Raw genomic sequence first — 236,502 nt, forward strand, 5'->3', positions numbered from 1 at the left:
TTTCCTTTTTAATTATATTTGAGTACCTCTATGAATATACTCCCAAAAGTCTCCTTCAGTTTCTTTTGTGGCAGTTGATCAGTCATGTTCTTTCCTCAGGGAAATAAAAACTTGACAGTTAAATGTGAAGTGAGAACTTTATCATGGGATTCTTTTATAATTAGTAGCAGTTAAGAAACTAGATATCTGTCTGATATAAATTTGGAGGTGGGAGACGTTGTGAAAGCAAACTGGCTCACTAAATAACAAGTAGATGGGAGCAAGTAACTTTTAAGTCGTAATATCAAAATATCTTGGAGCAATAACTAGATCAAAATATTATGCTCTCTTTATATTTAAAATTAGAATAAGGCTGCAAATTAACCAGCTCACTTATTTTCTCCCCTTACCTCACTTCTACCCAACAAAATCCCTCTTTGCTTTTTTTACTTGATCTCGCTATGTGGCATGTGGGATCTTAGTTCCCCAATTGGGAGCAGAGGTGGAGTATTAACCAGTGGACCACCAGGGAGTGGTGGTTTTTGCTCTTAACCCTTGCATTTTCTCTTTGTTGGAGATGATGCATAGATGCTTAGTAATAACTCCTCACTTTTGCAGTATCTTCAAGGAATGTGATTTCTCGTTCAAGAAAGTTTTCCACTGGATTTAAGCAAGCAAACAAATGAATAAAACCTTCATAGATGACAAGATGTACTTACTGCATAAAGTAAAACTATATCCTGTTTAAAATCATAAATTTAATTTCTGTTCCTTTTATTTACCGAAAGGTTTTGATTCTTTTTCTTCCCCCTATCCTATAACATGCTTTCCCAGTGGGGGGGAATATGGGCACAAATTGGTTTATGGCATAGGGAGGGGGGGCCAAAAAAGTCTGAGATAATGGTTTGTGGCCCTCCAGAGCTCACTCAACTATACCTGACAAAAATCTTATTCCTTAGTATTGAGTTACTTTCGTTGACTTTTCTTGAATATCACAAGAGCAGCACTGACATTGAGTTAAAGGAACATACACAAAATAATTTTAAGATCAGTGCTGTGAAACCGTGGCAAATGTATAGCTATGTTCTGGAGGACTTTGATTGTTCAGTCTTGAACTCACATTGTCAGAGGTGGGTCTGCACATGTGTATTGGCTTCTACTAACTCCCTTGTGATGTCATTTATGTTTGATCCTAAGTGCTTTTGTGTGTGACCTGAGCTTGGAGAATTAAATAAAGCTAGTTTATATTTTGTTATTTAGTTTTCAAGGTTATTTAACCCATCACTAACTGTGTTAGGTACTGAAAAGAAAAAAATGTTGACAATATCTGAATGAATATCTAGCAGCTAGTTAAAAGTAATTTTTTTCTATTAAGCAGAGGTTCAAAGTTAGCTCACCAAAAAAATTGTTTTAAGAAATTAAGTTTTTCAAATGTTTTACTTTTGTTGGAGAAATACCACGTTTGAATTTTTAAATATTTACATGCTGTTATGTGTTTATAAAAATTGCACATATAATTTTAGAATCAATTTATATAAGTAAATAAATTACATTGAAAGTTACTCAAAATGAAGTTATAATAGCAGCATCCAGTATTAATAATATTGTACATACTTAGTGAAGGATTAGAATTTCCTATACAGAATTAGTGGAATGTAAGGAAATTTTTCCTGTACAGAATTTGAGACAAAAACAAGATTTTGTGAGAATTTGGGTCCCCTTTGAAAATATGTAAAACTTGCTTAGATATCCCTGAAGTTAAACTTCCTTGAGTAGACATGGAAGTTTAAGGAAATGAAGCTTTTTGGAGAGACTTTTGGGAGGGAAAGCCTATTGGTTCATTTAAGATGGAGGCACAGTTTTGGTTCCTGTTATTCCTATATTGCCAAATCTCTTCTAGAACCCAAGAGCATATCTGTAACGGTTCCATTGCTTTTTTTTCCCTTTGGTGTTACAATTTTGCATAACCATGTATCTTAGACTTTCTATGCTTTTCTTACCTCTGGGTATAAATTTTCCAATGAAGAATTATGCCATTAGAAACCCATTCTTTTTTTTTTTTAACATCTTTATTGGAGTATAATTGCTTTACAATGGTGTTTTAGTTTGTGCTTTATAACAGAGTGAATCAGCTGTATGTATACATATATCCCCATATCTCCTCTCTCTTGCATCTCCCTTCCACCCTCCCTATCCCACCCTTCTAGGTGGACACAAAGCACCAAGCTGATCTCCCTGTGCTATGCAGCTGCTTCGCACTAGCTATCTGTTTTACATGTGGTAGTGTATATATGTCCCTGCCACTCTCTCACTTCATCCCAGCTTCCCCTTCCCCCTCCCCGTGTCCTCAAGTCCATTCTCTACGTCTGTGTCTTTATTCATGTCCTGCCCCTAGGTTCTTCAGAACCATTTTTTTTTTTTTTTAGATTCCATATACATATGTTAGCATACAGTATTCGTTTTTCTCTTTCTGACTTACTTCACTCTGTATGACAGTCTCTAGGTCCATCCACCTCACTACAAATAACTCAGTTTCATTTCTTTTTATGGCTGAGTAATATTCCATTGTATATATGTGCCACATCTTCTTTATCCATTCATCTGTCGATGGACACTTAGGTTGCTTCCATGTCCTGGCTATTGTAAATAGAGCTGCAATGAACATTGTGGTACATGACTCTTTTTGAATTCTGGTTTTCTCAGGGTATATGCCCAGTAGTGGGATTTCTGGGTTGTATGGTGGTTCTATTGTTAGTTAGAAACCCATTCTTGATACCTCTTTATAAACCACTTTTAAACCTTTTTAAACCTCTTTATAAGCAACTTTTAAACCATTAAAGACCAGAAACATTTAAAATGCAACTTTATTGAAGATTTTTCTAGTTATGAAGTACTTCACGTTTTTAAAAACACTATTCTTAGCATGCTAACCTTTTCCTAATTACTGAGAGATTGTGAACGTTCATTTATTGTATGTTGCTGTAATATGGTGCTATTCTCAGGGATCCAGATGTGGTTAAGGGAATCTAGTCCTTACTCTTTTTTTTCTTTTAAAATTTATTTATTTATTTATTTATTTATTTATGGCTGTGTTTGGGTCTTTGTTGCTGCGTGCGGGCTTTCTCTAGTTGAGGCGAGCAGGGGCTACTCTTCGTTGCGGTGCGCGGGCTTCTCATTGCGGTGGCTTCTCTTGTTGCGGATCATAGGCTCTAGGTGCGCAGGCTTCAGTAGTTGTAGCACATGGGCTCAGTAGTTGTGGCTCGTGGGCTCTAGAGCTCGGGCTCAGTAGTTGTAGTGCACGGGCTTACTTGCTCTGCGGCATGTGAGATCTTCCCGGACCAGGGCTCAAACCTGTGTCCCCTACATTGGCAGGCGGATTCTTTACGACTGTGCCACCAGGAAAGCCCTAGCCCTTACTCTTAATGACGTAGCCTAGGTGGTGCTTTTATATTTGTCTACTTTTCACATATCTTTTGTGTCAGTCCCCATGTTAATAATCCATGTGTATTCACAGTGTGTTGAGCAGCTTTCTCCCTTTCCGTTCTCTCCCATCTAGCTTCTAAACGTTTTTAATTTACAGTAGACTGGGAAGAATTTAAGCGAAGTTTTCTGGAACAAATAGATAACCACTTAAGTAAAAATTTAAACCTTTTCTTACCCACAGTTCTGATCTTCAGATTCTTGAGTAATGGCTCAAGAGTGATTTTCTAATGAGAATCTGCTGTATAGCACAGGGAGCTCTATTTCACTTCACTGTACAGTAGAAACTAACACAACATTGTAAAACAACTATACCCCAATAAAAAAAATAATTAATTAAAAAAGTGATTTCCTTTGAGAAAAAGTAAATGTCTTTCTTATATTTGTTCATTACTCAAAACGAGGTTTTTTTTGTTTTTTACTATTTAACATTTTATTGATTGAAACGTTTATGATCATAAGTTGCATCAGGTTTTCTATTATCAAACACAATGAAGATAGTTTTTCAACTGTCATTGAATAATTGAACATAGAAAATAAAAATCTTTCATTTGCAGATACTTAGAGTTGGAAAAATTCTTCATTCTGTATTCCATCTTGTGTGACATACAAGGCTTTGTCTGTTCATCTAGGAATTTAAAGGCCTAATTGAGAAGACTCTACTTGGTTGTAGAATCCATGGCAAAATAGGGTTGCAATAGAAGCCATATATTCCTATGTAGCTGAGGCAGAGCCAGCAACCACTATAATGATGAAATTTCAAATTTTCCACTATTTTCTAGCTTTTCATTGTGGAAAATGCATTTATTGGAGTAAGTTTGGCCATTGGTTGTAAGATTGGATCCATTTCTCTGGTGCAAAAATGTAATTTATCTGTATACATTACAGTATGGCATTTTGCACATGTCTTCTGAAGATGCAAAAGCAGTTTCAGAATGAGGAAATGCCAAGGCAATGATGAAAATAACTTTGATCTATGATGAGAAGAGAGACATTTTATCACGTCTTTTTAAGACTAAGGAAGTGTCATTGTTCTTGAGATGAAGGCTTCACCTGGCACCTTAGTCCTATTCCATATCCTTGTTTTGGTCATCTGACTCTTCACAATAGTTCCTTGGAGATAGCTGAGAGGCTGTATCCTGGACTTCAGTCCTCAGTAGGTCCACCGAATAAAAGATAATTCTCAACTTTTAGGTTGTGCACTTTTTTTTTCAATCAACATCCTTGTTTTGAGTAATGAACAAGTTTTTGTTTTTCATGCTTCCTATTTTAGGAGATTGTTTGAAATCTCGACTCCTGGATAAGTGAGGTAAGACTGTAATATAGGCTAGAGTAGGTTGATTATTTTGTGGCTCTCTGATTGATCTCAGTTTGTCTTAAGATTGATCTCAGTTTGTCTTAAGATAGTAAAAACTGCATACACCCCTCCCCCCCCAAAAAAAAATCAGTGAACTTGTTATAGATATGCTCTTGGGTTCTGGAGGAGATTTGGTGATAAAGGGCTGCAGGAATCCAAACTGTTCCTCCATAAAATTAGATGAGCCAATAGGCTTTTCCTTTCCAACAAGGTGTTAAGAGTTGGCTCATGCCATCTGTGCACTATGGGAAAGAGAAAATACGTTTTTTGTCTAGTTTGGACTTGTCATATAAGAACAGTATTATTTTAGAGAATAGCAAATTGACGGTGGTGTTATTACATGAACATATTTAATAGTCACAAAAGTAGTCTAAAGGAATAGAGAGGAGATAGTATTTCAGTCAGAGCAATAATTCCATACTAATCCTCATGACTTTATAGGTTAAATGAATACAAGAATTGAATAGTAGTAATTTAACTTTTTACTACTTTAAAGGCTGAAATTGTGTGATCGCAATTAAACTTTAAAATGTCAAGCTTCAGAGGATCACAATTTCTAAGAAAATAGTTGTTTTACTAAATTTATGTAATTGTATGTCAGCTAAATTTAGTTTGTTTTATTTTCTTGGTTAAATAAGTCAGGAAAATGTGTAAAATTAAGTTACCTATGCTGTTTATTGCCTTTATGTGGAAGGTATAATTTAAAATGTCTCAGTAGGGTCAAACTCTTGATTTTTTTGAAATAATTTTTAAAAATTTGAAAATATTAAAAAAAAAGTTTGTACTTAAAAAGTAGTACTTAATGTAAGACTCAGTGTTTTAAAATATAATTTACGTTTATTTGGGGGCCCTTTCTAGAAAAACTGTGTGTGTTGTTAGCCTTGTTATAATAAAATTTTATCTGCTAATTGAAAATGCCAGTGTCATAGATAAGCAGATTAACAAAGTATGCAATTACTTATATTTTGAATTTGATGGCTTTGTTATTGTTTTAGGATTATTGAAATCAGTTTTGTGTTACTTAAGCACACTCTGACTTAGAAAAGCAAAAGTTAGATAACTTAGAAACATGATATAAGTGTTAAAATATTGACCCATACCTAATTTTGTTACATTGAAATTTTGAACCTTCACCATTAAGAACATTAAGATTTATATTGTAATGAAAATAACCTCATAAAACTTCATCTATTCATCATGATTATTATATTGAGAATTGGGATGAATTTTTTAAATTATAGTATACGTAGGTATAACTTTGGTTTTACATCTTTTAAAATTGTGTACTTTTAACATAAGACATTTCATATTGAGAGGTTGCCCTAAACTCAGTTTAAGGTAAGCCACTGCTTATCAACCATGTCATAAGTTTAGGTAAAATACAGTTTTAGTTAAATAAAATTCAAAACCTGTTTATTTCTTAAGAACTTCATTATTGCGCTTATTTTTGAAGATAAAAAATTTATTTTTCTGGATGTTTAAAAAACTATATATATTGGTTTCCTAGAGCTGCCATAAAAAATTACCACAAACTTGGGCTTCCCTGGTGGCGCAGTGGTTGGGAGTCCGCCTGCCGGTACAGGGGACGCGGGTTCGTGCCCCGGTCCGGGAAGATCCCACATGCCGCGGAGCGGCTGGGCCCGTGAGCCATGGCCGCTGAGCCTGTGCGTCCGGAACCTGTGCTCCACAACGGGAGAGGCCACAACGGGGAGAGGCCCGCGTAACGCCAAAAAAAAAAAAAAAAATTACCACAAACTTGGCATAAAACAAAAGCCATTTATCTCTCATGGTTCTAGAGGTTAGAAGTCTGAACTCAAGGTGGTGACAAGGTTGGTTCTTTCTGGAACCTCTGATGGAGAATCTATTCTATGCCTCTCTCTTAGCTTCTGGTAGGCAGCAGTCCTTGACATTCCTTGGCTGTACACATAGCATTCCAGTTAATGCCTTCAATTTATACAACCTTAGTCTGTATCAAATCTTCCTGTCCTTTCTCTTATAAAGACACCAGTAATTGGATTAAGGCCCCACACCAAATCCAAGATGATCTTATCTCAAGATCCTTAACTTAAATACACCTACAAAGCCCTGTTTCCAAATAAGTTCACATTCATAAGTACTTGAAGTTCAGACTTCTATCTTCTGGGGGACTCAATTCAACCTACTTCAGTATTATTGCAGGATATTTTTGTATGCCTCAGTTCCTGAAAATGGTTTTTCAAACCATTTTGCATTATTGTTTATTTAAATGCAGCAATTATATTTTGAATACCTGTGAGTTGCTTGTAAGAGAAAAATGAAATATTAGGAGTCCTGCTCTGAATTCTTAAATTATGGAGGATGCAAACATAAATAGAACTAAATTTGAGTTGAAATAGATTAGGTACTATGGAATATTGGTACAGAGTTCCATAGGAAGAGTAAATCTAAGAGAGGCATTAGGGAAGGACTTACTGAAGGGAATCTCATTTGAACTTGGCTCTGAAGGATGATGGGATTTTTTAAAAATTTATTTTGTTCAAGTATAGTTGGTTTACAACGTTGTGTTAATTTCTGCTGTAAAGTGATTCAGTTATACATATATATTCTTTTTCATATTCTTTTCCATTAGGGTTTATTACAGGATACTGAATATAGTTCCCTGTGCTGTGCAGTAGGACCTTGTTGTTTATCCATTCTATCTATATATAGTAGCTTGCATCTCCTAATCCCAGACTCCCAATCCATCCCTCCTCCAAGGATGATAGGATTTTGATGGGCGGAAAATAGGGTAGGATAAGAAACAGCATAAATAAATTCAAGGAGATGGAATTTTGGTGGTGGTGGGGTGGGAGTTCAATGAGCGTACTTTAGAGAATGGTACAGTCTTCGGAAGTTTAGGATATAAACATGAGAATTAAGCAACATTTGGAAACAGCATATGACTGTTTGTAGACTGTATCTACAAATATGTGCTATATTGCTGGAGAAATGAGATTAATTTGGTATAATATTTCTTAGGTTGTACCTTGAAGGATGGGTTAAATAGAGGCTAAGGGAAAGAAAAGCTAAGTTCAAAATGAGGGAACAGGGTAAGAACAGGCCTGGAGTTGAGAATGAACATTTCACTCAATATTTGAGGGCCTACTGTTTTCTAAGACACTACCAGGAGGAAAATGTGAAGTAGATATAATTATCTCTTTCTCTTTGCTGGGAAGCTTAGAATGTATATGTTTACCTATTTAAAGTGGCAAGAGTGGCAAGAGCATTTAAGGGAAGGGAGAGAGTACTTTTGCCTGGGGCCTGGCTGTGGAGGACTTTTGGGGAAAGGAATTATTAGGTAAGACTTCATAAAGGAGTTTAAACTGGACCATGAATGATCAGGATTTATAGAGAAGGGAACACACTAGGGCATTCCACAGTACAGGAACGGTAAGCAAAGGCATTAAGACCACACACAGAAAAGGACAGTAGAATTTGGGTAGTGTGTGACATAGTTGAGGCTGGAAATGACCTGGATTCTGATGGGACCTCTATGCTAAGTTGTGTTTTACAATTAATTTGGCACTGGGATGTAGGATGAATTAGAGGGAAATATGAGGTACAAAGCCAGCTAGGGCTAATCTAAATATAGGTAAATCTTTTTTTTTGTTGTTTTTTTAACTGTGTCTTAAAAAAAAAAAAAAAACATTGTATTTATTTGGTTGCGCCGGGTCTTAGTTGCGGCAGGCGGGCTCCTTAGTTGTGGCTTGCGTGTTCCTTAGTTGGGGCAGGCTGACTTCTTAGTTGTGGCATGCAAACTCTTAGCTGCAGCATGCATGTGGGGTCTAGTTCCCTGACCAGGGGTCAACCTGGGCCCCCTACATTGGGAGCACAGACAGTGCCACCAAGGAAGTCCCTAAATCTACTTAAATCTGAGGTAGTAGAAGCAGTGGGGATGTTGGGAATACTTAAGAGAGAGGTTAGAGAGATTAGTTGACAGTACTTGACTGAGCAGGTCATGGGTCTTTAAGTTTTGAGGACCTGGGAGGCTAGTTATGTCATTAAATAGAGCAGCCCTGTTCAGAGAGCAGTAAGGAAGATAGGCTTGATTGGGAGAAAAGGTTGATGCTTGGAAGTAGTGGAATAAGTAAAGAAGTGGAGTAGGATGGGATTATGGAACAAGACTATTTTTTAACAGTTGTTGCTTCTGCCAGGCATTTCCCAGAAGCTTCTGCTCTTTATTATTAAACATTTGCTCATCACCATTCTTCAAGCAAAGACCTAGAACATTCATATTTCTTCATGATGGTACTGTGGCAGGTATGCTGAAAATTTTCAATAAAAATGTGTCTTACCTGCTATCATAGAATAAAAATAATAATTAGAGCAGATTTAAGGTATTAGTTGAACAAAGGAAGTATTTGGTATTTTGAAACAATACCTACATAGTGGGAAACCATTGTGTTGTTTTATTTAAAAGCTTATTCTGAAGCAAAAGCACTTGGAAATGTTTTCAAGAGAATGCTTTCTGGGGCTTTCCAGATGGATATTCTATACTGGGGATTCAAAAGTCCATACTTCTGAATGGTGTTGAACAAAAAACAGGTTGTAATAAAAATCAAAGAAATACTGAAAAAAAACTAATGTGAATGTAGTTTGAGTTTTAAAAAGAATGAGGTAAAGTCTCTGTTCTGGCAAGAAAACAGAGTCAGTAATATTGATACTTAAAATATTTATAAGGTATTCAGAGTAGTGAGTAAAAATGTCAGATGGTTTTCTTGGCTAACTCTGCAAAGCAGCCTTAAAATATTTGAGGTAGTTACTGAAAGTGACCTCTTTAAGAAATTATACTTGTGTTTTGGTATTGAGAAATATAAATTTAGGTGTAGAAAATGACAAGCATTTGCTATAGTCTAGTAGTAGTAATAATTGAAAACTAGTTAAATATAACAATCAACAGGCAGTTCATTCCCTTCATAAGGAAGCTGCAGTATTCTCCAATTATGGATTTTCTTGTAATAGAAATTACATCTGGTGTTTAAAGTACTCCTTTTCTCCATCTAAATCTGACTTGGAGGAAATAGTGCTAATTTGTTTATCATGTATTGCTTTTCTGCTTACTTTCACGTTGTGTATTAGCTGGCAACAAAAAGTGAAGTGGTTCTAAGAAAATGAAGATGTGGTTTAGAAGAAAGGGGCAATGATTGGGAGGCATGGAGGTAGTAGATGAGAAAAACAGAGGAGGAAGTCTTTATCAACTCTGTTATTTTTTTCCCCAAGTGAAAAAGGTTTACTGTTTTCAACTATGATACAAAAATATTTCAGTGAAAATTCAGATAACACAAAACGTACAGTTCTGAAACTCCTCCAAATTCTACAATCCAGAGATAATGGTATATAAGCCTTAGCCTTCAAGACATTTTATCTTTTTCTGTTTTTACTTAACAAGGATTGTTCATGTTGTTTTGAAACTTCACTTTTTACTTAATAAACAGTGTGCCTCATCTTTGCATCAGCAATTACTGTGTTCTAGGCATTGTGCTGGGTGCAGTGGATAGAATAGACATGTTCTCTGCCTTTAGAGATTAGAGTCTTGTATAGGGTTTTTATACGTTAATTCTGATATGGTGTGAAGAGTGATTTGAAAGGGAAGTGTAGAGGGTGCACATAAGAGGGATGCAACATAAATTTGAGGAATCTGGCAAAACTTGAAGCAATGAATGACAGCTGACTTGGAAAAATGAGTAGCTGATAATTCCTGAATACTAACTAGTCTTCCTCCCCAGGTAAACCATCAACTCTTTAAAGGCATATTCTTTGCTTTTCTATTCTCCAAAGTACTGGATATAGTAATGCTCAAATTTTTCATATTCTAAAGTATTAAACCTTGCCTTGGGTCTATTGTGATGAATGTAACTTGTATTAGAGGCTATGGGGATATAAAAGTATTGCATCCTGATCTTCCCTTGGGTGCCAGAAAGGAAATATATTATCAAAGGAGAGAATGAGCCAAATGCATAATGTTTTCTAGTGTTTCCCTCTTCCTCATTCTAAATAAAATGACCTTTTTCATTCTTTATTCCTTTGCTATTGGTCCAAGGGATAGTGAAGTAGTAATTGCTAGCACATTTGTTTTTAAATTTATGTCCCCTTGGCATTTAAGAGTTTACAGTGGCTTATATTATACTGAATAAGTTGCTTCTCAGCTGCATGTCCTATATATGCCTTAATTCTAAGATCCTTTACAGCAAAAAGACGTTATTACCTTTATAGGTGAAGGAATCAATCATCCACTGTTTAAGATTTTCCTTATACCTACATGTCATGATTGTCCAGTGAAAAGTTAGCATTTGAAAAAGTCAAGGATAGCTTCTCTGTTGAGATTCATATGATGATTTTGCACTAGTTGAGAAGTAGGTGTAGTCTTCACATGGCAGTATTCTAATAACCACTTCATTGTAGTATAACCTCTGGATATTTTGGAAAATGGAATCGCTCTAAAAAGGAAAAAGGTTGACTTCTGACTCCTCTTTCGTATTTCATGTCAAAACGATCAGGCTCAATTCGTTAAGAGCCTTGAAGAATACAGTGTTTCACATTTCTACTGATAATTAAATTCTTAAGAATTGAACCAATACCTAAAATGACAGTTCTTTTTTCAATGAGAATATTTTGTTTTTATTTAACATGAAGTTAAATTATTTTACTTATTCCTGGGCTCATTTAGAAATATGTATTTTACAACACAGTAATGTCTGTTCCAGGTATAAAATTCACCTGCCCCGTTTTTGTTTTAACTTTTTATTTTGAAATAATTATAGATTCACAAGAAATTGCAAAAAAAAAATGTTTAGGAAGTTCCTGTGTACTCTTCAGTTTCCCCCAGTGGCGACATCTTGCGTATAGTACAATATTAAATCCAGAAAATTGATGTCAGTACAAACCACAGAGTTTTTTCAGATTTCACCAATTTTACAAACACTCATTTGTATGTGTATGTAGTTCTGTGAATTTTGTAACACATAGGTTTGTGTAACCATCATGAGAGTGAATTGTTCCATCCCGAGGCTGCCTTTTTTAGCCACATTCCCTTTCTTTCCTCCATTCCTAACACCTGGCAACCACTAATCCATTTTCCATCTCTATAATTTTGTTATTTCAAGAATATTACATAAAAGAAATGGTATAGTGTGTGACCTTTTACGATTTTTTTCCCCCCACTAACCATAATTCCTTTGAGGTCTATCCAAATTGTTGCATGTATCAATTGTTTATTCTTTTTATTGCTGCTCAGTATTCCATAGTATGGATGTACCAAGTTTAACCATTCACTCTTTAAAGCACATTTGGGTTATTTCCAGGTTTGGGCTATTGCAAATGAAGCTGCTTTGTATAATAATGTGTACAGGTTTTTATTTGAGCATGTTTTTATTTCTCAGGGATGTGTCCAAGAATATAAATGCTGGGTTGCATGGTAAGTGCATGTGTAGTTTTATAAGAAACTGCCAAAATATTTTCCAGAGTGACTCTACCATTTTATATCCCACTAGCAATGTAAGAGTGTGATCCAAGTTCTCTTGTATCCTTGCCAGCATTTGGTGTTGTAACTACTTTTTCTTATTTTAGCCTTTCTGGTAGGTGTGTACTGATATCTTATGGTTTTAACTTGAATTATCCTAATGGCTAATGATGTTAAACTTATTTTCATGTGCTTATTTGCCATCCACAAATTTTCTTCAATGAAATGTCTGTTCATGTCATTTTCTAATTGAATTTTTTTTTTTTTTAACTGTTGGGCTTTGAGAATTCTTTAGATATTCTAGTCCTTTTTTGGATATGTGATTTGCATCTGTTTTCTCCCCATCAGTAGTTTAATTTTTCATCACTTAATAGGGTTTTTCATGGAGCAAAGATTTTACTTTTGAGGAGGTCCAATTTATCAGTTTTTCCTTTTATGGGTCATGTATTTGGTGTCAAGTGTGGAACTTCTTTGTCTAGCCCTAAGTGCTGAAGATTTTCTCATATTTTTTTCAAAAAGCTTTATCATTTTAACATTTAAGTTCATGTTTTTTTTTTTTTAACATCTTTATTGGGTTTTTTTTTTTTTAACATCTTTATTGGGTAAGTTCATGTTTTTACCTGTGTTTGTCTCAGTTGCTCCAGCACCATTTGTTTAAAAGGCTGTCTTTTCCCTATTGAATTGCTTTTGCACCATTGTGAAAAATCAGTTGGACTTGGTGTATTCTAGAATGTCTGTTCTGTTGATCTATGTGTCTGTCCCTCCACCAGTACCACACCATGTTGATTACTATAGCTATAAGGTAAGCCTTAATATAGGTAGACTTTATTCTTTTTCAAAATTACCTTATTCTTTTGCCTTTCCATTCCATATAAATTTTAGAATAAGCTTGTCCTTGTCTACAAAAAAACCTTGCTGGATTTTGATAAGAATTAATGTTAAATTTATAGAACAATTTAGGAAAGAATTGATCTTTTTACTATGTTGAGCCTTCCAACCTTTGAACATGGTATGTTTCTCCGTTTATTTAGGTCTTTCTTCTACCAGCCATTTGATAATTTTTATCATACTGATCCTGTACATGTTCTGTTAGATTTATACCTAAGTATGTCATTTTCTTTGGAGTAATTATAAACGGTATTGTGTTTTAAATTTTGTTTGCAATTTGTTTTTTAACACCAAGCAAGAATCCAGCAAAATAGAACTCTACAATGTGTCTTTTGAAACCCTGGCCTTTTCTTTCAGCTTTCTCCTAATCCTTTAAGGATTAGACAGTATTACTTACTGCTTTTAAAATTGAAATAGGAGTATAAAGTGTAGTTTTGTTAGTCCATCCTTCCATTTTACACCAGATGTAGAAGTAATCCCTTTTATGTCTGATCATTATTGCCACTTGAAAACTTCCAAGACTGGGGAGTAGTTGCTTTCTTTATATATAAGGGAGTTCACTTCACTGTTGGATAACTGATTCTCATTGTTCATTTTGCTGTTGACTCATGGTCATTGAAGACCTCTGATTTTTTTCCCTGCCCTGCATTTCCTCACCTTTTCTTCTAGATGCAGGGATCTGGCATCCATGATATGCTCGTTCTCAGATGATGTCATCTTAGGTGTGGATTCTTTATTGTATCATTCTCCTAGATACACATTAACTGTATATCCATTGTCTAATGACACAAGCCTTCCAGAAGCCCAGACACCTGAAAGTGATGGGCGTGCAGAACCAGAAAGGTGCCTAAGGAATTCTACCAGCTTGTGGGGGAAGAGTGGCTTGTCTAAACAGTATGAAGGAAATCACCAATAATATACCAACTTCACCAAGCACTAGACTCTCTTAATGCTCTTTTAACTGAGTTTTAAGATGTTACTTAAAATACCTATACAAATGACGAAATAGGTTCAAAGGAGTTTTGATTTCCCAAGTTCACCCAGTTAGCATATGGTCCAACGATAATGTGGACACCAGAATCCCAAATTGCGTGGGTGAAAAATTAAGATTCTGGAGCCAAATTCCAGTCCTAAACAATCAATTTCTTCAGTGGGGTAGAAGACTGGAACAAGCTTATTTAGCTTATTTAGCATCCCAGACTTTCAGAACTGATGATCTTTGCCCCTGTATTTTGAGCACCTTTTAGTTACAATGCATGTTTGGGCAACAGAAGAATAAGTACATATATAAACAGAAGTCTAATGCAGGGTAGAGTGATATACAATAAAAAGTGCAGAGACGTATGGGTTTTCAAATGGAAGGGAGAGCACACTTGGTTAAGATGAAATCAATGAAGGCTTTAAGGATTAGACAGCATTTACAATGACTGGTAGATAAATAAGACATTCTTTGATTGTAATTTTTATTATATATACTCAGCACAGTATTCAATGCTTATTTAATACGGCTGTGTCTGTTCATAATTATAAAGCAATTTGAGCAACACTGATTGTGCATTATTACACTTCAATTGAAAAACCATTACATGCTGAACCAATATCTTTGAAATTTTCAGATAAAGAATTTTCTTTGGGAAGGCACAGAATTATAGGTACTCAATTATTGTCAATTTTAGGACATAATAATGCTTAAGAAGGATAAACATACATAGCATAAAATTACATTTCAGTTTATCATTTCAGTGCTATTTCAACCACTTATCCTCTATATCTTGACAGTCACATGAAAGAATAGCAATCATTAATAATCCAAATACAAATCATAGTGAAACTCTAGGCCTCAGTTAAATATTGTAGTATTTTAAAAGTTTATATGATTAAAAACTGAAGACAAAATAAGCTGTTAAGTGATAAATAGCTTACTCAGTTTCAGCATAATTTTAATGTCAAAACAATACTGACATTAAAAAAACCGTATGAGGCAGATAAACAATATTCCTTTAGAAATATTAAAGAATTTAGTACAAATGTGCTTACAGATTTTACTTTTTGGTTAATACAGGTAACATGCTTCTTAAATAATCTCTTCTTTTCACTTTGTCTATAAAAATAAAATTGTCCTCAATATTCTTAAATTCTTTGTTTTCTAAATAAGGCCATTATTATACAGTAAGTTACTGAATCAATGGTTTAAAATCAGTGACACAAATCATATGTAGAAGGTGATGTAACAAATTTATTGTTAGGTAAAGAATCAGTACAGTACAGTAACCAGCTATACGTAAGAGGTAGAATTCTTAATCACAGTTTTATAGAAAAGATGCAGTAGTTTATATCTGTACTGTTTTATTAGCTATAGTACTTTAAGTTTGCTTCTTATTATGAGTGTATCAGAAGGGGAAAAAGGAGGGCTCTTCATAGGCAAAAATCTTATTGGCCCTTGTTTTGCATGTGTTATAGGGGCTACTCCTGGACACTTAGGAGCATTTTCTTGACCAATTAAGGTAATAATACCTTATCTCATTTTTAAAAAGCTTCAGAGTTGGGAAATCTAAACTTCTTTTCTGAAGAAGAATAGAGGGAAATATATAAGAAGGAGGGAAATATCTCTTTTTGTACCACTCTTGAGTGTAAATTATAGATGAAAGCATTCTCTCTGGATATCATTATTGCTTATTAAGAATTCCAGCAGTACTAACCCACAGAGGTTGTTCTACACTCAAGTTTATAAGTTGATTGTTTCTAACTTGTATATGTCATAAACAATATTACAAACGGGTATAACCTAAAAATTCTATTTAATTCATTAAATTATTAGTACTTGAGTAAGACAGGATGGCAGAGACTATAGGGTTATTCACATATTGAGTTTTTAAACTTCTGTGGGTTTCTAATCCTTATCTGAATGTCAAATAAAGTGATCAGAAAGGTCACTTTATGAAAGTTGTAGTAAAGTTGTAATAAAAATAAAATTTATACCCAGTAGGGCTTATGTGTTGTAAAATGTACCTGAATACTTATAAATGATAATTCAAAACAGAATAAAACAATTGTAAAAAAATAAAACCCAGTTTCTTCCAGTTAACTGGAAATTAATCTCATAATTTATACTAGGATTGAGTCATTATGAGCCAATCAGATTCCAAATACTTTATTTATTGTTTAAGTGAACTTTATTTTGAAAGGATATTCTCTAAATTCTTTTATATTGAGTTTATTCTTTTCTTACTGATTTTGAGAACACAAAAGTGATATTTACTTACATTAGGTCCAGATCCTTTTAGCAATATTTCCTTCACAACTGCTGGTATTAATGTATTATCCAAGTCAGTAAACACGTTAAAACTAACATAACACTGTTGATAATATAAAAATAAAATGATTTTCCCTCACATTTAATTTTAAAATCTATATTTTGGTTAAGGATTAGACAGAATGTATTCCTATAGAGACTGGGAGCAATCTTTATTCTTCAAAGAGAAAATCTGTCCTAATTTTAATAAGTATGACTTAGCATTTTTAAGAATTATTCAAAATGTCAGCTTTTGGGAATGTAAGCTAGGTATATAAAACTATTTGCTATTAAAATGAAATATATTTGGTTATAAAAATCCCACATATCTGTTTTTCACAGCTATGTTTCTATTTACATTTAGGAGATACATATGTAAAAAGAGAAAAGTTGAGTCTTTGTCTTCTAAAGATATCCATGATTAGGTAATTCTCAGATGATTTATAACTTAATATATTGAAAAACTTCTACAGTTAATTTGTAATTGCCACATTTACAAAGAAACTTCTGGGTAACAATCTTTTAAAAACATAGTTCAGTGTTACATTTAGGCCCAAAGTTCATTTATTTAAATCACCTATGACATTTGCAAAATTTTTTCAAATGTAGGAAACTGCCGTTATTAATATGGCTTCATTCATTTATACCTGCAAAATACTTGTTATACACTTAAGTACAACTGGAACAATAAGATTACTTGCACAGATGAAAGTGAAGCCTTTCCTTTCACGTTAAAATTAATATTTATTTCACACTTATGGTAATGCCTGAAAACGTTTTGCAAGCAACTATTAATGGTCTTGACTGTAACAGTTTATTGCATTTTTCTGCCCCTTTTTTTGAATGTTAAGTACTCTACTTTGGAGTTTTAAGTTCTACTTTTCCTCTTATCTTCAAATAGACTCTTAAGCATATATACTTGAATGGCTGACACTACCACCATTACCACTAAATTAACCATAGACCAGAAATTTACTCTATCAAAGTTGCTTTCTTGTATGTTTCGATCACGAGCTTCAAATGCTCTAAGCAGAGTTTGGATATGACCACTTTTGCTTAGTCTGGACTTGATACTGTTGATGGACTCCTGGAGATAAAAAAAAAAAATTTATTGTGAAAGAATGCTCAGTAATTTTAAGTTAATTTAAAAATGTGCTTCACAGTACTCTTACTAGTTTAATATCCAAACACAATTTTAATTAAGGGGTGGGTACTACTTAGATTACCTAAAGATCTTCATTATATAAAGTTTATGTAATAGTTCTCATGATGTATTTAAATTATTGTTTATAATTAGTTATTTTAAAAATGAACAAAGCTACTGTGAATTGAAAATAATGTGAAAATACATTTGAGTGCTATAGTGCCAGTAATTTTATATACATTATCTTCTTAGCCCTAACAACCATAAAAAATATAATCTGTTTTTAATACAAAAATGTTTCAAGATCTCATTTATAAAACAAGCTTATCAAGATGCATTCTAAGTTGCACATCTTCTGAAAAAACTTTTTATAGTAGGGTCCTGGTGAGAAGTGATTTAAAAACTATAAAAGGTTTACATGAATATAAAGTAAAGTTGAGATTCGAAATTCAAAAAGTATTGATGGCAAAAATAAGAAAATACTAGGAACAGATTTTCCTGGATAGTCACCTTGCTTAAAATCCTCATTTAAATGCAAAAAAAATACTCAAAATTGCAGACTGCTCTGCTAAACCTACAAAACTACAAAATATAATAGTTATCATATGGGCACATTTGTAAAGCAATGGTATATTTTCCAGAAGAATATGGGATTCAGATCCCCAAATAAAAAGACCATCCATAGTTCTTTTCAATATCATGATGATGATAGTCAAGTATAAAATTATTTATTCAAGTTTGCTGTTGTGATACAAATTTTGGGGTGGGGGGAGTAAACGAAAAATCTCCTGAAAGACATTTTATTTTTTTTCAAAAAAGACCAAGTATTTTAAGCCATATTTAAATCTGAACTTTCTGGTCATTTTGTTTAATTGTGAATGAAGTCAATCTCTTGAGAATGCAGTGAAGTACTAACAAAATTTACAACTACTTCTAGTTTGCTCTTGTTGGCAATATAAATTTAAAATGGGAGAATATATTAATATGATTGAGATTTAAAAAATGAGTGGGAAGAAGACTGGACTAGTTGTGAAACTATGGATACATCATTTCCATTTTAAGCCAGTTCCTTACTTATAAAATGGAATGAAAGGGGAAAGGGAGTTTGAAGCTGGACTAATGATAACTAAGTCGTCTTCTAGTTCTAAAATTCAACTAAGTTTAGTATACATATGAAATGATGAGATCAAAATTTTCATGGTAAAAATTCATGCCAATTAAGCTTAATCCTTTGTTTGTATTCACAGTGACACCAATGGAGAAGGTAAGAAAACTAGTAATTATTGTGTGCCAGACTCTGTTTAAACCATTTATATACATGCCATATCACATTTTATCCTCACAACAACTCGAGGTATTATCCCCGAGGATAATAGGAAACCAAGGCTCGGAGAGCTCAGTCACTAAGGAATTACACATATGATATGATCATTTAATTTTCTGACTTCTTAAGCTAACTGATCTACAGTATGTCTCATAATTTGATAGTTGCTTTCCTAAGAAATCTCAAAGTGATCAAAATATATTATAAAAAAAAAGTTCAGGTTATAAGAGTATTAGAGGTTATATAGTTTCAAACATGGAATAATCACATTATTTCTCCTGTAGAAAGTTCTATAACACAGGTATATACACTATTTATAAATATCACTGAGAATTCTATCATTTTATTACATCTAGCTGTGGCCGAAGGGTAATGATCTTTCTCCCCATCACTGGCAGTACTATTATTAGCAAGTAGGTTCTTATACATGCACGTTTCATTATGCATGTTTATGATAGATAGCGCATAAAGCAATTCAAGCCAAGAAGCCATAATCTAAAAGCTTTTACTCCTAAGTGTAGTGCTAGTTTCTGCTAAGTAATGCTAACAGTGTTCCCCAAATTAAGTAATATCAAATTTCATATTATAAAAACTATGGTGTGGGAAAAAATGCCTGTACATCTTAAGTGTTTACAAATTACTCAGTTTTATTATATGTGCAAGTGTTCTGCAGATCATTATTACAGTCTTCTGTTTGTGAACATTCTAAGAGAGTTCTGCAGTTAAGAGTCTGTGTCCAAATTCTAGTTCTCTCTCTCTCTGGTTCTGTGACAGAGACGTTACAAAATATCCCTAATCCATAATTTTCCTCATTGGAAAGATGGAGATAATAATCCTCATAGAATTAAGCAAGCATTAGGTGAGATAATGCAAATAAAATGCCTAGCTCAGTGCCTATCCATACTAAGGTCTCTAGATGTTAGTAATTTTTATTATTTTATTAAACCATACTGACCAGAATGTCTTCCAATTTCATATCCAACATATCTGTGCCAGTAATGTATTTCTTCCAGTCCTCTTGTTCTTGCTCCTGTTCTCCCATATTATCCAGGATTAATTCAAAGAAAATCACCTTCTCAGAAATGGTGCTGAATGTATTATCAAAGCAGAACATGTAGTCACCACCTTCAGTCTCTATCCTGTATGAAAAAGAGGACATGTCTTCAGTTATCTGTACTTCCATCTGGGATCAAAAGAAAAGACTACTGTAAAAGAGAAGGAATAACATGGTTTATAATAATTGGACAGGTTACTGATGGAAAGACTTCCTTAGTATTGAAAGACAATTTAAAATTTCTTGGGAAACCAGCAATCTGGAAATATATATTCAAGTACTTGCAACTTAGATGTGCTTGGCATTTACTCAGTAAATTGGGCAAATGAGCTTGACCTAACTTTCGGAAGAAAACAGGATTAAAAACCTAGATACATGATACCTCACAATGACCCTTAATATTTATACATTATTAAAAGTAATCTATAATGAGTTCAATTCATATGGAACTATCACTACAAACCTCCCCTTTGAGATTAATCTGTAAAGTGAGTTTTGCTTTGTTTTCAAAAGCAGTGATGGACTGTCCTAAATGCTTTCTTCTAGGCCCCTTTGGATTAAGTACATCTTTGTAATAGTTTACAAAAATTAGGGATGAGTTCAGTGTCCAAGAACCAGAGTTTTACTCGCAGTGGCACTACCTTTACTGAATAAGTGCCACTCATAGCAACTTATGATCTTGTCTTTACATTCAAGATAATTGACCTGGGCCGAGTTAATTTAGCAAAATAGCTTTCTAATATTTTTGTGGAGAGAAACTTTAACAAACAAAATATTGCACAGGCTAATGACATTTACTACTGCTGGCCACAAAAAACAAAGTTCAACCTGTGTTTTAGTTTTCGTTGTAACTATTCACGAAGGTTGGTCTAAATGATTTTGAACTTTGCTTATCCCCAATATGCTAGATCGCTTAAATTTGGAGGCAGCTTATATTATTTCCTACAACCTTCTGAACAACATGTGAGTCTCATCTTTTAAGCCAATCTCCATCCTTTTCTTCCCCTTATTTCTGACTTAACTGTTGTGTTTAAGCATAAGAGATAACTACTCAGCAATGTGATTTGATTTTAGCATATATACGATAAATAAAAATAGCCAATACTTGTATACCTCTTCATAATTTACATAATGCTTTGACACATTTTATTTCTTTTAATCCTTATCATCATATTTGAAAGTAGGCATAATCGACCTTTTCAAGGTGAGTAAAAGGTTCACATAGATTAAGATACTTGCCCATGATCACACAGCCTGTTATAGGCATACATGAAGCTTGGATATCTGACTCTCAAGTTAATTGATCTTTCTACAGTACTGCTCAGAGCCTGTCTGTATTCTTTGCAGTCTCCTCAATCATGACAAACCTTTGTCTTTTGAGGATTCATTTAACTTTTGAAAGGAGCCTGAAGCAAACACTGGTATGGATACAGGGGGAACAATATTAAAAGCAACAAAACAAAATAAAATGTTGTGACCATTATGTAATATGACCTAGATGTGGGGCACCTGAGGAAAACTTTCCAATGTATTCTGATGAATGGCATCAGTGATACAGTAAGCGTATAACCACCAAATGTGACTATTCACTTAGACTATGCATTCTCGATGAGGGGATACTGCCCCCTAGGGGTGAAAACTGGTTCAAGATGGGCAAAAAAAAAAAAAAGCTATAATAGTATCGTGGCCCTCCAAAGCTAAATCCTATGACAACATCGTATTCCTTAGTATTTAATTTTCTCTCATGGGGTTGTTTTGGGCATATCACAAGCAGCATGAGCTCATGGAAGACACACACAATGTGTCCAGGAACACTGCTACAAAATGCTAGCAAATAGCTGTGATTGGAGGACGTTTGATTGGTTGATTGCTTGATCTAGAAGTCACAGGGCAAGAGGTGGCCTACACATGCTTAATGATACCGGTGGCTCCCTTGTGGATGTGTATGTTTGATCTTCAATTTTTGAGGTGCCTTGCATTATTTTCTATAGCCTTGTGTGATCTTCATCTTCAAAGCCAATCTTGTTTTTCTTCCCCCTATTTGTGACTTACTGTTTTTGTTTAAGCATAAGAGATAACTACTCAGCGATGTGATTGGCTTTTAGCATATATACTATAAATAAAAATAGTCAACACTTGTATATTCCTTCATAATTTACACAATGCTTTCATACATTTTATCTCTTAATCTTTGCATTTTTGGGGGAAGATTTGAATAAAGCTAGTTTATATTTTATTATTTAATTTTACAAAGGTTATTCAACCCATCACCAATTATGCCAAACACTGGGGAAAAAAGTCAATAATATCTCAATGACCACTGAGTAGCTAAAGTTATTTTCCCACATCAAGCAAAAGTTAAAAGTTAAGGTAACTAAAAGTACTTTTTAAGAAGTTAATGTAATTTTTTTAATCATTCTACTTTTCTTGAAAAATATTTGGAATGATTTAAAAAATTTCAATTACATTGCTATTATGTGTATAAATTGCTAATTTGCATGTGTAGTGGACACAATGTATGATAAATTATATTAAAAGTTATTCAGAAAATATAAAGTTAAATTTAATGTTGATAACTTTTTAATCTAACTTTTAATTTTGTTTAGTCTTAATTTTATTTAACCCAACTTTATTTAGTCATTCTTAACCCTGAATTGGATAAAAAGGGTAAGCTTTGTACCTATTCTTTTTATATATAAAGCACAGATATACATAGAGTTAAAAAAAAAGGGGGGCATGTAGTATATCTTCGGTATTAAAATTTCATGGCGGATGATGAGGAAAAAAATGCCTAAAAAAGGTTGTATGGGGACAGGAGTAAAAATGAAAAAAAATTGAGAAGCACTGACTCAGATGTATGAGCTTCAACATGTGTATACAAAAAAAAGATGTTTATTACTTTGTAGTCATTCCTATATTAATTTCTAAATTTGTGTTGACTACCTTTAGTAGAAAGGAATATTATTACTACAAATGATATAAAATATTATCCAAATAAAAGCATATAGAGTAAATTTTCCTTTCAAGTAGAAAAAGAATTAGCATAAGTAGTCCAAAATTAATGTTATGGTGTGAGTTAAGGTAATATTAATTCAGTGGTCTAGAAAAATGCTTTTATATATGACAGTACTGGACAAATAGGTATTGAGCAGTTTAAGGCGCTGTCTGGAGACATTTTTACTAACCCTGACTTCTGGAAGGATAGCATTTGTTTTAAAGATTTAATTTAAGAAAAAAACTGTTTTGGTGGTATAACTGAGATTTTAGTTGCCTTTAAAAAGTTAATATAGCTAAAGATAAATTTTTGTTTAAATCTAATTTTTAGAAAGTAGATTTGTAAATCTGGTGTAGTGATTAGGAGTGAATTGGACTGACTGGTCTTAAATCCTGGCTTTGCTGTTCATTAGCTGTGTAACCTTCAGCAACGTACTTAACTGCTCTATGCCTCAATTTCTTCATTGGTAAGATGATAATAATATCATGTACCTCATAGGACTGTGGGGAAGGAAGAATTAAAAAAAAATTAATACATGTAAAGTGCATATTAGAACTGTGACCTGGCACATCAAAAGAACTCAATAAATGTGAACTCTTATAAACTCTTTCTTTTCTCCCAATGGTTTAATGAGAGGTAATTCTATGCAAGAAAGCAATAAGATATCTTTTTTCCCCTAACAGTTAATTTTAATTTATCTCTAAATGAAAGCAGAAAATTGGAGAGAAATTAAAATTGACAGAAATTCTATACATTTTCTATATTCTGAAATTTAAAGGTGAACTACATTTTTAGTTCTTGTTCATACACCTATCAAAGAGAAAGCATAGTTAATTCTGGTATATCAATCTTAACTGACTTTTTAAATTACCACTTCTGATTTTATTTATCAATAGTTTATGCAAATTATTTTTAGAGCTCTGTATAGGTAAGACCATTTTCAAAAGCACTTAAAAAATTATGGTTGAAACATTTTCCCCACCTTGTTCACTCATACATGTATTCAGTATTTACTGAGTATCAATTACATGGCAGGTACTTTGGTTAACAAAGGCCAATGATTATAAATAGCTAGTACTTACATAGTGCTATGTGCCAGAGATGTTCTAAGCATTGTATGGTAGAAAGCAAGAATTTGGGTTCATCCTGCCTCCTCCTCTTAATAAATGTGTATCCCTGCAGACTTACTTAATTTCCCTGAGCCTCCTTGTCTGTAAAATGGGAATTGGGAAATCAAAGAATCTATCTCTCACAGTGGGTTGGAATGATTAATTTAGAAGCATATAAAATGCAAAGTCTAGTTTATGGCAAATATTAAACATTCTATATTTGATCTTGTTCCTATATACTCACAGTTTAAACACGATAACAATACTGAGTAAACAAAGTGCTGCAGTAAAATAATAGAATGAAATAAGGAAATACCAGTGAGATATGAAAAAAGAGAAATGAGATATAAGAGATACAATATATGGGCTTTTATCAAACTCTAAACTCAGAGTTATAAAAAGTATTTTATTTCTATATGGTTTCCTATGGTCAGATCTTTTACTTTCAGATCTTCTAATTATCTAAAAAGAATGAGGTTCGAGTAAAATAAAAATTTACACAAACACAAAGATGTATTACTGTACTGTTGTTTTAAGAAAACAATGGGCAAAAATGATATAGCCAGTAGTTCAAGAAACTTTAAGATATATACCTGGAACAGTAACTTATAGTTAAAATAGAAAAAGCCTGTGCTAGCCAGAAGGGCAGGTTTAAAATGCCACAATAGATTGAATGCAGTACCTATGGTATACTCATTAACCAAAGCAAAAAACAAAAAAAACCAAAAACTTAGTCAAGATCAAAAGAAAATGCCTAAACAAAAAGATAAGATTAATGAACGACATTTTAGTTTAAGATAGATCACTAACAAGGACTGTTTAAAATGTTCATATGGAATCATTTAATGCTGACATTTAGTATCAAATGTGCTAATTTTCCTGTGCCCACTGGTATTCAGATCAAGGAACCCAACTAAGAGATTACTTACGTGTGAACTCCATCTGATTTTCTTTGTTCAAAAACTAAGGTTCTTCCTTTTGGAGAGGCAAGATGGAAATCAATATCTAATCCTGCTCCATCTAAAACCTGTAGGAAGGCATAGAAGAGAAGAGCACATTTTACAAATTCTAAAAATAAAAAGCTATATTAAGTAGATCATATGAGGAAAAGATTTCATTTCTAAACCTAGAGGGGTAAGAAAGTGAAAAGACTCATGTTAGGGCTAAAAAGGAGCAGAAAGACCATTTGGTTCAATTCCATTCATTTTTGGAACTTGTCCCTTTCTTGCTAATTCCTGTTGCCATCACTTAAATTTAGGTCTTACGGGTATTACTGAAATAATCTTCTTAAAACAGAGGCCCTGTAGAGTAGAAACACAGAAGGTAGTTCAGTTGGTATACCCTTTTCCTTGGGCAATTTAGGGCTTGCTATGTAACTTTTCTGAGTTTGTTTCCTCCTCAATAAAATAATAACTAGCTACTTCTTAGCCTGGAACTCAAGGCCTCTATGATCTGATTCCAACTGACTTTTTCAAGCAATACCTATTATTTCCCAATATGAACTATATATTCCAAGCAGGCCATTTACTTATTGGCCAAAGAATAAGTACAGGAAACAGGAAAGTACCTGTTCCTTTACAATCTCAAAATGTCCCAATGATGATGATGATAATGATGATAATGATGATGGCAGCTAACAATTACATTTTATGCCACACATTGTTTTAAGTGCTTTATGTGGATTTATTCCTCACAACAACTCTAAAAGGAAGGTTCTATTATTTTCATTTTAGCCTAAAAAAACAAAACCCACAGAAAACAGGCACAGAGAAGGTTGCCTAAGGTGATATGGTAAATAACTGGCATGGTCAAAATTTGAACTCAGCAATCTGCCTTCAGAGGCTACTCTTTTTCTTGTATAACTCCATTTTATTTTTCTTGGTGGCTTTAATGGAATTGATAGATTACCTATTCTTGTGCTGTACTTACTGATCAACAGAACTGGTTTCAAATGGCTAGCTAAATATACATAGTTTTTTTCTTCTTTAAATCCCAATGAAATGAAGAAAACATAACGATATAAATAATCTATTTATATAGATTGGAAATCTAGGAAAGCTGTTAAAGGATTTGAAGAGTAAGGAATTTCTGGAAGATATTCCACTGAGCAAAGAATACAGCTAGCTACCAATATCTATCAATCTCAGAATTCTCAAAACAGACTAGAGAGACACCAAATATTTGTTGAAACTGATGCCCTCTCTTTCATGTTATTGGTTTTTCTCATAGGATCAAATTCTGAAAAAATAATGTAAACAGACTTAAAAATATGTTTTCTCAGATAAATGTAATATACATCCTCAGAGAAATTCAAGAATGTAAAAATCTACAGAAAATGAAGATGCTGATATGAAAAAGTTCTTAGAAAAACCAAAAATGTGATTGCCCAAATAAAGCTTTAGCAAATGTAATGACAGCAGAATGGGCATGGATGGAGACTAAAAATCAGAGAACTAAAAGGAGCCAAGGAATTCTCACAACAAGGTGAAAAAGTATAGATGAAAAGTATAGGGAAATAGTAAGAACTTTATGAAGGACAGAGCTAAAGATTTCAAATACCCACCTAATAAAGCATTTCAAAAAGAGAGAACCAAGAGAAATGGAGAGGATGTTATCAAATAAGAGAATAAAAAGTTCTGCTCCAAAAGATAAAAATCTTTAGACTGCAAGAGTCTAATAGATGTGAAGCAGGATAAATGAAAAAAGATCCAAAAATCCTAGTGACTTTTCCAAAGGATTTAAAAAGAACCTAGAAACTTCCAAAGAGTAGTAGTAGAGAACTACAAAATAACAAGAACTGGGATGGCATCAGCATTCTTGCATATATACACAAGGGAGCCACGTCTTCAATTTTTCCAAGTAAAAAATTATATTTACTGAAGAGAAAGCAAAAGGTAAAGCCATTTTCAGATATCCAAGGACTCAAAGCGTTCTGAAAGAATTACTCAAGGTTCTCCTCCAAAAACCAAAAACCATATCATTAAATCAAAAAGTAAGTAATGTGACAAAACTAAGCAAAGACTTCAGTAAAACAAAAGATATTATTGGTAGTGACTGTCAGGCTTAATGAAATCATTAAAAATGGTATTTAAAAATACAGAAGCTGGGCTTCCCTGGTGGCGCAGTGGTTAGGAGTCCGCCTGCCGTTGCAGGGGACGCGGGTTCGTGCCCCGGTCCGGGAGGATCCCACGTGCCGCGGAGCGGCTGGGCCCGTGAGCCATGGCCACTGAGCCTGGGTGTCCGGAGCCTGTGCTCCGCAATGGAAGAGGCCACAACACTGAGAGGCCCACGCACCGCAAAAATAAATAAATAAATAAATAAAAATACAGAATCTAATTTTAAAATATACAAAATATCTATCTAAAATATAAAATAAAACAATACCATAAATCTAAAACTAAACTTCCCAGTGACTTCAATGGATCATGATGGACGAGTCCCACTTTCACCTTTCTGTCATAGTCTTCCAGTCCCTCAAAGGTGTTCTTCAGTCTTCTTCCTCAAAGCCTTGGATTGCCACATGCTGTTCTTTTTATCCATCACCTTGCTCCACCCCCTTATCCCTAGTAAGCCTGATTCTTCTACAGATCTGAACTCCACTTCTTCTGGGATGTCTTCTCTCAATTCCCACTGTGAAATCAAGTCCTTCTATTAAACACTCTCATAGCTTATGCACTTCACTTCATAGCACTTATTAGAGTTCTAATATCACACTTATTTGTGTAATAATTTGATTAATGTCTATCCTCTTAACTAGACTGCATGAGTGCACGGACTATATTTTTACTCACCATTGTATCTGTAGTATCTAGCATAAAGCTTACACAAATTAAGCACTCAACGATTTAAAAATTTAAATGAATGATCTATTCATAAGATATATATATTGACACTTCAAAATTTCAAGAACTTAATATATTGTGGGGCTGGCCAATTATCCTAAAAGTGTCCTCTTAAACCCAAAATGTGTGAAACGGTTAAAATTTTTCGATACGTCACAGTAAGCCAAGGGCAATGTCTAGAAAGTCTGTTCCCTGACATTTTAAAAACTAAGACAAAACCCAGTAGCTTGTAGTTATTGGAAAATTAATCACAGAGCTGGAAAATGCAGACAAAGGGTTGAAGATGATTTCTACCCTTTAAACCCTTCTAACATTGTCTAGGACTACAGACATTTAATGATTTTACTTCTTTCCTCAATCAAAACAAATTGTTTAGGCAGAATGCTTTAGGGGAATAGTCCCTTTGAGTGATTAAAGATGCAAAGTATAAAGCTAAGCCATACCACCTATATAAATCTAGAAGTGTAAACGTAAAAAAACTAACATATATTGAACATTTACTATGTGTCAGGGATGGTATATGAACACTTATTAACTGTTTCAAATCAACTCTTACTATTATTTTCTCTATTTTAAAAGTAAGGGGTTAAGTAACTTGCTCAAGATCACACAGGTAGTAAGTGCCAGAGTCAGGATTTCAGCCCAGGCATTTTTTTCCTACAGCTGGAGCTCTCAATCATAAGAGGTCAGTAGTTTAAAATAGATTTCTCTCCTAATACCTCAGTAAATACTGATGAATTTTGAACAATAAAAATTGTTTTCTTACCTAGACTATTTCTCTAACCCCATTTGGTTTCCTTACCTCTAATTTTGCCCTCTTTAAATCCATCTTCCACACTGTAAAACATTTTTGACAGTTACCACACTACTTAATCTTCAATGGCCCTTATACAGACAAAGGTCAGAGCTACTCAGCATGGCACACAAGCTAAGATTCATGATCCACGATCCAGCCTCCTGACCTCTCCAACCTCTTTCTTCTACTCCCACCCTAGACTTTATAGTCTTAAAGGTCCATCGAAAACTCAGCACTTCTAGCGTCCACTACATATTGCCCACTGCTAGAACACTAACACTATGCATTTTCAGAACTGTCTATTCATTCTGATCCTTTTCCTGAAATGCCCCTTCTTCCTGGCATTCCTGTTTCACCTAAGCATCTTTCTAGATTCCAATTTATTTTCTCCAGGAATTCTTTTCTGATACCCCAGAGAAGAAGCCCTCCTCCAACAGCATCTAACCATACTTCATTGAAATTAGTTGTTTATGAGCCAGTAACCTTTAACTATTAAGATCCTTGAAAAGGGTTCTTTCTGTTGTTTGTCCCTTCCCCCGTGTCCTTGTCTCTACTTCTCCATTACTGGCACATGGTAACTTCAGTAAATGAACTTTTGAACTGGACTGGAAATCAAGAAATGCTGAGCTCCTGCCTCAGTGTTGCTCATTAACTGTGTGACTTTAGATACTTTACTCTTTATGCTTATCCTATGCATCTATAAATAATCTAATTCTAAAGTTCCTTCAGAGGAAAATTCTAAATAACTTTATTTTGCTCTATATGTGACAGTACCTGTTATTGAAAAAGATTCTCTACATCAACTATAAAAAATTAACATCTGATTAAAAATTAGGTAACTTGTAAAAAAATTGAGAGATGAACCACACCAAGGCATCTTTTTTTTTTTTTTTCCCCCAGTGCTACTTAGAAACATCGAAATTTGCTGTATTGGAGCTTACAAGACTTCTTCTAAGAAATTACCCTCTACCAGAATGACCACATAAATTAAGGCAATTCCCTATAATATTACGCAGGTACTAAAAAGAAAACAATGATATGGGAGAAATGCTTAGAATGCTGAAAGAAAGATGACAAAGTTTTAATATACAGTTAGATCTTATTTGGTTTTTAAATAAGGGGTATATAACTGAGAAGGAAATGTACCATTAAACACATCAATAGCCCCTTTCAAAATATTCCGAAATAGGATTTAGTGATAATCACATGGTCACAGTTCAAAAATCCTTAACTGAAGCAATGACAGGATAGATTTACAATACCGGAATTGAGTGAGGGTGGTGGGGGTGATTAACGCCAAGTGTCATCATCTCGTCCAATGATTAAGGAGAACGTGTATTAGGCCTGTATTGTGAAATTCCCAGTATTGAAGCGTGTACTGGCTAGAAAAGACACAGGTGAATTATGAAACAAAGAGAAAAACCACCGACATCACCAGAGCTGGCCTCTTTCCGACCGGAGGAAAGGGGAGGGGTGGGGGTAGTCAATTCCAGGTCCCGCCTAACTTCTCGGTCCCCAACCCCGGGGAGAGCCTCGCCTCGCGTGCTGGCGCGGAGCTGGCCTCTTCCGGGCAGCCCTCGCCTCTTCAGCACCCCGGTCGTCCACAAGAAGTTTCTAAGCCGGTGAGAGGCGACGACGTGCAGCTAGGCTAAAGGAAGGAGGCTGGCTCAACCTCTGCACTTACTTGGTACTCGATCTCCAGCGAGGCCTTCAGGGGCATGGGCTGGTAGAAACACTCCTTCTGGCCGGCCGGAAGAGTGAAAGTGAAGTCGCTGTCTAAGGAGGGCGTGAAGCCGGCCGCCCCAGGCAGCAGCTGAGAGGCCAAGAGGACCACCGGGAAGGGCAGCCAGATCTTGTCGCCCATCCCTGCCTGGGCGATCTCGGGCTGGAAAAGGCGTGGGAGGCGTGGGTTATAGGCGCCTATGCTCCGCTTTTCCTCCCTGGACTCCTCGTGGTTGGCAGGGAAACCTGGAACCTGAAGAAACTCCAGGTGAAGGCCGGGGCGGAGGGGCGTTTCTCAGAAGGGAAAACGCCGGCCTACAAAGGGTAGGGACTGAGGGCGGAGCCAGCAGTCCTTTTCCACACCCTCCCGGGTCTTGGCTCCCTCAGGCCCCGCGTGAGCGCGCCCGCTCGATACCCAGACGGCCGCAGCTTCTCATGGCGTCCCTCACACCAATGGGCGTCTTGGCGGTAATTGTGGGAAATGTAGTTCCGGGTGGGCAGGCTCGGACGCGCTCGCAGACCACAATCCCCAACAGGCCCCGCGCGTCCGGCGTCGCTTCACGCAGAGTCTTCGCGGGGGGCGGGGCTGCGGCGGGGCGGGGCGTCCCCAACGGCTCCCGCGGCGGTTTGACCTCGGGCCATCTGGGGTTCGCTAGTTTCCTGCGTGGTGTGTCTGGGGTTCCACGCTTGGGGTCCGGCAGAGGGGCCGAAGTTTCCGAACGCAGCGGAGAGCGCGGCGTGCGCCGTCGTCGGTGGGTCTCTCTCACAACTATGACTTGGGTGGTGAGCGACTGCCCCTGGAGGGTGGAAACCCGCCTACCTGAAGGAGTTTTGTTTCTTTCCCTGTCGGTACGCTTGGATGCGTTTCGTCTGGTCCTCGCCCTCGCTGCGCACGCTGCTCTGCAGGGTTGTATTTTAGTTGACGAAAAACCGGAAAGGAAGCTGTCATGTTTTCCTCCACTTCTTCCAGATGAACGAAGGGCCAATTCTGTCAAATTGAGCGTTCTTGGTACAAGACAGTACTATATAAAGCCATGACCTCCTTCCAAAATGAGGAATACTTTTCGACTACAGCCCATCTTTTTACATACAGGGAGTATAATGAACACTTGTTTTTCGGTGTGATGGGTGTGCGTGTGTATACCTACAAAAGCATTGTTACTAGGGCCAAAAGAAGGCAGGACCTGTCTGTAGCCGGATGTGCTTTTCCACGTATGTACAGGCAATGAAGCTAGACTTCATAACTAGTGTCAGTTGAAGGGAGGAGGAATCTTTATTTAATTAATTAATTTATTTATTTAAAATAAATGGCCGCACCTCATGGCAGGCGGGTATCGCTGGCAGGTATCCATCCTGCGCCCCCTGCAGTAGAAGCGCAGAGTCTTAATCACTGGACTGCCGGGGAAGTCCCAGGAATCTTTTTTTAAAGATAATAAATGGCCTACTAGGAAAATGAAAATATGTTTGCATAGCAAACGTTTTCATTGATACTTCAGAAGGTTAGAGAATTCTTACATGAAAATATACAGAAGATGTTGGACATAAACCTGATTTAGTCGAAACAATGTCGAATGGCATTTTAGAATTTGCCTGAATGTTCGTAACCCTTTTTTCTTTCACCATCCTGTAGGGAACTAGAGATGTTGCAAAGAAAGCAGAATGGGGACCTTAACCATTGACTTGTGTTTGGGAGAGTCTTCTTATTTAAGCAGAAGCAAATTTGTGGAAACAAAAGAGGAAAGAGGATAGAAACATTTTCTCTACTAAGATTCCATAGCGTCTCATTTAATTTCCTGCCAGTTTCTTCCAATAAGGTGAGAGTTTTCTTTTTAATCTTCCTCCCTACATCTGAGAAATTTTGAGTGTGGAATGAATTTGTCATATTATTTTAGCTAGGTGAGGGGAAGGAAGGGCAGTTTAGTATTCATTTATTCATTGAAAATGTTGAGTTTCACTAAGTGCCTTATAGTCCTGAATATAATACACAGGACTCCTAACCTTTTGGAGCTTGAGATGTGGTCAGAATTCTAGAAGGGTGATGAAAGAGATGCTACAATGACAAAGGTAAATAGTATCTGAAAGAGGAATAATTTTAAGATTATGCAAGAAGATGTATAGGAGTAGTAGAGATTATAAAGCCTTCATCTTAATTGTATTATTAATTCATGATAATTATGTATATTAATTAACAGTAAAAGGCGGTACTTTATCATGATTTTTTATGTGCAAAGCTACTTAGTAGAGAATTTCACAACCCTTGAGATACCGATCAGTTGAAGAAACAAAAGCTTTTCTTCATATATTTCTGTGAGTTAACCTGCTAAATGTCATTTTGATCTCTGTGGTTGTGATGTGAATGTGAGTGTGTGGTTTTAAATTTTCTAACCATGGCGAATGGGAGATGGGGATAAGCTTTCTGTGATAATAAATTACCTTTAAGAAAATATGAGGCCTTCCCTGGTGGCGCAGTGGTTAACAATCCGCCTGCCAATGCAGGGGACACGGGTTCAAGCCCTGGTCCGGGAAGATCCCACATGCCACGGAGCAGCTAAGCCTGTGTGCCACAGCTACTGAGCCTGTGTGCCACAACTACTGAGCCCGTGAGCCACAACTACTGAGCCCATGTGCCACAACTACTAAAGCCCGTGCGCCTAGAGCCCATGCTCTGCAACAAGAGAAGCCACTGCAATGAGAAGCCTGTGCACCGCAATGAAGGGTAGCCCCCGCTTGCAACTAGAGAAAGCCCATGCAGCAACAAAGACCCAACGCAGCCAAAAAAAAAAAAATAGAAAAAAAAAGAAAATATGAATGACTGTAATGATACCAGTTTTGTCAGATGTTCACAGCTGTAACATGATTATGTAAGTTTGAACACTTCATATTGAAAATCTATAATAAATAAGAAAACTACAGTGAGACATAATTGAAAGATCTTTGGATCCTGATGACCTAGGTTCAAATATTGGTTCCACCATTTACAGTTTGTGTGACCTTGAGCAAGTTATTTGTCTCATTCTTAGTTTCTTCATCTTTAACATGGAATAAAAACACTTAGTCTACACAATTGTTAGAAGATTAAAGATGCTTAGAAAAGGGGAACTTTAATAACTAGTCCCTGGCTATAATGAAAAATTGATTCACTGAAATTCTGTTGAACTTTCCATTATAGCTTAACACGCTGAGAAATTCATTGTTGCTGGGTGTTTTGTTTCATTTTGCTTTGTTTTAAATTAACCATGAAAGATTTCACAACATTTGAAATAGAAAAATAATGAGTTAAAATTTACTTAGTGTGAGAGTATTTTGACTGACACCACAGATTCTTTCAGGCAAGGTATAAGAAATTCATTTCTTTTTTTAGGAAATGGAGTCTAGTTCCTCAGACTACTATAATAAAGACAATGAAGAAGAAAGTTTGCTGGCAAATGTTGCTTCCTTAAGACGTGAACTGAAGATAACAGAATGGAGTTTGCGGAGTTTAGGGGAAGAGTTATCTAGGTGAGTGAGTAAAATTACATGTACAATTCTGAGTAGGACTTTAATTTATGAATGTAAAATGTGTGAATATCATTATTATATGATGTGTTTCTGATGTGTCCAGAGTAGAGAATAATGTTCTATAATTAAAAAAAAATAATTTGAGTATAACTTTCAGTTTAGGAAAAAGAACTATTAGAGAAGCACTTACATATTAAGACCTTTAATATATTAGGACTCAGTCCCTGGTGGCACAGTGGTTAAGACTTCGCCTGCCAATGCAGGAGACACGGGTTCAGGCCCTGGTCCGGGAAGATCCCACATGCCGTGGAGTAACTAAGCCCATGCACCACAAATTTTGAGCCTGTGCTCTAGAGCCAACGAGCCACAACTACTGAGCCTGCGTGCCACAACTACTGAAGCCTGCACGCCTAGAGCCTGTGCTCCGCAACAAGAGAAGCCACCACAATGAGAAGCCCGTGCACCGCAATGAAGAGTAGCCCCCGCTCACCACAACTAGAGAAAGCCCGTGCGCAGCAACGAAGACCCAGCGCAGCCAAAAATAAAAATAAATAAATAAAATTTAAAGAATATATTAGGACTCAGAGTATAAAATATATGTGTAGGCTTAATTAATCTTTTATTATTATGGCTGTTTTTTGAATCTTAAGTAATCCTAGCATAGAGGCTCCAGAAACATAGATTGCTAGTTTAAAACTAATTATGGTTTATTTAAAAATTTAGTTGAAATGCCTTAAGTTCATTTCTGGAATCTGATTTTCAGCAACATTTCAGGTGCTTTTCTTTCTGTTTTCTTATTTAATGTATAGAAATTTAGAGTGAATACTTAAAGTACCTAAGAACTAAAATGTATTTTTTCTTTTTTTTCTAGTGTTAGCCCACGTGAAAATTCTGGTTATGCCTCTAATCTCTCAAGGTCTGAAAGGCTCGTTCTGGAAGATCTTTCTCAGCCTAGCCAGCTTGGACTTTTGAATTACTCACCTTATAAAAAAGTTTGTAAAATGCCCAATAGTGGTACTGATTTTCAAAAAAAGCCAAGAGATAAGGTTATTATTTTTAGACCTGCCTACTTAAAAGTAGTTTTAGTTTTAGACCTGTCTACTTAAAATGCTTTTTCTTTGAATTCTTTCTTCAAATACCTTATTCATGTTTTCCATAGTTTTTAGTACTCCAGACTCTTTGAATTTAAATATAATGGTTCTTGTTCTGTCCTAACAAGAGAGCAGTTATTTTGGTGTATTACTCTATTTTAAAACTTCTATATTTATTACCTTTTTGCAGTTAATCTTGTTTTCTCAAGTAAATTGTAACCCCCTTGATTTTAGTACTGTACCATGTACGTAATAGGTAATCATGGCTTATTAAGTGGTTAAAGTGTACTTACTGTTTAGCCTGGATCAGGTGCTCCATTCATTATCTCTAAATTTTGTGGATGATTTTAGACATCTTTCCTGGTCTTGAACTCACTCTCCCTCTTTTTTATTTGGCCGTATTATCTATCTCCCTATGTATACTCCTCTTCCTTACTCAACCCTTTTATCTCTTTTTCCACTCTCTTCCTCCTAGTTTTTATTACCCCATTGACAGCATGCATATATACATATGGTTGCATATGTACATCGTACTCTTTCTTGATAAAAATTTCCTCTTCCCACCTCAGAAAGCCAGCAGTTGAGAGATTTTCTTTTTGTAAGGAAGCTGCTTGATGAAGCTATCTGAGCCTACATTTTAGAAAATGAATTCAAATTCCATGTCTACAAAGATTATGTAATTTTGGGAAATTTGATCTCTACCCTAATTCAAATTGCTGATTGTTTTTATTATATATAAAAACATTGAAATCATTGTGTTTTACCCTAAGCAGAATCACAGGTTACATGACAAATCAGAGGGGGAAAAATATTGGTAATGCTTATTAAAGATAAAGGGCTAATCTCTTTGATATGTAAAAAGCTCCTAGAAATAAGGAAAAATCATCAACCCAATGGAAATATGGGCAAAAGACATGAATGGAAAAGGAAATTAAAACAAATAAAAAGATGTTCAATCTCAGTCACAATAAGAGAAATTCACTACCAGAATATTAAACATCCAGATATTTGACACTATTTTGTTGGTGATATTAGGGGGAAATAGGCATTCTCATACATTGCTGGTAGAAATGCAAAGTGATACAACCTCAGTGGAGAGGCATTTGGTAATATTTACCAAAACCACAAATGCGTTTACCCTTAACTTGGAAATCCCATTTCTGGAAAAGTACCTGTATAAGTACAAAACAAGGCATTGTTTGTCATAACAGAAGACTAGAAGTATCTCATTTGTCTAGTTGGTTGAATAAGCATGCAATAGAAACTGCAGCTAAGGGGGTTAAAAAAAAAAAAAAGAATAGGAGTTTCTCAGTGAATTGATTGTGGAGGGATTGCCAGGATATGTTGTTCAAGTGAAAAATGCAAGGTGCAGAACAACATACATACTCTTCTGGTTTTGTATTAGGAGCTATTGGGGGCGGGGTGGGTAATTTGTATTGCTTGTATATGCGTATGGAAACACTAGAAGACTAGGTTTAAGATCCTAACTTAATTAATGACTCTCCTATATAAGGAGTTTCCTATTTTTTGCTGATTGATGTTATATAAAAATTTATAAACAAGAAACTTGTAAAAATGGTTACCTATCTACTAAAGATGGGAATGATACTTCTGTATGTACTTTTTAAAAATATATAATTCTGACTCTGAATTGCATAAATATATTATTCAAAAAAATAAAATTAAATGTTTTGAAAACCTCAACTCCCATGAAAATTAAAATAATTTATTGTAAAATATATATTCAAAAGAGTATAATAGAAATATACAAACGGTTAAATAATAATTTATCCATTTTGTTGTTTGTGGGCATTTCATTTCTTATCATTTTTATGTCTTTAATCTTCAGGTGCAAAAGTGTAAAAGTTTCTATCAGATTTATACCCAGGAGTAGTATTGTTGAGTCTTAGCATGTTCAGCTTTACTGGATAATACCAAGAACTTTTCCAAAGTATACCACTGTTTTCCAGGCTGAACTTATTTATGTACATGTTCACCAGCAGTGGAGGAGAGAGTGCTGATTGTCTCATATCCTCACCAACACTGACTGAATATCTTAACCCATTTTTCTGAGCTACTTAGTCATTTTATTGATAATTGTTCATTATTTCCATTAATTACATGTAATGCTTAATGAAATAATTCAAAATAAATTGTTCTTTTTCATTTTTCAGATGTCTTTTTCATCTTCTACCCCTGTGGATCAGGAAATCAAAAGTCTTCGAGAGAAACTTAATAATCTTAGGCAACAGAATGCTTGTTTGGTCTCACAGAACCATTCTTTAATGACTAAAATAGAGTCTGTCCACTTTGAATTGACACAGTCAAGAGCAAAAGTATGTTTCTTGAAGTGGTGACTATGCCAACAGAAAATAATTGTAATCATCTTAAGATTTATAATTGGAAAATATTCCTTGTATTGCCTTAATGTGTTATGTATAATAATTTTTATTATGATATAGTATCAACATGTTATAGAATCAATTTTATGTGAATTTAATATCTGAAAATTATTTAGGGGAACTTGTATAGCCTATGCATTTAGATAATTCAGAACTTCTTAAAATCTTAAGATTATCAATTTGTGTGGTTTTACTTTGTGTACAAAGGAAATATATAGCTTACTTATCTTTCTTCTTAAAATAATACATTCTCATTGCTGAAAACTTCAAAAATAGAGAAAAGAAAAGGGAGAAAGATAACCCAGTTTCCACCATCTAGAAACTGCTTTTATTGGTTTATTACATAGTTAAATATTACATGTTTGAATAGTTTTTTTTTCCTGGAATTGTATTATACTTCTTACATAGTCTAAGCAGTTTTGGATGCATTTACGTAGCTTTTCCAACAATCATTTTTAATATGACTTCTTTTTTTTAATATTTATTTTATTTATTTATTTTCCTTATTTTTTTTGGCTGCATCAGGTCTTTGTGGCACACGGGATCTTTGTTGAGGCATGCGGGATCTTTTTGTTACGGTACATGGTCTGCTTGGGTTTCTGTCTAGTTGTGGTGCTTGGGCTTCTCTCTGGTTATAGCACGTGGGGCTCCAGGGTGCATGGGCTCTGTAGTTTGTGGCATACGGGCTCTCTTGTTGAGGCGCACAAGCTCAATAGTTGTGGTGCACGGGCTTAGTTGCCCTGCGGCATGTGGGATCTTAGTTCCCCAACCAGGGATCGAACCTGTGTCCCCTGTGTTGGAAGGCGGATTCTTTACCACTAGACCACCAAGGAAGTCCCCAACAATCATTTTTTATGGTAGTATTATGTTTCCTTATGTGAGTATACCATAATTTAATTAATAGCTCCCCTGTTTATGTGGTTTCCTATATTTTTCTATATGATTGGTATACAAAAAATTAGAAGAAACCAAAATGTCCAATAACAGAGACATGGTAAAGTAAATTATGATATATCCATATAATGGATTGCTACTAAGCTTTTTTTTTTAAGGTAAATGCAAAGTTGTTTGACTTTTATAGAAGTTTGTAAGGTTTAAATGATGTATGTAGAGGCACTTAGAATGGTGTCTGCACAGCCAACACTCAAAAACTTACCTAAAATATTTAGTGGTAGAAAAACATTACAGAGCAAAACACATACACATACATGCACACACACAATAATCTGTTTTGTTTTTTATAAAATGAGCACGTGTCTATGTGTGTGTATGTATATAGATATGCATATGACATATATCAATATAAGGACAGAAGGACTGCTCCACAATATTGTTGATAACTTTGGAAACGGTTGGAGGGTCATAGTGAAACTTTCACTATTTACTTTTTCAATGTATTGTTTTAAGTAGTAGAGTTATGGGAGGTCTTTATTTTGTACTTTTCAAACAAAACAAAGTACTATTGAGCCTAAGGAGAAAAAATGCTTCAGTGAACATAAAACTTTTTTGTTGTTTGGGATTATTTCTAGGTTAGATTTCCAGAATGGTCAAATCACAGGGAAATATTTTTTTCAGGCATTTATTGCACTCTGTCTACATTCCGTATTATTATTTTTTTAAACATATCTATATTTTTAAATATCTTTGAGGGAAAATTATTTTGTTTTTCTTGATTTCTTGTGAAGTTTACCTTTTCAGTGTGTCATTTAGATTTCTTTTGTTGTGTCTGTTTACCTTTTCTGTTTATTAATTGTATTTTAATTTTTCAATCAACTGTAGATTCTTTTTAAAGTCATAGAGGCTTAATTATTTAAAGTCTAAGAGATATTAAAAGAGTTTTGCTAATAATTACTGAACTATTAGCATTTTGTTCCTTTCTTTGAGCATGTAAATACACCAGTGTTTATTCTAGGCAGTAAGAGATATTTGTGTTTTACTTCCCATCTCAGCTTTTTCTAAATTGCCTGATGAAATATTTTTTAGGGAGGCTGCCTTTTCCAGGGCAGATCTTAGCTTTGATTTTGCATATGTGCTACTGTTGGAAACCTTTTGCTGAAATTCCCCATTGTACCGATCAACATATTCATAATTTACCTTTTAGCAGTGTCTGTACAGTAGTTACACTTCTGGAGACTGTCATCTTGTTCTCTCTGAGCTTATTGCCCTTCAGACCTGCTGCCCAGCTGCTCTCCTGGGACTTCTCTTTGATGTTTTTCTAGGTTGGGTCTATTGTTTCCTTGATCCCATGTCATTTTTCTTGGTTTGCTCTTTCTTTAGTTGGAGCATGTTTCTGGTAGCTTCCTTGTCTGTCTGAAATTTCTTAACATCTCCCCCACACTTGATTGAATTCTAGGTTGAAAATTATTTTACCTCAGAATGTTTAGGACATTGCTTTCTTGTCTTCTATCCTCCAGTTTGTCTCTAAAGCATCTGATACCATTGTGAATTACTTTTCCTAGTGGGTAATATATTTTTTCATTTGTTTTTCCACTTATGTTTTTAGGAATAGACCTTTGTTATTTATTGTGCTGGGTACATGAAGACCCTTTTAGGCTGAAATCTTGTGTCCTTTGGTCCCTGAATTTTTTCTTATGTAATCTTTGATAATTTTCTTCACTCTGTTTTCTTTCTTCTATCTTTCCTAACCTGGATTGGTACTCTAAATCTTTCAAGTTTTTTCCTGGTATTTTCCATCTCTTTGTCTTCCTGTGATACTTTTTCTGTGATTTCCTCAACATTGTCATCCTATTGAATCTTTTATTTTTGGCTTTCATAATTTTTCATTTTCTGGAGCTTTTTCATTTTCTCTGATTGTTTTGTGTTTAATAACATCCTGATGCAGTATCTTCTCATAGCTCTCTGAAGATTTAATGATTCTGTGTGTTTGTGTGTGTGTATATGTTTGCCTGGCTGCTGCCAGTTGCTTTTTTCTTTTGTTTTGACCTCTGACTTTTGTGATAGAAGCTTTCAGATATTGGTGTTTTGGCTATTTGTATTTAAGAGAAGGCACTTAAATGCTCTTTGGAAGCTCTCTGTGCAAAGGTGAAGTTTGTTGTCCATTGGGCTTCATTTGTTGGTGATGGTTGAGAAGATGGCTCTTTTGTAGAGAGATATCTCCCTTCCCCCATCCAACATCCATATGTGAGGTCTTTTTCTTTGGAGCTCTTGAGTTTCTCCAGCAAAGAATCCTTTGATTTCTTACCTGTGGGGTAGTCCCAAATGAGGTGGGGTAGGAAGCTAGAAGCTGACTGTTCCTTATTAATCTCTTTGTTTTTAACTCTTCCTCATCCCTGCTCATCATTCCATGTAATGTCTCAAGAGTCTCAAACCTTTCCTGTTCAATTCTCCAGATAATAATAATAACTTTCTATCTCTTCTTGGTAGGCCATCATGTGACTCTTGGTGTTCTGAGAGTAGGAAAAGGAGGGACTCATCAACAGAGTTAGAACTATATCCCAAGTTTTCTATCCTGGACCTCATCCCTGCCCTGTACTATTATCTCATGCTTCCTTTTCGGGGGGATAATTAGTTCTCTTACTGGTATTCTTTTCCAGATACCATTTAGGTTGTGGATTTCTACCATCCTACACTCTTCATATTCCAAGTTGTAGGATTACTATGCTTTTCTGTATTTTCTAGGTTTTCTCTAGTAAGCATGTATTCTAAAATTAGGTTTTAAATAACAACAAGGTTCAGTAAGTATTTTTATGTGATTTTGAAATTTAATTTTCTAATGTATGTGAAATTTATCTTTTTAGATAAATTTATCTTTAAATTAGTCTGTAGAGGTTCTCTTTTTTTCGCCAAATAACTAACCAGTTATCTTGGGATGTTAAGTTGAGGGTAATGGCAGGAGCTTACATGCTGAGACTGGCTTGTGATGATGACATGCCCATATAAATTGATAGATAAGATGAGCTTCACAAACAATGAACAATGACTGGGGAGTTCTACTGAACCCCTGTCAGATGGTAAAAGAAACTAAGGACAAAGTCGATTAATTTATTTTGTGAAGAAAGTGCTCTAAAAGTTATTTGTTTTAGGTTTCTATGCTTGAATCTGCTCAACAACAGGCAGCCATTGTACCAATCTTAGAAGAACAGATTATAAATTTGGAAGCAGAAGTTTCAGCCCAAGATAAAGTTTTGAGGTAAAACTTACAGCTTTAAAATATTTATTTTCTACTTTTACTTTTTGACGTATCTTGTTAAAATTTGTCCCCCACCCCAATAAATCCATATTGGTGTATAGACTGTCTTAGTTAGAACTTGTTGATTCTGTTTTCAGTCCATCATAACTCCTCTTGGCTGCAGGATACATGCAGTATATAGGGGCTAAAAAAGACTAAATCTAAGCTGAGATGCTTATTTATGTGTTTTCATTAATATGAATTAGTTTGCTTGTTGCCCTACATAGTAATATGTACTCAGTACTTCGATGGGAGTTCAAGAAATAAAATACAAGGAATCAGGCACTTTATAATTTATCTTCCTCTTCTGCTATGAATAAAATGAGAAATATGTGCATACTAAATAGCATATTGCTCCATTTTAGTGATTCTCAAAAGAGTAGTTCTGGGACCAGCAGTATGAGCATCATCTGGGAACTTGTAAGAAATGCAGATCTCAGTTCCTGTCTCAGACTTATGGAGTCACAAACTCTGGGAGGTGGGACCCAGCAATCTGTGTTTTAACGAGTCCTGCAGATGATTCTGATGCACACTAAAGTCATCTCTCATGATCATCAGAATTTCATAATTTTCTTTGTAATACATGTTAAGTTTATTCCTAGGTATTTTATATTTTTGGTTGTTGTGAATTTGTTCTTGTTCTGTTCATTGATAGTATATAGGAAGGCTACTGCTTTTTGTATAATACTATAATTATTTTGTAATTGGACTATTTGTCATACCTTTAATTAATTCTAATTTTTGTTTTGATTCTCCTGGGGTTTTCCAGGTAGCTAATGATATTATCAGCAAAAAAAAAGAATTTTGTCTTTCTTTTCCAAAATTTATACTTACTACATTTTCATTTTAGCTTTTTGCAACTGTCAGAAAAATCACTGGATATAGTGGTGATAACAGTCATACTTATCTAGTTTCTGAAATATATCTAATACTTCTAGTGTCTGATCATTAAATAGGATATAATCTTTTATTTCAGATATATTTATCATCTGATAGAAGTATCCTTTTATTCCTTATGAAAACTAATAGTTCACAAGTGATGAATATGCCTTTTGTCTTTCTCTTGTTAAATATTTGTTTCTCTTAACTCAGTGATTTAAACTAATAGAATTCCTGATGTTGAACTATTTCTTGCTTACCTGAAACAATCTCTTCAACAGCCTTTAAAAGTATCTTTATTTTATAGAGAGGCAGAAGATAAATTACAGCAGAGTCAGAAAATGGTGACTGAAAAGGAACAGAGTTTGCAGAAGTCCCAAGAGGAATGTATAAAGCTGAAGGTAGACTTATTTGAACAAAGTAAACAAGGAAAGAGGTATGTGTTTTTAAAGCAAATAATTGTTTTTGTAGGGGAGAAACAAAGAATATAGTACCTGTTTAAAATTCTACTTAGTTTTTGAAGTGAAAAAATTTCAGAAATTTGGCAGTAGAAAATTTAATGTTCTTTTTTGTCCGTTAACTTTTTAAAATTTTTGATTAAAAATTTCACATGTGGACTTTATGGTATTGGCATTTTGAATTGGGATTAATTCCTTAAAGCCCGATAATGATTATCAATGAAATGATACTTACTTATTTCTGAAATTAAATTCATGAGAAAGTGTGGTTATTCTTCCTTTAGGAATACATAAGTAATGCAAAAATATCTATTTTGTATAAACCATATCTTAAGATAAAGTTTTCTAGTTAGCTTTGACCATATCACCATTAACTTTGAATGTTAACTTTTAAACTAATAAAGATGAAAAATTTTTTAGTTTAAGGAGATTTTACAGTATAATAATGTAATTATAGCAGCTTTTACACAGGGTAAAATCATAATTTGCATTTTTATCTTCTCTGGCAACAAAAATATGTTTTAAAAATTTCTTCTATTATATAAATGTTATGAAGAAAGTGTTTTTTGAAAAGTTGTCATACATAGATGAATATTTGTGTGTGCATTTAAACTTCTAAAAACTGCTCAAAACCCATGTATGTCATTTTTTCATTAAAATGAGTTTGGAAGAACATTTTCTCAGCAGTATTTGGTTAGTATAGTTCAGCTTACAATATATATTTGGTAGGCAATATTACTTAGTGGAAATGTTTAGGTTTTGGAGTCAAACAGCCAGTTTTTACCTCTAAGTGACTTCGTTACCTTGGGAAAACTATTTAACCTTCTTGAACCTCAGTTTGTTCATCTATTAAGTCAAGATGATATTGTCTTGATGTGAGGAATAAATGAAAAAAGAAATGTAAGGTGCTTTGTAAATAATAAACACTAACAAATGTAGCTATTGTAAATGTAAACTGTGTGATTAAATATTCTGAAATTCAGGCTTTACTTACTCAGGTGAGCTTTTTATACATGATAATTTAAAATAATAAGATAATAATACATGAAGACAAGCCTTACAATGTAGCTAAAAAAACATACAGAGAAAGAGTGACTAGTTCTCTCTGTAGAACTTATACAAGAGATGATTTTTAGGGTAGGGTATTGACTACGCTGTCATAAGGTGAATAAGTAGGGATGGACACGTTCTGGACAGCGTGTGCAAAGTCATAGAAGTATAAAAGAACATCATTTCTGGGCTTCCCTGGTGGCACAGTGGTTGGGAGTCCGCCTGCCGCTGCAGGGGACACGCGTTCGTGCCCTGGACCGGAAAGATCCCACATGCCGCGGAGTGGATGGGCCCGTGAGCCATGGCCGCTGAGCCTGTGCGTCTGGAGCCTGTGCTCCGCAACGGGAGAGGCCACAACAGTGAGAGGCCCGCGTACCGCAAAACAAAAAAAAAACAAAACAACAAAAAAAAAAGAACATCATTTCTGAAGAACACTAGGAGTTTTGTGTACTTATAAATGGACAGGTGTAGTAGGATTTGAGGAAAAAGACAGGCTTGGTCCAGACTAAATGGCTTTGTGTTTTATGCCAAAAGATTTGTGTTTTAACCTGGAGAGGATAAATAGGCAATTGAGATTTTTAGGTAAAGATGTGACATGAAGACTCTTGGAGCTTTTTGAGGAACTAGAATGAAGATAGGCATTCTGAAAATGAAAGATCAAAACCTTTGCAAAGACTTTTCTTTGGGTGATGATTAATCATAATGGATTAAAAAGCCAGTATAAAGGCGGAGGTTGTTGAGCTTTATGCTGTTTATAAGAGACATACTTAAAACATAAGGACACAGGATAAACAACACAGTCCCACCTATAGGACAGGGAACTATATTCAATATTCTGTAATAAACCATAATGATAAAGAATATGAAAAATATATATGAATAACTGAGTCACTTTGCTGTACAGCAGAAATTAAACACAATGTTGTAAAAAAAAAAAAAAAGAAAAAAAGAACCACATAAGGATACAGGAAAGATGAACTCAAAGGGATGAAAAGAAATGTTTCAGGCAAATAGTCACCAAAACAAAGTAGGTATAGCTATATTAATATCACACAGAATAGTTCTAAGTGCAACAAGCATTACTAGAGTTAAAAAGAACTCATGTATATAATGTTTAGGTAACACTTAAGCAGGAAGCTATAAAGATTCTAAACTTCTATTTAATAATTTAGTCCCAAAATACTTAAAACAAAATTTCAATGAACAAATCTGTAACCATACAGGGAACACTTTTACACATTTACTAGAATTGTGAGATTAAGCAACAAAAAAGTAAGAAGCTGAAGAGTTGAGTGATTAATAATCTTGATCTAATGGATGTATGTATGGAAGCCTGTAGCCAACAATTTGAGAATTCACATTCTTTCAGGCACTCGTAGAACATTTATAATTTGTTACCTCACTCTGCCAGAAAGCATGAATTTTAACAAAGATAAAAATATTTGTGTCATACATATCACCTTCTCAGACCACAGTATAATTAAGTTATATGTAACAACCCCGCCCCCCCACCCCCAAATCATGTATGTTTGAAAATTTAAAATCAACCTTCTTGCTATTCATGGACCGTTGAAGAAATTATGAAAATTAGAAGACTTAGAACTGAGTGATATAAAAAATATTGCAGCTTGTGTGCTGCAGCCAAAGATATTCTCAGAAGAAAATTTTTAGTCTCCTGTGCGTGTATTAAAATTAGTATGTGAGGGACTTCCCTGGTGACACAGTGGTTAAGAATCCGCCTGCCAATGCAGGGGACCTGGGTTCAAGCCCTGGTCCGGGAAGATCCCACATACCACAGAGCAGCTAAGCCTGTGTGCCACAACTACTGAGCCTGCACTCTAGAGCCCGCAAGCCACAACTACCGAGCCCACGTGCCACAACTACTGAAGCTCGCACACCTAGAGCCTGTGCTCTGCAGCAAGAGAAGCCACCACAATGAGAAGCCCACTCGCCGCAACTAGAGAAAACCTGCACACAGCGACAGAGACCCAACACAGCCAAAGATAAATAAATAAAAATAAATAAATTTATTTTAAAAAATAATAAAATTAGTATGTGAATGAGCTAAAACATTCAATTTATGTAGTCAGGAAAAGGACATAAAGAGCTTGATCAAAAGAAAAATAGGGGCTTCCCTGGTGGCGCAGTGGTTGAGAGTCCGCCTGCCAATGCAGGGGATGCGGGTTTGTGCCCCAGTCTGGGAAGATCCCCCATGCCACAGTGCGGCTAGGCCCGTGATCCATGGCCTCTGAGCCTGCGCGTCTGGAGCCTGTGCTCCGCAACGGGAGAGGCCACAACAGTGAGAGGGCCAAAAGAAATATAGAAGTGATTAAATAATAAAGATAAGGGTGAAATAGAAAACAAAGAAGCAATAGAGAATCCCCCAAACCTAAATCTGGTTCTTTTCACAGTGACCAAGGTAATGGGCATCAGACAAGATTAATCTAAGAGAAAAGGCATAAAAACCAATATTGGAATTGAAAACGAACTCCTAAGTTACAGATTTAGCTATGATTTAAGAAATAAGACTAAGTACTATGAACCGTTTTAAGATAATACATTTGAAAACTTAGACTAAATAAATGATTTCCCAACAAAGTTAAGTTTAACAAAACTAACTTAAGCATAAATTGAAAATCTTGGGGATTTCCCTGGTGGTCCAGTGGCTAAGACTCTGCGCTCCCAATGCAGGGGATCCGGTTTGATCCCTGGTCAGGGAACTAGATACCACATGCCGCAACTAAGAGTTTGCATGCCCCAACTAAAGATCCCACATGACACAACTAAAGACCCCCACATGCTGCAAGTAAAGATTCCACATGTGACAACAAAGATCCCGCGTGCCACAACTAAGACCCGGTGCAGCCAAATAAATAAGTAAATAAATGAATGTTTTAAATAAATTGAAAACCTTAATAGTTGTTTAGCCATTAAAGGTATTGAATCAATCATTAGAAATTTCCCCACAAAAAAATAAAATAATCAAAATGATGATGACGAAAGGAACAGTCCCACTATGGCACATGGTGGCTAAAATGAAAAAGACTCACAATATCAAGTTTTGAATTTGTAGAGCAACTGGAATTCAAATATATTTATAGTAGGAGTATAAATTGGTAGAACCACTTTGGAAAACTATTTGTCAGTATCTACTAAACCTAAATGTAAGTCACCCTATGATCCAGCATCTACTCCAACAGAAATGAAGACCTGTATCTATCAAAAGACATGTACAAGGATGCTCAAAGTAGCTTTATTAATAATTGCTAAGTGTTCATCAGCAACAGAATTAATAAATATATTCATTCATATTCTGAAATGTATGCATCAGTGAAAAAGCAACTATAGTTCTTTAACAACAGGGACAGATACTACAGATGTTAAGCAAAGGAAGCCAGATGCAAAAGAATACTGTGTATTTCCTTAAGAAATCAAGAATAAGCAAAATTAATATATGGTGTTAAAAGTCCAAATAGTGTTTACCTTTTTAGGTGAAGAGTATTGACTGGGAGGGTGCACAAGGGAGCCTTTTGAGTGCTGGAAATGTTCTATATTTGATCTGGATAGTAGTTATGTGGGTACATACATATGTACAAATTCATTCACTTAAGATGTGAGCACTTCACTCAATAAAAAATTAAAATAAAATAACTATAAGTTAAATCTGAAAAAATCTACAGAAGATAGGTACAATCTTAATGGAGGTTTAAAAATGTACTCAGGATTTGTTTTAATCAGGTATGGCAAGATAGGCATGGAAATGGATGTCATAAATGAAGAAGTTTTTATAATCACAGATTACTAGAAATAGGAGACATGACATGTCATGTAGAGGGACCACACAGGGAAGTATCAGGGTTGTTCAGAAGGCAGAGGGAGTTGGGAAGAAAATATGAACAGGAAGTTTTACTGTGGTTTCTGTGGGAAGAAATGGTTGAGGTAGGGTGTTCAGCCTTCGGATTGGCTAGTATGAATAATCTCAATGGGCAGAAGTGTAAGACTGTCCTGAGTGGTCTAGTACCTGGTCCTGGGGTGATTAGGACAGGAGAATATTAGCCCAGTGTGTAAGAGCCAGATAGAGGAATGGGGAGTGGGCTCTGGATTGCTTAGTTTGTGTATGAAAGGTACACTCCCATGTGCAAAGTTTATTAATCTCTGAGAATTGGCTAGCCCTGGAAGGGCCAGTCTTCCTAGGGTCAGTAATGCCCCAGATGTCAAAATATCAGACTAAAAAGACATACTTAATACAATGGAGAAAATAATAAAGCTTCTTTGAAAGCCTTAAGAGAAGATGTAACTAATGAGATGTATACCATTTTTCTGGAAGGGAACCTAACGTAAAGGTGTCAGTTTTTCCCAAAATAGTTTGTGCATTCAGTACAATTCCAATCGATATCCCAACAAAATTTTTGGTAGAACTTAATGAACTGACCCTAAAAATCATGTGGAAGAACCAATGTCCAAGAACAAACAAGGCACTTTTGAAGCTGTAGACCAAGGTAGAGAACATGTCTATAGATAACAAGACTTCTAAAGTTATACTAATTAAGTCAATGTGATATTGGTATAGGAATAAACAAAAAAATCAGTGGTACAGAACAGAGACTCTTAAGCAAACATGCATACAGTGGAATCTTCATAATGTAACAGGTGGCATTACAAATCAGGGCAAAGGATGGAAGAATCAATAATTAAGGTGCTGGACAAACTGACATCATGTGTTTCATATGTGATATAGTGAGAAGGGTACAACACCATTTATGTGGTATGCCTCTTGAGAATGAATAGCCTGAAACTAATCATGAGGAAACATCAGACAAGCTCAGGTTGGTCTTCTGTAAAACAACTGTTTATTCTTCAAAAATGTCACTGTCATGAAAGACTGAGAAAAGCTGAGAAGATGTTCCAGATTAAGGAGACTAAGAGACATGATAACTAAAAGCAGTAAGTGACCCTGGATCAGAAGAAGGAAAATTCCATAAAGAAATTATTGGAATAATTAATAAAATTTATATATGAATTGTATATTAGTAATATTGTATCAATTTTAGATTTCTTAAATTTGATAGTTACTTGTGGTTATATTACTAACTTGTGGTTATATTACTAGTTACTCTAGGATATATAGTTCAGTGCAAAAAAAATCTCTCAAGTGAGAGACATAAAGCAATGGTGGCAAAATATCAAAAAGTGGTGAATCCACATTAAGGGTGTACTGACTTAATTTTAAAAACAAATACTTCAGGAGGACTTCCCTGGGGTTCCAGTGGGTAAGACTCTGCTCTCCCAATGCAGGGGGCCCAGGTTCGATCCCTGGTCGGGGAACTAGATCCTGCATGCATGCTACAACTAAGGAGTTTCCATGCCACAACTAAGAGTGCATGCTGCAACTAAGAAGTCTACATGCTGCAACTGAAAGATCCCACATGCAGCTACGAAGATCCCACATGCTGCAACTAAGACCCGGTGCAGCCTAAATAAATAAATAAATATTTAAAAAAAAACTTCAAAAAATAATTCTGGGAGAATTAATTATTGATTAAAAAATTAAATTAGATTCCTGCCTCATACTATACCTGCATTAAAAAAAAAATTCTAGATGGATTAAAGGCCCAATTGTGAAAAGTAAAACTTTTAGAGAAAATACATGAGAATAGTTTCTGTGTTGTCTCATGGTAGGGAAGAATGTTTTTTGTTTTTTGTTTTTTGTTTTTTGTGGTATGCGGGCCTCTCACTGTTGTGGTCTCTCCCGTTGCGGAGCACAGGCTCCGGCTGCGGAGGCTCAGCGGCCATGGCTCACGGGCCCAGCCGCTCCGCGGCATGTGGGATCCTCCCGGACAGGGGCACGAACCCGCGTCCCCTGCATCGGCAGGCGGACTCTCAACCACTGCGCCACCAGGGAAGCCCCGGGAAGAATGTTTTATATGAGAATAGTTTATGTGTTGTCTCATGGTAGGGAAGAATGTTTTAAAATGAGAGCAAAAAAGCATGAATATTACAGGAAAAGATTGCTAAATTTTAAGTCCATTAAAATAAAAACCCTTTTGTTTATAAAACTCATCAAATAAAAAGTGAAAAAGACAAGACTAATGTTGGGGAAATATTTGCAAGTAATATAATTCACAAAGATTAATATCCGGAATTTGTAAAGAACTCTCACAAATCAATAAGAAAAGGCAGGGTTGGGGGGAGATATCCAATAGACAAAGAATCTGTAGAGGTAAAGGACAGGAAACTCAAATATCCAATGAAACATGAAAGTTGCTTAACCTCACTGTCATCAAAAATGTAAATTAAAACTACAGTGAGGTTGTAAAGCTACAAACATGTCATACTATTAGATTGGCAAAAGTTTTAAATTTGATGGTATCGTAGTAACTCACTGAGCATTTATTATGTGTAAACACTTTTCTAAGTGCTTTAGGTATATAACTTATTTATTCCTCACACAATCATAAGAGTTTGATAATATCCTCATTTTATAGATGAAGAAACTGAATTAGAGAGAAGTTAAGGTCACCCATTTAGAAAGTGGTAGAGATAGAATTTGAACCCAAACACTGTGGCTCTAGGGCCCAATGAATTGAATACCGTGACAGAAGATTACGATATTTCATTGAATGTAAGATTCCACAGATTTTAAGGTGTACCATTATTTTAGTAATCACTAAGAAAAAATATCATGAAACTATGGTATACCATCAATCGTAAAATACATGATAATTTTAGAGATGTTAAAAATGTGAAAACAATGTGCCTCTTACAGTGGATGAACTATGATGTATTGTTTGTGGATATTTTGGTCAACATGTGAATGTACAAAATGTATGATGATAATAAAACAAAGTCACACTAGGGTTACCTCTGTGGAAGAAGTCAGGGGAATAGGATTTGGAGATGAACAGGGACCTCAACTCTGTAATGTCTATAATGTTTTGTTTGCTTAAAATAAAAAGGCTACATGAAACAAAAATAGCAAAGAGTTAAGATTCACAAAAGTTGGGTTGGGAGTACATGTATATATTTATCCATTCTTTTCTGTGTGGCTGAAAATATTATGACCTTTTTATAAATATTGGTGGTAGGACTTCCCTGGTGGCACAGTGGTTAAGGATCCGCCTGCCAATGCAGGGGACACGGGTTTGAGCCCTGGTCTGGGAAGATCCCACATGCTGTGGAGCAACTAAGCCCATGAGCCACAACTACTGAGCCTGCACTCTAGAGCCTGCAAGCCACAACTACTGAGCCCACGTGCCACAACTACTGTGCGCCTAGAGCCCATGCTCCGCAACAAGAGAAGCCACCGCAATGAGAAGCCCGCGCACTGCAACGAGGAATAACCCCCGCTCGCTGCATCTAGAGAAAGCCTGCACACAGCAACAAAGACCCAACACAGCCAAAAAATAAAAATAAATAAATAAAGCTATTAAATCTGGTCAAAAGTATGGACCATTTAAAAAATAAAAAGTGAAAAGAACAGGTATCCTTTGCTCTCTGAATTCCAGCTATGCCAACTAAGGAATGGAATATATTCTCGTAGATTTTCAAATAAATCCCTTATTGTTTAAACTCTTTTTTATTTGAAACTTGGAACCAGACAAACATCTCTGATATCCACAGTTGCTGTCCAAATTTAAGAACCCCATATATTCAGGAAATAAGAGATACTTTCACTTGAATTTGTAAGCCAATAGAGAAGAGACTGAAAATACAGAAGAGTCCTGAAAGGGAAGAACTAAGATCCAGAGTATAGATAAAGGAATTCACCTTGGATAAGAGAAGAGTCACTAACTTCAAAATAATGTGATGAAAATAAGTTTAAATATAGAAAAATTTTTAGATGTGGATATGAAATTGACCAAGTTCCAGCCTAGTAGTCTCAATTCACTGTGAGAGGTATGAAGAAAGGTCAGGATGAACTAAGAGGTGAGACAGAATGGTTGGGCTTGCTTGGTAGTGGTTGGATTTTGTTGTTCAGATTTTATATCTTTTTTGAAAATTTACTTGGCCTTTTCAAAGATCACAGGATCTACTGAGTACTTTTTTTTTTTTTTTTTTAATTTGCAGTATGTGGGCCTCTCAATGTTGTGGCCTCTCCCATTGCGGAGCAGGCTCCAGACGCACAGGCTCAGCGGCCATGGCTCACGGGCCCAGCCACTCCGCGGCATGTGGGATCTTTCCGGACCGGGGCACGAACCCGTGTCCCCTGCATCGGCAGGCAGACTCTCAACCACTGCGCCACCAGGGAAGCCCTACTGAGTATTTTTAGTATACTAGACAGTGGATTGATTCTGTAATACCTGATCTTTGAAAATTTATCATATAGCCTCAGGCAACTTCCCTAATCTGTCTTTTCCAGACAGAGAAAAAATTGCCAACACATAAGAATGTCTGTATGTTTCAAAGTTTATAAGTATTTTATGTTCTATATTATTTTTCATATAGATATCATAGGAAATTATTGTAGTCTAGTCTTCATTTTTCATTTTGCCATTTTAAGGCTTATACTCTTTTTTAACACCGAAAAATCTGCTTCTCTCTAGTTATTCCTTATAATTAAATATAGGTTATTTTGGAACTTACATACACAAGTACAGAGCATTCTTTTATTAATTATCTCGTTAAATTCTAGAGCTGAACAACAAAGGAATGAAGCACTATATAATGCTGAAGAGCTAAGTAAAGCTTTCCAACATTATGAAGAAAAGATGGCTGAAAAACTGGAAAAGGTAAGAGGCAGTTTTGCAAATTCAGTGTTTTGTATTACCATCCACATTCTGAAAATATAGACATAAATAGAATATCTTTATATATGGTTAAAGTGGGGAGTAATTTTTATGATCTCATTCATAATAAAATCATTGAAATAAAGAATTTATAATTATTAGTTAAGTATAATATTTACCATCTTCTTATAATGAGCAGAAACTTTCTTATCCAGAGAAGGAAAAGAGTGGAGACAAGGGACAAAATGTAGAGAAAGATGGGGTGAGTGAGCAGTTTAGAGCTATAGAAGTAAAAGCAGGAAATTTGTTCCTATCACCTCAGTGAAAATGAAGGCAGAGTAGATTATGTAGCCTTTAATTGGTCTCCTTAGACATAACACCCTGAGAGAGACTCACTTCTGCCTTTCAGAGGGAAGGTTCCTTGAATAGGTTCTACATAGTAATATAGTGGCTTAATTACATTCATTGAATATCTTCAAGTAATACCACATGATAATAAACCTGTTTGGAGGGAGGCCACATGTTGGACCTTAAGATAAATTCTTTATATCCTTAATTAATATAAATTCTTTATATCCTTAATATTTACAAATTCTGTTCGAAGAAAGGTAGAAGGATAGAAGAAATATTAAAAATAAGAAAAATTTAAGATCCCATTAGATACTGACGTCTTAAGTGTGAATTAATAAGATCACTGTTTTGAAAGCCTTGGTAAAGGTCCCCGTGAGAAAGAAATATTGTAGAAGGGATTTTTAATAAGGTAATCTGGACTGGGAGGTAGAATACTTAGTAGGGAGAATATCCTCCTAGAGAGGGAGGACTTTATAGAGGAAAGAGAGGAAAATGTAAGAGATGATTTTTTTCATACTCCTAACTTAGGATTATAAATTTCAAACTGCTCAGCAGAGCCCTATAGTTAGATAGATATAACAAAGGAAGTGGGGCAGATCTGTCCAGTCCTCCATTTCCACTGCTTAAACCTGGATGCTTGACTTTTATCTGTTTTAAATTTGGGGCTGTGATTTCCTTGGGAGTATTCTGTGGCTAAAATTTCAAAAATTACTTCTCTGGAACATTTACACTAAAGTTAGCCTTTAGTAACTTGATGCAGCATCTCTACATGAGTTGCTTGCCTTGTCTACATAGAGCAGAACAATTCTGCTTTCAGGTAATCATGCTGTTGTTCCTTTCTTGTAGGCTCTTAACCATTTCTGGACAGGTGGTAGCATTCCCCCCTCCCTGTTCTTTGTTGCTGGAAGTTCATTTTGCTCCTTTCACTACAAGGCTGGGGACTTAAACTTGTGGAGTACTTACTCCACTCTCCTGCTTATTTCCGAAATCACTACATTTTAATTTGAAATACCTAAAACTTATGACCACATTAGTGCATCCACTGAAAACAAATTATTGTTTTAGGTTCAAGCTGAAGAAGCAATATTAGAGAAAAATCTGATTAACTGCGAAAAAGAAAATAAAAGGCTACAGGAAGAGTGTGGTCTATATAAAAGTGAACTTGAAATTCTGAAGGAGAAATTAAGGTACAGTATCCTATTGTAAAAAAAGGATTTTTGTGTGGAAATAGAGAAAAAACTGAAACATTTAAAAATAGAATATTTTGAATTCTGTAATTATGGGCTTAAATAATGTAGAAAGATAGGCGTCCATGACTGAAATTGTTTTCTACTTGTAAATTTAGGATTTTAAATGAATAAAACATGTGTTGATGTTAGTATACTTGTAAATATAGAGTAATGTGATCAACATATTTGCTTTGAATATATTTAGAAAAAATTAACACAGATGTAGTGTCCTTGTAGTGTGACCACATTAGCTAGTAAAATATGTATTCTTCAAATCATGAAGCATCACCTAGTGTAACCTCATTTCAGAGATGTTAAAAATGTGATAAAGGGAACTGATGAAATACAATAACAGTTCTAAACAGTAGATTGTTCTAATGTTTGACATGTTTTTATAGGTATACACATATAGGTTTAAAAATGCTGCATAGTAATCTGTTAATGGTTAATTAGATTTTATCTTTTAGAGTTGTGGCTAATAAATAGTTTGTGATTTTTTTCCTTATACTGTCTAAAACTTTCTTGATGCTGCAAAACATTGTGTCAGGATTTTGGAGCTAACTCTCCTGTCATACACTTTTTAAAAGGGAGCAGAAATACCTCCAAGGTAATGGGATTATTCTGCTCAACTACTTACTGTGAGACACTGGGCAAGTTTCATAACCTTTCGTTGCCTTGTTTTCCTCCATCCGTAAGCAGGGAGTAACAATAGTGCTAGCCACTTAAAGTTGTGAGTGCCTAGCATGCAGAAGGTAGGCACTCAGTAAATGTGAGCAAGTATTATTATTTCAGAATTAAGCTTTAAAATATTTAAAAAGCGAGATTAACTAAATATGATTATTGAAAGTAAATGTATGTTTTATTTTCATTTTTATGCTTTTTTCTTCATAGGCCGTTAAAAGAAGAAAATAATAATGGAAAAGAAAAATTAAGGATCATGGCAGTGAAAAATTCAGAAGTCATGGCACAACTAACTGAATCTAGACAAAGTATTCTTAAGCTAGAGAGTGAGTTAGAGGATAAAGACGAAATACTTAGAGAAAAATTTTCTCTGATGAATGAAAACCGAGAATTAAAAGTTCGTATTGCAACACAGAATGAGAGACTGGATTTGTGTCAGCAAGAAATAGAAAGTTCAAGGGTGGAACTGAGAAGTTTGGAAAAAATTATGTCCCAGTTGCCAGTAAGTATGTGTGACAAGGAAAATTTTACCCAAGTACTTTATAAGAGATCATAATTTCGTAGTTGCTTTATTACCTTCTATTTTTTTTCCTCACGTCTGCTTTCAGTCATCAGTTCTTTTCTATCTAATCCTTTTTTCTGAACTTACCTTTCTACTATTCCATCCTTTCTCAATCTCTCAGATGCCATGTATAAGAATGCCACAGAATTTTTTAAAACAACAGTTTTAAAGGAACATTTATATACCACAGCGTTCACCCATTTTAAGTGTACTGTTCAATGATTTTTAGTAAATTTACAGATTCTGGAACAATCACCACAATCCAGTTTTCAAACACTTCTATCCCCCAAAGGTCCCTTGTGCCCATTTATAATCAGTCCCTGTACCCATCCCCACTCCTAGGGAATCACTAATCTACTTTCTGCCTATGGAGATTTGTCTTTTCTGGACATTTCATATAAATGAATTGTACAATATGTGGTCTTACGTTTTCTTAATGTTTTTGAGGATCTTTCATTGTGATATATATCAGTATTTCATTTCTTTCTATTGTTTAATATTATTCCTTTGTATGGATATGCCACATTTTATTTATTCATTCACCAGTAGATGTATATTTCGGTTGTTTCCACTTTTGAACTATTATGAATGATGCTGTTATGAATATTTGCTTACAAGTCTCTGTCCACACATTTCTCTTGAGTAGATACCTAGAAGTAGAATTGCTGAGTCATGTGGTAAATTTATGCCAAACTTTTGCAAAGTGGCTGTACCATTTTACATTCTCACCAGCAAAATGTGAGGATTTCTGTTTCTCTACATCTTAGCCAACAATTGTTATTGTCTGTCTTTTTGATTGTAGCCATCTTAATGAGTATTACCTGGTATCACATTGTGGTTTTAATTTCCATTTCCCTGTTGACCATGTTGAGCAATTTTTCATATACTCTTAGAATGGTACAGAATATTAAATTGTTTTTATGGTAGCATCTGGCCACCTTTTCTCTATGAGTTATATATATGACCATATTTATAAGTGAGATTAGGAAGAAAGTAAGTATACTTGTGTCAGAAATTTGTTATTCATAGGGGCAAAGTAAAGGTGAAATCAGGAGATAAGATAAAGATAAGATAAATGTGTCATGATTGGTTTCACATATGGATGGCTGGTAGACTTTTACCAATTTTAAACTGTCATGGAATTATGAAGCTGAAAGGGACCTTAGTAATCATCTAATTCAGTATTATCATTTTATTGAATTGGTGAAGAAGTGTACCCAAGGAAGTAAATAATTTGTCCAGCTAGCTAGTGGCAGAGTTAAAAGCAGGACATACCATTCTTGGTTCCCATCCCCCTGCAATATCTACTTTCCTGGGATGCTGATTATTTGCTTAGATTGTTTTTTTTAATTTTTTTTTTTTTTTTTTTTGGCCACATGGCACGTGGGATCTTTGTTCCCAGGCCAGGGATCAAACCCGTGCCCGCTACAGTGGAAATGTGGAGTCTTAACCACTGGACCACCAGGGAAGTCCCTGTTTGCTTAGATTTCTAATGTACTGTTTGCTTTTGAAATTTGATAGTAATCAAATGCAGGTAGCATTCATTTTAAATTGATACTTCCTTTGACTCAGTATCAAGAATTACTTGATATGTGATTCTGAAAGTGGTGTGATAATATATGCTTGATCCCATATAACATGGTTTAGAAATGTGAATTTGTCTATTTCTAAAAAGTGTGATTTTGTTATAGTTTGAAGGTAGTAGTCATTAAGTGCTTACCTTGCCCCTTTTCACAACTAATTTTTAAAATTATTATTCAGAACATACAGAATACATAAAGAGACCAATATAGCACATTTGCTAAATCTGGGAAACATATTGTGATATCTACTTCAGACATTTTTAGAATAAAAATTTATAGGGAAATAAAGCCTCAGTATGTACTTCATTAGATCCCCATTCTCTCCCTCTCTCCTCAGAGGTAGCCACTATTTTGAAATTCATATGTATCCTTCTTGCCCATATTTTAAATATTGCCACATACAGATGTATCCGGAAAAAAATATATATATAGTTCAGTGCATTTTTGAAAGTACAATATGTGCCTCTGTTGTTTTTCACTCAGTGTCATGTGATGTCTCCATAATGATTTATATAATGCAGATTTATTTTAACTATTGTAGTTTTCCCATTATGTTAATATTTCATAATGAATTTATACATTCTGTTGATGGCTGTTAGATTGTTTCTATTAAATTCACACAATTTTTCAAACTTACATAAAAAATAATTGTATCGGACTTCCCTGGTGGCACAGAGGTTAAGAATCTGCCTGCCAGTGCAGGGGACACAGGTTTGATCCCTGGCCCGGGAAGATCCCACATGCCGTGGAGCAACTAAGCCTGTGCGCCACAACTACTGAGCCTGGGCTCTAGAGCCTGCGAGCCACAACTGCTGAGCCCGCACACCACAACTACTGAAGCCCATATGCCTAGAGCCCATGCTCCGCAACAAGGGAAGCCACCACAAATGAGAAGCCCCCTCACCTCAACAAAGAGTAGCCCCTGCTCAATACAACTAGAGAAAGCCCGCGTGCAGCAATGAAGACCCAACGCAGCCATAAATAAATTGTATCATAGATATTGTAAGTTTATATATGTTTGTTTTTAAACTTGCAGTTAAAAAGAGAAATGTTTGGTTTTAAATCATCTCTGTCTAAGCACCAGATGAGTATTTTGTCAAACAAGGAAGACAGTTACATTGGCTGCTGTGAGACAAATAAAATGGTGATTTCGGAATTGAGGTACGGTTTTCAGATGCTGAAGTTTTAGCACATACAATGTGTTTTGAAAATTGGTAATTAAGATCTTTAGTTGAGAAGTTGAGAAATATACAGAAAAGTCTAGAGAGTATTATAACAAATATCCATATTTCCACAACTAAGAGCTGATTCTTAACATTTTTTGATATTTTTTTAAATCTGTTTCTTTAAATAAAAAATAAAACATTACAGGATAGATAATGCCCTTTGATCCTTAACACTAGTCCCATTCTCCTCCTAAGTATCTACCATCATGAGATGGATATCTATCCTTCAATTCATTTGTGTTTGTTTATACTCACACATATAAATATACTGTTTTTATATGTTTTGTAATTTTGCTTTTTCACTCAGCATCATTTTTAAAATTCATCGTGTCGAGATAGGTAGGTAGAATGGTTGATCAATGGATGGACTAGTGTGGTTAGTTTAGTTTTAATAGCTGTATAAGAGTCTCTCCTACAACTACATCACAATTTATCTGTTCCTTTATCAATAGTTGCCTTATTTCTAGTTTTCCGCTATTACAAATAATGCTGCAAAGTCCATACTTACACATGTTTCCTGTACAATATGCGAGAATTTCTCTAGCAGATATTTCTAGAAGTAAAATTGCTGGGTCATAGGTTGTATACTATCAAGTTTCTAAAGTAGCTGAACCAGTTTACAGTGTAATCAGTTGTATATAAGACTTTCTGTATCTTGGCCAATAGTTGACTAATATCAGAGTTTAAAATTTTTTTTAATTAAAATTATTTTAATTTGAAAGGGGAAAATGGTTTGTGGTATTTTTATAGAATCTTTCTAATAATTTTTGGTTTATTTTCTTTTGTGCCAGGATTAAGCTTGCAATGAAAGAGGCAGAAATTCAAAAGCTTCAGGCAAAACTGACTGCTAATCAATTATCTCACAATCTTATTGCTTCTAATGACAACCAAGAAAGTGGCAAATTAAATAGTTTAGAAACAGAACCTGTAAAACTAGGAGGTAATCAAGTAGGTAAGTATATTATATTCAATTCTTATTATAAATTGTAATCAGAGTTCTTTATGATAGTTTTTTAAAGAAACAGATTATCAACTGGTTACTATTATCAAACATACTTGATAATCTGTTATTACTACTTATGTGTTAAGACAGTAAAAATTATTTCAAAATTCTTGAACTTTGCATCATTCTTTAAAAATATATTTTTGAAGTAAAATTTACTTACAGTAGGATGCATCCATTTAAAATAAAAGTTCAATGCTTTTTGTCAGATTTTTTTTTTAAATAAATTTATTTATTTATTTTTGGCTGCCTTGGGTCTTTGTTACTGCACACGGGCTTTCTGTAGCTGCGGTGAGTGGGGACTACTCTTCGTTGTGGTGCATGGTCTTCTCATTGTGGTGGCTTATCTTGTTGCAGAGCATGGGCTCTAGGCTCATGGGCTTCAGTAGTTGTGGCATGCAGGCTCAGTAGTTGTGGCTCGCGGGCTCTAGAGTGCAGGCTCAGTAGTTGTGGCGCACGGGCTTAGTTGCTCCATGGCATGTGGGATCTTCCCGGACCAGGGTTCGAACCCGTGTCCCCTGCATTGCCAGGCGGATTCTTAACCACTGCACCACCAGGGAAGTCCAGATGTTTGTTTTTTTCATATGGTTATACCCTTGTTACCATCACCACAATCAAGACATACAGTAGTCCCTGCCTATCCTCCCAGGATACATTCCAGGACCCCCGGTGGATGCCTGAAGCTGCAGATAGTATGAAACCCTATGTACTACTATGTTTTTTCCTATACATACATGCCTGTGATGAAGTTTAATTTGTAACTTAGGCACAGTAAGAGATTAACAACAATAATAATAAAATAGAACAATTATAACAGTATACTATAATAAAAGTTATGTGAATGTGGCCTCTCTCTCCCTCAAAATATCTTATTGTACAAATTTAATACCTTTTCTATCTTCACACATTGTGGCTATAACTTCTGCAGTTTGACGTGTGATAACAAAACTAGCACAAATTTCTTTTTTCTTTACAATTTCCTGGATTGAAGAGTCTTACTGTAGATCTTAGCAACCTCAGCATACAACTTTTTTTCTTATTAAGTTTAGTACTTTCACCTTTTCGCTTAAAGGGAGCATGTTACGGCTTCTTTTATATTTGAATTGCTAGCATCACTACTCTTGCACTTTGGGACCATTATTAAGTAAAATAAGGATTACTTGAACACATGCACTGCGGTACTGCAACAGTTGATTTGATAACCTAGTTGGCCACTAAGTGACTAACGGGTGGGATACATGGACAAAGGGATTATTATTCACATCCTAGGCAGGGCGGAGCTGGACGGCAAGGGACAGTGTGAGACTTCATCACACTACTCAGAACGGCACACAGTTTATAACTTATGAATTGTTTATTTCTGGAATTTTCCATTTATTATTTTCGAGCCTCAGTTGACAGCAGGTAACTGAAACCATGGAATGCAAAAACTAGGATAAGGGAGGACTACTGTATAACATTTCCCTCAGGATCCATATACTCCTTCCCAGTTACTTTGGGTTTAATTTTCTCTTCTTTTTAAATTTTTCTTAAAGTGAAAGCTTAGATTATTGACTTTAAATCTTTCTTCTTTTCAAATGTAAGTATTTAAAGGTACAAACTTCCCTTTAGTCAATGCTTTAGCTGAATCCCATTAATTTTATATGTTATGCTTTTATTTTATTCAGTTCAAAATATAATATCTCTTGTGTGTGTTTATTTCCAAATATTTAGTCATTTTCCAGATACCTCTGTGTTATTAGTGGTGGACATTAGGTTGGTTTCATTAAACAAATGAATTCATGAATGTACCCGATTTCAATTTTTTAAATATTTTGAGACTCAGTTTATTGGCCAGCATATGGTCTATTTTGGTGAATATTCCAGATTCACTTGAAAAAATTCTGTATTCTGTAATTATTGGGTGAAATTTTTTTTTGCACTTCTTTTGAGATATAGTTGACATGCAGCATTATGTAAGTTTGTGTATAGTGTAATGAGTTGACTTACATATGTTATGATTTCCACAGTAAATTTGGTAACATTGTCATCTCATTTACATACCAAAAAAAAAGGAAAAAAGTTTTAAGATCTACTCTCTTAAATTTCAAATATACTATACAACAGTGTAACTTATTATCATCATGTTGTACATTATGGATCCACTTTTACTTTTAATATACTTAGTTCTTAGCCAATAATTAACATGAAGAAACCACCGTGTAGAAGAAAACTTGCAGTATTTGTACTAATAGCAAATCACTTGAATACCTTATATATGATTATCTAGGTTATTAGGTAGTCTTTTTAAGACTCTTTAGGTTTTGTTTATTTGTTGCTTTTAAAAATTTGAATATTTCCCTTTCTTCCTTTCTTTTTCTTTCTTTCTTTATCATTAAAGTATAATTGACCTACAACACTGTTAGTTCCAGGTGCACAACATAAAGATTCGACATTACAAAATCACCACAATAAGTCTAGTTACCATCTGTCACCATACAATGTTATTACAATATTATTGACTGTATTCCCCATACTGTACCTTTCATCCCCATGACTCATTTATTTTGTAACTGAAAGTTTGTGCCTCTTAATGTCTCTCACCTATTTTATTTATCTCCTCCTCCTTCCCCTTCCCCAACTGCAACCACCAGTTTGTTCTCTGTATCTATGTCTGTTTCTGTTTTGTTACGTTTCTTCATTTGTTCTGTTTTTTAGATTCCATATATAAATGAAATCATACAGTATTTGTCTTTGTCTAGCTTATTTCACTTAGCATAATACCATCTAGATCAATCAATGTTGTTTCAAATGGCAGGATTTCATTCTGTTTCATGGCTGACTAATATTCTATTGTATAAATACAGTTTACATATTCATCTTCTTTACCCATTTATCAATTGATGGGCACTTAGGTTGCTACCATATTTTGGCTATTGTAAATAATGCTGCAATGAACATGGGAGTGCAGATATCTTTTCTAATTAATATTTTGTTTTCTTCAGAAAAATACCCAGAAGTGGAATTGCTGGGTCATATGGTAGTTCTGTTTTTAATTTTTGAGAAACCCCCATACTGTTTTCCACAGTAGCTGTACCAGTTTACATTCCTGCTAGCAGGGCACCAGGGTTCCGTTTTTTCCACATTCTTGTCAACCCTTGTTATTTCTTGTCTTTTTGATAATAGCATTTCTAACATGTGTGAGGTGATATCTCATTGTGGTTTTGATTAGATTTCCATGATTCGTGTTGTTAAGCACCTTTTCATGTACCTTGTTGGCCATTGGTGTCTTGTCTGGAAACATGTCTATTCAGATCCTTTTCCCTTTTTTTTTTTTTTTTTTGCTGTTGAGTTATATGAATTTTTAAATATATTTTGAATATTAACCTCTTATCAGATACATGATTTAGAAATATTTTTTCCCATTCCATAGGTTGACTTCTCATTTTATTGATGGTTTCTTTTGCTATACAGGAGATTTTTAGTTTGATGTAGTCCCACACATTTGTTTTTGCTTTTGGTGTAAAATCCAAAAAAAAAAAAAAATCATTGCTGAGACTGATGTCTAATAGCTTACAGTCTGTTTTTTTTTTTTTTCCCTAGTAGTTTTATGGCTTTAGGTGTTATGTTCATGTCTTTAATCCATTTTAAGTTAATTTTTGTGTATGGTGTAAGATAATGGTCCAGTTTCATTTTTTTTGTATTTTGCTGTCCAGTTTTCCCGACACCATTTATTGAAGGGACTATCCTTTCCCCATGGAATACTCTTCACTCCTTTGTTGTAAATTAATTGACCATATATACATATATTTATTTATAGTCTTTCTGTTTTGTTCCATTGATCTATGTGTCTGTTTTTATGCCAGTACCATACTTTTTCTGATTACTATAACTTTGTAATATAGTTTGAAACCAGGAAGTGTAATGCCTCCAGTTTTGTTCTTCTTTCTCGTTTGTGGTTCCATATAAATATTTAGGATTGTTTGTTAATTTCTGTGAAAAATGCCATTGGAATTTTGATAGGGGTTGAATTGAATCAGTAGGTCACTTTGGGTTAGTATGGACAGTTTTACAATGTTAATTCTTCTAATCCAGGAGGATGAGATGTCTTTCCATTTATTTGTGTCTTCAGTTTCTTTCATCAACATCTTGTAGTTTTCAGTATACAGATCTTTTACCTACTTGGTTATATTTATTCCTAAGTATTTTATTCTTTTTGACTCAATTGTAAATGGGGTTGTTCTCTAAATTTCTCTTTTTTTTTAATTGGTTAATTGTTTATTTATCAAGAGAAAGTATTCCTTAGCCCAGATATTCATAGTTCATAGTTTCATAGTTCAGGAACACAGGTAAGTGACAAACTTCCATGGAACTCAACCCAAAGAAATTCTTTATATCCCCAAATCACTTTGCACTCTGAAAGATACCAACGTTCCTCACATCTCTTCAAAATATTTTATGGAATCATAATTTCTATAGAAATCTGCATATGCCTTCTTTCTTGGTTCAGCCACAGCAAACTTACAGAAAGTTGCAACTCCTAGGGAGACAGTGAGTGCTCCAACAATATGAAATCGCAGGCGCTTGGCCAGAAGGCCACACATCTGAGGTTTTGTCAAAGAACTGGAAGGCAGGGTAGTTTTTCTTGATAGCTCAACAACAACGTCCTTCCAGACTGATGGAGTAAATTTCTTTCTGATAGTTTATAGTTTACTCAGAATTAAGATTTTTTCCACTTGAAGTGAAATGTAGAAACTTTACAAGGTTATAGGTCTCTTTACCATCCATATTTTATATTGTAATTGTCCAGTGTATTATACCAGCATAACACTGAAAACCTCACTAGACAATGCTATTTTTTCCTTTCAACTGTCATAATCTGATAGTTAATCACTGCAGCTTTTTGTTGATTAGTGTTTGCCTGGTAAAACTTTTTCCATCCTTTTAAACCTGTATCTTTATATATAAGTGAATTTCTAATAGAAAGCATATAATTGGTTCTTGCTTTAATAACCAGTGATTTTTACTCTTTTACTGGAATGTTTAGGTTACTTACATTTAATGTAATTATCGATCTTTTGGGGTTTAAATCTACCATCTTGGTATTTGTTTGCTTTCTATTCTATTGCCCTTTGTTCATCTTTCTTGCCTTCTTTTGAATGAATTATAGTATTCCATTTTTTTAATGTCCTCAGTTGAGTAATTAATTATATCTCTTTTTTTTTAGTGGTTGCCCTAGTGGTTAACATATGCATCTTTAACTTATCATGCTCTATCTTCAAGTACAATGGGCTGCCAGTAGCAGAAATGACAGCAGAGAAAATTAGATATCTAAGTAATTAGAGGGAATACAGAAGAGAATGATGGGATCAGCAGAGAGAATTCTAGTTATTAGAGGTGGTGATAGTATATATCATATATTCTCTAACGTCACAGAAAAACAGAGACAATGATAGATTACTTAGAAATTGAATTATTAGGGATATGGAGAATTGATGGGAAATGGCTACTTATTCAGTCCTTGAAGGCATAGTACATCTGTACTTGTTTCCACATCTGTGTATTCTCAGGCAGTCATCTACATTATGCATCTACTTTATTTATTTTTTTAAATTAATTTATTTATGACTGTTGGATCTTCGTTGCTGTGCGCGAGCTTTCTCTAGTTGTGTTGAGCAGGGTCTAGTCTTCGTTGCGGTGCGTGGGCTTCTCATTGCAGTGGCTTCTCTTGTTGCAGAGCATGGGCTTCAGTAGTTGCAGCATGTGGGCTCAGTAGTTGTGGCTCATGGGCTCTAGAGCACAGGCTCAGTAGTTGTGGCGCATGGGCTTAGTTGCTCCACGGCATATGGGATCTTCCTGGACCAAGGATTGAACCTCTGTTCCCTGCATTAGCAGTTGGATTCTTATCCACTGCACCACCAGGGAAGTCCCTATGCATCTACTTTAAAGCACTCCTGAAAGCTTGTTTACCTTTGAGTGGGCATAGGTGTGTACATTTATAATGGAGAAAAGGTATATTCAAACAACTACCTCTGATAACCTTCAGTGTTTTTAAAAAGCATTACTGAGTTCTCATCAGCTCGTTTGGAATAAGAAGGATTCTCTGTTTTTGGCTTTTGAACCTACATCTATATACAGTAGCAAATATTATTAATGATCTCAAGTTATCCAAATAAATTTATGATAAACTTTGGTTTAAGGAGACAGGACAATGTTTGTGTGTTTTGGGTTTTCTTTTTCAAACAATTATTTATATCCAAACAATGGGATTTTTAAAGATGGAGATGGGCTCTTTGTGGAAAAAAAGAAAAGTGAGTGAGTTAGAAGACCTTATTCCTACTTTGTTATGTATTTAATAATAGGAAGTACCTTGCTTACCATGTTCCTTCATTATATTTTCCTTAATGTATGTTTTATTCTCCATCCGCTTTAGTATTCTTTAGATCAGAAACTAAACTTATGATTAAATCTTTCAACATTGAAATGGGTTTTTATTCTTTAAGTTTTATACAGAACAATTTTCCTTTTATGTTTATTAACAGAAAGTATAAAAGATCAAAATCAACATACTGTGAACAAGCAATATGAAAGAGAAAGGCAAAGACTTGCTTCTGGAATAGAAGAATTACGTGATAAGTTGATGCAGATAGAAGCTGAGAATTCTGATTTGAAGGTTAACATGGCCCACAGAACTAGTCAGTTTCAGCTGATTCAAGAGGAGCTGCTAGAGAAAGCTTCAAACTCTAGCAAACTTGAAAGTGAAGTAAGCTTGAATTAGCTATTTATATGTACTGGATTTTGAGAGAAGAAAAAAGTGTTGTAGGGTTTTTGTAAAACTTGTATGTTAAAGTCCAGATTTATACACTAAAAAAAAATTAATGGTACCTCATGAGTTATAACTTCTTTTAAAATTATATTTGGAAACTTCTGGGTTTTAATATATGTTAAAAGTAGGAAAATACTGTAGTGGCTAAATTTGGTGAAACAAACTGTAATGTATTCTATTATTTCTTCCAAGTATAAGTTAATATGGCAAATACATATTTACAAGTAAAAAATTTGGATTATGTAATTGGAAAAAAGGGGTAGTAGTAGAGGATTTCAAACTTTAGCAAACAGTAGAACCACCTGGAAAGCCTGTTAAACATGCACGTTTTGGGTCCTATTCCAGTGATTCTGATTTAGTACATATGGAGTAATGCAAAGGAATCTGCATTTTTAAACAATTGCATGTGAATCTGATGCAGATATCTTATGGACTACATTCTGAAAAGGGGATAAAGTATGTTTTATGAATATCTGATCGTCACTTCCACTGAGGACAGAACAGAATTAGGTAATTGTGGACCACGTCCACGTGTGTATATGCTCTACTCACCCTTCAAACCAGAGGCTGCAGCTATCTGAGGGTACTTTTTAAATGTCTGATTTTTCATCTTAAAGTCTGTAGCCAAGACTAGGGAAAAGACCTGTGGGATAGGAACTTAAATAAGTAATGGAAAGGAGATTTAGTCAGTCTATAACTATAGCCATCAGCTTACTTAGAAAATTGCCAAGTACTGAGATGAACAACTTTTTTAAAATTAAAATATTAGCACAGTCTCGTTGAAAATACAAAAAGGGACAAAGAAGAAAATAAAACATTGATAGTTCTACCACAAGAAATTACTACTGTTAACATTTTATTGTACTAATTTCAGTCTTTAATAGCTACTTTTATGAAATGGGTTCGGGGGCAATCCTATTTGAACATAGGGATCTGAAATAAATACTTACGTATTACACAGATGGAATAAGCTATGTCATATTTCTGGTCTTCCCTTCACTGTTTTTCTTCTGAATTGTCACTTATTTTTAAAAAATAATTTTTTATTTATTTCAATGTGTTTTCAGATGACAAAGAAATGTTCTCAACTTTTAACTCTAGAGAAACAGCTAGAAGAAAAAATTGTTGCTTATTCCTCTATTGCTGCAAAAAATGCGGAACTAGAACAGGAACTTATGGTAAAAATTACCTTTTTTTTGATGCAGATTTACTGTGGCTTTAAGGAACTTAATTTGTAACAGCATGTTTGTTTTAGTATCATTATTCTAAAATGTACCATATAGGAAAATATAAATTCTACCAAACTTCAGATTATTCAATTTTTATTTCTATATTTTTAAGTTATATATTTTTAAGTTAATATGGCAAGTTGTTATCTAAAGTTCCTCATTTTTATTTTAGTAGAATTGAAGGAAATGGTAGTAGTTCTTTGATATGCTTTGTAGCATTTTTAAACAATCTTATCATTTTGATACAATTTTTTAAAAAACACTTTCTCTTTTTTATAAATATTTAAATATTTTTGAAGTTGACATATTAACTACTATGATTCTTTGAAGCCTAGAATATGATAAATTTTATGCTTTACTAATGTACTTTTATGTAAAACTCTTTCTTAATTATGTTCTTTTAAAGTGTTTTTGTATTTCTAGGAAAAGAATGAAAAGGTTAGAAGTCTAGAAACCAATATCAATACAGAGCATGAGAAAATTTGTTTAGCTTTTGAAAAGGCAAAGAAAATTCATCTTGACCAGCATAAAGAAATGGAAAAGCAGATTGAAAGAGTAAGATATTAATTATGTTTTTATAAGTAAATGTAATATATATTTAGAATATGAATGCTGAAAAGAACCTTAAACATTACTAGCTCAGCTTTCTTTATTTTAATAGATGAGGAAACAAAGACATAGAAAAGTTAGTGGCAAATACTATAATTAGAATCACATTACTTCTGGATCATTTTACAATGCTCTCTCCTTTAGTACTCTTGCCATTTCAGTTTTGATCATTACTTTTTGACATTATCAAGCTAAGAGTGATTCTGTAGACTCTTTTCCACTAGAGATATTATTTGCTTGAAGATTGGTTAAGAGGAGATGCTCTCTTGATCTTGAGTTAAAAGTGAAGAGTAAAAAAAAACAAAAAACAAAAGTGAAGGAGAAACTGTGAGACCAGAAGCACAAGACCAAATAAAAAATAGATAGTTTGGATGGGTTAATAGCAGAATGTAGCTAACACACAAATATAAACTTCAAATGTAGAGCAATAGAAATTATTCAGTCTGAGTAATAGAGAGAAAAAAGATTCGGAAAAAAGTGAACAGAGCCTCAGAGAACTGTTGAACAATATCAGAAGGTCTAGCATTTATGTCATCAGAGTACCAGAGAAGAGGAGAATGAGACTGGTACAAAAAATATTTGAAGGAATTATGACTGATAACTTTGCAGATTTGTGAAGGAAATAAATTTACAAATTCAACAAGCTTAAAGAGGATAAAATCTTGAAAGCAGCCAGAGATAAATAACACATTGTATATAGAGGAACAAAGATTAAAATTTACTGCAGATTTCTCATCAGAAAATCAAAAACTGTGAAGGTTAGAAGACCGAAGAACTGTTTTTTTTTTTTAAGTGCTGAAAGAGAAAAATTGTCAACATAGAATTTTATGTCCAGCAATAATATTCTTTAGGATATATAAAGACATTCTTAGATTAAGGGCAATTTAGAGAACTTGTCATGAGCAGACTTGTTCTAAAATAAATGATAAAGTTCTTCAAGCAAAAGAGAAATAAGAGGGAAAATTTAAGCCTCAGGGATGAAGAGCAACAAAAACAGTAAATATTTGGTTACATACCATGGACTATATTTATTCTTTTAAGATTTTTGTAATATTTATGACCGTTGAAAGAAAGAATAGAATTGTCTAGTGAGGTTTTCATTGTATGTTGATGTAATACCTTGGATGATTACAATATAAAATAAGAATGGTATAATCTTGTAAAGTTTGTACATTTCACTTCAGGTGGAAAAATCTAATTCTGAGTAAACTATGAAAATTTAAAAACAGTTGGTCCCCTTTATCCACAGATTATATGTTCTAAGATCCCAACTGGATTCCTGAAACTGTGGATAGTACCAAACCCAATAAATACTATGTTTTTTTCTATACATACATACATACCTATGATGAAGTTTAATTTATAAGTTAGGCACAGTAAGAGAATATCCAAATGGCCAGCCTCACTACTCTTGTACTCTGGGGCCATTATTTAGTAAATTAAGAGTTACTTGTACACAAGCACTGCTGTACCATGACAGTCAATCTGATAACTGAGATGGCTGCTAAGTGACTAATGGCAGGTAGCATATACAGTGTGGATATGCTGGGCAAAGGGATGATTCACATCCTGGGCAGGAAAGAGTTTTCCTCAGGGTTTAATCATGCTACTCAGAATGGCATGATATTTAAAACTTATGAATTGTTTATTTGTGGAATTTAATATTTTCATATTACAGTTGAGTGTGGGTAACTGAAACTGTGGAAAGCGAAACTACAGATAAGGGGGGACTACTGTATGTATATTATAATCCCTAGAACAACCACTAAAAAAACTATACAGATACAGTAATATGCTAACAAATAAAATATTATAGAATTCTGAAAATATTCATATAGTTAAAAGAAGGCTGGAAAGGGGAAACAAATGAAAAATAGAGGAGACAAAGAGAAAACTAATAAAGGGGTATGTGCTTAAATTCAGGCATCTCAGATATTAATTTAGGTGTAACTGTTCTAAACACACCAAATAAAAATTGAAATTGTGAGATTGAATTTAAAAAAACAAGATGCAGATATACTGTCTTTAAGAAGTCCATGTTAAATATAAAGATGTAGATAGGTCAAGTATAAAAGCATGGAAAAAGATGTACCAGGCAAACAATAATCAAAAGAAAGCTGGAGTGGCAATATAAGTATCAAAGTAGACTTTAGAACAAAGAAAATTACCAGGGATAAAATAGAAAATTGTGTAGTGATAAAAGGCTCAATTCACCAAGAAAACATAACAGTCCTAAATGTGATATGTACCTAACAAACTAATTTCAAAATACGTGAAGCAAAAGTGAAGAGGTCTGAAAGGAGAAAGAAATTAATACAAAATTATAGTTGGAGATGTCAACACTGCTCTTTTCTGTAATTGATAGAATAAGTAGATTAAAAATTCAGCAAGCATATAGAACTCACCTGAACAGCACTGTCAACGAACTTTTTTTTTTCTCTTTTTTAAAAAATTTTGGCCGTGCTACTTGGCATGTAGGATCTTAGTTCCCCAACCAGGGATGGAACCTCTGCCCACTGCAGTGGAATTGCAGAGTCTTAACCACTGGACCAACAACAGAATATACATTCTTCTTCAGTACACCTGAAATATTCACCAAGATATACCATACCCTAGGTCATAAAATCAGCCTTATCAAATTTCAAAGAATTAAAACTATGTATACAGTTGTCCCTTGGTATCCATGGATGATTGGTTCCAGGACCCACTGTAGAAGATCTGCAGATGCTCAAGTCCCATAGTGGGCCCTCTATATCTGCAGTTCCACATCAGTGGATTTAACCAACCACATATTGTTTAGTACTGTATGTATTTATTGAAAAAAATCTGCCTATAAATGCACCTGCACTGTTCAAACCCATGTTGTTCAAGGGTCAACTGTAGTATGTTTTCTGACCATAATGGAATTAAACTAGAAACCATTAATGGAAAGATATCTGGAAATTCCCCAAATATTTGGAAGTTAAACAACACACTTTTTAAAAAAATATCTTTATTGGAGTATAATTGCTTTACAATGTTGTGTAAACAACACACTTTTAAATAATCCATGGATCAATGAGTAAGTCTCAAGGGAAATTTAAAATATTTTAAACAATGAAAATGAAAACAATATATCTGAATTTGTGGAATGCAGCTAGAGCAGTTCATAGAGCTTTATAGCATTAAATGCATACATTAGAAGAAAACTTAAAAAAATCAGTAATCTAAACTTCCACCTTAAGAAACTAGGAAAAGAAGACCAAAATTAACCCATAAGAAACAGAAAGATGGAGATAATAAAAAGCATAATTGAAAGAAATTGGAATTTGAAAAGAGAATATTAGTAGAGAAAATCAGTGAAATCTAAATCTGGTTCTTTGAAAAGATCAGTAAAATTTATAAACCTCTAGCCAGTCTGATGAAGTAAAAAAAAAAAAGAGAGAAAACACAGATAACCTGTATCAAGAGTGAGTAAGGGTGTATCACTAGACACCTCACAGATATTAAAGGTTAATAAAGGAAAGGAGAGGTTTATCCTGAGAATGGGAGGCTGGTTCAACATTCAGAAAAAAAAAATCATTGTAATCTACCATATTAGCATACCAAAAACCAGAAAAACCTACATGATCATATCAATAGATGCAGAAAAAGCTTTTGATAAAATTCAACATTTTCTCATGATGAAAACTCTTAGCCAACTAGAAATAGAAGGGAACTTCATGAACCTGATGAAGGGCATCTTCCCAAAAAATCCTATGGATAATATATCTTAATGGTGAAACACTTAATTCTCTCCTGTAAGATTGGGAACAGAGCAAGAATATCTGCTGTCATCACTCCTATTTAACATCATACTAAAAAGCCCATTTCAATCAGGAGGAAACAAAGCTATCCCTGTTTCCTGTCTATGTAGGAAATCCCAAAGAATCTACAAAAATATCTTAAAATTAATGAGCGAGCAAGGTCACAGGATGCAAGGTTAACATCCACATCAGTTGTATTTCTATATATAGTTGACTCTTGAACAACACTGGTTTGAACTGTGTGGGTCCATTTATCCTCGCATTTTTTTTAGTTTGTGTAATACTACACAGTCTGCGGTTGGTTGAATTTGTGGATACAGAACTGCAGATATGAAGGGCAGACTGCAAAGTTATTCACAGATTTTTGACTTCAAGGAGGGGTTGTTGCCACTAATCCTCACGTTGTTCAAGGGTCAACTGTACTAGCAATGAACAATTAGAAGCTAAAATTTTAAAAATACTGCTATTTACAAAGCTCCAAAGAGATAAGACATAGATGTAAATAAAACAAAATATGTGGAATATTTGTATGCTGAAAACTACAAAATGTTAAAGAAAGACCTAAATAAATGGAAAGAAATACCATTTCTGTGGATTGTAAGTCTCAATATATTTAGGATGTCAGTTCACCTTAAACAGATCTCTCGATTTAATACATTTCCAATCAAAATCCCAGTAAAAATTTTTTTGTGCGCATAGATAGCTGATTTTGAATTTTGTAATAGAAAGGCAAAGAAACTAGAATAGGCAAAACAAGTTTGAAAGAGAACAAAGTTAGTGAATTTATGCTACCGTATCTTAAGACTTACTATAAACCTATAGTAATCAAGACAGTGAGGTATTAACAAAATAATAGACACATAGATGAAAGGAACAAAATATAGGGTCTAGAAATAGACCTGGCAAATATGGTCAACTGATTTTTAACAAAGGTACAAAACCAATTCAGAATGGAGAAAGAATAGTTTTTGAATGAGTAATGCTGGAACAATTGGACATCCATATGCAAAAAGATGGAGCTGCAGTATATACCTATATAAAAATTAATTCAAAGTGAATCATATATTTAAATATAAAATAAAAAGATATAAAAACTCAGAAGAAAACATGGGAGAAAATCTTCATGACCTTAGGTTAGGCAAGAGTTCTTAGATATAAAACCAAAACAATATAAGGGAAAAATTGATAAATTGGAATTCATCAAAATTAAAAATGTATGCTCTATGAAAGACATTATTAAGAGAATGAAAAGACAAGCTATAAACTGGGAGAAAATATTGTAAATCACATATCCAGCAAAGAACTTTTACCCAGCATATATAAAGAATTCTCAAAATTCATCAATAAGAAAGTAATCCCATTTTTTTAATGGACAAAGACTTGAATAGATACTTCATCAGAAAAGATATACAAATGGCAAATAAGCATATGAAAATATGTTGAACTTGATTCATCATTAGGAAAATGCAAATTAAATGCACAGTGAAATACTACTGCATTCTTGTTAGAATACTGAGAGAGAGAGGTAGAAAGGAAGGGAGGAAGGAAGATCTGACAATAGCAAATGCTACCCAGGATGTGAAACAACTGGTTTTCTCATATATTGCTGGGGATAATGCAAAGTAGTAAAACTACTGAAACAACTTAACATCTTCTTATACACTTAACATATGACCCAGCAGTCTTAGATATTTGTTCTAGACAAATGAAAACTTATCTTTACACTAAAACCTACTACAAATGTTTATAGTAGGTTTATTCATAATTGCCAAAAACTGGAAACTACCCAGTGTCTTTCAATGAGTAAATGGGTAAACTATGGTACCTCAATACAATGGAATACTACTCAGTAATAACAAGGAATAATCTATTGATTCAGGAGAAAACATGGGTGAATCTACAAGGCTTTATGCTAATGGAAAGAAGCCAATTGCAAAATGTTGTATACAATTCTATTTCTTTGACATTCTCAATAAAGTCAAAAGCTATAGGATGAAGATCATTTTATTGATTGCCAGGTGTTGGGAAGGGTGGAGAGTTGACTATAAAGCAAGTGTCCCCAACCCCCGGGCCATGGAACAGTACCTGTTAGGAACCAGGCTGCACAGCAGGAGGTGGGCGGCAGGTGAGCGAGCAAAGCTTCATCTGTATTTACAGCCACTCCCCATTGCTTGCATTACCACCTGAGCTGCACCTCCTGTCAGCATTATGGTGAGTTGCATAATTATTGCATTATATATTACAATGTAATAATAATAGAAATAAAGTGCACAATAAATGTAATGCGCTTGAATCATCCCGAAACCATCCTCCCCACCCCCATCCGTGGAAAAAGTGTCTTCCACGAAACCAGTCCCTGGTGCCAAAAAGGTTGGGGACCGCTGCTGTAAAGGATTAACATGAGGGGTCTTGAGAGTGAAGGAATCATTCTGTATCCTTATTGTGATGGGAGTTTTATGAATCTATGCATGTATTAAAAAACCTCAGAATCATACACCCAAAAAATGAATGTAAATGAAGTTTTAAAAAGTATCCCACCCTAGAATCATTGTTACAATATTAGTTTATGTCTTTTAGACCAGTTTCTCTGCATCTTTGCATACTTACATGTTTATAGTACACATATACACAAACACACGTAAACAATTTTTAATAGCTTCGTTTTACAGAATTATTGCTATTTGACTTTTCTGTTTTTTAGGACTATAATTAATTTTCAGTAAACTTTATTGTAAGCTATTTTTTTCTTATTTTAGAATATTATTTTATAATAGAGTCTCAAAAATGGAACTACTGACTCAGGAGATAAAAAATATTTTTCAAATGAGTTTATCCCTGATAAATCCTTCAAAGTTTAATTTGAAAATGGCAGAAATTCTAGGAAGATATTATATTTGATATCTCAAATACTGAATTGCTGCAGAGAATTGGCATGATACGTCTGTCCAAGGGCCTACTTGATAATTGATGGGTCAGCTTCTATGAAAATCTATGGTTATAACATCATTTAGTCTTGTTTATTCATAAAATTAATTTTAATATATTCATGTTTTAAGAAAAAATTCTAAAGTTATTTAATATTTTTCAAACTTTTTATTGTGGTTAGTATTATCAGTATTAGTGTTATTGGTGTTATAATTTATGTTATCTTAACTATTTTTAAGTGTACAGTGGTATTAAATACATTAACATTGTTGTGCAACCATCACCACCATTTATCCTCATAATTCTTCTCATCTTGTAGAACTGAATCTCTGTACTCATTAGAGTACACAATAACTCCCTATTCTCCTCTCCCCCCAACTCTTGGCAATCACTATTCTACTTTCTGTGTCTGTGATTTGCCTTCTCTAAGTACCTCATGTAAGTGAAATCATATAGTATTTGTCTTTTTATGACTGGTTTGTTTCACTTAGCATAATGTCCTCAAGGTTCATCCATGTTGCAGCATACTGCAGAATTTCCTTCCTTTGTAAGGCTGAATAATATTCCATTGTATGTACATAGCACATTTTGCTTATCCATTCATCTGTTGATGGCCACTTGGTTTGTTTCCACATTTTAGCTGTTGTGAATGATGCTGCTATGATCATGCGGGTGTACAAATATCTCTTTGAGACCCTGCTTTAAGTTATTTTGAGTATACATGCACAAGTGGAATTGCTGATAATATGGTAATTCTGTTTTTAATTTTTTGAGGACCAACCATACTGATTTCTACAGCAGCTATACCGTATTACATTCCCACCAACAGTGCTCAAGTGTTCCAATTTCTCCACATCCTTGTAAACACTTGTTTTCTGGTTTTTAACAGTAGCCATCCTAATGAGTGTGAGGTGGTATCTCATTGTAGTTTTGATTTGCATTTCCCTAATGATCAGTGATGCTGATAATCTTTTCATGTGCTTGTTGTCTAGTCATATAGCTTCTTTGGAGAAATGTCTAGTTATTTCCTTTACCCATTTTTTAATAGGGTTGTTTTTACGTAGTTGTTGAGTTTTAGGACTTTTCCATATATTCTGGATATTGATCCCTTATCAAGGTATGTGATTTGCAAATATTCTCTCCCATTCTGTGGGTTTCCTTTTTACTCTGTTGAGAGTGTCTTTGGATGCACAGACTATTAGAATTTTCATGAAGTCCAGTTTGTCTATTTTTTCTTTTGTTGCCTATACCTTTAGTGTCATATTTAAGAAATTATTTGGTGTCATATTTAAGAAATTATTACCAAATCCAATGTTGTGAAGCTTTGGTTCTATGTTGTGAAGCTTTTGTTCTATGTTTCCTTCTAAGAGTTTTATTTTTTTAGGTCTTAATTTAGGTCTTTGGTCCATTTTGAGTTAATTTTTATATATGGTGCTAGCTGTGGGTCCAACTTCATTCTTTTGCATGTGGATATCCAGTTTTCTCAGCACCATTTGTTAAAAGGACTGTCCTTTCCCCCCACTTAATGATCTTGGCACCCTTGTCAAAATCATTTGACCATATATGTGAGGATTTATTTCTGGGCTTTTGATTCTATTCCATTGGTCTATATGTCATATGCGAAATCACAGTTTTTATTACTGTAGCTTTGTAATAGATTTGAAATCAGGAAATGAGGGTCCTCCAGCTTTGTTCATTTTCAAGATTGTTTTGGCTGTTCAGGGTCCTTTGAGATTTCATATGAATTTTAGGATGGGTTTTTCTGTTTCAGCAAAAAATGTCATTGCGATTTTGCTAGGGATTGTATTGCATTGGGTAATATTGACACTTTAACAATATTAAGTCTTCTAATCCATGAACGTGTAATATGTTTTTATTTATTTACATTTTCTTCAATTCTTTTCATCAGTGTTTTGTAATTTTAATTGTACAAGTCTTTCACCTCCTTGGTTAATTCCTAAGTATTTTATTCTTTTTGATACTATTGTAAATGAAATTGTTTTTGTAATTTTCTTTTCAGATTGTTCATTGTTCACATATAGGAATGCAACTGACTTTTGTGTGTTGAATTTCATCCTCTACTTTTCTGATTTCATTTATCAGTTCTAATAGTTTTATTGTGTGAAATCTTTAGGGTGTTCTATGTATAAGATCGTATCATCTACCAATAGATAATTTTACTTCTTCCTTTCCAACTTGGATGTCTTTTATTTCTTTTTCTTGCCTAATTGCTCTGGCTTGAACTTCCAGTATTATGTTGAATAGAAGTGGTGAGAGGGGCATCCTTTTCTTGTTCTGAGCATAGAGGAAAAGCTTTCAATCTTTCACCATTGAGTATGTTAGCTGTAGGTTTTTCATATAAGGCTTTTATTATGTGAAGGTAGTTTCCTTCTGTTCCTAATTTGTTGAGAGGGTAGTTTCCTTCTGTTCCTAATTTGTTGAGAGGGTATCATGATAGGGTGTTGAATTATGTCAAATGTTTTTTCTGCATCAACTGAGATGCTCATGTGTTATTTTTTTCTATTGAGATGCTCATGTGTTATTTTTTTCTTTCATTCTGTTGATATTGCACGTAACATTGATCAATTTTCATTGCATTCCAGGAATAAATTCCCCTTGGTCACTGTGTTTAATCCTTTTACTATGCTGCTGAATTTGGATTGTTAGTATTGTGTTGAGGATTTTTGCATCAGTGCTCATAACAGATATTTGTCTGTAGTTTTCTTTTCTTGTAATGTCTGGGTTTCGTATCAGGTTAATGCAGGTCTTACAGTATTAGGCAGTATTCTCTCCTTAATTTTTTGGAAACATTTGAGGAGGATTGGTATTAGTTCTTTTTTATGTGTTTGGTAGAATTCATCAATAAAGCAAGCAGGTTCAAGGCTTTTCTTAGTTGGGAGATTTTTGATTTCCCATTCAATCTCCTTACTATTTATAGGTCTGTTTAGATTATCTATTTCTTCATGATAGAGTCTTTGTAGGTGTTCCTAGGAATTTGTCCATTTCATCTAGATTATCCAACTTGTTGGTATATAATTATTCATTGTACTTTCTTATGATCTTTTTTTATTTCTGTAGAATTGATAGTAATAGTCCCACTTATATTTCTGATTTTGGTAATACTGAGTCCTCTTTTTTTGACCACCTAGCTAAAGATTTGTCAATTTTGTTTATGTTTTTGAAGAACCAATTTTTCATTTCATTGATATTCTTCATTGTTTTTCTGTTCTCTATTTTGTTGATCTTTACTGTAATCTTTATTATTCCTTCTGCTAGCTTTGGGTTTATTCTGTTCTTCTTTTTCTTGTTTCTTATGTTTTAAAGTTAGGTTATTGACTTGAGATCTTCCTTGTTTTTTAATGTAAGCATTTATAGCTATAAATTACCCCCTAAATATTGTTTTTGCTGAGTCATGTAAGTTTTCGTAAGTTGTGTTTTTGTTTTCATTCATTTCTAAGTAGTTTCTAATTTCCCTTGTGAATTCTTCTTTGATTCATTGGTTATTTTTAAATGTATTGTTTAATAAATATCACAATTTTGTGAATTTTCCAGTTTTCCTTTTGTTGTTGATTTCTAACTTCATCTCATTGTGGTTGGAGAATGTACTTTATATGATATCTGTCTTGTAAAATTTATTGAGACTTAAATTTGTAGCCTAACATATTGTCTATCCTGGAAAATATCCAATGTGCACTTGAGAAGAATGTATATTCTATTGTTTTGGGGTTGAGTGAGCTGTGTATGTCTATTAAATATGATTTGTTTATTGTGTTGAGTCCTCTCCTTACTTATATTCTCTCTGGTTGTTCTACATATTATTGATAATAGGCTATTGAAGTCTTCAAGTACTGTTGTAGAACTGTCTATTTTTCACTTCAACGCTGTCTGTTTTTGCTTCATATATTTTGAAAGTCTGTCTTTGGTGTATAAGTGTTTGTAATTGTTGTATCTTATTGCTATATTGTAATAACCTTATATTAATATATATTATCTGTCTTTGTCTCATAATCTTTTTAAATTTAAAGTACGATTTGCCTGATATTACTATAGCTATCCCTGCTCCCTTTTAGTTACCATTTGCATGGACTATCTTTTCCCATCTTTTCATTTTTTATCTATTAGTATGTTTGGATCTAAAATGAGTCTCTTATCATAAATGGGTGTTGAATTTTGTCAAAAGCTTTTTCTGCATCTATTGAGATGATCATATGGTTTTTATTCTTCAATTTGTTAATATAGTGTATCACATTGATTGATTTGTGTATATTGAAGAATTTTTGCATCCCTGGGATAAATCCCACTTGATCATAGTATACGATCCTTTTAATGTGTTGTTGGATTCTGTTTGCTGGTATTTTGTTGAGGATTTTTGTATCTAAATTGCAGAGTGTTCCTTCCTCTGCAATTTTTAGACTTCAGACTATACTACAAAGCTACAGTAATCAAGACAATATGGTATTGGCACAAAAACAGAAACATAGATCAGTGGAACAAGATAGAAATCCCAGAGGTAAACCCATGCACCTGTGGTGGGTGTCTGTAATTTTCTTTTTTTGTAGTATCTTTGTCTCTGGTTTTGGTATCAGGGTGATGGTGACCTCATAGAATGAGTTTGGGAGTGTTCCTTCCTCTGCAATTTTTTGGAAGAGTTTGAGAAGGATGGGTGTTAGCTGTTCTCTAAATGTTTGATAGAATTCACCTTTGAAGCCATCTGGTCCTGGACTTTTATTTGTTGGAAGATTTTTAATCACAGTTTCAATTTCATTACTTGTGATTGGTCTGTTCATATTTTCTATTTCTTCCTGGTTCAGTCTTGGAAGGTTATACCTTTCTAAGAATTTGTCCGTTTCTTCCAGGTTATCCATTTTATTGGCATACAGTTGCTGGTAGTAGTCTCTTAGGATGCTTTGTATTTCTCTGCTGTCTGTTGTAACTTCTCGTTTTTCATTTCTGATTTTCTCGATTTGAGTCCTCTCCCTCTTTTTCTTGATGAGTCTGGCTAATGGTTTATCAATTTTGTTTATCTTCTCAAAGAACCAGCTTTTAGTTTTATTGACCTTTGCTATTGTATTCTTTGTTTCTATTCCATTTATTTCTCCTCTGATCTTTATGAGTTCTTTCCTTCTGCTAACTTTGGGTTTTGTTTGTTCTTCTTCCTCTAGTTCCTTTAGGTGTAAGGTTAGATTGTTTATTTGAGATTTTTCTTGTTTCTTGAGGTAGGCTTGTATAGCTATAAACTTCCCTCTTAGAACTGCTTTTGATGCATCCCGTAGGTTTTGGATCGTCGTGTTTGTTTGTTTGTTTGTTTTAGTTTTGGCTGCATTGGGTGTTCGTTACTGTGTGTGGGCTTTCTCTAGTTGTGGCGAGCGGGGGCTACTCTTTGTTTTGGTGCATGGGCTTCTCAATGTGGGGGCTTCTCTTGTTGCGGAGCACAAGCTCTAGGCACACAGACTTCAGTAGTTGTGGCACACGGGCTTAGTTGCTCTGCAGCATGTGGGATCTTCCCGGACCAGGGCTCGAACCCGTGTGCCCTGCATTGGCAGGCGGATTCTTAACCACTGTGCCACCAGGGAAGTCCTGGATCGTCGTGTTTTCATTGTCATTTGTCTCTACGTATTTTTTTATTTCTTCAGTGATCTCTTGGTTATTTAGTAACGTATTGTTTAGCCTCCATGTATTTGTATTTTTTACATTTTCTTTCCCTGTAGTTCATTTCTAATCTCATAGCGTTGTGGTCAGATGCTTGATATGATTTCAGTTTTCTTAAATTTACTGAGGCTTGATTTGTGACCCAGGATGTGATCTATCCTGGAGAACGTTCATGTGCACTTGAGAAGAAAGTGTAATCTGCTGTTTTTGGATGGAATGTCCTATAATATCAATTAAATCTATCTGGTCTATTGTGTCATTTAAAGCTTCTGTTTCCTTATTTTCATTTTGGATGATCTGTCCATTGGTGTAAGTGAGGTGTTAAAGTCCCCCACTATTATTGTGTTACTGTCAATTTCGTCTTTTATAGTTGTTAGCAGTTGCCTTATGTACTGAGGTGCTCATATGTTGGGTGCATATATATTTATAATTGCTATATCTTCTTCTTGGATTGATCCCTTGATCATTATGTAGTGTCCTTCCTTTCTCTTGTAACATTCTTTAAAGTCTATTTTATCTCCAGAAAGTGGACATAGAGGGAACCTACCTCAACATAATAAAGACCATATATGACAAACTCACAGCAAACATCATTCTCAATGGTGAAAAACTGAAAGCATTTCCTCTAAGATCAGGAACAGGACAAGGATGTCCACTTTCACCACTCTTATTCAACATAGTTTTGGAAGTCCTAGCCACGGCAATCGGAGAAGAAAAAGAAATAAAAGGGATACAAGTTGGAAAAGAAGTAAAACTGTCACTGTTTGCAGATGACATGATACTATACATAGAGAATCCTAAAGATGCCACCAGAAAACTACTAGAGCTAATCAATGAATCTGGTATAGTTGCAGGATGCAAAATTAATGCACAGAAATCTCTTGCATTCCTATACACTAATGATGAAAAATCTGAAAGAGAAATTAAGGAAACACTCCCATTTACCACTGCAACAAAAAGAATAAAATACCTAGGAATAAACCTACCTAGGGAGACAAAAGACCTGTATGCAGAAAACTATAAGACACTGATGAAAAAAAGATGATACCAACAGATGGAGAGATATACCATTTTCTTGGATTGGAAGAATCAATATTGTGAAAATGACTATACTATCCAAAGCAATCTACAGGTTCAATGCAATCCCTATCAAATTACCAATGGCATTTTTTACAGAACTAGAACAAAAAATCTTAAAATTTATATGGAGACACAAAAGACCCCGAATAGCCAAAGCAGTCTTGAGGGAAAAGAACGGAGCTGGAGGAATCAGACTCCCTGACTTCAGACTATACTACAAAGCTACAGTAATCAAGACAATATGGTATTGGCACAAAAACAGAAACATAGATCAGTGGAACAAGATAGAAATCCCAGAGGTAAACCTGCGCACCTGTGGTCAACTAATCTATGACAAAGGAGGCAAGGATACACAATGGAGAAAAGACAGTCTCTTCTATAAGTGGTGCTGGGAAAACTGGACAGCTACATGTAAAAGAATGAAATTAGAACACTCCCTAACACCATACACAAAAATAAACTCAAAATGGATTCGAGACCTAAATGTAAGACTGGACACTATGAAACTCTTAGAGGAAAACATAGGAAGAACACTCTTTGACATAAATCACAGCAAGATCCTTTTTGATCCACCTCCTAGAGTAATGGAAATAAAAACAAAAATAAACAAATGGGACCTAATGAAACTTAAAAGCTTTTTCACACCAAAGGAAACCATAAACAAGACGAAAAGACAACCCTCAGAATGGGAGAAAATATTTGCAAACGAATCAACGGACAAAGGATTAATCTCCAGGGCTTCCCTGGTGGCGCAGTGGTTGAGAGTCTGCCTGCCGATGCAGGGGACACGGGTTCGTGCCCCGGCCCGGGAAGATCCCACATGCCGCGGAGCGGCTAGGCCCATGAGCCATGGCTGCTGAGCCTGCACGTCCAGAGCCTGTGCTCCACAACGGGAGAGGCCACAACAGTGAGAGGCCCACATACCGCAAAAAAAAAAAAAAAGATGAATCTCCAAAATATATAAACAGCTCATGCAGCTCAACATTAAAGAAAGCAACAACCCAATCCAAAAATGCACAGAAGACCTAAATAGACATTTCTCCAAAAAAGACATACAGATGGCCAAGAAGCACATGAAAAGCTACTCAACATCACTAATTATTAGAGAAATGTAAATCAAAACTACAATGAGGTATCACCTCACACCATTTAGAATGGGCATCATCAGAAAATCTACAAACAACAAATGCTGGAGAGGGTGTGGAGAAAAGGGAACCCTCTTGCACTGTTGGTGGGAATGTAAATTGATACAGCCACTATGGAGAACAGTATGGAGGTTCCTTAAAAAACTAAAAATAGAATTACCATATGACCCAGCAATCCCACTACTGCGCATATACCCAGAGAAAACCATAATTCAAAAAGACACATGCACCCCAATGTTCATTGCAGCACTATTTACAATAGCCAGGTCACAGAAGCAACCTAAATGCCCATCCACACACGAATGGATAAAGAAGATGTGGTACATGTATACAATGGAATATTACTCAGCCATAAAAAGGAATGAAATTGGGTCATTTGTTGAGACGTGGATGGATCTAGAGACTGTCATACACAGTGAAGTCAGAAAGAGAAAAGCAAATATCGTATATTAACGCATGTATGTGGAACCTAGAAAAATGGTACAGATGAACCGGTTTCCAGGACAGAAGGTGAGACACAAATGTAGAGAACAAACGTATGGACATCAAGGGGGGAAAGCCGCAGGGGGATGGGGACGGTGGTTTGATGAATTGGGCTATTGGGATTGACATGTATACACTGATGTGTATAAAATTAATGACTAATAAGAACCTGCTGTATAAAAAAATAAATAAAATTCAAAAAAAATAAAATAAAATGAGTCTCTTGTAGACAACATATAGGTGGATGTGTGCTTTTCTCCATTCTACCAATCTGTGTCTCTTGGAGAGTTTAATCCATTTACATTTAAAGTAATTACTGATAACGAGGGACTTCTGTCATCTTGCTTTTCTTTTTCTATATGCCTTCTAGCTTTTTTATCCCTCTTTTCCTACATTACTGTCTTCTTTTGAATTTAGATGATTTTTTGTACTGAAATTTTAAAATTCATTTCCATTTGTCTATATTTTATGGCTATTTTCTTTGTGGTTACCATGGGGATTACATTTAACATCCTAAAGTTATAACACTCTAATTTGAATTTATGCCACTCTAATTTCAATAACATACAAAAACTCTATTCCTTTATAGCTTTATCTCCACACCTTTTGTCACAAACTTACGTCTTTGTACATTGTGTGCCCCAAAACAAACTGGTAATTCCTTCAAAAGGATTAGTCTCTTTTGTAGAAAACAAGATTTGGAGTCACAAACTAAAGTTACAATAATACTAACTTTTGACTAATAACTTTTTTTTCCTTTATTTGTATTAGTCTCTTAAATCATTTAGAAAACAAAAAGTGGAAGTTACAATCCATTGTTACGATAATATTAGGTTTTACAATTGCCCATGTATTTATTTTTATGAAGATTTTTATTTCTCCGTATGACTTCAGGTTACTATCTAGTGTTCTTTCATTTCACCTTACAGAATTCCCTTGAGTATTTCTAGCGGGACATGTCTAATGGTCACAGCCTCCCTCAACTTTTACCTGAGAATGTCTTAATTCCTCCCTCACTTTTGCAGAACAGTTTTGCCAGATAGAGGATTCTTCATGGACAGTTATTTTTTTTCTTTTGACTATCAGCCTACTGTCTCCTGACCCTCAAAGTTTCTGATGAGAAATCTGCATGTAATCTTATTGAGGATCCCTTATATGTGATGATTTGCTTATCTCTTGCTGCTTCAAGATTCTCTCTTTGTCATTCTTTTTCTTATTCCTTTTTTTTTTGTCTTTGCCACGTGGCATGTGGGATCTTAGTTCCCCGACCAGGGGGCCAGGGATCAAACCCGTGCCCCCTGTGTTGGGAGCTTGGAGTCTTAATCACTAGACCACCAGGGAAGTTCTTGTCATTGTCTTTTGAAAGTTTGATTATAATGTGTCTCATTGTGGGTCTTTTTGAGTTCAACTTACTTGGATTTTGTTGAGATTCTTGGATGTTTATATCATTATTTCATCGAATTTGGGACATTTTCAGTCATTATTTCTTCAAATATTGTCTCTCTCTTTCTCCCTTCCTTCTGGGACTTCCATGATGTGCATACTGGTGTGCTTGATGGTGTCCAACAGGTCCCTTATGTTCTGTTCACTTTCTTCAATCTTTTTTCTTTCTGTTCCTTTAATTTCTGCTGTGTAATTTATTTTCATTTGAGTGTTTTCATTTCACAGTTCTTTGGTTTTAGTATTTTCTAGTTAACCTGTTGCTGCTATTATCACATATGTATAATTTTTATATACTTGTGTATATAATATGCACAAATATACATATAAACATATCAGTTTACTCATGTTTTGTCTTCACAAAAGTTTTTTGGTCATTTGATAACACCAGTCAATTAGTGGTGAAGTTGTAAGGAGTGAGACTTACACATTTCTAGTGAAAGTATAAATTTTGATGCACTTTGAAGAGAAATACCTAATGAAGTTAGAAATGTGCATATCCTACAACCAGGAAGTCCACTTCTAGGTGGTATGTTCTAAAGAAACCCCTATACATGTGTATAAAGAGACATGTACAAAGGATGTTATTGTAACATCATAATAGTGAAAAAGCAATATCTAACTGTTTCTGAGTAGAAGAGTGAACAAACTAGTTTGTTGTTACAATGGAATACTGTATTATCATAAAAATATGAATCCACATATGGATACATGGATAAATATTTAAAACAATATTAAGTGAAAAAAATAAGTTGCTGAAACTTGCAAAAGTGTTGATATTGTCTGTGTGAATTTTCAAAACAAAATTATGTTACATATTGTTCATGGGTCTACATATATAGTTAAAAGCACAAAAAACATGTATGAGAATGAAACACACCAGAGAATGATATAGAACAATTTCAACATAGTATTGGTGAGGGAGGGAACATAGTATTGGCGAGGGAGGGAAGGGATAAGATATGGACTTGTGATTTCATTTCTTCTCTAAAAGGAGAGAAACTGAAGGAAATTTGGCAAAATGCAATAAGCTATGTAATTTCAGTAGTAATTTAAATTGTGAGTGTTATGTTTTTTCTGTGTACAGTTGACCCTTGAACAATTTGGGAGTTAGGGGTGCCAACCCTGGGCAGTTGAAAATCCACATATAACTTTACAGTCAACCCTTCCTTTCCATAGTTCCCATCTGTGGATTCAGCCAACCGCTGATGGTGTAGTGCTTTAGTACATATTTATTGAAAAGAACCCATGTATAAGTGGACTCAGTTTAAAACTGTCTTGTTCAAGGGTCGACTGTATTTAAAATGTTTCAAATTTTAAAAAATTAATATGAAAATTAATAAATCCTGTTTCTGTGTTTAGCTTGAATCTCAACTAGAGAAAAAAGAACAACAATTTAAAGAACAAGAAAAGACAATATCCATGTTGCAGCAAGATATAATATGTAAACAACATCACCTTGAATCACTAGACAGACTCTTGACGGAAAGCAAAGGGGTAAAATCATCTTTATAAAAGTGCTGTTTAAAGGCTGACCAATATTTTAAGTTTATGTTTCTTTAACATACCTTTAATTCTAGTCAAATCAATTGTTTAACAACCTGTTACTAATGCTAAAATATTTATACACGTACGTATATTTTTGCTACCAATCTGTATGTTTTCAGGAAATGGAAAAGGAAAATATGAAGAAAGATGAAGCTTTGAAAACATTACAGAACCAGGTATCTGAAGAAACAATCAAGGCTAGTATGCTAATACTTTATAATTTTTTTTTCTTTTTATTTATTTTTTTTCTTAATGGAGACATTCCTGTGGCTTTTTAGTTTTCTCTATAAATTGTAAAAAAAAGTTTACATAAAAATAAAGTGGTAAAAATTTTACCTAAGTCAATGAACTTAGTTTCTTTAAGTAGTATATTTTTCATTGTGAATTATGATCTTAATTATTTGATAGTTGATAATCTAGTCTATAGATTATCTAACTTCTTTTCTTTTTATAATACCTTAAGAAAGATTTTTTTAACAAAAAATGTGTTTTTTAAACTGTAGCTACTTACTAACATTACCAGTAAAAAAATTAACAAAGGAAGTGAAGAGAGATGAAACTACAAACAATAGTTTTGCTTCTTTTTACTAGTTCTGCTATATGATTAAATAGGGAATAAATCCAGAATTTTTGGGTAAAATACAGTTTTGTGGCCAGGATAACCTTATGGTTAAAAGTATGGGCTTTGAAGCTAAACTGACTTAGGTTTTAGTTCTGGCTTCAGTGTACTTATTAACTGTAACCTTGGCTAGGTTATTTAAACTCTGAACGTTAATTTCTTCATCAGTAAAATAGGGATCACAATGCCCTAGAAGAGGTTGGGTTTGAGGATTAAATGAAATGAGGTACATAAAATACTTAACACATACTAAGTTACTCAGAGTTTGCTAAGTAATTACCATATATTCAGTGTATTCTTCTTTGCATTTTTAGTGCTAAAAATAGCTTCAAATATGCTGTGACCTTCATTCTGTTATATATGGATTAAATTAAAGGATATTTAAAAAATCCAATGTTATTTACTTTTTGCCTAGTACTCTGTTTTTCATCCATTTCGTGACCATGTATACCCTCGTAAACCCAATTATATGTTTATCCATAACTTTCCTACAGTATTCTCCAGAACTTTTAACATTTAATGCCATGTCAGTTCATTTCCTCATGTAAAAATAACCTCTAAGATCATTAATATTTAAAAAATCATTATTGTACAAAGGTTGTAGGCATGATATAATTTCATTAAAAAAAATCCATCTTGCCACTTAACTCCTGTTTTTCATTAAATTACCTAACACATCTAGCCAGTCATCTGGTAAGTTATTTTCATTTGTTAATAATCAGATATGAGACAGGAAGGAAATCAGCTAAAGAATGAATTATGATGTTAGGTTTTATTCCTTTGGTACCTTTAGTAGATTTGCTTTCATTGAAGCTATACTAAATGATTCTTTTCTTTCTTTCTTTTTCTTTTTTTTTTTTTTCTTTGAGATGCACTGTGCGGTCTGTGGGATCTTAGTTCCCTGCCAGGGGTGGAACCTGGGCCCTCAGCAGTGAAAGCACCAAGTCCTAACCAGTTGACTGCCAGGGAATTCCCTAAATGATTCTAACATATCAAATAGAAGTTTGAAGTATATTTCTCTTTTCTTGATTATGTCATTACCACCTTCTTTCTTGACTTTTGGCCATGTCCTTTTGCATGCCTCAATTTGTTCTTTGCATAAAAATTTTGAAATTTTCTATCTGCAGGAGAGTTATAAGGATCTATAAGTTTAAACTTATATCGCTTATAGAAGTATGATAATGATAGCTGGAAGACTGATGGGAAGTTTATGAACTGGTAACAAAAAACCCAATAAATTAAAGCAATTATGTTAGCTGCTATTAAATAGAAAATTGAGAATGTACTTATTAGTGATTTCATTTGTTTATTTTATTTGTTTTGCTTTGGTTTTATTTTCCACTCTAGATTTTTGTGTGTGTTTTATTTCCCCAAAGAAAGTTAAAGTTATAAGTAGAAAAAAAAATAAAAAAGACTAGCTTAGGTGCTTCTGTTGAAAGTAGGTAGCGTAGAGCCCCTATGTGGTTGCTTCCAGAATATGCCCCCGAGGAGGTTCTTTGGTTTAGCAGAGCAGTGTCTTTGTTTTGATTCTATTCATTCATGTACATATATATACATGTATATTTATGAGTGGTTTGTACACAGTGAATGATGTTTATTTGTATGAGATTTAGAGTCTCAAGCTCTTTGTTCAAATGAGAAATCCAACAGAGTAGTAGATGTTTTGGTTTTTATTATTTATTAGTTTTAATTAATTTATTTTTAATTAAGTTTTATTATGAAAACTTTCAAACCTACAAAATGAAAGACTAGTACAGAGAACAGCTGTGTCCTTTCATTTAGATTTACTGTCTTTTAAACTCTAACCATACTCACTTCATCTCTCTGCACACACAGGCACATGCCTTCTTGCACATGCACCCACCCAGTCCCACCGCCACTCACACATTTCCTTTTTGCTAGTCCACCTGTGAGAAGGTTGCAGATGTCATGATACTTTACACCCTTAATACTTAAACTTGGGTCTCATGTGTATAGAAACTTTCTCCTACCTGATTACACCATCTCTATACACCACAGAAAGTCAACATTAATTCAGTAACACTATTCAACATACTGTCCATACTGAAAATTTCCCAATTATTTAAAAATGTTCTTAATAATCTTGCTACTCAAAGCATGGTCTAGCAGCATCACTATCACCCGGGAACTTGTTTGACTTGCAGAATATCTGACCTACTGAACAGAGCTGGGACTAAAGTGAAGCAAGGGAGTGCCTCTGGCATACAATTTAAGGAGACATTTATTCTCCGGGTTGTACAAGTGAAGGGTAGGCATTTGCATGATCCTGAGAGTGAGTACCTCCTTAAACTTTGAGCCCTAAAACCTCCTTTGTCTCACCCTAGACCTGGCTCTGGTTCTGAATTAAGGTGTCCAGGTGATCTGTGTGAACATTAAATTGTGAGAAACACTACTTTAGCTTGTTCCTTTTCTTTCCCCAATTTAGAATGCAGTCATAATTCATGTTTTGCTTTTGGCTTTTTAGATTCCCCTAAACTCACTGTCTCCTATTGTTCACAACACTGAATCTTTGGAAAAGTCTAGGTCAACCATAATAGCACACACACCACAACTGTGGATTATACTGTGGGTTATACAGTGTCCTTCCCACTGCTTCACATCAGGAGGCACATAATTTCACATCACCCCATTATTGGCTTTGCCTATCTTGACACCTATTATTTAAGGTGGTTACTGCCAGATCTCCCTATTTTAAGGGCATAATTTTTCCTTTATAATTAATAAGCAATACATAGGGTGATTCTTTGAGGCCATGTTCAAAGACCTGTCCCTCAACAAACTAATGACCAATGGTTTTAACATCTAGTGATGAATCTTGCCTGATTGAGTTTTTACGTTGTTAATTTTTATCACATGTGATGTTCTGACGGTCATAGATTTTTTTTTTTCTGTGTGTGGAAGATGATACAAGTACCAATGCTTATTCTCATGCTTAATAAAGAAAACCTGTAAATATTTATACCTCTCATAAAAGACTTTAAAAATTATTATTAGGGTAACAGTTTATTAACAAAGATAATTAATCAAAATTATAAGCTTTTTAACTGTTAATGGTTATATTCACAGGCTATAGGGACGGGCTTTGAAAACTGTGTCTTTCAGTTGTGTCTCTTTTTAGAAATAAGAGTTGCAAAGATAATTTCATGATGTAGAATAGTATCTGGAAGAGGGAACATTTTTCTTTTTCTCCTTATCTTGTTGAAATTTCTTTCACACTTTCATGACTACTTACTAGAATGCTATTAGCGTTGAGGAAAGAAAAAAAATACTCCCGAGAAGCTCAGAAATACAATAAGGAAAAGAAAGGAACAAGACAAGAATGAATCTTATTAACAGATGGGATGTGGAGCATGTGTGCAAATTCTGAAAAATTTTACTGAATTTGAGTTGCTCTTTGCTCATTCGCTCTTTAATGTTGAGGTAGCGTGAAGCATTTGCAGCTTTATGAACACTTGAACCAAGTTACATTGCTGCCTTTCTGGAAATGTTTTCACTGATTCAGAGCAAAAGCAGCCTTCTCCGTCTTACCTAAGTTTGTTTTTCATTAGCCGACAAAAACATTTCATTTTCTTAGTGACTTCAGCGTATTCAGAATATTCGCACTATAGCATTTTTAACACAATACTCCAGTTTGTACTCACTTTATTATTTTTCTTGATCAAGGGAACTTAAGGAATAGGTTTAAATACTGCTTACCTTTTTAGGTAAATGTTTCAGGGTGTCTGGCCTGCAGGTCCTTGACAATTGGCCCCAGTCTATCTTGCTAATCCCACCCTTCCAGTACCCATCTCTTACAAATTCATGGTTTTGGTACCCTAAGCTCCTGCCAACTTCTTACCATTCCTTTTCACAGTGCCTTGTCTCTGAATGTACTCCCCTCTTCCTAGAATGCCCTTCTTCACTTGTTCATGTCCATTTATTCTTCAGGACTCCAGGCACTGGTTTCCTCTTTGGTTTCCTAGTTTGCAGTAATAATTAGTTTTCTAAATAAATCTCTTCTTTAATAGCATTTTATATCCTAAGTTGGACTGTATATTCACTGGTTGAAGCAGTGAGGTAACATTAGGAGATAACGCTGTAAAATATTGAGCATATAATAAGCACTCATTAGTACTGGTTGATTTTCCTTTTTTGCTTTTTTTCTGCTTAGGTCAGACAACTAGATTCAGCATTGGAAATTTGTAAGGAAGAACTTGCTTTGCATTTGAACCAATTGGAAGGAAATAAAGAAAAGTTTGAAAAACAGCTAAAGAAGAAATCTGAAGAAGTAAATTAACATTTCCTTTAAATATAGCATATTTTTCAAGTGATTTCTTTTTGAGATATTGTTTATTTTCAAGATACTTTAAAAGTACATTTTTATATAGCTGATATAAAAAAAATTTTCCAGTAAAACGTAAACTCCAATTTTATATTCTTTTTTAAAAAAATAAATTTATTTATTTATTTATGGCTGTGTTGGGTCTTCGTTGCTGCTTATGGACTTTCTCTAGTTGAGGAGAGTGGGGGCTACTCTTCATTGCAGTGCGCGGGCTTCTCATTGCAGTGGCTTCTCTTGTTGCAGAGCATGGGCTCTAGGTGTGCAGGCTTCAGCAGTTGTGGCATGCGGCCTCAGTAGATGTGGTGCACGGGCTCCAGAGTGCAGGCTCAGTAGTTGTGGTGCACGGGCTTAGCTGCTCTGCGGCATGTGGGATCTTCCCAGACCAGGGATCGAACCCATGTCCCCTGAATTCACAGGCGGATTCCCAACCACTGTGCCACCAGGAAAGTCCCCAATTTTATATACTTTAAGAAACAAACATCATATGACATATAAAACACAAAATATGACACCTTAAAATTCTAATTCTATTACCTATTTTTAGGGAATCAGGAGATTATTGTTGATCACAGAGTAATTCTAATATAAAATGATTAACACTTGGAATATTGTTTTAGATTTAGAGGTATAAAATTCTTCAAAATTTTTCCATTTTGTTTTTTCTTCCTGTATTTGAAGGATTGAGAATTAGGTTTATAAATTCAACTTTCTTTATTGAGAAGAGTTTCTCAGATACTAGATAGAAGACTTTTCTTGAATTATCTTATTCATCTCTGTATGCTCATTGTCAACCACTTTGCTTTCAACATAATAGGTAGTCACTAAATATTTGCTGAAAGGAATAATCTTAATGAAGAATTCCTTTATTTCTTTGTTAGAATTTATAATATATATATTTAAACCTTCACTTCATGTTTAGAAATAATCAACAAATCGGACTTCCCTGGTGGCACAGTGGTTAAGAATCTGCCTGCGCATGCAGGGGACACGGGTTCGAGCCCTAGTCCAGGAAGATCCCACATGCCACAGAGCAGCTAAGCCCATGCGCCACAACTACTGAGCCTGCGCTCTAGAGCCTGCGAATCACAACTACTGAGCCTGTGTTCGACAACTACTGAAGCCCACACACTTAGAGCCTGTGCTCCGCAACAGGAGAAGCCACCGCGATGAGAAGCTTGTGCACCGCAACGAAGAGTAGCCCTCGCTCGCTGGAACTAGAGAAAGCCTGGGCACAGCAACAAAGACCCAACACAACCAAAGATAAAAAATAAATAAAATTAAAAAAAAAAAACCAAAAACGTTTCTTTAAAAAAAAAAAAAATAGTGAACAAATCTTCATCAAAGATGCATCACAGGGCTTCCCTGGTGGCGCAGTGGTTGAGAGTCCCCCTGCCGATGCAAGGGACATGGGTTCATGCCCTGGTCTGGGACGATCCCACATGCCGCGGAGCGGCCAGGCCCGTGAACCATGGCCGCTGAGCCTGCGCGTCCGGAGCCTGTGCTCCGCAACGGGAGAGGCCACAACGGTGAGAGGCCCGCGTACCGCAAAAAAAAAAAAAAAAAAAAAAAGCATCACATAATTATATAACTTCAGAGGTTAAAACAAAAACTTTGTATTTTATATGGACCTGTCTTCTTCCTTCTACTTCCCCTCATGAAGGTTTTTATAGCATCTTTCACAGGTGGGCATATATTTCTGTATTCCAATATATGGAAATTAAACCACCTAAACTATAGATACTTATACTTTTTAGAATAGGAGTGTGATTTTTTTTTCCAGCGGGATCTTCTTTAAACCATTATTTAGGCATTTTTATTTACTTATTTTTTGGCCGCACCCTGCAGCATGCGGGATCTTAATTCCCTGACCAGGGATCAAACCGATGCCGCCTGCAGTGGGAGCTCAGAGTCTTAACCACTGGACTGCCAGGAAAGTCCCTATTTAGGCATTTAAAATCTATAGCCCTCACTGCACTCCAGCATAAATGGACTTGGCAGAGATGGAATCTGGAGACAGGCAGTGTTTGTAATCAGAGAGTTTGTTGAGTTTTAGAATTTGTATTCTTAGAAATAGCATCAGAGACTTGGGTGAATAAGAGGCATTTACCCAAAATGAACTTAGAACTTTTTTCAGAATAGCAGGAAGTATAAACCTAGGCTGGAACTGAATTAGAAATCAGAAATGGTAGTCATGTTTGTACAACAATACTAGAGAAAAAGTAAGTAAGTAAATTAGAAAGATTTGCAGCCCTTTTATTGCTGATGAATTATTAGCTCAACTGCATGTGCATTGGCTTACTTACTTAAAAGATCATCTTTCACTTCTTCTTGTGTGTTGATAAGAAACATGGAGAAAAATCCAATTACTCTTTACCTTTTTTTTTTTTAGGTACCAATCCATACACTTATTTAGTTTTGGCTTATTTGTCTTTAGAGCAAATTATAATATCTTACAGAGAAAACTCTTTCTAACACTGGTTAATAGAATTAATATCTTATAACAGCAGAGTTATGAGATTTTCATCATATGTAGCTAGGTTTTAGAAAATATGATTTAATTCATAGTGCATCCATTCTGTTAGTAATACGTGATGTTATAAAGATATTTTACCAAATCAGTAGGCAGTCCCGAATCACATACTAGCTGAATAATTAAATGGCCCCAGAGCATATAGATAGAAAGCCAGCTGAAAGAACTACATGTTGATAATCCACCACACAAAGCTAATAAATATGCCCCTGAGTTTTTGCCTCAGGCAAATATTCTTTTCCATATGTTGAAATAAATAAATTTATGATGAAAATAATAGTGACTTGGGGGTCCTGAATTATTTTGAAAATATTTTAATTTGTATTAAAATGCTTTAAAAAGTGATAATGTATGTGTTCATGCAGAATTACATTGTCAACATGATAGAAGAAAATAAACACAAAATAGATGTGAATAAGCCAAAACATTTTCTGCGTAAAGCATTTATTCAGCACGATCAGTCATTTTATTGATAAATGCCTTTATTCAAATTGATGGACTTAAATTTTGCAAAGTTGGCATTGTGTCAGTAACTTTTCTGGGTTATATTTTATTTTTTAGTAATAATCATGAGAGCGTTTTTGGATATACATTAATATTAGATAAAGCTAATTGTAAAGTAGATATTATAATGTAAATTCTACTTTCTTCTTGACTTTAATTATAAAATAATGAATTCTTTAGGAAAAGTTTATTCTCTGAATATGATAATAACTTAGTAGAGAATATAATGTCAAAACTATTTGTCTTATATTTACTTTTAAAGTCAAGTGGAAGTTAAAGGGTAGTAGAGTGAAATGCCAGTATAAATTAGATAGATGTAGGTTAATTTTTGTGAATTAATATTTGTGATACAACTAATATGTTAGATACTTGAGTATTTTTAATGGAAATTATTTTGCTAGTGACTAGATTACTAAAATAAATTTTTTAATTGTTCTTATGTGGTATGACTTTCTTAGTGTTTTGGTTAGGCTTTATCTTTTTTCTAATAGTTTGTCTTATTTTAATACTTTGTCCATTTTTTTTTTTGATTAGGAAAGTAAGTATAAGACAGCATGTTCCAGTAAACAAAGAATAGTATATAAACTTATAGGCAAGTCCGTTCTATATAAAGTAAACTACAGCAGAGCTGTGATCTGTAGTTTTCTCAGGAGCTAGCAGGAAAAACAAAACAGGTGTCACTGATACCTATTTACACTAAATAAATTATTTTCATACAGACAACATTAAGTAAAATAGATTAGCATTAAAAAGAATTATAATAATATTAGAAATTGGATAGTTGCCTCTTATATGTAAGGTTCTCTAAGTTTACAGTGTCATCATATAATGAAGAAGTTTGAAATTTAAGAGCTTCTTATCATAAGCAAAGGCTATTTGGCCCCTAAGCCTTTCATGATGCTGCTGAATATTCCACTGCTGTATAATTAGAAAAAACCAAGTCAGGATTCTTCTTCACTGTTTCTTAGGAGTTTAAAAATACTTTCTTCTGGGTTGATATTTATTAGAAAGATTGTTTGCTTTAAAGGGATGGGTTTATTTTCCTTCATTTTAAAAAGTTATTACATAAGCAACAATAAGAAATCTTTTGAAGAAGATTTACTTACAATTCACTCTAATACTAATACTCTCTAATACTTTTCACTTTTCTATTTGCCTGAGTGTTTTTCATATTAATGAAATGTGGGATTTTTTTTTCACTTTATTTTGTAAAATTTATTTGTCACTGTCCTTTAAATTATGATTTTTTTTTTTTTTTTTGGCCATGCCATGTGGCTTGCAGGATCTCAGTTCCCCAGCCAGGGATTGAACCTGGGCCACTAGGCCACCACTGAACTCCCTAAACTGTGATTTTAAATGGTTGCATCTTTTTTTTTTTTTTTTTGCGGTACGCGGGCCTCTGACTGTTGTGGCCTCTCCCATTGCGGAGCACAGGCTCCGGACGTGCAGGCTTAGCGGCCATGGCTCATGGGCCAAGCTGCTCCACGGCATGTGGGATCCTCCTGGACCGGGGCACGAACCCGCGTCCCTGACATTGGCAGGCAGACCCTCAATCACTGTGCACCAGGGAAGCCCTAAATGGTTGCATCTTTTAAAATCAGATTTATATATCATCATTTAGTAAACCTTCCCCTTACTTTAGGAACAGGTAACAAATATTATGAAATATATATGAAATTATGCTGTATTATTTATAGAATTTTAAAATGATTTGGCACTTTTTAGTATTTGGATTTCTTGGACAAAGGGCATTTTTTTTCCTTCTTAATAGGTTCTCCCAGATAACTCCAAAGGTTTCATTTAAAGCAATTTGGGGGATCAGCATATTCAAGTCCTAAATATTTGGAGTGAATAAGTGCAATTTCTTAGTTGGTATTGTTTTCCTGTATGTTTTTTGGAGCGTGAATATTCAAGAGTGCTTGCTGGGATATTATTTTACAAACAATGGCAATAATAGCAACAATAATGTACTAAATAGCACCTAACATTTATACAGTGTTTTCATGGTTATGGTTTATTATCAATAAGAGAAAAAGATATATCAAATGGAGTGTGAAGAAATCCATGGCTTCCTATATTTTCTCCCTTGTTCTGGGAGAAGTCACGCAGAATAAGCTCCTTTTTGTAGCAGTGAAATGTGGCAACATTTATGCAGTACTTCTGCCCAGGGAAGCCTGCTTATGACTCAAAGTTCAAGGTTTTTTATTGGGGGCTGGTCACATAAGAACAGCCATAAGTATCAGAATTCCAAACTCCTAGAAGGAAAGCATGATTTGGTGCCCTAGCCATGGAAAAGTCTCATCACTTAAGGAATATTTCAAAAGCCACATTCCCAGACATCATCCAAGAACCAACCCTATTAACAGGCCCTTCTAACATACCTCCCCATCAGAAAAATGAGCCCTGCCCTTCCACATAATAAATTATAGCTGTGAATACAATTGTCCCATATGACAAGTGAGGGTAATTATCTAATAAGGTAGACAACATTGACATTTTATTGCTTTTTATTTGAAATATGTCATTATAATGAGAAATGTGTATATTTGTTAGGTATATTGTTTACAGAAAGAGCTGAAGATTAAAAATCACAGTCTTCAAGAGACTACTGAGCAAAATGTTATTCTGCAGCATACTCTTCAACAACAGCAGCAAATGTTACAACAAGAGACATTTAGAAATGGAGAGCTAGAAGACATTCAAACTAAACTTGAAAAACAGGTATATATTATTGGGCAAAATGGTTTTATGAAATAGAAATTTTTTTAAATTGATAATAGATTTTTTTGCTAGTTATGTAAATTGCTGTTTAACCTCAAAGATACCATATTATAAGAAATATTCTAAATTAACATTGTAAAATGTATAAAGTTTTATTCCAATGTAATGTGATCTGTAATACCGTGGGCACATTTTTGTCACTCTATCCAACTTAGTTATAATTTAGTCTTCTTTATTCAGTTTTTCCTTTTTGGACCTGAATATAATACCTATCTGAATCATTATAGCTTTCAATTTCTTCATTTTGGATCAGGAGATGTGTGATAATCCCTAAAGAAATGCCAAGCAATGCACTAAAAGAAAAATCCCAAAGGAAACTACTCATTTTAAAAAATAAGTTATTACTCCAAAGAAAGAATCCTAGGAAATTTTATTCTAGAATCGAATCTTTTCTCTTTCATTCATTACCAAATTCATCTGAATTATTCTGACAGATATTTCACATTTTTTGTTTTGTTTTCCTCTCATCACACTTTACAGAAAAGTATAAATTAGAAAATGATAGTTCCCAGTAACCTCACTACACCTCACTTTTTGTCATTTGTATGACTTTTTAATCTATGTATTCTAACTTCATCCTCAGCCTCTCCAGTGGAACTAAAGAATCTCTTCTCTGCACATTCAAATATATCAGGCAGGTATTCTGTATTTTCTTTTTTAGAGACATCTGTCCTGTGGCTCTCCATCCCTTTTGTTTAAGTCTAGACCTACTGTTTGCTATGCCTGTTGTACAGCTTCATCCTGAGGCATTTCTTCATCTCATCTGTTATTTGATTCCCACTTTCTAAATCCCTTGTCAGTGACTCCAGTTTTTGTAAGATTGATTATAATTCTTGTTCTTTCTGAAATTGTTTTCATTTCTATAAGGGTCTTACGGTTTTCTTCTGAGTTTTTTTTTCCTTAAGTCTATCAATTCCTTTGTATTTTTCATTTGGTTATTTTATTTCTTCATGATCTTTGTTTTAAGAGATTTTTATGTCTTGTTTAATTTATTTGAGGGTCTAAAAAGTTTATATCTAAAAATTCCTTCAGTATTTGGAATAAATTTTCCAGCATATATTTTTTCTACTTTTTATTCATGTTCGTGTTGGATTTATTCAGATTGTTATCTTTAGATTCTTTCTGCTTATGAGTGTGCCATTTAATCAAACACAGAATGGGTAGATTTTCCATAGTTCCCTTTCCTTTTTACCTGGGTACTATTTTAATTTTATATTTGGAACTTAAGTTGGGGGTGTGGATATTAATGACTTATAATCTGTACTTAGTTCTTCAATGAGAGGTTTTAGAAGAGCAGGGAGGATATCAAAGTCATTAGCCAGATATTAACTTTGAGATCACAGTCATGTAAATGTTCATTGAAAATATGAAGTGGGACTTCCCTGGTGGCACAGTGGTTAAGAATCCACCTGCCAATGCAGGGGACATGGCTTCGATCCCTGGTATGGGAAGATCCCACATTCCACAGAGCAACTAAGTCCGTGCGCCACAACTACCAATCCTGTGCTCTAGAGCCCACAAGCCACAACTGCTGATGCCTATGTGCCCTAGAGTCTGCGCGCCGCAACAAGGAGCCCACGTGCCGCAACTACTGAAGCTTGTGTGCTCTAGGGCCCACTGCTGCAACTACTGAGCCCACATGCTGCAACTACTGAAGGCTGCACGCCTAGAGCCCGTGCTCCGCAACAAGAGAAGCCACTTCAATGAGAAGCCCGTGCACCGCAACGAAGAGTAGCCCCCGCTCGCTGCCATTAGAGAAAGCCTGCGTGCAGCAACGAAGACCCAATGCAGCCAAAAAAAAAAATTGAAAAAAAAAAAATGAAGTGGCTGAGGTTAACTAGGGAGAGAACATAGAGTGAGGGGTGAGATGCCTGACTTTGACAGAGCTCTGAAGGATACAGTACCTGGAAGCCAAAGTAAGTATTTCATGACTTAAAGGATGATAATTGGTGTCATGGGCTGCTGCAATCAGTGTCAAGTAAATTGAAAGTTGAAAAATGTCCATTGGAATTAGCTGCATGGAAGCCATTGGTGACACAGTGTAGTTTCTGTACAGTGTCTAGATTGCTATGGGTTGAGGAATGAATGAGAAAGTGAGAAAAATGATACAACAAGCATAGAAAAAATCTGAGAAGTTGGGCTATAAAGAGGAGGAAAGAAATGGTGGTAGTCGGAAGGAGGTAGAGGTGTGGAGGAAAGTTTTTTATGATAGGAAGGTCTTGAACATGTTTAAATGCTAATATAAAGAAACCAGAAGAGGGCTTCCCTGGTGGCGCAGTTGTTGAGAGTCCGCCTGCCGATGCAGGGGACACGGGTTCGTGCCCCGGTCCGGGAAGATCCCACATGCCGCGGAGCGACTGGGCCCGGGAGCCATAGCCGCTGAGCCTGCGCATCCGGAGCCTGTGCTCCGCAACGGGAGAAGCCACAACAGTGGGAAGCCCGCATACCGCAAAAAAAAAAAAAAAAAGAAACCAGAAGAAAGAGAGATTGAAGATATAGCAGAGAGTAGAGGTAGTAGTATGAGGTTCCTTAAAAAGTGGATTGGAGTTGAATCCAGAACGCCTATGAAGCAGTTTGACTTACATAGGAGGAAGAATACCTCCTGCAATGTAGTAAAACAGGAGGAATGAATAGGAGCAAATGCAAGTTGTAACGTTTGAGGGCAGATGGGAATTCTAGGAATTGGTATGAGCCAATTTGTGAAGAAGGAGAGAAACATAGTTTGACAAGAGCAGAAAGAGCATTTCAGATGAGGATGATGAAAAGAGGAACATTTACCATTATTCTGTACAATTCTTTTAAGTCCTATTTTAGTGTTATGATGTGGTCACTTCTATAAGTATGTGTGTGAATGAAATATCTTTCTTATTAAAAATTGTTTTGCTTTCATATTTTCAAAACGTTGTTTCTCGGTCTATACTTTGATTTTTGTAATAACATCTTGAAACTGATAGGCTAGGCTACAAATTTATATAAATATTTTTCTTCTGAAAAATGTTGAACTGTGTTTGAATTTAAAATACTTAACTGAAAATTGCTTTACAAGGTATCAAAACTTGAACAAGAGCTTCAGAAACAAAGGGAAAGTTCAGCTGAAAAGTTGAGAAAAATGGAGGAAAAATGTGAAGCAGCCACATATGAAGCAGATTTAAAAAGGCAAAAAGTTATTGAACTTACTGGTACTGCCAGGTAAAATGAATATGTTAGTTTATATTTGTCTTCCTGCTTTAACATCAGTCACATTTGAGTTTCACTATCAGATAATGTTCAGTGAAGTGTTTGCTTGAGGAATTAATTTCTCTACGGTGTGTGTTCCTATAGCATTGTTTGCACCTCCCTCATATCCCTCATGCCTTTTAGTATTATAAGTTAATATCCTTTTCTCTCCTACTATATTGTAGTTCCTTAAGGCCAAGATAATATATGGTTTAATTTAAGGGTCCTCCCACAACAATCAGCATAGTTCCTTGTACCTCATAGGCACTCAGCAACTGTTTTATTAACTTGAATTGTGAAAGTGTCAGGCAAAGATGTACTCATATAGAGGAATTTTTCATGGATTCTAATTGTTTATGGGAGGGAGTAAATTAATAGAAGAAAACAGTGGTCTCAACATTGACTGAACATTAAAATCACCCAAGGAGCTTTAAAAAGTACTGATGTCTAGGTCCTACCTCTAAAGATCCTGATTTAATGTGGCTGGGCTGTGCTAAGAAATCAATAGTTATTTGGTCAAGAAAGGGAATTATGAGCTGAAAGTTATACCTAGCTTCCCCAGACCTCTTATACTTTGTCGACAAGAGTTGACATAATTAATAATAAACTCTTAATTAGCCCACCATTCTACCAACAGGAATAAGAGTTAACTTATGCATTTGAACTTAAACCACAACATCCTCAGACTCCCTCCCCCGCTCTGACAGGAATAAAGGTAGGGCCTTTGTGCTTTGAGTAGCAACTTGCTTACCCAGATATCCTCAACTCTGTCAGTGGGGTCAAGAAGATATCCTATGTTTAAGACTAAGACCACAGTTCTTCAGACCTTCTTTCTGCCATTGATATTTGTCTATCCACTAACACAGCCTCACCACCAGTGTGTACCTTAATTCCACAAAAACTAATCAACATTGTAACTTTATCTTTGCTTGTGCCAGATTCCCCAGAAGCATCAGATTTCCAGGCGTTAGATTTACCCTCATCTCTCTTACTAAGTCCCAAAAACCTCCTCATGTATTTTCTTTCCTTTTCCCACCGCATCTGAACTTGTGAAAGATTTCCACTTTATCCTCTGGAATTTACAGTCCATCCTGAAAGACATTCCCTATATTCTCTATCTCTTCTTTTCTCTTGCTGTAACAGAAATGTGACTGTCCCCTGAGGACATTGCTTCTTCCCCTGCAGCTCTCTAAAGTAAAAACTTTTCCCCATAGTTCTTGTACCACAGGATTGAGATGGGAAATAGTATGACATACACCATGAACCTCATGTCATCAGATCATATCATCCCTCGTTGTTGCTGACACCTACAGGCCACCTGACTTACATAGCTCTTTCCAACACTACTCCTGTCTTTATTCTTGGGGATTTCAATATACATCTATCTAGCTGATCCTCAGCCACTCACTCACATTATTTATCCTAGATCTTATCGTTTCTAATATCTCCATTATTTCAACATAATCTGAATACTATGCATCTACCTCTATATTATTACCTCATTCCCTTTAATATCCCCAATTCAACAATTCTTTGATGTAACTAGGACCTCTGATCTATCAGTTCTACCACTGTCTCATTCCCTAATGCCCTTTCTCCTCTCTTTACCTAGCTTAAATTCTAATTAATCATTAAAATCACTGATTTACATAAACCCACAACTCCTTTACCTCTCTCTTACTTTGTGTACACAGAACTAAAAATCCAACTCAGACTAATTCATGCTTGCATCTTTACAGAGGCTGGAGAAAAATATAACGACACTGACCAGTCTTACTTTATACCCATAACTTCAAAACCTTAGGCATTTTCTTAATGCTGTCTGTCTGACAATCATAATGTTACTTACTCTTGTAGAGGACTCTTTTACACCTTTGCCTTTTCTTTCAAAACTCTAACAACCCCTCCCCAATCCTTGCTCTCACTGATGATCTTGCTTTTGTTTCACTAAGAAAATTGAAATAACTGCTTCTTTCTTTTCTTACTCCCACCCTTTGACTTCTAGACAAAAACTCTTCTTAATTATAGCTAATAGGCACATTCAGTGGGTAAAATAAGTTCTAATTACTAGTAGGAAGCTTATGAACTAGATGAATAAACTTCATAAGAAAGATATATCTAGTTCCAAGATCTTCTCTTCATGAAGCAGGGTTTTTCTCTGTTCCAACTATTGCTTCTTTCACTTCTGAAACTATAATTTATAAAACTGTTTTTCTCTCCCAAAAGGGTTTAGAGTTAAAATATATCTGTTATATATCTCTGTGGATCTGTTTTAAAATTAAAATATCTCAGGGATTTTCCTGGTGGTCCAGTGGTTAAGACCTCGCCTTCCAGTGCAGGGAGTGCGGGTTCATCCCTTGTCACGGAGCTAAGATCCCACATGCCTCGCGGCCAAAAAGCCAAAACATAAAACAGAAGCAATATTGTAACAAATTCAATAAAGACTTTAAAAATGGTCCACATCAAAAACAACAATCTTAAAAAAAAAATTAAAATATCTCCAAATAGAAAGAAAACAAATACATTGAGCACCTTTTGTGTGCCAGGTAGTGTACTAGGTAAATACATCATATAGTTGTGTTTAGTGGCATGTAATTGGTACAGAATTACAATCTATTAGTTGGAGCATTTTTAACAATATAATAGGTGATTTAAGATTCTGACTAGACATTTTTTTTATACAGCAGGTTTTTAATTAGTTATCCATTTTATACATATTAGTATATATATGTCATATATGGTATATATATGTCAGTCCCAATCCCAATCTCCCAATTCATCCCACGATGACTAGACATTTTGCTGATATTTGTCTTTATATAACTTGCAGACTTTGTTCAGTCAGAGATAAGTTAGTTGATTTTTAAGTTTCCAAATTATTATTTATTTTATTTTTTGTTTTTAATTAGGCAAGTAAAACTTGAGATGGATCACTACAAAGAAGAACTGTATAAAATGGAAAAAGAAATAAAGCACCTAAAACGAGATGGAGAAAATAAAGCAATGCATCTCTCTCAGTTAGACATGATATTAGAACAGACAAAGACAGAACTAGATAAGAAAACAAACGCTGGTAAGCAACAGGTTAGCTCAGCTTAGCTGCCTGCATTTGTATATTTAAAGAAATGGAATAAAGTGAGAATTTGAGATGACGGGGAAGGGACAATCAGTGGTATTTTGCCTCTTATAGATGAATAAAATTGGATATTCTTAATTATAATTGCTTACAAATTTCTGAATAACAAGTAGTTTATATATATAATTCTAAAATTATTCTCTGCTTTTAACAGTGAAGGAGTTAGAAAAGTTACAGCACCACACTGAAACTGAACTAACAGAAGCCTTGCAGAAACGGGAAGTACTAGAGACTGAACTACAAAATGCTCATGGAGAATTAAAGAGTACTTTAAGACAACTCCAGGAATTGAGAGATGTTCTACAGAAGGCTCAGTTATCATTAGAGGAAAAATACACTGCTATAACGGATCTCACAGCTGAACTTAGGTGAGTTAAATACTAAAAAATGATATCACAGTTACAGGTACTTCACTTTATTACCCTTAGTCCTTGGGTCATACTATAGAGTTTGTTGTTGAATTCTAGATGTCCAAACTTCTCAACTGCCTTTAGCTCACTGTGTCTCATCCTAGGCAGTTCATCCTATGCTCCATCTCACTAATATAGCTGTTGCTGTTGGCTAATACTTCCATCCTTGTTCTTTGGACCATTTTACATTGGCCCTCTCCTGTATCCCACAGTGATAAAAAATGGTTGGACCAGCATACAGCACTGATTAATAGAAAAATAATATTAACAATAACAATGTTGTTCTTTGTGTTAAGCCCTAATTTTGTGCCAGGACTATGGCAGGGACTTCATATATGATCTCAATCATTTCTTTACAACAAACCTATGAGTTGCTTATTATCACCTTTTTATGCTTGAGAAAACTGAGGCTTGAGAAAATTAAGTAAAATGCCCAAAGTCAGATAGTAGGGTCCAGAGAGGGGAGTGAAACACAGTCTGTCCAACTCTAAAGTCTGGTTTCTTAGATTAGCAGCAATAGCATAAAATGCTGTTCCAGTACACATCTGTGGTGAGTAGGGGTGGAGAGCCAGACTGGAGCCAAAGTGTAGGAAATGGATTCTGAAAAGGAAAACAGACCAGGATGTGAAATGTGTAATGAAAGAACAGGATAGAGAGAAGCAAGGTGACCCAGAATCTTAGATATTGTAACCTTTGGTTCAGAGCAGGACCCCTTCTCTTTTCTACCCACAAATTCATTCTTGGTAAATTTCACATAGCTTTAAATACTATGTGTCAGAGACTTCCAAACCCATATCTCTAGAAAGACCTCTTCTCCAAACTCCAGACTCATATCTAATGACCTACTTGTTATCTCCACTGACGTATTTTAAAGAGGCATCTTAAACGTGGCTAAAACAATTCATTTTTTTTACTCATAACCCTGCCCTTCCTCCATCTCATTATTATGGAGTTGCTTAAACCAGAAATCTATAAGATTATTTTTATCTCTTTCCCTCCCTTTTTTCATCCAGTCTATTAGCAAGTCATGTCAACTTTATTTCTAAAACATATTCTGAAGTCTATTGATTTCTTATTTTTTCTACTACCACCTTAGCACAAGCCATCATCATCTCTCACCTGGTCTGTTGCTCTGGCTTCCCACCTGGTCTACCAGCTTAAATTCTTGACCTTCCCCACAATTCATTCTCCACAGAATTGATTTAAGTTTATGATTCAAAACATAAATCAGATCATATTGCTTCCCTACTTAATCTTCTAATGGCTTCCCAAAAGATTCAGAATAATAACCAAGCTCCTTGGGAAATGTAAATCAAAACCACAATGAGATACCACTTCAATCCGACTAAGATGGCCATAATAAAAACAAACAAAAAAAATCCAAGCAGAAGGGCTTCCCTGGTGGCGCAGTGGTTGAGAGTCCGCCTGTCCGTGCCCTGGTCCGGGAAGATCCCACATGCCACGGAGCGGCTGGGCCCATGAGCCATGGCCGCTAAGCCTGCGCGTCCAGGGCCTGTGCTCCGCAACGGTAGAGGCCACAACAGTGAGAGGCCCGTATACCCCCCACACACACAAAAATCCAAGCAGAAAATAACAAATGGTAAACTAAAAAGGTTACAGCCTCTGTGGAAAACAGTGTGGCAGTTCCTCAATAATTTAAACATACATTAACCATATAACTCAGTAATTCCACTCCTAGGTAAGTACCCAAAAGAATTGAAAACAGGTGTTCAAACAAAACTTTTGCACAAATGTTCATAGTACAGCTATTCCCAATAACCAGTAAGTGGAAACGACCCAGCTGTACACTGATAGTTGTAAATGGATAAACACAGTATGGTGTATCCATACAAGGAATATTAATCAGCCGTGAAAAGGAATAGAGTACTGAAACATGCTACAACATGGATGAACCTTGAAAATATTATGCTAAATGAAAGAAACCACATATATGTTGCATAATTCCATTTATATGAAATATCCAGAATTAGCAAATCCATAGAGATAGAAAGCAGATTAATTGTTGCCAGGGACTGGGGGAAGGGAGAATGGAAAAAACTGCTAATGGATATGGGGTTTCCATTCAGAATGATGAAAAAGTACTGGAAATAGTGGTAATGGTTACACAACATTGTGAATGTACTTAGTGTAACTGCATTGTACACTTTAAAGTGGTTAAAATGGTAGATCTTATGTTATATGTATTTTACCACAATCGAAAAAAAAAAAATACAAGCTCCTTTTCCTGTAATACAAAGCCCAAGGTTCCTGCCTACTTCTCTGGCCTCATTTCATATTGTTCTGCTTGCTCCTGGCTTTTTTATTGTACTTAAAGTTTACCAAGTTTTTTCCCACCTTAGAACTTCTGTCATAGCTGTTTCTTTGGCCTGAAATAATGGTTGTGTGGCCAGCTTCTTCATACCCTTCACATTACCTCAAAGCGCCCTTCCCTGACCACCTATTCTAATATAGCCTCCCAGTCACGATCTCATCACTATATTTGATGTTCTAACATAGCACTTTATATTATATTTTTCATGTTGAGTTGTTTATTATTTATAGTCCATCTCTTGACCTAGTAGAATGTAAGCTCTATGTAATGAACAACATCTATCCTGTTGCCTATTAATTCCACTGTACATAGAACCTTGACATATAAGAAACATCCAATAAATATTTGCTAAATGATTAAGGGAATGAATGGATAAAAGAAGTAAAACAAAACTTAAAATTCTAGCTAGTAGCTGAATTTTGGAAGCGCAGCTATTCATATAGACAGCAATTAGAGCTATCTTTAGAATTCATTTCATATTACTTTTAGAACATAAGTTTAGCCTTGTATGAACTCTTCAGGCTTTTAGGAGAACAGTAAACATCTCATTAAAGAAGTTCAGAATCTGCTTTTTAAAGCAGCACCTTTATTATATTGTTTCATATTTAAGATTGGAAAATCATATGAAGATTCAAGATCAACAACATTTTCATCCTTTGTGATATCAGAACTTAGAGTTTGAAATTAAAATTCTCTGATCAGAGGCTTCAGAGTGATATAAATATTAAAATTGTATCATTTTAAGCATTTTTATATATAAAATTATTCATAAGTTAGTGTTTTAAGAGGGCTAGAATTTATAAAAATACATTAAAAAATACATTTAAAATATTTCTATATTAGACTTCAATACTTCACTAAATGTAAGGTGTCATTTTGAGTAAAATTTGCATAAGAAATACAGTGGTCGTTTACTGAGCTTTGGATATCAGGGACATCAATCATGAGATAAATGCCTCGTTCAACTATAGTGAACTCACAGCTATTATATATAAAAGACTTGCAGGGGCTTCCCTGCTGGTGCAGTGGTTGGGAGTCCGCCTGCCAATGCAGGGAACGTGGGTTCGTGCCCCGGTCCGGGAGGATCCCACATGTGGAGCGGCTGGGCTGCTGGGCCTGCGCGTCCGGAGCCTGTGCTCCGCGATTGGAGAGGCCACAACTGTGAGAGGCCCGCATAACGCAAAAAAAAAAAAAAAACAAAAAAAAAGACTTGCAAACACTCCTTTGATCTATAGATGAAAAAGTATAGATATATTTTAAAAATTCTTATACTGATTCAATCTTATTCCCTGGTAATGCTTTTAACATTTAGCTTAAATTGTCTCCAATAGTAGAATCTGAGAAAGCCAGAGATAAACCCATGCATATATGTCACCTTATCTTTGATAAAGGAGGCAAGAATATACAGTGGAGAAAAGACAGCCTCTTCAATAACTGGTGCTGGGAAAACTGGACAGGTACATGTAAAAGTATGAAATTAGAACACTCTCTAACACCATACACAAAAATAAACTCAAAATGGATTAAAGACCTAAATGGTAAGGCCAGACACTATCAAACTCTTAGAGGAAAACATAGGCAGAACACTCTATGACATAAATCACAGCAAGATCCTTTTTGACCCACCTCCTAGAGAAATGGAAATAAAAACAAAAATAGATAGGACCTAATGAAACTTAAAAGCTTTTGCACAGCAAAGGAAACCATAAACAAGACAAAAAGACAACGTTCAGAATGGGAGAAAATACTTGCAAATGAAGCAACTGACAAAGGATTAATCTCCAAAATTTACAAGCAGCTCATGCAGCTCAATATCAAAAAAACAACCCAATCCAAAAATGGGCAGAAGACCTAAATAGACATTTCTCCAAAGAAGATATACAGATTGCCAGCAAACACATGAAAGAATGCTCAACATCATTAATCATTAGAGAAATGCAAATCAAAATTACAATGAAATATCATCTCACATGGGTTCAGAATGGCCATCATCAAAAAATCTGTAAACAATAAATGCTGGAGAGGGGGTGGAAAAAAGGGAACCCTCTTGCACTGTTGGTGGGAATGTAAATTGATACAGCCACTATGGAGAAGAGTATGGAGGTTCCTTAAAAAACTGCAAATAGAACTACCATATGACCCAGCAATCCCACTACTGGGCATATACCCTGAGAAAACCATCATTCAAAAAGAGTCATGTACCAAAATGTTCATTGCAGCTCTATTTACAATAGCCAGGACATGGAAGCAACCTAAGTGTCCATCAACACATGAATGGATAAAGAAGATGTGGCACATATATACAATGGAATATTACTCAGCCATAAAAAGAAACAAAATTGAGTTATTTGTAGTGAGGTGAAGGGACCTGGAGTCTGTCATGCAGAGTGAAGTAAGTCAGAAAGAGAAAAACAAATACCGTATGCTAACACATATATATAGAATCTAAGGGGGAAAAAAAGGTCATGAAGAACCTAGGGGCAAGACGGGAATAAAGACAGACCTACTACAGAATGGACTTGAGGATATGGGGAGGGGGAAGGGTAAGCTGTGACAAAGTGAGAGAGTGGCATGGACATATATACACTACCAAATGTAAAATAGATAGCTAGTGGGAAGTAGCCGCATAGCACAGGGATATCAGCTCTGTGGTTTGTGACCACCTAGATGGGTGGGATAGGGAGGGTGGGAGGGAGGGAGACGCAAGAGGGAAGAGATATGGGAACATATGTATATGTATAACTGAGTCACTTTGTTATAAAGCAGAAGCTAACACACCATTGTAAAGCAATTATACTCCAATAAAGATGTTTTTAAAAAATTCCCATAAGAAATACAGTGGTCCTTTACTGAGCTTTGGATATCAGGGACATCAATCATGAGATAAATGCCTCGTTCAGTTATAGTGAACTCACAGCTATTATATATAAGACTTTCAAACACTCCTTTGATCTATAGATGAAAAAATATAGATATATTTTTAAAATTCTTATACTGATTCAATCTTATTCCCTGGTAGTGCTTTTAACATTTAGCTTAAATTGTCTCCAATAGTAGAATCTGAGTTAACTTTTGCCTTTTTAGAACACTCTGTTAAAGTAGTTGAATTGATATCAGTCATTTTCTTTATACATTATTCCTTTAATGTGAGCTCTCAATCTGAAATAGTTGAATATATCCTGTCACTTTTAACTTACAGGAAAGGTAACCCACTTGATTTAATTTTTTTGAAACTATAATATTCCTATTTATTTGCTTAGATCTTTTTCACTTTGTTAAATTTCAGGGAATGCAAGATGGAGATTGAAGACAAAAAGCAAGAACTCCTTGAAATGGATCAGGCACTTAAGGAGAGAAATTGGGAGCTAAAGCAAAGAGCAGCTCAAGTTGGTTTTCTTAACTATATATATATATATATATTTTTAACTATATTTTAATGAAATTTTCTGTTAAAATACAATCGCACAAGGTTTCAGAGGTCCCCTCTTTTTGGCAAAATAGACATTTTTATAGCTTTTTTAAAAAAATTCATTTATTTTGGTGTGTTAGGTCTTTGTTGCTATGACCGGGCTTTCTCTACTCTTCATTGCTGTGTGTGCGCTTCTCATTGAGGTGGCTTCTCGTTGCAGAGCACGGGCTCTAGGCATGTGGGCTTCAGTTGTGGTGCATGGGCTCAGTAGTTGTGGCTCGCGGGCTCTAGAGCGCAGGCTCAGTAGTTGTGGCTCGTGGGCTTAGTTGCTGCGCAGCATGTGGAATCTTCCTGGACCAGGGCTCGAACCCGTGTCCCCTGCATTGGCAGGCAGATTCTTAACCACTGTGCCACCAGGGAAGTCCCTTTATAGGTATTTCTTTTTTATGTGCATATAAATATTTTTAAAATTAGAAATATGTCATCTCTCTTTATCTTGCTATTTTTATAGCAGGTGGATTTTCGGGGATGAAGTTTAGCTTAGTATCTGAACCTTTTGATCTCTTTTAATACTGTATATCAGAAGAAAATGGGATTAAAGGAGTTACTTGCTCAGCTAGTATTTATTAGAGGAACAAAAATATTCAGAAGGCATTATTTAGCAACATCTTTTTTAAAAGACTTTATTTTTTAGAGCAGTTTTAGGTTCACAGCAAAATTGAGCAGCAGGTAGAGAGATTTCCTGTAAACGCCCCACCCCCACAGATGCGCAGCCTTCCCCATTATCAACATTCCCTGCCAGAATGGTACATTTGTTAAAGCTGATGAACCTATTGATACATTGACACTTCATAATCACCCAAAGTCCATAGTTTACATTACAGTTTACTTTTGTGTTATACATTCTAGGAGTTTGGACAGCTATCCATCATTATGGTATCATTCAGAATATTTTCACTGCCCTAAAAATCCTCTGTGCCCCACCTATTCATCCCTCTCCCTCTTATCCCAGCCCTGGCAACCACTGATTTTTTGCTGTCTTTGTAGTTTTGCCTTTTCCAGAATGTCATACAGTTGGAATCATATTGTATTGTAGCCTTTTCAGATTGGCTTCTTTCACTTAGTAATATGCATTTAAGTTTCCTCCGTGTCTTTTCAAAGCTTATTTCTTTTTAACATGGAATAGTATTCCATTGCCTGGATATATTATGGTTTATTTATCCATTCACCTGTTGAAGGATATCTTGTATTGCCTTTGCTCCTTTGTCAAAGATCAGTCGACTATATCTACATGGGTTTGTTTCTGGTCTCTTCTGTTCCATTGATTTATTCACCTATTCTTTCATCAGTACCACACTGTCTTGATTACTGTACCTTTTTAGTAAGTCTTGAAGTTGAGTAATGTCAGTTTTCCAACTTTGTTCTCTTTCAAAATTGTGTTGGCTCTTCTGGGTTTTTTGCCTCTCCCTATAAACTTTAGAAGCAGTTTGTTGATATCCACAAAATAACTTGCTGGGATTTTGATTGGCATTGCCTTGAATCTATACATCAAGTTGGGAAGAACTGACATCTTGACAATATTAAGTCTTCCTATCCATGAACGTGAACTCTCTCTGCATTTATATAATTCTTTGATTTCTTTCATTGGAGTTTTATAGTTTTCCATATATAGATCTTGAATATGTTTAGATTTATAACTATTTCATTTTGGAGAATGCTAGTATAAATGATAATTTTGTTTTTAACTTCAAATTTCTCTTGTTCATTGCTGGTACATGGGAAAGCAATTGATTTTTGTGTATTAACCTTGTATCCTGCAACCTGCTATAATCACTTATTAGTTCCAGGAATTTTTTTGTCAAATCCTTTGGATTTTCTACCTAAATCATCATGTCATCTGCAAACAAAGACAGTTTTATGTCTTCGTTCCCAACCTGTATACCTTTTATTTCCTTTTCTTGTCTTACTGCATTAGCTAGGATATCCTGTACAATGTTGAAAAGAAGTGGTACGATGGAATATCTTTGCCTTGTATCTGATCTTAATGGGAAAACTTTGAGTTTCTCACTGTTAAGTGTGATGTTAGCTGTTAGTTTTTTTTAGATATTCTTTATCAAGTTGAGGTAGTTACTCTCTATTCCTAGTTTACCAAGAGTTTTTATCATGAATAGATGTTGGATTTTGTCAAATGTTTTTTTCTGCATCTATTAATATGATCATGTGATTTTCTTCTTTAGCCTATTGATGTGATCAGTTACATTAATTAATTTTCAAATGTTGAAAAAGCCTTTCATACCTAGAAAAAATCCCGCTTGTTGTGGTGTATAGTTCTTTTTATACATCGTTGGGTATGATTCAATAATATTTTATTGAGAATTTTTATATCTATGTCCATGAAAGATACTGGTCTGTAATTTTCTTTCTTTATAATGTCTCTGTCTGCTTTTGGTATCAGGGTAATGCTGGCCTCAGAGAATGAGTTAGTATTTCCTCTGCTTCTATCTACTAAGTGAGAGTGTAGAGAATTAGTATAATTTCTTCCTTAAATGTCTGGTAGAATTCAGCAATGAATCCATCTGAGTCTGGTGCTTTCTGTTTTGGAAAGTTATTAATCATTGATTGAATTTCTTTAATAGATATAGGCTTATTCAGATTGTCTCTTCTTGTGTGAGTTTTGGCAGATTGTGCCTTTCGAGTAACTCGTCTATTTCATCTAGTTTTATTAAATTCATGGGCAGAGAGTTGTTTTTAATATTTCTCTATTATCCTTTTAATGTCCTTGAGATTTGTAGTAATATCTCCTCTTTCATTTCTCATATTAGCAATTTATATCCTCTCTTTTTTTTTTTAAGTTAGTCTGGCTGGAGACTTATTTATATTATTGATCTTTTCAAAGAACCAGCTTTTTGCTTTGTTGATTTTCTCTATTGATTTCCCAATTTTAATTTCATTGAGTTCTGCTCTAATTTTTATTATTTTTTTCTTCTGCTTAGTTTGGATTTAATTTGCTCTTCTTTTTCTAGTTACCCAAGGTGGAAGCTTAGATGACTGATTTTAGGCCTTCTTTTTTTTTTTTTTCTTTTGCGGTATGCGGGCCTCTCACTGTTGTGGCCTCTCCCGTTGAGGAGCACAGGCTCCAGACGCGCAGGCTCAGCAGCCATGGCTCACAGGCCCAGCCGCTCTGTGGCATGTGGGATCTTCCCGGACCTGTGTCCCCTGCATCGGCAGGCGGACTCTCAACCACTGCACCACCAGGGAAGCCCCTTTCTTCTTTTCTAATATATGCATTCAATGCTTTAGATGTTCCTCCAAGCAGTGCTTTTGCTGCATCCCACAATTTTCATGTTGCATTGTTATTTAGCAGCTTTTTTTTTCTTAAATTTTATTGATTTTGGGGGGCTGCATTTGGTCTTTATTGCTGTGCGTGGGCTCCCTCTAGTTGCGGTGAGCGGGAGCTACTCTTGGTTGCAGTGTGCGGGCTTCTTATTGCGGTTGCTTCTCTTTGTTGTGGAGCACGGGCTCTAGGTGCGCGGGCTTCAGTAGTTGCAGCATGTGGATTCAGTAGTTTTGGCACACGGGCTCTAGAGTGCAGGCTCAGTAGTTGTGGTGGACAGGCTTAGTTGCTCTGCGGCATGTGGGATCTTCCTGGACCAGGGATAGAACCCATGTCGCCTGTATTGGCAGGCGGATTCTTAACCACTGCACCACCAGGGAAGCCCTAGCAGCTTTTATCAAGCATAAAATGAAGTTTGAATCATTTTATTTGTCACTTATGTGAACATAATCATATATCAGGCTCAAGATCCAGTATTACTAAGCAATGATTATTTGTCTCATTCTTTTTTTTTTTTTTTTTTTTTTTTGCGGTACGCGGGCCTCTCACTGTCGTGCCTTCTCTCGTTGCGGAGCACAGGCTCTGGACGTGCAGGCTCAGCAGCCATGGCCCATGGGCCCAGCCGCTCCGCGGCATGTGGGATCCTCCCAGACCGGGACACAAACCCATGTCCCCTGCATTGGCAGGCGGACTGTCAACCACTGCACCATCAGGGAAGCCCCTATCTCATTCTTTTTAATAATTTATTGGAGATGCATTTATTCTTTAGTTATACCCACTATAAACAATTCTAAATCACATTGCAAGCACACAGTTTTCCATGTTAGAATAAAATTGAGTGACAGCTTAATGTTGCTTTTGTACTTAGGTTACACATTTGGATATGACTATTCGTGAGTACAGGGGAGAAATGGAACAGAAAATAATTAAATTAGAGGGTACTCTGGAGAAATCAGAATTGGAACTTAAAGAAAGCAACAAACAGGTAAATTATTAAAAATTACGTCTTAAATTGTTTAAAACAAATAACTCCTTAACTGTAAGCATCTGTTATTCACATAATACAGCTTTTTAATAGAATACAAACAATAAAAATACTGCATTATTTTACTTTATTATTTATTTATTAATTTATTGTTTTTTCACTGTGCTGTGTAGCTTGTGGGATCTTAGTTCCCCAACCAGGGATTGAACCTGGACCCTTGGCAGTGACAGCATGGAGTCCTAACCACAGGACTGCCAGGGAATTCCCAATACTGCATAATTTTAATTATCTTGTACATCCTATGTTATATTCATTTTCTTCTCAATTTTTTCCCCAGCTTTATTGAGGTATAATTGACAAAAAATGGCATATATTTAAGATGTACAACATGATGTTTTAATATACACATACATTATGACATAATTACAGTAATCAAACTAATTAACATATCTACAACCTCATATAGTTACTTTTTTTTTATGAGAACACTTATCAAGTATACAACATAGTATTACTAATTACAGTCATTCACTGTGCCATACATTGTATCTCCAGAATTTATTCATCCTGCCTAACTGAAACTTTGTACCCTTCCACCACATTTTTCCTTTTCTCTGACTCCCCGGCTTCTGGTGCTTACCCTTTTAATGTTATTTTAAATGTATTTTTTTTGTATGTCAACGTGTTCACATATTTATTATAATGTGTGCATATCTGAATATGTATAAAATATCTCTGGAAGGATTTGCAAGTAATTCTATTAACTGTGGTTGCCTCTAAGGAAGGAACATAGTAAAGAAGGGGAGTTTGTTTTCACTAATTGTATTTTTTACCTCATGCAGATAATTACCTGTAAAATTATTTTTAAGGCCACGTAATGTGTGTTGTTTTAACATACCTTTATTTTCCTTTCTTATACAAATGTGGTTGAGACTGTCATCTCTTTTAGTATATTTTAGGTATACATATAAGCATTTTATTAGGCACAAGAATTCTGATACTTATGTCAAAGTTATGGTTGTTTTAAGAAAAACATATTTTTGAATCTTTGTTCTAATAAACTCACTCTCTTCTAAAAGAAAAAAGAAAAAGAAAAACATTTTTAAATTTTTGCTATTTTAGATATACATGTTTAAAACCTGACTTACTTGGATTGCATTTCTGACTGAAGAATTATTTTTCTTTAGTTACATTAACATTGCTCTGTTTAAAATTCAGATAGAAGGTTTGAATGAAAAATTGCAAAATGCCAAAGAACAACTTCGAGAAAAAGCGTTTATAACACTACAAAATGAACAGGAGATAAGTCAACTGAAAAAAGAAATTGAACGGACACAAGAAAAGATGAAAGAAATGGAAATTGTAAGCAAATTATTTTCCTCCTAAGGAACAAGATTGATATAAATCGTTATGTTTTGTTTTTGTTTTTTTAGTGTTAAATATGCTTTATATTTATCTTTTATAAATTTATTTATTTATTTTTTGGCTGTGTTGGGTCTTCGTTGTGGTGCGCGGGCTTCTCATTGCGGTGGCTTCTCTTTGTTGCAGAGCACAGGCTCTAGGCACACGGGCTGCAGTAGTTGTGACAAGCGGGCTCAGTAGTCGTGGCTCATGGGCTCTAGAGTGCAGGCTCAGTAGTTGTGGTTTGCAGGCTCTAGAGCACAGGCTCAGTAGTTGTGGTGCATAGGCTTAGTTGCTCCATGGCATGTGGGATCTTCCCGGACCAGGGATCGAACCTGTGTCCCCTGCATTAGCAGGCGGATTCTTAACCACTGCGTCACTAGGGAAGTCCTTATGCTTCTTTTTTTTTTTTCTGCCTCTTTATTAGAGTATAATTGCTTTACAATGGTGTGTTAGTTTCTGCTTTATAACAAAGTGAATCAGTTATACATATACATATGCTCCCATATCTCTTCCCTCTTGCATCTCCCTCCCTATCCCACCCCTCCAGGCGGTCACAAAGCACCGAGCTGATCTCCCTGTGCTATGCGGATGCTTCCCACTCGCTATCTACCTTACGTTTGGTAGTGTATATATGTCCATGCCTCTCTCTCGCTTTGTCACAGCTTACCCTTCCCCCTCCCCATATCCTCAAGTCCATTCTCTAGTAGGTCTGTGTCTTTATTCCTGTCTTACCCCTAGGTTCTTCATGACATTTTTTCCCTTAAATTCCATATATATATGTTAGCAAAATTTGTCTTTCTCTTTATAACTTACTTCACTCTGTATGACAGACTCTAGGTCTATCCATCTCATTACAAATAGCTCCATTTCATTTCTTTTTATGGGTAATATTCCATTGTATATATGTGCCACATCTTCTTTATCCATTCATCTGATGATGGACACTTAGATTGTTTCCATCTCCTGGCTATTGTAAATAGAGCTGCAATGAACATTTTGGTACATGACTCTTTTTGAATGATGGTTTTCTCAGGGTATATGCCCAGTAGTGGGATTGCTGGGTCATATAGTAGTTCTATTTGCAGTTTTTTAAGGAACCTCCATACTGTTCTCCATAGTGGCTGTACCAATTCACATTCCCACCAGCAGTGCAAGAGTGTTCCCTTTTCTCCACACCCTTTCCATCATTTATTGTTTCTAGATTTTTTGATGATGGCCATTCTGACTGGTGTGAGATGATATCTCATTGTAGTTTTGATTTGCATTTCTCTAATGATTAATGATGTTGAGCATTCTTTCATGTGTTTGTTGGCAGTCTGTATATCTTCTTTGGAGAAATGTCTATTTAGGTCTTCTGCCCATTTTTGGATTGGGTTGTTTGTTTTTTTGTTATTGAGCTGCTTATAAATTTTGGAGATTAATCCTTTGTCAGTTGCTTCATTTGCAAATATTTTCTCCATTCTGAGCGTTGTCTTTTTGTCTTGTTTATGGTTTCCTTTGCTGTGCAAAAGCTTTGAAGTTTCATTGGTCCCATTTGTTCATTTTTGTTTTTATTTCCATTTCTCTAGGAGGTGGGTCAAAAAGGATCTTGCTGTGATTTATGTCATAGAGTGTTCTGCCTATGTTTTCCTCTAAGAGTTTGATAGTTTCTGGCCTTACATTTAGGTCTTTAATCCATTTTGAGCTTATTTTTGTGTATGGTGCTAGGGAGTGATCTAATCTCATACTTTTACATGTACCTGTCCAGTTTTCCCAGCACCACTTATTGAAGAGGCTGTCCTTTCTCCACTGTACATTCTTGCCTCCTTTATCAAAGATAAGGTGACCATATGTGCATGGGTTTATCTCTGGGCTTTCTGTCCTGTTCCATTGATCTATCTTTCTGTTTTTCTGCCAGTACCATACTGTCTTCATTACTGTAGCTTTGTAGTATAGTCTGAAGTCAGGGAGCCTAATTCTTGCAGCTCCGTTTTTTGTTCTCAAGATTGCTTTGGCTATTCAGGGTCTTTTGTGTTTCCATACAGATTGTGAAATTTTTTGTTCTAGTTCTGTGAAAAATGCCAGTGGTAGTTTGATAGGGATTGCATTGAATCTGTAGATTGCTTTGGGTAGTAGAGTCATTTTCACAACGTTGATTCTTCCAATCCAAGAACATGGTATATCTCTTCATCTATTTGTATCATCTTTAATTTCTTTCATCAGCATCTTATAATTCTCTGAATACAGGTCTTTTGTCTCCTTAGGTAGGTTTATTCCTAGATATTTTATTCTTTTTGTTGCAGTGGTAAATGGGAGTGTTTTCTTGATTTCACTTTCATATTTTTCATCATTAGTGTATAGAAATGCCAGAGATTTCTGTGCATTTTGTATCCTGCTACTTTACCAAATTCATTGATTAGCTCTAGTAGTTTTCTGGTAGCATCTTTAGGATTCTCTTTATATAGTATCATGTCATCTGCAAACAGTGACAGCTTTACCTCTTCTTTTCCGATTTGGATTCCTTTTATTTTCTTTTCTTCTCTGATTGCTGTGGCTAAAACTTCCAAAACTATGTTGAATAAGAGTGGTGAGAGTGGGCAACCTTGTCTTGTTCCTGATCTTAGTGGAAATGCTTTCAGTTTTTCACCATTGAGGACAATGTTGGCTGTGGGTTTGTCATATATGGCCTTTATTATGTTGAGGAAAGTTCCCTCTGTGCCTACTTTCTGCAGGGTTTTTATCATAAATGGGTGTTGAATTTTGTCGAAAGCTTCCTCTGCATCTATTGAGATGATCATATGGTTTTTCTCGTTCACTTTGTTAATATGGTGTATCACATTGATTGATTTGCATATATTGAAGAATCCTTGCATTCCTGGAATAAACCCACTCGATCATGGTGTATGATCCTTTTAATGTGCTATTGGATTCTGTTTGCTAGTATTTTGTTGAGGATTTTTGATCTATGTTCATCAGTGATATTGGCTTGTAGTTTTCTTTCTTTGTGACATCCTTGTCTGGTTTTGGTATCAAGGTGATGGTGGCCTCATAGAATGAGTTTGGGAGTGTTCCTCCCTCTGCTATATTTTGGAAGAGTTTGAAAAGGATAGGTGTTAGCTCTTCTCTAAATGTTTGATAGAATTTGCCTGTGAAGCCATCTGGTCCTGGGCTTTTGTTTGTTGGAAGATTTTTAATCACATTTTCAATTTCAGTGCTTGTGATTGGTCTGCTCATATTTTCTATTTCTTCCTGATTCAGTCTTGGCAGGTTGTGCCTTTCTAAGAATTTGTCTATTTCTTCCAGGTTGTCTCTTTTATTGGCATAGAGTTGCTTGTAGTAATCTCTCATGATCTTTTGTATTTCTGCAGTGTCAGTTGTTACTTCTCCTTTTTCATTTCTAATTCTATTGATTTGAGTCTTCTCCCTTTTTTTCTTGATGAGTCTGGCTAATGGTTTATCAATTTTGTTTATCTTCTCAAAGAACCAGCTTTTAGTTTTATTGATCTTTGCTATCGTTTCCTTCATTTCTTTTTCATTTATTTCTGATCTCATTTTTATGATTTCTTTCCTTCTGCTAACTTCAGGGTTTTTTTGTTCTTCTTTCTCTAATTGCTTTAGGTGCAAGGTTAGGTTGTTTATTTGAGATGTTTCCTGTTTCTTAAGGTAGGATTGTATTGCTATAAACTTCCCTCTTAGAACTGCTTTTGCTGCATCCCATAGGTTCTGGGTCGTCGTGTTTCCATTGTCATTGGTTTCTAGGTATTTTTTTATTTCCTCTTTGATTTCTTCACTGATCACTTCGTTATTAAGTAGTGTATTGTTTAGCCTCCATCTGTTTGTATTTTTTACAGATCTTTTCCTGTAATTGATATCTAGTCTCATAGCCTTGTGGTCGGAAAAGATACTTGATACAATTTCAAATTTATTAACTTTACCAAGGCTCGATTTGTGACCCAAGATATGATCTATCCTGGAGAATGTTCCATGAGCACCTCAGAAAAATGTGTATTCTGTTGTTTTTGGATGGAATGTCCTATAAATATCAATTAAGTCCATCTTGTTTAATGTATCATTTAAAGCTTGTGTTTCCTTATTTATTTTCATTTTGGATGATCTGTCCATTGGTGAAAGTGGGGTATTAAAGTCCCTTACTATGAATGTGTTACGTCGATTTCCCCTTTTATGGCTGTTAGTATTTGCCTTATGTATTGAGGTGCTCCTATGTTGCGTGCATAAATATTTACAATTGTTATATCTTCTTCTTGGATTGATCCCTTGATCATTATGTGGTGTCCTTCTTTGTCTCTTCTAATAGTCTTTATTTTAAAGTCTATTTTGTCTGATATGAGAATTGCTACTCCAGGTTTCTTTTGGTTTCCATTTGCATGGAATATCTTTTTCCATCACCTTACTTTGAGTCTGTATGTGTCTCTAGGTCTGAAGTGGGTCTCTTGTAGACAGCATGTATATGGGTCTTGTTTTTGTATCCATTCAGCCAATCTGTGTCTTTTGGTGGGAGTATTTAGTCCATTTACATTTAAGGTAATTATCGATATGTATGTTCCTATTCCCATTTTCTCAATTGTTTTGGGTTCGTTATTGTAGGTCTTTTCCTTCTCTTGTGTTTCTTGCCTAGAGAAGTTCCTTTAGCATTTGTTGTAAAGCTGGTTTGGTGGTGCTGAACTCTCTCAGCTTTTGCTTGTCTGTAAAGGTTTTAATTTTTCCATCAAATCTGAATGAGATCCTTGCTGGGTAGAGTAATCTTGGTTGCAGATTTTTCTCCTTCATCACTTTAAATGTGTCCTGCCAGTCCCTTCTGGCTTGCAGCGTTTCTGCTGAAAGATCAGCTGTTAACCTTATGGGGATTCCTTTATGTGTTATTTGTTGTTTTTCCCTTGTTGCTTTTAATATGTTTTCTTTGTATTTAATTTTTGACAGTTTGATTAATATGTGTCTTGGCATATTTCTCCTTGGATTTATCCTGTATGGGACTCTCTGTGCTTCCTGGACTTGATTAACTATTTCCTTTCCCATATTAGGGAACTTTTCATCTATAATATCTTCAAATATTTTGTCAGTCCCTTTCTTTTTCTCTTCTTCTTCTGGGACCCCTATAATTCGAATGTTGGTGTGTTTAATGTTGTCCCAGAGGTCTCTGAGACTGTCCTCAGTTCTTTTCATTCTTTTTTCTTTATTCTGCTCTGCAGTAGTTATTTCCACTATTTGATCTTCCAGGTCACTTATCTGTTCTTCTGCCTCAGTTATTCTGCTATTGATCCCATCTAGAGTATTTTTCATTTCATTTATTGTGTTGTTCATCGTTGCTTGTTTCCTCTTTAGTTCTTCTAGGTCCTTGTTAAATGTTTCTTGCATTTTGTCTATTCTATTTCCAAGATTTTGGATCATCTTTACTATCATTATTCTGAATTCTTTTTCAGGTAGACTGCCTATTTCCTCTTCATTTGTTAGGTCTGGTGGGTTTTTATCTTGCTCCTTCATCTGCTGTGTGTTTTTCTGTCTTCTCATTTTGCTTATCTTACTGAGTTTGGAGTCTCCTTTTTGCAGGCTGCTGGTTCGTAGTTCCCTTTGTTTTTGGTGTCTGTCCCCAATGGCTAAGGTTGGTTCAATGGGTTGTGTAGGCTTCCTGGTGGAGGGGACTAGTGCCTGTGTTCTGGTGGATGAGGCTGGATCTTGTCTTTCTGGTGGGCAGGTCCACGTCTGGTGGGGTGTTTTGGGGTGTCTGTAGACTTATGATTTTAGGCAGCCTCTCTGCTAATGGGTGGAGTTGTGTTCTTGTCTTGCTAGTTGTTTGGTATAGGGTGTCCAGCACTGTAACTTGCTGGTTGTTGAGTGAAGCTGGGTGCTGGTGTTGAGATGGAGATCATTGGGAGATTTTCGCCATTTGATATTATGTGGAGCTGGGAGGTCTCTTGTGGACCAGTGTCCTAAAGTTGGCTCTCCCACCTCAGAGGCACAGCACTGACTCCTGGCTGCAGCACCAAGAGCCTTTCATCCACACGGCTCAGAATAAAAGGGAGAAAAAGTAGAAAGAAAGAATTAGTAGAAGTAGAAAGAAAGAAGGAAAGAAAGAAAGAAAGGAGGGAGGGAGGAAGGAAGGAAGGAGGGAAGGAAGAAGAAAAAGAAAAGATAAAGTAAAATAAAATAAGATAAAATATAATAAAGTTATTAAAATAAAAAATAATTATTAAAAAAAAAAAACGGATGGATAGAACCCTAGGACAAATGGTGGAAGCAAAGCTCTACAGACAGAATCTCACACAGAAGTATACACATACACACTCACAAAAAGAGGAAAAGGGGAAAAAATCATAAATCTTGCTCTCAAAGTCCATCTCCTCAATTTGGGATGATTCATTGTCTAAAGGAGGGAGGGAAGGAAAGAAAGAAAGAAGATAACATAAAATTAAATACAGTTATTAAAATAAAAAATAATTATTAAGAAAAAAAATTAAAAAGAAAAAAACAGACGGATAGAACCCTAGGACAAATGGTGGAAGCAAAGCTATACAGACAAAATGTCACACAGAAGCATACACATACACATTCACAAAAAGAGGAAAGGGGGAAAAATCATAAATCTTGCTCTCAAAGTCCACCTCCTCAAAATGGGATGATTTGTTTTCTATTCATGTATTCACAGATGCAGGGTACATCAAGTTGATTGTGGAGCTTTAATCCGCTGCTTCTGAGGCTGCTGGGAGAGATTTCCCTTTCTCTTCTTTGTTCTCACAGCTCCCAGGGGCTCAGTTTTGGATTTGCCCCCCCCGCATGTAGGTCACAAGAGTGCATCTGTTCTTCGCTCAGACAGGACAGGGTTAAAGGAGCCGCTGAGTCGGGGGCTGTGGCTCACTCAGGCCAGAGGGAGGAAGGGGCACGGAGTGTGGGGCGGGCCTGCGGTGGCAGAGGCCGGCGTGGTGTTGCACCAGCCTGAGGCGTGCCGTGCGTTCTCCCGGGGAAGTTGTTTCTGGATCCCGGGACCCTGGCAGTGGCAGGCTGCACAGGCTCTTCAGAAGGGGGGTGTGGATAGTGACCTGCGCTCGCAGACAGCCTTCTTGGTGGCGGCAGCAGCAGCCTTAGCGTCTCATGCAGGTCTCTGGGGTCCGCGCTTTTAGCTGTGGCTCGAGCCCGTCTCTGGAGCTCCTTTTAGCAGCGCTCTTAATCCCCTCTCATCGCACACCGGGAAACAAAGACGGAAGAAAAAGTCTCTTGCCTCTTCGGTAGGTCCAGACTTTTCCCCGGACTCCCTCCCGGCTAGCCGTGGTGCACTAACCCCTTCAGGCTATGTTCAAGCCGCCAACCCCAGTCCTCTGGTGGGTGAGCAGACAAGCCTCTCGGGCTGGTGAGTGCCGATCGGCACCGATCCTCTGTGCGGGAATCTCGCCGCTTTGCCCTCCGCACCCCTGTTGCTGCGCTCTCCTTCGCGGCTCCGAAGCTTTCCCCCTCCGCCACCGGCAGTCTCCACCTGCGTAGGGGCTTCCTAGTGTGTGGAAACCTTTCCTCCTTCACAGCTCCCTCCCCCTGGTGCAGGTCCCGTCCCTATTCTTTTGTCTCTGTTTTTTCTTTTGCCCTACCCAGGTACGTGGGGAGTTTCTTGCCTTTTGGGAGGGCCGAGGTCTTCTGCCAGCGTTCAGTAGGTGTTCTGTAGGAGTTGTTCCACGTGTAGATGTATTTCTGGTGTATCTGTGGGGAGGAAGGTGATCTCCGCGTCTTACTCTTCCGCCATCTTCCCCTCGTCTAAAATCTTTATATTTTAAACTGATTGGTTTTAGTATGTGATTGGTATTTAGTATGCACAGAAACTGTGCCATAAGTATTTTTAGGCTAATTATTTGTGCCAGATACCTACTATTTTCCTTATCTTATTAATTACTTTATTCTGATGTTCTGATTATAGGTGAGGTTATCATCTTATTTGTCTTTATATTCCTTATAGGCATTTGCATATCTCTCACATAGTAAATCCATGATATATGCTCACTTGATCAATAAATATATGTATGTTTTAATTGAGAACCTACTATGTGATAGAACTGAAGATCAGATATTAATAGGATGCACTCCTTTGTCCTTGAGGGACTCTATCCAGAGAATGAATTAACAGATAGTTGTATTTTATTGAGGCCAAGTACATTGAGTTGCCAGATAAAGTTTGATGACTTCATATCATCAGTTTGCATGTGTGTTGACTACTGAACTCATTCCACCCACTTGCCTTCTTTTAAAAGTGAATTTGTTTCTAAGAGCTCTCATGGATGTAACTTTTTTTTGTTTTTAAATACTATACTCAACTTTAAAACTTAATATCAATATATAGCTCTTTATTGTGTTTGATTAATTGATTATCTGTCTCTTCCAGTTGAATATAAACTCCACAAGGGTAGCCACTTTGTCTCCTCTGTTCACTCCTTTATCCTCAACACCTAGAATAGTACATATCACATAATAAGCATGAATAAATATTTGTTGGATTATATATCAATACATAAATTAAGCAGGGTCTCTGAGACCAAGTTTGGGCCCCAGTGAGAAAAAAGAAAGGTTACTGGCTCAATCATTTCATGTTCCTTAACAAGGGCTGGCTAAAAATATTTACATGAGATTTATACTGATATACAACACTGTTGGACCTTAGGCCCCCATTCTAGACATTAGGGTCCTAGTGATTTGTACTGGTTTCTTTCCTTCTTATCAGCCCTAAAGTCAAGCGTCATTATCTACCATCTAATCTACCTCACTGAGCCAATTTAGAACTAATTTACTTTTTACTGATTTCTTTTTCTCTAAGAAATAATACTTTACTAGGGATTTAACTGAGGAATGTAAAAGGTTTTCAGAAGGAGTAGTAGTCCCAATAACAAATTTCCCTTTTGCAGTGAATAAGATCACCCTTAACCAAGCTGTGTGGGTTAGTGGTAGGTTTTGATTATTCACGCCAGTATATTCTCCATCTTTGACATGGATAATGAAATATTAACGTCTTTCTTCTCTTTATATTATTATATATTCTGTGATGTTGCATCATAATGTTAAAGGATTATGCAGCTTGCATATTAAAGTCATGTAAAATATACCAGTGAGTCCCAGATTTATTACAGTACTTTTGTCATTTTTTTATCATTAAAAAAGAAAACATTTTCGAATGTTAGTTTCACAGTGGATGATATTCATTATATGTTAAATTATATAGAGGTTTAGTTGGGAGGGGTTAAGTCATTTATTAAAAGAGAAATCAGAGTAAGAATAGGTTATCTGTATCATTTTATTTTGAAACCTACAAATATCTTGTGCATTTCAGGTTATGAAAGAGCAGGAACAGTACATTGCAACTCAGTACAAGGAGGCCATAGATTTGGAGCAAGAATTGAGGCTATCTCGGGAGCATTTGCAGAACTCTCATACAGAATTGGTGGAGGCTCATCGTCAACAAGTGCAAGCACAGAGAGAAGTAGAAAGGCTGTCAAGTGAACTGGAGGAAATAAAGCAACTCTCTAAAGAGAAAGTAATCCCTATTCTAATTTTACCTTACTGAAAATACTAAAATTTTTAACCTTTACTTTTTCGACTATAGAATATAGTTCTTACAAAAGTTAATTGTGTTCCACAACAATGTGAATGTATTTAATACCACCAAATTTTACACTTAAAAATGATTAAGGTGGTAAATTTTATGTTATGTGTATTTTACCCAAATTTTTTAAAAAACTGTTATATTTAGCACAGCATTGTAGTGTAACTTGGAAGTCTCTCAGAACTGAGTATTAGTCAAACTAATTAGTTTTCAATAAAATGAGTTATAAAGCACTTTCAGACTTTCAAGTGAATTTGAGCTATCACTCAAACAAAAAAAATAAATCTAATAAATCTTTTTTAAAAGATTTATTCATTATTTATTTATTTAATATAATTTATTTTTGGCTGCATTGTGTCTTAGTTGCAGCACACGGGATCTTCATTGAGGCATGTGGGATCTTTCATTGCAGCACACAGGCTCTTCGTTGCGGCACGTGGGCTTCTCTCTAGTTGTGGCATGCAGGCTCCAGGGTGCGTGGGCTCGGTAGTTGTGGCGCTTGGGCTCCAGGGCGCATGGGTTCTGTAGCTTGCGGCACGCGGGCTCTAGTTGAGGCACGCGAGCTCAGTAATTGTGGCACACTGGCTTAGTTGCCCCGCAGCATGTGTGCTCTTAGTTCCCTGACCAGGAATCGAACCCGCGTCCCCTGCATTGTAAGGCGGATTCTTTACCACTGGACCACCAGGGAAGTCTCTAATAAACCTTTTTTAGTAAAAACTTTTTACATTTGTAGCCATTCATATATGAAAACTGACTATCTAAATTTATAACTGTTAGAAACCTGCAGTCCAGAACCCTTGGGGAGGAAAAGAGCTTTTAAATAGCAAGAGCACTAATATAGATTGTATTTCCCTAGTATTAGATAGAAAGTTAACAACTTGGCTTAAAAATATTTAGATTGATATATGTGAGTTAATTACTTAGACTTCGAAAAAAATGTGTTTATTGGTATTCTAGAAAAGTTCTTGTGATTTTTCTGCTTTCTATTATGGTTACTAATTCAGTATGGGAATTGACTGAAAATGTTTTTACATTTAGCCTTGGTTAACCTAATGACATTTTTATTCACATTTCTGGGTGGTTAGACTAATAATAAATATACAGGGAATTTTTACTAGAATGTCAGGCACATGGGAGTCTACTAGGAAAAGGGAGGCTATCTTTTATCTCATTTCTGTCCTTATCAATAGTATCTAAATGTAGTATAATTGATTTTATCTGATAAACTAAGCTCAGTTAATCAAATAAGTAAGTGAAAGTGGGGAATTATTAAAAATGACATTTTAGGCCTTCCCTGGTGGCGCAGTGGTTAAGAATCTGCCTGCTGATGCAGGTGACATGGGTTCGAGTCCTGGTCCTGGAAGATCCCACATGCTGCAGAGCAACTAAACGCGTGCATCACAACTACTGAGCCTGCTCTCTAGAGCCTACAAGCCACAACTACTGAAGCCCACGCACCTAGAGCCAGTGCTCCACAAGAAAAGCCACCACAATGAGAAACACTTGCACCGCAACCAAGAGTTGCCCATGCTTGACGCAGCTAAAGACAGCCCGCACGCAAAAACGAAGACCCAGGGCTTCCCTGGTGGCACAGTGGTTGAGAGTCCGCCTGCCGATGCAGGGGACACGGGTTTGTGCCCCAGTCCGGGAAGATCCCACATGCTGCAGAGCGGCTGGGCCCGTGAGCCATGGCCGCTGAGCCTGTGCATCTGGAGCCTGTGCTCCGCAACGGGAGAGGCCACAACAGTGAGAGGCCCGCGTACCGCATAAAAAAAAAAAGAAAAAATGAAGACCCAATGCAGCCCCAACGCAGCAAAAGATAAATAAATAAATAAACATTAAAAAAAAAAATGACACTTTAGGGCTTCCCTGGTGGCACAGTGGTTAAGAATCCACCTGCCAACGCAGGAGACACAGGTTCAAGCCCTGGTCCAGGAATATCCCACGTGCTGCAGAGCAACTAGGCCCGTGCGCCACAACTCCTGAGCCCCCGTGCCTCAACTAGAAGCACGGGCGTGACTAGAGCCCGTGCTTCGCAACAAGAGAAGCCACCACAGTGAGAAGCCCGCTCACCACAACGAAGAGTAGCCCCCGCTCGCCGCAACTAGAGAAAGCCCGCGCAGCAACGAAGACCCAATGCAGCCAAAAATAATAAATAAACAAAATAAATACATTTATTTTTAAAAAATGACACTTTAAGTATTATATTTTAACCCAAAAATCTAAGTTTACATTCATGCGTTAATCTTTTAATGTGGGACCAAATCTTGGTTTTTGGTGTATGGTAGGGTCACTTGATTAAAATTCCACCTAGTCTTTCTTGCATAAACCATACTCATATTCCATCATCTATAGTTTCCAATTTTAGTTTCTTAAAATGGAAAAAGAATTGAAAGACATTTGTGAATCAGAGGATAGCATCTCGTATTTTTTATGGGATTTCACACAATATTTTACAACTATCCTGACTGGTTCTAATTGGGTAGCAAATGTTTGTGACTCACTCATTGAATTGTCTCAAAGCATATAACTTAGTTTTCATATAAAAACATTCATTTTACATGCATATTTCATCAATGTTCATAATGTATAATAAAACTACATAATTGTAGTCACAAACACAACTAGCATAAATAGGTCTGGATAAATACACAACTGACTGTAGATAAGCAAACAGCACATCTGGTGAGCAAAAATGCATACCCATACCTAAGAGCAGACTATTATCTGCCAAAGTTCAGTGTTCTGTGGTTATTAGTTTATTTTACAAAATGCATTGGTTAGTGAACTTCTATTATATTATGATAACAAACAATATACTGATACTTTCCCATTAGTACTCTCTTAAAGATCTAGATTAAAATCTAGATTAATACATTTTTTAAAGTGTACATTTAATATGGTAACTGTGTATGAGTACATAGTATTATAAAAGATTAAGATACTTCTATAAATGTGGTGAGTTGTTTAGCTATAATAGCCAAATAAACAAGTAATGTAACCTTTACTTAATATGTCATTTTAAGGAAGCTCATGGAAAACATTTAGCTGAAGAGTTGGGGGCTTCTCAAGTACGTGAAGCTCAGTTAGAAGTAAGAATGCAAGCAGAAATCAAGAAATTGTCAGCAGAAGTAGAATCTGTCAAAGAAGCTTATCATCTAGAGGTAAATAAAAATTTAATTTGTTCTATTACCCCCTGCTAAAGTGTGTTGATCTATCTGAACAAAGTATAAGTCTAGCTCTTAAATGTTCATTATAGAGTAATACATGTGGTCTTCCATTTCTGGTATCCTAAACGTATAACTTTTGCTTCATATCCAGTGAACTAATATTCTGTGGGGTTAAGAGGTTGAATTCTTTAGCCAGGCATCCTGGTTCTAAATCACAGCTCATTACTTGACACTTATGTAACCTTGGGCAACTAACTTAACATCTTTAACTAAAATGGATATAATAATGCTATCTATTTCATAAAACTGTGCTGAGGATTAAATGAATTAGTGTAGTTAAAGTTCTTACACCAGAGCCTGGCACATCATTATCATTGTATCATTGGTTATAAAATAGCGCTTGCCAAAACTAACTGGAGGTATTTAATAACCAATATAAGCTGTTTCATGTGATGTAGATCTATTAATGTGTTGTAATTTTCAACATTTGCTCTGATAGTAAGTTAGAGAGGCAGTACAATACTTTTTATCTATCCATGTGTCCTGAGCCTTTATAGAAATGGGCAGTGTCACCCATTAGAATAGCATTTCTTGTCTTTTTAAAAACTATATTTGAAGATATCCAGAATTTATGTTTAAGATCTGAATAAATTACTTATGAAGTTCTAATAAAGCATTTTTCCGTATGGCAATGGTTGCAAATATATTTATATTAAACTCATTTCTAGGGAGTTTGGTAACATCTTTGTGAGGGATAAGTTGGGTTTGTGGTCACCATGTCTTGTTTAAATGCATTTAGAGTCAAATCTCTTTGAAAACATTGTCTGCCAAACAAAACACATTTGCAAGCTGAATCCAGTCCTCAGGCCAAGAGATTACAACCTTTGGTCTTTAGAGACAAATGTGAATGCTGATGAGTTCAGCATAATTATTTGATATTAGCTGGTCATCTTAGTGACCATCAGTAATAATTGGTCCATCTCAAGTATTTGCCAGGAACTACTCAGTATGCTTTTATTACATGGTCTGAATTTCTACTTTTATTTTAATCATCCAATTTTTTACTTTTAGTTTTATAAGCATCCTGAAATTATTTATAAGCAATAGTACATAAAATGAATTGTAAAAATTGGTTCTAGTATTGCTGTTTAATATCTGGTATTAATATTTTATATGCATCATATAAAAACACCTAATATGGATACTCGCACAGGGGCTGCAGCTGGTGTCTTGGAGGCCTGTCGGGGATGAAGGCACCCAGCACAATGCTTTTCCAGTCAGGCCCCAGACATGCTGGTCCTTTTAAGCCTCGTGGTGAAACAGCTGTTTAACCCATTCAGACAGAAAAATGAAAGCTCTACATAGGAACACGATGTGAATGGAAGAGACCTTTCATTATGCAAACAGTATGGAACTCTAAACAGACACTAAAAACAGCTCTCATCTTAAGAACCCAGCACTTGTGTCACAGTAAAAGTTAGGTGCTGGTGGAACAGCTTTTGATAAATGAAGACTTCCAGCCAGAGGGTGATACCTTTGGACCCATCTTGCATTCGTGATCAGATTGGATACCTCCCATCCTGAGGCTCCCCAAGACTTTTGAAAAGTTTTTCAGTGATCCTTACAGAAAGACACCCTCTCCAGAGAAATGCAGTATTTATATACAGTGCATTGGATCTCTAGGAAACACCAGAGTTATCAGTCAAGAATATATTAAATGACTCAAGGGCTACTGTGAAGCATTTTTCTGTGGCTTGACAGTAAAGCTCCTAGAACCAGTTCCTGTCTCTGCAAGGTGTTCTTTTAGAGTCAGTGATAACATCCAAAACCTACAAATTCATGCAGGGCATACCCTGAAGTTCTAAAAAATTAGAAGCCTAAAGATGCCTTCTGTGTTGTGGGAATAACACTGAGCATTACCCAAGAGATTCCCTGGAATTTTGCCTTTGGACAGGCCTCTTTAACAGATGGTATGGGGATATTCAGCCTTGTCAGGTATGGCGTTTTTTTAATAGTTTATCTTATGAAGGCAAGGTAAAGAAGCTGCAGAGAACACCTTCAAACGACTATTCAATTTTTGATAACTATTACATTCCTGAAATGACTAGTGTTTTGCCACTTTGATCCTATAAGACTTTAACCCATGAGGTTGGACACAGATTTGGACTTTAACACTGCCAGTGGCTTGAACATCTAATGCAAGGTTCCAAAGATTTGGGAAAAGCTGACCAGTGCCCCCTAAACTTTTACCCTATCTGTTTACACAAGTTACAGCATGCTATTGGTTGTAGCACTGTGGAAGGGTACAAAGCGCTGGTGAGGTGGATTGAAGATGAATCTGCTGACACACCTCCCTCCAAAACATAGTCATGAGGATAATGTGAATTTGCCAAAACCTGTAGAAGCCTTTAAGGAATGGAAAGAGTGGATAATAAAATGCCTTGCTATTTTCCAAAAATAAGGACCTTCAAATAGGAGTAATTAAAATAAATACTTACAGGTTAAAAAATATATATATAGGTTTTTTTGTTGTTGTTCTTAACAAAGATTTTTTTAAAGTGTGTATGTTGGTTGAATATAAAAATGAGAGGATATGTCATTAAAGTAATAGGAAAGGAGATCAATAATTTTTAACTAATTTTTAAAATACAGGTTTCAGAGTTGTCAGAAAAGTTATTTAATTGCAAAACTCCTGATTTTTTTTCAATGAAAATGAGATTTTTTTAAACTTTATTATGGAAAATTTTAAACATATTCAAAAGCAGAATAGTATAACTCTTCCTATATATTGTTCAACTTCAGTAATTATCAACTCACGGCCAATTTGATTTGATCTATAAGTATGTCGACCATCTCTTTTATCTAAAAGGAAATACTTTTGAGAATGAAAAAGGGTGCTATTAGTAACTACACCAGGATACCAGGCATAAAACCTAGACAGCTGTAGGCAAACTGGGAAGTATGGTCACCATATCTTTAACCTCACTCACTTCCCTTTCTTCCCTTCCCCACATTCCCCCACATATCACATATTGTTTTGAAGCAAATCCCAAACATGATTGTTTCATCAGTAAACATTTCTAAAAGATACGGACTATTTTAATAAATTTATTTATTTATTTTTATTTTTGGCTGCGTTGGGTCTTCATTGCGGTGTGCAGGCTTCTCATTGCGGTGGCTTCTCTTGTTGCAGAGCACAGGCTCTAGGCACGCGGGCTTCAGTAGTTGTGGCTCGCAGGCTCTAGAGTGCAGGTTCAGTAGTTGTGGTGCACGGGCTTAGTTGCTCTGAGACATGTGGGATCTTCCCGGACCAGGGTTCGAACCCGTGTCCCTGCATTGGCAGGTGGATTGTTAACCACTGCGCCATCAGGGAAGTCGGATGAGGGCTATTTTAAAAAAACATAACCACAATGCTATTATTACACCTAAAAATTGACTTTAATTCCTTAATATCATCATACATCCAATCATTGTTCAGATTTCCTCAGTTATCACAAAAATGTCTTTATAGCTGATTTGTTCAAATCAGGATCCAAAAGCAGTCCATGGTATTTCGTTAACTGTTCTTAAGTAAATTTAAAACTATGGGTTCCTTCTCCCCTTTTTCCCTCTAGTATGTTATTTGTTGAGAAATCATGTTTGTAACTACAAACAGAATTTACTTTCATTTAAGTGGAAATGGAAAGTATTAGAATGTTGTTGAAACCAACTTCACCCTGTTTTCTTTCTTCCTTTCCTTTTCAATTTTGGGGCTATGTAGATGATTTCACATCAGGAGAAGCATGCAAAGTGGAAGATTACTGCTGATTCTCAAAAGACTTCTGTTCAGCAACTAAATGAACAGTTAGAGAAAACAAAACTAGAATTAAAAGAAGCTCAGGACACTATAAGCAATTTGCATCAGCAAGTCCAAGACAGGAATAAAGTAATTGAAGCTATAAACGAAGCATTACTTATTAAAGTAAGTAAACATATAAAAGTACATAAAGCAGAACTATAATGAAGTAAATTTATGACTTATTTTCCCATCCTTGTAGTTTGTAGAGGACTAAATAACCAAAAATTGACCTATTTGAATAAAATGCACTTTATTTAGAAGACACTGAATTTGGACATTATTAATTTGATATGTATCATATTACCACAGGAGAAATAATTTACGTTCAACCATGAACTTAAAAAAAATTTTGTGTGTGTGTGTGAGAACATTCAAGTTCTAATCTTTCAGCAAATTTCAATTATACAACTAGTGTTACCAACTGTAGTCATCATGTTATATATTAGATCCCTCAGACTTTAGTCATCTTATACCTGAAAGGTTGTACCCTGTTAGCAACCTCTCCTATTTCCCCCACCACCCAGCCTCTGGCAACCACTTTCCTGCTCACTGTTTCTATGAGTTTGACTTTTTTTTTTTTTAAGATTCCACATATAAGTGATATCATGCAGTATTTGTCTTTCTCTGTTTTATTTCACTTAGCATAATGCCCTCAAGGTCCATTCATGTTGTTCCAAAGGGCATATTGTATATTCCATTGTATGTATATTTACCACATCTTTTTTTTTTTTAACATCTTTGTTAGAGTATAACTGCTTTACAATGGTGTGTTAGTTTCTGCTTTTTAACGAAGTGAATCAGTTATAAATATACATATGTCCCCATATCTCTTTCCTCTTGTGTCTCCCTCCCTCCCACCCTCCCTATCCCACCTCTCTAGGTGGTCACAAAACACCGAGCTGATCTCCCTGTGCTATGTGGCTGCTTCCCACTAGCTATCTATTTTACGTTTGGTAGTACCACATCTTCTTTATCCATTCATCCGTTGATGGGCACTTAGGTTTTTTCCTTATCTGAGCTATTGTGAATAATGCTGCAATGAACATAGGAGTACAGATATCTCTGATAACCTGTTTTCATTCCCTTTGAATATATACCCAGAAGTGGTATTGCTGGATCGAATGATAGTTCTATCTTTAATTTTGGGGGGAAGCTTCATGCTGTTTTCCTTAATGGCTGTACCAGTTTACATGCCCACCAACAGTGCACAGGGGCTCCCTTTTTTCCACACCCTTGCCAACACTCATCTCTTTTTGATGTCTTTTTGATGATAGCCATTCTAACAGTATAAGGTGATATCTCATTTGATTTTGATATGCATTTCCCAGATGGTTAGTGATATTGAGTACCTTTTCATGTACCTATTGGCTCTTTGTATATCTTCTTTGAAAAAAATGTATATTCATTTCCTCTGCCCATTTTTTAATTAGATTGTTTCTTTGCTTTTGAGTTGTATGAGTTCTTTAGGTATTTTGGATATTAACTCCTTATCAGTAAATGATTTGCAAATATTTTTTCCCATTCTGTAGGTTGCCTTTTCATTTTATTGGTTTCCATTGCTGTGCAGAAGCTTTTTAGTTTATAGAGTCCCTCTTTTTTATTTTTGCTTTTGTTGCCTTTGCTTTTAGTGTCAAATCCAAAAAATCATCACCACGCCTGATATCAAGGTGCTTACCCCGTGTTTTTTCTTATAAGAGTTTTATGGTTTCAGGTCATAAATTTAAGTTTTGAATACAGTTTGAGTTGATTTTTGTGTATAGTGTAGGATCGGGGTCCAGTTTCATTTTTTTACATCTGGCTCTCCAATTTTGCCAGCACCATTCATTGAAGATACTGTTCTTTCCATTGTATTGTATATTCTTAGCTCCTTTGTCATGAATTAATTGGCTATACATGCATGGGTTTATTTCTGGGCCATCTATTCTGTTCCATTGATCTATGTGTCCATTTCTATGCTAATATGTACTATACTATAGCTTTGTAACATGGTTTGCAATCAGGAAGTGTGATGCTTCCAGCTTTGTTCTTCTTCAAGATTGCTTTGGCTATTTGGGGTCTTTTGTGGTTGCATACAAATTTTAGGATACCTTGTTCTATTTCTGTGAAAAATGCCATTGGAATTTTGATGGGGGTTGAATTGAATCTGTAGATCACTTAGGATAGTAAGGACATTTTCACAATATTAATTATTCCAGTTCATGAGCAAAGAATATCTTTCCATTTATTTGTATCTTCTTCAGTTTCTTTCATCAGTGTCTTACAGTTTTCAGTGTACAGGTTTTTCATCTCCTTGGATAAATGTATTTCTAGGCGTTTTATTCTTTTTGATGAAATTATAAATGGGATTATTTTACTAATTTCTCTTTCTGATAATTCATTATTAATATATAGATGTACAACAGATTTTTATATACTGATTTTGTATCCTGCTGTTTACTGAATTCATTTACTAGTTCTAACAGTTTTTTGATGGCATCTTTAGGGTTTTCTATATATAATATCTTGTCATTTACAAACAGTTACAGTTTTACTTCTTCCTTTCCAATTTGGATTCCTTCTATTCCTTTTTTTTCCCCCTAATTTCTCTGGCTAGGACTCCCAATTCTGTATTGAATAGAAGTGGTGAGAGTTGGCATCCTTGTCTTGTTCCTGATTTTAAAGGAAATGCTTTCAGTTTTTCACAGTTGTGTAATATGTTAACTGTAGGTTTGTCATATATGACCTTTATTATGTTGGAGTACATTCCCCCTATAACCACGTGTTGTGCATTTTCATCATGAATGGATATTGAACTTTGTCAGGTGCTTTTTCTGCATCTTTTGAGATGATCATATGACTTTTATCCTTCATTTTGTTAATGTGGTATCTCATTGATTTGCAGATGTTGAACCATCCTTATGTCCCTGGACCTAATCCCACTTGATCATGGTATATGATTCTTTTAATGCATTGTTGAATTCAGTTTGCTAATATTTTTTAAAAATATTTATTTCTTTTAAAATACTTTTTTTTATTAAGTGATATTGGAGTATAGTTGCTTCACAATGTTGTGTTAGTTTCTGCTGTACAGCAAAGTGAATCAGTTATACATATACATACATCCACTCTTTTTTAGATTCCCTTCCCATCTAGGTCACCACAGAGCCCTGAGTAGAGCTCCCTGTGCTAGACAGTAGGTTCTCATTTGTCATCTATTTTATTTATAGTAGTGTATATATGTCAATCCCCATCTTCCAGTTCATCCCATCTGCCTACCTTCCCCCCTTGGTAACCATAAGTTTTTTTCTATATCTGTGATTCTGTTTCTGCTTTGCAAATAAGTTCATCTGTACCATTTTTCTAGATTCCACATGTAAGTGATATTATATGATATTTGTCTTTCTCCTTCTGACTTACTTCACTCTGTATGACAGTCTCTAGGTCCATCCATGTCACTGCAGATGGCATTATTTCGTTCCTTTTTGTGGCTGAGTAATAGTCCATTGTATATATGTACCACATCTTCTTTATGCATTCCTCTGTTGATGGACATTTAGGTTGCTTCCATGTCTTGGCTGATGTAAATAGTGCTGCAATGAACATCAGGGTGGATGCATCCTTTCAAATTATGGTTTCCTCCAGATATATGCTCAGGAGTGGGATTGCTGAATTGTATGGTAGCTCTATTTTTAGTTTTTTAAGGAACCTCCATCGTGGCTGTACCAATTTATATTCCCACCAACAGTGTAGGAGGGTTCCCTTTTCTCCACACCATCTCCAGCATTTATTGTTTGTAGATTTTTTTGATGCTGGCCATTCAGTTTGCTAATATTTTTTGAAGATTTTCATGTCTATGTTCATCAGTGATGTTGGCCTGTAATTTTCTTTTCTTGTGGCATCCTTGTCTGGTTTTGGTATCAGGGGAATGCTGGCCTGGTAAAATGAGTTTGGAAATGTTCCCATCTCTTTTCTTTAGACTAGTTTGAGGAGGATTGGTATTAATTCTTAAATGTTTGTTAGAATTCACCAATAAAGCCATTTGGTTCTGGACTTTTGTTGTTGGGAGATTTTTTTTTTATTATTATTATTACTGATTCAATCTCCTTACTAGTAATTGGTCTATTGAGATCTCATTTTATATTTTCTTCATGATTCAGTCTTGAGTTGTATGTTTCTAGGATTTTACCTATTTTTTTCTTTGCTGACCAATTTGTTAGTGTATAATTGTTCATAGTAGTCCCTTTTGATCCTTAGTATTTTTTTGGTGTCAAGTTGTAACATTTCCTCTTTCATTTCTGATTTTATTTATTTAAGTTCTCTCTCTTTTTTTCTTGTTAAGCCTTGCTAAAGGTTTGTCTATTGTGTTTATCTTTTTAAAAACTCAGCTCTTAGTTTCATTGATATTTTCTATGTCTTTTTAGTCACTGTTTAATTTATTTCCACTCTGATATTCATTTCCTTCCTTCTACTAACTTTGGGCTTAGTTTGTTCTTCCTTTTTTATTTCCTAAGGTAGAAATTTAGGTTGTTTTATTTGGTATCTTTCTTGTTTCTTAATGTAGGCGTTTATCGCTATAAACTTCCCTCTTATGTCTGCTTTTGCTGCATCCCATAAGCTTTGTTGTATTATATTTCCATTTTAATTTGTCTTAAGATAATTTTAATTTCTCTGTTGATTTATTCTTTGACACATTGGTTGTTATGTAGCATGTTGTTTAATCTCCAAGTAATGGTGAATTTTCCAGTTTTCTTCTTATAATTGATTTCTACTTTTATACCACTGTAGTTGGAAGATGCTTGATATGATTTTAATCTTCTTAAATTTATTAAGACTTGTTTTGTGACCTAACATATGATCTGTCCTGGAGAATGTTCCATATGCACTTGAGAAGAATATGTACACTCCTGTCATGTGTTGGATGGAATGTTCTGTAAATGTTAAGTCCATTTGGTCTAACTTGTAGTTCAGGTCCAATGTTTTCGTATTGATTTTCTGTCTGGATGATCTATCCATTGATGAAACTGGGATATTAAAGCCCCCTACATTAATATGTTGCTGTCTGTTAATGCTTGCTTTATATATTTAGGTGCTCCTGTGTTTTTTAGGTGCAAAATGTTTACAAATGTTATATTCTTTTGTTGGATTGACCCCTTTATCATTATATAATGACCCTCTTTGTCTCTTGTTACACTTTTGGCCTAAAGTCTGTTTTTTTTTTTAAATAAGTGTAGTTATCTCAGCTTTCTTTTGGTTTCCATTTACATGGAATATATTTTTACATCCCTTCACTTTCAGTCTATGTGTGTCCTTAAAACTGAAGTGAGTCTTTCTAGGCAGTATACAGTTAGGTCTTATTTTTTTATTAAACCACTCTGTCATTTGATTAGAGAATTTAGTCCATCTATATTTAATTATTGATAGGTATGGACCTACTATTGCCATTTTGTTCATTGTTCTCTGGCTGTTTTTAATTCCTTCATTCCTTTCTTCTTCTGTTGCTCTCTGCCTTTATAATTTGATGATTTTCTATAGTGGAATGTTTAGTTTCCCTTATCTTTGTGTATCTATGATAAGTTTTGCTTTGTAGTTTTCTTGAGGCTTACATAAAACATCTTACATGTATAACAGTCTATTTTAAGTTGATAAGAACTTAACTTTGAATGTATACTAAAGCTTTACATTTTTACTCTGTCCCCCCTTTATTTTGTTTTTGATGTCAAAATTTACTTCTTTTTATCAGTGTACCCATTAACAAATCATTGTAGTTTTAGTTTTAATACTTTTGTCTTTGAACTTTCATACTATAGTTATAAGTAATTTACTTACCACCATTACAACATTAGAGTATTATGAATTTAACTATATATTTACCTTTATCAATGAGATTTAAATTTTCCTGTTTTCCTGTTAATAATTAGTATCCTTTTATTTCAGCTTGAAGAAGTCCCTGTAACATTTCTTGTAAGGTTAGTCTAGTGGAGATGAGCTCTTTCAGCTTTTGCTTCTCTGGAAAATGCTTTATCTCTCTTTCAAATCTGAAGGACAACTGCCAGGAAGAGTATTCTTTTTTTTTTAACTCAAAGAGTATTTATTTAATTAATTAATTTATTTATTTATTTTGGCTGCGTTGGGCCTTTGTTGCTGCACGTGGGCTTTCTCTATCTGCAGCGAGCAGGGGCTTCTCATTGTGGTGGCTTCTCTTGTTGCGGATGGGCTCTAGGTGCGCGGACTTCAGTAGTTGCAGCGCACAGGCTCAGTAGTTGTGGCACGTAGGCCCTAGAGCACTGGTTCAGTGGTTGTGGTGCACAGGCTTAGTTGCTCCATGGCATGTGGGATCTTCCCGGACCAGGGATCAAACCTGTGTCCCCTGCATTGGCAGGGCGGATTCTTAACCACTGCACCACCAGGGAAGTCCCAGGAAGAATGTTCTTGGTTGGCAGTTCTTTTCTTTCAGCACTTTGAATATATCATGCCACTACCTTCTGGCCTGCAATTTCTGCTGATAGTCTTACAGGGTTCCCTTGTACTGCTCCTTCTGTACTGAGTTCTAAGGGGATAGCCATAGTACATCCTTGGAAGCCTGTTAAGAACTGCTTCTTTGTCTGCTGTAATCTTGTGTGTCAGGCTCAAGCCCTGTTGGCTTTCACAGCTAAGTGTTTTGAGGGCCCATCACTCAGGTGGAAGTCTTAAAAGTTGGAGCACTAGATGTGGGATCCAAGCCATTTGCTTCTAAGGAAGAAACTGGAAGTCAGGTGTTCCCTCCCATTGTATGGCCCTGTGCTTGACGTGGGGTTTATGGCAAAAGTGAGTCTCAGCTTTCCTACTAGTTTTGGTGTGGGCATTTTCTTATCCACCCAATGTGTAGATGTTTTTTTCTCAGCTTGTTTCTTTTGAAGGGAATTGTTCCTTATGTAGCTGTAGATTTGGTGTTTTGTGTGTGGGAGGAGATATGAGAGGAGCCTATATCGCCATCTTGGCCTGGAACTTGTGCAAATACCAACTTAATCATAATGTTTACTTCAGAGGGTTTTATACTTGAAGTACTTTAAAAGGAGAAGCAGGGCTTCCCTGATGGCACAGTGGTTGAGAGTCCGCCTGCCGATGCAGGGGACATGGGTTCGTGCCCCGGTCCGGGAAGATCCCACATGTCGCGGAGCGGCTGGGCCTGTGAGCCATGGCCGCTGAGCCTGCGCATCCAGAGCCTGTGCTCCGCAACGGGAGAGGCCACAACAGTGAGAGGCCTGCGTACCGCAGAAAAAAAAAAAAATAATAATAATAAAAAAATAAAAGGAGGAGCATTAGTGGGAAGCTGCCGCATAGCACAGGGAGATCAGCTCGATGCTTTGTGACGACCTAGAGTGGTGGGATAGGGAGGGTGGGAGGAAGGTTCAAGAAGGAGGGGATATGTGTATGCATATAGCTGATTCACTTTGTTGTACAGCAGAAACTAACAGAACATTGTAAAGCAATTATACTCCAATAAAGATATATATAAAAAAGAAAAAATAGGAGTATTTTTCGAAATCAGGCAAGTTCCTCTAAAAATCATAAAGTAGAAAGTGCAAGATTCTGTTAAAAATTTTTTTTACTGGTTTTTGAGTACATATGTCATTTTTCAAATAACCTCTTGCTACTTATTCACCCCTATTGATCATGACAGTTTACTCTGGAATTTGAATTAATCTCAGTATTGATGCATAGAGATAAAAAATTTAATATTAGTTCAAACTGCCAATAAGTATGATTAACACTGTCAGCTAAGACCTTAAAAAAAGACCAACCTCACTGATAGTTTTGAAGCAATAAATGATTTTATAGCAAAATGGAAGTTATTGAAAACCAAAAGAACTCAGTCAATTAATACCTTAGAAATATTTGTAATTATTAACCTGAGCACTTAAATTCCTCTTATAAAATACTTTATATTCACAGTACTAGAGGAAAGATGAATAGACAGAATCTAAAATTAAGTTTCAGTTGAACACTCTATGAAATAGTAATATAGTTAGTGTTCTGGGGATTTACAACATTTACACAAAATAATAAAACTTCATTGCAAAAAATTGACTAAAAATTTTAAAGATTCTGCATTGTATATCCCTTGTCACAGTAATAATGTCTGCTCACTTGTTAGATATTACCAATGAGATAAATAAAATTGTATTGCACTTATCAATTATTCAGAAGTTTTTAAGTTCAAATACTTAGGAAGTTGTGAAAATATTGTCAAAATAGCAGCAATTCTTAAATGAACCATACATACAGAGATCTTAGAACATGTACTATGATTAGCCAGTATACCAGACAGAGGTAGAATTTCTTTGTTTTCTGACAGTAGAAAGTAAGGCAACCACAGCTGGCTCCAGAGTCTAGATTGGAGAGAAGTTAAGGAGGATAAGAGAGAAAGAAAGAAGAAAAGCTAATAGAAGAGCAGAAGCTGGCATAAATGTAACAATTAGAAGTAACTATAAATAATGGAAAGCAATTCATTGACAGCAGCAGTAAATGACAGAGAACAGAAACAAAAGTGAGGGAGAAGAGAAGAACACTGTTTGAGGCACTGTTTCCAGTTCACCTCTTTTGGTACCCTAACAAGTACCCTCATATTTGAGGAAGTAAGAGCAATGCTAAGTCCATTTTCTGAAAGCCCTGAAGACATCACTGTATTATTGCACACTACAATAATGATCACAGAAGTGAACTTCTCTGAGTCTTAAGAAAAAGTTGAATTATGTTTAATATATTCAATATACTACATTTCTTTGTAAAAGTTAGGTGTTGAACTGTAAGTTAAATGGAATCCTGCTTATCTGAGATACCACATTTCTCAGTTTGGCTAGATAACACACAGAAGTTTAAAAAAAAACTTAAACTGCACACGACCTTATATGTGTCAACTTTATAATTACTTCATTAATTATGATTATAAAAATGTGAATACAAGACTTACTAAAAAAAATTCGCACTTCTGCCACTTATAAATCAAGTTTATCTAGATAAAGTACTGTAAAGACATCAAAAGACTGAAATATGCATGTTAAACTTTCATTTTGCAATGTACACTGTGGTTATGACAGTTTTAGTTTTAAGTACAGTATTTTTAGAAAGAATAGAAACTATCAGTTTAAAAGTGACTGGTTTAGAAATATGCATCTTATGGATACTTGTAAGAAAAGGAGAATGTATTTGAACAGGAAACTACTACGTATGTTTAACTTTCAAAATTAAAATGTCTTCCCTTTTTTTTTTTTTGGCTTTATCGCTTTTCAGTGTATGCAATCTTATTCTTAGGATCCCAAAGTTGGGTCAGAGGACCCAAATGAAGGACACGGAAAAACAGAAATGAAAAGTTTATTTAATAAGGATTAATTTATTAAATATTATTAATCATTTAAAGGCTTTTCTTTGAAAATTTTCTAGTAAAGATTTCTTGTGATGATGACATATAAAGCAGAGTAGCTAATAGACATTTATTTCCTATTAGAAAACTCTGCAGGGCATTGTTTTTTGTATGTATGTATGTTAGATTAACAAATGACTGTATACCTTTTTATACTTTTGCAGAAAATTTTTTAGATGTAACATTTCAGTCTTGAATAGAAATTTATATTGTCATCAATGCTAAGAAAGAAAAAGTTCTATAAGGAAAATGTAATTTTCAGTGGAATTCTTTAGTATAGTTTAAACATATTTCTAGTGAATATAGATAATTTTCCCACAATGAAGGGTTTTAACAGAGCTTGGAAAACTCAAGAGTTGTTATAAAAAGAATTTCTGTACTAGGATGAAGTTTAACTTAGATGACTTCTAAGAGTCTGATTTTCTAAGTGATTCATTCATTTAAGAAATATGTAATCAGCACCTACTATGTACCAATTTTCTACAGGAATCAGAATTAACCAGATTGCAAGCCAAAATTTCTGGACATGAAAGGGCAGAAGACATCAAGTTTCTACCAGCCCCATTTACATCTCCAGTAGAAATTGAGCCTGATATTCAAGATTCAAAATTTGCTAAGCATTCTCACACAGCTTTCTTCAAGTGTAGAAAACTACGTCGCTCTATTAGTGCCAGTGACCTTAGTTTCAGAACTCGTAGTGATGAAGATCTTTCTGAAGAATTACTGCAGGACTTAAAAAAAATGCAATTGAAACAACCTTCAACATTAGAAGAAAGCCAGAAGGATCTGACTTATACCCAGTCAGACTCATTTAAACCTCTCCCATATGACCTAGAAGATGATAGTTCTGAGAATAATGACTTCAGTACACTTAGTGGAATGCTAGAATATATAAACAAAGAAGTGAGACTATTAAAAAAGTCTTCTATGCAAACAGGTGCTGGTTCAACTCAGGTATGTATTTCATACATTAGAAGTTTTAATAATTTGTCTCCAATTAGTATCATTTTATTTTCTGTAAGAAAGAAACCCATACGTTTAAATGAAGCACTCATGCCATTAGGTGATGTACACAAATATTGAAAGTATGAAAAACTTCATTGTGAGTTTAGAATGCTTTTACCCTAGATAAGTAGAGTTGAAAATTAAGCTTTGAAAATTACCTTTTGTTAAAGTAGCCTATATATTTGATTAAATATAATCCCTATATTTGACTGAAGACTAATTCTACCTCATACTGGGAAAGTATTTTGAACTCCAGAGTATTAGAGAATGTTTTTTGGAGTTCCAAAATTAGTTGTGTTCCTAGACTTCCTGGAAACCATTCTAGTAAAGATTATTAAGGTAGTCTTTGTTTTGGTCATAGAATTTCCATAGTGGCTCAGAATGTCTCATTCACATGATTTTTCTGCTCCCATTATTCCTGAGCATATCATACTGAAGAGGCAACTTTGTCCCTGCTACACACACCTTACAGACACTCGACATTGTTTATAAGCAGTTAATCTATAGTTTGCACAGAGAAATAAAGAATCTCTTCCAGGTAATTTCAGCTTTTTTCAAATGCCCATTTGCCTCGTTTCAAACATATCAAAATAGGTTTGGTGGCCTAAAAAGTTTAAAAAGTGTTTTTAGAATGGATCCAAGACAAAGACTGTTGGAGCTTCTATTCATTTCTCCATGTCCTTCCTTACATTAAAAAGAGCTTAATCTGGGGAGTTCCCTGATAGCCTAGTGGTTAGGATTGCGGACTTTCACTGCCCTGGCTCAGGTTCAGTCCCTGGTGGGGAACTGAGATTCTGCAAGTCACATGGCACAGCCAAAAAAAAGAAAAAGCTTAATTTATTATTTATAAGCAGAAGACTAGAAATAATAATGGTATTGGTAAAAACAAAATTTACACATTATGAAATTTCAAGTGTATAGCAAACAAGATGATAAAATAAACAAGGCAAACTTCTATAAAGCCTGATAAAATTAATTTTCATCTAGCCTTTAAAACTACAGTTGTGTTTATTGTATATCATTTATTTAGCCATTTAATTCATTTAGGATTTATTGAGCATCTACTATGTACCAGGCACTGGGATTATAGAAATAAACAAAACAAAAATGATTAAGACCCTGTCCAAACAGAGCTTACATTTTAGTGGGGAGATCATCAATAAACAAGTAAATAAACATATGCTCTAATGCCAGGTGGAAATAAGTGTCATGAAGAAAAGCTGGTAAGAGGATATGATGTGACTCAGGTATACTGTTTTAGATCTGGTGATCAGGGAAGGTCTCATGAGAAGATAACGTTTGATCAGAGTCCTATAGGAAGTAAGGAATTAAACTACTTCAGTATCTGAAGGAAGAGCATTGGAGGAATGGAAACAAGTGTTATCGTCCTGAGGTGGTAGCATGCCTGGTATGTTCAAAAAACTGCTAGGAGGTGTATGGATGATTTGGTGTAAATAAGAGGGAGGAGATGTGATAAGAGATAATGCCAAGGGTGGGGTAGTGGAGGTGGGGGTGCCATAGTGATCTTGTAGCTCCTTTTGAAGTGTGATGGGAAGACATCAGAGGGTTATGCTTAAGAAAGTGACATGATCTGATTTATGTTTTTAAAGGATCACTCTGATTGCTTTATGAAGAATGGATGATAAAGGGACAAGAACAGAGAACATATAGGAGGCTACTTGTAAAAATCCAGGCAGGATATGATTTTGGATAGGCAGGAGGATAGATGTGAAGGTGTTGAGAATGGTTCAATTTCTGGATATATTTTGCAGGTAGAGCAAACAGTGTTTGATGTAGGTTTTGAGTGACATAGAAGTCATGAAAGACTCCAAAGAGTTTAGCCAGAGTAACTGAGCATTTACTGAGATGAGGAATACTAGGAGATGAGCAGATTTGGAGGCATGGAGAGAATCAAGGGTTTGATTTTAGATATAATAAATTTGAGAGTTCTATTAGATGTCCAGATGAAGATGATAAATTGTTGCATTTATGAGACAAATTATAAATTTAGATATCATCAGCATATAGATGGTAGTTATAGCCATAATGATGGATTAAATCAAGGAAATTAATGGAGGTTAAAAAAAGAAAAAAGTCCAAAAACTAAGCCTAATTTAGGAAGGCTAAATTACTTTTAGCATGTGAGTATTGATAATTTAAATTAAAGCTAACTGAGAAGTAAACAGTGAGATAGGAGAAAAATAGGAGAGTATAATAATATTCCATAAGCCAAGTAAAAATGTGCTTCAAGAAGGAGGGTGAGATCAACTGTGTCAAATGTTGCTAAATAAAGTGAGGATTGATAATTGATATCATATTTGGTAATGTGGAAGCTGTTAATGACATTTTTAAGAATGGCTTCAGAGTAATAGTGAGGATAAAAGCCTGATTAGAGTGGAATCAGCAAAGAATGGGAGGAGAAGAAATGCAAACACCAAGAATAAACAACTCTTGATATACAGTAGAGCAGAGAAATGAGGGGAATGTGATGTCAAGGGAGAGTTTTTTATTTTGTTTTTTAGGATAAGAGATAAAACAGCATTTTGTATGTTGGTAGGAATGATCCAGTAGATGAGGAAACTGATAATGCAAGACGGAGTGGAAGGAGTAAAATCCTTAAGGTAGGCTGAAGGGGACAGGATCCAGAAGAGAAGTAGAATTGGCCTTGAATAAAAGAAGGGGCAGTTTATCCACTGTACTGGGAAGGAAGGCAGAATATAAGGGTACAGAAATACATGGAGTGGAAGAAACACATGGTGGGAGGGGAGGAATTCCATTATTAATTGCCTTTGTTTTCTTAGTGAAATAAGAAACAGGGTTATCAGCTAAGGCAGGGTAGGGTATTAGAGGTTTAAGAAGAGGGGAGGTATATGAAACAGTTATCTTGTAGAGTGGGAAAATATAAATGGACTAGGGAAGTCTAGTAGGATTGCCAAGGAGATAGTTTTGTTGTGTAGAACTGCCATGCAAACCATAAGACATCTGGTGTCTTTTGTCCCTGTCTATTCTGTGCCAGCAACAGGATGTCCCTTTTTCCCCATCATAGTGACAACCAACAAGTACTCTTACAGATTTCCAGAATGTTCCCTAGGGGAGAGTACTGCTCCCTTTAAGAACCTCTGCTATATTCCAATGGCCCTTACAGTCATGGATATACAAGAGTCTTATTTTTGGTAAAATAGAATTTATACAGGATAAGTTTGTGATAGATTTACTATTCTAAATGCTTTACATAGATTAACTCATTTAATCTTTACTAACAACCTTGTGATAGGTACTATTATTATCCTAATAATACCAAATCTTCTATTTTAGTGGCTATTATTATTATTCTCACTATATAGATGAGGAAGCTGAGTCTCTGTTCTTAACCACTATTGATAATACTATTTACATAATTGTACTTATCTTTTCTTCAGTACTGTCTAATTATATAGTTTGGTCTTGCAACTACTTAGTCAATTAGAGATTAAGGTTGTGGGACTTAAAATTACTACACAGCTGATAGAATATTTCTCACTCTAAAGCTCATTGGGAAAGATGGATGGATTTGAATATTTCAAATCAATTTACCTATTCTATTATCATGGAAACTCAGTGCAAAATACTTTAGTCAGTTCTTAAGAAAATCTAGCCAAAGTTAAATTCTGTACACATATAGTTTTATTTATTGCTAGTGTTAAAAAAACAAAAAGGTGGAGCACAAAGTGGAGTCACTTGCCCCTAGGACAGCAAACCAAGACCTAATTGCAGCCTCTCCTAGGAGTGGAATTTTAAGTCAATCATTGGAATTTTCTGATCAGCATTAGCGGGGTAATCTGCCTGATAAGACCCCTGCCACCCTTCCCCCAAAGAAAGGTGACCTTGACTGAAACAATCCTTTCTTTTCTTTTGCTAATAACTGTCTTATCCTGCCCAGATTCTGCCTATTAAAGCCTTCCATATTGTACAGCTCCTTTTGTTGCAGGAAGGGGGACCCCTTCCAGGGCCTGAGAGTGGACTCTTCTCTAACACTCAGAAATGAATTGTCCGAGGAGACACATGTGCTGACAAAGCAAGAGACTATTGGGAAGGGGCACCTGGGTGGAGAGCAGGAGGGTAAGGGAACCCAGGAGGACTGCTCTGCCACTGGCTTTCAGTCTCGGGTTTGACGGTGATGGGATTAGTTTCCAGGTTGTCTCTGGCCAATCATTTTGACTCAGGGTCCTTCCTGGTGGCGCACACATCACTCAGCCAAGATGGATTCCAGCGAGAATTCTGGGAGGGTGCTAGGACATATGGACTGGTGTCTCCTCTCTCCTTTTGACCTTCCCTGAATTACTCCGGTTGGTGGTAGCTTGTTAATTCTGCATTCCTTCCCAGGACCTCCTGTTTAAGGTAATTCATGCAAGTGGTTACTATGGTGCCTGGCTAGGGCATCGGTTTCAGTCAGTGTTTCCCCTAACACTCTGAGCACCTCTCCTGTTTGCTAGATGAAATGCTATCTGATTCATGCATTATTCGTAAAGCCAATTAGATCTTCAAATATACTTGGTTGTATTTTGTTTTTTAACACTAGTGATACTCTGCTGAGTTTTAAATGCATTAACCACTGTTAATGCCAAAAACTTGGCCTCTGTGCACTGGTGCCGAACTGAATTTCAGAGACAGAGTTTTGGGTGAAGTAGAAAAGGAGAGCTTTATTGCTTTGCCAGGCAAAGGGGGATACAGCAGGCTCGTAGCCTCAAAACCCAGGGAGTTTGGTGAGGAATTTTATAGCAATGGTTCAAGGGCAGGGTTGCTGATAAGGATCAGGGTATGTGCAGGGCCTGTATTCCTTTAATCTGTCCTCAGGTGGTTTCCTGATGAGCTTCTGTGGTTCTTGAGGTTATCAAACTGTGACTTTCTCTCTGGAATGAAGAATGCTTCAAGTAGTTAACATCTTCCATTTGTTGGGAGTTTTAGTTCTGCAGAAGAGCTCAAAGATATTGTTATGTGTATCCCTTGAGGCAGAACCAGGACCTTGCCCCAAGGCTGCGCTATTGTTTTTGGACTGTTCCTCCTTTGTCTGTCTCTGTGTCCCCTCCCTTCCCTGATTAGCAACGGTTTGAACCTGCCCTTTGGAATTCAGGGAAGGTCATGGAGGCTGAAGCCTATTTTCTACAAACAATAAACGGGGAACACAGAAAGGCTTCTGTGCCCAGGAGCCACACAGGGTCCTGCTCGGTTTCACTGTCAATACTCATCATGACTTGAGGCTCACTTGGGACTTTTATAACTCATGAGCCTCTGTGTTGGCTTAATTTTGTCTTGGGCAGAAAGGACTGGCTCTTTTGGTTGCTGAGAACTATATTCGGTGTCCTTTGGAACCTGTGCTAGGACTGATGCTTGATAAATGCTCATCTGTGGGTTTTTTTTCAATTCTCTAATGGTCATTACTTACTGATTATACCTAATGTTGAGGAAAAGGTGGCTGAAGATGTCTTCTCAATGCTTTTTTCTGTAGGACCTCCATTTTTTTCTTTTCTAATTTCACTGTTTTTTTCTAATGGAAAGTAAGAAAATTCAGAGCTAGGACAGCTACTATTGAAAGAAACTTTGACTTGCTATGGTTTTACTCTTTAACTACCTTCATGGTCATTTACATGTGCATTGCATTAATAACTGTGTACCACTTTGTAAAATTTGACATGAAGTATTTTAAATTGGGGTGTAGAACCTTGATGTACAGGCTAGTTCTGGTCCTCAGCTTGTTTCACCCATCACTAAAGTAGACATTGGATTGGTCTCCGATTTAAAAGCAGACTTTTTAAGCTCTTTTAAAATGCCAAGGAGTGTTGTTTAAATGAAATGTTATAAAGAAACACAAATATGTCAATCAGATACAAAGATAGTTTATCTGATTGAGGGTGAATTGTTTCTGAGCTTTACCCAATTACTTGCTCACCTCTTTCATGGCTGCTCATGCAAAAACTACAGAGCAGCCTTGGATTAACTTTTAAGGAAAATAAGTACAAGCTTAGGGCACCAAGGGAAGGGGAGCACCACAGAGTTTTTTGCCCCAGCTATCATGCCCTTAACCCTTTCACTGCCACACTTGACTATAGTAGACTTTTTTGTTATTGTCTTTATCCGCCATATTCCAATTTAATCTACACTGTTAAAAAAATCTTTCTTTGGTATGGTGAATGACTAAAGTTTTAAAGTTTGGTTTGAAGGTGTTGTCAGATATTTACATTTGTTTCTAATTCATGGTGTGAGTTTCACTTCTGTAGAGAGTAAAAACCAGCAGGCTAAGTCCTGATAGCATTTAACTCATCAGTTAATATGTGTAAAGGTGTAAAATAAAGCTCTTTATTTTAAGCAATGGAAGGGCTGGGGGCATCACTATTGGACTGTGCTTAGGATGTACATTAGCCCTGCTCCAAAGAGTGCAATCTTAAAGTCCACTGGTGCAGCAGAAAGAACATAGAAATTGGTATGTGAGAAATGTTAAATAAGTGTTAGCTTCCTTTCTTGGAACAAGAAGATCAGCCCCAATACTGATTTTCTTAATGGTTAACTATGTTGGCAATTCCATTCACAGTAAAGCCTCTACCACAGTAGTATTTTGCTTTCAGACTCTGACAAAAGCTTCAAAACTCACAAAAAGTTACACATGCACACAATTTTGAACACAATTTCAAAGAGTTCACAGACTTCAAGTTAAGAACTCCTGTTTTAGATTAGAGCAGTAGAAGTGTTGTGAATTAATTAGCTAATTCACAGTTTATTAGGAAGTTGAAAGGAGTATTATTTATCCCTCTTACTTTCAAAAAGAAAAGTAGTTTACAAAATATGGTCCTGTATACTGTGCAATAAGATGAAAAATGAGAATTGATAAAATCAGTGATTGGGTAACAATTAAAAGTGGAAAAAAAAACCAAGATGAAGTAGGAGTACAGGTAAGTACCTAGAGACATGATAATATTTTCAAATTCCTGGCCCAAGCAAAGACCAAAATACGACAAGAATATTTGACCTATAGTATTAGAATCTCCTGAGACTTTTCCCTCTATTTTTCTACTTTTGTATGTTGTGCTACTTCTTTGTGCAACATTTCTCTCTTGTCTTTTTCCTTTCCTGCTCTGTTTTTTTCTCTCTTCTCTCTTTTTCATTGACTTTTTTCATGTAGCCCTTCATCTATCTTACTGTGCCTTCAGTTGAACCATAAAGTGACACCAATGTCTAAATATCTTATTTTTATTGTCACCTGTTTTTGCTTTTAAAATCAATTTAATTTAATTTTGCACTCCCTCCTAATCCCCCAACCAGATTTATTTGCTTTTTCTATCGATGTGGTCCATTACTGACATTCTGATTCATGTTTTTCAACTGACTAAATATTTTCCACTCTTGCTTTAAATTATGCCCCTCATTATTATAGTGGACTTTTAATGCTAAATCAGTATTTCAAATAATAATCTATTAATTTGCATTATTCCAGGGAGAAAATTTATAATTAAAAGAAGACATTGATGTGATGAAAAATGGAATTTTGGGTACTGTGCTGTGTTTACTTATTATATACAGTTCATACTTCATAGAAACTGTTATTTTATTGCTTTTGAATAAATTTTAAGGTTTTTAAAGAAAGTTCTTTCTTCTAAAGCTTACTTATACTTTTTGTGAAAATTAATTCACTTTATTTATTGTTTTGGTTTAAACTTGCTACATTCCTTTTCTTTATTTTTTATGTAGAAATCATTGTTAAAATGCATAATAAGTACATTCAGACTACCATATTATTTGCTTATTTTTCTAGTGATACTTTATTTTTAAAACAAGTAATATGAATTTAGAGCTCATTCTGCCACTGGTTCATAATTGTACTAATAATGGCTAGCTTTTGTTGAATGTTTACCATTTATCAAGCACTATTTTAGGCATTTTATATTTGATAACTCATTTAATCCACATGACAGTCTTGTACATGCCTTAATTTTAAAATGCTTTATTGCTAGTGCAGTTCCAGACCACTGCAATAAAGCAAATACACAGTAAACAAATCAAGCATAATCAAAGTTATGTTTATATAACTATGTATGTTAGTCTGTGTAGCATTATGTCTAAAAAAAATCAATGTACATGCCTTAATTTTAAAATGCTTTATTGCTAACAAATACTAAGCATTATCTGAGCCTTCAGCATTCATATTCTTTTTTCTGGTGGAGGATCTTTCCTCTGTCTTGGTGGTGGCTGAGGCTGGGGTGTCTGTGGCAATTTATTAACATAAGACAACAATGAAGATTGCCGCACAGATGGACCCTTCCTTTAACAAACAATTCCCTGTAGCATGCAGTGCTGTTTGACAGCATTTTACCCACAGTAGGACTTCTTTCAGAATTGGAGTCAATCCTCTCAAATCCTGCTTTATCACCTAAGTTGATATAATATTCTAAATCTTTTGTTGTCACTTCAACAGTCTTTACAGCATCTTCACGAGGAGTAGATTCCATCCCAAGGAACCACTCTCTTTGCTCATTCATAAGAAGTAACCCCTCATTCATTCAAGTTTTATCATGAGAATGTGACAATTCAGTCAAAACTTCAGGCTCCACTTCTGATTCTAGTTCTCTTGCTGCTTCCTCCACTAAAGTCTTAAACCCCTCCAAGTCATCCAGGAGGTTTGGGATTAACTTCTTCCAAATTCCTATGAGTGTTAATAGTTTGACTTCCCATGAATCACAGATGTTCTTAATGGTATTTAGCATGGTGAATCCTTTCCAGCAGGTTTTCAGTTTACTTTGCACAGATCAATCAGAGGAATCACTCACTATTGCAGCTATAGCCTTACAATTTATTTCTCAAATAATAACACTTGAAAGTGGAAATTGCTCCTTGGTCCATGGGCTGCAGAAGGGATGTTGTGTTAAGCAGGCATGAGGACAACATTAATCTCATTGTACATCTCCATCCAAGCTCTTGGTGACCAGGTGTGTTGTAAATGAGCAGTAATATTTTGAAAGGAATCTTTTCTTCTGAGCAGTAGGTCTCAACAGTGGGATTCAAATATTCAGTAAACCATGTTGTAGACAGATTTACTGTCATCCAGGATTTATTGTTGCATTTACAGAGTGCAGGCAGAGTAGATTTAGCATAATTCTTAAGTGCCATAGGATTTTCAGAATGGTAAATGAGCATTGGCTTCAACTTCAAGTCACCAGCTATGTTAGCCCCTGACAAGAAAGTCAGCCTGTCTTTGAAGCTTTGAAACCAAGTATTGACTTCTCCTCTCTAGCTATGAAAGTCCTGATGGCATCTTCTTCCAATAGAAGGCTGTTTAGTCTACGCTGAAAGTCTATTGTTTAGTGTAGCCACCTTCATTAATTATCTTAGCTAGATCTTCTGGATAACTTGCAGCTTCTGCATCAGCTCTTGCTGCTTCACCTTGTACTTTGATGTTGGGAGATGGTGTCTTTCCTTAAACCTCATGAACCAGCCTCTGCTAGCTTCATACTTTTCTTCTGCAGCTTCCTCACCTCTCAGCCTCCACCAAATTGAAGAGAATTAGGGCCTTGATTATGCTTTGGCTTAAGGGACTGTTGTGACTGTTTTTATCTTCTATTCAAATCACTAAAACCTTTTTCATATCAACAATAAGCAACATAAAGTACCTAGGAAAAAATTTAATGTAAGACATGAAGACCTGTATATTAAAAAGTTCAAAACACTGCCAAGACAAAGATTTAAAGAGATAGAGAGGGCTTCCCTGGTGGCACAGTGGTTGGGAGTCTGCCTGCTGATGCGGGTTCGTGCCCTGGTCCGGGTGGATCCCACGTGCCACGGGGCAGCTGGGCCCGTGAGCCATGGCCGCTGGGCCTGCGCATCTGGAGCCTGTGCTCCACAGTGGGAGAGGCCACAGCAGTGAGAGGCCCGCGTACCGCAAAAAAAAAATAAAATAAAAAAATAAAGAGATAGAGAATATATAACACATTCATGATGTTCAATATTGCTAAGATGTCAGTTCTGTCTCAAATTGATGTATAGATTCAATGCAGACCCAAACAAAATTCCAATAGATTTTTTTAAAGACTTCAACAAGCTGATTCTAACAGTTAAGTGGAAATGTCAAGGACCTAGAGTAGACAGACAATCTTGAAAAAGAACAAAGTTCGAGGACTTACACTATACTACCTGATTTTAAGAATTATTATAAAGTTAAAATTCAATAGAACTAAAAAGAGTTCATAAATATATCAGTGGAACATAGCGAATTATGTATTTATATATTTATATGATTTAATATATATTTATATATATATATAATATGTAAAGGTATATATTTAACTGATTTTCAGCAAGGCACCAAAGTAATTCAATGTTGAAAGGAAAGCCCTCAACAAATAATGATGGAACTGTTGGAGAAACTTAAGGGGGAAAAAAATAGTCTAATTTCTACCTCATATTATATTTTAAAATTAAGTCAGGGGGATTATAAACCTAAATGTAAAAGCTAAAACTTTAAAGATTCTGGAAGAAACATAGGAGAATAACTTCATGACTTTGGAGTATGTAGAGATTTCTTAGGACCCAAAAAGCACTAGTTATAAAAGTAAATAAGTGACTTGATCAAAATGAAAAGCTTCTCTTAAATCTCTCAGCATTAAGAAAATGAAAATGCATGCTACAGAGAGAGAGCTATAAATATATGAGACAGAAAACCTGCATTCAAAATTTGTAAAACAACTCACTATAAATTAAAAAAAATTTGTAATCCCAATTTAAAAGTTGGTAAGGGGACTTCCCTGGCTGTCCAGTGGTTAAGACTCCATGCTCCCAATGAAGGGGGCCTGGGTTCAATCCCTGGTTGGGGAACTAAGATCCTGCATGCTGCACAGCATGGCCAAAAAACAAAAAAAAAGGTAAAAGACTTAAACAGATACTTCACAGAATAATATATGTGAGTGGTCATGTGCACATTTAAAAGTGTTCAACATCTTTAGTCATTAAGAAAATAAAAATAAAACCACAATAGGCTACCCGTGAGAATAGCTAATATTAACAAATAAACAAAAAAAAAAGAATAGCTAATATTAAAATAACTGGTAACACCAAATGATGTGGAACATCTAGAATCACTTTGGAAAATTCTTTGGCAGTTCCTTTTAATTTCTACATACAGCTATTATATGATCCAGCAATACCACTCCTAGGTATTTAGCCAAAAGAAATGAAAATATACATCCACCAAAAAACTTGTACATTAATGTTCATAGTACCATATCTCATTTATAGCCAAAAACTAGAAAAACTCAAATGTCCATGAGTATAAGAATGAATAGGCAACTTGATACATTCATACAGTTAAGTACTATAAAAAAGAATAAACTGTTATACAGAATAAGTGGATACATATCAAAAATATGCTGAATGAAAAATGCTATACATAAAAATACTATATGACTCCATTTATATGAATTTTAAGAACAAACAAAACTGATATATAATAGAAATCAAAACAGTGCTTGTCTCTCAAGGGTGGGGAATTGAATAGAAAAGGGACAGGAGGGACTTCCCTGGTGGCACAGTGGTTAAGAATCTGCCTGCCAATGTAGGGGACCCTGGTTCCATCCCTGGTCTGGGAAGATCCCACATGCCGCGGAGCAGCTAAGCCCATGTGCCACAACCACTGAGCTTGCACTCTAGAGCCTGCGAGCCACAACTACTGAGCCTGCATGCCACAACTACTGAAGCCCGCACTCCTAGAGCCTGTGCTCCACAATAAGAGAAGCCGCTGCAATGAGAAGCCCACGCATCACAACAAAGAGTAGCCCCCATTCGCCACAACTAGAGAAAGCCCGCATGCAGCAACGAAGACCCAATGCAGACAAAAATAAATAAATAAATTTATTTTAAAAAAAGAAGAGGAAGAGATACCAGGAGTACACACAAACAGAAAAAAGGCCATCTGAGGATACTGCACAAAGACAGCCATCTGGACTTCCAGCCTCCAGAATTAAATAAATTCTGTTCTCCAGAATAGAAATAAATTTCTATTGTTTAAGCCACCAAGTCTGTGGTATTTTTTTTTGGCAGCCTTAATTAATATGACAGCTGAATAATACAGATGGAAATGGGAGTGACTACTATTAGATACAGGGTTTCTTTTTGGAGTAATGAAATGTTCTAAAAGCGATTGTGGTGATCGTATAATTCTGTGGATGCTATAAACCATTTAATTATATACTTTAAATGGGTGAATTTTATGGGCTATGAATTATGTCTCAATAAAGTGTTTTTTAAAAAGCAGTCAGAGAAATTCATCATATTAACAAAGTAAAAATTTTGAAAACATCATCAATAGATGCTGAAAAAGCTTTTGACAAAATCCAACATCCATTCTTTTTTTTGTTGTTTTTGGGCTGCATTGGGTCTTTGTTGCTGTGCGCGGACTTTCTGTAGTTGCGGAGAGTGGGGGCTACTTTTTGTTGTGGTGGGGGGGCTTCTCATTGCGGTGGCTTCTCATTGTGGAGCACGGGCTCTAGGCACGCAGGCTTCAGTAGTTGTGGCTTGTGGGCTCTAGAGCGCAGGCTCAGTAGTTGTGGTGCACGGGCTTCGCTTCTCCGTAGCATGTGGGATCTTCCCGGACCAGGGCTCGAGCCCATGTCGCCTGCATTGGCAGGCAGATTCTTAACCACTGTGCCACCAGGGAAGTCCCCAACATCCATTCTTGATTAGAAAAAAACTCTAGGAGAAAATATTTTCAAATCATATATTTGACAAGAGATTAATATCCAGAATATAGAAAGAACTCTTAAAACTCAACAACAGGGCTTCCCTGGTGGCTCAGTGGTTGAGAGTCCGCCTGCCGATGCAGGGGACACGGGTTCGTGCCCGTTCCGGGAAGATCCCATATGCCGTGGAGCGTCTGGGCCCGTGAGCCATGGCCGCTGAGCCTGCGCATCTGTAGCCTGTGCTCCGTAACGGGAGAGGCCACAACAGTGAGAGGCCCGCGTACCACAAAAAAAAAAAAAAAACAACTCAACAACAGCAACAACAGTAGTAACAACACAATTTAAAAATGGGCAAAGGACTTGAATAGCTATTTCTCCAAAGAAGATATACAGATGGCCAATAAGCAGATGAAAAGATGCTAACTAATCATTAGAGAAATGCAAATCAAAGCCACAATGAGATACCAATTCACATCCATTAGGATAGTTATTACTTAAAACAAACAACAGAAAATAAGTTTTAGTGAGGATGTGAAGAATTTAGAACCCTTGTGCATTACTGAAGAGAATGTAAAAGATTTAGCCATTATGGAAAACAGTATGGCAGTTCCTCGAAAAATTAAAACTAGAATTATTATATTACCCAGCAATTCCACTTGTGAGTATATATTGAAAAGAACTGAAAGCAGGGATTTGAACAGATATTTGTACACCAATGTTCCTAGCAGCATTATTCACAATAGCAAAAAAGATGGGAGCAACCCATGTGTCCACTGATGGATGAATGGATAAACAAAATGTGGTATATGCATACAATAATGGAATATTATTCAGCCTTAATAAAGAAGGAAATTCTGATTTGTGCTACAACTTGGATGAACCTAGAAATCTTTATGCTAAGTGAAATAAGCCAGATATGAAAGGACAAATATTGTATGATTTCACTTATATGAGTTACTTAGAATAGGCAAATTCATAGAAATGATGGTTACCATGAGCTGGAAGAAGGGAATGGAGATTTATTGTTTAATAGCTACAGAGTTTTATTTTGGGATGATGAAAAATTCTGGAGATGGATAGTGGCTATGGCTGCACAACAATGTGAATGTACCTAATGCTACTGAGCTGTACACTTCAAAATGGCTAAAATGGGAAAAATGTTTTGTTATATATATCTTACCACAATAAAAAACAAACTCCCAGCAATTTAGGAATAGAAGATTAACTTCCTTAATCTGATAAAGGACATCTATGAAAAACCTATAACTGATACCATACTTGATGATGAAAGACTGAATGATATCCTCCTAAGATTAGAAACAAGGTAAGGATATCCACTCTCACCATTTCTTTCCAACTTTTAATGGAAGTTTCAGCCAGTGTAATATGGGGGAAAAATAAAATAAGAGCTTCCAGATTAGAAGGGATGACAATCCCAATCAAAATCACAGCAGGATTTTTTCTTTTGGTAGAAATTCACAAACTTTATGTTCAAAACAAGGAAAGCTAAACAATATGTTGTTTAGGTAAACATAGGCAATAACTATAAAGAAAAACAAGAGAATGCTTAACACAAAAATCAGGATAGTTGTTATCTCTGGAAGTAGTGAGGGAATTCAACTAAGGAGGAGCATACAGAGAACTTCTGGGATGTAGAATGACCTGGATGGTGGGTAGACAAATTATTCACTTTATTATCCCTTAAACTGCACATGAAAGTTTCCATATAATTTTGCATTACACTATGTATCCCAGCCTACTAAAAAAAAAAAGTTATGTTTCTCAAAAGTCTTCAAATTAAAGGAATATAAGGCATGTAAACAGAATTTAAGGAGGCTTAAGATAGGGACACATTAACATGATACAACTAGGTAATTCAGAGAAGAAAGAGAGATCAAGGATTTCTTGGAGGAAATAGCATTACAAATTGAAATGAGAAATTCCAAAACCAAATCCTCTGTCCAAATAATATAGCATCCTATTTGAAAAGACAATGAAAGGAACTGCGTGAATTGAAGCAATGCTCGGGTTTGCACCAGACTTGTAGATTTAAATTCTAGATTCTTTCCCCAAAGAGAATTGTTTGACTATAAGGGGCACCATTGTGAATCTGATTATATGTAGGACCCAATTTTAAGATCCTACCTAGTAAAAAATTTTTACATAGCAAAAAATTTCATGTTTATTTGATTTTTGCATTACTTTTCTATTGCCACAAACTATCACAAATTTAGAGGTTTAAAACCATACCCATTTATTATCTCACATTTCTACACGTCAGAAGTCTGACAAGCAGTGGTAAGGTTCTCTGCTTAGGATCTTATGAGGCCAAAATCCTGTGTTGGTAGGGCTATGATCCTTTCTGGAGGCTTTGGGGAAGAATTTACTTCCCAGGCTTCTTCAGTTGTCAGAATTTAGTTCCTTGTGGGTCTAGGACTGAATCTCTGTTTTCTTGACCTGTGTCTCCCTCCATCTTCAGGTCAGCAACTGGGAGTCAAATCCTGGTGGTGCTTCAAAGTGACTTCCTCTTTTGCCTACCTTTTTTTCTGCAGCATCTGGAGAATATTCTCTGCCTTTAAGGGTTTGTATGATTAGGTTAGATCCACTTAGGTAATTGCCCTTTCATAAGGTCAACTAATAACCTTAATTGCATCTGCAAAGTCCCATTTCTGCAGTACTTAGAGTATTGTTTGACTGAATAACCAAGGGGCAGGAATCTTATGGAAGGGGGTATCTTTAGAATCCTGCCTATCACAGTTGTCATCCATGTCAAGAAATATTTCAATAATTGAGCATTGTATTCTCATGGCACTGTGCTGGGACCTGAAGATTTTAAATGTACAGTCAACCAGCTTCAAGGAATATATAATCTAGTTGTGTGCTATTAATATAAAGTGTTTGTATAGAATGAGGTTTTGTGTAGAATTTGTCTTAAAATACTGTTTCAATTGTATCATCTGAGTTTAGCCAACTCTTCAAAATTATTCTGTTCAATTTCATTTTTTAAAATAAACTCAGCACATTGACTGGGTTTATTCACTTGTCAGTAATGACAGTTAAGTCATAGCTGAACAGTTAAAAAAACCTCTTTTCAGTGAGTAAAATAATTCTTCTGTCTTAAGGCGTCAGTAAATTTGGGAGGAAGGCGATGAAAACCTACAAAACAAAACTTACCTGAGATCTAAAACCTGAGCCAAATCTCTAGATACCAACAGTATTATTGCAGTGGAAGCATTTTAGGAGCTTCCTGTATAACATGCTAATTCTCTGTTCTTTAAATGGACTAGATAGAAGTGGTACAACAGCAGAATCATTCTAGCCTAATAACCAAATTAGGGAAATGTTTAGTGCTTTAAATGCATTTCTCAATAATAATTTTGTAGTCTGGGCATACTTCCATTTACCTCATTAAATTTGGATATCTTCATATATTGTGATTCATTTGAGAAGTTAATAGCCTCAGCGTTTTACAACAGACACTGTCTAAAGTAGTTAGGAAGACAGAAAGCTTTTAGTTCAACTCATTTCCCCTTGAATAGAGAGCTCAATAAGCCATTTCCTCATGTTGAAATAAAAGCTGTTTACTGAGAATACAGATCAAATTTTGTTACTAGAAAAGTGTGTGTGTGTGTGTGTGTGTGTGTGTGTGTGTGTGTGTGTGTGTATAATGAGCCCATGCAAACAGTATTTGATATATCTAAATTCTAGTACAGTGGAAAAATTTGACACACTTTTAGGTTTCATTTTAACTATAATTTTATTACCCTGATCAATATTGTTTGCCTGTTTTTGAATGGTACCTGTTTTAACCTTTGAATCCATTGCACAATGGCTGGGTTTTTTAATCACCAAAAGATCACTTTTAATATGTTGTTTTTTATCCTTCTAATCTTTTTTGAGCATAGAGATTTTTAAAAGTTACTGAAATATAGTTGATGTACAATATTATGTTAGTTTCAGGTATACTACATAGTGATTTGACACTTGCATACATATGGAATGATCACCACAATAAATCTAGTAACCATCTGTCACCAAAGTTATTGCAATGTTATTGACCATATTCCTTATGCTGTATATTACATTCCTGTGGCTTATTTATTTTATAACTGGAGGTTTGTAATTCACCAGTTTTCCCCCACCTGCCCACCCCTGGCCTACCACCCATTATTCTCTGTATCTATAAGTCTGTTTTCACTTTGTTTTGTTTGTTTGTCTGCTTTGTTTTTTAGATTCTCACATATATATGTGAGGACATAGGGTATTTGTCTTCCTCTGCCTTATTTTATTTAGCATAGTACCCTCTATATCCATCCCTGTTATCGAAAATGGCAAAATTTCATTCTTTTTTTGGTTTGGCTGAGTTATATTTCATTGTATACAGGAGATATATGTATATAATATTATATATACCACATATTCTTTATGCATTCATCTATCAGTGGACACGTAGGTTGTTTTCATATTTTGGCTATTGTAAAAAGTGCTGCAGTGAATATTGGGGTGCATATGTTTTTCTAATAAGTGTTTTTGTTTGGGTAAAAATCCAGAAGTGAAATTCCTGGGTCATACAGCAATTCTATTTTTTACTTTTTGAGAAACCTCCATACGGTTTTCCATATTGATTGCACTAATTTACAATCCCACTAACAGTACCCAGGGTTCCCTTTTCCCACATCATAGCTAACACTTGTTATTTATTGTCTTTTTGATGATAGCCATTCTGACAGGTGTGAGGTGATATCTCACTGTGTTTTTTTTTTTTTATATATAAATTTATTTAATATTTGTCTGTGTTGTGTCTTCGTTGCTGTGCGCAGGCTTTCTCTAGTTGCTGCAGGCGGGGGCTGCCCTTCGTTGCGGTGCGCGGGCTTCTCATTGCGGTGGCTTCTCTTGCTGCGGAGCACGGGCTCTAGGCTCGCGGGCTTAGATGCTCTGCGGTATGTGGGATCTTCCCGGACCAGGGCTTGAACCCGTGTTCCCTGCATTAGCAGGCGGATTCTTAACCACTGCGCCACCAGGGAAGCCCTCTCACTGTGTTTTGATTTGCATTTCTCTGACGATTAGTGATGTTGGCATCTTTTTATGTGTCTATTGGCCACCTTCTTTGGAAAAATGTCTATTCAGGTCCTCTGCCTACTTTTAAATCAGGTTGTTTGTTTTTTTGATGTTGAGTTGTATGAGTTCTTTGTATGTTTTCAATATATATTTTTTCAATATATATTTTCAATAGTCCCTTATCAGATACATCATTTGCAAATATCTTTTTGCTTTGTTGATAGTTTCCTTTTCTGTGCAAAAGATTTTTAGTTTTGTTTAGTTCCATTTGTTTGTTTTTGCTCTTGTTTCCCTCGCCCGGTTTTCAAAGCCAAGCATTCTGAGGGCTCATCTTCCTAGTACTTGACCCCCATGTTGGGGAGCCTGAAGTGGGGTTGGGACTTCTCGCTCCTTGGGGAGAACCTCTATGATTGTGAAATTCCTCCAGTTTGTGAATTACTGACCTGGGAGTGTGGGTCCTGACTATACTATGTCTGTGCCCCTCTTACCCATCTTGTTGTTCCTTATTAATATCTTTAGTTGTGTTAATCTCTTCTGGTAGTCTTCATGTCGTTCTCATAGATAGTTACTCTGTAAGTAGTTGTAATGTTGGTGTGCCCATGGGAGAAGGTGAGTTCAGGGTCATCCTACTGTGACATTTCAGCCACACCCCCCATATTGGCTGGTTTTTAATCAGAGTCTGCTTTACTTTTCTCCCCCATTTGACACTGTCCACTACCATGGCTTGATGGTCTCTCCTCTCTGATCTTTTCAAATACCTGTGTCTAAGGTCCTCCTATTTCTTTGATAATTCTTATCTTGGGCTCCCTGACAGGTTTAGATGTTGTTGACTTCCTTGAACCTTTTCTTTTCTTTCTGATATGCTTATCTGAATGCCTCATCCATTCTCTTGGCTTCATTTATAGATGTGTAGAAACCTTCCCTGGAAAGGTCTAATTGCTATTGTTTTGTTCACGGGCATTTCATTTTGTCAAAGACTTAGCTTATTTTCAATAATTTATTTCTTTATTTTGTATTAATTTTTATTGGAGTATAGTTGCTTTACAACATTGTAAAGCAACAGTTTCTGCTGTACAGCAAAGTGAATCAGTTATATGTATACATATATCCCCTCTTTTTGATTTCCTTCCCATTTCGGTCACCAGAGATTATTTTCAATAATTTAATTGTTTTACAGACAAATATTGTATCTTCCCCAATTTTAGCTTTGTTGACAGAACACCCTGAAAAACTTCTATGTCAGGACATTGAAACGGGGTGTTTTTGTTTTTTCCTAAAATGTTTAGTTATTTTTTTCCTAAAAGGTCTTTTCCTCAAAAGTGCATTTTAGGACCCGCATGCAGTGAATTAAGAAGCCACTAGAGGGCGCCAGCCACTTACACAATGACTGAGTAACGGGTCCCCTCCTTCCCTGTTCTGAACTGTTTCTAAATCAGAAAAGTCAAGTCTTCTTGGTAAAAGCCTCAGTTAGTATGTTTATATTCTCTGTCGTTTGTGATTTGTACTGCTATACAAGCATGAAGGCAGAGATAGTTATGGCCACACATACTTCTCCCCAGCATAAAAATTGCTTCTATGCCCTTCACTACAGGGCAGAATGACCAGTTCAGAGTTAGATTTCTTTCTCAGCTTTTCTTTGCATGCCCCTCTGCCATGTTTTTCCCCCTCAGCTGTGAAGTTTATCATATTCTTGTATTGCTCAACTGAATGGCTGTAATTATGTTAATTGACTTTAAAGTGGTCAAATTTCTTTTTCCACCTTTCTCTGTTTCTGTTTTTCTATCTTCCCTCTCCTTCCATCATATATTCCCAAGTATATTTTCCTGATTATTTTTTAATTTTTCAAATATTTTACTCCTGAAAGCAATGTTACAAGAAATGGGAAGGTCATGGTATACAAAACTCTAGGAGTAAGAACAGCCTTAACGTAGGAATGAGGTGGAACCAGAATCTGCCTGCTTGGTATAAACCTCCTTTGGGGCTGGTCTTCCATAGCAGGCGAGGGTGAATGTGGTACCTCATCATCCAGACAGAAAAGATATCTCTCCAAGTCTTTATAGAGGAGAAGAGTAAGCAAGATGGGTGGCTCTGAAGCATCTGGGAATATGGTTCACAATAACGCACAGAGTTAGCTAAATAAGAAAATCCATGACCATTATGGAGGAAAGATCAAAGAGTCTGTAAACTCAAGCAAATATAAGAGCTGCCACATTGGTGAGACCCAAAATCCATTTAGATCAGTTTTCATGCTTGAAATAATGTCACAAAGAAAGTTTTGTGGGAAGGTAGAAAAGTTTCATATTGTGACTCCCTCAAAATGTCCCTAAAGCATGTTTGTCTTTATAATCCACTACAATTGTTCATCCCTGAAGTATTTAAATTCTTTTGGCTAGTCTTCCATTTCAGTTTATAAATCCTCTTGGGATTAGAAGCTCCTTATGTTACTAGTCATTTATTTATTTTAAAAAAGCATTACTGTGCACTTACTTCATGGCAGGCACTGTTTTATATATGTCTTGAGAATACAAAGATGACAAGACAGAATCCCCTCATGCTTGAAAAGATTAGCATAGTGAGAAAGATACCCTAATAAATAAAGTGTAAAGTAGTAATCTTGTCCTAAATCACCTTTTGCAAGGATGCTTTCTTCCTCTAATATTCTAGAATTTATAGAATAAATCCAAGCAGACTCTTTGTCAACAAAAGTACACTACAAATACATCACTTATTTTTGAGATGTAAGTTTTTAATGCATGTAAGAGTTCTTCCTTTCTTTTCTGATTCTAAACTTCAGTCATTTTTCAATATGCCTACAATGTACCAGGCACTGTGCTAGGATACAAATATGAATATGACATTGCCTCTGACTCTTCAAGTTGTTTATTTTACATCTCCTCTCTCCTTAAACCTCCAGCACTTCATCTTCCCTCACTTTCAACTGGTGATCTCACTTTACACTTCATTGAAGGAACAGAGCCATCAGGCAATAATTACTACATCTTCCCACCACCAAATACTTGTACTCCCTCCTTTCACGATGAAGAAGCATACCCTGTCCTCTCTAGGGCACTGGATTGCATGCCTGCCTAGTTGAAGATTCACTCCTGCCATTATCTGACCTCTGTTCTGCGTCATGCCTAAACTCTCCCTAGAGTCCACATTCTTGCCAACTTATGCCCTTCCTTTCACAGTGAACCTTATCAACAATTGCTTATATTGTACTTGCTCTCTCCACTTCCTCAATTCTCTTTCTCTGTTCAACCCACTCCAATTATATTTTCATTGCATTTGTGGAAATGACTGTTGTCAAATCTGTCACCAGTGACTTCGCCTTACCAAATTCAGTATTAGTTCTCAATCCTCTCTAATTTGACCTCTCTGTGGGATTTGGCAGAGATGACCATTTCCTCCTATTTGAAACACATTCTACCGTTAGCTTCAACCACATGCTCTCAGTTTTCCTCCTATATCACTGGAGTTGCTTCTGGGTCACTTCTTCCTTTATTCCATCTCTAAATATTAAAGTGCCCTGGGTCTCAATTCTAGAGCCTCTTTTCTTCTGCATTTAAACTCACTCCATAAGTCATTATATCTAGTCTCGTTGCTTTAAACACAATTTATATGCTGATGAATTACAGAATTATGTGTCTAACTCTGTTCTCTCCCTAGATCTCCACTCCTGAATATCCAGCTGCCTTCTTACATCTCCATTTATGTCTCTTAGTGTATCTGAACTAGAACAAGACCAAAACAGAATTATTGGTCTCCCTTCAGAGTTTTTTCCTATCAGTCTTTTCCATCTTGGATGAAGCATCCTCACTCACCCAGTGCTTCTTCTCACCACCCCATGTCCAATCCATCAGCAAGTCTTACTAGCCTTGGAAGTTCCTCTCCAAGGCCTCTGAGACCTGCAGAGCTTTCTGGACTCATCCGTTACACTCCTACCTTGTTCACTGCATTCTGACCACATGGGCTTGCTTTATAGTCCTCATTAATGCCAAATGCATTTCTGTCTCAAGCTTTAGCTCTTATTGTTCCCTATGCCTAGAACACTCTTCCCACAGAGCTCTTCCCGTGGCTGACTCCTCACCATTCACTTCCCAGAGTTATCCATGCAAATGTTGTCTCCTCTCTACTCTATCCAAAGTACTCTGCCCACCCACTGCCTACCCCCAAAATTATTGTATACCCCATCACCCTGTGTTATTTTTTCATAAGACTTACCATTACCTGAAAGTATTTATTTGTCCACATTTTTGGTTTCTCTTCTCACCAGAATGTAAGGCAAAAGGAATGGCTCTCATGTGTTTTACTCACCCCTGCATCCCCAGTGTCTGGCATATAGAGATGCTTAATAAACAATTATTAAGTGAACGAAAAATTGAATTAATGAATGGGAAGACAGGAAAGCCAGCATATAACAACCTTCAGTGATATGAACTGTGACAGAGATGACCAACCAAGGAAATGATCCATGAAGATAAGTAGCTATCTAATTGCTAGATAGTTTTTATATACCTTGAAAATGTAAGCTTGTATTTTTATTATTCAGATCTTTTTTAAAACTCTTTTTCTATTGAATGAAAGATTCAAGTTCTATAGTACTTCACAATTTTCAAAAGTTTCACACATGATTTTATATAATCCCATAATAACCCATTTTTTGAGTCCCCTACCCCTTTATTGCCCCTCCCCCCTTCCCTCTCCCCACTGGTAAACGTCTAATTTGTTCTCTATATCTGTGAGTCTGCTTCTTTTTTGTTTTATTCATTAGTTTGTCATATTTTTTAGATTCAACATATAAGTGATATATAGTATTTGTCTTTCTCTGTCTGACTTATTTCACTTAGTATAATGCCCTCCAAGTCCATCCATGTTGCTGCAAATGGCAAAATTTCATTCTTCTTTATGGCTGAGTAGTATTCCATTGTGTGTGTGTGTGTGTGTGTGTGTGTGTGTGTGTGTGTGTGTATCTCACATCTTCTTTATCCATTCACCTGTTGATGTACACTTAGGTTGCATCCATACCTTGGCAATTGTAAATAACACCGCTATGAACCTTGGGGTGCATGTATCTTTTCAAATTAGTATTTCTGGGTTTTTTTCAGATATATACCCAGGAGTGGAATTGCTGGGTCATATGTTAGTTCTATTTTTAGTTTTTTGGGACGTCTCCATACTGTTTTCTACAGTGGCTGCCCCAGATTTACATTCCCACCAACAGTGTTCCCTTTCCTCCACATTCTCACCAACATTTGTTATTTGTGTTCTTTTTGATGATAGCCATTCTGACAGGTGTGAGGTGATATTTCATTGTGGTTTTAATTTTCATTTCCCTGATGATTAGTGATGCTGAGCATATTTTCATGTGCCTGTTGGCCATCTGTGTTTCCTCTTTGGAAATATGTCTATTCAATCCTTCTGCCCATTTTTAAATACGGTTGTTTGGTTTTTTTGATGTTGAGTTGTATGAACTGTTTATATATGTTGGATATTAACCCCCTATCAGTCATATCATTTGCAAATATCTTCCCCCATTCAGTAGGTTGCCTTTTTGTTTTATTGATGGTTTCCTTTGCTGTGCAAAAGCTTTTAAGTTTAATTAGGTCCCATTTTTATTTTTGCTTTTGTTTCCTTTGCTTTAGGAGATGGATCAAAAAAAAAAAATTGCTACGATTATATTGAAAAGTGTTCCACCTATGTTTTCCTCTAGGAGTTTTATAGTATCTGGTCTTACATTTAGGTCTTTAATTCACTTTGAGTTTATTTTTGTATATGGTGTTAGAGAATGTTCTAATTTTACTTTTGTACAAGTAGCTGTCCAGTTTTCCCAGCACCATTTATTGAAGAGACTGTCTTTTCTTCATTGTATATTCAGATCTTGAATATTTAAAGATAGCTAAACTAACACTTTTCATACAGGAAAGCACCCCTTTCCACTTTTCAGCTCCATTTGATTCTTCCAAATTTAGGCTCATATCTCATTTCTCACCCCCTTTTCAGGCTTATACAACATATTCTTCACAAAAACAATAGCAAATGAATAGTTAGGATTATTTGTATCTTTGATATGCTATAGTTAAATGATGTTTTGGACTTTAATTGCAGGACAGTTGCTTTCAAGATTTCTGTGAAATACTCTGATAGTCACCTCAAAATTATTAAATGTATTTTAAGTAAATTATCAAAGAGTGTCATATATTATGATCTTTAGGTCTTCCTTTATTTTTCAGTCAGGTTTACTGAGGAATAATTTATATATAGTAAATTCAGTTCTATGAATTTTGACAATGATATACAGTCATGTAACCACCTCCACAATCAAGATATAGAACACTTCCATCATCTCAAACTTTCCTCATGCGTCTTTGTAATCAATTACCTTCCCCCATCCCTTGTCTACCACTGATTTGTTTTCTGTTCCTATAGTTTTGTCTTTTCCAAAATGGAATAATATAGTATATATCCCTTTGAGTTTTTGATAATGCATCAGTAGTTTGTTCTTTTTTATTGCTGAGTAGTATTTCACTATATGACTGCACTATATTTATTCATTTATATCTTTCTGTGCTAACTACATTTTGAGGTATTAAAGCCTGAAATATGATTTTCTGGAAGACATCTTGGGTTTACGAAATAAATGTTTATTGAGCCTCTCCTATGTGCCTGTGGATTCTAAGGTGAATAAGATGCAGTTCTCTTTTGAAGGAGAAATAACAGAGCAGGTAAAAGAACAGGATGTGAGCTTCTTGTTGTTTTTAGAAAGGATCTAATAGAGGGCAAGTTTTGTTAGACTGAAAACTCTTTGAAACATAATCACATATAGTATTTAACTATGGAATGATTTCACAAATCTATTTTTTAGTTCTCTTTACACACTTTATTGTGTGTTCAATGTCCCAATTAAAATCTTAAGATAGGATAATACAGTAATTGAGGACACAAACTTTAGACCCAGAGGAACATGGATTCATTTATTGTGTTCACTGCTTCTTAGGTGCTGTGGACATTTGTTGTTGTTTTTTTCCATAACAGCAACCCCTATTGTTGTGGGAAGTGCTCCCTCAAACTGTGATTCTCATGGAAGCTGCCAAACATTAGGCACTGACTCCATGTGTCCTGGACCCTCTTGATTTCCTAGCTCAGCTCTCCCTTCTCTTCCCACCACATTTGTACGTGGTTACCAGACCCTTCAGTGTCTGTTTTTTGACTGATTCAGAAACAACAGAACATAATAATACTATGGGCCAGAAACTTTGCTAAACCTTTTAATACATTATCTTATTTAATTGTGACAGCCACAGCGTAGTCATAATGCAGTGACTGTTATTATCCACATTTTTCACACAAGGAAAAGAGTGAAAAGAGTGTAGAGATGTTTATGAAAGTCACATGGCTGGTATGTGGTAGGGCCAGCTCCCTTCAAAGCCTTTGCTCATAACCATAGGATTGTGGCTCAGAAGCCAAAACCCCACTCCTAATCAGGACATGTCCAGCAGGGTCTCAGGTCTCCTGCTCCATGGGTGGGGTGGTGGTGTCAGTGGTGGTATTCAATATCCTGTTTTATCTCCACTATGTTTTCGCTTTACTGGCATCATGGATTCTGTAAGTCTTGTTAAATACTGGGTAGTTTTCACTATTATTTTTAGCTCATTCAGCATTTACCAGAGTGCCACAGCCTTGTGATCATAGCGTTTGAGAGCTTCAATATGACATTTACCTCTTTCAAACTAGACATGATCCATCTACTCTATCTGTGGTTTGGGGGTGTCTTAATTTCCCCTGTTGTAGATATTTCCTCCAGGCTTTTATTGCTTTGTTACTTCTCTTTGGAGTTGCAAAATTTTTTCAATGACGTTGGGTTAATTTCTTTCATTTTGCTTAATCTTCTGGATGCTTCTCTTTTTGTAGCTTAAATTTTGGGGGGACAGATCTGCTGAACTAGTATCCTGCCTATTACACTACAATAGACTGAATGTTTATTTCCTCCTCCCAATTCATATGTTGAAATCCTAATCCCTAAGGTGATGGTATTAGGAGATGGGGTCTTTGGGAGGTCATGAGGGCAGAGCACTCATGAATGGGGTTAGTGCTCTTATAAGAACGACCCCTTTACCCTTCTGCCATGTATGGGTACAGTGAAAAGAGGACTGTCTATAGAAGGTGGCCCCCTCACCAGACACTGAATCTGCCAGTGCCTTGATCTTGGACTTCCCAGCCACCAAAACTGTGAGAAACAAATTTTTATTGTTTATAAGCCACCCAGTGTATGCTATTTTGTTACAGCAGCCCAAAAAGACTAAGACATATACTTAGAGCAGTGTTATTCAAACTCAAGGACACGACTCATTAGTGAGTTGTGAAATCAATTTGGTATGTTGTGACCAGCATTCTAAAAACACAAAAAAGAATTGAAAATATCAGGATGTATCATATATATTAAGGATTAATATAGTTTTGTGAAACTTTTGTTTCAATTGTATCTGTTGCAATGTAAAATATATTTCTTACTGTAAGTAATGGTCGAAAAAGTTTGAAATGACCATCCTAATGGATCCTCCTCTTCGGAATGTCTCAAATTTTATCCCAAAGAAAGATTATTTTTTCGTTCTTCCTTCTGTGGCTCAAGTAAACCGCAAATAATTGCATTTACTATATTTCACAGTTGAGCTAATTATCTGAAGAATTGAAGAATAGCCTATAAGTATCCTAAATCTATGTCACTTTATGATATAAAAAAAGCATTTCATCTCAGATGGAAAATTATTGATAGCTTCCATAAAGTGCTTAGAACATTTCTTATCAATAGAGTCACAGATGTAGAAAAACAAACTTATAGTTACCAGGGGGGAAAGAGGGGGAGGGACAAATTGAAAGATTGGGATTGACATATATACACTACTATATATAAAATAGGTAACTAATAAGGACCTACTGTATAGCACAGGGAACTCTACTTAATACTCTGTAATGACCTATATGGGAAAAGAATCTAAAGAGTGGATATATGTATATGTATAACTTATTCACTTTGCTGTACGGCAGAAACTAACACAACATTGTAAATCTACTATACTCCAGTAAAAAAAAAAATTGCTTATCCCCAAAGACAATGCACTCAATTTGTGCCCTGTCCTCAGAGATTTCCCCGCCACCAATTCCATATTCCAGGGAGAGGGAATCTGATGGGCCCGGCTTAGGGCCGGTGTTAACCCGGGTGCAATTAATAATGGCAGAGGTGAAGTGAGAGTTAAGGGGTGGTGCAATCTAGTGCCTGTAAGCAGGAGCTATGGACAGAGTGGCCATTTAAAACTATGCCTCCTATGAGGATATGGAGAGAAGGGAACACTTGTACACTGCTGGTGGGAATGTAAGTTGGTGCAGCCACTGTGGAAAACAGTATGGAGATTTCTCAAAAAACCAAAAATAGAACTAACATATGACCTGGCAATTATGCTCCTGGGTGTATATTTTAAAAAAACCCAAAATACTAATTCAAAAAGATACATACACCCCAATGTTCATAGCAACATTATTTACAATTGCCAAGACATGGAAGTAACCTAAGTGTCCATCAACAGATGAATGGATGAAGAAGATGTGGTATATACATAAAATGGAATACTACTTGACTATAAAAAGGAATGAAATTTTGCCATTTCCAGGAACATGGATGAACTTGGAGGGTATTATGCTTAGTGAAATAAGTCAGACAGAGAAAGACAAATACTGTATGTTATCACTTATATATGGAATATAAAAAATATAACAAACTAGTGAATGTAACAAAAAAAACCTAGTGGTTACCAGTGGGCAGAAGGAAGGGAGGAGGGGCAAAATAAGGGTAGGGGATTAAGAGTTAAAAACTGTTATGTAAAAAAAAAAAAAAAAAGCCTGTTATGTATAAAATAAGCTACAACGATATGTTGTACAATGTGGGGAATATAGCCAATATTTTATAACTATAAATAGAGTATAACCTTTAAAAATTGTGAATCACTAAATTGTATACCTATAACTTATATAATACTACACATTGACTATACTTCAATTTTTTAAAACTGGAAAAAAACTCCAAAACTATGCCTCCTAAATATGGCATCTGAGTAACTTTTTTCTCAGTGTTTGTTGAGGATACCTTGATGATGTGTCAAAATTTGGTCATCAGTCCAGTTATTAGGATCATTCCAATACAGAAACTTCTGAGGCTAAAAGGGATCATCCTATACTTGAGTTAACCTTCAATTAAGAGCATGAGTGATTGGGGCTTATACAAACTGGTCCCACTTAGTTCCACAGGGCAGGTCTGAGTGCCTCTAAATAAAAGGACTAGAGTCTGAGCAGCAACGCCCATTGGGAGCTAACTCTGGAGCTCTGAGGCCCAAATGCAGACCTAACCTGGGCTCTAACTTCTGCCCATAAATTTAACAAACCAAGGCCCATCCCAACTTTCCATTGATTAGGTCTTAAATCCTTCTGAAAAGATGGCTCAGGGCTTCCCTGGTGGTGCAGTGGTTAAGAATCTGCCTGCCAATGCAGGGGACACAGGTTCTAGCCCTGGTCTGGGAAGATCCCACATGCCGTGGGGCAGCTAAGCCTGTGTGCCACAACTACTGAGCCAGTGCACTAGAGCCCGCAAGCCACAACTACTGAGCCCACATGCCACAGCTACTGAAGCCCACACACCTAGAGCCCGTGCTCCACAACAAGAGAAGCCACCACAACGAGGAGTAGCCCCTGCTCGCTGCAACTAGAGAAAGCCCATGCGCAGCAACGAAGACCCAAGACAGCCAGAAATATAAATAAATAAATAAATAAGGTGGATTCATAGTTGTTTTTTTTTTTTGCTGCTCCACGCAACTTGTAGGATCTGTTTCCCAACCAGGGATTGAACCTGGGCCATGGCAGTGAAAGTGCTGAGTCCTAACCACTGGACCGCCAGGGAACTTCCGATTCATGTTTTTCTGTAATCAAACCATTCAAAATAATATATTTTTGAACACCTCTTAAATATATGCCAGGCATTATGCTAGGCACTGAGCACACAGCATTAAACAGACAATTGAAAACAGTTGTCTGTATTCACCATATCTAATTCTTCTCCTCGTTTTCTCTTTTAAACCTACTGTCATAAAGCTTTTCTCTACACTATCCCTCTGACTCTGGTTTTGTCCTGGTCACCAATAACTGATGTCTCCGTTGTCGAATCCAGTGGTCAATCCTCAGTCCTCCTTTACTTGACCTACCAGCAGCATTTCACATTGTTGCCTACTCCCTGCTCCTTGAAATGTTTTCTTCACTTGGCTTCAGAGACACTACACCCTCTTGGTCTTCTTTTCTAGATGAGAGAGGGGTGGCATCCCTCTGTCCCCTCCATTTCCTTAAGGAAACTATGCCAGATCAAAAGGTACGTGCAAACCACAGATTGAAGTGTTGGACAACTTTAAAAGGGAGTTATGGAATCCTTCCTTTTATGCTTTCAGTACTTTATTAAGGTATAATTTGTAAACAGGAAGATGCACAAACCTGACTTTTAACAGGCATATATACCAGTGTAACTAACACTCAGATCAAGATATATCACCTCAGAAAGTTCCTTTGTGCCCCTTTCCAATCACCTCAACCCAAAGGCAACCATTTTTCTACTTTCTATCATCAAAGATGAGTTTTGCCTATTCTTGAATTTCATATAAAGGGAGTAATGCAGTGTATACTATTTTTGTCATGTGTTTCTTTCACCCACATGGTTTTTAGATCCGTCCATGTTGTTGCACGTACCAGTAGTGTGTTCTTTTTTATTGCCGAGTGGTATTCCACTGTATGAACATACTGCAGTTGTTTCCTCACTCTGTTGATGGACAAGTAGGTTGCTTCCTGATTTGGGCTACTATAAATAAAGCTACTGTTAACATTTGCCTTTTTGCTGACATATGCTTTTCTTTTGGGTGTCTGGAAGTGGAATTGCTGGGTCATAAGGTAGGTGTATGTTTAACTTTATAAAAAACTGCCAAACAGTTTTCCAAAGCAGTTGAGCCACTTTACACTCCCACCAGCATCGTGCAGGAGTTCCAGCCGTTCCACATTCTGGCCACAGCATATTAATGGAGAGGGCCAGGCCTTCCTCTGCTCCACCAGCTTGTCCCCTCAGTCTCCCTGTGAACTACTGCACTGAAGGACTGGACAACTTTCAAAGGGAGTTATGGAGCCAGTCATTCACATATTAGTCATTCTGGTGGGTGTATAGTGGTGTCTCATTGTGGTTTTAATTTGAATTTTTCTGGTGACAGGTGATGTTGAGCAAGACCATTCGAATATCTTCTTTATGAAATAATGGTTTAAATTTTTTGCCTATATTTTATAATTCTGTTAAACTTATTGTTGAGTTGTAGGACTCTGAATATGACTCCTTTGTAAGATATATGTACTATGAATATTTTCTCCTGGTTTATGGCTTTCTTTTTTACTTTCTTAATGACATATTTTAATGAGCTAAAATCTTAAATTTTGAAAAAGTAAAGCTTATCAGATTTTTCATTTATGGACAATTCCTTACGTGTCCTGTCTAAGAAAGCTTTGTCTGTGCCAAGGCACTGTCGTTTTTCCCCTGTTTTCTCTTAGGACATTGGTTTTCATATTTAGCTTTACAATGCTGATTCAAAAGACCATCATCAGTCCCTTGGATTACTGCAGCTGCCGCTTAACTTGTCTCCTTGCTTCCATCCTTGTTCTCCCTATGGTCCCTTCTCAAGCCGGCAGCCACAGTGACCCTTTAAAAACAGAATTCAGCTCAGTCATTCCTCTGTTTGAAAACGCTGGCAACTCCCCATTTCATTCACAGTGAAAGCCAAATTCTTCACAGTGGCCCACCAGGTCCTATGTGATCTGGCCCCTTTGGGACTTTTCTGATTATCTTCACTGCTCCCCTGCTGGTTCACCCTGCTTCAGTCTCACTGGCCTCCTTGCTGTTCATAGAACGTGAACACCTCAGATGCACTGGCACTTGCTTCCTCAGCCTCAAATGCTCTTTTCTGTTATACATATGAAAAATTCCCTCACATCCTTTAAGTCTTTCTTCATTTGTCTCCTTCTCCATGATGCTGACCTTGGCCACCATGTTTAAAATTGTACTTGCTCTCCATCCCTTTTTTTTTTTTTTTTTTTGGTACGCGGGCCTCTCACTGTTGTGGCCTCTCCCGTTGCGGAGCACAGGCTCCGGACTCGCAGGCTCAGTGGCCATGGCTCACGGGCCCAGCCACTCCGTGGCACGCGGTATCCTCCCGGACCGGGGCACGAACCCGCGTCCCCTGCATCGGCAGGCGGACTCCCAACCACTGTGCCACCAGGGAAGCCCTGCTCCCCATTTTTGCACTCCCCATCTTCCTAATCCTGTTCCAGTTTTCCATGGTACTTTGCTCCTCTTATTTATTTTCTTTATTATTTATTGTCTGTCTCCCTCTGCTATAGTGTAAGCTCCTTGAGGACAGTGATTTTGGTCTATTCTGTTTGCTGATGTTCACAAGCCCATAAGACAGAACCTAGAATATAGAAGACAATTCATACATTTGAGGTTTATTTGTTTGTTTACTTTTTATTAGTATCTCAAGCATTAAAAAACAGAAAAGACAGTATTATAAACCAACAATTATCAGTCTTTTGGATTTAACCATTATTAGTATTTTTCCATATTTGTTTGTTCTACATTTTTTTCCTAAGCACTTCAAGTAGATTATAGATATCATGAGGGCAAATCCTTAATACTTCAGTATACATCTATAAAAAAAATGACAGCTTTCTGCCTAATTCCACTGCCATTCTATACTTAATAAGATTGATGATAATCCTCTCTCTTACTTTCCACATCTAATTAGAAGCCAAATCTGTCTCCAATTTTTTTTAGGCATCTTATTCACATCTGTATTATTCCTATTTCTATTATCACTTAGACTATTGCAATAATAATAACTATTATTTTGATTTATTATATTAATAGTAATATAATAATCATTATTAACTCATTTAATTCTAACTGGTCTTGGCTGCTGGGAAACTCAGGGCCCAATTTGTAGTTCACCTATGAAAAGTGAACATGCCTTGTGGTATGCATGTTATATCCTAACCTTACACATTCCTGCTCCCAACATCCCCAGCTTTATCTTATTTTTTCTTCCCTTATTTTCCCTATTAATCTGTTGCATTATGGCCCCTACTGAATGGCATCTTTCAGTGTTCACACACCTGTATAGTTCCTGTCCCTTAAATCTGGACTAAGCCTGTGACTTGCTTCAACTGATAGTATGTAGCAAAAGTGACACCATGCCAGTTCCAGGCCTCAGCTTTAAAGAGGCCTAGGAGCTTCCATTTTGTGTTATTGGGAGTCTTGAATCACCTTGTTAAGAAGTCTGGCTACTCTGCTGCAGAGACCACATGGAAAGAAGCCATATAAAGAGGCCATGTAGATATATTTAAAATAGATAACCAACAAGGACCTACTGTATAGCACAGGCAACTCAGCTCAATATTCTGTAATAACCTAAATGGGAAAAGAATTTGAAAGAGAATGGATACTTGTATGGGTATAGCTAAATCACTTTGCTGTACACCTGAAACTAATACAATGTAATCAACTATACTCCAATATAAAATAAAAGTCAAAAATAAATAAATTAATTAATTAAAAGGCCATGTAGAGAGGATGAGGCCCTGAAACTACATGGAGAGAGAGAGAAACCCCACTCAGGGGTCCCTGTGTCCCAGCTGAACCAAGCATTGATTACACAATCATGAGAAATTAATGAATTAACTATGTAAAAAGAAATAACCAAATGGCCTCATCCTGGAACACCCTAGCCAAGACCTTCCTCTTGCTTTAGTAGTATTTCTCAAAGTCTGGCCTGAAGACCACCTGTATCAGAATGACCTGGGGTGTTTATTCTAAGGGGGAAATTTTGATCCAAACCCAGAACCTCTTGGGCAAGGGAGGGGAACCTGCATCTTAAATGAGACTTCCCCAATTGAATGATAAGCGCTTTAAAGTTTAAGAATCTGCTTAAGGGCTTTCTCTTGCTTATTCTCCACACTCTTATAAGCCTACCCTGCTTTCTAAAAATCTACTGCTCTACTCTCAGGAGTTTGACACTGCTCATTGGCCAAATGCTGAACCAAAATTCTAGATGGAATAATTTCTCATTGTTGGTATTTTCCTTTTCACCTACCCAACTCTGTTCTACCTGGTTCATTCATTCTGGATCCACCTTGTCTCCAGGAGATTTCCTGGTTTTGAGATGCTTCTCATATTTCAGCAGAAGAAACTCATGCCTTTGACATCCTGAAGTCCTTGGCTGTGCAGACTAGTTCTGATTCTCACCTTATTTCTCAGGCCATCCACATCAGCTCTTCTCATCCTTACAAAATCATGAGAGCTTTTAAAACTAGATATAGTTCAATTTGAGGACAGAAAAATATATGATAGTTTTGCCAATTAGGAGTTGACATTGTTGAATTCAATGAGATCAATTTCGGGGGTGTGCTGAAGGGAAAAGCCAGATTTTGCAGTATGTTGACAAATGGGAGCTGAAGATTAAAGAAGATTTTTATCAAGATGGGAAAGACTGAGTATACTTACAGGTGGAGGAAAAAAAAACAGTAAGGAAGGAAAAGTTTTAACAAAATAACCTGTGTGAGAGAAGGTAGGATGATCCAGAAGGGATGAGAATGATTACAAAATAAGGTCCCAGAGGAAGAGGGAAGGTGTCACAGTTTTCTGTTGCTGTATAACAGATTATCCCAAACTTAGTAACCCTTTTATTATATCTCATGATTTTAGCATTAGCAATTTGGGCAGAGTTAAGGTGGGCAATTCTTCTGCCCCATGTGATGTCATATGAGGTCACTTGCCAGATCGGCTGCTGTATGGGTTAGTCTGGAAGGTACAAGATTGCTACACCCATATGTCTGATGCCTTGGAAAGAGTGACTAGAAGGTTGGGCTGAGCTGAAAATGTCAACCAGAGCACCTGCAAGTGGCCTTTTCCAGGGCAGTCTCAGGGTGATTGTCCTTCCTACATGATGGCTCAGGCTTCCAAAGAGAATATTCCAAATGTCCTGGACAGAAGCTGCGAGACCTAGCCTCTTAGGTCCAAAATGTCACTTCCGATGACTTCTATTGGTCAAATAAATCACTGGCTTTAGTAACAGCCCAGATTCAAGGGGAAGGTAATTAGACTCCACCTCTTGGTGAGAGAAGTACCGGAGAATTTACAGCCATTTTAAGTCTTCAGCTGCAGAAGGGATGGGTTGGATAAAATCAGAGAACATGTAAAAGACTTGCCTTGGACATGAAGGGAGACCACCTCTACAGGACTTCTAAATGTTGGAGTATCCAGAGCTCTGTCCTTAGCTCTCGGTATACTGTCTCCTTAGGTGATCTCCTCTAGTCCTGTTTCTTCAAAGACCTTTATATACTGATGACTTTCAAGTTTATATCTCTAGCCTCCAAATTCTCTCCTGCTTTCCAGACTTGTATATCCAGCCCACTTCTCAACATATCCACTAAAATGTCTAATGAGAATCTCGAATTTAACATGGCCAAAACAAAGTCATTGATTTCTATCCTACCTCAAGTCTGCTTCCTCCAGCCTCCCCGTCCTAGTAAATAATACATATAACACTAAATTGCTCAGGACACATACCTAAGAGCCCTACTTGGCTCTTTTCTTTTCCTCACATAGCACTTTCAGCCCGTCAATAAGTTTCTACTTCAAATTCATCAATATTGGCTCCAACTTCCAAAATATATCCTGAACCCAACCACTTCTCTCCATCTCTACCCTTCTCATCTAAGTCAATGCCATCAACACCTCTTATTGGTCTCCCTGCTGCACTCTTGATCCCTCATTGCTCTTCCTCTATCCATATAGCAACCAGAGTAATCTCTACAAAGTACAAATCAAATAATATAATTTTCCTGCTTGAAACCCTCTAAAGGCTTCCTACTGCAATCAGAAAACCTACAAACTTCTCATCAGGGTTTGCGAGGCCCTCCAAATCTTGCTCGCATCTCCCTCCACTCTTCCCCTTGTTCACTGAGTTCCAATCACTCTGATCTTCCTTCTGTCCCGTGAGGCCAGGAAGCTTCTTCCTGCCTCAGGCCATCCCACCTATCACTCATTCTGCTTGGAGAGCTCCTCCAGATCTTCATGTGGTTCCTCCTTTTTATCACTTAGATGGTAAAAAATGACTCAGATGTCACTTTCTCAGAGAGGCCATCCTTGACCACTGTAGCTAAAGTAGTACTACAGCTCCCTAGTCACCTTCATCCCAGTATCCTATTATAGCTCCTTCATAACGTTTATTGGTACCTGAAGTTCTCGTTCATTTTTTTTAATGTTTATTGCTTGTCCTCCCTCACTCGAACATAAACTCCTTGGGGGCACTATTACTGTCTTATTCACAGCTGATTTTTCAGTACTTAGAACAATATAGGCTGCAAAATAAATACACAATAAGTGTTCATTTAAATTAGCTATTTCTTTATTCTGCAAGTAGGTTGAGAGAAGGTGGGGAGAGGAAGGGAAATCCTCTTTTCTCTGTGATATGGGACATAAAGTGTTTGGCTGATAGAAACAGGTGGGGCAGGAATTTCAGAAGGGTAATGAATCATTCTAGATTCTTCTCTCACTGTTCAAATGGTGTGCTTCTGTGTGCTTTTTTTCTTAAAAAAAATCAGTTGTTGAGTTTTGTTGTTTTGATTCTGATTAATGTTTCCTAAAAAGTAATTTTATGGAAGAAAGAATTTGATTTTTTACCTTTTTAGATAGCATTGGCTTTCAAAAACACTAATCTCTCATCTTTTACAATTCTGGCCTAGAATTGATTTCCCTTAATTCATTGGTTTTGTTTTGCTCCCTCTGTCTCTCTGTTTTTAAAAAATATTTATTTATTTGGCTGCACCGGGTCTTAGTTGTGGCCCACGGGATCTTTGTTGCTGCGTGCGGGATCTTCCTTGTGGGATGCAGGATGTTTTAGTTGCAGCATGCGGGATCTAGTTCCCTGACCTGGGATCAAACCCGGGGTCCCTGCATTGGGAGCCCGGAGTCTTAGCCGCTGGACCACCAGGGAAAATCCTTCCTCCCTCTTTTTAAAGGATCTGTTGTATCTGGCCCTGACAATATAGGAACAACTTCAGGAAAGTATAAGTGTCAATGCTTTCTTTCCTCATGGTCTTTCATAACCTTAAGTGAATCGTTGCATGTGCCCACATCCATACGTCTATTTCTGTTTCCCATCAATAAAGTCTAGGTGTTTCACAAGAATTAAATTCAGGCTTTGATATCCATGCTTCTCTCTCTCTTTCCCATCAGTAGTCTATGTTTTTGCAAGAATTACATAGGCATGTTTTTCTTATACGTGTTTGTCACTTTCTACATTTTTTTTATTACTTTCTTCATTTGAACAAAAAGTTCTGTTCAAGGTATATCTGGACTGCAAAATTTATTTTCTTACTCAATTTTTTAACGATGTTTTCTTAAAATGACTCAACATTTTTTCGTTAGTTCATTTTTATTGGCTCACATATATCACTTCTCCAGGATGATGCTGTGAACTGAATGTGAATTTATGAAGGTGATAAAAAGAGTAATGAAACAAAGAACAACTTCTGACAGATGAAAGCACTGTTAATTATTTTTCCTTAGAGAAATGCACATATATACATAGCAACACAGATTTTGGGAGCCAGATCAACCTGCTGGACATGCTGAGCCAGTTCCAGCCTATTCCGAAAGTAGAAAGCAACGTGTGTGATTCATTTCTGAGGCATTTCAGAAACCAAATGTGTTTCTGTGTGATATCACATGTTAAGAACTTCACGCGAGCTTTTGACGTGCCCTTTTGCAAAAACCTGTATGCTGTTTACAAGTGTGACTAAAGAACCAGAATGGACGTGGACACACAACCATAAGTGATCAGCAGCCAGCTAAACTCCTGTAGGGCCCTTGCACCTAGTCCAAACAAGGGCTTTTCAGAGCAAGCCTCTACTCACATGTGTGTCTACAGAGCAAAGGGCTCTAAGAAATTAGACGTAGCTCAAACCTCTTTTAGCCTGCACCTGATCTGGAATCTTTTTTTTTTTTTAACATCTTTATTGGTGTGTTAGTTTCTGCTTTATAACAAAGTGAATCAGTTATATATATACATATGTTCCCATATCTCTTCCCTCTTGCGTCTCCCTCCCTCCCACCTCCCCTGATCTGGAATCTTGATTAGGGAGCTTACTTTTAGAGTCGTTCACACTGGGTCAACCACATGTGCAGGAGGAAGGGACACAATATCACTTTGAGTATGGGTCTGTGATTGTTCTCTTTTTTTGAACAGCTGTTGTGGGGCTGGGAGCTTCCCTGACCCGTTTTCCCACCTCCAAGCAGATCTGGATATAAACTATTCCTAGACTATATATTGGTTTAATTAATTCTTGTGAATTTCCAAATAAGATTCCACAGCTTGCTTTAGGATGCAGCAAGGCTTACTCCAGCCCACCAGTTGTCAGCTTCATCTTCCCAGGCCATTGGGGTTTTTTTAATAAGTGGATGACAGCATCAGTGGTATCTGGCTCTAAGTTCCCACTCTGGTTTCCTTATAAGGCCATTCAACTTCCTAAGTTTTTCTCATTTTCATAGGCCCCAAGTGATCTCACGGCCTCTGGGAACTTTTTTTCTTCCTGCTCAGGATCAACCTCCTGCCAGAGCTCCAGGTGGGACACTGCACAGTCTTCCCCTGCTCCTGCAGGGGTTCTGCCCAAAAGTGATGGAGGAGGGGATAGGAATTCCCAAGCCCTTCCTTCTGGTGAATAATACAGAGCTTTTAGATGTAAACCAGCCCTTGGGCTAATGGGCTAATGCAGTTTAAGCCTCCAAGCTTTTTTTGTTTTTGTTTTTCAGCTTCACTGTTCTTTTTATTAAGAATTTAAAACAATTTCCTCAGAGACTGGGACAGAGAAGTGTTAATCTGTGTCATCCGTATATACACTTCCAAATGTAAAATGGATGGCTAGTGGGAAGCTGTTGCATAGCACAGGGAGATCAGCTCGGTGCTTTGTGACCACCTAGAGGGGTGGGATAGGGAGGGTAGGAGGGAGATGCAAGAGGGAGGAGATATGGGAGCATATGTATATGTATAACTGATTCACTTTGTTATAAAGCAGAAACTAACACACCATTGTGAAGTAATTATACTCCGATAAAGATGTTAAAAAAAAATCTGTCATAATAAGCAATTCCTCACAAGCAGACAGTCGCATCTCTAGGTTCTCTGCTAGCTTAACTTTCCTGCCCTCCCAGGCAGCCCCAGCCCTTTCCCCCCAGAACTGTTAGAAAAAGTCTCCTGTTGTTTGGCTTAGGAAATATCATCATGGTATCCTAGGGGACTGACCGTCAGTCTTAAATTCTTACACCCTTTCCTCCAGGAGGTTTTGAGGCTTTGAGACCCTCATGGAAATGATATTCTCTTACTCTGCTATCTTAGATTTTCCCAAGTGAATTTGAAGATTATACACCTTTCTTTTCCCCTATTTGACCGAGGTGGGCCTTGTATATACAGCATCTTTAACAGTTTCCCAAGCTTGATGGAATTCCCAGGGAGCTACAGTGAGTCTCAACTCACTGCAGTCTTTCCGCCCTCCAACCAGCTGCTACACATCCATGACTACAAAGCAGCTCTGGGATATTAAAAACAGCCACCACCACCCCCACCCCAACCTGTGTGCACACATACACACAAGTTTAGGGCCCTTGGATTTAAATTATTTAGCAAAGATGGAAAAATGTTTGCTTTGGAGGCAAAATAAGCAACATTTTCAAATAAGCAGAATTACTTTCTTATTGTCTGTTAGTTGCAAACGAAACAGGATTTTAGAGTTTGCCACCAGTGTAATCCAGCCCCATCATCTCTTGCCTGGACTCCTAGAACAACTTCCCTACTTCCAACACATTCTCCACACAATATCCAGTGTTCTTTGAGAATCATATCATGTCACTTCCTTGTTTAAGTCCTTTTGATGGCTGCGCATTGACACAGAATAGAATCTGAAATCCATATGCTGACCTCCAAGACCCTCATCTTCCTACCTCTCCAAACTCATCTCAAGCACTCTCCCCCTGCTCACTCAGCTCAGTCATGCCAGTCCTCTGTCTGCTAGGCCCTGACAAGCTCTTTCCTGAATTAGAGCCTTTGTACTTGCTGTTCCACTGCCTGAAAAGGCTGTTCTCTTGGCTCAGTCCATAGCTGGCTCCTCTTCATTCAGGAGGTTTCAGATTCAATGTCGCCTTCTCAGATGGGCCTTCCTTGACAATGATAATGATAATGATTATATTGCTACTACCTCTACAGTAATACAGCAGTAGTATAATTAATAATAATAGATAGGAAGAATAGTAGGTCACCCCTATTATTCTCTATCATTGATCTTTTTTATTTCCTTCATAACTAAGTTATATCCTATCAATCTGTTTATTTGTTTATTATCTGTCTCCTCAGCTTGAATGTTAGTTTCTCCACAGCATGAGCATTGCATGTCTTGTTCACTGCTGGGTCCCTGTCTCCTGGTATCATGCCTGGCATACATACCATGCAATTAGTAAATACTTGTTGAAGGAATAAGATCGTAGGATTAGAAAGTAATTTAGAAGTCACCTAATCCATCTAGTCCCTTACCCCAATCCACGGCTTCAATTTTCAGCCCTCTGTAATGCAGGGGCTACTTGAATAGTGGTGTTTATGCTGGTGGAGAACAAAAAAGAACAATAGGAAGGAGCTGTTTCCCTTTCCCTAATTGATTTTACCTTACTTATTCTGATATCAGCTTTGCTTTTTTATTTTATTTGTTTATTTTTTGGCCGTGTTGGCTCTTCGTTGCTGCGTGCGAGCTTTCTCTAGTTGCAGTGAGCAGGGGCTACTCTTCGTTGCGGTGCGCGGGCTTCTCACTGCGGTGGCTTCTCTTGTCGCGGAGCACAGGCTCTAGGTGTGCAGGCTTCAGTAGTTGCGGCTTGCGGGCTCAGTAGTTGTGGCGCACGGGCTTAGTTGCTCCGCGGCATGTGGGACCTTCCCGGACCAGGGCTCGAACCCGTGTCCCCTGCATTGGCAGGCGGATTCTTATCCACTGTGCCACGAGGGAAGCCCAGTTTTGCTTTTTACAACATAGATAAATCGTCATATGAGTCATTTATTCTTAGCTAAGCAGCTAACAATGTGGTTACTCCCTTGGAGGTGGTGATAGTTGAGTGTGTTCTAAATTAATGTTCATGTATTTGTTCATGAAATTTTAAAAATTTTGACTATTAACATCTTTAATTATCCCTTAGTGAATTATTTTCCAGACCATGGGCTTTGACTCATTAGTGAATAATGAAATCTATTTATTACATCACAACCAGCATTTCAAGAATAGATTAGAAAATATGAGTGCATTGCATTTTTTAAAGATAAGTACTGTCCAGTGAAACTTTGGTCTCAGTCATATATGTGAATGTGTGTATGTGTGTGTACTATGTCTTGATGTAAAATATATTCTTATTGTAAGAAATAAACAACAACAACAAAAAGTCTGAAAGCCACTGCCTAAATGACAAAATTCAGTGTCTTACAGTAGAAAGCAGATTATGTGGTAGTCTTAGGATGACATTTGAGTTTACCTCCTGAGCCCTGTTAGCCAGAGCTCCGAAGCTGTTCAGGATTGCAGTGGATGAGAGTAATAATTCTGCCATACTTCAAACGAAAGCACTGTCTGCCTTGCGGCCTGCAAACACCGTTAGAAAAATCTCCTAGAAGCATGGGGACCACGTCAGCTATTTGAATATTTGAAATAAACTGCAAATACAACAAACATAACATTATTTTCTTTATTATTTCTTCATTACTTTTCTTCTCTATTCCTATATCACAATAACTTTGGTCCAACAGATTAGGGCCAAAATGACCAGGAGTCTGGTAAGAGTTGAGGTGGAAGGGAATGAGTGGAGAGTTTCAGGAATCAGGCCCAAAAAGAACATCGTGGGTTCTCCTTTTTGTGCCAGTTTTCTTCTGATGGCTTCTCCTTTTACAGTGAAGTAGGAAGCAAGATCATCTGCTGAGGATGACGACGGGGAGGAGGTGTTGGAGGTTTGAGGAGAGGAGAAGGCATGCAGTAGTAGAAGAGTGAAAGGATTAAGGAAATGTAGTATGACCGTGGGCAGCACTAAGGGAGTATTAAAGTGGGTTCAGTGAGTGTGCTACCTGTTCAGTTGGGGATGCAAGCATGCAGTAGTCAGAGAGTTGAATTTAACCACAGATGAAAGGGAAGTTCTGTTTAGGGGGAGGGAACAGTATAAACAGTTTGAGTGCTTGGAATTACATGATGTGTAAATACACTAAAGAAATATTTTAGTAATCAGAAGCAATTCATTTGGCTCCAATGTCCACCCAAAAAGCTGAGAAACAGCCTGGCACTGGCCGCTTGCAAGTGAAATGCATAGCACACCACACTGAAATAAAGAGGCTTGTCAGCTTCTCCCCAAGTCTTCCGACTCTGAGCTGTGGGAATCCCAACCACAGGAGGCATTTAGATGTGTCTGATTCAGCCACATCTATTCATGTATCACAATACCAGGAGGGCCTTTATATAACAATGACCAGAAACAGGGTGAGTGCCTACTGTGGAATGAGAATTATAAACCGTTCACGACAATTAATTTCAGCACAATTCCAGAATATATCAATAAATCATAATTACTATTCGGTGAGGGATTTGTATTTCTCCTCAATGAGAAGCCAGTACACCTAGGGACTTACTTCTAGTCTAGTCTAATATAATGCCTTCTTTTCTTGCCTTAATCAACCCCAGATTCAATTAATCCTCTTCTGTGTAGTCCACTCTGCATAATCCACTCTTTTTATCTTCAAGATGTTCCACCTTAAGATGTGTCCCTTGTTGACTCTGAGTTTTTATAACCTTCTACCAAAAAGGCTCACTCTCTATTTTGTATTCATTTGCAATAACTTTTTCTTTCATTCAATATATCTTTATCTAATACCTTTATTTGACCAGCACCATGCCTGGCCCTAGAGATGCAAAGTAAACCAGATAAAAATAGTCCCTGCCCTTACAGAGCTTGTTCTCTTAAATGAGCAGTCACAGTGGAATGTGGTAGGTGCTCAAAAAAGAAAAGATGAAATATAGGTAAAGTTGTCAGATAAAATACAGGATGCCCAGTTAAATTTGAATTTCAGATAAATTATAATGTATAAGTATGTCCATGTAATCTGCAACTCTGTGGAAGTTCAGAGCAGGAGATTTTGACCTAGTTTAAAGGGATGAGAAAAGGCTCCCTAAAAGAAGGGATATTTAAACTGAAACCTAAACTTTATGTACCAAGTCCTTATCAAGGGTACTGCTAAGTAGGATTCATTTCTCTCTGTAAAATGCCTTCTGCCAATTCTTGGAATATGGCCATTGTCTCTTTCTCCAAAGTGTTTTTCTCATAGGGTGAAGAGTGGAAGATCTTTTAAACTCTTCGCTTTTTATGTAAAAGAGCAACTTTCTAATTAGAGTCTAAGTTGGAAATTCTTTTTTCCCATTTGACAGAAAATGGCCACCATGTAACTTCCTTCCATGTAATACTGTATAGTATCCTTCTGGGTTATAGCAGCTCAAAATTTTAAGGTTTTACCACTTACAGCCATACCCGTTTAGGCCACACAATCTATTTATTGTTGGTATAATTTTCAGAATGAATTATTTATGTATCTCCTCTAAGTAGAGTACTTTTTGATTTAAAAAAAAGGACTTTTAAAAATATATATACTAGAAATGTTACCCCACCTTCTTCCCTGTGTGAGTCTCTTCTGTCCTTCTCTGTCTTTCTTCCAATGCTATTTCTGACTAATGTGCATTGTAAGGATGCCAGCTGTTTCTGGGGAAAACAATAAAGAAACCAACCATTACTTCTTCTCCATAAGGAGTACAAAAATACCAGAATATATTTCTATATTTTTTAGTAAATAGATTACTTCAATCAGCCCATTTGTAAGCAGTTTAAAGTTGTTACCACCAAATCAGTTGGGCAAGATATTAGGGTGGTAAAATCAATTCTTTTGAACAGACTCGATCATTTGTAGAGACTTGTCATTTGTAGAGAAAGATAACTGCTTTCTAGGGAACGTTGTCACAGATTAAAAAAAATTACCAATATCCCTCTTAACTCTCATTTAGTCTGACATTCAAGGTCAAGAGATGCATCAAGAAGGTATGTCTGGGGCTTCCCTGGTGGCTCAGTGGTTGAGAGTCCGCCTGCCGATGCAGGGGACACGGGTTCGTGCCCCGGTCTGGGAAGATCCCACATGCCGCGGAGCGGCTGGTCCCATGAGTCATGGCCGCTGAGCCTGCGCGTCCGCCTGTACTCCACAACGGGAAAGGCCACAACAGTGAGAGGCCCGCGTACCGAAAAAAAAAAAAAAAAAAAAGAAGGTATGTCTGTGTAGCTGCAGACAGTCACATCCCTGGCTGCCCCTCAGCTCATTTGCTTTCCCCAAGGGAGGAAGATCATTCCTGCCAGGATCCACAGGATCTATAGCACTGTCCTTGCATAGTGGATGTATTTTGGAATGTATTGGTGGCTCACAATGAACCTTTAACTGGTCCCTCACCTATGGCAGAATTGTGTACATTATTACCCAGGCCCTGGTGGCACAGACTGTACTGGGGATAGCTGCTCACTCAAGCTAAGCAGTGTTCTTTCCCAGAGAATTTGGAAGTGGGGATGGGAGGAGAGAGAGAATGAGTTTCTCCATGTGGCTGGAACTGTAAAAGTAAGTTTGGGGGCTGTGGCTGCCATCTGCTAGCTGCCATATGGCTGGAATAACTGAGAAAGCCAGATGCTGAGAAAACAGTCAAGGGAGAAACAGTCAGTTCTCTGAGTTCTGCTGAAGTTCCTGTTCCAATTTCAGTCCTTCGGATGCCTGGCTGCTTACATTCCTGCCCTTGGCTCAGTGAGACACCCCCAGCTTCTGGTAACTACCCATTTTCTTCTTAAAATAGTTCAAGTTGGTTTCTATTACTTTGTAAACGTAAACATCCTGATGAATCCTGAGGGCTGGGCGTTCTGTCCCCACAAGCACCTCGGGTGAGAGTTTTCCCGCAGCCATGCTGTGGTGCTCAAGCTGCTCTTTCCTTAGCTTCACTCATCAATCCTGCTGGGCAAGTTGTTGAGAACATACACGTGAAGCAGAGTGGGAAGGACTGGGCAGCACTGAATTCAAATCTAACCATATAGTTTACTTGCTGTTTTATTTTTATCCAGTTTTATGGTTATTTATTGTGGAAAGGTAAATCCATTAAGTTGACCCTTGAACAACACAGGTTTGAACTGTGTGGGTCCACTTACATGGGAATTTTTGTCAACAAATATATTGGAAAATTTTTTGGAGATTTGTGACAACTTGAAAAACTCACAGATGAACTGTGTAGCTTTGAAATAGCCAAAAAATTAAGAAAAAGTTAGGTATGTCAAGAATGCATAAAATATATGCAGATATTACTCTTTCCTTACATAGGCTTATGGTGAGTGATATTTACTATAAAATTAATAATATGTTAGTTTTCTTACTCTTTTATATCTTTGCTTTTTTAAAAAATTTATTTATTTATTTTTGGCTGCGTTGGGTCTTCGTTGCTGTGCGCGGGCTTTCTCTAGTTGTGGCGAGCGGGGGCCACTCTTCGTTGTGGTGTGTGGGCTTCTCATTGAGGTGGCTTCTCTTGTTGCGGAGCACGGGCTCTAGGCACGCGGGCTTCAGTAGTTGTGGCACACGGGCTCAGTAGTTGTGCCTCGTGGGCTTTAGAGTGCAGGCTCAGCAGTTGTGGCGCACAGGCTTAGTTGCTTCGTGGCATGTGGGATCTTCCCAGAGCAGGGATCAAGCCCATGTTCCCTGCATTGACAGGCAGATTCTTAACCACCGCATTACCAGGGAAGCCCCTCTTTGCTTTTTTTAAAGAATATATTCCCATACACTATGTCTCTCTCATAATTGGAGAAACTGCGTATCAGCCTATCATCACAGGTAAGTGTTTTTTTAAAAAAATGTACCAATGTTTCCAATACTGTATTATGAATATGACTGTAATACTATATGCCATAAAAATTTTATAAAAATTCCTTCATAGGTGTATAGGCTAGGCTGCTGTGAAGCAATCGTGTCGATTACACTAGGCTACCATAAAGCAATGTTGTTGCTTCTTCGTTATCAATGCATGTATTATTATACCTGTAAATAAATACAGATTTATTTTTCACATTACCTTTTCATTTCTGATATCTAGTGTTAGTAATACATATAACATCTACAGTCTTTTGTATCATATAGGACAATATTGATGTAGGTACTGACAGACGATTCATTTTGTAAACACATGACATAAACTTACTGTATTGATAAATATAGTATAATACTGTAAATGTATTTTCTCTTCCTTATGAATTTCTTAATACATTTTCTTTTCTCTAGCTTACTTTATTGTAAGAATACAGTATATGGTACATATAACATACAAAATATATGTTAATTGATGGTGTTATCGGTAAGGCTTCAGGTCAACAATAGGCTATTAGATTCTCTAAGAATCCTTTCAGCTTCAGCTTCATTTCTACTACCAATTTACTAAATAGCCCTCTGTATCTCTTGTTGGAAGTCTTAAAGAGACAATCTGACTGCTACCCTGTCTTTCTCTGGCTGAAATTTTTGGGCCAAAGCTTTTTTCCTCGCTATGGCAGGGAAAGCAGGTGAAAAGGGGATGTGGGTTGGTCACTCGATGCAGAACATGGCTACCCAGTGCTGCTCATTCACCAGGTGGCATGGTCAGAGTTCTGCTGGAAGGAGCGCTGGGTACGGCAGTCACTGAGATTGACCTATAGTGGTGATTTATTTATAAATCTATCTCTCCTTCTAAATGTGAGCTTTTGAGGGTAGGAGGCATGTTTTAGGTATTCTTTAATGCTTAAAGCTCTGCATATACTAGGTTCTCGATCTATTTTATTGAACAAATAAATGAATTGATGAATGGCTATCTTGGCTCCTCAGCTAGATTGTTGGCTCCCTTGATTGGACCCAAAGTTTAACACAGATCCTTAAAATTAACAAATTACAAGACTACCTTGGGGATTGTTTTAAGAAATGCTGTTTTCTTAAAAAAAAACAGTAGAAGTATTAATAGAAGTGTTTTGTTATTTTGCTTTAATGACTTTAATTAGTATCCATATCAATTTTTAATTTGTTATGTAACAGTTCTGGAGTGACCTGGGATAAAAATTTGTCTTCTCATGCATAGTAAATACTCCCCAAGTAGAATTTTTAAAATACTAACTTGGATTGGTTTTCCTTATTTGTTTGAATAGTATTTTTACAGCACTTCTCTGGGTAATGAAAATCACTCTGTGCAGGTAGTAGGTATGCACTTAAGTATTTAGCGACTTCCCTGTGAGCTAGTGAGTCACTGACCCAGAAGCTGGAGTGGGTTGGTTTGTACCATGGAGAACTTAATTGTCCCCATGGTAACACTGAGCCTTCTTGCCTACTATTTCTTCCCACATCTTCATTATATTTAAAGGAGGAAATTATTATTTACTTCAGATTTTGTATTCCAATATGTTGTTCAGGGCACAAATTCCTAACCTCAGCCATTCTTGTGTCTAAAACACTGCCATAGGAACAATAAAAACTAGTGATTATAAGTGATACCTTATGAAATGAAAAATGATCTACCAATTCTATAGCATTTTAAGATTCAAAAATTTTTTTCTCAATTTTGCATCATGATTATTAAGATGTTGAGATTTAAAACACTGTAACCAAATGGCTAACTGATGATTCTTAACCTGTTTTGAAAAGGCAACCACTAAGTAACATTACATATTTCATTTAAAAATATTTTTATCTACCAAAAAATAACTCTTGTTCATTGTAGCAAAATTTAAAAATAATGACAGGCAAAAGGAAGAACATTTAACAATCCAGTAATCCCTCTTCCCCCAGGTTATTATATTTTTCCAAAACCTTTCCAGTAGTTGTGTATGTGGGTGTGATGGTGGCAGCTAGGGAGAGAGAGGGAGAGAGAGGGAGAAAGAGAGAGAGGGAGAGGGAGAGAGAGAGACGGGGAGAGAGAGAGAGAGAGAGAGGAAGAGACAGAGAGGAAAAAAGAGAGAAGGAGAGACAGAGAGGGAGAGACAGAGAGAAACAGAGACAGAGAGAGGGAGAGAGAGGGAGGGAGAGGGAGAGACAGAGAGGGAGAGAGGGAGAGAGGGACAGAGAGAGAGGGAGAGAGAGACAGAGAGGGAGAGAGACAGGGAGAGAGGGAGAGAGACAGGAAGAGAGAAGGGGAGAGAGAGACAGGGAGAGAGATGGGGAGAGAGGGAGAGAGAGGAATAGAGGGAGAGAGGGATAGAGGGAGAGAGAGGGAGAGAGAGAGGGATTGAGAGAGACAGGGAGAGAGAGACAGGGAGAGGTGGGGGGAGAGAGAGAGACAGGAGACGCTTTCCCAGTACATTTTGCTCTGTACCCCATTTTTTTAAACCTAATATATTGTGAATATTTTTCTAATATTTTACTGTGTTGTCATTTTTATTGGTTGAATAACAGATGTTTTATTGAATAAACTTACCATATTTTACTTAACCAGCCCCTTTTTGTTGGACATTTTAATTTTTTCAAATTTTTACCAATACCAAACATGAAACAAAAAAGAAAAAGGAGATAGAAAGAAAGAGAGAGAGAAGGGGAGGGGGCAGAAGGAGGGAGCAAGGAAGGAAACTGCAACAAATATCTTGTGACATACATCATTAATAATTTCCTTAGCATATATTTTCTTATTATATGGATGTGGAATTTCTAGTTAAAAGGTATGTGCTTTTCAGACACTTTGCCAAAGAGCTATTGAGAACAGCTGTAGTACCTTCTCTAACACTGGATAGTCTTTTAAAGTAATCTTTATCAATTCTATAGGCAAAGAAGGCATTTTAATATTGTTTTAATTTGTATTTTTTATTACTGACAAAAATTTTAAAAATTCATCTTTATTGACCCTTTCTATTCCTTCTTTTCTGACTTACCTGCAGAAGTCCTTTGCCCATTTTTCTATTTGGCTATTTATCTTTTTCTTACTGATTTGTAAGACTTCTTAACCCTTTGTCCCTTTTTCTCTCTTCCAGTTTTGGTGTCTGCCTTTTACTTTTTTGGTGTTTTTTTTCCCTTCCAGTTTGGTATTTGCCCTTTAATTTTTTGGTGATCTCCAAAACACGTTTTAGTTTTTTATGTATTTTAAAAATCAATCTTTGCTTTACATTTCATGTGCTATAATTCCCATTTCCAAGACTATATCAGTATTTTTCTATATTTTCTTTTAGTAATTTTATGGTTTGATTTTTACATTAAAATCTGTAATCCACCAGGAATTTAATTTGGCACATGGTATATTTTTTTTCCTGTAAACAATTGGCCAGTGGCTCCTTCACTTAGTGTTTAATTTATACTTTTCTTGCTGATTAGGAATGCCACTGTTATTATTTCTCTCCTTGGGTCTCAATAACTTTGAAATTTAATGTGAAACTATAAAGCTGCTTGACAAATCTAACCATTTTCCTTCTCAGTCAGCAACTGTGTGGAAGATGAAGAGACATCGGTTCAAATGCCAGAAAGATACTGAATGAATCTCTGGGTTTTTAAAAATAAATCAAGAATGCTACAAGTATTTTATAACAATGTTATTGCTAATACAGACTTGTGGTGTCAGATATTTTAAATTTTTTATTGCTCTGTATCTGGGCTGTAATGACATATATTTTATGATCATATTTTTCTCAACAAACCAATAATCAATGTATTATATGGGATATGTGCATAAATGTATATACTATCATTAGTCAGAAGGTAAATATTATTTATGAACTTATGAAATGCTCAGCAAATTTCATATACATGGATAACTTTCTGTAACCAGTTCGTAAAGTTAAATGTATTGGTTCATGTTTTTCCAATATAATCAACATAATTACAGCACAGAAATTGAAATCAACTTTGCTATCCTTTAAATTGAAGCTACAAACACATAGAAAAGCATCTGTGTAAAAGACAGGCTTACCTTTGTGCTTTAGATGTCCTTGTCACCTAAACAAACAAACAAATCACAAAAATACATATTTCCAGTCCAAACAATAACCCTACTTTTAATTTTACTGAAGATGAAAGATGTTCACAGATGGTGAACACTGTAAACTGGGGTTTACTTGGGAACTATGACTTTCTCAACCACTTTGCCTGTAATTTATCCACAAATTAAGCTACTTACCGTTAGGTGCTCCTGAAAATACTATACATAATCAATGAATCCATTTTCTATCTCACTGTGATAAATGCTGGTCTGAACCCTGACAATGATTTAGGTCAAATTATATAACCACGATCATAAGGGTAAATCTGCATAATTTTATATGAGGTCACCCCAAGGATATATATAATTCACTTTTCTTCCTCCACATACTTCCTAAGACACTTTTAGAGCTATTTTGGTACATTTGATAAATGTTAAAGATACTTTCCATCAAAAACCAAGATTAAATCCTGCCTGTGAGCCTGACTGAGAAAATAGCTACATAGTTATTACCAAGAAAACAGTCTGTGAATTGCTTGGGCAGAATCTCTAAAGCCTGTTCTTTTCCCAGTGATCATTTACAGTTAAGAAAACAAACCGGGTAGCAAGGGAATTTAGCCTGAAAAAAGGCTTATTCTTTCCCCCCCCTTGAGAGGCAAAGTTGACTTTATCTCTTGGCTCATATTACAAAGTATGGCTGTTCTCCAAATCAGGAGGATAATTTTTTTTTAATGTTTCTCATTTTCTTCTCTTTAATCATGCTTTCTACAGTGTGTAGTGAATATATACCACTCCATCTCCACAGGTCTCTCACTTACCATTTCAGCTACTCTAACTTCCTGTGCTATGACAAGAACTTCTTGATCCATTCCCTCCACTTTTCTTGTAAAATCCCGATTTATGAACTAGAAAACCAGGCGGGTACTCTTTCTCTTGGGAGTTTTCCTGATTTCATGCCTGATCCTTGTCTTGCTCCCTTTACTCTTTTTTGTTCCAGGCTTGTTTTCTTTCCTGATCTGTCGTCTTCAGCTCCCAATCACCGTTATGTTCCCATATGTCAGTCTTGGTGTTCATAATGCAAGGCAAGGGAGGCAATTGTGTGGACCACACATTCCTGTTCTCTTTTTTTTTTTCTTTTTTTGCGGTATGCGGGCCTCTTACTGTTGTGGCCTCTCCCGTTGCGGAGCACAGGCTCCGGACGCGCAGGCTCAGCGGCCATGGCTCACGGGCCCAGCCGCTCCACGGCATGTGGGATCCTCCCGGACCGGGGCACGAACCCGTGTCCCCTGCATCGGCAGGCGGACTCTCAACCACTGCGCCACCAGGGAAGCCCCTCCTGTTCTCATTTTATGGCTTGGTTCAGATACTTTTAATTGGAAGATCCATGAGCACAGGAATTATGTCCATCCTCTGTTCCACTGTACATGCAGTGCCTACCACAGAATGCTCAATATATTTTTATTAAATTAATAATAGCCACCATTTAATAAATCTACTTATCAAATGGCAGGTATGGTGCAGTGCACAAAGGATATGCCCATTTTATAGATGAAAAGACTGAAACTTAGAAAAATTAAATAACTTGTTTTGGTCACAAGGCTAGTTAAAGCTGAAGAACCACAGCATGACTTAATCCCAGGTATGGAAGGCTCACCCCCAATACGCAATCTCCACACTAACAGTGCAGAAGCAGTATAACATAAATATGAGGAACGGTTGTTCTGGAGCCAGACAGCATGGGTTTAAATCTTAACTTTGTAGCTTAAGAGTTAATAAACTTTCTGTGCTTCAGTTTCATTATCTGCTAAGTAGAGACCATTTATTGAAAAAACATTCATTGGTTTCCAGTCATTCTACCTCAGTGTTGTTCTCCAATCTGCTACATTGCCTTTGTTTAGTTTGACACAATTGGCGCTGAAGATCACCAAAGGCTTAGACCTCTACAAATGAAGGCTTAAGTTACCCTAGTAGGCAAAGTTCTCAGTCAGCTGAGATATTAGCTACAAGCAAGGAAGCTTGTAATGGGCTGTCATACGTATCAGTTATGGCTTCAATAGTAGCGGGAATATATTGCTGGAATATCTGAAGACTGAAAAATTACCCAATTTTTTCCCTTTTAAAATAACTGTCATTGGGACTTCCTTGGTGGTGCAGCGGTTAAGAATCCGCCTGCCAATGCAGGGGACACGGATTCAAGCCCTGGTCCGGGAAGATCTCACATGCCACGGAGCAACTGACCACCTGTGCCACAACTACTGAGCCCGCGTGCTACAACTACTGAAGCCTGCATGCCTAGAGCCCGTGCTGTGCAACAAAGAGAAGCCACTGCAATGAGAAGCGTGCACACTGCAACGAACAGTAGCCCCTGCTAGCTGCAACTAGAGAAAGCCCGTGCACAGCAACGAAGGCCCAAAGCAGCCAAAAACAAATGAATAAAAATAAATAAAAATTTAAAAAATAAATAAAATAAAACAATTGTCACTGTTTTATTCTCCTTCCTTTCTTTCTGTAGCAACCACTGAGACCCCTGGCCCCCAAATTATTTACAGTGTACTGGTAGTGATTAAACTTACCATTTAGTTCTTGGATTGCAAGACCATGAGGACCCACACCTAGATGAGACATAGAAGAATGGGCACTTTACCTCCAGAGATCAGGACTAAGAGAACAATAACTCTAAGATGTCCTTTCCAGCAGTTGGATGTACTTTTGGAAGAGGACATGGAAGAGGACAAGAGCAGGGGCTGTTGGACTAGAATGGCTGGATCAAGTAGGCTGGAGGTGTTTTTGTCATTGTACATGTGGGGAAAGGCAACTAAATAATAAAATACAATGGATACCTCTTAGGCCAGACACACAGCTCACAGTGCCATCTCCCTCCCCAGCACAGGGACAGAACTGCAGCAATATCCACACATGTAACTTGTAGTCTAGTCATGGCTGAGTGACACGGGGGTAGATATCTGACCCAAACTGGCCAAACAGACTTACTCTCCTGGGAAACTGGAATTTTGAACTGAGGTGCATAGAGATGGGGAGTTGTTTACAGCCCACGAGGAGGACAGTTTATGGATTCCTACTACTGAGTTTCCCTGATTATCCAACAACACCAACATTCCGTGAGATATACCGGCATCCTTCTGGTAAAGTCAGCTTAACTGGCTAGAGTTGCTATTTGCAACTGGAAGAACCTTAAATACTACACTTCCGTGAATAGCTTTCTCTCATGCTACTCCATCTGTTCCTTTCCCTACACCTTCCACCAAAGTATCACAGCTCACCAAGAATGCCGTGATGTTCTGTTTAACCGAGCTTTTGTTGTTCCCCTGCATGAAATTCCCTCCCCCTTCTTTCTGAAAACTTTTTCAACCATTACCTCCTCTATGACACTTTGATTTGCAAGATCCTCCACTATGCCCATAGGGCCGGTTACGCCACAATCACAGCACGTAACACACTGCACTGTAGTCCCTGGTTTATTTGCCCATTAGACGGCAAGCTCCTTGATAGACGGGGTAACTTTCTAGTTTACTTTATTTCTCCAGTTCCTTGTTACAGTCTGGCACATAGGAGACTCATTGAGTAAATGTATAAATGAGTAGACAGTTTCTGCTCATGAGAACAGTTTCTGCTCATGAGAACATGCTCAGGCTTACCTGCTGGAAGAATGTGAAAGACAATGGAACCTTTCTAGATCTGACGACATCTGGTCCCCAAACACATGAAAGTCCAGCCAAAATTGGTAGAGCCATTTACCTCACTCACAGCTGACCCAGAAAATGAGTAAACCCAGCCAATTCCAGAAGAGCTGCCCAACTAACATAGAGATTCCTAAGAAATAATAACTGGTTAGTGTTTTAATCTGACCTTTGCGGTAGCTTGTTAGGCAGCATTTTTTGTGGGAATAAATAATTGGTACACTATTTGTGGGTTAGATTTCACCTGGGGATCACCAACTTAAGAGCTTTGCTTGCTAAACAAAAGAGTTAAAATCCAAGGACTGCTTTTTCAAGTCACGTTGTGAATGTGAAGAACGGATACATTTATAAATCAATAGAAAAATAAATTTCTCACTACTTGCTAATATGATATTAAAAAAACTAGATTTTTTTCAAACTTTAAAGGAAAAATCAAAAGTAAAATCAATAATTTCTCTATTCCAAAAAAAATAATAATAATTTCTCTATTCCAACACAACTGTTAATTGTTGAATGTTTCTCTTCAGCTTTTATCCATTTACATATGTATTTTTATATAGTTCTAATAACAATAGTTATATTTTGCTTTAATATTCAAGGGAAAGTGCTAATTCATACATAATACTTTTAATAGCTACATAATAACACTTCAAACATATATACTATATTATTTCTGTATTATTTTAGACTACTTTTTTCCCCTACTATCAAGAAGATATCAGAAGAGTAAAAAGAGAAGGGAAAGTGTCATCTATAATTTCACCTCCCAGAATCAAAGGAAAAGACTCTCTGATATTTGTCTTCATTTTTTTCTGTACATTAAAAAAGTGGAGTCATAAACTTTTTTTCCCTACCGAACAATATCATAAGCATTTTCCCATAAAAAAAAAGAAAAGAAAAGAAAAGAAGATGGCAAAATACAGCTTTTTTCTTTATTTGGTATTATTGCTTTAGGTATGAAGGCCAGGATGGTGTCTTTCTTATTTACTGCCAATGCAGTTATATCCCAAGTACCTAGCAAAGTGTATTGTAGACACCCAATAAACATTCACTGAATGAACGCAACGCATGAATGAATAATGGAATTTACATAAGTAGGCTTCCTAGTTTCATGTGCTTCAAATGCTTTTTAAATTAGCACAATTGAATTGTATTCAAAAGTCATATCATTTGAAAGAAAAACTTATTTGCATCACATCTTAAATTTATCACCTATAGACAAAGGAATTTGTTATTCACCTTAAAAATTCCGAGTTAGTTACAAAGTTGACCCATAGAGTAGACAAAAGAAGGAATTCCAAGGTTTTTATTCATGAATTGCTTGTACAAATATCACTAGATGAACACCATCTATTCTCAGTTCTTATTCCCCTCTCTGCAACTCTTGACACTTTTGGCTACTTCTTTCTTAAACTCTGTCATGTATCATTTTATGTGACAGTGAATTTATACAACTTTCTTGCTATTTCTCTGACCTCTCTTTTGCCCTTGCCAGTGGTCATTCTCTAAAGATATCCTTTCTCCTTTGGTCATCTCCTTTTGCGATCACTGTCTATAATCACTCACTTATAATTTTGCCTTCAGCCTCTCCTCTCTGTGAAACATGCCCAGATCTGTATATCTAATCCTGATCACTCTATTTATGCCTTTTCAATCTCATCCACCTCCATTTCCTGAAGACCTTATTTTGCTTGTATTTTCAACCTACCCCTCTTTTCTTTTGAATTACACGTGTCTCCTAGCCTTTGCAATTTTTCCTTGACCCAGCTTTTCCCCCAAGCTGTCATCCCATTGCCCTTTTCCCTTTACCACCCAATTTTTGGAAAGTGTACTCTGTGCTCCTTGCCTCCAGTTCTCTCCCTCATTCCTCTCCGTAACTGTTTGCATGTTGACTTCTGCTTTTGCCTATTGACCTTTTACTTCAGTGATTGTTTGATCCCCTTCCAACAATGCCTCTCTGTGGCATCTCACACCCTTCCACCTCTCCCCTCATGGTTTCCTTTGCACTATGCTTTTTTGGTTTCTATCAAGTCTTCCCTGACATACTTGCTTCTTTTTGTCTTTGGACTTCTTTTTTACTCTACTATCCTTAAAGGTCCTCATTCACTTCCAGAGTTAACAAATATTTACTGAGTGTCTATCATGTGCCAGGAACTGTGCAGCCCCAGGGATGCAGGGATGAACAAACCAGATGCTCACTGGCTCTGTAGTACTTACTTTTCCTTCCTCACTTGCAGATGCAATTAGAAGCAAAATCCTGTAATTTGTTTCCAAATGACTCTGATTTGTTCCCTCTATCTTATTATCACTAAACTCTCTTTGTTCAGGTCTACATCATTAACTTGTTTTTTCAGCAGCCTAATAACTAATAACTAGTGTCCTCGTCTCTATTCCAGTCCATCCCACATATTATCCCAGACTAATCTTTTTAAACATTTATGTCATCCCCCTTAAAAAATGTTCACTTGCTCTTTCCAGTGCCTGCAGAAGAAACACTAGACTCCTTAAAATGATGTTGGAAAGACCTGAGGCTTTGGAGTCAGAAAGCTTGGGTTGTATTCCCAATCTTCCATTTATTCACTCTGTGACCTTAAATAACCTTGCTGCATTTTGATTTTCCCACCTATAAGATGGGATTAATGACTAGTAATAAGGACCAAATACACATGAAAGTGCTTTATATTCTTAAAGTGCTAAAATTAATATAACTCTTTTTTCTTAGTTTGTTTAGAGATAGTTACCATATTGATACTAGCCTAAGCTTCAGAGTTAAACAACAACCTGGTTTCAAATTCAGCTTTATTACTCATTATCTATAAGACTCTGAACAAATTAGTATACCTCTCTAAAACTCTCTTCCCACCTGTCAAAACACTCATTTTGTACGGCTGTCTGAAAATTAAATGAAATAGTGAATATGAAAACTTCTAGCACAGTGTGTAATTTATAATAGGCACTGATTGATTCTCTTTTGGGCCTAATTTACTTTTCCTGCAGCATATCCCACTATACCTCTTCACAAACCCTACCACTCCAGACTACTTGATTTTCTCAATTCATATGATGTACTTTTGTGTTTCTTCTTCAGCTGCATACTCTTTCCTTCTCTATTAAAATTCTACTCAAGTCTTCAAGGCTCAGTTAAAATGTTGTCTTCCCTAAAGCCCTGTGTATCTCACAACTGGTGTGTTAATCTCTCCTTCCTCTGTATACTCTTAGCTTGTATGTTGATTAGAGCACTTTCTTTTCAATCCGGTTTATATTCTGATTCTCCCAACAGAATGTAGGGGCCTCGGAAACAAGGAGGATGTTGTATGTTGTATGTTTATTTCTCTCACATTATACTTACGACAGTAGACACTCAGTTATTGAATGAATGTAGAATTGGGTGCTGTCTTTCTCTTTCTACTGCTACAGGACATCACTTGCTTAAATGTCTACTGTTGCCTCAAACCCAAACATGTGCAAAAGCAAGCACATCTTCCCTAAATTGCTCCCTTTCAATTTTGCTGTTTTTGATACTACCCTAATCCCTAGTCTCAGTTTCTGAGGGTACAAATCTTAGAATTGTATTTGACTGATCTGTTTACTTGACCACCTAGGAGCCAAACTACCAGGTTCTTCCAACTCCTTCTGTGAAATAGTTCTTGGATTCATCTTTCTTTATTCCATTCCTAGGATTATCAATCATTATTTTTAACAACTATCGCCATTTATTGAGCATTTACGTTCCTGGGCTTCTTTGTATACATTATGTCATTAGATCTTTAACGCCTCTGTGAAGCAGGTACTCTTACTCTTATTTTACAGATGAGAAAAATCAAGACACAGCTTACATACTTTGCCCAAGGTTACAGTTAATTAAGTGGCAGAGTGGGGATCAAACCCAGATGTGAAGCCAAAGCCTAGAGCTGGACTCTTTCAAGTTGTGTAGAACAAAAATAGGATTTTTAGAAGAGTATTATGAAGATATACAGGAAGTAAACAAGCACAGGAAACTGCATCATGGACGCGTACTGTCTTTTTCGAAAGCAGAATACACCCACACTCTAGCGATCTAGTTATTTTGGGGAGCTCTCTGACATCAGCATTTGAGGCCCTAAGGCTTCTCTCCTTGCTTCTGTTGCCCTTGTTACAACTGACTGACTTCTGTCCTCCCCCTCTACCTCTTGGCTTCTATTACTTCGTGACTTCTGCTGCCTCGTATGTTTGGCTATCTTACTTTTCTCTCACTATTGTGCAACACAAACGCTTTACTCCAATTAAGGCAACCTCCTCACTGTTTCCAGAACAATTTCTATCTCCACAAATTTACGATGTTACTTTGAACACAAATATTTTGTTCTTTTCTACCTCAAAATATAGTCAAAAGCCTGTACTTCAAAGCTCCTTCATTACTTATTCTCAACAGTTCCAATGGATTTTTTGAGTGGTTACTATGCGTTAAGTCTTCTTGCTGACCCATGATGAACCAGCAACATGAGCAAGAAATAAACCTTTTGAGATTTGGGGGTTATTTGTTCTTGCAACATAATCTAGCCTATCCTGACTGATCTACTGACTTCAGGGAAGTAATTTAGCTTTACCAAGTTTCACTTTCCTTATATGTAAAAGAGATTAAAACAGTATCTATCAAATAAGGTTGCTCTGAGGATTAAATGAGGTAATACAGGTAAAAGTACGTGGGTAAAGTACAGGTAGAGGTACTTAGCACCGTGCTAAGCACAAAAGAAGTACACAAATGTTATTTAAAACTTTTGAATTATCACCAGCTAGCAATTGGTGTGTTAGTAATAACAAATGAGCATAATGGAGAGTCTTGTTTGCTTTTTCAAATGTTAACTTCAAATTACATATGGTATAATATTCTTGTCAGTAATTTTAGTTGAAAACCTAGGCATCTACAAACTAACATTTTAAGATAACTACTATAGAGTTAGCCTAACTCATCATAAGAAACAGCTTTTCTTCTTTTCATATCATGAATTTTTGGATACCATGAAAAAAATGTTTCATATATATGTATTCTCTCTAAAACCTTTAAAGCTTATTAAAGAGATGTTACCCTTGTTTTCAAAAGCCCAGTTATAATAGGGATATATTGTTCTATAAATAACTATTTAAATTTGGGATCCAGATGAGCATATTTCATGATATATTGAAACGGAGCAGGACCCTATGGTCTATGCCCCATGTCCTCAGCCTGCCTTTAGTCTGTGGAAAAACTTTAGCCAAATAATAACTTTAGACAGAGAAGTGAGAAAATGCAGAGACAAAGAAAAACAGTCAAAGGAGACCAAATAGTAATAGTTTAGTCATTGAGCATAGTCAAGGGCCTTTAGTTCCTTCTCAAGGGCTATAGATAATATTCTGAGCTGTATCCTGTGAGCTGTCTTCTAGATACTGAAACCCACACCAGGTGGAAGAAGTTAACTACATGATGCCCAGACTGTAGCCATGACATACCCTGCCACAATTCCAAGAACTGGCCTCAAGGAAATGGGAACGAACCGACCATGGAACTGAAGATTCACTGTACATAAAAAAACCAAGATGATGCTGGTCAGACCACCGCATGGCCAATTTCAAGATAACTGTCAGAGCTGACTGTACTGTTTCTGCATGTAGCCCTCTCCCTCAACCTATAAAAGCCCTTGCTCACTGGTTGTAGGAGCGGGGGGAATCGGTCTTTGGACAGGCGTCCGCCCTCCAACCTCCCCGCCCCCCCGTTTGCTGGCATCCAAAACAAAGCAAACTTTCCTGTCCACCAACCTTGCCCCTTTATTGGCTTTTGAGCGGCAAGCAGCCAGACAACACTTTCGGTTACAATATCACCCCACTATTTATATTTAATTAAATTTTCTCTCAGCCATGTTATGTATGGCTTATTATTAGTTGAAGACTGCCCAGACCTGGTAAAGATGACAATCATAAACACATCTGTATAATAATTCATAATGTTAAAAGTGCTTTTGCATAGTCTCACTTGACTTTGAATCTTCTGAGTTATATATTATTTCCATTCCTAGTTGAGGAAAAGGAGACTTGGACAGTGGCCTGTCTAAAGTAACGAAAAACTGGGACTGGAACCTAGGTTCCTTTACTACACATTTCTTGTTTATGCTACCACAGAACCCTGTAGTGATAAACCATTACTGGAATAACAACTTAACACATATGCTCTACTGATTTATGTATCGTAACTCTATAAGCTTATGTAGCATAAATGTTACATGAACAAGCATAACTATCACTATTACATTTTTTCAGGAACGATAATATCTGGGTCAGTGATAATAATGTGATAATTTGGGGGAAATTTATTGCTAGCTAGCTTTTTCAGTCTGACAAACTTGGTAAGGCTGAGATAAATTTAGACACTATAATTCTTTAAATTAACAGTAAACTGACTTACAAAAACACAATAGAGAGCCAACATCTGCGCCAACACATTCCTTCACATTCCTATTTTGAAGAAAAAAAATTTTTTTGAAGAAAATTTTTAAAAATATTGTTTTATCAAAGAAATTTTGTTTTGACTAAACTTAGGAACACTGAAAAACAAGTGTCTACACTTAAGAAATTAAAGAACCTGCAAGTGTACTGGAGAAAACGTTAAATGAAAAAAAAAAGTGTAAGTAAGGTCTCCTCAAGGTGCCACATCTAGGGTCTTACACCGAAATAAAAAACTTTAAAACATTTCAAACAAGCCAGCTGCTGCCAATGTATGGAGAACAAAGTATCCCATTAACTAAAGTGCCTAAACTGATTTAAATGGTATCTTGGTTACTTTTTAGAAATTGCAACACGCTGCTATTTATATAACAGCCTCTTCTTCAAAATGACAGTATGGCAAACTTAGTTTTTAAAAATAATGCAATTTTTGTTAAGAACTTGACACACGTTTGCTTCCCTGGAGAGAAGCAAAAATCAGAGTTAAGATACTTTAACACACTTTTTTTCCGCCTCATCAGAAGCCAACGTGCAATACAACATGAAAAATGTCTAAGCTGGAACCTTGTAATTTGGCTCATTGTACACTACGCCTTTCCACTACGTTGGATCTTATTTCTAGTTTCCAGCTTAGCTATTAGTAGTGGCTGGGAGGGCAAGTCACTTCTCTGAATGTTTCATTTCCCATAAAACCAGAAAATGGGTGGAGGACCATACAGAGCTTTGAGCCGAATAACGTCTATTAGATATCATCAAAAGCTTTTTCCTCCGGACGATGCAAACCCAGGCACACGGGGTTCTGCTTTGCCCGCAGACCACTCCCGAGCCTCGGCTTCGTTCCTCTTCCTTTCAACCTCAATTCGGGCTCCTGAAGGTTAGCAAAGAGTTCTTTTAACGAAATCCAGCGCTCCTTTGTCTCCAAACTTGGCTAGGAAAGGATTCCGAGGCCTCAGCAGGCTGAGAGAAGGTAGTGGCGGCGATCCACCCTCGCCGGGCCACCCACCCACCCCAACCCGAGTCTGGCGCCGAAACCCCGGCGCGTGCTTGGGGTTCCCCGGTACCGCGAGGCGCGCCCTCGCCCGGCCACTGTTCCTGGTAAAGGGCGGGATGCCAGGACGCGTGCCGGGACAGCGGCAGGCGGAAGCCGCTGGCGGAGAAAACGGGCGGTTCCCGCCAGCGCGGGTGGGGGAAGGGCCGCAGCCACACCCGGAAGTCGGTCTGGAAGGGAGGGGGGAACATGTGGGGGCGAGGCTTCCGGTAGCGCAAAGGGTATCGGGAGAGGCTTCCAGCAAACCTTCTCTGGCTTCTGGAGGGACGGACCACCGTTTCCGCGGCTTTGGCTTCTGCGATCTGCGTTCAGGCTAAACGGCCACAGCGGCGCCACTGCCGCTCCCCTTGTGCCTGGTTCTGACCGTATTTGTTCCCCGGAGGCTGCCCCGGTTACAGCAGCGGCCGCGGCCGACATGTTGTGAGGCGGCGGCGCGGGTGTCTCAAGGATGGTTTGGCTGAGGCGGCAGCAGCGGCTGCTGGCGGCGGCGGCATTGGCAGCGGGGGCTCCGGCTCTGTAGAGCCCAGCCCGCTGGGTGTCCGTCCTGTACCGCGGCCAGACCAGTGCCCCTGGACCTTGCCTCTGCTCCGGCGCCGTTGGGGAACCGGTTAGGCGACAGCGCACGCCCCGCAGAGGAGACACGAAGGGGGTTCTCCAGTGCTCAGATTTCCGGACCACCTAGCCTTCCCCTCTCCGACCTGGGCAGTGCTGTCCCCAGAATCCTCAGCTCCCCCCCGCGAAATTTGCTCCCAGCCTCGCCCTGAATCTTTCACACACGCGGGTGTTCCACGCCCTCTCGAGCCAACCCCTCGCCCCTTAATTTTCTGCACCCTCTTCTCAGAGCGCCCCCCGGATTGCTCTCCGAGGGCAGCCTTTTGAAAAATCTTCGTGGAGCAGTGGACCAGAACTGGGGGAGTTTTCAAAGTCGGGCGCGAGAGATAGGAAGGTACGATGGCTTCCTCATCTGGAAACGATGATGATCTCACTATACCCAGAGCTGCTATCAATAAGATGATTAAAGAGACTCTCCCCAATGTCCGGGTGGCCAACGATGCCCGGGAGCTGGTGGTGAACTGCTGCACTGAATTCATTCACCTTATATCTTCTGAAGCCAATGAGATTTGCAATAAATCGGAAAAGAAGACCATCTCGCCAGAGCACGTCATACAAGGTAAGTGGTATGTGTGGGATTTTGTTTCAAAGAGGGGCCGGGGACAGTGCTAATCGCGTGACCCGTTCATGTCAAAGCCTTCAGTCCTGTCCCCTGGTTAGTACTAATAACTGAAAAAGCTGCGCGGGCATAGAAGCAGCCGGTGCCTTAAAATCCCTGTGTAATATTCTCGTGGTCCTTTTCAAACAGCGAATGCAGGTAAGGGTTTCAAACGATTAGGTCAGCTAACATCCCCCCAAATAAGGTAGTAGCAGCGATCTCAATTTACAGCCAGGTAAGCCCAAGCAACAAGAATTTTGCCTACCTGAAGTGGAAGCCAGACGTGACAACTGAGAAAGTGCCTGCCTAAAGTGGAACCTAGATCATGACAACTGAGAGAGGAACCCAGAAGTTCTGCCTTGGAGAATTAGAATTCAGACCAGAAGTTCAAGCATGAGTGGAAAGGGTACCCCTTCCCCACCCGACCTTTTCACCAGTGTAGAGGAAAAGATGAATTTTCAGAACACGAGTAAAAATATTCTTAACGTGCATGTTCAACGTTGTAAAGTTTATTAGTGTTGGATAGAGTGTATTTTCTGCTTTAAAAATGGTTTCATGGTCCTAACGTTAATCAACAAGTTGCCAAAGCACTCCAGTTCTATTCTGTAAGAAAAGGGGCAGTGTTCTTTAATTTTCCTTCCCCTCCTTCCTTACTTTCTTCCTTTTTTCTGTAGCTTGCTTTGTTCCATGGAGATAGATTTTTAAAGCTTGGGTTGAAAGATTGTGAGAGATGTTTTTCATGGAATATTTCCCCCTTGTTTCCTGCTGTCATCCCCATTTAGATGTAAACGCTTCAGCTTTTATTGAACAGCAGTTCTGAAAGTTTAACAGTTTCTTCTCTCATCTTGGAAAGGATTTAGTTCAGTTAATAGGGATTTGGGGGACCATATTCTGATGGTTTGTTTCAGGGATGGGGAGACATTTATTAGTCATAATGTTTTGGGAAGCACTTTCTGTGACTTGTACATGTACTCTTATGAAAAGGTTGCATTCTATTTGAGGTGATAACTTGCTTTTTATAATAACCCAATTAAAATTCTAACAATTTCTTGATTGCTTTTGAAGTCAGAAAAAAAATCATGATTAATTTAATTTTGGTAGGCAGGCGGTTGTCTACCATTTTATTTTTAAAATTTAACTTTTTAAAAGGTGACTTCCCTGTTATTCTGAAGTAGAGGACACATCTGCTCATATTCACCATATGCAGTATTTTATGGTCAATATTGACAAAAGGATTAAATGATTCATTTTTGATCCTTAATGATGTGTAGGAGATAGATTTAAAACATACTCTGCCATTTCCATTTCAGTACATAAGGAGAAAAAAAATCCCTAGGAAGAAGTATATTTGATTTTAAAGCTAGTGTTTTCTTCTACTTGTTTGGTGTACTCTGAAGTAAAATGAAAGCCAAGTTGTCTATGTTTCCTCTTGTGTTTTTATTTTTACATTGTATGTGCAGTTGTCACAAGCCTTTCACAAGATTATCCAACACAAATAGCTGTAATTACCTTTTCCAACTCATAAAAGAGAAAAAGGATCTTTTATCAACATTGTCTTTCTAATGAAAATTGCAAAAGATTTCAAAAGGATCTGCCTAAACATTTGTTTACACCACAGAAGTGGGGATCATTCCAAAAATCTAAAAACACATTACAATCTGTCTTCTTGGGTAGAGTTTATTCTTTTCTAGGATATATTTAGATTTCTGATTGACATGATGGAAGAAAAGTGCAGCTGTAGTGAACAGTATGCTAAACAGCTCAACTTTGGAATATGCTAAATTCAGTTTAACATATGAGTCAAAAAGTTCCAGTGAAAGCATTTTCCCTGTGTACTGAGGATGATTTATTAATTAAAAAAAAAAAATCACGCATTAACCTGCTACAGCCTTACAAATTTACCTTTTTTTTTTAACATTGCCTTTGTTAAATGGATAAGGACCTACATTTTAGCCCCAAATTCTCCCCAGTTAGGGGAATAGATTTTATACATTTATAATCTCATATTGATATCATATTGCTTAATCATTTAAAGAAACTTTTGTCTTGAGTGATTAAAATTTTTTAAAAGAAATCCTTAAGGTGTGTATTTTTTTAGGTGGTTAAAGTGTGTGTTTATAGACTAACTCTAGAAAGTTGGGTATGACATTTTTTATGCTGTTCTGTCAATGTTGATTATTTAAGAATGTAAGATATAGCCAAGTGGAATAATGTACGTTTTAAAGTGGTTTGATTTTCACATGTTGAAGTTTGGATTTTTTTGGTAATAAGTTTAATGAACTAAACTTTGCTTCAGAACATTTCACTTGCCACTTTGCTTTACCTTGTCAGGGCGAATTAAGCATTTGAGGCAGTTCTGTAAAATGCATGCAGAAGTTAAAATAATTTTATTGCCAGTAAATCTGAAATTATATAACCTAGTTAAAATTTTAAAAAATTATCTATTTTGCTTATTTTTAGTTTAAGAACATGGACTTTGAAGATCACATACACACAACAGAGGGAGTTCTAAGCTTATAAGGTGTTCCTTTTATTTCGTTGCTGGGTTTCTGTGAACACATATCTTTAAATGAGTACTAACATGTTCTGTTGCATTATGGAAAGAATTGACATTGAGAGTTAGGAGCTGCAGGTTCTGTACCGGAAAGTCTGGCCTTAGGCAAATCTGTTAACTAAGGTTTCCCCATTTATGTATAAATAATACTTAATGGTTTCAGGTATAATTAGCAATTACTGAGAATCTGTCAGGATTGAGAAACTTACATGAAATATGCTACAATAAATAATAATTTAAAAACTTTATAGTGATACTGATTGAAATATAAAGCTGAAAGTCTGTTATGTTTAACCTTACATCATGATGCCATTTGTAAAGCCAAAGTGTAAATAAGAATATTTTAAGTGATATTATTTTATTTCTGCATTTTAAATCTCTTGCTACATTTTTTTTTCCTCATGTTTTTGAGAATAGTAACTGAAAGTAGTGAAAGTTTGAAAAAGTCTCCGAGGATTCACTTCTTCAGCAGTTGTGTTGCTCCAAGCTCTGTGTTGAAGGACTTTTTAAAAAAATTATAACCCCTCTCACACTGGTACTTTGGTAAAATACAAAAAAAATGGATCACTAGAAAAACAATGAAATTTTTTGATACTGCATTCAATAGAAATAAAATTACTTTGTCAAATTGCTATGAAGTTTCTTCTTTTTCCCCCCAGCTTTTTGAAATATAATTGACATGTAGCATTGTGTAAGTTTAAGGTTTACAATGTAATGATTTGATGTGTGTATATATTATGAAATAATTACCACAATAAAATTAGTTAACACAGCCATCACTTCACATAGTTACAGTTTTGCCGTGAAGGTTCTTAAAATGCTTACTTTGAATTTCCGTACTTAACTCATTGCAGACCATTACAGGCATTTCTGGCACAAGTCCATGGACCACATTTTGAGAATCTTGCTCTAAAGCCTAAACCACAGTCTGTTTTGGAAAGTGGATGTGGAGTAGTTTTGAAATCAGAGGATCTGAGTGATTGCAGAGAAGTTGTAATAATAAGAAGAATGATATTGTATTGCCTAAATAATCATCCATACTGAAATTTTTTTCTGAAGGGACATGTAATTTACATTGCACAATTTATCACATAATCAGGTGCTTTTCAAGTTAGGATTTTACTGTTTTCTTTAAAACTGGTATGTATTTTGTTTTTGTTTTCCTTCTGCCACCCAGCAGTTACTTTTGAATACTACTGTGTACTTGGCACTGTACTAGATACTGCTAAGGATATAAAGATGAATGATATTTGATTCTTGCTCTGCCATCCATCTCTCATTGTTGTCCCAGATTCCCACGAGTGGTGATACCATAGAGGGCATGATTCTTAAGGGTCTTTGTCAGGCCAGTAAGCCAAGAAGTCACTTTGGCCTACATCCTCTTAATATATTTTAAGCTAACTACATCACCTCCATACCTCCATCACCTAACATAAAAACAAAAGAAAATAGAGAAATTAGAGAATGCTATTTTTTATATTTTAGTTTTTTCAAATGAAAAGCATGCATTATGCATATGAAGTATAAAGTAATTCACACAAATTCATGTTATAACAAAACTTTTTTTTTTTTTTTTTGCGGTACGCAAGCCTCTCACTGCTGTGGCCTCTCCCGTTGCGGAGCACAGGCTCCGGACGCGCAGGCTCAGCAGCCATAGCTCATGGGACCAGCCGCTCCGCGGCATGTGGGATCTTCCCAGACCAGGGCACGAACCCGTGTCCCCTGCATCAGCAGGCGGACTCTCAACCACTGCGCCACCAGGGAAGCCCTATAACAAAACTTTTGAGGAGTACATCATTTTTGGTAAAATATAAGATACGACTGTATTAAAATTGTTGGGTGGACATTTTTACCTTTTTTTTTTAAGTAGTTGTCTTAATATCTGTCTTTTGAATTGAAAAAAACATGCTAAATGTTTTTTTTTTCCTTAATATGCCATGCACTTTTCTGGGTACAGTTTTAAGGTAGATGGCAGAGGGTAGCAGACAGACCTCTGAGAAACAAGTGATATGTGTTTTATCCACAAATTTTAAAATATATATATATATTTTTTTTGACTTTTTCTCTGAGATCCTTAGAGCGAGGGCCATCAATAGTCCATAAAATCCCTTTGTACAAATTAGAAAAAGGCACTCCTTCTGTGTATTAATTTTGTATCCTGCAACTTTACTGAATTCATTGATTTGCTCTAGTAGTTTTCTGGTGGCATCTTTAGGATTTTCTATGTATAGTATCATGGCATCTGCAAACAGTGACAGTTTTACTTCTTCTTTTCCAATTTGGATTCCTTTTATTTCCTTTTCTTCTCTGATTGCCATGGCTAGGACTTCCAAAACTATGTTGAATAATAGTGATGAGAGTGGACACCCTTGTCTTGTTCCTGATCTTACAGGAAATGCTTTCAGTTTTTCACCATTGAGAATGATGTTTGCTGTGGGTTTGTCATATATGGCCTTTAGAATGTTGAGGTAGGTTCCTTCTATGCCCACTTCCTGGAGAGTTTTTATCATAAATGGCTGTTGAGACACTCCTTCCTTAAAAACCTTTACTACCATCTGCCAGAAAAAGTGCTATAATAAGCATACAAATCTATGACGTTTACAGTATGAATGGCTCTCCTCAGATACGCTGCTGTTGTGCACTGAACCACCTGCACAACTGTTAACGGATGGCCCTGCTTAGGAGCCATTTTCCTTATCCTTCAAGATTCTCCTTTATGTAAAATAGGGATATTATTACTACATGATAACAGATGATGTAAAATATCCCCATTTAGAAAATGCTGTGTCCAGTTACTCATATCCGTTAGCCAAAATGTGTTTAAAATTAGGATTAAAGTCAATGCAGTTTTGAAATTAAATTTATGGCTGCTCCTGTTGAACCATTTTATTGAGAGTACAGTGTACTCAGCATTGAGAGTATAGCTCTTTCAATAATATTAAATATTAACCTTGGACTTACTTGCAGTTTTTTTTTTTTGAAAACAGTGTTTTCAACCTTAGATGTGTTTAAAAGTGAGTTTTTTGTTTCTGTTTTTTAATTTTTAACCCAAGCCCTCCATGGTTTAAGGTAGATTGGATTGAAGTTTTTAATGTCTAGTCTAGTGATTCATGACATTTTGAAGAGTTCTCTCAAGTGTATTGACTTAATTTAGTAAATTTAATATACTTGTTCAGCTTGAATTCAGTGGTGTGATAATGCATAGCTATACATTTATTTAGGTCCTGTATACTTACTAGCATACTCTTAAGTGTAAGAGAAAAGATATAGATGAATAAAAAAAGTCCCGGCGCCTGCCAGCCTGTGACCTCGCGGCGCCGCCTCTGCAGGTCTGCTGCGATGCCTGTCGCGGTGGAGGACATCATGACTTTTCTTTAGAATGTGGTGGGACACCTTAAATCATTTACTGATTTCTTTTGGTACTGTCTCCAGCCAGTATTATTGAAAATGCACTACTATGCTTGTGCCTTTAAAAAAGAGAAAAGAGGGACTTCCCTGGTGGCACAGTGGTTAAGAATCCGCCTGCCAGTGCAGGGGACACAGGTTCGAGCCCTGGTCCTGAAAAATCCCACATGCTGCGGAGCAACTAAGCCCGTGTACCACAGTTACTGAGCCTGCGCTCTAGAGCCCGTGAGCCACAACTACTGAAGCCTGCGTGCCCAGAGCCTGTGCTCTGCAACAAGAGCAGCCACCACAATGAGAAGCCCGCACACCGCAATGAAGAGTAGCCCCTGCTTGGGGCTTCCCTGGTGGCGCAGTGGTTAAGAATCCGTCTGCCAATGCAGGGGACACGGGTTCGAGCCCTCATCTAGGAAGGTCCCACGTGCCGTGGAGCAACTAAGCCCGTGCGCCACAACTACTGAGCCTGAGTGCCACAACTACTGAAGCTTGCGTGCCTAGAGCCTGTGCTCTGCAACAAGAGAAGCCACCCAATGAGAAGCCCGTGCACCGCAACGAAGAGTAACTCCCGCTCGCCGCAACTAGAGAAAAGCCCACGCGCAGCAACAGAGACCCCACGCAGCCAAAAAAAAAAGAGTAGCCCCTGCTCGCCGTAACTAGAGAAAGCCTGCGTGCAGCAACGAAGACCCAATGCAGCCAAAAATAAATAAATTTATTTAAAAAAAAGAGAGAGAAAAGATAAAACTTTGGCTTCTAGCATTGACACTTAAAAAATAATGTCTGTCAATTCAAGTAAAAAATTCAGGCTGCCTAATTTTCACTTAATTTCCTACTATACTCCAAACTCCTTGAGGCCAGGGATTAGGTGGTGGTTAATTTGGTAAACAGAACTCAGAATAAGAATAATGTCTTATTGAAATTTGGGGGGAACAAGGGGAGGGTCTGTAAGTTAATTAAAATTCAAGTAATAGCAGTCTGCTTTTTGGCATCACATTATTTCTAAAGACGGTTTATGAAAACAGCTTAATATATGAAATAATTAAAGTTGTAAGTCATTCAAAATGCCTTAAAAAACACAGCTTATATGGGAATGTAGATTTTAAAGGTATATTTGGTATTCTCCTTGAAGAGCAAATTCCTAAAGTTGGAACTTAGGGCATCTTTACTGAGGGAGTCTGGCTCATCATAGTTGTTGAAAGACTGTAAGAACTGATGAACTAACTTAAGTTCATTTACTGTGTTTTTCACCACCTATATTTCATCAGTGGCTCAGAAAGCAAAATATGATTTTGGGGCCTTAACATTTAGAAAACTATATAATCTTAAATACAGTGAGCCAAAAGGAAATTTTATGCTTTGTCTTTCTGGATTACAGAAGGCCTTTTTTTCTTACAAATTTTTCTTTCTAAATGTGAAAAAATAAAGGGAGATAATTTTTTGTTAATGTTTCTTCCATCCTTATAGTCTTCCTTTATCCCAGTTTTTCTGCCATGTCACTTTAAATATTTTTATAGTGTTTCCTGTTAAGTTTTATTTTCAAGGGAAACTTTGGTTGAATATAAATGCTGAATTTCATAAGCTCTTTCCACCAGTATTTCTTAAACTTAGCAGTTTGAGTGTCTTTGCTAAAAATACTAGTTTCCTGTTGGTATATTAGACAAAAGAACTTATCTATTCTTTCATCTTATCCTGCTGAAAGTTAGAGCATGTGTTACCAGCCTACTTTTTCTAAGCCAAATGGTACAAAATATGTTTTATTAACAAATATATTCCAAATATTTGCTCTTTTTGTATTCTTTGAGAAAGTGATGACTTAATGGTTGATTTACTATGAGTGGTATAGGAAAAATGTTTTCTTACTAAAACCACATGTTCTTACATTGGACTTTTTTTTTTCCTCCAGGAAATGCTTTGGTTTTTAAAAAATTAGAAAGAAAAGGAAAAGTGAAGGCCAGTGCCTTGAAATGTTCCTTAAGTTTTAACTAATTTGCCATCTAATATTAAGAAAGTTTGATAAAATATTTTGTCTTAGCCATACCGATGATTGTTGTGCAGCTATAAAATAGGTAAAATTATTAGAAAGCAACAACCTTCCCCTCTAACACCCAGCCCAAAACCCTCACCAAACTTAATGTTCCATAGGTGAGAGAAAAAGTTGTGTTTTTACCACTTTTTCATGTTTTCATATTTTCATTTCCCCAGCACTAGAAAGTTTAGGCTTTGGCTCTTATATCAGTGAAGTAAAAGAAGTCTTACAAGAATGCAAGACAGTAGCATTAAAAAGAAGAAAGGCCAGTTCTCGTTTGGAAAACCTTGGTATTCCTGAAGAAGAATTATTGAGACAGCAACAGGAATTATTTGCAAAAGTAAGTAACACATTTTAAATTATTTTCATCTGAATCTGACCCTGTTTACTAACCAAAATCATACTGGTTTCTAAAATCATTTCCTTAGTCAACATACGTACCCCCAAAATTTTCTTTCTGTGGCTGATTGTTTGATCATAGAGCCTGATGTTAGGTCTGGCTAGTTTTTTACTTTATATAAAAGCAAATACTTGCAGCAGCCTGTTTTCTGAGAACAACTCCAAATAACTACTGAGATTTTATTTTGATGTTTTTTCAGGCAGAATGGCCATTTAAAAGCATGAAAAGTATACCTAAACATTCTTAAGATTTAAAATGATAGACTGGTGAGGAAATATTGTATCAAATTTTTAGACGAATGGCATATAAGAAAAATCTGATTAACATCTACTTTGTAGTTAAATTAGGTCTTTAATACACATTTAAAACATTCTAATCTTAAAAACTTTGAAGGGCCAGTGGAGCAGAGAAAGGGAGAAAACTTTTCTGCTTTCTTGCTTGTCACAGTTCTAATGTCCAGTCTGTGAAGGATTAGCAACAAGTACTAATATCCCTTTAGTTTTTAAGAAAGGAGGGGGGCTTCCCTACTGGCGCAGTGGTTGAGAGTCCGCCTGCTGATGCAGGGGACACGGGTTCGTGCCCTGGTCCGGGAAGATCCCACATGCCGTGGAGCGGCTGGGCCCGTGAGCCATGGCTGCTGAGCCTGCGCGTCTGGAGCCTGTGCTCCGCAGCGGGAGAGGCCACAACAGTGAGATGCCCACGTACCGCAAAAAAAAAAAAGAAAGGAGGGGACCACAGGGAGCTGGGACTGAATGGAATTTGTGGCTAGCCTCTTAGAATTTCACCAATGTTATCTCTGTACCATCTTCTGGGCCTGCCTTGGCCCATCTTTAGAATCCTGGGTACCTTCTTCATTCCCTTCCAGGTCCCCTTGGTGGCAAAATAGAAGCAAGCTCTGTAACACATTTCGGAGCTATCCTCTGTGGAAGATCATATTTTCCAAAGATGACTGCTATAGTATATCTCACCCCTCGTGTTCTCCCCATGGTTCACTGTTCCTTGGTGTTATAGTAGAGGCAACAAAGGCTGGCAGCATTTATTACCTAATAAAAATACCTAGGGATGAAGATAAGGGGATGCAGAAGCCCACACAGCACAGCTTTCACATGGAGTGAATAGACACTACAACCAGTATGCACACATACCCCATGCTGATGGCAAAGACCAACACAAAAATGCTTTCCATCAGTCCTTTCCACTCAGGCATGGGATGCAACACCTAGAATACCTACAAGTATGCAGGGCAAGAACAAGAGGAAGAAATTGAGAGAGAAAAATTGGCGTTTCCTTCTTCTCTACCAGGTTCCTTGAAGCTGGGGAGAAGACAGTTACAGAGTACAGTGATTCTTGAATGTGACTGAATATTTACTCCACATAAGGCTGAGAGCTTAATAACCTGATTATTAAGAATGCAAATCACTGTTCAAGGCAAAACTTATCAGCTGGGGCTGAGGTACCTTAACGGTATTTTTACTTTCTCTTCTCTGTACCTCCTCCCCACCTACCCTGCAAAGGCAGGGGCAAGCAATTATGAACTTGAAAATTTATGATAACAGCTTAAAAAATAATCCATTCCATTTTTGGGTACTACTAAAATGCTCAGATTGCTCAAGCAAACTGTCTATATGTAAATACTTTTTTGAAATAAAGCATTTGACTGACTTTCCAGTGGGAAGATCTTGAAAGTTAGACCTAAATCGTTGGGCCAGAGGTTGTTCTATGGCAAACAGGATGTAAAATATGGAGTGTTTCAGTTCCATAGAGATACTTATTTCATCATGGGAATAGAGCTGTATGGTCATTTATAAATGTCTGTCCCTACCATTAGTCTGTAAGCTCCCTGAGGGCAGGACCCATTATTAGTTGTATCTCTAGCACCCACCTAACATGGTAACTAGCACAGGGGGAGTATTCAGTAACTATTTGTTGAATGGATGACTGAGTTGGGTTGGTAAGTCAAGGAAGCACAGAACTCTAGGGATGGAAGAGACTTTTGAAAATCATTTACTTCAACCTTGATGTTCCAAATTACAATTCTGAGGTTCAAGGAGGTTAAAGAACCTATTCACCATTATTAAAAAAAAAGAGGGGAGAAGGTGATATTGTTTTTTCCCTACAAAGTTCTGGCTTCTCATTTGAAATTGAAAGACAGGTTTGGTTTGAATAGAATAAGAATTGCTACCAGTTACTGTAATTACCATTAGAACTGGGAAATACCATTTTAGGTCATCTCTTCCAGATGAGTACCATAACTGATCTCTTTGCAGTCATAACAACCAGTTTGGTTTATATTTAAAAGCATTTGAATTTTAAGTGTTATCAAGGACTAGACAGCAGATACCATTTAAACTAATAAGGAAGATAAAAGTTTACCAACATTTGAGTTCTAAACATGTGTTAATCATGTTGCCAAGTAATTTACCAGTATTATTTCATTTAATCCTCACAACAACCTATGAAATAGGTGCTAAAGTGGAAAAGCCTTTGAGGCAGGCATGAGCACATGCAAACAGTGTTATAATCCTTATGAATATGAGGTACCAAATGAGGAATGATAATTTTTTTTAAAAGCTAATGGCAGACTTCCCTGGTTGTTCAGTAGTTAAGAATCTGCCTGCCAAAGCAGGGAACATGGGTTCGAGCCCTGGTCCAGGAGGATCCCACATGCTGCGGAGCAACTAAGCCCGTGCACCACAACTACTGAGCCTGCGTTCTAGAAGTCTGCCAGCCACAACTACTGAGCCCATGTGCCACAGCTACTGAAGCCCGTGCGCATAGAGACTGTGCCCTGCAACAAGAGAAGCCACCGCAGTGAGAAGCCCACGCCCTGCAATGAAGAGTAGCCCCCACTCTCTGCAACTAGAGGAAGCCCGCGCGCAGCTAGACTAGAGAAAGCCCGCTTACAGCAACGAAGACCCAACACAGCCATAAATAAATAAATTTATTTATTAAAAAAAAAAAGAGGCATGAAATAGCAAGATGTCTTTAAAAAAAAAAGCTAATGACTATTATTTATTGAGTCTCTACTATTGCAGATCACCTACAGGGTGCCAAAGGAAATATTTGATAAAAGGAAAATGGTGCTCTGCTAAATACGTTATATACTTTGCAGAGTTCTTAATGAGTAATACAAATTTTACTATACCCATTTATGCCTTAAGAAACAGACTCAGAGATAGAGAAGCTTGCATGACATCAGATCATTTGTTCTACAGACATTTATTAAAGTCTTCACTATTTACCAGATATAGTGCTAGGTGCTAGGCTTCTAACAGTATAAAAAAGAGACATGGTTCCTATCATTATGAAGCTTAGTACTGGGAAGGATTGACTTAAACAAATGAAAGGTAAGTACCTTTTGACTCCAAAACCTGTGCTCTTTCTACTATACTGTGCTAATGCTCTAGCCACCATTTTGTTTGCTTAAATTTATTTTGGAACTTTTAAGTGAAATGAACATGCTTTATCGTTTCTAGGGCAAAAAGATGAATGAAAAATAACTGACTGACTGCCATATCTGTCTTCAGCTCTCTACCCTTGTCATCTATTTTGTTTTGTTTTTTTCCCCTTATCTCCCTTCTTTCTTGCCCTGACCTATGGGTGAAAATACCCTAGTATTTCTTTGCTATTGTGAGAAAAATCAGAAGAGAAGTAAAATTATAGCAGCCGCTTAGTACTTTTTTTCCTAGAGCATAAAGTACTTTAGTCTTAAATATAAAAGGAACTGATAAATTATTATAACATCTTTTACATAACTTTCATTTCACTTAATCATTTAGACTTTATTTTATATGCCAAAACAATAGCAGCCTCATTTGAAGCTATCTTTCACTGTTAGCAGCAAATATTTGTTTGTTTGTTTGTGGTTTTTTTGCGGTATGTGGGCCTCTCACTGTTGTGGCCTCTCCCATCGCGGAGCACAGGCTCCGAACGCGCAGGCTCAGAGGCCATGGCTCATGTGGGATCTTCCCGGACTGGGGCACGAACCCGTGTCCCCTGCATCGGCAGGCGGACTCTCAACTACTGTGCCACCAGGGAAGCCCTAGCAGCAACTATTTGAAAAGGAGGTAATCTAATATGTTGAGATTAAAGTTAGCTGTAAATTATAAATGAGTTATTTTAGTGTGTGGAAGTGGGAAACTTAAAACACAATGAAAATCTCCAGAAGAAGTGAATTAGGAAGTATATGCCTACTTACTTCTCTTTCACTCTTCCATTTTAGAAGGAAAATACTTGGGATGGATTGGGTGAGAAGCAAAAGGGAAAAAAAGAAAGCAGAATAAATACACTGAAATTTTTAATTTGTGGAAATGAATACAAATAATATTTACCAATCAACATTGATTTTAAAGACACTGGAATGCTTTTATGTTCAGAGAGAAAAGTATGGGTGCTGATATGGGGTGATGATACCTAAAAGTCAGTTAAATTTTTAGTGTAACCAGTACATGTCTTTGTAGATCATTGAGCAAACTACAAGATAAAGCAACTTTGCAATAAGACCTGTGTAGAGACTTGAAATTATTTGAATTATCTTTTATGTGCCACAAAATTGTATCTATTTATAGTTGATTAGGCCACAAAGTAGGTATTATTAAGTTGATTAAATCAATATATTTGGTTTGCCCTACCATTTTCAAGTATTTTCTGTGAAGCGTTCTCAGTCTATTTTGAACTCTGGGTATTCCTGCCATAAAAGTAAACATGCCTGTGTTTTATGGAAATATTTTCTATATTTCTTTATAAAAATAGGTAGAAGTAGTTACTAGAATACCTGGTCTTTAATTTCCTAAAAAAACACAAATAACGTTTTTGTCTTGTAGGGAAGGTATAATATAGGTATATTAACAGCTGTATTATGATGTTGACTAGTCTCATGAGGAAGGTGTAAAGAGATCCCCAAGTACAGAGATATCACATTAGATTTTAATGATATAGGAGTGTGCCAGTTACTAAGCAATTATCTCAGCATGAAACCATCCTTTCTATGTTCTGCTTTGAGACTGGGCACAGTACTCTGCAAACCACGTTTCTGTTTTCTAGCTGACTTCCTTTAGACTGTGCTGCCAGTAGGGGGCTCTAGAGGGAGATTACAGGGCTGGATGAAAGAAGGCACATGTTCCTTTCTTTTACTTTCAGTTGGCTTCAGGTTCCTTTGAGCAACCCAGCAATGCATCACCCTGGCAGCATCATTTTTTTCCTGTAGTGGGAACTGAATCTGGTTTGCAGTTTCTCTAATACAGAAGCAGCCTGAACATGCATCCCCTTCCTCAAGGATTTGGGTCTCAAACCTTGAGGCCCTCCTCTGAGCTCAGAGATGGTAGTAGTACCAGCCAATTTATGCCCTTTCTTCAGAAGTCTGAGTTTCATTTCCATGGGTTGCTGCTCTAAGCTTCCAAGTTTTAAAAATCCCAGCCTCTTCCCTTGTTTTCCCCAGTTTTAGGGTTGGTGGCTGCTTTCTGTAGTTGCCACCCACATATCTTAGTGTTCATTTCTTGCCTTTTCAGTTACCTAGTTACCACCTTTATACTTGGTTAATAATCTTTTATATGACATTCTTTCTGTTTCCCTGACTAGTGTAACTTCTATCTCCTGATTAGACCCTGAATGATACTGGAAGGAATCAGGAACAAACTTAATGGAGAAACTAGTATTTCAGTTTGACTTGAAGGAAGAGTGGAATTTCAGTAGGTGAAAATCAGATTTCAAATAGAATGACTATCAGCATGAGTAAAGGTAGCAAAAGTGGGAGGGTATGATGTGTATTTAGGAAACACTTTATGTTTATCTAGGGGTTTTTTTGGTTTGTTTTTTTTTGGAGCATAAGACAAATGTTTTGAAAGAATATTAGAGAAATACATTGGGGCAGACAGTAATTTGGAGGATCTTGAACTCTAGGCTGAGAAATTTGGACTTAATTGGTAACAATTAAATGATTTTTTTTTAAATTACAGATTAAACAAATTTATTTTATTTATTTATTTTTATTTATTTATTTTTGGCTGCATTGGGTCTTCATTGCTGAGCGCAGCTTTCTCTAGTTGCAGCGAACAGGGGTTCCTCTTCACTGCAGTACACAGGCTTCTTATTGTGGTGGCTTCTCTTGTTGCAGAGCATGGGCTCTAGGCGCCCGGGCTTCAGTAGTCGTGGCACGCAGGCTCAGTAGTTGTGGCTCGCAGGCTCAGTAGTTGTGGCACACAGGCTTAGTTGCTTCGAGGCATGTGGGATCTTCCAGGACCAGGGCTCGAACCCATGTCCCCTGCATTGGCAGGTGGATTCTTAACCACTGCACCACCAGGGAAGTCCCTAAATGATTTTTTTTTAAGTGTAGTAATTTTCCCCTAGGAATGTTTGGATAATACATTTATGACAGATTATTAAGAAAAGTTAGGGATTTACATGGTAAAATCTTAAGGTTGTGCTGAGCCTCATTGTTTTCCCACAAAACATTCATCCAGTCAGAAACTACTGGGGGCCTGTATGTTGGGAATGCAACAATGAATATGGAAACATTTTCTATTCTCCACTCTAGTGGAGAAAAAAGACGTATACTTACATAATTAGAGAACAAAATGGATAGGTATGGAAATGCATAGAGAATTACAGAATATGAAATAGAGCAGAAAATGTGACCTAGAAGGACCAAGAAAAACTGAAAACTGATGTGTGTTTTAAATGATGACTAGCAATTGGCCATTCATAAAGGAGGGTATGAGCCAGGCTTAAAGAATACTTCTGAGAAAAGACAGAAATGGAGAAACAACATTGTTTTGGTAAACTCTAATGGGAAATTATATGATCTTTTCAAAAACAGATTCATTTTTCCCTTCTTGGTGTGGTTTTTCTGCTAATGGATGAAATTAAATTGGGAAGGAGCCTTAGCTCGTGCAATAGGGCATGTAATGCATGTGTATGCATCTTGGTTTCTCAAATCCTGTGGTGGTTTATATAGAGGATATTTCAAATGAATGGATTTTAATTATCCCACTTAAATTCAGTACTGGATAAATAATTTTCACTAGTGTGTATGTGGGAAGAGTATGTTCTTTGTGTGTACATACGTGTGTATTTACAGAGAGAGGGGAGAGGGACAGAGGAAGAAAGAGATGTATCTATAGAGTAGGGAACTGTGATAGAAACTTAAAAGAAATTCAGTGTAGCTGGTGCATTCACGTACAGTACTTTTCCCTAACAGAGGTATTGTACTAGTGAACTTTTAAGCCACAGAAATAATCTTTAGATTGCAAATGTTTACGTCAAAATTATGAGTTGAGAGGACAGAAGAATCAAGTGAAACAGAAGAGAGAGAAACACAGGGAAAAGGAACCCAAGAGTGAATGTTGTGATTTTTCTTTAAATTTTTTTAGGTTCTTCAGTTGAACCATTATGTAGCATAAAAGGAAACTTTTATCGAAAATTTTTATGGAAACTCTCCTTAAGAAAATTGAGAAGAACCAATCTCTAATTATATTTTCTTATAGAGTTCATGTTGTCCTCATGTACAACAACTATATCATGGTTGGAAAATATCCAAATTTGATAATGACTGAGTTTATGAAAGTGTGCATGTTGTAGGTTTTTTTTAAAATTACTATTTTTTTTTAATGTTTTTTGTGTTTAGGCTAGACAGCAACAAGCAGAATTAGCCCAACAGGAATGGCTTCAAATGCAGCAAGCTGCCCAGCAAGCACAGCTTGCAGCTGCTTCAGCAAGTGCGTCCAACCAGGCAGGATCTTCTCAGGATGAAGAAGATGATGATGATATCTGAAATTCACCAGCTGAGTTTCTATTTCCTCTATAAATGTTTTTCCCTGCACAAGAAAACAGTGAAAGAAATGCTTATCTGTAATTTTGTATGCATCTTGGTGGACTTGCCATTGGTATTCTAGGGATGTCTGCCGTTAAGTTTCATCTATTGTGTGCTATTCATGTAAAAACTGTCTCTTCTAACTATTGAAAATTTAAGGCTCAGTATAATATCAATTTTGAATTTTTAATGGTGTTTATGAAATTTTAGATAGCAGTGAGTCCTTTATTTGATCAATAAACAGTGTTACAGAAAACTTCAAGTTTATAAAAATACAGTGAAATTTATACAGAAGCTCTAAATCTTCATTTGCATTTCCTCTGCCCTTTTAACTAAACTAAAAATTGGGAATTTTAAATTATTGGGGGGGAGGTGCTATGTGATGCAGTAGATATTAGATCAGGCTGCTGAAAAAACAAAGAGTTCAGTTCTGTAGTATTTGGATTTTTTGTCTTTTAAAATGAGTATATATACAGGCACTAAATATATATGCTCAGATGAATATACTTGTTTTAAAAAAATCTCAAACAAGACATTCAAAAACTAGGGTGAGTATGTTCAGTAGTAGTTGTAAAATTTGGTAGGTTATGTTTTGATTTTGTTTTTGTTTTATGTGGAGGTAAAAACTAAAGTTTTATTATAGCATAATTCATCTTGAGCTACACTATTACATTTCAAAGACTGCCCCGTTTTGAGGACTGTCATGATTCTTAGTATTTCACTCCAATGATTGTTAATAGTATTACTTGCTTAGTCCATCCATGTTTATTGGAACTTGTGAAACAATTGCTTAGGTTCCGTTGGTTTAACTAAGGTTCATGAATATTCAAACCTTTGCTGGGGGAAAGAAATGAAAGTTAATGAGCATGCTTGCTATAAGACGGATTTTTTTGTAATTTAACTTGTAGTCATAGTTTACTTATTGTTTGTTTTTAGCATTACTTTTACAATTTCTTGACTAGATGGCCTAGAGTGTCCAATGCTTCCTTTTGAAATGGCATCATTGTCTCCATCATAATTGAGCTTTAAAAAAATGATTGTTTTATTTTGTTTAAGAAAGTGTGTCATAATTGATCAGCCCTATATGAAACATAGTTTCAACCTGCTCATTACAAGGGAAGAGCTTTAATTTGGTTCCAGTAAATAAACTATGGTAGTGATTTTTATAGGAATCCAGTGTGTTGAAGAACTGGCCTATTGTTTGTATTTTGAAAACAGAATGGAAAGCCACTTAAGATAGTATGAAGTAATCTAAATTCCTATGTCAGTTGCCAAATCATTTAAATTTGTATATTCACCAGGTCTAAAGACAGATGGCAGATGCCAGGATTCCAATTTTAATTGAAGAGCTAAATAAGTGAAGTTTACAAGTATTAGATTTCTTAATGATCATATTTTGCAGTTTTAGAAAAAGTGAAATATTGTCATACATTTATTAAATACACTTCTTCCATGCCACAACTAAGTGAATCTTGCTTAATGTTTTGAGTTGAAGTTGGTATTGAATCCATGAAGTGCATTTGGACAAAATAGAAGGGATTGTTTTTTTAAAAGTTTAAGTACCAAAGGTAGTCTAGTCTAAGAAATAATAAGTTAATAAGTGTTGGCTTTTCTAACTTGTACTGTAACATCCTTATACTTTCTATTTTAAGTATATCTGTTTCTTATGTAAACAACTTAGATATTTTTCCATACTTTTTTTTTTGATGCAGAGTTCAGGTTAATTAATATTTTACTGCATCTGATAATGTATTATACGTTTGAATCCTAGTGACTTTTCATTTTGACATTCTTGTGATTTTCATATGCTATATTCTTCAAGCAATAAAATCTGATGTGTTTTATAAATTGTTTTTATATTTAATAATCTATATAGATTAATGGCATGAGATTTCTATTATTACCATTTTTACTAGTTTCAAGAATCCTAGGCCCAAAAGACATTTTGATCATTTGGTATATAGTACTTGACTTTCTCCTCTGTTTGCTGTTATTTCAGAAAATGTGGTTTTACTTGTATTTTTGTAATTTACAGTCCTAGGGTGCAGGCATAACAGAGCTAATTAAGCAGTATTTTACTCTTAGCTTATTTTTTAGCAGTTAACTATTACATTCTGTCTGTTGAGATTTTTAAAATCCTTTGGAGAGAGAAACAAAATCTTTACGGTTGTTGAGAAATAAAGTTATTGTTTAGTAAGTATTTTCCCCACCTCCTTGAATATATGTCTTTTTCAGCAGATTATCAGGTAAGTGTTGAAAAGGCATCAATTTTTAAACTTACATATACCATACATATAAGTACATAAATAAGGGTTTTCACAAATTAAACATACTCATTTTGCCAGCCCTCAGATCAAGAAACAGAGTGTTAAGAACATCCCAGAATCCCTCCTTTTGCCCCTGTCTCAGCACTATCTTCTTCTTCCTCCCCAGAAGTAACTACTATTCTGACTTCTAAAATCAGTTCTGCCTGTCTTTTATTTTATGTAAATGCATACATAATACACTCTTTTTTTGCTCATCATTATATTTGTGAGTGATTGGTTTCCTGATGCCACTGTAATAAAGTATCACAAACTTAGTGATTTAAAACAACACAAACGTATTCTCTTGCAGTCCTGAAGATCAGAAGTCCAAAATCAGTTTCATTAGGCCAAAGCTGAGGTTGGTTCCTGAATCTGGAAATTAATTGTGAGTGGAAAATCTGTTTCCTTGTCTTTTTTTTAGTTTCCAGTGTCTGCCTATAATCCTTGGCTTGTGGGCTCTTCCTCCATGTTCAAAGCTTCTGCTTTTATCATCACATCATCTTCTCTTGTTTATAGTCAAATATTCCTCTACATCTACATTTAGGGCCCACCTGGATAATCCAGGATAATCCCCCATCTCAGGATCCTTAATTTAATCATATCCACAAGGTCTCTTTTGTCATATACGGTAACATTTACATGTTCCAGGGCTTCAATCCTGGATATCGTAGGAGGCTGTTACTCAACCTACTAGAGTGAGATTCATTCATATTGTTGCATGTATTTGTAGTTCATTCATTCTCATTGCTGAACAGTATTTCATTATCTAGTTTTATTATATACAAAATTTATCCATTCTACCATTGATGGGCATTTGAGTGGTTTCTGATTCTGGGCTATTATGAATAATGCTGTGGAGAACATTCTTATACATGTCTTTTGGTGAGTGTATATATGCATTTCTGTTGAATATATACTTGGGAGTGTAGTTGTTGGGTCATGGGGTGTGCATGTATTGGTGTTTACTATGTACTGTCAGTTTTCCAGAGTGTTTGTAAGAAGACACCATTTTAATGTGTACTATAATAATGAATTACTATAATGGTCTAGTGGCCTGAGAATGTTAATGAATTTCTTGAAATTCTTAAATTATACCAAATGAGTTATACTTCCTACAGCAGGTCTGTTATTTAGTATGAAAGCAAGAGGAAAATAAAGCAAAAGTATTTGTTCTTGTTATTATTATTAATTTTTTTACATCTTTATTGGAGTATAATTGCTTTACAATGGTGTGTTAGTTTCTGCTTTATAACCAAGTGAATCAGTTATACATATACATATGTTCCCATATCTCTTCCCTCTTGCGTCCCCTCCGTCCCACCCTCCCTATCCCACCCCTCCAGGCGGTCACAAAACACCGAGCTGATCTCCCTGTGCTATGCGGCTGCTTCCCACTAGCTATCTACCTTACGTTTGGTAGTGTATATATGTCCATGCCTCTCTCTTGCTTTGTCACAGCTTACCCTTCCCCCTCCCCATATCCTCAAGTCCATTCTCTAGTAGGTCTGTGTCTTTATTCCTGTCTTAGCCCTGGGTTCTTCATGACATTTCTTTTTCTTAAATTCCATATATATGTGTTAGCATACGGTATTTGTCTTTCTCTTTCTGACTTACTTCACTCGTATGACAAACTCTAGGTCTATCCACCTCATTACAAATAGCTCAATTTCGTTTCTTTTTATGGCTGAGTAATATTCCATTGTATATATGTGCCACATCTTTATCCATTCATCCAAGGATGGACACTTAGGTTGTTTCCATCTCCAGGCTATTGTAAATAGAGCTGCAATGAACACTTTGGTACATGACTCTTTTTGAATTATGGTTTTCTCAGGGTATATGCCCAGTAATGGGATTGCTGGGTCATATGGTAGTTCTATTCGTAGTTTTTTAAGGAACCTCCATACTGTTCTCCACAGTGGCTGTATCAATTTACATTCCCACCAACAGTTCAAGAGGGTTCCCTTGTCTCCACACCCTTTCCAGCATTTATTGTTTCTAGATTTTTTGATGATGGCCATTCTGACTGGTGTGAGATGATATCTTATTGTAGTTTTGATTTGCATTTCTCTAATGATTAATGATGTTGAGCATTTTTTCATGTGTTTGTTGGCAGTCTGCATATCTTCTTTGGAGAAATGTCTATTTAGGTCTTCTGCCCAGTTTTGGATTGGGTTGTTTGTTTTTTTGTTATTGAGCTGCATGAGCTTATAAATTTTGGAGATTAATCCTTTGTCAGTTGCTTCATTTGAAAATATTTTCTCTCATTCTGAGGGTTGGCTTTTGGTCTTCTTTATGGTTTCCTTTGCTGTGCAAAAGCTTTTAAGTAACATTAGGTCCCATTTGTTTATTTTTGTTTTTATTTCCATTTCTCTAGGAGGTGGGTCAAAAAGGATCTTGCTGTGATTTATGTCATAGAGTGTTCTGCCTATGTTTTCCTCGAAGAGTTTGATAGTTTCTGGCCTTACATTTAGGTCTGTAATCCATTTTGAGCTTATTTTTGTGTATGGTGTTAGGGAGTTATCTAATCTCATACTTTTACATGTTCTTGTCCAGTTTTCCCAGCACTACTTATTGAAGAGGCTGTCCTTTCTCCACTGTACATTCTTGCCTCCTTTATCAAAGATAAGGTGACCATATGTGCGTGGGTTTATCTCTTGGCTTTCTATCCTGTTCCATTGATCTATCTTTCTGTTTTTGTGCCAGTACCATACTGTCTTCATTACTGTAGCTTTGTAGTATAGTCTGAAGTCAGGGAGCCTGATTCCTCCAGCTTCGTTTTTCCTTCTCAAGATTGCTTTGGCTATTCAGGGTCTTTTGTGTTTCCATACAAATGTGAAATTTTTTGTTCTAGTTCTGTGAAAAATGCCAGTGGTAGTTTCATAGGGATTGCATTGAATCTGTAGATTGCTTTGGGTAGTAGAGTCATTTTCACAATGTTGATTCTTCCAATCCAAGAACATGGTATATCTCTCCATCTATTTGTATCATCTTTAATTTCTTTCATCAGTGTCTTATAATTTTCTGCATACAGGTCTTTTGTCTCCTTAGGTAGGTTTATTCCTAGATATTTCATTCTTTTTGTTGCAATGATAAATGGGAGTGTTTTCTTGATTTCACTTTCAGATTTTTCATCATTAGTGTATAGGAATGCCAGAGATTTCTGTGCATTAATTTTGTGTCCTGCAACTTTACCAAATTCATTGATTAGCTCTAGTAGTTTTCTGGTAGCATCTTTAGGATTCTCTATGTATAGTATCATGTCATCTGCAAACAGTGACAGCTTTACTTCTTCTTTTCTGATTTGGATTCCTTTTATTTCCTTTTCTTCTCTGATTGCTGTGGCTAAAACTTCCAAAACTATGTTGAATAAGAGTGGTGAGAGTGGGCAACCTTGTCTTGTTCCTGATCTTAGTGGAAATGCTTTCAGTTTTTCACCATTGAGGATGATATTGGCTGTGGGTTTGTCATATATGGCCTTTATTATGTTGAGGAAAGTTCCCTCTATGCCTACTTTCTGCAGGTTTTTATCATAAATCGGTGTTGAATTTTGTCAAAAGCTTTGTCTGCATCTATTGAGATGATCATATGGTTTTTCTCCTTCAATCTGTTAATATGGTGTATAACGTTGATTGATTTGCATATATTGAAGAATCCTTGCATTCCTGGAATAAACCCCACTCGATCATGGTGTATGATCCTTTTAATGTGCTATTGGATTCTGTTTGCTAGTATTTTGTTGAGGATATTTGCATCTGTGTTCATCAGTGATACTGGCCTGTAGTTTTCTTTCTTTGTGACATCCTTGTCTGGTTTTGGTATCAAGGTGATGGTGGCCTCGTAGAATGAGTTTGGGAGTGTTCCTCCCTCTGCTATATTTTGGAAGAGTTTCAGAAGGATGGGTGTTAGCTCTTCTCTAAATGTTTGATAGAATTCGCCTTTGAAGCCATCTGGTCCTGGGCTTTTGTTTGTTGGAATATTTTTAATCACAGTTTCAGTTTCAGTGCTTGTGATTGGTCTGTTCATATTTTCTGTTTCTTCCTGATTCAATCTTGGCAGGTTGTGTATTTCTAAGAATTTGTCCATTTCTTGCAGGTTGTCCATTTTACTGGCATAGAGTTGCTTGTAGTAATCTCTCATGATCTTTTGTATTTCTGCAGTGTCAGTTGTTACTTCTCCTTTTTCATTTCTAATTCTATTGATTTGAGTCTTCTCCCTTTTTTTCTTGATGAGTCTGGCTAATGGTTTATCAACTTTGTTTATCTTCTCAAAGAACCAGCTTTTAGTTTTATTGATCTTTGCTTCATTTCTTTTTCATTTATTTCTGATCTGATTTTTATGATTACTTTCTTTCTGCTAACTTTGGGGGTTTTTTGTTCTTCTTTCTCTAATTGCTTTAGGTGCAAGATTAGGTTGTTTATTCGAGATGTTTCCTGTTTCTTAAGGTAGGATTGTATTGCTATAAACTTCTCTCTTAGAACTGCTTTTGCTGCATCCCATAGGTTGTGGGTCGTCGTGTCTCCATTGTCATTTGTTTCTAGGTATTTTTTGATTTCCTCTTTGATTTCTTCAGTGATCACTTCGTTATTAAGTAGTGTATTGTTTAGCCTCCATGTGTTTGTATTTTTTACAGATCTTTTCCTGTAATTGATATCTAGTCTCATAGCGTTGTGGTCGGAAAAGATACGTGATACAATTTCAATTTTATTGAATTTACCAAGGCTTGATTTGTGACCCAAGATATGATCTATCCTGGAGAATGTTCCATGAGCACTTGAGAAAAATATGTATTCTGTTGTTTTTGGATGGAATATCCTATAAATATCAATTAAGTCCATCTTGTTTAATGTACCACTTAAAGCTTGTGTTTCCTTATTTATTTTCATTTTGGATGATCTTTCCATTGGTGAAAGTGGGGTGTTAAAGTCCTCTACTATGAATGTGTTACTGTCAATTTCCCCTTTTATGGCTGTTAGTATTTACCTTATGTACTGAGGTGCTCCTATGTTGGGTGCATAAATATTTACAATTGTTATATCTTCTTCTTGGATCAATCCCTTGATCATTATGTAGTGTCCTTTGTCTCTTCTAATCTTTATTTTAAATTCTATTTTGTCTGATATGAGAATTGCAACTCCAGCTTTCTTTTGGTTTCCATTTGCATGGAATATCTTTTTCCATTCCCTCACTTTCAGTCTGTACGTGTCCCTAGGTCTGAAGTGGGTCTCTTGTAGACAGCATATATATGGGTCTTGTTTTTGTATCCATTCAGCTGGTCTGTGTGTTTTGGTGGGAGCATTTAGTCCATTTACATTTAAGGTAATTATCAATATGTATGTTCCTACTCCCATTTTCTTAATTGTTTTGGGTTCGTTATTGTAGGTCTTTTCCTTCTCTTGTGTTTCTTGCCTAGAGAAGTTCCTTTAGCATTTGTTGTAAAGCTGGTTTGGTGGTGCTGAACTCTCTCAGCTTTTGCTTGTCTGTAAAGGTTTTAATTTCTCCATCAAATCTGAATGAAATCCTTGCTGGGTAGAGTAATCTTGGTTGCAGATTTTTCTCCTTCAACACTTTAAATATGTCCTGCCAGTCCCTTCTGGCTTGCAGAGTTTCTGCTGAAAGATCAGCTGTTAACCTTATGGGGATTCCCTTGTGTGTTATTTGTTGTTTTTCCCTTTGCTGCTTTTAATATGTTTTCTTTGTATTTAATTTTTGACAGTTTGATTAATATGTGTCTTGGCGTATTTCTCCTTGGATTTATCCTGTATGGGACTCTCTGTGCTTCCTGGACTTGATTAACTATTTCCTTTCCCATATTAGGGAACTTTTCAACTATAATCTCTTCAAATATTTTCTCAGTCCCTTTCTTTTTCTCTTCTTCTTCTGGAACCCCTATAATTCGAATGTTGGTGTGTTTAATGTTGTCCCAGAGGTCTCTGAGACTGTCCTCAGTTCTTTTCATTCATTTTTCTTTATTCTGCTCTGCAGTAGTTATTTCCATTATTTTATTTTCCAGGTCACTTATCCATTCTTCTGCCTCAGTTATTCTGGTATTGATCCCATCTAGAGTATTTTTAATTTCATTTATTGTGTTGTTCATCGTTGCTTGTTTCCTCTTTAGTTCTTCTAGGTCCTTGTTAAATGTTTCTTGCATTTTGTCTATTCTATTTCCAAGATTTTGGATCATCTTTACTATCATTATTCTGAATTCTTTTTCAGGTAGACTGCCTATTTCCTCTTCATTTGTTAGGTCTGGTGGGTTTTTATCTTGCTCCTTCATCTGCTGTGTGTTTTTCTGTCTTCTCATTTTGCTCGTCTTACTGTGTTTGGGGTCTCCTTTTTGCAGGCTGCAGGTTCGTAGTTCCTGTTGTTTTTGGTGTCTGTCCCCAGTGGCTACAGTTAGTTCATTGGGTTGTGTAGCCTTCCTGGTGGAGGGGACTAGTACCTGTGTTCTGGTGGATGAGGCTGGATCTTGTCTTTCTGGTTGGCAGGTCCACGTCTGGTGGTGTGTTTTGGGGTGTCTGTGGACTTATTATGATTTTAGGCAGCCTCTCTGCTAATGGGTGGGGTTATGTTCCTGTCTTGATAGTTGTTTGGCGTAGGGTGTCCAGCACTGTAGCTTGCTGGTCGTTGAGTGAAGCTGGGTGCTGGTGTTGAGATGGAGATCTCTGGGAGATTTTCGCCGTTTGATATTATGTGGAGCTGGGAGGTCTCTTGTGGACCAGTGTCTTGAAGTTGGCTCTCCCACCTCAGAGGCACAGCACTGACTCCTGGCTGCAGCACCAAGAGCCTTTCATCCACACGGCTCAGAATAAAAGGGAGAAAAAGTAGAAAGAATTAGTAGAAGTAGAAAGAAAGGAAGGAAGGAAGGAAAGGAGGGAGGGAGGAAGGAGGAAAGGAAGGAAGAAAGAAAGAAAATAAAGTAAAATAAAATAAAGTAAGATAAAATATAATAAAGTTATTAATAATTATTAAGAAAAAAATTAAAACAAAAAACGGATAGAACCCTCGGACAAATGGTGGAAGCAAAGCTATACAGACAAAATCTCACACAGAAGCATACACATACACACTCACAGAAAGAGGAAAAGGGGAAAAAATAATAAATCTTGCTCTCAAAGTCCACCTCCTTAATTTGGGATGATTCGTTGTCTATTCATGTATTCCACAGAGGCAGGGTACATCAAATTGATTGTGGAGCTTTAATCCGCTTCTTCTGAGGCTGCTGGGAGAGATTTCCCTTTCTCTTCTTTGTTCTCACAGTTCCCGGGGCTCAGCTTTGGATTTGGCCCCTCCTCTGCGTGTAGGTCACCGGAGGGCGTCTGTTCTCGCTCAGACAGGTCGGGGTTAAAGGAGCAGCTGCTTCGGGGACTCTGGCTCACTCAGGCCGGGAGGAGGGAGGAGCACGGAGTGCGGGGCGAGCCTGCAGCAGCAGAGGCCGGCGTGACGTTGCACCAGCCTGAGGCGCGCCGTGCGTTCTCCCGGGGAAGTTGTCCCTGGATTCTGGGACCCTGGCAGTGGCGGGCTGCAGAGGCTTCCCGGAAGGGGGTGTGGATAGTGACCTGTGCTCGCACAGAGGCTTCTTGGTGGCGGCAGCAGCAGCCTTAGCGTCTCATGCCCGTCTCTGGGGTCCGCGCTTTTAGCCGCGGCTCGCGCCTGTCTCTGGAGCTCCTTTAAGCAGCGTTCTTAATCCCCTCTCCTCGCGCAGCAGGAAACAAACAGGGAAGAAAAAGTCTCTTGCCTCTTCGGCAGGTCCAGACTTTTTCCCGGACTCCCTCCCGGCTAGCCGTGGTGCACTAACCCCCTGCACGCTGTGTTCACGCCGCCAACCCCAGTCCTCTCCCTGCGTTCCGACTGAAGCCCGAGCCTCAGCTCCCAACCCCCGCCCGCGCCAGTGGGTGAGCAGACAAGCCTCTCAGGCTGGTGAGTGCCGATCGGCACCGATCCTCTGTGCGGGAATCTTGCTGCTTTGCCCTCCGCACCCCTGTGGCTGCGCTCTCCGCGGCTCCGAAGCTTTCCCCCTTCCCCAACCCCGTCTTTGCCAGTGAAGGGGCTTCCTACTGTGTGGAAACCTTTCCTCCTTCACAGCTCCCTCTCACTGGTGCAGGTCCCGTCCCTATTCTTTTGTCTCTGTTTATTCTTTTTTCTTTTGCCCTACCCAGGTACGTGGGGAGTTTCTTGCCTTTTGGGAGGTCTGAGGTCTTCTGCCAGCGTTCAGTAGGTGTTCCGTAGGAGTTGTTCCACGTGTAGATGTATTTCTGGTGTATCTGTGTGGAGGAGGGCGATCTTCGCGTCTTACTCTTCCACCATCTTCCCCTCGTCCTCTGTTCTTGTTATTGACACAGTAGTATTATGCATTTATTAGATTATTGCTCTTCAGAAGAAATGCAAGTTTTAGGTAATCATAAGCAGTATGTTGAGTTTAAAAATAGTATGTTGTCGGGCTTCCCTGGTGGTCCAGTGGTTAAGACTCCACGCTTCCAGTGCAGGGGGCAGGGGTTCAATCCCTGGTCAGGGAACTAAGATCCTACATGCCGTGTGGTGTGGCCAAAAAGTAAATAGATAAAACAACGTAAAAATAGCATGTTGTAGAAAATCCATGATTTAAATTTTTAATTGAATTAAAAAAATTTTTTGTTACAACTTTATTTGGTGACATAGATATTTCCTCTTATCCAAACGGCCACTGGGAAGAATTATCCAATTCAGATAGGATAGGCGCCTGCCTTCCCCTGGCTTCATGTGGATTTTTTTTTTTCTTTCTTCTCTGTCCCTAACACCTTGTCCCCCTCTATTTTTCACCTTGCCCCATGGCACAGAGTTTCATGGGTAGGATTGGCCAGGGTGAAGAGAATGGCAGCGTAAATGTAAATAGCCTCCTCTCACCTACCCCCACTTGTCACAAAAGCATCACCACTGATCCTTATCCTGTTTCCACAAAATAAAAGACCTACCCTTAGCATAAGTGCTTATTTTTGCTTTTTCCTGTAAAAGATGTTAATGAAAAGAGAAAGTAGGGAATCAGGAGGTAACTTTTAATTTATGATCAATTTCTACCAGAAATCAAGGAACTTAGTAAAGCCTTAGAACAGGATCTTGGAACAAGATTCTCAACCCAGCATTATCGGCATTTTTAGCCAGTTAATTCCTTGTTGTGAGAGGCTGTCCTGTGTCTTGTGGGAAGTTTAGCAGCATCCTTGGCTTATACGTACTGGATGCCAGTAGCAACCCACTGCTCTCCACCCCATTGTAACCACTTAAAAATGTCTCCAGACATTGCCAAATGTCATCTTGGGTTGTGAAATCACCCCCTGTTGAGAACCACTTTCTCAGAACATCCAGGTTTTTATTTTTAGGATAGGGTACTAGGGGAAAGACTGAAACTGAACCTCTGTTAGAAGCAAAACATGAATGATGTCGGTTGAAAAAGACAAAAAGAAACAAGGTGATTTGGAGAGAACAGGCCCAGGATTAAAATGTATTTCCAGAAGGTCAAATCTTAAAGGTGGCTCTTAACTTCACATCTGCTGATTCCTGCATCCCCTAGGACCCTAAGTCCAGTTCTTAGAAATTTACCTCCTTGATGTTTTTCACTCAGAAATCCTAGCCACACCCAGTTTAAGGTAGATCAGGTATACTGTTTCATTACTATATATATCTTTAAACAATCATGATTTTTTAAAATGTTTTTATTGTTAACTGTACATATAAGATTTACCATTTTAACCATTTTTAAGTGTTCAGTTCAATGGCATTAAGTGCATTGTTACTGTACAACCATCACCGCTATTTTCAGAACTTTTTCATTATCCCAAACTGAAACACTGCACCCAATAAACAATAACTACCCATTCTTCTCTCCACTCAGCCCCTGGTAAGTATTCTGTTTTCTCTAGGTACCTCATATAAGTGGAGTCATACAGTGTTTGTCTTTTTGAGTCTGGCTTATTTCACTTAGCATAATGCTTTCAAAGTTCATCCATGTTGTAGCATGTATCAAAACTTCATTCCTTATTAAGGGTGAATAATATTCCATTGCATGTATATGCCATATTTTGTTTATCTATTGATCTATGAATGGGTTGCTTCCACCTTTTGGCTACTATGAATAATGCTGCTGTGAACATGGTTACGAATACCTGTTTGGTCCCTAACAAGCATGATTTTTGAGTGTACTGTATTGAGAACTGAAAGGAAAGCAGTATAATATGAATGCACATATATATAAAGACAAGTTATAACATGGTAGGGACTTCCCTGGCGGTCCAGTGCTTAAGACTTCGCCTTCCAATGCAGGGGGGTGCAGGTTCGATCCCTGGTCAGGGAGCTAAGATCCCACATGCCTTGTAGCCAAAAAACCAAAACATAAAACAGAAGCAATATTGTAACAAATTCAATAAAGACTAAAAATGGTCCACATGGAAAGCATCTTTAAAAAAAAATTTACAACATGGAAAATGTGACATGAACAAAGGGAACCAACACTTTTGTACTAGATCTTTTTTTTTTTTTTTTTAATTTTTTTTTTAACATTTTTTGCGGTACGCGGGCCTCTCACTGTTGTGGCCTCTCCCGTTGCGGAGCACAGGCTCCAGACGCGCAGGCTCAGCGGCCATGGCTCACGGGCCCAGCCGCTCCGCGGCATGTGGGATCTTCCCGGACCGGGGCACGAACCCGTGTCCCCTGCATCGGCAGGCGGACTCTCAACCACTGCGCCACCAGGGAAGCCCTGTACTAGATCTTTACGTATGTTATTTCATTTTCTCATCACCTCTGTAAGGGTAGGTAACGATAGTCCAGAGTGGCAAACTGGTAACATAGCTATACCGTTAAATATAGTAGATGTACAAGCTGCAATATTTTATTTCATTTATGAAACTTAATGTCTTATGCATAATGTGAGTGTGGAAAATAATATAGTCCGTGGTTATTTATTTTCAATTTCATCTTATCTAGTATGTTTCTTGCTTTTGTTATACTTTTATATGAATAGCACTTGTTTGTCACCAACAGGGAATTAGTAGTGGAGCTAGAAGAAGAATTGTCAGAGAAAGTTTTAGTGTGATTGAGAGGTTTTTATTGGGGATTGAGGGTGGAGGGAGAGAATCAGAAAGGATATGTCTCATGATGGAAGAAGAAACTATGCTTGCTGTTCAGGCAGCTAAGGCTTGGCTCCTCTGACTACTAGGGGAAAATATGGCAAACTCAAAATGGTCTGGTTATGCAAGTATCTTCTAATAAGTTTCTTGCTCTTATTGAACCTATAAAAAATACCATTAACTTCATATTTATGTCATTAATAAACTTCTAGGGTGTGTAGTAGGGTGTAGTAGTATATAGGTATAGTTGAGATAAAAGGAGACAATAATGGTATTTTTTTGAGAAGCATCTGTTTAATGTATTACGTAGGATAGGGTATGTTTTATAAGCCTAATAGCGTTAGGTTTATATGTGCAGTTGAATCATACATATAATTGTAGCCCCTATGTAATTTGATCTGTTTTTATTATAAACATTTTATAAATAAGGAAACTAAGGTTAAAAGAAACTAACATCTGGCAAGTGAAGGCATCAGAATTTGAACCCCAGTCTAAGTAGTTCTGAGGATTATGTTTCTTCCACTAGATCATTCTGCTTTCCCCACAAAAGTGTTCTGGGAATACTGGGATGAATCTTTATACCTTTATTTGAAGGTCATTTTAAAAATTGTAAGTCTGACTGAAGATAGCAAAATTGTGTGCTATTGCAAGATAATTGTAGAGCTCACTCTAAGGAAGCCGAGTTAATGTCTGGTAATATTTTTAGCATCATTTTTCTGTTCACTGTTGTCCAAATGATTCACTCAGTGTTATGCAGAATATGAAGTATTGTTACACAAGCTATTTTATAAAGTTCATTTATGGTATAGGCTTTATATAGGACGTTTCTTTTGATCAAAATACTTGGAAGCCTATAGAAAAATGTGACCTGGCATCATGTTTTTACAATTTCATCTTATCCAAATGTTGTAGAATTTTGAACTTTTTTGCAGTAAGCTCTCAAAAACCAAGTCCAAATTAAAAATTTTAATTGCAAGTCCCCTATTCTTATCCCAATAACAAGCTTACTATTGTACAAATAGGAAACAAGATCTGGTAGCTATGGCCTATTAGTTAGAATTTTGAAACTAAGGATTGTGTTCTTAATGGTACTGATAAGTCAGCAGCTGTTAATATATGAGGAAGTGCTTGGGGAAAGTGCTACCTCCGCCTTCAAAGTAGTATTTATTTTTACAGTAGTCCAGTCATGGTGCCTTGGAGGTTGAACAACTATAAATCCTCATTTCACACCCTATCTATAGTCTCACCTGAATCTTGCTGTAGCCTCCTAACTGGCCTTGCTGCCAGTCCCTCCTTGTTCTGATCCATTCCTCACATTGCTACCTGTGTTATTTTTCTAAAACACAAATGTGAACATGAGACTCCTCTGCTTCTTGGTGATCATAGTATAAAGTCCAAACTCCTACATAAAGTATCTTTCACAGTTTGATTCAACTTTTTCTATACTTTCTCAATTATACTGAAATCTGAGCTGAATAATGCCATCTCTTTTCCACTTTCCTGCATTTGATGTGCTTCGTCCCCCTCTGGAATGACATTTTCTCTTCTTCAGCTGGCAAGTGTCTAACCATACAGCATGATCCAGCTTAAATGTTAGCTTCTAACAGTTTTCCCTGAAGCCTCCATTCGTAGTCACCCTTTCTCTGACTGTCTTTGCCTGTGGTACACATTTCTATTTTTGAATCCATAATACCATATTATAATTTATTTGTTTACAAATCCATTACAGTGGCAGCTCCTGGAGGACAGACCATATCATCGTTATTTCAGTATCCCTAGCAATGACATAGGATAGAATTTTCCAGTTGAAATTATAAATATCTGTTTGGTCAGTCCTCATTTCACCTGATGTTTCATACCATCTGCTCTTAGAGCTATTATACAATACACAACAGGTACTCAGTAAATATTTGATGGTGACGATAATGGAAAAGGAGAAAAATTATATTTCATGTGCTTTGTTTAAGAAGCAATGTTCATGTATAAATCATTTAGGAAAAAACTTCAGGAAAATCGTATTTCAATACTATAACGGTGGAAATTACCAGGAAACTCCACCCCCCAACCCCACCCCCGCCCCGGGGCATAGCACACTTCTTTGGTTCTAGGAATGTAAGATAACAAAATGTCATACCACATGATTAACCAGAAAAACAGAAGCCACTCAAGGCATTTCAAGCAAATAGTGATTTAATATAAGGAATTAGGTAATATAATTATTGGAAAAGCAAAAAAGGGGCAATATTACTCAATGATGAAGAACATCCCGACATCTGCTGACTTTCGCTCCTGCAGGAGCCCTATTACTGCACGAGAAATCACTTAAAACTCAGCAGCTTAAGACGACAGTCATTTGTCACAGTTCTGTGAATTGTCTGGGCTCAGCTGAGTAATTCTGCTTCACATGATGTCGTCTGAGGCTATAGTCATCTGGGGGCTGAACTAGAAAGAAATGTCCAGATGTCTCACACACATGGCTGGTGGCTGGCACTGACTGTCAGTTGGGATCTCAGCCTGAGTGGTCAATTGCAGCTCCTTGATTCTACTCCATGTGGTTTGGACTTAGAGCATAGTGGGATTCTAAGGAGTATCTCAAGAGTGTACCCAAGGGAAGGAAGTGGAAACTGCTGGTCCTCTTAAGCCCTGGGCTCAGAAGACCCAGAACATCACTTCCACCACATTCTGTTGGTCAGAGCAATTTCAGGGCCAGCCCAGATTCAAAGGGAGAGGATATAGCATACAGGAAAGGGAAGAATTGTTGGGAGCTGTCTCTGGAGACTAGCTACCACATTTGTCTTTGCACATGCTGCTTCTCTGCTCTGGAATGCGTTTTTTCCCTTTTCCTGACAAACCTATTCATACTGCAAGATCCAGCTTATGTTTCAGCCCACATCTAGGGCCTCCCCTGATGCCGCCAATACATAATCAGTAACCTCTTCCTTTGTACAGTCTGTGCCTGTGGTGCGTATTTCTATTTTTGTATCTATCATTCCTTATAATTAATTTTCTTACATATTTTTCTTTGAGAATGTCTTGGGTACAGGAATCATATCATCATCATCATCATCATCTGTCTCTAGTAACTGTCATAGTAAAGGTTTTTGCAATTGAACTTAAGTATCTGCTTTTAGTCAGAACTAATTAGCCTGGTATTGCATACCATCTATTCCTGGAGCTTTAATGTAGGGCCTAAAACAAGGGAGATAGTAAATATTCAATGGTGACAATAATAGAAAAGGAGAAAATACTGTATTTCAAGTATTCCATTTGGAAGAAAGGACCACATATGAATCATTTAATCAAAATTTTCAGGAAAATTGGTACTTTAGTCCTGAAACTTTTAACTTATCTGGAAAAATAATTTTCCTAGAATAGCACATTCTCTGGTTCTAGGAATACCAGATAAAACGTTATACCACATAATTAATCGGAAAAATGGAAGCTACTTGAGGTATTGCGAGTAAGGAGGGATTTAATACAGGAAATTAGATAGCAAAATTGTTGCAAAGGCTGGAGGAGCAAAAGGAGGTGATGAGTAACTATAGGA

At 36.5% G+C, this 236,502-nt stretch overlaps 3 protein-coding genes and 1 pseudogene across 5 annotated transcripts; 3 read left to right on the forward strand and 1 right to left on the reverse strand.

The window, feature by feature from the left end:
- Positions 1-14,643: 14,643 nt before the first annotated feature.
- On the reverse strand, positions 14,644-30,841 carry TMED5 (transmembrane p24 trafficking protein 5). The gene is made up of 4 exons (XM_079937745.1): positions 30,422-30,841; positions 25,029-25,126; positions 19,897-20,080; positions 14,644-17,560 (listed from the first exon to the last, which is right to left on the reverse strand). Exons 1-4 carry the CDS (start codon positions 30,599-30,601, stop codon positions 17,342-17,344), a joined length of 681 nt encoding a protein of 226 aa, XP_079793871.1. The 5' UTR covers positions 30,602-30,841; the 3' UTR covers positions 14,644-17,341.
- Positions 30,842-33,823: 2,982 nt separating this feature from the next.
- On the forward strand, positions 33,824-149,658 carry CCDC18 (coiled-coil domain containing 18; the record flags this gene model as incomplete). Its single annotated transcript, XM_079913536.1, has 28 exons — positions 33,824-33,957; positions 34,829-35,003; positions 37,223-37,384; positions 41,494-41,600; positions 42,826-42,954; positions 52,659-52,755; positions 54,169-54,290; positions 55,224-55,515; positions 58,195-58,319; positions 59,176-59,336; positions 65,909-66,129; positions 67,260-67,370; positions 67,845-67,976; positions 85,900-86,034; positions 86,205-86,282; positions 90,876-90,992; positions 96,634-96,801; positions 99,908-100,050; positions 102,987-103,150; positions 103,368-103,581; positions 109,242-109,341; positions 113,567-113,683; positions 114,902-115,045; positions 124,383-124,586; positions 127,682-127,819; positions 131,586-131,786; positions 141,529-141,996; positions 149,513-149,658. 28 exons carry the CDS (start codon positions 33,824-33,826, stop codon positions 149,525-149,527), a joined length of 4,374 nt encoding a protein of 1,457 aa, XP_079769662.1. The 3' UTR covers positions 149,528-149,658.
- On the forward strand, positions 129,332-130,286 carry LOC307182280 (archaemetzincin-2-like; annotated as a pseudogene). Its single transcript has one exon. The product of its transcript is annotated as an archaemetzincin-2-like (transcript).
- A 51,797-nt stretch (positions 149,659-201,455) lies between the features above and the next one.
- Positions 201,456-223,001, forward strand: DR1 (down-regulator of transcription 1). Of its 2 annotated transcripts, XM_079929128.1 has the most exons (4): positions 201,456-201,983; positions 202,999-203,328; positions 211,523-211,686; positions 219,368-223,001. In XM_079929128.1, exons 2-4 carry the CDS (start codon positions 203,109-203,111, stop codon positions 219,512-219,514), a joined length of 531 nt encoding a protein of 176 aa, XP_079785254.1. In that variant the 5' UTR covers positions 201,456-201,983; positions 202,999-203,108; the 3' UTR covers positions 219,515-223,001. The 2 variants fall into 2 exon arrangements, with proteins under 2 accessions (XP_079785254.1, XP_079785253.1); XM_079929127.1 differs by lacking the exon at positions 201,456-201,983 and having other exon boundaries at positions 202,365-203,328.
- The last annotated feature ends 13,501 nt before the right edge of the window (positions 223,002-236,502 follow it).

This window comes from Stenella coeruleoalba (genome assembly GCF_951394435.1).
Source record: "Stenella coeruleoalba genome assembly, chromosome: 1".
NCBI lineage: Eukaryota > Metazoa > Chordata > Mammalia > Artiodactyla > Delphinidae > Stenella > Stenella coeruleoalba.

Excerpts from the sequence above, each read along its gene's own strand:
- DR1 (XM_079929128.1), top strand. The coding sequence starts at position 203,109 with ATGGCTTCCTCATCTGGAAACGATGATGATCTCACTATACCCAGAGCT. Across the intron at positions 203,329-211,522 it reads GCCAGAGCACGTCATACAAG|CACTAGAAAGTTTAGGCTTT; the intron begins GTAAGTGGTATG and ends TCATTTCCCCAG. Across the intron at positions 211,687-219,367 it reads AACAGGAATTATTTGCAAAA|GCTAGACAGCAACAAGCAGA; the intron begins GTAAGTAACACA and ends TTTTGTGTTTAG.
- TMED5 (XM_079937745.1), bottom strand. The coding sequence starts at position 30,601 with ATGGGCGACAAGATCTGGCTGCCCTTCCCGGTGGTCCTCTTGGCCTCT. Across the intron at positions 25,127-30,421 it reads CGCTGGAGATCGAGTACCAA|GTTTTAGATGGAGCAGGATT; the intron begins GTAAGTGCAGAG and ends GCCTTCCTACAG. Across the intron at positions 20,081-25,028 it reads AAATCAGATGGAGTTCACAC|GATAGAGACTGAAGGTGGTG; the intron begins GTAAGTAATCTC and ends TTTTTCATACAG.